This window comes from Choloepus didactylus, chromosome 1, assembly GCF_015220235.1.
Source record: "Choloepus didactylus isolate mChoDid1 chromosome 1, mChoDid1.pri, whole genome shotgun sequence".
NCBI lineage: Eukaryota > Metazoa > Chordata > Mammalia > Pilosa > Megalonychidae > Choloepus > Choloepus didactylus.
The window spans coordinates 190,142,693-190,386,485 of NC_051307.1; the positions used below are offsets into that span (position 1 = coordinate 190,142,693).

Here is a 243,793-nt window from a genome sequence, read left to right on the forward strand (position 1 = left end):
CACTGCAGGCACTTGTATCTTTCCAGGCTTTGGTGAAAATCTGGTCTTTCTGCTCCAGAGGGCATCTCCTGCACTTGACTCCCTCCTATAATGGAAAAATCCTTAAAGCTCATTATCTTGAAAGCCACAGTTAAAATATCAATCATTCTTTCTTCCTGTCACCACCCTTTGAAGGCCGCTTGCCTACTTGTGGATTTAGGAGGACATAAAACTGAGACTAACCAGTTTTTCAAGAACTCTCCTTTCAGCAGCCATCCAGCCTGGCTTTGCAGTCCACAGGAAAGCCTGCCAACTCATGAGCTTGCAGAATGGCCGGGAGCCTTTTGATGTTTGGCCTCTTTATCTCTGCTTTTCAGCTGAGCTCATTCTGGAGCAGTCGCCCAATGACAGATGAGGCAGTTGGGCCTGAGCTGCCAGCGGCCACAGGTGGCCTGACAACTGGAAGGGCCAGGGGTGGTCTTCCATCAGGAACTGATTACTCAGACCTGGCAGGATGCTGGGGGTGGGGAAGGGAGCAGGCCGGGGTGGTGCCACCCCATGAATGGGGCAGTGGCCTCTGGTTTGTACAGACCGGGACCTGTGGCTTTCATTGCCCCTGGGAAAGGAAGGGCAAGGAAGTTATGCTGTGTGGGCACCTGATCCTGCTGCTTCTGCAAACTGTGGCTGCCCTGTGGGTGACTGACTGATGTCTCTCAAGGTGCAGAAGACAGATGAGGAGCCAGGGGCTGTGAGTGTGGCCGGTGGGGGTCAGAGTCACGGAGCACCATTGTCTCAGAACAATAGGAGAGAGGAGATGGGCATGCTTAGTTCAGCACTTGCTGGGTGGAGAGGAAGGCAGTGGGGTGGGGCTTGGAAGGGGCAGAGGGAGGACACAGAACAGACTGGAGCTCAGCACATGTTCAAGGGATAGTGTGATGAGGAATGGTCTGGAATTAGCCTTGCCCAAACTTGGCTTTTGGCTGGGATCCCATGTTCGCTCTGTATGGTAGGCTCGACAGTAAGTGCTGGGTTCAGCGACTGGCACCAACCAATCTGCCAGGTCTCTTCCCAAGTGAGATGCTTCCCTGGAATAATAATCACAATTCAGATTTGAAATTTAATAAAATATTAAAATAAAGGGAAACCAGGTCTTCTCTCTGTTCGCCACCTTCTCTTTCTCCCCTCCCCCATCTGGTATCAGGGACTGAGCTAAGTTGGAATCTCAGCTCTGTCCAGCTTCCAGTAGGACCTTGGGACGGTTACCTAACCTGTCTTAGCTGCTCCTTAACCATCATAGGGGGGTGACCGCCCTGGAGTTACTCTGAGGACTCAGTGAGAATGCCATGAAATGCCCAGCGCAATGCCTGGCACATAGCAGCCAGTCAGCCACAGCAGCTCCCTTGCATTCACCTTTCCAGAATGACCTCACAAAGTCCCCATTCTGTGCTTTCTCACCCCAAGGATGGCACCTGTGTGTACCCGTGCTGTAACCTAAAGAGCTATGTACTATAGCGAGAGCTTCTAGGATATGCCTCAAGTCAGGGTTGGCCAGGACCTCTCTCCTGGGCTTGACTCTCTGTGGATCACGGGTGATGTCTTGGGGTGGGAAATCACTGCCAAGGTCCAGAAACACCTTCCTGGCTAGAGTGTCCTAACCTCACTGGTCCATTTAGTCCTGGAACAATCATCTATAGCAGTAGCACATGCTGTCGGTGACCCACCCACAGCCCCTCGGCTCTCACCTTTCCCCCACACTGACTGGACTGTTCCCAACCCTCAGCACCTGCTCTCTGCCTGAAGGGGTCTCTGGCTGGATCCCACTCACCTGGGTGCACAGGGCGGGGCAGACGTGCTGGAGAGTTAATATCCCCACTCCACCCCACCCCTACCCCCCACCCCCTGCCGACAGCAATCTGGGGTTAGTGGCTAGAGGATCAGCTCTTGTGCCCTCAGCAGGATCACTCTGAAGTGTGTGCTCTGCAGTTCCTCCCAGAGCTCCTCAGAGGGACCGAGCCCCAGTTGTCCATAGCATTAACCTCCTGGAAGACATGCCTTCATTTTCTTCTTCCCCTTCTCTGCCTCACTTCTTCCCTCCCCTATTGCTGTTTCCTGGGATCACCGCCCAAATAAACCACATGCACTGACATCTCTGCAAGTGGAGCACAAATTTAGATGTCAGAGTGCCTGCTGTGGTTGTGCAGGGACCAAAAATGGTACTGGGGATAAATAGGGGGCAGAGTGTACCCTTGAAGAATGTAGAAATTCAGCTCTAATACTGAGCAAAGCCCAAGGTTGGACAGCCAGTGTTTGCCAGCATTCATACCTCTTTTCCCACACAGCGGCAATGTGGAACGCAGTGAATCCCTGCATGACAACACCCTCCTGCTGATGGTGCCACTGATGCACGAAGTGGACACGTTCATCACTGGGTGAGTATCCCATTCGGGGTTACCAAGACTCAGGGCTGCCCTGCAGTGGAAAGCTGTGCTTTCCTTGTATTCACATGTGTAGCCAGCAATCAGTGGCCCTACCACCTCCACTTCTTAGCTTGGAAAAGCAGATTGAAGCTTTAGCCATAGTGACTTGCACCCTCTTCCTTCCTTGTTTTCTCCCCTTCCCCAGATACTCACCCACCTGGTAGGTAACAGGAGAAGTTTGATGACAAGTTCAAGACCCCTAATTCTTTGAACATTCTGAACACCTTTGTATGCATACATTCCCAGCCCCCACCCCTCCATGATGCCGTATGGTAGCCGGCATGGTTCCTGGGATTAAAATCTCAGCCAAAAGCTGCTGTGCCAGAAGTTATAGCCACATGTGCCTCAAAACCGTGGCTCATGGAGGGTTTGACTTTCTGATTGGCATTTCTATTAACCCCTTCTGCAGAGTCAGAGATAGCTCTACATAATGTCTGTAATGGTCTGGGGCAGGAAGAGAATGCATGCGATGGTCAAACCATCTTCCCAGGTGAAGTCCATGACCCCACAGTGCTGCTGGCATTGTTGGAAAGCAGAGCTGCAGCCTGCAGGGACCCTAAACAACCAGTGTCGTTTTTCGCCCAAGACCAGGCCTGTAAAAATGAAAATTCAGTTCCTGTTTCTGGCTTCAGAAAACAGAGCACATACCTCTTTGACAGTGGAAAAAGGATTTGCACAATTAGTTTAGATCAAATGAGGACCCATTGAACCCTTGCCCCAAAGGCAAGCTGGACTTTCTGGAGGTTCATAGTTTTTCATTTTTCAGTTTTCAAGTGCTTCTGGGTCCCTGCCTTGGCTAGAAGTGGAAATGTGAACACACCGAAGGAAGAATATGCTGTATCCCTGAGTAGCTTGCACTCTGCTGGGAGTCAGTGAAAGGAGCCCCGCCCTCCTGTTCCTGAGTTCTTTGCATTTTTCATCACCTTCTGCAGACATGAGGCACTGGTGGAATATATTTGCAAATTAGCATATATTTGCCTCTGTTCACGGCTCTATTTTTAACAGTACAGTTTATTTACTTGTCTCATCAGAGGCACAGAGAAAGTCAGCCCTGAACCAAGCCCTGTCCTTGGGGACAAAGGAGCAAACACCCTTCTGCTTCATCATGTTGTCAGGCCTTAGGACACCCTGTTGGGAGGTGTTAACAGCCCCAAATGAAGCCGTCAGTTAAACAAACCAGTCAACCTCTGATCTCCCCAGGAACTCCAAACTCAGGGAGAGTTTAAATGAGCCAATGAACCAGTTCTCGGCACTTGATAATGCTGGAATCCAGTACATGTCTAAAATAATACACTTAAAATAAAAATAAATGAATTGCTGTCTTTAGACTTGGTACTAAAAACCTTGCATTGTTGTGTTTAGCCAAGTGGGTACTTTCTAGAGTCTCATCTAAAATCATTTATTTGCCTGGGGGTCTGAGTGAGGCTGAGCTTTGCCTTTTCTCTTGGGGTGCGTTCATATGGGCAGTTTTGAAAGCATTGCTACAAACTAACTGATCTTGAATTCTTAACCATCTCTTACGAAGCCACTATTTGAAATTTGAAGAAACATCTTGACAAACTGACTCATCTTTTAAGTAACTAATTTCTAGTAATCTTGGGAGTCTGACAAATTAAAATTAAAGACTTTTTCCTCATGGATTTGTCACATAATGGGATTTAGGATGCCAAATATATAATTCATTTCCATTTATTTCTTAAAGTTGACATAATCTTCCTTCATCCAGAAAATTTTTTTCAAATGACAAACCAGAAATTGTATCATTGCATACAGCAGTTTTTTAAAAAACTGGAATATTGTGGTCGTCCTCATTTTAGAAATGTAATCCATATATATGTGTGTGTTTACATATGTGTGTATGTTGATATATTTCTTATTGATTCAACCTAAGATGAGAAGACATTACTGGAAGAGTCTGTTTAGAAAGCGTAGGTCTGGCCTTTCCCAGAAGGGAGGGCGTCTTGTGGAAGATACTAGAGGGAGTCTATATTAAGGTTCTATATTAAGTCAAGATGCCCATTGGGTTCGCAGGACACCAGTGACCATGGGTGCTTAAATATAGATTGGGATGATGGATTTCATGCTTTCCTCTTTCAGAGTCATGTCTCCAACCTCGTTTGTGTACGGTGAGTCAGTGGCCGCGTCCAGCTTCATTCAGCTAGATGACTTGGAGTGCCATTTCCAGCCCCTCAACATCACTTTTCAGGTATCCACCACTGGAGACCTTCTCTATCACCAGAGCAGATGGAAGGGCCCATGGGGTGTGTTTCCTTACTAAAAAGGCAACTAAAGGGTGTTGTGGATCAAGGAACCAAAGGACCAGGCTCTTTCCAGGAGAAACCCTTCCCTGTGTGGTGCTCTGCTGTGTGGATGCCTCTGCTTTGCAAGGCTTTGAAGGAGAGCTGCACCATGGACACCAGCCTTCCCCAAGAAGGCCCAAACAGCTCCACAAGGACCTCCTTCTGATCTTTGTCATTCCTTATGTCATGGGCAGCCTCAGAGGAGGTTCTCCACACCAGCTCAGCCAGGAGCCCACTCCTCCCACAGAGGGCCAGCCTTTCAGGAGCGCAATTCTGCAAGAGCAAAGCACCCCCATGGAGGAAGTGTGCTGTTCTCTCATAGAGCAGCAGCTGGCAGATCCCCTCAGTGTGGGCTGTAGGCATCAGGGAGGATCCCATTCCTCCTCTAAAGGAAAAGGGGCAGATAGAACAGGCTTTGGAGTTTGTGGACCGTATGGTCTCTGCAGCAGCTTTTCAGCTATGCTATTGGACGGTGTAAGTAGCTATAGACAATATATACACAAAACTAATATGGACCCTGAATTTTGAATTTCATCTACTTTGCACATATCATGAAATATTATTCTTTTGACTTTTTTCTGATTATTTATAAATGTAAAACCCATTCTTAGCTCGTGAGCTGTACAAAACCAGGCAGTGGGCCTGACCCACAGGCCTTGGTTTGCTAACCGCTGCTCTCAGGCCGGTGCTATTCAAAGTGTCTTTGATTATAAACTAGCGAGATCTCAGCAGCATCTGGTCCAGTTCCCTCAACTGACAGACAGGGACATGGAAGCCCAGTGGAAATGGACATGCCAAAGGTCCCAGAGCTGTGAGGGGGGGAACCCTGGACCAGGACCCATCAGGCATTGCCTGACACCCCCGTGTAGCCCAACACCCTGCTGGGGGGAAGATGTGGGGCCTGGCCCGCCTGCCATGCTCCATGGTCTGCAGTCCCACAGCTCCCCAGTTCTAGCTGCCGGTGCTCTCCCTGCCTCCACTTCATCCATCCCCATGAAGAGGGGGGTTTCCTGGTCTGGCATTCACTGCTGCGGCCAAAAAATTATGACTTTCTTTCCCTGTGGCCACTCCTCAGTGGACCTAGGGGGTGACATATAATGATGGGGTGAGGGTCAAGAGAATGGGGTAGTAAAACATTCATGGGCTCTCACAAACAATGGTCGTCTTCTCTCCAGAGTGTTCTCCCAGGCAGGAGACCTCTGAAACCATGATAGATAACACATGTCCCCAGCTCAGAGCACATGCACCTCCCATCCAGCTAAGTCCCAGCTGTCACACCTGATTTACAGGAGAGACAGAGAAAGATGGGACTAGAGCTCACTTTTGTGACTGTGGAGTAATTGCCGTGAATAGGACCTCTGTGTTTCTGAATTGCTTTTCAGAGTTAGTTTATTTTGTTCCATTGCTTTTTGTGATCGAGTAGAAAGCAGATAAAGACCAGATGGATTTGTTTCATGTTGATTGCTTATGTTCTTACCCACCAATAATGTTTGAGGTGTCTCGCAGTAAAATATGTAGTCAAGAAAATTATTTTAAAGGGTTTGAATGACAGACCACAGAATGAAAAGGATGTGGGTATTGAAAGGAGCAGGCAAGAAGGAATAACAGTTACAAAAAAGATACAGAGATGAGTTACACAAAAGATACAGAGATGTTCTTTTCACTCTTTAAAAAGAAATCTGACAACATGTAGTTGAGTCATGTTTCTCTGAAGACATTTTTACAGGGAACTTAAAGTTTGATATTCCAAGCAAATAGCTTTCTTCATATCTGACCTGAAATAGGATATAGTCTAGAGTAGAGAATCTGGATCCAGGAAAATAAGTGATTGGCATGCTCCTTAGATAAACTTCTTGATTATCAATTACCCGAGGAAGAGCATAGCATTCACTTCAGGGTTAAGAGAGTTGGTTGGAGCTGAAAGATTGATGGCATGTGTTATTGATTAGGAGATTAGCAAAGTTGACAGTTTCCTTGACAGTTCTCTGATGACTCACTTTCTGGTATAATCATCATTATTAGGATCATCCTGCAGGAAGGTCACTGTCCAGGTTGGTGGTGATGACGATGGAGGTGGGAATGGGGGGCAGGGGTGGATAGGATGGAGTCAGGACTATGGATAAAACATTTCTATCTTTCCTTTTTCCGGCAACATCATTCCTGAAGAACAGGAGAATTTCCATATGAAGAGAGTTTTCTGTGTCTTGTAAAAGCCATTATTCAACAAGCAACATAATTTTTTAAAGAGTCCACTGCAAATGCAGATGGGAGAAACAGAAATGCCTGCTTTCTACATTTTGTCACAGTTTTCTTAGCAGATACACAGTAATTTGTCAGCCATTGATAAGGTGCTTTTTTTGCAATGAGTCAAGCACTTCCCAACCTGAAAAAATAATGAAGACAAATAATGCAGATGTTGCACATGAGCATTTGCAGAGAATCAAATGTTAAGAACTTTGTTGAAAATAAATAAATATGGTATACAAGCTCCCCATACCTCTGGCTCTAATGAGTGAACTAGTGCAAATCTAAATCATTTTCTTCTTTGCTTGCCCCCATTCATGCTTTAATTGGGATTTCCCAGACATGCCAAAGGTTCCTTTTCAGTTCCTTGCTCTCACATTTCACTTTGAATTAGTTATCTCAATTGTGGTTGGATACTCCTTCCTTTTCTTGTGTCTTAAGACTGTTGTTTTTGGTAAGTTTTGTTCTTTTTGAATCAAAACTTGGCAACATCTGCTCATCCACCCTATCATTTTTTGATGCAGAACCAATTATTTCCAAAAGTGAAGACATGGCTTTTGAGGGAAGAGCCAGCTGGAGCTAGCTACTCATCCATTCAGTCATGTGTGAAAACCTAGTTAGCATTTCCAGTCCCTCTCCTGGGTCTGCCCTTTGACCTCAACTTCAGAGATACCTTGAGTCCCTGAATTTTCTCTGTAGTCCCCATAGCTCTGAGCAGTTTCATTTCTTCCTCTCTGGTGCCAACCCATCCTTTTTTTTTTTTTTTAATCATCTTTATTGAGATAGCATTTATATACCTTAAATTTCAACCATATCCATAATCTAATTTTAGAACATTTTCGTCACCTCATAAAGAAATCCCATGCCCATTTATACTCACTCTCTGTGTTAGTTTTCTGTTGCCGTTGTAACAAATTACAAACTTAGTGGTTGAAACAACAAAAAATTATTTTCTTACAGTTCTGGAGGACAGAAGTCTAAAATGGGTCTCACTGGGCTAAAATCAGAGTGTCAGCAGGGCTTCGTTTCCTTCTGGAGGCTCTAGGGGAGAATCGGTTTCTTGCCTTTTCCACCTTCTAGAGACTTGCGCCCATCCTTCCGTCTTCAAAGCCAGCGATGGCCAGTCAAGTCTTTCTCGTGATGCCGTCTCTCTGGTTCTTTCTTGTTCTTCCCTCTTCCCCATTTAAGGACCCTTGTGATTATACTGGGCCCACCTGGATAATCTGCTTTAAGATTAGCTGATTATCAACCTTAATTCCATCTACAACCTTAACCTCCCTTGCCATGTAACAGCATGTTCACAAGTTCTAGGGATTTGGATGTGAACATCTTTGGGGATGGGAACGTTATTCTGCTTACCACCCTCCCCATCCCCCCAGTCCCCCAAAACCTAAGTAATCATTAATCTCCTTTCTGTCTCTATTAATCTATCCATCTCTTTTTTTTTTTTTTTAATTCTACTTTATATTCCATTTCTTCCTTGACATTCATGTTCAGCCTTTGCCCTATTTCCTTTCTCTTATGAGTTTCTTTGTGGTCACCATATTTTCCCTAACATCTCAGGAGGTGATTGACTTTTGGCAACAGGGAATAGAGAGGGCAGCAGGGGAATTAGAGGGGTGAAGTTTTATAGGGCCAAAGGCAGGGACAGAAAAGAGGTGCACAAATATCATCAAAAAAATTAGCAAGTGATTAGCTGCAAATTGCCCAGAAACCAGATCAGCTAGAGAATATAGTGAAAACAGCCCTTTCTGTAAATTAGATCACTTGGTTTGGGGACAACCCACTTGGTCTTTGTGGGATTCAGTTACCTGAAACTGTAAAAGGAAAGGGGTTGGGCCAGATCAGTGGTTCTCAAAGTGTGGTTCCTGGGCCGGCAGCATCGACATCCACTGGGAACTTGATAGAAATGCAAATTCTCTAGCCCTACTAAAGACCTACTGATTCAGACACTGGGTGTGAGTGCCCCCCTCCATGTGTGCTTTAACAAGCCCTGCAGGTGATTCTGATGTATGCTAACGTTTGAGAACCACTGAACTAGATTGTGTTTGAGTTCCCACCTCTCACCAAGTATAGTAGTGAATTTACTATGAGTGAATTTCTAGATAGGTGAAAAGAAACCTAATTTTTACTTGGACGAAGATAAGAATTTGCTAAAAGGGAATAAAGTAATTTGAAAGTTTGGGGTTTTAAAATTCATGTTAGAAGGATTTCTATTTTATTGAAATCACCCATCATTTGCTGTTTTACCTCAGTTCATGACCTTCTAGATCCAGAACCCCAGAGCCTCTATGTATCATTTCAAAGAATCTTAGAGTATATCTTGCATGACATAAAATGAATATCTGTTTTTTCCATTAAAATTTGCTTTGTGTGTTTCACACCCTCAGGTCTATAACACTGGGCCAAGCACCCTCCCTGGGTCGTCCATCAGCATCTCTTTCCCCAATCGACTGTCCTCTGGTGGTGCGGAGATGTTTCATGTCCAAGAGATGGTGGTGAGTTGTCTGTTTGTTTTCACTGTTACTTTCAGACTTGAACCGGACAGCTCACATTTTGTATCCCACTCCACTCCTAACCTCCTCCCTCTCCATTTTTCTCTGAAAACAAATCTGGAGAAGCTGGGCAACGTGCACCACTTGAACTCCTTTTGAGGAGGAGGAAGGGTTGATTGAGTCCAACTCCTAGAATACACTTTATTGGCTCTGGGGATCCCTAGAGACCGTCTGCAGGCTTGTGGATGTCTGCATGCATTTTTCTGAAAAGATCCATGGCATTCATAAGTATTCTCAAAGGGCCACTGATGCCTAAAGGATGAAGAATTGGTCCATAAGTCACAAGTGGAAGTTGAAACTCAAGTTTTTATGCAGAATATTCAACTCTACCTGATCCTGAGCCAGCTGAAGATGACTTTATCTCAAGGGAAGCTTAATAACTAGATTGATCATTCCTGGCGTCCTCAAAATGGTCACTTTTCTTGGCTTCCAGGACATCACATTCCACTGGTTTTCTCCTTTCTCACTGCTTTTCCTCATTTCCCTGACTTCTAAAGGGCCCAGGGCTCAGTCACGGAGCCTTCTTTTACCTGCACTCAATCTCAGAGGTCTCACCTGTACTCATGGCTTTGATTCCCACCTCAGCCGGCAACATCTCTGCTTATCTCTTGTCCAGACCTCTCCATGAATTCCAGACTCTTCTAGCCAACTACCAGAGGCCATCTCCATCTGGAAGTCCTAATAGGTTTTTCAGTCTTATCCAAAACTGAACTCCTGATAGTCCGCTTCCAAACTTGCTTCTCCTTCAACCTTCTCCATTTCAGCAAATGGCTTACAGTCAAAAATCCTGTCCAAAAAAAAAAAAAAAAAATCCCAACCAGGTGTCATCTTTGACTCTTCTCTTTAACCCACACATCAAAGCCAATCCATCAGCAAATCCTAACATCTTCACCTTTACAACCAGACCAGACCATTGCCACTTTTTACGTCTCCACTGCCTGCACCCTGGTCCAAGGTACCATCATCTATAACCCAGCTTATTACAGTAGCCACCTCAGTGATTTCCCTGCCCTGGCCCCCCATCATCTGTCTTTAACCCAGCAGCAGAGTGATTCTTCTAGCTCTTGGGAAGGACTGGTGCATGGAGCTCAGAAAAGACAATACCCAAGGAGTACACGTGCAGCCCATGTCTAGGGAACCCTGAAGTCATTGCTCTCTCAAAGGACATGTGAGGGAGAGATCCCAAAGGAGCAGCTCTCCATGGGTAGCTTGAAAATCACAGCCACAAAGCCTACAGCATGTGATACATTTGAGCCCAGAGTTAGAAGAGGATGCTGCCCCCAGTGTGGAGCTCAGAAAGCGATGATTTCTGGCATGGAAATCCTCTCTGTTCACGCTGGGCTGAAAACCTGAACCACATGAAATGTTAAACGAAGAACAGGTCACCCTTCCTGAGGTGCCACTCAGGCATTTGCATCCCTCAACAATATTCTGTTTGTGTTTCATGGTACACCCACATCTGTGAGCTCTGCTGGGACTGAAAAAGAAAAGCCCCAGAATTCTGCACGAACAGCGTACCATAGTTTGAACTTAGCATGAGGTTAGCACTTGCTCCTGTCTACCCTCTTAAACATTAATCATACTAATCACCCCCCCTTTCCCCCCAGCATCTAGGAATGTTCTCCTTATAGACCATGCTCTAAGAGTTGTTCACACAAACACTTACAGTGTTGCAAAGAGAATTTTTTCCCAATGGGCCAAATTATTTATTGACCAAAACAAGAAATATAAGCCACTCGGATTTTGAAGGTTTCTCAAAACCAAGAATACCCCTTTTCCTCTTTAATCATCAGGCCATTTAAAAGCCACTGTAAAGGACTTTGGAGCCCATTTATAAATAGCCATTTATAAATAGCTGGCTTACATGGAAGTTACTCAAAGGGACTCAAAGGGATTTTCTTGAAGATTTGCGGCATGCACATACTCAATTCAGAAGCCTGTGGCCACCACGCCCCCTCTGCCTTAAGGCCTAAGGGTTTGAGAGCAAGGGAATCCAGTGGGCTAAGCAGAGTTCCCAACCTCAGCCCTTCCCTTGCTCACTGGGTCAAGTGTGATGCATGAAGCTCATGAATTTCTCCATTTAGGCCTTCTATGACTTTGAATGGAGCCAGGCTTTCATTCTGGGGATTTGGGTGGCTTGGTGGAGTTGAATGCACTCCTGTTAGGAGAAACCAGCACTCATTCTCTCTGTAGTACACCAGAAGATGACCCTAAGGCCTGCTGGCATTCCCTCCCCACCCCACCCTCAGCCACCCCTGTTCCTGGCCTCAGGCTGCTGGACTGCAGGGTGCCAGCTGGACCTTTTAAAGCAACTGAAGCCCAGCGGCTGATTACCAGCACAGAGGATCCCATCTGTCAACCCTCAGATTGTTTCTCTCCATCAGTGCCCTTAGTGTCTGTACTGCCTCTGGTCATCATCCATACGGAGTGTTGGGGGTGAGTGTGTCAGACTGGTGGGCCCTGGACTGTCACCCTGCCAAATGGCCTTGAGTCTACTGGGCAGTTTTTCAGCTGTTGGTTCAGAATTCGTTCAGAAATCTCTGGGGCTGCTGCTGGAGGTTGCTGAGCAGGACCAAGGCCTCTAGGTTCTGCAGAAGAGTCTTTTGTGCTCTCCCAAGGAGTTTCTTAAGATCCAGCTGCCTGTGAGTGGAGAGCACCTTTACTTATATGGGGAAGATTTTTATGGGGAGCTTAATGAAGTGTAACCCCTTCATACTCCCAGCCTTGGTTCATGATCTTCCTTTCTCTGAAGCAAATGGCCCTGAGCCCCTCCACCCCGAGTGTGTTTTATTTAGAAACAGAGCCATAGCGATGGCCCAAGGAAAGACTATAAATTCCTACTGATTCTCACCTACTGGGTTTGCACGGAGCCCTGGGGAACATCCTGACTTCCCAAAGCAGAGCAGAAATGTGGGGCAAGCCACTGTGAACATATCTGTGTCCATCTTGCAGCCAAGATGGAATGACCATGAAAATAATAGACAAGGAGAGGGAAGAGTGACAGCCTTTTCTAGTCCATTTAAAATAATATCATTGCAAATAATAATCATTCCTGATTTATTCTGATACACTGGCTGAGCACACATCTTTCATGTACCAGGCTGTGCAAGAAAGAGTAAGTCACGCAGCTGCATCCACAAATTCTTAGCCTTGCCGGAAACACATCTATAAAATGCAGTGGCAGTACCACATAACAAATGCAATAACAAATGCATGCCCAGGCCCTGGGATGGTACAAATGTACAGATAATCAGCCTTCTCGGGGAAAGTAGAGGCATGGTGTGTGCAGAAAATGCTTCACAAAGCAGGCTCTTCAAGCATGGACCTAAAGGATGTAGAGGACGAGCTCACCAGAGGACAGGTGAGGAGGAGACCATTCCAGACAGGGGAAAGGTCTCTATGTGTGAGTGCTTCATAGGGAGGTATCTGCTGAGGTAGGGACTACTCCTGGTTCTCCATTTGCTCCACCTGGCCCTTAGACAAACAGACCAAGGTGACCGTTCTGTATGCCTCCTCCAGTGCGTACAGCAGACAGGTGTCTTCTCAGTGACGGAGTTCTAAACCACAGTCATCTCCTGTGGCAGCTGGTAAATGAATCACTCCTTCTGGGGACATCATTTTTGAGTGTCTGCAGCCCCACGCCTTTGTTTTTCCTAGCTGTTAGGAATGGGGAAAGCCAGGCCTACTGCTCACCAAGGCAATCTGAACACAGGTCATGGAACTTGCCAGCAAATGAGCCCCTCACCACTGCAGAGAGCAGTGGCTTCTGTGGTCCTGACAGCTGGTGGAGGTGAGCCCCTGGCCACGTGTTCCTTAGAGAAGGTTCCTGTTTGGAATGAGGATATATCTTTTCTCACGCAGCTAAAGGGGAACTGGCCTAAAAAACTTAACCACTTCCCTTGGTTGCCATCTTTCTGCAGAGATGAGCCATTTAGCAAAGTACTGAACTTTATTTTTATGGATTGTTTCAAGTTGTCTTTGTTCTGTTTCTTAAATTGTTCTTCTTTAGTGATTTAGGTATCTTGTATTCTGTATTTATTCTTCTAATAACTGCTAACATTTTTAACTATTTATATTTTTAATTGGATCAAAGCCTTGAGTTAATCAGTACATAAAATCTTCCCACAAACAAGACAAGAACCTTGGCTGCTTTCACTTTCATCTCTCCTGACTCCTAACTCTTATATTGAGATGTTCTGGGATTTTCAATACAGAATGTTATTTTTAAATGGAATTATAAATTTTACTGGCTTTTTGTCCTTTTGCACTATATTCTGGGAGAATCTCTCAGCTCGGATTTCTAACCCACCACTTCTCTGTATCAATTCTACTACATAGTTCATATATTAAGGTTTTTGTTTTTATGATCAAAATTTTAAATTTACAGATCTATAGTTTATTGTTTTGTAGAAATACTGCTTTTTTTATATATCTCTTTGAAGATTTCAATCTTGTGTATACTAAAATCTCTTTCTGTTTCTTTTATGATTGCACCCTCTGGTTTTAGTTCTTTTGATTGCAGTTGGTTCCTTTCTGTACCGGAGTTGATGCTTCTCATCTAGTGGGTTAATCATGGTGGTCAGCTCATCATCTCTCTGTTCTGTCTACTGGGCCTGCCTCTGGTGATTGGAGAGCGGGCAGCGCTGCCAGGAGGGGTTTGAAGTACTGTACACACAAGCTTTGGAGTCCGACAAACCTGGTTACAATCCTAGTTCTGTTTCTTACCAGCTATGTGATGTTGGGCAAATCTTTGACTCTTGGTTCCTCAACTTCAATCATGGTAACATATTAAAACATAAAAATCACCATTTTAACCATTTTTATGTGTACAATTCAGTAGAATTAATAACATTTACTATGTTGTGCTACCATCACCACCATTCATTACCATTAATGAATACCTCCCCATTCCTCCTGACCCCCAGCCCCTGGTAACCTTAACAGATTGGATTTTTTTTTATCCAGGCATAAGTTATTAGCAAGAGACACACCTTTAAAAAAATGACCCAGAATGTAAGATACAGAAGGCAAATGCCAACAAAATGGATGCAAGTATAGCAATATTAACAGCAAACAAAATAGAATTGAGAACAAAAAAATCTATTAATCAGGGTGATTAAAGATGCATTCTACCAAGAATTTGTAACCTAAGTGAATTTTTATGTACCCAACAACACAGCTTTAAACATATGAAGCAATATCTAATAGAAATACAGGGAGAAATTGATACATTCGAGTCGTTATAGGAACATTTAACACAGTTCTCTCAAAAATTGTCACACATTTAGGCATAAAATAATGAGTATATGAATAATGCCACTAGCAATTGTGATTTCTTGGATAGAGAGAGAGAGAACAAGCCAGAATGGATCAGGACATCTTGGTTTCAATAGTGCTCCCCGACTTGCCAGTTATGGAATCTTGAGGAACTTACCTAAATTCTCCAAACTTATTTTCCTCATCTGCAAAATAGGCTACCTCATACTGTGAGGATCGAGGAGCTGATGTATATGGAGAAATTAGCAGGTTCCTAGCACAAAAATAAGGGAAGGCACGTTCTTTCCAAACATACATGAACATTTTCCAAAGTGATCCGCATATTACACCACAAAAACAAGTCTAAATAGGATTTTAAAAGTTAAAGAAATACAAGCCCCATTATCTGACCACAATGCAATAAATTTGGAAGCTAACTACAAAAGATTTGCCAAACAAACAACCAAAAGCATATCCACTTGGGAATTTTAAATACCCCTTTATATAACTTTTGGGATGGAAAAGATATTAAAATTGAAGGGATAAACAATTTAGAAATGAAAGACAATGAAACCATGTTCACATCAAAACAAGTTGGATATAGCCAAAACCTACACAGAGGAAAATATTGCTACTTAGAGTAGAAAACAGGAAAGACTGAAAATAGTGACAACATAAAAACTAAAAAAGAGACAATAAAATTAACTCACTTCTAAAAAAATAAAAATGAAGGTACTGTTAAAGATACAGGCAGAAGTCATGAAAAAGAAAAAAGTAATAATGACAGAAACAAAAGTAGATCAGATCAATAAAACCAAAAGTTGGGGTTTTTTAATCCTATAAAATAGACAAACTTACAGCAAGCTTGATCAAGAAATTTTAAAAAGTGACAATGCCAAAAAAAAAAAAACTAGAAATGATAAAAGAACTATGCCCATATGAAGATTTTTAAACTATAGGATATTGCTTTTTCCAATTTTCTTCCCAAAAATATAAAAACCTAAAAAATCCAACTAGACCAATTACCTTAGAAAAAAAATTTTAAGTAACCAAAAACCTATACTTTCAAAAAAGCACCAGACCTGGATAGCTTTACAGGCAAGTTCTACCAATGTTTCAAAGATTTGGATAACTCCTATATTACCTAAGTTGCTCCAGAGTAGAAAAAGATGAACAACTCATTCTAAGAGGCCAGCATAATGTTGGCATAGAAACTAAGAATGGATAGTGGGCACACTCAAACAAAAAAAGGGAACTGTAAACCAAACTCACTTTGTAAACAAATACAAGTATTGTAAATAAATATTTGCAACTGATTTCTCTTAGGTAAATAATATATTCTGAGTAAAGTAGGATGTAATCCAGGAATGCTAAGTTTGTTCTCCATGAGGATATTGATGAATATAGTCATTTTATTAACATTAAGAGAAATAACCAGATGATATTCTTGATGAGGGCTAAAAAAGACAGAAATTAAATTCAACATCCCTTTATGATATTTTTTAATTCCCTCTAAAGAAGACATAGAAAGAAGCTTGTCAACCTGGCAAGATCATCTACTAGAACCTGCAGCAAACTTTACCCTAATGCTGAGACATTAGAAGCTGTCCCACCTAAGAGAAAAATAGGGCATGGGTCTGCCATATATTGTTCTTAATTTAGTAATGTTGAAAATCTCAACAATAAAAAGAAATGAATAACCTTCATTGTAAAGAAAGAAAATTTCCCCATTTCAAACAATGTTATTGTCTCCCTACAAAATTTACGAGAATGAACTGACTGAATGTGAGGCTTGGGAAGGAAGAAAGTTAGAGCTGGGATAACTTATAAACTACTGACCTTTGAATGTGTTCACCCGCCACACACAGCTCCATGGACTAAGGGTGGAAGCCTTCCCGGCCCAAAGTGTTTATGCACAGACTCTGGCAAATCACTGGCTGAACACTAAGCTACATTGACCAGAGAAACCCTAGGAAACCAGTAAAAATCAAAACAGTAAAATCAAAACAAAACAAAAACCTAAGCAGAGACACAAGAGACTAGCACACTGCTGGGGAAATAGATTCCACAGAATTAGTCCAGGTAAAATCAGCAAATTGCAGCAAGGGGGAGGGGGTAGAATCCAGAGTTTTATTTCATCTAAAATGTAAAAGGTACAATATATTATCTAAAATGTTCAATTTTCAATTTTAAAAATCATGAGAAATTGAAAGAAATAGCTGAGTGTGACACATGTACAGGAGGGAAAAAAAGCAATCAATACAAACCATCTCTGTGGAGCCCAGATGTTGAACTTATAAGACCAAAACTTCAAAGCAATTATTCTAAATATGTTTAAAGAACTAAAAGAAACTGTGTTTAAAGAATTAAAGGAAAGTATGTTAGCAATAACTCATCAAATAGAGGCTATCAATAAAGAGATGGAAATTGTTAAAAAAAGAACCAAATGAAAATTCTGGAGTTGAAAAGTAAAATAACTGACATTTTTAAAAAATTCACTAGAGGATTTCAACAGAAGATTTGAGCTGGCAGAAAAAAGTATCAGTGAACTTTGAAGATAGGTCTGACAAACAGAAAGAAAAAAAAAAAGAGTAGGAAAAAATGAGCAAAACCTCAGAGGAATACGGAATGCCATATAGTGTACCAACATATATATAATGAGAGTTCCAGAAAGAGAGAATATACTGAACTGGGCAGGTAAAAAAAATTGGTGAAATAGTAACCAAAAACAGTGGCGATATATAGACTTTTTTTTTAATTAGATTTATTCACACATCGTACAATCATCCAAAGTATATAATCAATTGTTCACATTACCATCATATAGTTGTTCATTCATCACCCTGATCTATTTTTTAAACATTTTCCTTGTACCAGAAAAAGTGAAAATAAGAATTAAAAAAAAGAGTAAAAAAAGGAACACCCAAATCATCCTCCCCCTCCCACCCCATTCTTCCTCTAGTCCTTTGTCCCCATTTATCTATCATCCATCCATACACTGGATAAAGGGAGTGTGATCCACAAGGTTTTCACAATCACACTGTCACCCCTTGTAAGCTACATTGTTATATAATCATCTTCAAGCTTCAAGGCTACTGCATTGGAGTTAGATAGTTTCAGCTATTTACTAGTAGTTATTCCAATACATTAAAACCTAAAAAGAGTTATCTATATTGTGTGTAAGATGTCCACCAGAGTGACCTCTCAGCTCCTTTTGGAATCTCTCAGCCACTGAAACTTTATTTCATTTCGTTTCACATCCCCCTTTTGGTCAGGGAGATATTCTCCATCCCATTATGCCAGGTCTAGATTCCTCCCCAGGAGTCATTTTCCCCATTTCCAGGGAGACTTACACCCCTGGGTGTCAGATCCCACGTAGGGGGGAGGGCAGTGATTTCACCTGCCGACTTGGCTTAGCTAGAGAGGGCCACATCTGAGCAACAAAGAGGGATTCAGGGGGAGACTCTTAGGCACTATAGCAGGCCTAGCCTCTCCTTTGCAGTAACAAGCTTCTTACAGGCAAGTCCCTTGACAGAGGGTTTGGTACATCAAACTACCAGTTCTCAATGTTTGTGAGAACATCAGCAACCACCCAGGTGAGGAATCCCAACACTTCTGCATTTTCCCCCAGCTCCTCCAGGGTGCTCTGCATATTTTTTATTTTTTAAAGTTAATTTCATCAAAAAATTAAAAAAAAAAAACAAAACAGACAATAGAAAAAAAGCATTTCAAACAAAACCAAAACAAAGGAATAAGAAAAAACAAATAACCTAAAATAACTATATTACTTCCAAGATGTTCCTACTCTACCCCAAGAAAATATAAAAACTATAACCCAGCAAAGGAATAAGAAAAACAGATAATTACATTTCTGTGAACTTGTTCCTACCATACCCACCAGAAGTTAACAAACTTTAGTCATTTCCTGAGCATTCCCAGAACGTTAAATTTACCCACAATAACTTATCTGTTCTTATTAGGTTATCGTTCCCCCTTCACTATTTGCTATCTATTGCTAAATCCCCTACATTCTACATTATAAACCATTTATTTTACATTTTTTAGTGTTCACATTAGTGGTAACATACAATATTTCTCTTTTTGTGCCTGGCTTATTTCACTCAGCATTAAGTCTTCCAGGTTCATCCATGTTGTCTTGTTTCATGACATTGTTCTTTCTTACTGCCATGTAGTATCCCATCGTGTATATATACCATATTTTGTTTATCCAGTCATCTGTTGAAGGACATTTGGGTTGTTTCCATCTCTTGGCAATTGTGAATATTGCTGCTATGAACAATGATGTGCAGATATCTGTTCATGTCACTGCTTTCAGATCTTCCGGGCATATACCGAGAAGTGCAATTGCTGGATCTAAGGGTAACTCTATATCTAGTTTTCTAAGGAACTGCCAGACTGTGTAGACTTTTCAGTAAACAATGTGGAAACAATTGACTATTCATTTGGGAAGAAATTACAGTAGACCTGTACTGCCCAGAAAAAAAAATTAGATGTATTAAAACGTTACATGTAAAAAAAGTATTAGCACAAAATATAGAATATTTTCATAATCTTTGGGTGGGAAAGTTCTTCTTCATAAACAAGTTATGAAATACAGAAACCACAGAGAAAAGATTGACGAATTTAAATCTATAAAAATGTTAAACCTTTGCATGGTCAAAAGACATCATAAACAAAGCTAAACGATATTTGGGAGAATATATTTGTAACTTAGTTAACAGACAAATAATATATATATATATATATAATCGCTTCTACAAAACAGTAAAGGAAGGCCAAAAATTATAAAACTGAGCAAAGGGATAAGAACAGGAAATTCACAAAAGGAGAAATTTGAATGGGAATTAAACCTATAGAAAGATGCCTAGCCTTGCCAGTGATCAAAGCAATGCAAATTTGAGGAAACTGTCTCAAAATACTAACATAAAGCCAGCAGAAATTTTCAGCCCTTTAATAGTAGATGGATTTTTGTGGTTTTCAGCACTTATGTAGGCTTTTCCTATTTTGGTGACGTAGAAAGTAACTTAATACTCCATTAGGATTCTGAGAGGGAGCTGTTAGATTCGAGCTAAAAAGTGGTAATGACAACAGCAACAGTAGTTAAAAAAATAATAATAGTAGTAGTAAAAATAATAGTAGTTAATTTTTATTAGGAACTTATTTCATGCCAGGTCCTGTACCAAATGCTTTGTCTGGACAAATTCATTTAATCCTCATAAAAGGTGAGGAAATGGAGGCACAAGAGTTAGGGAGAAGCCAAGGTGAGAGAGTGGATAACGGCCAGGTCAGTGTTCTCTCTTAACCACTAGGCTCTACAGCCCCCTGCAAGACCTCAAGCTATCATTTTGTCTGGTGGCGTAGCTGTTAGCATTACCTGGAAGTTAGAAATGCAGAAATGTAGAGTCTCAGGCTCCACCCATAGCTGCTGAATCAGAAACTGCGTTTTAGCAAGATCCCCAGGTGATTCATTTGCACACCAATATTTAGAAGCCCTGGTCTAGAGCATGTTATACAAATCTCCCTAAGCTTCCATTTCCTTTTCTTTAAAATGGTGGTAAGAATCATTACCTCACGAGGCTCTTATGGGGATTTTTGTATCCACACATTCATTCATTCAACAAATACTACTTTGTACCCACCATATGTCAAGCATTATGTTACTACAGGAACAAAACAGACCAAAAATTAATTTCCACCCCTCATGTGGTTTACATTCTGGAGGGGAGAGACAGACAATAAATAAATAAGTAAAACACATAATATGTTACATCACGGTAAATGCTATAGAGAAAAATAAAGGAGGCTCAGGGACAGGGAACGGGAAAGATTGCAATTTTAAATAGGGTGTTGAGGGAAAGTCTCACTGAGGAGAGGCCTGGAGACTGTGAGGCCCTGCGAAGGCACTGTGGTAGGAGCACACTGGCATGCTTAAGAAACAGCAAGGAGGCCAGTGTGTCTGGAAGAAATGAATGAGGGCTCATAGGAAGGGCATTGGGCTAGATCGATCATGTAGGGCAGGGACAGCAAACTATGGCCTGCAGGCAAACCCAGCCTATTTTTGTAAATAAAGTTTTATTGGAACAAAACCATACCCATTCATTTACATATTGTCTACAACAGCAGATTGGAGTAATTGTGACAGAGAATGAATGACCTGTGAAACCTAAAATATTTACTATCTGGCTCTTTACAAGAAAAGGGTGCCAACCCCTGGTGCCAGGCCTTATAGGCCGCCCTAAGGACTTTGGCTTTTCCCCAGAAGGGAAATCACTAGAGTGTTCTAAGCAGAGGAGTGATCTGATAGTACTGGGCTTAAGGGCTCTCTCTTTCTGGAGAGTTGGGAGATCGCTACAATAACCCAGGTGAAAGATGATGGACCACGGAGGTCATGGTGGAGGTGGTGGGAAATAGCGGGATTAAAAGGAGACAGTTTCATGGGGCACCTAACTCGGCCTATAGTCCGGAAGGGGGTTCCAGAAGGGTCTGTACTTCCTGCATCTCAGTGAGGTATGCTGATTCCTCTTTCAGATCTAGGAGGACCACGGAAACCTTGCAATGATCACAACTTCAGGGAATTGAATGGTCCCCAACCAGCTTTTGCTGCAAGCCCAAGAACCTGAACTAGAACTCAGAAAACCCAGCTTCTGGTGCCGGCTCTGCCCCTAATAGGCCAGGTGTACTTCCTAGGACCTCAGCCGCCCTCCTCAGCTGTGAAATGACAATCAAAAGCCGGCAAAGGCCTTCCCACCCCAATGTCCTGAGATTCCATATGTGGAAGTGTTTTATATACACAGATTCAGGGTGGAGGGACACACGCTGTCACTCAGGAGTTTGTAATATGATCTTTCCTTGTGAAGACCTTACCTGAGAATTCTCTTCCCCTTGGTTTTAGCCCGATTTGGTCTCTTTCCTTTGGAACTCCAGCTGGCCTGCAGCCCAGGAGTGGTGTGCAGGCGGTTCATCAGAAGTCTCAGTGGATGAGCTCCTTAACATTTACTCTGGGGGAGGGGGAGCTTCTGCCACAACGTGAATCACTTATTCACTGGCAAGGGCAGTTGACAGTGACACAGATTTTTAAAGCCAGCTGTTCGTTAAGCCACATTTTGCATGAGGAAAGCCCTGGGTTTTATGACCTGGTTATGCATGGAGAGTAATTGCAACAAGACTTCTCCCCAGCAGCAGGCTCACTGGAGGCCGAGACAACTTATATGCAAGCCAGGCCTGCAACTTTAAAGCAACCCAGCAAATAACCCAAAACAAAATTGAACAAATCATTTTTTTTTTTTTCAATCTCTACTACTCACCACCCTTGCAAATACATGCTTCTTTTTTTCCTGTTCTTCACCCTGTTTTTCCTGTTGAAATTTGAGGGCTTGCCCCATACCAAGTTTTCATCCTGGGTCAGAAGTTCTTGTTAACAAGGATTTAAGGCTGATAAACCCCTCTCCAGCTGGTGGAGGTGGATTTATAACCCTTGGTCCTAGGGTGGATTTGGGGGATCCAATCCGCTCTGCCTTTGGACAGAATGCAATCGAGATTTCTCCCCAATACTACATGACTGCATTTTTAGCAAGTTCCCTTGGGTAAGCCATTCTAATATCCCCTGAATCCCAATTTTTATGGCTGTCTTCAATTCTTCATGCTCTCATCTCCTGTTGACCTTTTTTTTTCTTTTGCTATAATGGAAAACAGTTGCCTAGCTCCCTCTATAGAGAGGTTGAGCTAATACTTAGTCATTCTCCCCACTTCTCTTCCAGAAAGATCATAATTCCTTTAGTTTTCTTTTTTTCCATCATAAGCCATCCTCTTTGTTCTTCCCATATTCTCCAAATACATAAAATTCCAAAACAGCACCAACTACTGTGCCTCTTCATCCAATCTCTCTGCATCGCAAAAGTATTGCTCAGGCAATGAAGATCTAGTTTATTATTTAAGAACTTGCCAACTTCTAGCCCTGATAATTTCTACTTGTAAAGAGATCAAAAAGGAGATCCTAATGACCAAAACCGTGATGTCCCAAGCCCTTTGTGACCTCCCAACCCACCTTTCCAGACTGTTTCCTACAGTGTCCCCTTCTCCCACTTCTACCCTACCCCTCTGTCATCCTCCAGCCACACTGGACCATGAAGGCTGCAGAACATACCTCCCTGGGCCTCCTGACATTGTCTGTAGCTTCTCCCTTCCCTCTGGCTGTATAAAGCTCACTCATTCCTCAAGATCTGATTCACAATATCCTCTCTTCCATCAGGCTCCCCCAGATACCTTCCCAAATGGTCCTGTCTCAGGGCCTTTGCACCTGCTTCTGCTGGGAACACCCTTCCCCCAGACCTTTGCATGACCAGCTCCTTTTCATGATGTGGGTCTGAGCCCAAGGGCCACCTTCTCCATGAGTTCTTGCCTGAACACCTTAGCTAAAGTTGCAAACCCTTATCCCTCTCTGTCCCCTTTCCTGTGTGTTATTTTCTTCATAACTCTCATCACTATCTGAAATTACTAAATTTTTTGTCTTATTCTATGAGATTAAAATGCCATGAGAGTAAAGGTCATGGCTGTCTTGTTTCTGTGTATCCCCAGCATTTGGTGTCTGGGACATAGAATGAGCAGAATAGATGAAAGAACTGGCTACTCCCACTCTGTTGGTATCACCATCAGACATACATCTTTCTGCTTTGGGGGCAGGATGTATCCTTAGACTTCTGTACACACTACAGCACACTTAACCTAACCGGGGAAATTTGTTTTGAATTGAAATCCCCAAGTAGAGATGTTTCGGAAACATCCCTTAAACCACAGCAGAGGTTGCCTTACTTCAATGTGAGAATAATATAAAAGGTAAAAGGTTGACGTAAGGAGCTGAATCAGTTATCAGAAATGGAGGCTTTTATGAGCGAGTGCTTCATAACCTAAACCTCACAAGCTTTTGTCAGAGGTATTATGAAAACACTCTCTCTTTCTTCCTCCCTCCTCCCTGCCCTTTTTTTTCTTCCTTTCCCTCTCCCACTCTCTTGCTCTCTCCGTACCCCACCCCCACACTCAAGTCTGCTGATCTCAGCAGTGACCCCAATTTTTTTTTCTTCTTTCTGCACATGTCTGAATGTTAGTTGAACAGTCAGGATCCTGAAATGGATCAGGATTAGATTTGCTTTAAAAAATTTTTTCTCAACAGAAGCCAAATGCTTAAAAGTAGGGACATGGCTGATTGGATACTGGAGCAAGAGCTATGTTTCTAGGCTCTCCGTCAGTTTCAGTTTAGCCACAGGGAGAAAGCCTGTATGTTTCTGTGCACACGGTACACTCAACATACACCCTTTGGAAGGTGGGGATAAACTTCAGCCTGGGCTGCCCATGGTGTGTTTTAGAGGCTGCGCTCTAACCTGTGTGCACAGAGAATCAATCAGGCTGCAGTGCATCACCCTCGTGTGCACCACTGCTGTGACATCTGGAAGCAGTAACACTTCCTGGCGGGCATGTGGCTGGTGGGAATGCCAGCGCTGAGGTGCCTGGTGTTTCCTGGTCTCCTGCGTGAATAGGCCTTAAAAGTTCATGATTATGCAGTTCACTTAATTCATTCCTTTTTTGTTCCTTAAAAGCAACATGACACAGAGCCCCATCGTTGCAGGGGTGTTCGGTTGTTACCGAAGTTGATAACAGGAAATCTCACTGAGGATAAACAGAGTTCATCAGCCATTACAAAGAAACACATGGTTCTGATTTAACAAGCCGAGGATTAATTGAGTATGCCTCAGAAGCACAAAAACAGGAAAACTCCTTTCTGACACACACACAAAGTTTCTTCTGACCGAAAGAATTGCTTCAACATTGTTAGAAACTGAGAAGTAATTATTTCCCCAGCTGTCAGGGAACCAACTTAGCTTACTTCTCTTTAATAATCTAAGCTTGTGACCTAAAGCATCTTTCAAGACTCCCATGAAGTTCTTGGAACTTTAGGCTTGATGAATGACATCTAGATTTCTCTTTTCACTGCTCTGATGTATATACTTTCAGAGAAATAGTGTAAGAGGTTAGGCAGTTGGTAAGACATGAAATATAGCATGGAGAATATTATTATTTACCATTTGATAAAAGGGTAATGATAAAGTGATACATCTAATAAATGTGGAGATGAATCAATGAATCAATAGGTACACTAATTTATCCTTTAATATAAGATGGGCACAACTTTGTCCAAGTGCTAGAACCAGAATTTAAATAAATGGATACAATTCCAAGGACTGTATTTTCTCATTTGGGTGCTACTGACTCATTTATTATCCAAATCAACAGACTGTTCTGCTTCAAAATGTTTCATTATCTGTGGAAGGAAAACATTTTCAGCATGTACATCAAGTACTCAGATAGCATATTTATGTCTCGGGTTTTTTCCCCCACTAAAGAGAATCTGACCACATCTGGAAATTCTTTTGTGTCACTCGTCTGAAACTACACCCCATCTGTATCGCTTTAACTCCAGTAAAAGGCCATCCTTGTGCTTGTGGAGCAGCCTCATCTGGGGGCTTGTCTTTCTCTGATTAAATGTAAATGAATTCTGTGTTACAGGCAGCCTGGTAGTGGCCTGCACTTTTGACTTCCCAGCACGTAGCCTGTCACACCCAAAGGAGGAAAAGGGTGGGGGTGGGGGCGGTAGAGCCATCGTTTCAATGTGCAAATTTTAGTCAAATCCTAAGGCTAATGAGGGAGAAAATGCATTGGCTTTTGCTATAAGCAGTGAAAATTTTCATGAAGTAACGGCAGACTCAAAAAGAAGTCAAAAGTGTACAATGGATTATATTCTGCCTCCTCTGGAATGTTGGTTTTGAGGCTTTGCCCCTTTATTTTCTGTTTCAGTTTGGTCTTTCAGACGCTTGCAGTTTTACACAGAGGTGATCGCTTTAAGGAGTGGGGCAGTGGGTGAGGAAAGCAAGGATTTTATTTAGAAGACATTTTTCCATCAATAAGGGAGAAGACAGCGTTACAGTTTTTTAAGTTATGTTTTTAGGGTTTTAAAGGTTACTATCTTCCTTTCTGGCAGTCAGCAATACTAGGTCATTCTTAAATTTGCTCTTCCTGCTCCAGCCACTAACTCCAAAGTTTAGCAGATGATCATTATGTGCTTTCCTTTACTCTTTTCAGTTCAAGGGCAGAGAACGGCTCTTTATTTGTGTTATCAAGGCCAGGAGGGGATGTCCAAAGCTAGAGCCTTATATTAACTTACCTCATGCTGTGTGATGATCTAGAGGTTTTCTTCATTGGATTTTTGTCTATTTGTATGAACACACTGAAGCCTCTAGCTATATACACAGGTAAATAACAGAAAATCAGAACTTGCTGAACTGATAAATAAAGGGGATCCTTTTCACAAAGCAAAAGGAATCCATCACTCTTCAGAAGTATCTACCAAAGGATGCCCTCAAGAATTCCCTGTTACCTTTAAAGGGTGTGATGAACACATAATGCAAAATTGTGTTCTCAACCTTTTGAATACATTAGTAACATAATGCATATCCATAATAACGAAGTATCCAAGATTGCTATCGCTGTTTCTCTGGCCCTACCTTAAATAGTGACATTGCTACTAAAAAATCAGAGTAATAAATGGGGCATCCATCCATTCTAGGTTAATCTGGGTCTGTGCTATTACAAAAGGCTTGAAAGGAATGGTGATCATGAAAATATCTGTTTTAGAATCTATTATTTAAAATATTATCATAGTTCACTGTTCTTTGGTTAATACCAAAAGAAGCACTCAATAGTAAGTCATAGCAACATGATATAACATAAAATATAATACGAGGAGTTCTATAAAACTGAAAAGTGACTATTACAGTTTGCTGAATGGAAAATAAGTAGCTGTCTTATTTATCTTTCTAGTAGTGAATGCCTATTGGTCAGCCTAATTAACCAGTTGGTATCATTTCTTGGTCATTTTATGTATTTTTATTTCAAGCCAGGGAGTCCTAGAATTAATATAACCAAAGCTACTGTAGTAAATGTTCAGTTTCCCATGGCGGAATGGGGCTCACTGTCTTTTGGTATCTCGGTTCCAAGAATAGGCAATGGGTAATTGAATTAGCAAAGTAGGCATTCAATACATTTTCTGGGTTTTCAAACTCAAGGGGCGTGTGAATTTAGAAGAGCAGGTGGCAAGTCAGGGGACAGGTCATGTTTACCCAGTTGCCTTCAACTGTGATTGGTGTAACATGATATGGAAAAGTGTCCCAGGGATGTAGCAGAGAACATAAAGTGAATGATTAACAGATAAATGTGAATTAACACGAAACACATGTTATTCCTGAATGAAGCTGTGCTCCCTTTAATCCAAATCAATTCAACAAACATGGTTTTTAGATCAGACTTTACTCAAGACCTACACTGGTGAAGACCCCCAAGCATGGTTCATGGGGAGTAATGTCATCACTGAGGTTGTTCCTTTGCTGAATTAATCTTCATTTCTGTTTAATTGATCATGCACTGCTCTCAAAGGGCATCAAGCCAGGGATACTTTCCAAACGGTGACTCTCACTCTCTCCGGAACCCAAGCCAACAGTGGACATGGCAGATGTGGTCTCTGCCCTCCTCAGGCTTCCACTCAATGGAAGATACAGACTTTAATCAAATAGTTGCCCACATAAAGGCTGATGATGTTACACAGTGCTATGTAAGGGGTTTCAACCTGGGAGGGAAGTCAGACAAGGCTTCCTAAGGGAGATACCTGGGAAATGAGAGCTGAAAAGACAATAGAAGAGAAGGGCATTCCATGAAAAAGAGACAGCAGGACAAAGCCCCAGTGGTAGCAGAGAGCCTGGCAAACACAAGGACCTGAAAGAAGGCCAATGTGACTGGAGTACAAGAGCAAAAGAAAGTCTGTTCTGATATGGGAGTAGAGACATACCTGGGGGCCTGACCAGGCATGGCCATGTCAAGTTTTGTCGTGATCCCAAGAGCAATGTGAAGCCATTGGAATGTTTCAGGCAGGGGAGGTCCTCAATAGACAAGAACTCTCTGGGGAAATGCTTACCTGGACTGCAGTCACACTCCTCTGCTAGACTGGGAAAGCCTTGAAGATAGGTCTATGTCATCATCATCTAGTATACAGCACAGTTCCAGGCATAAGGAAGGTGCTACACAAATGCTTGTGGAATGGATGGGTGGGTGGGTGAATTAATAGACCCCCAGTTGTTCCCTGTGTAACATTTACCATCCTCCTCCTTGCACAAAGCCAGCCTCTGCCTGTGCCTTGAAGACAGCGATTGTCAGCTCTACATCTGAAGCTCCTCTGGGTTTCTCCCATTGTACGTTTTTGCCAAGTTTGTGTCTGTGCCTAGGTCTATTTGCTGTTCTTCATGAAGTGTGTACTTTTTTATAGCAGAGTCAGGAATGCAGACTGTGACAGGAGCTGACCTGCTGGTGGAGATATAAATCTGTAGACAAGATTTATGATCACAATAGGAGCCCTGCTCTCAGGCTCCAAGCAGATAAATGATGAGATCGTGGCCGGTGTGCATTTGGGTTTTGGTGTTTGGAGTAGTGACTGTGCGGCCTGGATGTTATGAAAATGGGGCAGAACAGGGAGCATCCTGGCGGGGACTTTGGAGATGGGACTCCACCCACAGTAAGAGCTTATGGGTATGTAGCAGGTTACTTTACTTCTCTGGGCTTCACTTCTCACCTGTAAAGTGGTGGTGATAACTAAGGAGACCAGATGTTCCAGTTTGCCTATACAGCCCTGGTATATGTCTTTGTCTTGTTGTTCTATCTTGTTGACTCCACATACCGCCCCCCCTTCATTTTCAAAAATGTCCTGATTTAAACAATAAATTATATGGTCACCCTAGTAATAATAGATCCCTCTGCACATGGGTATTGTGAGGATTCAATGAATCCCATAGCTCTTGGTATAGTTTTAATGTTAGCTTAATAGCTAATATTTAGTTCTGAACTCATTATAGAGATGGGGCCATAGTCAACTGGAATTAGTTTCCAGAGTGATGTGTTGGGGCATGAGACTTAGAAAGCAGACCAGAGGACTTCACCGTCCTCCAGTCTTCAGGCTACAGGCCAGGGGACAGGGTCTTTGGTAGGGCTGCTTTGTCCTGGGGACTTGAGAGAGAACTGTATCCTCTCTTGCTCACTCTATGTCAGTATTGAACTCCTAAAGATGCCTTATGCAGGCTCGTCTTCTTGAGCCTACAGCCTGGAAATGGACCTGTTTCCTCCATCCCCTTTATCAGATCGCCACAGCCTGGAAGGCCTTCAGTAAAAGTTCCAGATGTCCCTTTTCTGCCTGATGGCTGATGTTGGTAATATCTGAAACAAAGGGTTGACTCTGTTTTTCAGTATCATACCTATGGAATCAGCCCAATTTATGCTTCACACCCAGTATTCCATGAAAAAAGTTCTTGCCAGGCCACCTGAGTGGACAGGGGGTATTTCATCCCACAGGGCTGGGACCTCGGAGGCTTCTGACCACGTTGGCGCCCGACTGAGGCTGACTCAGACTCTGCTCCCCGTGCTGTCCACATTCTCCTTGGGCTCCCACAACCAGGGCTCCCAACAATTTCACAAATCAACACCATCTCTGGGTTTCAAGTTGCACAAAGTTTTCCTTGGGTAATACGGGAGACAAATGCCAGTAGAAAACCCACAATTGCTGCCTTGGCAGCGTTCAGCCTTGACACTGTGTCCCGTGTCCACTTGTCCTCTTGTGGGTGTTCACTGGAGTCCTTTTGTTCCAATTCCAATAGACATGGACCTCTTCCAGCTCTCAGAGGTCATGGAAGATAAGCAGCCATGGGACGCATTCAGACTCAGTCTGAAAAACAAATGAGAATTGGAGATGAGCAGGGGCAGTAATGTCTAGAGAGTCCTTGGGCTGCTGAGGAAACAGCTGGTGGACATCAGCTGTGTGGTGCTGGGGTTATCTGCAGCACAAGGAGAAAACGTTTTCTCCCTTTTGCTTTTGAGTTGGTAGGGTAGTTACAACCAAATTGTGGGAGGTGGGCAGCCGGCAATTGCTCACCTACATAATGTGAGATTAGGTGACTCCGTGCTAAATGAAATGCACAGATAATCCCAGAAGTGTGGAATTCACAACCAAGGACAGCTTCTGTGACCACAGAGCCCAACATCCTAATTTTATAGATGAGGACACTGAGGCCCTGGAGTGCCTGGGTTGGCACAGCTATAAGAAGAGAGAGCTGGGGCTGAAGTCCTGGACCCCTGAGTGTTCATCGAGAGCTTCTATGCTACGGAATTCCTTAACTGAGTGCCAGTCGTTGCCAACAACCAACCACGTGAGCTTGGACAAGTCTCTGAACTTGAGGGCCTTGGAAGGCCTCTGATTTCTTATCTGTCTGCGGAGCCACGGGACTGCATGATCTTGGAGCTGCCTCCCAGAAACAATATTCCATGATGCTCTGTTCGCCTTCCAGCCCAAGAGACAGCACAGAGCGGCCTGGCCTCCCAGCCAGCAGGCACTTGTATCTCCCACAGTCTGAGCAGGAGTAGGATTTTTACCATGGTGGCAGAAATGGATCAGGATGGAAGACTGGGATTCCTAGCCTTCTAAGCTAGTGGTTCTTTCCCTCTGATGTGGTACAAACAGGAAGCGATGATTCTTCCCATACCCACTCCCCCATGATACCCACCACTGCCCTCCCCATCCTCAAGCCTCCTACTTAAGAAGCAGTGCAAATAGATCTCTGGAGCTGGGTGACCTGCTCTCCAACCCTGCTCTGCTTCCTGTTTGCTGGGTGACCTTAGGCCAGCTATTTGGCCTCCCCCTGCCTCTCAGTTTCTTCATCTGCAAAATGGAGATAAAAATAGCACCCACCACAAAGGACTGTTGTGAGGATTAAATGAAATATTATGTGTAGAGCTTGGCACTTGGTGAGGGTTATCTAAGTGGTAGGTGTTATTATTGTGGCTATTGCAAACATATCTATCTAACATACACAGAAAAGTCTCCCCCTTTCATGACCCTGACAAGGAACTGAGTTGCTGAGTTTCAGCTGAGGGAGCTACAACAGGATTTGCTGTTCTGCACAAAGAGACCTTCCATCTCCCTTTAAAAAGGGACCACCCTGAACCTTCCAGAAAAACGTTGTTTCCCCGACTGAAGTGGTTCCAACATAACCACAGTTGGGAGCACAACTGCCTGAGAATTTCTCACTCACCACAGACTCAGTCTCCACTTCCCTTCTCCAAATTCCACTGGAGCGGATCGAGTGTTACATCGTGGCCCACCGTGTCACCGTCACTCCCCGTTAACAGGCCACCCCAGAAACTCCTGCTGGAAAGAGGAAAACGAAGCTCTGAGCTGTGTCTCTGCCCCCATCGGGTTGACACAGGCTTGGGTTGTGGCTCACCCCCTCCCCTACCTGTCTCAGCAGCCTGAGACATACAGGCATCTTGTGGCTGAGAATGAAGCAAGTTAGCAAAACTGGATGGTTGACTATTAGAGGGATGGGAACTAACATCCTCTCCCTGCCTAGAAACCCAAATGTCAATTTGCAGAGCTCAGAGGAACTCTGCCGCATCCCTGAATTTAGTTAAGGATGGATGCATCCTGCAAGACTCAGAGGCACTGTTTCTCTAAACCCAGACCAAATGTGTTTGGGTGGCCAGTCCCGATAATCTTCACAGAGGAATGTGCACACCCCTAGGCTGCAGACGGACCATTTTTCCTGTGTCTTTCAGGAAATGTCCACTCCAGAAGACATGCAGGGAAGTAGAGACCCACAAGTGTCAGAGTGAAAAATGATGGGAATTCAGAGCATGTGTGCACACATTCAAATTCTCCAATGTCCAATGAATGTAAATGGTTTCCATCCATGATGTACTATATATGCACAAGTTTAAGGCAACCGCCAAATAACACAATCCCTACTTCCCTGATGAGATGAATTTAAAAAACATTTTTTGCCAGCTTACTAGAATCAAAACCATGGTTGCCTTGGGTGGTGGGGGCTTACTGGAAAGGGGCCAGAGGGAACTTTCTGGAATGATGGATATATTCTGACTCTTCATCAAGGTGGTGGTTATGTGGATGATTTCATTTGTCAAAACTCATCAAACTATACTCTTAAGATCTATGCATTTTAATGAATACAAATTTTACCTCAATAGAAAAAATGTAGGAAAATAAATGAAATAATCAGCTGTCTACTTATAACATTTAACTTAATCATATAGTTGCATGCTTAAAGTCATATACTAATAATATACTGATTGTATAGTATTACTCTTTCCATTCTCACATTTCATGAAATCATTTTATTCAAATGTATATCTTTTGAGATTAGTGTCTCATTGCTAAGCCACTTTTTTTGTCAACAGTATATCATCTTCAATGCATTTAATTTATGTGATTGCATAACTTTTTGAATCCATGTTTGATGCTGTTTGATGCTGAAATTTTATGGCAAGACACAAATGCTAATTTGCTTTGCCAGCTCTTGTTTTTTTTTTGTTTGTTTATTTCTCTTATAAGTGAATATTCTTGATCCCCACCACATAACCCAGTTTCGTCTTACTTTCTAAAATGAGCTTTAAAATATTTATGCAACAGTTGCACCCCAGGAATAATCACCAAATTTGTGTTAAATCTCATTGCCTCCTTTCCATTGGTTCCTTCTGGTGACTTCTAAAATCATCTAAAACCAACATTGATTGAAGCCGTTTCAGGCTGCTGTGTCTTCCCCAAATTTTGTGGTCCAAATAAAGTAATTGAGAGAGTCCCATATTATGAGAGAGTTTTAAAGAAAATAATATTAAGCAACACCCTCTTTCCTAAAATCTAATTTGGGAAATATTTTCCTCATTTATTTTCAAGCATGTAGAGTAAATCCTGAAAGGTATTCAGACCAAAGATAAAATAGTGATTAATTTAGTAAAGTGGGTGGGGGATTCTTATTGTATATTTCATTATGAAAAAATTAATATTGTTAAGTTAAAATTTTCTATATGTAAAAATTTTAATTAACTGTTATTCCTTACTATGAATGAGAAATTAAAACACATACTTGAATAACACACAATATTTTACTCAAGGTTATTAAAGGCAGGAAAGTTTTGTTTAAACAGATTATTCTGGTTAGAAATAAGATTGTAAATACAATCCTAGTTCATGAATCACTAAGTATTAGTTTTGTGGCCCAACCTTAAGTCTTGTTCAGTCTTCAGCTCCAAACTTAGTTTTTTCAATAAAAATTCTTCAATTTATGCATCAAAAATAATGTTGTTTCTTAAATCACCTTGGAAGACCACACACTGTATTTTCATTGTTTTGTTCTGTTTTGGGTGGGCTATTTTTTGCTTAGTTTTGTTTTTAATTTTGCTATTGCTCAGCACTGTTTCCATTGCTGTCAGGGATAATATAGAAGCAAAATCAGACAACTTGTCAAGAGTTCACTGGGCATATAAATTCCTCTATGGCTCGGTGCAGTGGCTGTCCAACCTTTTATTTTTGGTAGCAGAACCTGGTTTTAAATGAACTCCTATGTGATCAATGCTCTAGTTAGAGCAGAGATGGCAGCCAAAGCATCTCTACTTGATGTCCTTCCCCTTCTCTACAGTGGCTTCTGAGGGATTTTGCAGCACCCTAGGTGCACCATGAAATACAGATTGAAAACTGTCAGCAGTGGAACATATATATGGTGGATCTCAGAAGACTTGAGTTTGAGACATGGCTCCATTACTTCTTGATTCTGTGATTTGGAGCAAGTGTGGGTTAAGGCAGACTTAACCTGAATCACAGTTTTCTCAATGGCAAAGAGCATCAGTGCTTATCTGAGAGAGCTGTTATAAAGATGTTTGTAAATGTGCTTTGGAAACTATGAAGTATAAGGTTGGCTTTGCTCCTTTCATACTATGATTTCCTAGTTACATTTCATATGCATGTTTTGTGCCAGCTCATCTTGATTATTTAGGGACTTAGGATCCACATTCCCTATTATTTGGTCCTGTTGATGTTGCAACTTCTGCCTTTCAGCTTTTCAGTCTTTGTCTGCTGGTGAATGGACAAGGGAAAATCATTGAATTGGGGCTCTACCCCTCTACAAGAAGAAACCCCAATCCCTCGGGACAGACCATTCTGATGGATCTCTTTTCATTTTCAGGTGGGCCAAGAAAAGGGAAATTGCTCTTTCCAGAAAAACCCAACCCCATGCATCATCCCTCAAGAGCAAGAAAATATCTTCCACACGATATTTGCTTTTTTTACAAAGTCTGGAAGAAAAGTATTGGTAAGAATTTGCTTAGTGGTTGGGGTGACATGGGTGGTTCTCACTAGGAAGACAAGTCTGAGATGAGGGGCCAGTTTTCTATTTGGTGTTGAGTATTCCTCAAATCTGATTTTAATCATTTGACTTATAAAGTCACAAAGGACTGTGGTCATCTCCCATTTTTTCAGCCTGAAGTTTCAAGCATGTTGTTAACTTACTTTCCAACTCAAGCACCTGAGAAGGGGTAAACCTTTGCAACCCATCAAGCACAAAGTAAAGTTTCTGCAACTGGATTAAGTCTCAACAAGAGTCAAGGTTCTTTGAGAAACTGTTTGACATTATCTGCCAAAACTAAATATATGTGTACACTATGACCCAGTAGTTCCTGTGTATATCCTCAGGAGAAATAAGTACTTGTGCCCCCCAAAAGACATGGACAGGAATGTTGACAGCAGTGTTATTTATAATAGCCCCAATCTGGAAACAACCCAAATGTTCATCAACCCAGAGAATGAATAATGAAACTATGGTATATGCATACACTGGACTATTAGAAGCAATGAAAAGTTACAAACTACTGCTACACACAGCAACGGGAATGAATCTGACAGATATAATACTGAACAAAAGAAGACAGAGACAAAAGGATACATTCTGTAAGATTTCAGTTATATAAAGTTCAAAAATAGGCAAAAACTGATCTATGGTGACTAGATTTTAGGATAGTGGTTACTTTGGGAGATGTTGACTGAGGGGGGTTGAAGGGGGCCTGCTGAGATGCTGGAAATTTTCTACATCTTGATCTAGGCAGTGGCTTCCTGGGTATAAACATATGTAAAAATTTATGGAGGTGTACCCTTGAGATTTGTTCTATTTACTGTATGTAAGTTATACCTCATTTAAAAAAAAATGAAAGTATTGAAGATAAAATCATAATGCTTTTCCAAAGCTTCCTTCCCCCATATCTTTGGTTATATTTCTTTAGCTCCTTATTTCAGCTTGTGCATTTGCCACTTTATCCCTTCCTTCCTCACTCTCTTCTCCTGCAGAAGAAGTGGGATTGTTTGCTACAGTCTGGATTTTTTTACTTACATGATGGCGATGATGTATCTATTTTTAAAAGCCCTTAGAATTTAAAAGCCTTAGATGTAGTGATATCTAATTGTTTGATAGATAGAACCCTGGATGAAAGTTTTGTCTGAAACCTGAAACATCATGAAGGTATATATACACATTATGGATCCTATAGTAAAAAAAGAAAAGAATCCCTCTTTTGTAACTTAGATTTGAGAATTAGGTTTATAACAGTAACTCGTGTTTTCCTGGGCAAGAATCATTTGATTTACTAACCCTCTAATTGGCCTTGCCTGAAAAAAATGGACAAGAAAGTGAATTTGCCACTGCACAGGCAGAAATTACATAATCATGTGAGAAATACATTTTGTGTTTAAAACTCATAAGAAGAATGCTTTTGGAGTATGAAAATTTGTTTCTTTTTAAAGAGAATTATTTCTCCTTGTGAAATTTCAATGTTTTGGTAGAGGAAACCAATGAGCAGCTGTCACTTCATTGCTCAAATGAATGCCTGAATTGAAGACACACTCGGGCCCAGCAGGAAATCCCTAGGTTGCCCTCTGGTGGCGAGAACGAACGTCTCCCTCTGTCTGGAATTACCTTCGTTGCCAGGAAAAGAGAAGCCCATGGAGTCCACTGCACTATAAATTGCTGTCAATTTGTCTTTGTTCTTAATACCATCTGACGACTCTCTGATTTTTCTTCTCAGGACTGTGAAAAGCCAGGAATTTCTTGCCTCACAATGCATTGTAATCTTAGTGCACTCGCTAAAGAAGAAAGTCGTTCCATAGATGTCTACATGCTGCTGAACACAGAAATATTGAAGAAGGTAAGTCCTGAGGATGTGTACTCCCAGGGTTCATTTAAAAGCATGTGAATTGGTTTCCTCATCAGACTCTGGCTGCCTTGTTTAAAACTTTCCGGACAAGTTCTTTTGGTAATTCTGCTGCTGGAAGATGCCAGACCTGTTCTACTCAAAGTGTGGTCCTAGGAAAGGTAGACTATTGAGTTCCATCCCAGGCTTACTGAATCGGAATCTTCAGTGTAACAAGCTCCCCAGGTGTTTTGTTTACACATTGAAGTTTCTCATACTTAACCTTTCATCAGAATCGCCTAAAGATCTTGGTAAAACACAAATTCCTAGGGTGGCGTCCGAGATTCTGCATTTCTGACAAGCTCCCAGGTGTTGCTAATACTGATGGTCTGAGGATGATACTTGAGATCAGGGGTTGGCAAACTATTTTGTAAAGGGATAGATAGTAAACATTTTAGGATTTTCACACCATATGGTCTATTGAAACTACTCGCTCTACCACTGTATCATGAAAGCAGCCATAGATAGTGCTCAACCGAATGGGCATGGCTGTGTTCCAATAAAACTTTATTTACAAAAACAGGCAGGGGCCAGATCTGACACACAAGTTGTCGTTTGCTGACATCTGCTTTAGGTAACAACTGTGTTTTAGTTCCCTAGGCTGCTCAGAGCGGATACCGTGAAATGGGTTGGCCTTAGCAATGGGAATTTATTAGCTTACAGTTTTGATGCTGTGGAAATGCTGAAATCAAGACATGATCAAGGCAATGCGTTTTTCCTAAAGACTGGCTGCCAGCAATCCTTTTCTCTTCTGCCACATGGCAAGGCACGTGATGGCCTCTGCTCATCTCTCCTTTCTCTTCTGGATTTCATTGCTTTCAGCTTCTTGCTTCCATGCCTTTTTCTCTCTCTCTCTATTCATTCCATTTATAAAGGACTCCAGTAAGAGAATAAGACCCATGCTGAAAGAGATAGGTCACACCTTAACTGAAGTAGCCTCATCAAAAGGTCCCACTTACAATGGGTCCTCACCCACTGGAATGGGTTAACTTTAAGAACATGTTTTTCTAGGGTACAAACAGCTCCAACCACCACACCTTGTTTCAGCAAAGTCCAACTTTTGAATCTCAGATCACTCTTCTATGATGAATTTATCAAAAGTGGTTTTATAAAAATACCTCATTCAGTGGATTGGTGACCCTTGAAGGATAATACATACTTACTAGGATTTGTTTTAATATAGGAACTGCTGAGTATGAGAGACTAGTTCCAAGAAGATGCAATAAAAATAATTACATACGAAGACAAAACAAAATATGGGTGTTAGCCACAGAGATTCTATTTATTTTCCTTTGGGAAGACTGAATGTCTTAGTCCATTCATCCCCATTAGCATGTGAATGAATATCCTTAGAAAAGCCATTCCATGTTTTGTTTTGTTTTAAACTAGGCATGGCAGTAACACACTGACCTGAGAAAATGCCAGCACTGAGAGATGCAGGATGTTTTTACACACTCTCTCCTTGTAGCTGTCGCAGCTCCCTGACACCCACAGAGATCTGTGCATAGCTTTGGTTTCCCTGGTTTGCTTTGGAGGAACACTGATTTAGGGCAAATTGGGCTCACACAGCAGTGCTTCCCTGTTGTACCTCTCCCTTTAAAAAGGATAGTATTGGGAGAGGACCAGAAATGAATTAGAGCCCCGCTGTCCATGCTGTGATTCCAGAAGGGGATCTGGAAGTTCCAAGTCACTGGATGTGCCTTCCTGGTTTGGGTCTCCAGGTCGGGTATGTGATTCTGCATACCTACCCGTCCTGTCCATCTTCTTGACAAATGGCACCACTGACAGCTTTATTTCCCATGCCACAGTTGCCCATAATCAGAGCCCTGATTATGATGCTGATGGTGGGAAGCCGTCTCTGATTTCTCCTTCACCCTCAGCCCAGAGAGCTGCTGCTTGTACTTCAGTCATTTGCACTTACTTGCAAGGTCTTCCTTGTGCACAGCTCCGTGACCTGGTTCTTTTGCTTCTCTCTCTCTCGGTGACCAGTGGTGACACTTTGCCAAAGAGCATATCCCACTGACTGCTGTCACCGTGGACCATCCTGCTCAGTGGAGCCCCATGCAAGAAAGCTGAAAGCCAAGGGGTGTCATATGTGGGTGTTGAGGAATCATTCTCCAAGTGCCACTCCAGCAGAAATTCCAGATGCGGAAGGAAGCCTAGAACAAGGCTGACCTGGACGCCAGATAGGGCTCCAGCTGCTCGTGGAGCTTGGAATGCAGTGTGGGTTCTCCCTGCAGCCAGCCAGGACCTCCCTCAGGGAATTGAGGACAGGAGGGCTCCAGGAGCTGGCCCGCCTCCCCGAGGACATGGAGCAGTGCCAGCCTTGCGGTCTGCCTGGGCCTCCAGTTGTGTTTATGTTCCTTTTGACCCAAGGTCTGGCCCCAGACAAGGGAATTTGAGGTTTTATTGTTTTGGCCTTAGCAAGTTTTCATTTGAAATGCAGCATCAGAGTTTTAAAATCATCAGAGGATTCAGATTTCTTTGAAAGCGTTCTTCTAGACCCCAAGATATTCTTCACTTCACTTTCTACATCCACTAGGAGCTTGTCCTGTGCTGGGTACCCCATCAGCTTAACTTTAGCAACTATTATTTTTTTTATCATCATTGTCGTTGTCATCACCATCCAAGATTATTATCCAAGATTAAAAATATATAACATATAAAACTACAAATTTACAAAACTGATAAATTGGTTAAAAAAATTATTTGGATACAAAATTATTTACTGCTTAACATGAGATAACTGAGGCAGTCCTTTGAATGACAGGCTTCCCAGAAGTATTTAAAATATGTTTCAGCATTCTTTAGAAAAATGACAATAATTTGTGCATAACTCCCATGTGAACTATGCAAAGTGGGTCATCCCAGGAAGGTCTTTGTGGTTTCTTTGATGGAGTCGAGCAAAGGGTCCCCTTGGGACTGTTTTCTGTAGGGAGAATGCTCTACCTTCATAGTTTTCAGGAAGTAGGTTTAGCCAAGAGTAGATCAAAGCTGGCATCTAATGCATACAAACCTCCTTGCCTGGCAGGCAAACTGAGTAAATTCTCTCATATTTGGAAGCACCGTGCCAGCAGGGCCCCCACCGCCCCCAAATGTGGGCTGCCATGCACACCCCAGTTGCCTCCTCCGTTTCTACCATGGAAACTAGGCTGTCTCTCCTGATCAGTGCAGCTCCGTCTGCACCCCTGGCTCGAGGTTCTGGGCCTTCGCTAGGCCATAGTTTTGCCAACCCCTGTCTCTTTCAAATTCCTTCTCCATCCCTGCCTGGAGCCATTTTCTGAGCATCTGGATCAGTGGCTTTGAATCTGAGCACGCACCAAGGCTTGTGATTGCCTCTGGCTGGTGAACTGTTCCTGAATCTTAGATGTGCCCCCTGTCTAGTCCCCCCATTCTTAGGCCATTGCTTTTTACACCCACAGTTTATAATTTATAGGCCATGTGTCCCCCTTTCTCATCTCTCCATCAGTACCTTCTTTTATAATATCAGTATTTTTTAATTTGTTGAGACTTGCTTTGTGACCCAACATGTGGTCCATCCTAGAGAATGTTCTGTGAGCACTTGAGAAAAACGTGTATCCTGCTCTTCTGGGCTGTAGTGTTCTATAAATGTCTGTCAAGTCTAGTTCATTTATCATACAATTCAACATCTCTGTTTCCGTATTGATCATCTGTCTAGATGTTCTATCCATTGATGAGAGCAGTGTATTGAAGTCTCCAACAATTATTGTAGAGGTATCTACTTCTCCTTTCAGTGTTCTCAGTGTTTGCCTCATGAATTTTGGGGCAATCTGGCTTGGTGCATAAATATTTGTTATTGTTATGTTTTCTTGATGAATTGACCCTTTTATTAATAAATAGTGTCCTTCTTCATCTCTTTTAATGGTTTTACTTTTGAAGTCTTAATTTGTCTGATATTAATATATACTTCTGCTTTTTTCTGTTGCTGCTTGCATGAAATATCTTTTTCCAACTTTTCAGCCCATTTTTGTCCTTGTGTCTAAAGTGAGTTTCTTGTAGACAGCATATAGAGATGGGTCCTGTCTTTCAATCCATTCTGTCAGTCTGTGTCTTTTTATTGGGGAGTTGAATCCATTAACATTTAGTGTTATTACTGTAAGGGCAGTACTTTCTTCTACCATTTTGTCTTTTGGGTTTTATATGTCATGTCCTATTTTTAACTCTCTCTTTTCCTCTACCCTTCCTGATAATATTCACTTCTATGCTATTCTCCAAACTCTTTCTCCTGTCTTTTCCTATCAGCCTGTAGCAAGCACTCCCTTTAGTATTTCTTGTAGCACCAGTCTCTTATTCACAAACTCGCTCAGTGTCTGTTTGTCTGAAAGGATTTTAATCTCTCCCTCATTTTTGAAGGACAGTTTTCAGGATATAGAATTCTTGGTTGGCAGTTCTTCTCTTTCAGTATCTTAAATATATCATACCACTGTCTTCTCACCTCCATAGTTTCTGCGGAGGAATCTGTACATAGTCTTATCAAGCTTCCCTTGTATGTGATGAATTGCTTTTCTCTTGCTTTCAGAATTCTCACTTTGTCTTTGACATTGGACAATCTGATCAGTAAGTGTCTTGGAGTAGGTCTATTGGGGCCTATTCTGTTTGGGGTGCACTGTACTTCTTGAATCTCTAATTTTCTGTCTTTCATAAGAGTTGGGAAATTTCCAGTGATTATTTCTTCTATTATTCTTCCTGCCCCTTTTCCCCTCTCTTCTCCCTCTGAGACACCCATAGCACGTATATTTATGCACTACATGCTGTCACTCAGCTCCCTAAGACCCTGCTCGTATTTTTCCATTCTTTTCACCGTCTGTTCTTTGGTGTGTATGAATTCAAATGTCTGGTCTTCCAATTCACTGATCCTTTCTTCTGCCTGTTCAAATTTACTGTCATATCCTTCCATTGCCTTTTTCATCTCCTCCATTATGCCCTTCATTCCCATAAGTTCTGCCTTTTGTTTTTTCAAGTTTATGACTTTATGGTCATCCAGTGTCTCCCTTATATCCTTCATCTCTTTTGGTATATCTTCCCTCAGTTCGTTGACTTGATTTTTGAATTCATTTAAGAGATTTTTTTGAACATTTTAATTAGTTCTTCCTTCAGTTCATTGAACTGATTTAGCATTAGTTGCCTCAACTCCTGTATCTAGGTTGAGCTATTAATTTGTTCCATTGGCTGGTCCATATTTTCGTGTTTCCTGGTATAGTTCATTATCTTGAGCTGTCTAGGCATCTGACTTTCTTAATTAGTTTATTCTGGAGCTCATTTTCACTGTTTTATCTAGGGTTTTCTTGTTGGTTGGCTTTGTTCTCTAACTTTTGGGGTTTAGTTCAGCTTTTTCTAGGTCTCTAACTTAGGTTCTGTTTAGTTGATCAGAGTTTTTCACCTCTTGTTTTCCTGTTTCTTGCCCTGCTTCTATGTAGCCTTTTTGTGAGAGGGTCTCCTCAGATATGGTCAACCCAGTCAGGTTTTCCAGTCCAGGGAGGCCCAGCTCTCAGGAAGAGGGTATGGAGTTTCCCTGAGAGTGAGACCCTCCTGTGAGGCCTTTAGAGTCTCTGCTTTTCCTATGCTGTCCAGCAGGTGGCACTTGTCAGCCCACAGCTCCCCACCAATGTAAGGAGGTGTGGAGCCTTTAGTTCTCCTAGCGACCCTGACCCTGTCGGGGGTGTGGCTGACTGAAGCTGGTTTCTGAATTCCAGCCCCTGGGTTCTGAGTTCCCCAAAGGAGGGCTGCCACTGGAGCTGGGCCACGCCCCCCTTTTCTTGGGAAGTTGTGGTCTTTAGTGAATTTTCTCTGCTGCTTGACTTATTGCTTTGTCTCTCAGAGCTGTCTTAGCTCTGCTCTTGCCAGGGCCCAAATTGCAAATCTTTGAGGCAATGTAATGGGCTTCTTAGAATACTTATTTATAAAAAAAATATAAAAATATTAAAAAAAAAAAAAAAAAAAGAAAGAAAGGAAGAAAAAAGAAAAGAAAAAGAAGGGCCCAGTATAGACTATTTACAGTCCTTGCAGTTCCGATGGGCTATTGAAACGCAAAAAAGACAAGGAGTTAAGGGCAATTACGGAACAATTAAGAAACCAGAAAAACTGGCTTTTCAGAGAAGGGCCTTGGCCCCCTGGATTTGCATATGTGCCTGATTCTGCTTGGGCCTGGCCTTTCTCCATATTATGTTTACCACAACTCCAAAAGTCTGTTTTCTTTTTTTTTTTTTTTTTGCTGTTTTTGCTAGTCCTATCTTCTTTCCACCAGGCTGACTGCTCCCAGATTCTCTGGTGTCTAGTCTCAGTTTATCTATGGTTGGAGTTTTTGTTCAGCAGTCTGAATTTGTTAATCAGTGCTGCAACTGCAGTTCTCCCTCCTGGCTCCTTGGGATTGTGCCTGGTAGGGAGGGGTGTGGGCCCCCTGGCCGCGAGCACTTACAGATTTCGCTGATCTCAGCTGCTCCATGCGTTCTTGAGCATTGCATGAAGTATGTCCAAACTCAAATTCCTTTGCGGTATCCAGTCCACACAGCTCCTGGCCATCTACCAACTCAGTACCTACTTTTAATGTTAAATAACTTTGACCCCAAAACAACTTCATTTAAGACCAAGGAAAGAGTTAAAGATACCTCATGTGGAGGGTTTGAAGGTTGTGGTCAGAGCAGGAAGATTCTTTAAAACTGTCAATCGGTTGCCTTCTATGGACTGGCAGGCCTGGATTTGCTGTACATAATTAAACAGCTTTATTTATCCTCAACTCTATGTGAATATGTCAATATCAATATCCAAATATCTTATATCCTACCACTTGGAAACCATGGCACACAAGCTTGTATGTGTTAATGACTTGCAAACTCCGTAGTTTTCCAGCATCCACCATGACATGAGAGAATTCTCACAAGAAAGACTGGGAGTCTGTATTTTATATGGGTGCTTGGGATGGAGAGGAGTCTAGTGAAGTGGTAAAATTTGTTTCTTCTTTTGTCTGGTCTACAAAGAACCTTAGACCTTCAGTTCTGCCTGATACCTTGAGGCCCAGCCATTGTCATTGTCGAAAAATCTCTTACAGCAAGTTGTGTGGTTTTGTCCACAGGACAGTTCATCTGTCATCCAGTTCATGACCCGAGCCAAGGTGAAGGTGGATCCTGCCTTAAGGGTGGTGGAAACACCCAATGGGAACCCAGAAGAGATGACGGTAAGTCAGCCACCCCTGGGACAGCCCTTCTCGGAGGGTGAGGGAAGCTGGGTGACTTGGAGCTGAAATTTGAGAGTCTGTGGTAGGCCCGAGACCCTGCCTGCCTTGGCTTCCATGCCCCCAGGCAGGACTTCTGTGGTTTGCTGCTATTGTGCTAGCATTGTTCTTTAGGATGCCATCATTATGTGAAAGTTCCCTGCTATGGCCTGCCAAAAGAAAAATAGTCTGGAAGTACCCTTGACAGGGCTTGGATTTCCACTCTGAAGCCAAGACTATTTTTATCTTTCTCTGACCTTTCCCTGAAACCACATCTGCCTTCTCAATCATGTTGCTCCATGGATAAACATTGGGTGTTTTAAAACAAATTGTTTGAATAACTTGCAGAGGTCACATCCAAAAATCCAAGCCTTAGAAACTCTCTGCGTACCCCCTTGTCCTCCCTGAAGTGGAATTGGCTTTCAGGCCTCCGGAACACAGGAAGGCACAGCAAACCTCGAGGCTTGGATGTGAGGGCGTAGGAGATACTGGAGGGAATGCGTGGCCTTGGAATGTTACTGTCTTTTATTACTGTTCTAGGGGGAAAGGCTCATCCTTTCTTTGACATCCATACTTTCAGATCATAGGTGAATGGAGGGGGCGACAGCAGTATACGGATTGCTTTTGCCAATGTGCTGTGCATTCCCCTTTTTGCATCCCTTTTCTGGAATTTACCTCCTCTAAAGGGAGACCTTACCCTCTCTTGGAAGAGTCAATGTTCTATGGCAAATTCATAGAAGTCATGAATTGGTAAAGATTATTTATATACAAAGAAAAGATTGTTTATGTACTTTCTGATAACAGTGGAGATGCCACATGTTTAAATGTCAGGATAGGGACAGGACCAAGACCCTGGTTGGGAAGGGTTCAGATGGAAAATACATCCTGGGCCCTGTTCCCTTTTTTTGGTGAGCAAAAGACAAGAACATCAGCTAGTGCAGAATGAGTGTGAATCCCCTGAATGGATGTAGGATGTTAAAGCTGCACCAAGTTTTAAGTCCTGCACACTCAATGCAGCAAAGCAATGTCAAATGTGCACCCTTTACTGCTCTATACACACCAGAAGTTATCCACGTGATGATTTTAATAATAGAAATAGAATGCCATGGAATGACACTGAGGTCCTTCACTACTTAGGGTTAGTTTTTCTGGCAGGTCAAATATTTGGAGTTGGCTTTTGCCTTTTCCTCCCTGCCTTTTGGGCATTGAACCACTAACTCAAACTTTCTCCAGGGGAGTGAAAGAGAGGGGCTATTCACTGCTCAATGTTATAGCTTCATTAAATGTATTGGATAAAATGCTGTTCTAGTTTGCTAATGCTGCCAGAATGCAAAACACCAGAGATGGATTGGCTTCTATAAAAGGGGTTTTATTTGGTTACACAGTTACGGTCTTAAGGCCATAAAGTATCCAAGGTAGCACATCACCAATCAGATACCTTCACTGGAGGATGGCCAGTGGTGTCCAGAAAACCTCTGTTAGCTGGGAAGGCATGTGGCTGGTGTCTGCTCCAAAGTTTTGGTTTCAAAATGGCTTTCTCCCAGGACGTTCCTCTCTAGGCTGCAGTTCCTCAAAAATGTCACTCTTAGTTGCACTTGGGATATTTGTCCTCTCTTAGCTTCTCCAGAACAAGAGTCTGCTTTCAACGGCTGTCTTCAAAATGTCTCACATCTGCAGCTCCTGTGCTTTCTTCAAAGTGTCCCTCTTGGCTGTAGCAGCTCGCTCCTTCTGTCTGATCTTATACAGTGCTCCAGTAATTTAATTCAGACATACCCTGAATGGGCGGGCCAACACCTCCATGGAAATTATCCAATCAGAGTCATCACCCACAGTTGGGTGGGGCACATCTCCATGGAAACACTCAAAGAATTAAAATCTAATTAACACTGATAGGTCTGCCCGCACAAGATTATATAAAAGATAATGGCGTTTGGGGAGACATAATGCATTCAAATTGGCACACTTGCCCAACATGAGATGTTTGGAACATGCTGGAAGTGGGTAGAGTCCCCAGTTAAGAGCTAATAGAAATAATTAACAGGTCTCCTACAGGTGGAATCCCTTGTATAGATGAAGAAATATATGTCACAGGGAACACAACCTTTTACTAGAAAACTAAGCTGTGGGATCCAGGAAAACATCACCTTATATCCCATTTTTGGTTCTGAGTCATCTGTAGTCTCCAAAAATACTTCTCCCATTAATTACTGTTTCACTTTGGGTATTATGGTGATGTTTTCATTGTTAAGAATTCTTGGGAAGAAACTTGTGTTTCAACTGATTTTTTTCTGTATGCCTGAGAAAAAATCAGCACGCACTGGAATCAGAGAATGCCCCCTTCTCCCTCCTTTCCATGACTTTGCCTCTTCAATCCATGAGCTAAGATGAAGTTCTATAATCTGTTCTCAACTTCCCTGGCAGAAGTGAAAACATCTTTTCTGAGTAGGAGGTTTTCCTTTTTAGAACAAACACGTTCTTCCCTGCATGATTATTCTGAATGCCGGGCTCTCTGTCAACCATCAATCCGGAGGGGAATTTCCATGAGGGCTCGCCACCAAATTTAAATCAGGCACAGTTTCACAAGATTTTAGATTAGGCACCAAATTGTTCTGGTCTGAGAATGAGCAGGAAATGTACTTGCAGCTGGTATCAAGCAGTGTGAGGCAGAGAAGAGGAAAACAATACCCAGGGTTTTAACCACGTAAAATGTACATGGTGGTGAATTTAACTGATAGGAAAATTAACTCATTTTCCTGAAATTCTTTGTCTTTTATCTTTATGTAATAGTATAGGTAGTGCTTTTCAGAGCATTTGGGTGAATACACAGAAATAGTAGATTCTTGAGGCATCTGCCTTGTTTATTAATAACTAGATTTGGGGTACTTCCCTGTGGGGTGTTAGGTTGTGTGCAAGACTGAGTACATCAAGCTCACCTGACTATGTGCAGACCCAAATCTGAAAACTCCAGTGACACCTGTGTGATTCCATGATCAGGGCGCTGGTTGCCAGGTACCAGTGATATGTTGAATTTCAAAATTCAGAACAACCCTGCTTACTTTTCAGAGCATGAAGTGGTGGGGGGGCAGGTGGAGAAAAAAGGACAGGAAGTACTGGTCAGGGATCCACAAAAGCCATAAAGATGAAGAGCAAAGGGAACTCAGCACGTCACGCCCTGGGAAGCTGGCCCTCATAAAGAAAAGAAATTCATTCCAGAGTGACACTCCAGAAAGAAAATAGAATGCGCTCCATGAACAGGCAGCCACAACTAGGCATCAGAAGATGTCGAGGGGCCTTCCACTGGTCTCCGTTTCGGCCCCTAGGGGCCACGGATGAGGACAAAGACTCAGCAAGTTCTTCGTATTTTCTGTAGAACTGCCAACAGCTGAGACCAGAAACTCCCCAGAACCTATAAAATTAGCCCTGCTACTGCAAGCCACCACCCCAAACTCCTTCCTCAGTCTATATGAGAAGTTTTCATGAATTATACCAGGAACCTCTTCTTGTGATATTTTAAAACAATGGAATCTGTGCACGATGACACAGACTGATGAATAAGTAAATTGTTTCCATGTGGAGCCTGCACCAGACGGGGATCTGAGGTGCAAGCAGGGGAGACTGGCTCTGTCTCACACTGGCGGAATCAGAATGACTTGGAAGAATGTCTAGCAGCTCTCAGAATTGCCGGAAAGACCAGAGAACCAGACTGAGGATACGAGAGGAGTCAAGGAACCTGAGGGGCCTGGACCTCAGGCTGGGTCAGGCCACAGAAGAGCCTGGCGGGGAGCTGGGCCACACGCTGGCCCTGGGCACTGGGCATGGCTGTCCCTGGCTTCTCTCAGCCTCTCGCTCTGGAGTCGGGCAGCAGCATCTCCCTGGCTGAGGGCTGGTTCCTTTCGAGGGCTCTGGCCACTAGCGGACCTCTGGGAAAGCAGGTCTCTGGTATTTTGAGCTCTTGTAGTGGGGGGGAGGGACCCTGCCTTGCACTGAGATCACATAGGGGAGGATTCCCCAGCACAGGAAAGAGAGTTCAGTACTGGGCTGCTAAAAAGTGTCAAATGTCCCCTCCAATGTGCTTCTCTAATATAAGGGGTCAGGGTTGGGCCAGCCAACCCCTGGCTCTTCTTGGGCTTCCATGAGAGACAGTCTTTGTTCAAACATCAAGAACGTTTTTTGGTGGCAACTTCCTGGCCCAGTTGCAACCTTAATGAGAGAATGGCAAAATCTTTGCCCAAAGATGTCTGAGGAGTGTTTCGGCCTTTTGCTCTGTTCTAAGAAATACTGTTCTTGAATGAGTGATGCCTCCTTGCTGGTTTGACCAGGCACATGTTTGGGGCTCTTTAATCAACCTGCCATGGGAACCACCTGTCCAGAGAGGCATGCACCTCACGCTTGTGGCCCACTGCTTTTAGCAGTGACCTTTCTTACCCTGCAGATGCAGGGGAAAGGGTCTCATTTGAAGAAGCACCTAGAGATTCCACTGTGCATGCTCCCCACCCCGTTTAAAGTCACTAAGCCCCTTCCTCCTGGGAATAGGGACGAGCCCCTGATACTCTGCAATCTGGCTTGCCCCCGTGGCTGAGCACTCAACTCCCAGCCCGTTCCTTGCTCCTCTCCCTTGTGGCGACTCAGTCACATGGGAAGGCACTGAGCCTCTTGGATGAAAGGGATTGGATGAATGTGAAGGTCTCCAGTCTGGAAAGGAAATCACAGACTTGTTTTCAGGGTCTCTGTTAAAACTGCCCGGGGATCCATAAAGCCCAGCCCACTCCTTCAGACCGCATCTTGCTCCCCTCAGCCCAGTCGGCGGGAGAGCAGACCCCAGAGGGGAGACTCATGACGCAGCCACACGTTTCCTTCTGAAGACCCAGTCGAGCACCTAATTGATCAGGACAGCAAATGCCGATCTTATTTTCTCTGAAGCCATTTAGGTTCAATTCCCAGTCTTGGCTCTTTTCAGGAAGTCAGTTCTGGTCTTTGGGGCCCTTTCCTCTGTGAATAGGGATCACTGCATCTCCCATTTGGAGTCAGAAAGCCTAGGTTCAAATCTCACCTCTCTCATTCCAAAACGTGACCTTGGGTTTCAGGTAAGCTCTATGAACCTCAGTTTCCTCATCTCTAAAACAGGAAAGCTGCTTCCTGCTTCCTGGAGTGATGAGAAGTTCAGGTTTACTAGTATGAAGCCCCTGGAAGAATGGCTGGCACACCATAGATGCCCAGTGCACTGTGGCATTTCGGTAATCCTCCCTGCACACAAACTGCCCCACGCTCTACTCCCACTGCCTCCCCCAACCAAGGACGCAAGCCGCGGTCTCTCATAAACAAAGATTACTCAAAAGATATCATTTATAGTTTTTTGTTACTGTCACGCTGCTTCTCATGTGAAGTTTACAGTTTTTACCGTCACTAAATAGACCGTGACTTGTACTTTACCAATAAGTGGCCAATTTCAGTTAAAATTATATTCTCCATGCTCCACATGACCTTGAATCTCAAGTTATGTTGAGATGTAGGATGAAGAGGAGGCACTTGGGGGGTCATCACCACCCTCATCCTGCACCATCATCAGAAGATGGTGGGTGGTCCCTTCTCACCCACCATCCCCACATGTTGGGTGGGAGTGAGAATTAAGCTCTGACCATCAGAAATTGAGAACATTCCAGTATAGTTTGCCAAACACATGACTCACATTTCCTAATGTTTATCATTTGCTTATTCATTTGGTGAATATTTATTGAGGGCATCCTAAGTTCCAGGTGCTCTGCTAGGCACTAGAGAACAATAAGGAACAAAGTAGGCATGGTCCCTGCCTGCACAGGATTGACTGCAAGGTGAGGCAGAAACAAGGAAGCAAATGAAGGTTTTATTTCAAATTGAGACTAACACCATGGGAGAGATTATCAGGGAGAACCTACTTGAAGTTGAGGTGGTCGAGGAACTGAGACCTGGACTGGGAGGATGAGAAGGAATTCACTTGCCAAGCGTGCGGTAGAACATCCCAGATGCAGGGAGATCTATATAAAGACCAAACGGCTTGGCATGTTCCAGGAGCTGAAAGAAAGCCAGAGTGGCAGGCTCCTAGTGAGCAGTGAAGAGAACTGCGAGAGTCACGATGGAAGAAATAGGCAAGGCCCAGACCAAAAGGCCAGTGGGTAGATACACAGGGAAGGCACTGATGCTTCTATTTTGAACAGTAAGTGCCACAATCCAATGTATACTCTTTAAAAAAATCACTGGCTACTGTGTGGGCAGTGAATTGTAGGGGACAAGGATGGAAATAAGGAGGCAGTTAGATGGCTATGACTGCCTCCTGGCAAGAGATGATGGTGGTGGAGGAGATGGAGGGAAATGGCAGATAGATTTATATCAGTAAAAGATCGTGGCAATTTGTGCTGGTCGCATGTAGGGAGCATACAGGAGTTGGGAGGGATTAAATGACATCTTGGTGTACAGCCCCTTGAATGGTTCTTCCACATGGATGTCCTGTTAATGGTGGCTAAAAGGAGATGGCCAAGGAGAGGGTGAACCAAATGAAAAATGAGCCTCCTCTTCCCCCGAATCCTCAGGAATCATGGTCAATTTACTGTAAATCAGTGGTTTCCAGTAGTCACCTGTTATTGTCATCATCATCACCACCATGATCGTTTTTTTAAGCAACAGAACCCATTTCTAAATTGAAATGTGCTTTGGTTGAATCAGGGGTGGGATACCTGGAACTCCCTCAATTCATTTCCTCGTTTTTCTTTGGTGGCCTCTGTACCCCTTTCCTGAGCTGCAAGCTCACTGCTGTAGAAGGTCGTGTTTTAGGACAGGGCTTTCCGGTCCATTCAATTCTTTTACTAGGCATTAATTGTGCACCGATAAATATGAAGAAGACAAAATTCTTAACCTTATGTCTCCCACAGCCTGGGGGTGGGGTGGGCACCAGACAGGTTACACACACATGTGCACACACACACACACACCTGCAGCACAGCATAGTTATATGCTGGGAATACCTGTGCTGATGAGATCAGGGCAGGCTTCATGGAAAGTGACCCCCGAACAAGTATTGAAGGAATTTTGCAGGCACACAAGGGAAGAACAGGCATTCAAGGTGAATTGGCACCTTGAATTGGATTCTCAAGAAACAGACCTTGAGATGATGCGTGCAAGTGGTTTATTGAGAAGGTGTTCCCAAGTGACAACAGGAGGAAGTGGGGAGACAGAATAGGGGAAGGGAAGAAGGGAAGCAAGAGTAAGATTTCAAGTGAAATCCTAACCTCAGCCTCATCCCATGGGGAACTCTCAACAAACACCTTAGAGTTTGTCCCACCTTGAAGCAAGGGAGCTGAGTTTTCAAACCCCTGCATCTGTGGGCTAGGGACCACCCCAAGAGGTAGTAATCTCCTAAGTACTTCACCCTCTTGAGGCACCCTAGGGGAAATAGGCCTCTAAGAAAAAAGATGCAAGCCGCTAGAACCAAAAGCATGAAAAGCTAGGGGTTGGGCATATGGAACTAGTTGAGGGAATCCAAGAGGATCTGGGCAGAGGACCAACAGTGTTGGCTACTGATGTAAATACTCTCCCCTCAAACATTAGGTGCTTGGCTCAACATGTATGTCTGTGCCCTGTTATGTTTAAGAGCTTCACTGCATTGGATTTTCTTCTGTATACTCAATCCCCATGATGTGCTGTCACTCTCACATCACCCCTGTGAGCTATGTATTATTAATTCCATGTTCTGTGGAGGAAACTGAGGCTCTGGGAGGTGACAGAACCTGCCTGAGGTCTCACAGCTTGTAAATGAAAGATTGAGGACTGGCTTCCAGGTCCACCACTTTGCAAGCTCTGACTACTCTCCTCTCATTCCCCTCACCTCTGAGCTGTGGTGCCCTGCTGGCCAGCACCCAACTGCAGTGGGAGCGCTGTTCTGAGCAGGTGGTAGGAATCACAGTCACAGGTGGCACACAGCTGACCCTCTGTCTCAGGAGTGACCCTGGGCTCTGATGGCCTCAGAAGCACATCTTGGTGGTCAGTTGATTCTGGAACTCTGCCAGCTGTGGCCTGATCCTTCATCAGATACAGAGCTATGCAAGAAAGAGAAGAGCTCACATTGCTCAGGATTGTTTTAGTTGGCTAGGGCTGCCATAACAAAGTGCCACGAACTAGGTGGCTTAAAACCACAGAAACTTACTGTCTCACACACAGTTCTGGCAGCCGGAAGTCTGAAATCAAGGTGTTGGCAGAGCCATGCTTCCTCTGAAGTCCACAAGGTTCTGGTGGCGACTTGTAGCAATCCGTGGCATTCTTTGGCTTGTGGCGTAACTCAGTCTCTGCCTCCATCACGACTGTCTTCTTTCCTTGTCTGTGTCCACAATCCCTCTACAAGGGCACCAGTCATATCGGCTCAAGGGCCACCTTACGCTAGTATGACCTCATTTTAACTTGCCTAATTCCACCTGTAATAAAGCTATTTCCAATAAGGTCACACTCACAGGACTGGGGATTAGGACTTTAATGTATCTTTTTAGGGAACACAATTCAATCTAAAACAGGGACCCTTGGTAGTTTTAAGTAAAAAGAAAAGCTACATCTCTCTCGTCCCTTTAAAGGGAGGTTGTGAGGACTACTAGCAGGAGTTATAAATATAAAACTTCTAGGCACCGTGCCTGGCACACAAGGAGCACTGAACAAATGTGACCCGTTCCTAACAAAGGAATTAGCCCCAGCTCATCTCATTCCTCTGCAAATTCTAATGGAGCAAGGGCTTTCTAAAACCCAGTCCCTGGCAGGCAGGAATGTGTCTGATATCTCTGTGTAGCATAGCATAGGTTTGTAATGTCTGTCTTGCTAAATGCACAATTTATTTTCTATTTATGTCACTTCCGTAAGTCTCCTTGCCCGTCAGAACTGGTATGCTTTCGGAAGTCTATGTTCTGAGAGTAATTTAAGACATGAATCTGCAGAGAACAGTTCTTGCAGCTCCTTGTTCTTTCTCCTAATCCCAATATCACCCCCCACCCTCCCACCCCCTCCATTAGATGTAATCAGAAGCAGGTGGAAATGAAGCCCATTGCCACAGATTTTCTCCTCTTTCCTCTTTTCATTTTACACAAATTCCTTCCTTCTGTTGAGACTTGCATGTGTGTGTGATGCTGACTGTAGAAAGCATCTTGCTGTTGTCATTGACCTTTAGCTGGGTCTGGGGTTGACCCTTCTCTGGGATGGTGCTGACCAAGCCATTCCCCCAGCACTGGAAGCCCCCAGTCAGCAGACATCTGCACCACGTGTGGCCCCATTGTGGTCAGACTCTCAGGCCTTCTGGAGACCCAGGTGTTTGTAGCTATTAGATTAGGCATATTTTCTGTGTTCAGAACATGGAAGCTTCCAGAAGCACGGAAGTGAATCAAATGTCATTTAGGTTTGCCAGCTGCCTCAGACAGAAAGTTGGCTCCTGGCCATCCCCTAACACCAGCTTGCCAGTCACAGGTGCATTAACCCGTGCAGCAGCCGGCAGGCAGGGTGACCCGCGTCTGGGTCTGCCATAGCCCCCGCCTGCTGCCTGTCCTCCTCGAGGCAAATCTTCGTGCTGCTCATTTTCTTATGTTTGATTAGTTACTGTCCACAGCTTAAGCCCTCCAGCTCCAGTCCCCTGCCATGCCATCACCCATCCCTTCACAGATCAAAATTTCTGCCTTCCCCATCTCTTAGCCTCTGCCACCCTCAGAACTGCCTCTCCAAAATCAGCAGGCTCCCTTACATTCTCAATCTTTTTTCTCCTTTCACTCCATTCTCCTTTTTTATTGGAAGCGTGGATTTCCCCTGGGGAAATCAATTCCCCTGCAACCTTCTTACTAGGGTTGTTTGTTCCCAAATACCCCCACATACAGTTCTCCCTTCTAATCTATATTCATTTTGCAACTAGAGTGCTCTTTGCAAAATGTGAATCCTATCACTCCCCTGGTTAAAACCCTGTCTTTGCTTCCCATTCCTCTTAAGATAAAGAATACAATTCTTAACACTGTCTCCAGCCCTTCCTACCTCTCCAGCCTCACCTTGAACATTTCCCTATGGCTTCCTGTTCATTCTGTCTGCTGCCTCCCCACTAGGTGCTGGCTGTCTCACCCTTGCCAAGCTCACTCCTGCCCCATAGCTTTTGTACGTGCTGTTTGTTCCCTCTCTGTCCTTTCCTTCCCCTCTTTGATTAATTAACTTCTGCTTATCCTTTAGCACCCAGCTCAAGCAGTTCCTCAGGGAACTCTTTCCTGACCCCTCTGCCTATATCAGGGTCTCACGTAACACGAACCTCTTGCTTGTGGCACTTTCCACAGTTATAATTTTGCATTTATTTGTGTAATTGGACAGTATTCTCTATAAGCTGGAAGCTCTATGAGGACAAAGATTGCCTGTTTTATTCATAAATGAACCCCCACAATGCTGGGCACATAGTAGGGACTACATAACGTTTGTTGAATGGATAGGGATGGTCAGGACTCCACCAAAAGACATAACATTTGCAAACATTTGCATGCTCCAAGAGACCCCAGCTTCAAATCCCATCATCTTTTGCAGCAGACAGAATCATATTCATGCTTCATGTAATATCACGGCAGAAGGGATCTTTAATTCATTAATTTATGCATTGATGAATCACATAAATTATGCATTGGTTTAGGTGACAGAAACACATGCAGACAAGCCCTTGTTCTTAACAATTTGCAGTTTACTGCTGTTCACTGACAGGAAGATACATCATTACCTTACACAGTGAGGACTTAGACCTGGGACTATAAAGTGTTCAGACTATGATTGTAAAATTAAATTTTGTGGAGCCCTGGGTTCCTGTAAGTTGGTTCAGTGGCTGCTGGGGCTGGGGTGGGGAAGAACAGGGCTTGCAAAGGGAGGCTGAGTAGGCTGGGGTCTGGCTGCCGCTTTCCTTTCAACCAATCTCCACTGCTTTCTGTTTTATACACTGGGATGCCACAGCAGGTTTTCTCTGCTAAAAGAAGTTAAAAACTGCTGTGTTTCCAGGAGTTCAGGGAATGATTCTACTGAAAAGAGGGGAACAGAGCAGGCTTCTCAGATGAGATGTTGAAGCAGGGTGTCTCTTGTAAAATTTTTTTCAACTTGGCTTTAAAATGGTCGGTTTAAAAAAATTTTTTTTAATAGCAAAAAGTAGAAGAGAAAAAATGCCTCTGTTCTCAAAAACTACCTATTTACTTTTTTAAAAAATTTTTATTTTGAAATAAATTTAAACTTACAGTAACAGTTGTAAAAAGAATACAAACCCCATACACAGAACTCCAGCATACCCCAACCCCCCTCCACTGATACCCAGATCTACCAACTTTAATATTTTGTCACTTTACCATTTCTTTCTTTTGCTCCCTCCCTCCCTGTCTGTCATCCATCATCTATTGCTCTGTCTTCTGAACATATGAGAGCAAGTTGCACACATCCTTGAACAAATAATATAATTCACATATACATTTCTTATGAACAAGGATATTCATTTATGTAATCACATGAAGTATAGTTAAGAAGTTCAAGAAATTTAACATTGATATAAAGCTTACATTCTATATTTCATTTTTTTCTTATGTCCCAATTATGTCCTTTTGAGCCTTTTCTCCTCTATTCTTAGATCTCACCCAGGAGCATGTATGGCATTTAATTGTCATTATCTATTTAGACTGCCTTTTTTTTTCAATTGTGGAAACATATATACAGCATAAATCTTCCCATTTCAGCCCCTCCCTAGCATTCCATTAGTGGGATTAATCACATTGACAATGTTGCAATGCCATCACCTTCCCACCATCCATTCCTAGAAATTTCCCTTCACCCCAAACAGAGACCCTACACTCATTTCTTATTAACTCCCCATTGCCCCTTCCCCCACTTCTCGTAACCCATACTCTACTTTTCATCTCTATGATCATATTCTCTGATACTTTCTTTAAATTTAACATCTTAAGTTTATAACAATCTTGTTTTCTTTGATACCAACTTAACTTCAATAGGACACATAAACTGTTCCTATACTCCTTCATTCCCCCACCTTGTCAAAAATTACATATTTTACATTGAGTCGAAAACCACTGGTTTATCATTACAGTTTATGTATTTTAGATCCTGTAGGAAGTAAATAGTGGAGTTACAAATCAAAAATACAGTAGTATTGGTATTTATATTTACCATATGATCTTTACTGGAAATCTTTATTTCTTCATGTGGTTTCAGTCAATTGTTTAGTGTCCCTTCCTTTCAGCCTGTACAATTCACTTTAGCATTTCTTTTTTTTTTTTTTTAATCTTCATTTTATTGAGATACATTCACATACCACGCAGTCATACAAAACAAATCGTACTTTCGATTGTTCACAGTACCATTACATAGTTGTACATTCATCACCTAAATCAATCCCTGACACCTTCATTAGCACACACACAAAAATAACAAGAATAATAATTAGAGTGAAAAAGAGCAATTGAAGTAAAAAAGAACACTGGGTACCTTTGTCTGTTTGTTTGTTTGTTTCCTTCCCCTATTTTTCTACTCATCCATCCATAAACTAGACAAAGTGGAGTGTGGTCCTTATGGCTTTCCCAATCCCATTGTCACCCCTCATAAGCTACATTTTTATACAACTGTCTTCGAGATTCATGGGTTCTGGGTTGTAGTTTGATAGTTTCAGGTATCCACCACCAGCTACCCCAATTCTTTAGAACCTAAAAAGGGTTGTCTAAAGTGTGCGTAAGAGTGCCCACCAGAGTGACCTCTCGGCTCCTTTTGGAATCTCTCTGCTACTGAAGCTTATTTCATTTCCTTTCACATCCCCCTTTTGGTCAAGAAGATGTTCTCCGTCCCACGATGCCAGGTCTACATTCCTCCCCAGGAGTCATATTCCACGTTGCCAGGTAGATTCACTCCCCTGGGTGTCTGATCCCACGTAGAGGGGAGGGCAGTGATTTCACCTTTCAAGTTGGCTTAGCCAGAGAGAGAGGGCCACATCTGAGCAACAAAGAGGCATTCAGGAGGAGGCTCTTAGGCACAACCATAGGGAGGCCTAGCCTCTCCTTTGCAGCAACCGTCTTCCCAAGGGTAAAACCTGTGGTAGAGGGCTCAACCCATCAAACCACCAGACCCCTATGTCTGTGGTCATGTTAGCAACCATCGAGATGGGGTAGGCCAATACCCCTGCATTCTCCACAGGCTCCTCAAGGGGGCACTACATATTTTTTTCCTTGTTTTTCTTTTTTTTTTTTTAACTTTCCCTTCTTTTTTAAATCAACTGTATGAAAAAAAAGTTAAAAAGAAAACAAACATACAATAAAAGAACATTTCAAAGAGACCATAACAAGGGAGTAAGAAAAAGACAACTAACCTAAGATAACTGCTTAACTTCCAACATGTTCCTACTTTACCCCAAGAAAGTTACCTAATATAGCAACATTTCTGTGAACTTGTTCCTACTATATCCATCAGGAATTAACAGACCATAGTCATTTCTGGGCATCCCCAGAACGTTAAATAGCTTATCTGTTCTTCTTGGATTATTGTTCCCCCTTCCTTAATTGCTCTCTACTGCTAGTTCCCCTACATTCTACATTATAAACCATTTGTTTTACATTTTTCAAAGTTCACATTAGTGGTAGCATATAATATTTCTCTTTTTGTGCCTGGTTTATTTTGCTCAGCATTATGTCTTCAAGGTTCATCCATGTTGTCATATGTTTCACGAGATCGTTCCTTCTTACCGCCGCGTAGTATTCCATCGTATGTATATACCACATTTTATTTATCCACTCATCTGTTGAAGGACATTTGGGTTGTTTCCATCTCTTGGCAATTGTGAATAATGCTGCTATGAACATTGGCGTGCAGATATCTGTTCGTGTCACTGCTTTCCGATCTTCCGGGTATATACCGAGAAGTGCAATCGCTGGATCGAATTTTCTAAGGAACTGCCAGACTGACTTCCAGAGTGGCTGAACCATTATACAGTCCCACCAACAATGAATAAGAGTTCCAATTTCTCCACATCCCCTCCAGCATTTGTAGTTTCCTGTTTGTTTAATGGCAGCCATTCTAATCGGTGTGAGATGGTATCTCATTGTGGTCTTAATTTGCATCTCTCTAATAGCTAGTGAAGCTGAACATTTTTTCATGTGTTTCTTGGCCATTTGTATTTGCTCTTCAGAGAACTGTCTTTTCATATCTTTTGCCCATTTTATAATTGGGTTGTCTGTACTACTGTCATTGAGTTGTAGGATTTCTTTATATATGCAAGATATCAGTCTTTTGTCAGATACATGGTTTCCAAAAATTTTTTCCCATTGAGTTGGCTGCCTCTTTACCTTTTTGAGAAATTCCTTTGAGGTGCAGAAACTTCTAAGCTTGAGGAGTTCCCATTTATCTATTTTTTCTTTTGTTGCTTGTGCTTTGGGTGTAAAGTCTAGGAAGTGGCCACCTAATACAAGGTATTGAAGATGTTTTCCTACATTATCTTCTAGGAGTTTTATGGTACTTTCTTTTATATTGAGATCTTTCGTCCATTTTGAGTTAATTTTTGTGTAGGGTGTGAGGTAGGGGTCCTCTTTCATTCTTTTGGATATGGATATCCAACTCTCCCAGCCCCATTTGTTGAAAAGACCATTATGACTCAGTTCAGTGACTTTGGGGGCCTTATCAAAGATCAGTCGGCCATAGATCTGAGGGTCTATCTCTGAATTCTCAATTCGATTCCATTGATCTATATGTCTGTCTTTATGCCAGTACCATGCTGTTTTGGCAACTATGGCTTTATAATAAGCTTCAAAGTCAGGGAGTGTAAGTCCTCCCACTTCGTTTTTCTTTTTTAGTGTGTCTTTAGCAATTCGAGGCATCTTCCATTTCCAAATAAATTTGATAACTAGCTTTTCCAAGTCTGCAAAGTAGGTTGTTGGAATTTTGATTGGGATTGCATTGAATCTGTAGATGAGTTTGGGTAGAATTGACATCTTAATGACATTTAGCCTTCCTATCCATGAACATGGAATATTTTTACATCTTTTAAGGTCCCCTTCTATTTCTTTTAGTAGAGTTATGTAGTTTTCTTTGTATAGGTCTTTTACATCTTTGGTTAAGTTTATTCCTAGGTACTTGATTTTTTTAGTTGCTATTGAAAATGGTATCTTTTTCTTGAGTGTCTCTTCAGTTTGTTCATTTCTAGCATATAGAAACATTACTGACTTATGTGCATTAATCTTGTATCCCGCTACTTTGCTAAATTTGTTTATTAGCTCTAGTAGGTGTATCGTTGATTTCTCAGGGTTTTCTAGATATAAGATCATATCATCTGCAAACAATGACAGTTTTACTTCTTCTTTTCCAATTTGGATGCCTTTTATTTCTTTGTCTTGCCGGATTGCCCTGGCTAGCACTTCCAGCACAATGTTGAATAACAGTGGTGACAGCGGGCATCCTTGTCTTGTTCCTGATCTTAGAGGGAAGGCTTTCAGTCTCTCACCATTGAGTACTATGCTGGCTGTGGGTTTTTCATACATGCTCTTTATCATGTTGAGGAAGTTTCCTTCAATTCCTACCTTTTGAAGTGTTTTTATCAAAAATGGATGTTGGATTTTGTCAAATGCTTTTTCAGCATCTACTGAGATGATCAATTGATTTTTCCCTTTTGACTTGTTAATGTGTTGTAATACGTTGATTGATTTTCTTATGTTGAACCATCCTTGCATGCCTGGAATGAACTTGGTCATGGTGTATGATTTTTTTAATGTGTCTTTGGATTCGATTTGCAAGTATTTTGTTGAGGATTTTTGCATCTATATTCATTAGGGAGATTGGCCGGTAGTTTTCCTTTTTTGTAGCATCTTTGCCTGGTTTTGGTATTAGATTGATGTTAGCTTCATAAAATGAGTTAGGTAGTGTTCCATTTTCTTCAATGTTTTGAAAGAGTTTGAGTAAGATTGGTGTCAGTTCTTTCTGGAAAGTTTGGTAGAATTCCCCTGTGAAGCCATTTGGCCCTGGGCATTTATTTGTGGGAAGATTTTTGATGACTGATTGGATCTCTTTGCTTGTGATGGGTTGGTTGAGGTCTTCTATTTCTTCTCTGGTCAGTCTAGGTTGTTCATATGTTTCCAGGAAATTGTCCATTTCTTCTACATTATCCAGTTTGTTGCCATACAGTTGTTCATAATATCCTCTCATAATTTTTTTAATTTCTTCAGGATCTGCAGTTATGTCACCTTTTTCATTCATTATTTTGTTGATATGGGTCTTCTCTCTTTTTGATTTTGTCAGTCTAGCTAGGGGCTTGTCAATCTTGTTGATCTTCTCAAAGAACCAACTTTTGGTGATATTTATCCTCTCTATTGTTTTTTTGTTCTCTATGTCATTTATTTCTGCTTTAATCCTTGTTATTTCTTTTCTTCTACTTGGTTTAGAATTGGTTTGCTGTTCATTTTCTAGCTTCTTCAGTTGATCCATTAGTTCTTTGATTTTGGCTCTTTCTTCCTTTTTAATATATGCATTTAGTGCTATAAATTTCCCCCTTAGCACTGCTTTTGCTGCATCCCATAGGTTTTGGTATGTTGTGTTCTCATTATCATTCATCTCTATATATTTAGCAATTTCTCTTGCTATTTCTTCTTTAACCCACTGATTGTTTAGGAGTGTGTTGTTTAACCTCCAGGTATTTGTGAATTTTCTAAGTCTCTGATGGTTATTGACTTCTAATTGTATTCCATTGTGGTCAGAGAATGTGCTTTGAATAATTTCAATCTTTTTAAATTTATTGAGGCTTGTTTTATGTCCCAGCATATGATCTATTCTGGAGAAAGTTCCATGAGCACTAGAAAAGTATGTGTATCCTGGCGATTTGGGATGTAATGTCCTGTATATGTCTGTTAAATCTAATTCATTTATCAGATTGTTTAGGTTTTCAATTTCCTTATTGGTCTTCTGTCTGGTTGATCTATCTATAGGAGAGAGTGATGTGTTGAAGTCTCCCACAATTATTGTGGAAACAGCAATTGCTTCCTTTAGTTTTGCCAGTGTTTCTCTCATGTATTTTGTGGCACCTTGATTGGGTGCATAGACATTTACGATTGTTATTTCTTCTTACTGAATTGCCCCTTTTATTAGTATGTAGTGGCCTTCTTTGTCTCTCAAAACATCCCTGCTTTTAAAGTCTATTTTATCTGAGATTAATATTGCTACACCTGCTTTCTTTTGGCTGTAGCTTGCATGAAATATTTTTTTCCATCCTTTCACTTTCAGTTTCTTTGTGTCCCTGAGTCTAAGATGAGTCTCTTGTATGCAACATATTGATGGTTCATTTTTTTTGATCCATTCTGCGAATCTGTATCTTTTAATTGGGGAGTTTAATCCATTTACATTCAACGTTATAACTGTGAAGGCATTTCTTGAATCAGCCATCTTATCCTTTGGCTTATGTTTGTCATATTTTTCCCCTCTCTCTATTAATATCCTTCATTGTACCCATACCGAATCTCTTTAGTACTGAACCTTTCTCCAAGTCTCTCTGTCCTTTCTTTGTTTCTTTGTCTGTAGGGCTCCCTTTAGTATCTCCAGTAGGGCAGGTCTCTTGTTAGCAAATTCTCTCAGCATTTGTTTGTCTGTGAAAAATTTAAGCTCTCCCTCAAATTTGAAGGAGAGCTTTGCTGGATAAAGTATTCTTGGCTGGAAATTTTTCTCTCTCAGAATTTTAAATATATCGTGCCACTGCCTTCTTGCCTCCATGGTGGCTGCTGAGTAGTCACTACTTAGTCTTATGCTGTTTCCTTTGTATGTGGTGAATTGCTTTTCTCTTGCTGCTTTCAGCACTTGCTCCTTCTCTTCTGTGTTTGACAGTGTGATCAGAATATGTCTCGGAGTGGGTTTATTTGGATTTATTCTATTTGGAGTTCGCTGAGCATGTATGATTTGTGTATTTATGTTGTTTAGAAGATTTGGGAAGTTTCACCAACAATGTCTTTGAATACTCTTCCTAGATACCCTTTTCTTCCCCTTCTGGAACACCATGAGTCTTACATTCGGACGTTTCATATTATCTATCATATCCCTGAGGTACATTTCGATTTTTTCAATTTTTTTCCCCATTCTTTCTTTTATGCTTTCATTTTCCATTCTGTCATCTTCGAGGTCACTGATTCATTGTTCAACTTCCTCTAGTCTTGTACTATGAGTGTCCAGAATCTTTTTAATTTGGTCAACAGTTTCTTTAATTTCCATAAGATCATCCATTTTTTTATTTAGCCTTGCAATGTCTTCTTTATGCTCTTCTAGGGTCTTCTTGATATCCTTTGTATCCCGTACTATGGTCTCATTGTTCATCTTTAGTTCTTTGAGTAGCTGCTCTAGGTGCTGTGTCTCTTCTGATCTTTTGATTTGGGTGCTTGGGCTTGGGTTATCCATATCATCTGGTTTTTTCATATGCTTTATAGTTTTCTGTTGTTTTTGGCCTCGTGGCATTTGCTGAACTTGATAGGGTTCTTTTAGGATTTGTAGACCAACTGAAGTCCTTATCTCTAATTTATCAGATCTACAGCTTCGTGGAGTACACTTTCTCTAACTAAACAGCAGGTGGCGTCCACAAGCCACCTGTTCTCCACAAGCCAGTTCTCCCCTGCTTAGCCTTTTTGGTGAGTGGGGGAGTGAGTCTTGTGGGGTCCAATTGGTGTACCAAGCTTGCGTGTGTAGTTGGTGTTGCCTGCCCTGTATATGGGGCGTGTTTCTGGGCAGTCAGGGAGGGGCGGGTGGCTCTAACAATCAAATCTCCCTGGTGATCCTAGAGTTTTAAAGCTGCTGCAATAGTCTAATCCTTCAGTTCAGTCCTGCCACAGTTTGTCTCTGCCACTGACCCACAAGTCCTTGGTATTGGCGTATGGCTCCTGAGACTTGCAAGTGGGCCCCTCTTCCAGGCCGTGCACCCCGGGTCCTCTGTTGAGGGATGACTGTGCTATGTCACAGGTGAGTGCCGTCTCCCCAGGGCAGTTCTGGGCTGCTGGGCTGTGTAGGGAGGCTCCCAGTCTGCTGAACTGATGGCTGAATGGGGCTTTGTTAATTCACACTGCTCCACCTTCCCAACTCTAGGACAATCAGCTGAGGTTGCAGGGAAGGCTAATGTCCACGCCCAGTTTTGTGGTGTGTGCCTGTTATTTGAAGCACTTCCGTCACACTGGGTTGTCTGGTGCAGCTCTGAGCTATGGGGCTGGTGATGGGCAGGAGTGTTTCCTGTCCACCAGGATGATGGGTGTGAGTGGACACCCCCCTTTTCTTGGGAAGTTGTGGTGTTTAGTGAATTTTCTCAGCCACTGGATTATTGCCTTTTGTCTCAGAGCTCTATTAGCTCTGCTCTTGTCTTGACCTGCCCAAATTGCAAGTCTTTGAAGCTTTCTCTATTGGGCTTCTTAGAGTAATTGTTTTAGAAAAAGAAAAAAGGATTAAAAAAAAGGGCCCTCCTCAGAGATCTAATGGGCTATTGAAATGCTAAGAGACAAAGCAATTAGGGCCATTAAGGAAAGGTCCACAGGGAGCATTTCTTATAGGACTGATCTGGTGTTGAAGTCCCTCAGCTTTTGATTATCCAGGAATGTTTTCAACTCCCCCTAATTTTTAACCTCCAGGTGTTTGTGAATTTTCTGCATCTCTAATGGTTATTGACTTCTATTTGTATTCCATTATGGTCAGAGAATGTGCTTTGAATAATTTCAATGTTTTTAAATTTATTGAGGCTTGTTTTATGTCCCAGCCTTTGGTCTATTCTGGAGAAAGTTCCGTGATCACTAGAGAAGAATGTGTATCCTGGTGATTTGGGATGTAATGTTCTATATATGTCTGTTAAATTTCTCTATCTCTCTCTCTCTCCTTTCTTGGTTTCTCTGTCAGTAGGGCTCCCTTTAGTATCTGAAGTAGAGCAGGTCTTTTATTAGCAAAATCTCTCAGCATTTGTTTGTCTTTGAAAAATTTAAGCTCTCCCTCAAATTTGAAGGAGAGTTTTGCTGGATAAAGTATTCTTGGTTGGAAATTTTTCTCTCTCAGAATTTTAAATATGTCATGCCACTGCCTTCTCGCCTCCATGGTGGCTGCTGAGTAGTCACTACTTAGTCTTATGTTGTTTCCCTTGTATGTGGTGAATTGCTTTTCTCTTGCTGCTCTCAGAACTTGCTCCTTCTCTTCAGTATTTGAGAGTCTGATCAGAATATGTCTTGGAGTGGGTTTATTTGGATTTATTCTCTTTGGAGTTTGCTGGGCATTTGTACTTTGTGTATTTATATTGTGTAGAAGATTTGGGAAGTTTTCCCCAACAATTTTTTTGAATACTCTTTCTAGACCTTTACCTTCTCTTCCCCTTCTGGGACACCAATGAGTCTTATATTTGGACGTTTTATTTTATCTGTCATATCCCTGAGATCCGTTTTGATTTTTTCAATTTTTTGCCCATTCTTTCTTCCATTCTTTCATTTTCTGTTCTGTGGTTCCCGAGGTGGCTGAGTTGTTGTTCAGCTTCCTCTAGTCTTGTACTATGAGTATCCAGAATCTTTTTAATTTCGTCAGCAGTTTCTTTTATTTCCGTAAGGTCAGCTATTTTTTTATTTACTCTTGCAATTTCTTCTTTTTTTTTTTTCCAAGTACATAGAAAAATAATATAATTAGAATTTATACAAAGTAGATTTTTACAAAACAAGTACCTACAAGAAATACAGCTTATAGTCAAGCACAAAAATTTGGAAATATACATGGAAGAATACATTTAAGAAAAAACATTTATTTCTAAATGCTGAGTGGGAAGGTATAGATTGAGTCCTGGTTTACTAGCATAATTTTTAAAAGAACTTCAATTTGCTGGCAGGTATTTTCACTCCATTCCTAAACTTCTAAAAGTAGTTCCTGAAGGAGATTAGACAGCTGTTCCTCTTTCCAAGTTTTGTTTAATTTCAGCTGTATATTTCCCATAGAATCTTTCAGCTTTCTTATTGAACTTGGCATTCCTCTCATTAATGTAGTCGATATCTGCATCGTCATTGTAAGGACGTCTCCGGCTGTATTTGTCTCATTTTTCAATTTGTTTTTCCAGATCTATGACCATCCTATCAATTTCCTCAGTGGAAGGCACATGTGTTCCATGAATAAGACTGTTGGATGTTGGGAAAAACTCTTCTCCCTGCTTTTCTCTCAGTCTCTCATATGTTTCCATGTCAGGTTTGATCTGCTTGGTCAACCGATGATACTGGCGTAACTGGGCAGCAGCATAATCTGAAAATCCCAGATCAGGGTTTTTCCTCTTTTTTTTCCTCTCCCATCTTTCTGCATCTTCTGCACTGATCTCTAGCAATTTAACTTTCTCATAGTCTTCCCCTTTTGCTGCACATTCCTTTTTCCTTTCTTCTTCCCACAGTTCCCATTCCAAACGAGCTTTTTTGGCTTCCCAATTTGCAGGTAACTTTAGTCTTTTATCTTCCTCCATGACTTCCTGGTGATTTAATTTACGAGCTTCATTCCGCTTCAGGTGCAGTTCCCGGAATTTGCGCAGTCTCTGTTCGCGCTTCTGGGCGGCCAGCTCCTCAGCCACCGTGAGGGGCTGCTCCTCCTCGGTGCTGTTTACGGGTACCTGAGTCACTGCCGCCATCACACCTTCCTCGGCCGACTGCGCCTAACAGCCGCAATTTCTTCTTTATGCTCTTCTAGGGTCTTATTCATGTCCTTTATATCCTGTGCCTTGCTCTTTTTCATGTCCTTTATATCCTGTGCCATGCTCTCATTGTTTATCTTTAGTTCTTTGATTAATTGCTCCAAATACTATGTCTCCTCTGGTATTTTGATTTGGGTGTTTGGATTTGGGTTATCCACATCATCTGGTTTTTTCATATGCTTTAAAAATTTTCTGTCATTTTTGGGCTCTTGGCATTTGCTGTACTTGATAGGGTCTTTTAGGATATGAAAGATTATTCAGACACCAATATCTAATTTGTCCTATCTACAGCTTGGTGGCATACACTTTCTCTAACTAACCAGCAGATGGCGTCTGAGAGTTACCTATTTCCCTGAAGTCAGCTCTCCCCAACTTTGTCTTTGTGGTGTGTGGGGGTCTGGTTCTTGTGGGGTCCAGTTGGTGCACCAAGTTTGGGTGTGTTGTTGGTGCTGTCCGCCCTGAATGTGGGGCGTGTGTCTGAGCAGTTAGGGAGGGAGGGCAGCTTTAATAATCAAACCTCCCAGATGTTCCTGGATATTTAAAGCTGTTTCAAGAGTCTAAACCTTCATTTCAGTCTCGCCATAGATTGTCTCTGACTCTGACCCACAAGTCCTTGGTGTTGGCGTAGGTTCCCTGGGATTTCTGGGTGGGTTCCTCTTCCCAGCCATGACCTTCTAGGGCCTTTGCTGAGGGAAGGCTGTGCTACGTCACAAGTGCGTGCCATTCTTCAAGGGAAGTTCTGGGCCACTGGGCCGTGCAGGGGCATTCCCAGCCTGCTGTAAAAATGGCTGAATGGGGTGTGTTAATTTCCCGGGACAATTAGCTGTGGGTGCACAAGAGGCTATTGTCCACACCCAATATTGTGGCATGTGCGCAGTGTTGCCGGAAACACTTCCTGTCACACTGGGTCCCTTGGTGCGGCTCTGGGCTGTGACTCTGGCGCCAGGCAGGAGCGTTCCCAGACCGCCGGGAAGATGGCTGCAAGGGGCGTGGTTTTTTTCCTCTTTTGGCTCACCTCTGCCCTCCTCGCTCCGAGAAAACTAGCAGTGGGTGCGCAAAAGGCTATCTTCCACGCTAGATATTGAGGCATTTGCGGTCGGGGTTACTGCTTCTAGGGGGAGTGGCGGCCGGTAGCCGAGCCCTCAGCTCTCGGGGCTGCTTAAAGGTTACCGGCGGCGGGGGCTCTTTCCCGGAGGCGAGGGCGAGGCGGAGGACGTTGGCCAGAGTCCTCGGCGAGAGGCGTGCAAGGAGGGCGGCGATAAGGACAAAAACACTCTTCATCCAGTAGGGGTATGCGCCAAAGAGATTTATTCAGGGGTGATTACAGGTTATATAGGCTGGTAAGAGGGGCAGGGCTGGAAAGGAGGTGAAGTAGCCTAAAATGGCAATATTGAAGGGAGAGGGGCTAGGATTGGTTCTGAGAGGATTCAGGAGCCGTTGCAGCGGGCGGGGGTTGTTCTGGCCACGGTGCATGCGCACTGGCGGTGGCAGGAGTGGCCTTGGCACCAGGGAGTGAGTGGGTAAGATAAGGTAGTGGGGAAAGGGCAGTTGGGAGAAAGGCGGTTTCCTCCGGCAAGCCTCCCCTGCCAGTGGCATTTTGGGTGAGGAAAAGGGAGCTGCCTAGACCTCGCTCCCCAGGCTCGGGGGGGCTGCAGAGGGCACTCACGCCCGTACCTACTACCCTCCCCAGGGGGTGATATCAAGTCCCCTGGCCCAGGCCTGGTAAGTCGAGGCACAAGCTCAGACACCCGCAGGCATTCGCACAGCCCTTTCCTGCCACACTTCACTGTGTGGTTCTTGCTGCCATATCTGTAGCCACTTTTGGTTTTTTTTAAAAAAGAACTAGTCCGCCTCCAAATGTCAACCCACAGTTTCCCCGCACCACAGAGTGGCCGCAGGACTTTCAGCAGGTTCCCTCACTCATTTCAGTACGCAGATTCCCGGTTTCACCAAGTGCACAGTCCCTGTGGATTTAGCAGACCTTGTCCAGCTGGTGCATCACTGGAACTGGTGTTCTGGGTCACTTTCTGGCCTCTATCTAGTATTTTTCACGTGGGTGTTTTTTTGTCCTGTCTCTCCTAGCTGCCATCTTAGGTTCTCTCTACCTATTTACTTTTTAAATTTCCTACCTTTTTCCTATAATGCTAAATGCTTCGATACATTAAATTGATATTCTGATTTTTTTTTCACTTAGCATTATAGCATTTATCATTTTCCTATGTCATTGCCGTGTTTTTAAAAGTATCTAGAGCTCGGAAACCAGGCAGGAGGATGATGACACGTCTTTGCAGTGGCACACTGGAGCATTCCCTAGCCTCTTTCCACTCAGCTGTGGTTCATGACTCAGCAGCTCGGGATTGCCAGGGAGGTTATTTAAAATGTGGAACCCCAGACCCCGATTCCAGAGGCACCGTTCCAGAGTCTGCATTTTAACAAGAGTCCTCATGTGGTTCCTGTACACATTAAAATTTGAAAAGCACTGGTCCAACAGGCCTGCCCTAGGATTATCCAACCCTCTGGAGCCCAGGTTCTCTGATGTTGCACATTAAGTATAGATGACTGAGAAGTTATAAATGACTTTTGCTAGTGGAGATGCAAATAACTTCTGTCTGGTAGAAAATACAACCCCAAAGGTTGTAGCTTACTGCCCTGTAGGGTATTAACCATTTTGTATCAGACATAGTTCTAGGATTTCAGCATTTTTTTTTCTTTCCTTTTAGCTCCCTCTTTGAATTAGCTTTACTATCCTGCTGGTTCCTTCAGTAAGAACCAAATAAATCTTTGACATGTTGAACGAGAGTCATGTTTTTGAAAATTATACTTTGACAGCCAGCTTTATAACCATCTATTTTAATAACACTATAATATCCATATTGTGATCAGCCATAGTTTACTTAACAATTACCCTGCTATTAAACATTTTGGATGGTTCTATTTCTGCATCAGTAGACATAATTCTGCAACAAACTCTTTGAGCATGTAACTCTTTCTGTATTTTATATTTCTTGCCTTTGAGTAAATTTTCAAGTACAGAATAAATGGGTCAAAGGGTTTGAACATTTTTAAGATGAGCAACATTGAGTTTGTCAAATGGACAAGAATAGAAGGGCATTGCAGGTGGCAAAAGTGGCCTGCAGAAAGGCGGGGAACCACAGGTGTCACTGGGCAGATTACCTGGCTGGGCTGTGCCTCCATGTCCTGTGAGGAGCTGGAGAGGGAGGAAGGAGACCAGCTTGCAAAGGGTCTGGTATCCTAAACTAGACACTCGATGTAAAGGGAAGCCATTGATAGTGTAAGCTGAGAACTATTTTGAAGAAAGACGGGCGGCCTCCCCGAGGCTCCTGAAATGGTGCTGGTAAGAGAAGACTAGGCCTGAACTGGAGCAGTAGCACTGGGGAGGAAAACAGCATGATGGGGTGAAAAGATATTTAGAGAGGTACGGGGCTTGACCAGGATCACCCAGCTGGCTAGTGGTGGAGAAGAGACTGATTGTCACTGTTTCTTGACTCTTCACATAGTCAATTTTGCTTGCTGTTCCTTTGGGTTTTTATCTAAGTCATGGCTTCTCAGAACTGCAGGATGCTCAGGTTATTGTCCACAGATGAGTTTATTAGAGTCATGATGGGAGGGACCAGTACTGCCAAACCATAAAGCTCACATCCAAGAAAATGAATGGTATCACTAAAAATAAACAAAAGATTAAGCACATATTCTGGAGAAGTAGCAGGGCATTCTTGGGGAATTTGCCAGACTGAACTGTAGCAAATATTCTGCCTCCATATCCACAAACCAAACCTCCAACGTGGCTTTGCCACATTGCAGATTTCAGACACCTTGGGGCAGGCAGTGTCCCTGAGAGGCCATTTGGTTCATCCCAAGGGGCTGGACTTTACAACAAACCCCCACTGAGCTCACAACCATCTCAGTAATGCATCATCAACAAGGTTTAGCAGACTTTGATTACATGGCCGTACAGCACGCCCTCTCACGTAACTGTCTTCTTTTCCCTTCCAGATCTCCACTGCACAGAGGAGGAAACTGAAAGTAGTGTCTTAGTTGCCTAGGGTCACACCAAGAGAGATTAAAGCCACCTCCTGCCTCTAAACCTTTCCCCATGGCCATAGTGCCTCAGGGTTCATCCATACAAGAGATTCTGAATGTGGGAGGTGACTTGATTCACAGCTTTTTAGGGACAAGAACCTGATAGAAGACTTTGGGCTTCAGGTGACAGCCTTTAGAACCCATTCCTGCCCTACCACCTCCCCTCTGATCCCGAGTATTCCTCCCTGAGGATTGCTTATTGCCTGAAAATCACTCCTTGTATAGCCCCAAACTGGCAATATCTCAATGACCACCAGCAGTAGAATGAATGCTTTAAGGTGATGGGAACGAATGTGCTGCAATGTGTATGAATCTTCTAAACACAATGCTGGGGGGGAAAAGCCAGACACAGAGACTCACAGTGTCAGTCCATTTATAGAGGACAAAAGCAGGTGAGGCTAATCCAGCTGTTAGAAGTCAGATAGGTGGGAGTTGTGCCTGGAAGGGAGCATGAAGGGGGTGCTCCTGGGATGCCGGCCACTTTCTGTTTCTTGATCTGGGTTCTGGTTACACAGGTGCTCTCAGCATAGAGTATGTTAAAATTCAATGAGCTGTACACTTTTGACATGTGCACTTTTCTCTATGTATATTCAACTTCAATAAATAGCTTTTAAAAATTAAAAAGTAGCCACCATGCACAACCTCAAAAGAAAAATCTTTCTGCCAGCAGTGATAGTGATGATGATAGGGACACCCTGTTTGTGGAAGGTGGACTCTGTGCCAGGTGCTGTGCTGAGGGCTCTATGTTTAGCAGCCCCTTGAATCCTCCAGGGAGGTGCTGTTGTACCCCTATTTGGCAGCTGAGAAAGCTGAGGCTCAGAAAGGTGGTACCTTGCCCAAGGTCACCACAAAGGGCCTTCGTTCCCTTTTCCAGAAGCGAATGTTGTGTTCTGTAGCCAGGATTCGACAGGAGATTGTGAGAGAAGCCCAGAGCCTGGCACAGAGGAGCATTTGATAAATGTGAGCTCCTCTTCAGTCCCTTCCTACCCCAAAGCTGTCACCTCTGCTCTTCCTGCCTGTTGTCTGCTGAAATAACCCTTGGTTATGTGGGAGACTGGTCATCTAGAAAGGGAGACAGGAGCCAGGCCCTTGGAAGGTGAAATAAAGAGTGCTGGGCAGTGTCAAGTCAGTATTGTGCCCATTCACTGCTCAAGGCATTGGACACGGGGCAGGAACACTGGGCTTCTGGTCCATGAGGCTTCCTGGCAGAGGCAGAACATCAACTGGGCCTTGAGGATTGAGCTAGGTTTAGATGGGTCATCCCCAAGGAGAGGGTGGGCCTTCTAAGGAGATGTCACAGCTTGGACAAAGACAGTTGGGCTAGCCTGTCTGGAGCCAACGTAGACCACAACTGTCTAGAGCTGAGAATTTGTCTCTACAGCATTGGGGAGCTTGAATATGTCAGAGGGGGTCATTTGGCAGTGGAGGGCATGATGGATGCTTTGAAGTCTATAAAACCAAACCACATCTTGACCAGTGGGGCTGAAGCAGAGCTAAAGGGTACAGTCAGTGGCAAACTGATAAATGTTTAGCAATCCACTCTCTGGTAGGGGATGGGGGAGCACTGATTTGTTTGCCAATTTCTGTAGTGTTAATACTCCCACCATGACACTTTTCAAACTGCTATCGTGATATCACTGGAGGCAGAGTTGGGAAGAGATGTGCACAGTTGGCTCAGAGTTTTTCACTTCACAATATTTAAATCAGGCTGGTCTTTCAAGAATTGGATCTTGGATTCTAAGTGCCTTTCCAGATCCTGGTGAAAGAGCCATCAGCCCCAAACCAGGAAAGCACACAGTGGAATCCCTATGTTAGTAATAACAGTCTGAACACTGCTCTTAAATTCACTCCAAATGTCCAGCCCAGGCTCCGGGTGCTTCCGTTTGGGAAACGTTTTCACTTTTGCCTTCCCTCCTAGGTGGTCTTTGAGGCCTTGCACAATCTGGAGCCCCGTGGCTACGTCGTAGGGTGGATCATCGCCATAAGTTTGCTGGTGGGGATCCTTATTTTCCTGCTGCTTGCTGTGCTGCTCTGGAAGGTGAGTCATCTGGAAACACAGGGAAAAGAGTGTTTATTATACATTTTTTCAGATTAACAATTGGACTGATTGCTTTAAATTTACAGATGTATCACCTAAAAAGGTGTCTGGGGGTTGAAGAAAAAGATGTAGAGCATATTACTTGAAAATAAGTTTACTTTATAGTCCCAGGCTTTTGGGACATCCCATGTACTATTTTGCAGCCTATTTTTCACAAAACACAAGACTGAACAACTTTCTATGTTGTTAAAGGCCATTCCCTGCACTGACTTAAGGCTACCGAATGTAGCTTTCTCTGCAGTTACTCATCCAGTCCCCTGATGTTGAAATTTAGGTTGCTCCTGGCTTCGTGCTTCTTTTAACAGTTCTAGAGTAAATTTACTTGGATCCAAATCTTTACACAAATCCTTCATTATGTTCTTAGGATGAAACCCTAGAAACAGAATTATCACGTCAAAAGGAATGCTTATTTTAAGACTTTTATTACGTATTGCAAATTGCCTTCTAGAATGGTTAAACAGATTCACCCTCCCACAAACAGTGTATCAGAGGTGTGTGCTTTCCTGTATATTTCCTATCAGTGGAAACTACTTCTTTTTTTTTTTTTCAATCTGCCAATTTGTTGTTTGTTTAATCTGAATTGCCAGATAGAGTCTTAATTCTCCTGTTTCCCCTCTCTGCTCTATTCTACATCCTTCCTGTGGAGACTGCCTTGGTCTGTGGGTGGGGAACAAATCTAGTATAAGGTCTGGGATGTGACAGGCTTCTCACTGAGTAATACAAGTTTTGTTTTGTGTATGTGCACATACATATGTGAATGTGTTTGCATGCATGTGCTTGCATGTGTGTGCTTGTTCCTTCCTCCTGCCTTTATATGTGCTTTTAGAATTACAGGAGATGCCGTCCTCCATGGCTGGGTGAGTGGGACCAGACAGGGACACAGAACGGGGAGCGTGGTGGCCATGCCCCACTTCCTCCGTGGTGTGCATGCCCTTCTTTTGGGTGCCCCACTTGACTCTGCCATTCAGGTGTCTTCCATGTCCATTGCACACACCCCAGACTCCTTCTGCCAGCCATATGCACAGCTTGTGTTTGTTTAAAGAAAAGCGTCATTGCTGGAGGTGACCGTCAGGGTGTGGCCATGACCCTGAGGTCACCCAGCTGTGGTCCACAGAGCCGGGACCTGAGAGGGCAGACGTGGCCCCCTGCCCTGGCCTGGGGTGGGGAGAGCAGGTACGCAGCAGTCAAGTTGCATGCTGTGCACCTTGACCCAGACAAGAAGAAAAAGGGTCTAAAAGGACTTTGGGGAAACTACTGAAAGAGGTTGCATGGGTCAAAACAGCTTTGCTAGTCAGGCAGAGCAATATTTCATTTTAACTCACGTTTGTTAGACACTTGCTATGAACCAAGTACAGAGCTAGGCACCAGGGTGCAAAAGTGAAGGTCTCACCATGTAGCACAGAGACCTATAAACAGAAGTGAGGGTGATGAGTGCTGTGGGTTAACTGCTCTGGAAACTGAGGTGTGTTTGATCCCCACCCTACCCCGGAGGAATTAAAGGGCTGTAGTACAGTGTAGGAGATGGGAGCCCGGGCTGCGGGGGCTGACAGCTGTGGACTGGAATCCTGGCTCTCACATTTGTCAGCTGTGTGACCTTTGGAGCGTTCCTCACTCTCTGTGACCCTCAGTTCCCTCCTCTACAGGGAGACCATAATATTTAGCTTGATGTGTGGAGGTAACACAGGCAAAATGCTTGGCGCTGCGCTTTTAGCACATGGAAGCCCCCAGTACAAGTCTGAGGTCATTTCCCAAATGAGGTGTCATTTAAGTCTGACCTTGGAATTTGGTTTGCATTTCCCGGGCAGATGCATATTCCGTACAGAGGGAAAAGGAAATGAGAGAACAGGCAGGGTGTGTGAGGAGCAGCTTGTGAGGTGTGTGGTGGGAGGGCAGTCAATGACCAAAATGAGATCATCTGCTCTAGTAGTGAAGGATGCCGCTGACCCCAGAGAGAGCAGTCACGGGAGGTTTGTAAGCATGGCCAGATCTGGGTTTCCAGAGAGAGCTGGTGACAGTGTGGGGAGAGGGGTTTCCTGAGGGGTGACAAGGAGGGGACCAAATTAGAACAGGCAGGATTTGATGACCAGTTGGATTTGAGGGGCCAGGGAGTAAAAGAGTAGCAGGCTTCCCCTATTTTTCACTTAAACAACGGCTGGTTGCTCTTCAGCAGGCTGGGAAAGGCAGGATTCGAGCAGTGTGGGAAAAGGAGGTTTGGAGTTGACCCCTCTAAGGTTGTGGTGCTTGCAGGAGACCTGGCGAAGCTGGACACACTCCCAGTCATGCCAGCTCGCAGGGGGGAGAGCAAAGGACACTGAGGTCACCTCCCTGGCCTGGGCAGCTTTCTCTTCAGTGCTGATCATACTTACCTCAGGCATCACTGAAGTCATTTTTTCCACGTGCAAGAAAACAAATCCATTCACCGTCACTTAAGCAAAAGAGAGAGCGTTCTAAGGATGCAAAGGCACTCATAGATCCCAAAGGAAATGTGTGCATCCAGACCTGGAGAAATTCCAGAAACCAAGGCAGCCATTCTCCCTCCTCCCCCTCTCTCCTTTCTCCTCCCAGCCCCTTGTCTCTCCACACCTGCATCGCTCTCCTCCCACTGCACACCAGCTTTGTCCAGGGTTCCCCTCACACAATAGAAGTCAGTTGCCCTCAGCCCCTCCAGATGTACATCTCAGTGACTTCCGGTCACAGACGGGTTAGCCACCTCTGTGTCCCAATTCCACATTTCCGTGAGAGAGACTCCAGTTGTCTCAGCTTGAGTCAAATGTCTACTCCTGTCAGCTGTGCCTAGAAGCAGGAAGAAAATCCAACTAGTCCAGCTCGGGTCATTTGTCCCCAATTGATCCAAACAGCTAAGAATGTGGGAGAAAGACCCAGATCGGGGCTGTTGAGAGGATCACAATCAGAAAAGACGGAAAACAGGCAGAAACCCCAAAGGCATTCCCTCCAACAGCGTCTCATGGTTGTTCTTGGTGCTACTGCCTGAATTGTAGGCTGGTGCCAGTTAGCCATGGCTGCATAGCAAACTGCCCCAAAACAGCCATAAATTATATCTCACCATTTTGCACGTCAGGAATTCAAGAAGGGCTTGACCAGGTGATTTTCTACTCCACGTGACATTGAGCGGGGTCGCTTCATGGTATTTAGGGGGTGTCTGGTCTGGTCTGAGGAGTGTGCCTGACACCTTGTCAGGACAGCTGGAGGGTGGGACTCATCCAAGCCACCTCCCTCCGCATGTGGGTCCGAGGCCCCTCCACGTGGTCCTTCCATCAGAGGGGTCTGACTTCTTATGTGGCAGCTCAGGCTTCAAGAGACCACGGTGAACGTTGTCAGTTTTCTTAAAGGTTAGCCCCGAACTGGCATAGCACCACCTCCACTGTACCTGTTGGTCAAGGCAATCACATGTCAGCCCAGATTCAAGGGGGTGGAACACAGGCCCTGCGTCTCGATGGGAGGAGAGAAGGGTTAGCGGCCATCTCTAATCCGCCCCAGTCACGGTGTTCAGAAATCTGGACAAAAGCTTGATCTTCTCTTTAAAAGTCATTATTAAAAAGGAGGAAGATTCACCTAGCTACAAGTTTAGTTCTGTTTTTAAGTAGATGAAATCTCATCTCTCTTCTATAGTGTCATGGATAGAACCACAATTGAGCTCCTCTGGGGGAAAAAAAAGTAATTGTTGATGTAACATTTATATCATAGTGGGAAGTCTTTTAAGGTAGCTATAATACAGTAAGGAGCTTGGCAGAGGGAGTTTCTTTGGGCCTAAAACTTCAACTACAGATCTCTTGTCGACTTTAATTCCTGTGTCAATAACCTAAGAATCAGGCCATACACACAGTGGACAGAAATCCAATATCACCTGGAGAGTTCAGAAATCTGTTGATTAAGGGGCCACAGTCCAGCCTAGTATTTGACTTGTAGGGGAGGTCTTAATGGTTCTGGCTTATTATCATATTGCCATATATAACCCTCTACTCCTTTCAACTCCTTTCAACTGAGTAACACCCAGTTGTCCCTGCTGACCAGGGAACACTCCACTAAGAACATTTGAAGACCGTGGACAATGTTCAATTCCTCTTCCCTGTATGGAGCTGCCATGTCTCTTGAATGACACTTCAGAGCAGCTCTTGACTCTGCTGCTAACTGCAGTTGGCCTGCCACTGCCTTGAGCTAGTGAGTCAATCATGGTTGTTCCCCAAAAGATGTCACCTGAACATGAACTGCTTCACAGTGATGAAAACCACACAAAGCACCTAGCTGTGCTGGTGCATTCTTAATGCCACACGAACCTGCAGGCCAGCAGGCTTTACCCTTGCAAAATGGCCAGTCCCTTCATTCAGCAAACAGTATTAGGTTCCTGCTAGGTAGCAGGCCCTGGGCAAAGTGACAGAGATAAATGGCTGAGCCCTTAGTCTTGAGGACCTCTGGGAAAGGCAGTTAAGCGACCAGAGATGGTGGCTGAGCCGAGCCCTGGGGGGGGGGGGGGGGGGGCTGTGTCATCACCTCCAGGACCCTCCTACATAAGGCTTGGGGTGCTCCTAACACACCATAGTTAACCCCTTTCCAGAGCTGACTCCAGGCTCCCTGCCCACTCTCAGCCCACCCACCCCCTGCCCAGGGCCCCTCCAGAAGTCCCACCATCCGGCATCTCAGGCAGTCTTCTTGCTCAGCAGCAGCAGGCCCTGGCTCTGGCACAAAATCCACAACCACGGCCCCGAGCTAACCAGACCCTTCTTCAAATGCTGAAATGGATCCTAATAGGCTGTCCCAAAGCCGGGATGTTAGCAGACACTAGGAGCCATAATTTAAATTTTATGTGCAAGGATTACAGTAGCCTGCCAAACCACCATGCGAGAAGGAAACTTTGAAATATGAAGCTTTTTTTAAGGGGGGGAAAAATCCAAATGAGTCCCCTCTCCTTTCATTTGCCTCCTGACTGGGTTTGAAGCTGCCTGGGCCTGGTGCCTCTTCAAGCCAATCATGAAGGCCTGTTTATGAGTAGGGATAGAAACTTCTTATATCGGTTGCACCTTTAAGAAATGCCTCCGATTAATTAAGCCAGTTAGAAGACAAACCCCCTTCCCTCACTTAGGGCCCCAACTCTCTCTCTTTCTCCTCCTCCCCTCACCCCCCACTTCTCTCTCTCTCATGCATTTTGCCAAAACACTCCAGTCACCCTCCCCTACTGCTTCCAGCCAAAAAGCTCTCCCTCCTCTTTGCCCCTTTTATAAACTGGGATGGCTTAGAGCAAAGAGAGATGCTGTTACTTTGCCAGTCCTTTTGCCGGTTTCTCCTCAGAAGGCCTGGGGCCTGTTGACTTGTCCCTTTCATAAGTGGAGGAGAGGCAGGCTGTAGAGGGTTTGCTACCCCTCAGAAAAGGGCGTTCTCGAACTCTCTGATGGCTGGGGATGTTGCAAGAGGCTGCCGCTTTAGGCTGACTTTGGGCTCATGGTTTTTATTTGAGAGCATTACTTCTGTCCTCAAACATAAAGGCTTGGAGAAATCTGCCTGCGAAATGGCTCAGAATATGTGGAAGGCTTGATGGCCCTTCCAAGGTCACGGGGTTATCACCTTCCCTCCAAACCAGGCTGTTGTGGAGTCCTTGCTTCTCCTCCAAAGAAAAGGAAAATGCACAGGTGTGCATGCACACACACTTGCTCTCTCTTTCTTGCTCCCTTTCTCTCTCACACACACACCCTCACACAGTTTGAGAATTAAAACCGTGTGCCAAAGACATTCAGTGGGGGACTTGTTTATGTTTGGAAATAAATATTGGGCTGGTGTAGCACTGTTGACATCTCAAGACAGAGACATGCTATATAAATGGTCAAGTAACTGAAGAGACCAATAAACATGAAGCCCTGAGTTAATCCAAAGAAGGAGTGTGTCTGAGGACTTTGGAATCAGCAGCCCAAAGGCAGGGAAGGAGGTGGATCTTACAGGATGCCAAATACCACGGAGTCATCCAGCCAGTCCCTCACTCACCCTGAAGTGGGCGGAAAGGATGGGGCTGGTGCCTCACACAGCACCTACCTAATTAGGGCTAATCAACTATTTCCCCACGAGTTTTCTGACAGTTTTTCGACACAAGCTTGTATCAGGAAATTGTGTAAGTCTGTCAAGAGGATTCAGTGAGCTGCTCTGGGGCCTTCAGAACCCCTTCTGTTCTCTTGGCTTCCAGTGGAGCAAAGCTTGGCTTGAGTCTCTCCTCCTCTTGCCCCTCAAGTGGCAAAGCAAGCCCTGGAGGCTCCAGAAAAGGTACCAGGAAAACATTGACTCCATTGGATTGAAAGGTAGTGTGGGGTGCTGAGGTTCCAGCTCAAACTCATCACTAATCATTGACCAGTACCCCCTATGTGGGCTTACCTGGAAGCAAAAACATAGCTTTGCCCATCACTTCTCAACAGTTTCCCCCAAAGTACCCATAATGGACCTGAGGCCCGAGGGAGGCCTGCTGTAGGAGAGAAGCCTTTGACATCTTGATTTATCTTAATTGCTAAGAATTTTGAATTCTACTTTATAATATATCTGTGCATTAATATCAGAATTGAAAACTCAATTTTCCAAAAATGGTCCCCAAAATCTTTGAGAACAATGGACACTGGACAAGGATGCTGAGGAATGAGCACCCTAAGGTATGAGTCCCGGGGTCATAGCTGTGTGTTCCACAGCCTGCAGCAACAAGTTTGCTTTGGAACCAACAGAAAAGCCGGTCATCAGTTTTCAGGACTGGAAGAAGTCAGACTATCATCAGTCTCTTGGGCAGAGACCTAGACACCAGGGCTCAGAGCTGAAATATGACCTGCCCTGTGGCAGGGGCACAGTTAGCTGGCGCTGGAGCAGTGATCAGGACCCTGGGCTTCTCATGCCACATCTCTTCCCTACAACTCGTCTGAGCAGGCCCTTTTGGCACCAGGCAGGCCTGAATGACACAGTTGTCTGGGGAACCAATATTTGATAAACTCAGAGTCATGGGCTTTGAGATCTGTATCCAAAACCAAAGTAAGGTTCTTAAAAAAGCACAAGGGTGACATTTTCCTTTTTCTGGAATAGAATTTGTTTTATCACGTAAGAAATAATATTAGTTTAGACAGGGCCACCATCTTTGTGCAAACTAGTAAGGAGCACCACTTCCTCTCTACCCCTTACTTCCTTCCATCTGTCAAAAAATTCACATAATCAACTGATTTTGTTGGAACTAGACACTCTACTGCCATCTGCTGGGAAATAGCCCTAAGAAATTTGCAAATCTATATCATCTGTGATGCAAGCGGCACCCCTTATATGCAGTGCACAGCCTACACGGCTGTACCCAGCATTTCCAAATGTGATCCTCTTAGACGTGAGAGTGGATCATGTTTTAAGAAATGGTCTTTGGGCTCCAAAGAAGGACAGACATCAGTGGCAACTCCTACTTCCCATCCAAGGGATTATATGCAGTTTGTTTTAGAAATAGGACTCCTAAGACCCTGCAATGCTGGAGTGGGGGTAGGGTCTGCCAGGCCATTTCAGAGGACATTTCTATAGGCCCTGCTTGGGCGGGGGGTGATTTTCAGGCCTAAAGCTGATACTCAGTGGCAGCAGTGACTGCCAAAGCCTGACACACTTGGCAATAATGACGACAAATCTGTAGCTGGTTCTGGGACTGGTGAAAGGACCTTTGCAGGCCACGCCTCCAGGAGAATATGGCCATGAATGGGTGATATTCACCACCTCTGGCCAGTGTAAGGAACCAAGGGGCAAACCAAATGGCCTCCCTTGCCTGTTGGCAAGTCAAGAGTGTGACATGTTAGTTCACCACGTGTTAGTACTGACCACGATTTACTTTGCCACCGAGAAAGACGTTGAGAGCAAAAATGAGGCGGGAAACCCTGAGGCTCTCAGCCCTCCAGTAATACTCCCATTCACTCCACAAACATGTATTGGGCACTTGCTGTGTGCAGAGGCCCTTGCAAGGGAGGAGGGATTTGGTGGAGAACAACAGCGACTTGTGAACCAAGAATTACCCTTAGACGATGTGGCGAGTGCTGTTGTAGGGCGTCCAGCCCAGAGGTACTCCAGCCTGGGGGTGGGGGGACGGGAAGCACAGCCCTGGGTGCTGAGCAGGGTTAGCCAGGCAGGCAAGGAGAGGAAAAGCATCCCACGGATGTCAAGACCAGAGATGAGGGACCACAGTTCACCTTTGCATTTGGGAAACAGCAAGTAGCTGCTTATGTGAGAGACAGCATTGCAAGGGGCTTCCCCATTGGGTGGTTTGTAGAGATTGACACTGTGTCACCACCATGGTAGGCCTAAGAGTCGTTAAAAAAAAAAAGCCAGCCATGGCCTCAGGCTCAGGAGATAAAGCCTCACTTTCCATTTCTGCTGGTTTAGAGCAATTCAGATGTTTCATATGGTTTTCTGTTTTGAGGAGATGTGTTAAGATTTCTGAAACCATCTTCTCCCTTTAGTCAGAGAAGGCCAGAAGGAGAGGGGGCCTCAGAAGGCATCATTAGGGGAAGGCCTTCATTTGGTGCAGAAGGAAGCTGAGGCCCCAAGAGGCCCAGCAGGGTAAGGACTGAACCCGTTTCCAATGCCCAGCCATCGTGTTCTGTCCACCCCTTACCCCTCATCTCTTCAACCAGCGCTCACTATTAGAAAGATAGACCAGTTCTCTGAGGCTTCCTGCTACAGGCATGTGCCCAGGTTAATTATCCACACTGATCTAGAGTGGATAGATCAAGAAGGGAAATTTCAAAGTTCCATGCAATACCACCATTTTTCCCCTAGTGGAAAGACTGGGCACTGAGCACCACTAACCTGCCAGGTCTTTTAAGACTAAGTCTTTTTAAGACTTGTCAGCAAGTCTTTTAAGGTCGCCGTATCTTAGTTTCCTTGTGTGTAATGTGGAGGTGATAATTGTAGTACCTTCTGCATAGTGGGTTGTGAGGATGAATGAGATGCTGCTGTACAAGGCAGTTCTGTAATTTATCCCTGGGGTCCCACCTTTAGGGAGTCCCAAGACAAATGTAGATGATAATAAGGGAGCAGACAGTTAAAATGCTGCTTGATCAGAGCCACAATAGAGATACATTTCTTATCTGGAATTAAACTGAGTAACCTGGGATTATTGAAATATTATAGCATCTGTCATCAGAGTTATCTGCTAAATAGCCTTATTTCCATGTTCTATCCATCCTGTTTTCATGATTATGTGATTATGTTCTATTCAGCACAGATGTCTGTGGCATGTTTGCCAGGACAGCCACCTCTTTATCTTTACATAATGATATCTCAAGCAGGTGCTACTTAGTTAGACATTTCCATTAAGTTTTGGTCTGCTTTTCTGGTGTTCTCTGAGTGTTCTTTGGGGGTGCCAACAGTCACCTTTTTCTTATAACCCAGAACACTGAGGCCAAGCCCCTTCCCACTTCCCTTGCAGAAGGCAGAAGATGGTGAAGGTTTGAGAGAAAAGTGCATATGGTGGTGGGGGGATCACCTATAAAAGTGGGGTCCTTTAAGATGTGGCCTATGCCAGGAAAAACCTTCAGAGCTGAAGACACCAGGAACACAATGCTGATTTACAACACTGGCCTTAAAGATCGAAGCTCAGAATGCAGGATCCTTATCAGGTATTCTCCTAAGAAAACTTCTGCCCACTCCAGTCATTTAAACTGCATCACCTTCTCTACACCAGAGAAAATGAAGGCTCAGGCTTTCCATGGCAGTGTGGGTGGAGATGATTTACTCTTTCCTGGCAGCCCTCTTGACAGTTCTCATCTCCATCTAGGCCAGTAAGCATCATTTGGGGAAAATGGTGCAACAAGACAAGTCCTGACCCCCACCCTACCATCCCCACTTTTGGGAAGCTTGTAATCATTATGGTGACTGTGAATGCTTCTCCAGATACTTGGCTGATAGTGGAGACGCATGAGGACAAATACGCAGATGACAAAGAAGTTACATGTGCCCACGAGAGCTGTGTTTGCTTTATGATTTGTTTATGGTAGGTTTTTTAAAATGCAATTTTATTGAGATATATTCACAAGCATAGAAACCATCCGAAGTATACAATCACTGGTTCACAGTATCATCTTTAGGAGAATACCTGATAAGGATCTTTTTTTTTTTTTTTACATTTATATTTAGTTTTTTTTTTTATTAAATTCAGTTTTATTGAAATACATTCACACACCATACAATCATCCATGATATACAATCCACTGTCCACAGTATGATAACATAGTTATGCGTTCATCACCACAATCTATCTCTGAACATTTTCCTTACATCAGAAAGAACCAGAACAAGAATAAAAAATAAAAGTGAAAAAAGAACACCCAAATCATCCCCCCATCCCATCCCATTTGTCCTTTAGTTTTTATCCCCATTCCTCCACTCATCCATACACTAGATAAAGGGGGTGTGATCCACAAGGTCTTCACAATCACACCATCACCCCTTGTAATCTACATTACTATATAATTGTCTTCAGGAGTCCAGACTGCTGGGTTGGAGTTTGGTAGTTTCAGGTATTTACTTCTAGCTATTCCAATACATTAAAGCCTAAGAGGGGTTATCTATATAGTGCATAAGAATGTCCACCAGAGTGACCTCTCGACTCCATTTGGAATCTCTCAGCCACTGAAACTATTTCGTCTCATTTTGCATCCCTGTTTTGGTCAAGAAGATACTCTCAGTCCCACGATGCCGGGTCCACATTCATCCCGGGGGGTCATACTCCACGTTGCCAGGGAGATTTACACCCCTGGGAGTCGGGTCCCACATAGGGGGGAGGGCAGCGTGTTCACCTGTCAAGATGGCTCAGTTAGAGAGAGAGAGGGCCACATCTGAGCAACAAAGAGGTACTCAGGGGGAGACTCTTAGGCACCATTACATACAACTTTAGACTCTCCTTTGTGGTAATGAGCTTCATAAGGGCAAGTCCCATGCTCGAGGGCTCAGCACATCAAACCGCCAGTCCCAATGTTTGTGACAACATCAACACCAGTCCAGGTGAGGATGTCCAACACATCTGCACCTTCCCCCAGATCCTGATAAGGATCTTGCATTCTGAGCTCTGATCTTTAAGGCCAGCTTTGTAAAACGGCATTGTATTCCTGGTGTCTTCACCCCTGAAGGTTTTTCCCAGCATAGACCACATCTTGAAGGACCCCACTTTTACAGGTGATCCCCCCACCACCACATGCACTTTTCTAGTTGTGCATACAGCCCCATGATCAAATTTAGAACATTTTTATTACTCCAGAAAACAAATAAAAAGAAAAAAGAAAACCCTAGTCCTCCCATACCCCCTAACACTCCCCATATTATTGACCCATAGTATTGGCATGGTACATTTTTTACTGTTGATGAAGGAGTATTAAAATATTACTGTTAACTATAGTCCATAGTATGCAATAGGTATGTTTTTTCCCATATACCCCTCTATTATTAACTCCTTATGATAGTATTGTACATCTGCTCTAGTTCATGAAAGAACTATTTTATATTTGTACAGTTAACCATGGACATCTCCACCACAAGATTCACTGTGTTATACATTCCCATATCTAACCTCCAACTTTCCTTCTGGTGACATACATGACTCTAAACTTCCCCTTTCCACCACTCATACATCATTCAGCACTGTTAATTGTTCTCACAATAACGTGCTACCATCGTCTCTGACCATTTCCAAACATTCAAGTTCAACCTAGTTAAACATTCTGCACATATTAGGCAACTGCTCCCCATTCTTTAGCCTCATTCTATATCCTAGAAACCTATATTCTATATTTTATGTCTATGAGTTTACATATTATAATTAGTTCATAAAGTATTTGTCACTAATACTTTATGACAAAGTATTAGTGAGATCCTACAATATTTGTCCTTTTGTGTCTGACTTATTTCACTTAACATAATGTCCTCAAGATTCATCCATGTTGTCTCTAGGGTGTGTTTTACATGTACATTCTTTGTTGGCAATAGCCTGTCAAATCTAGAGATTGCCAGACTTCAGGGTTTTCAAATATGACATTAGGAATTATAAGCTAGTGACACTGTGGTACCAGTAGAGCAGGCCTTCCAGCAGCAAAGTATGGATTCCCCTAAAGCAGACTCTGAAATAAGGAATTTGAGTGCAACTAGTTTATTTGGAGGGTGACCTCAGGAAATAGAAGAGAAGGAACTAGATATTTATACACCCACTCCAGCTAGTCCAGTTTAAGGGCAGATGGAGGAAGAGATGTCTGACCTCAGAAGAAGAGGGCACTAATGCTGGCGAGCAAAGGACAAGAAATGCCAGGTCTCCCTGGGCATGGGAGAAAAGGTAACCTTTGGATTTCGAACAGTTGCTTAAATGTTTGTCCCGAGTGCCTGAGGTGACTGCATGAGAAAAACTAGAACTTTATCTTACCCTATGTGAAAAGCCACAAAACCAAATGCAGCATCATAGGGGAAGTTTTTTTCAGAACCAAGCTAAAGGAAACTGCCACCCTGGATCAGTAGCAAATGCCAGTTTTAAGGGAGTACGTGCTGCTGACCATGGTGTACACACAGCCTGAATTCCATAGGTCTGAGAGAAGGGTGATCTAGATGACAGCAGGGTAGATGAGGACTTGTAGACACTTTTTAAAAAGCCTATTATGTTAGAGCAGTTTTTATCAAATTGTTTCCCAGATGGTTAATATCTCTCAAGATATTAATATGTTTATCACAAGTCAAGTAAGTTCAGGAAATCAGGAAATGTCAGGTCCCTGGGTTTCTTCCCTGCTGGAATTATCAGATTTTTTCCCGTTCCTAATGTAGATTACAGTTCTCTAAAAGAAAGATAAAAAAATGCAGTGTTTCCCAAACTTACTTGACCATGAAACCTTTATTACTCCCAAACACACCTGTAAAGAACTCCCCGTAACTAGTGTTCCCCAGCACACGATGTGGGAAACACTCTACCAGAAGCCTTTTACAGGGGAATGAACAACTTATCACAACAGAGCCTGCAGGAAGTTCATGCCTCTGGAAAAGGAGCCCTCCATAACGCTTTTTCCTCCAGCGTTTTCTGAAACAGTCTAATCGGAGGAGTTTTCCAGGCCGTCCCAGCACCGCGAACATAGGTGACGCCTACGCATGGGCCGGGCTGCCTTGGCGTCACAATGGCTGACTCCCCAGCCTTTCTAACCCGGCGTCTCTTCTTTCTGCCTTTCAGATGGGCTTCTTTCGCCGAAGGTACAAAGAAATTATTGAAGCTGAGAAGAACCGGAAAGAGAACGAAGAAAACTGGGACTGGGTCCAGAAAAACCAGTGACCTGTCACACCAGTCACGTGACCCAATCATTTGCCTGTCCTCCTCGATCTTTGTATCTTCCATATTTGGAAGAAAGAATCTTCTCCAGATTTTTCGGAGGCCCCACTGATCCTGTTCTCCTCATTCTGTCAAGCCCAGGTGCCAGCCCAAGGCAGCAACTTAGGCCAGGTCACATGACTGGAGCCACCATCACTTCCTTTTAGAGATGAACTCTGAACTTTGGGAAAGTGAGCTACAGAGCCGAGCAATATTTATGGATGCAACATGCATGGTCAACCCTCAGGGGAAAACTGTAACCTAAAAGTATTTTTATAAATATAAGCCTTTTATACTGATTATGTCTTTATATTTGTATCAATGTTTTATTATTTCTATTAAATAGTTATATAATTCACTCAAGCACTGATATCTTGGCCTGAAATCTTGGAAAAACATGTATGTGTATACAAATTTTAAAGGATAAAAATCTTATACTTTGGAATTTGCTGTTGAAAAAAGACTTGCAGATAAAATAAGCTGAAGAAACCTCATGTAATGAATCCACCAAGCCAGCAGTGCTGCATATGAACTGTGGATGATGTGTCAAGATCCCTAAGACATTTCACATCTTTATTGCCTAGAGTCAAGTTTGAAATAATGCTAAAGAACTATAAGTATTTTTTCACATGTACTTTTCATTGGAAGATTCTTAACAGGAATTTGGATGGGAAAACCTGATTCCTATCAATAAGTCTGTTCTGCATCACCTTTACACAGCAGACAACTTACCTTCCTTCCACTCAGATTCATGGATGAAAGCTTGGAGCAATGCCAGTGGTCATCTGGTAAACCTCAGAATGGATCTCACCCTGGACATCACACATCAGAGTCCACACACCTCAAGGACTGAATCAATGCCAAGCAAGCAAAAACTTGTGTCTGAATACTGTGAGGCATTGACTTTTCATGGTAATTTGATATCAGAGGTCTCTATCTCCCTTATCACTTTTGCTCTCCCAGCTAATAGAAATTGAAGATTCCTTCCCAAAGATGATAGTTCAACCTGTCTTTTTTTTTTTTTTTTTAATTATCTTAGGTGAGATTCCCAAAAAGCTGACCCTGAGATAAGGATTTGCATATAAGTGATTTATTAAGGAAGTGTTCCAGGGGACACCAGTACAGAAATGGGGGAAGCAGGACAGGGAAGGCAAGGAAGCCAGGCAAGGGTGCCGTCTCAGGGAAAGTCCCACAGAAGTAACTTCAGCCTGATCCCTCATGGGAGCTCAGAAGCGAAAGCTGTGCCTCAGAGTTCTCCCAATCAGAGGCCAGGAGCTGGGCTTTCATGTTCCTGCACCCAGGGGAAATGTAACATGCTTGCCTTCAGTTCTTGCTGGCAAAACAGCTCCAGTAGCCCAGGAGCAGTCTTCTAAAGGAGAGCCATGGATGCAGGCTACTGAAAGCACCCCCAACCTGGGAGCACACAGAAATGATACAAAGTGATCCAGAGGGATCTGGGTAGAGCACTGATGTCCTCCCCTAACCCCTGCAGGTGCAAATGCTGAGTTATGGCTTTCAGTATCCAAGCTCTCTAATTTAAAGTGTTTATCTTCACTTGAAAGTGCTACCCAGTTTTGAGGACAATGTGACTTTCTAAAAGGGCCATGAGATGATGGATGTAGCATGCTCAGCATTATACTTGGCCCATGGTGAACACTCAATAACTGATAGCAGCTGCTGTTACCACTTTGGGATAATAGAAAGAGAAAGCCTGGGGCTAAGGCTCTTTATAGACTGTTCAAACCCAGGCACATGCAAAAAACACCACCAAGGATCTTTCTTATAGGGTCTTGTTTACTGGAAGCTAACATGTTGGGGGATCTATGAACATTGTTGGAAAGAAACAGAGCTCAGCTTCAGGGGAGACAGGTTTTCTGTACTCATATTTGGCTAATACTTGCCACCATAGCTAAAGTTTTGGCAAAATGATGAGAGTGCTGGGCAGGTGCAGGCCTGGCATGGGACATGTGTGTGTCTTTTGGTTTTTTTATTATTATTCAGTTGATTTTGATGCAGGAAGAGATGACTATATCATGCTTCCCTTCCTGGTGAACATGAGAATAGACAACAAAAGCAAGAGGATCAATGACATGAGCTGGGCTAATCTTAGAACCAATTCAGAAATGTTGCTTCTTACCAAGGGATGGAGGTACTGCGGTAATTAAAGAGCAGAGGCAGGAAGAGAAACCAGTTCTTACTTGGATTTTGCTCTATAAGTTTTTATCACAGCAATAAGAAAAGCATTCTTGGGAGGGTTTTAGTCCTTCATGGAGCAAATATTTATGGGGACCCTGCTATATGTCAGATACCGTGCCAGGTTCTGGAGGTTCCCCAGAGAACACCACAGGCACTTTTTGCCTCGAAGCAACAAACTCTCCTGAAATGGAGTGCAAAGTGTGGATTCCTTTATGACTTCCATTTGCAGCTTTCTCTTGATGAACTCTTGTTAATCAATCATGTTTTCTTTCAATAAATTATTTAGGATTCTTAGGCAAGCAAGCCAAGGACAGCCCATCAGCCACTTTAGCCAAATGCATTTGTTGCCACTAACCAGCCTCCCATAAGATACAGATGCATTGGTGACAGTGTAAAAGGGTGACAGGCAGGCCTGCAGTTCTGCCAGCCAGACAGGAAAGCCTCTTTAGGGAAGGGTGGGCTCCTGTGGGCAGTCTCAGAGCTGGGATCCATTTGCTTCTGTTTGATTCTGAACAGTAGGCAGACACATGAGGATTCACATAGCTATGAGAGCACTAAGACTTTATAAGGCTGACACTTGGCATCAGCAGAAGCAAATACTGACGGCCACCCCAAGAAGCTGTTGATGGGAAAGATGTTGCCTCTGCTTGTCTGATCATGCTGAGGAGCAGCTAGGAAGGGCCTCGGGAACTGGAAAGCTGACTGTTTAGAACAGTGATAAAGAAAGAAAAGTCAAGCATATTGTTAGAGTGCCCTCGACTTGGGTACTTTCTACAGCTCCATCCCAGGTCAGAGGCCCTCAGCCCTCAATAGGCTCTCAGGGGAAGCAAACAGAATGGGATCTGTGAATTGGTGTATCCGTGTTACTTCTCTAGAATATCCTTTTAGAGTTCCACAGTAGCTTCCAATTTCCATCCTTCCTGCTTCTATGGGCTCCCTGTGGGAATTCTGTAAGATATTCTCTTGGGCAGCATTATTTCCATCTGCTTCAGCTTTTAGTCATGTATCCAACAATTTTTAAGCAGTTGTCAGCAGAAGTGAGATGCTTTTTCAATATGAAAAAGGACCTCTGTAGAAATTGAGTAAAATAGTGTTGTTTTTTTTTTCTCAAAAACAATACCCTTATGCTCAATTTACATGAGTCTTGAGAATTTGGGATATCCTCAGAGTGAGCCCTACATCCTTCACAAACAAGATACTATGAAGTTTTAGGAACAAGGGGACACTAGTAGGGATGGGCTGGGTCCATTTGCTGTATGGCAATTGACAGATATCCGAAATCACTGGCCACTAAGGCCACTGAAGGCTTCATCGGCATCTCTTCAGGAAACCTCTGTCAGCATCTCCAGGAATAGTCTGAAGTTTGGTGAATATTGTAGAAAATCCAATAGGAAGTCCTTCACCAAATCAGGTGCAGCCTACGGTCTTGAGCTGAAGACCAGGAGTTTAAAAAACAGAAACACCCACCCCCACCCCAGCCCAGCACTCCTGGGAACGTCTGGCACCTGTTTTCCATGTAGCTGTATAGTTGGTCCCCCAAATGGTATTTGTACTGTATGCTACCTGTTGGAATCCTAGCACAGTGGTTTTGTAAAAGGTTATTCTACTTTTATTTTTGGGTGAGGCATCTTGGCCAGGTGAAAGCAGCTATGTATGAGTTACATGACGAGTAGAAAAGGCAGGAGATGAAATGCATGGCTAGTACAAATTTTTCCAGGAATTCAGAGGTACTTCAAAAGATTATTTGGGGGAAATGTCCCTTAGCAGAGAAAGGAAGAAAATGAATGTCCTTTTGGAAATGCTCCATGTATGTAGAGCTTCAGTCAATGTTTTGTTTTGATGTATAGAGTAGTAACATACACAGTGGAGAATATTTTCTGAAGCAAAGAATGCCTGAAGGGAGGATGCAGAGCCAATGGAGCCAAAATAAACTTTCTAGAATGTCTTTTGATTTTCAGCACATTGGAGGGATAGTGAACAAATTTCCCACCTGGTGCTATGCTTTGCAGCACAATGATCTACACTTCAGGCTTTGTTAAGGTTTTTTAAAATCCTGATGTGCACAGTGTGATTGGCAGAGTGAATTTAAAGGCTTTAAGAGTAGGTAATTGCATGGCAGGGCACCCACACTGTTTTCACATCCTAAACTTTTCTGATGCATCCATGTACATTTCCGTTGAGGAATTTTGGAGAGAGGAGTGTTTGCCTCATGATTTCACATGTATTAGAATCTATGCAGTCACTTCTAATTCACTTGCACTGTTCTGGGGAATGCCAGGTTTACAAAAATGTTTGGAATAAAAAAATGGCTGCAAATGATTCAGGAGTTTGGTCTGTAATTTCTTTGCTAATGAAGAACTTGAACCTTTTTTGGATGTTGATGATAAGGTTTCCATGTCAACATGAGCAGTAAATAGCACCCCAAGGTCCATATAATTCCATAAGAACAACCCATTCGATGTGACTGAACCATCCCTGATCCTTGGTCTCCATACTAGAGACTACCACCTTCTCTGTGCATCACCCACCTGCCCAGGGCCACACCTGGGCCTCTGATCTCGAGATAAATGTGCCCAGGTTAAATGGGATGGAAACCTCATTGTCAGTAGACTTCTTCCACATGCATTGACCAGTCACTAAACGTTTTCCCAGTAGCTTTTGGTAGCATTGACACATTTACATTGTTTTCACTTAGTTTTTTAAGCTTCTTCATCTGTTACGTCCCTGTTCTTGTCCCAAATGTCGTTCATCTGTGTTTTCTCCTCTTTTTTCCCTAAAAGAGACCAACAAAGATTTACCTATTTTATTGGTCTTTTTCAACAATGATCCTGTGGCTGTGTCAATCAAGCTTACTGGTTTTGTTTTCTAGGTCACTAATCACTGTTTTTATGTTTATTAGAATTTCTGCTACCATCTTTATTATTAAAATTCACACACATATACACCATATGTATAAAAGGGGAAATTAAAAGATAAATACCAAGAGGTTAAAAATGGCTATGTTTAGGTAGGTGGACTGTCAGTGTTTTGGCTTTGTTTTTTGTTTTGTTTTTACTTGTCTGAATTTTCTTATTTTTCTATAGCAAGCTTGTATTTCTTTTGTAATAAGGAAACACTTGCAAATTGTGGGGTTTTTTTAATTAAATTGTTTTATTGAGATATATTCACATACCGTACAGTCTTCCATGGAGTACAGTCAACTGTCTGCAAATTGTTCTTTAAATTACATCTGGGACAGTGTGAATTGCCAAGCCAAAAGAGATCCCAAATTGTAGTTCTGGAGAAAAACAGATTTCTTTGCAGCAAAGAGCAGTGATAAGCCTAACACTTATCTCCAGGGTCAAGTGAGTAGTTCTAAGAATTTAAATTCCAGATGCTTCCTGGCCTAGCAAGACCTGCCACCATCACTGATGCTGATTAAATATACTTCTCTAAGGTTGCCCAACCTGTTCCCTTAAGCCAGGAAAATGCCTTGACAAACTTAAAGGAATTAAGAGTAACAAAATGAAGAGGAAGAAAAATTGTCAAGCAGTTAAATCTGCTTTCCGTTCAATCAGGAATTTTTCAGTCCACTCAATTATGTCTTGTCCTTAAAGGTTGTCTATTCATCATGTCACTGTGCTTAAGAATAAAATGAATATAAGTACTTACTTAGAGCTCTGTCTACATGACCAAACAGATTGGCAGTTATCCTTTAGCAAAGCCACCTGTCCCTGAGGTCGTGTCCGTCCACTCTGCGTACACATCCAACTAAGGCGTATATAAAGTTATTGCCAGTTCTGTGCTAAAATCTGAGACTGTGCCATCTGGGCCTGTTGCCAAAAATCTGTTTCACCTCAAAGTCTGGTCCAGATCATTTTATATTTTATTTGGTATGATTCTTCACTAATTGAAAAAATCCTAAAAATTAAAACCAATAAATTTCTATAGAGGTAACAATTACTGCCTTTTGAAGACACAAAATTAATGAAAAAGTTAGGGGCATTCTAACAAAGGATCTCCAGGAAACCTCTCTTCTAAAAAATGGTAGATTAGGAAAGAATGAATTTCTCTCCAATTTCACATCTATTCAGAACCCACTTTATCAGTTTGATTGCATGTAATAGAAAAATCCAAAATAACAATGACTTAAACATGATAGAAGTGTGTTCCTCTCTTACATAAAAGAAGGCCATATGTGAGTTGTCAAGATCTGGAATATCAGCTCTATGAATCATCAGAATCCCAGGCTCCTCTTTCTCAGCAGATGGCTTCCATCTTCCAGTTGCCTCATGGTACCGAATGGCAACTGGGGCACCGGCCATCATATCCATATTCCAGTCCAACAGCAGAAGAGGATTAAAGGACATATGTCCCCTTCCTTTTAACTAACCTTCCCTGAACTCCCCACATCATGGGCTAGAAATCAGTCATATAGAAGAACTTACCCACAAAGTAGGCCAAGGAATAGAATCTTTTAGTAGGGCAGCCATGTACACAGATAAAAATTGGAATCAATTCTATTATTAAGGAATAAGAGGAGAGTAGATATTGGAGGCAACTAGGAGTTCTGCTACACCCATGACACATAAGATATTCAGGTTAAGCATGTACCCTTCAAATCCTTAAATCTACACAGATTTAAGCAAGAGGAAAACCTTTATTTGAGGTGAGGGCGGGGGTCCTGGGTATACAGAATTGGTTAATAATATTCATGTCCATACAATGCCCTTTTTTATTGTATGTTGTATTCCCCCATCCACACCCCATCCCCACTCACATTCCTTTCTCTCCCAGAGGCACCAAGAGTAATGAACCCAATATATGTCCTTAGAGATGTATGTATATGGTATTTTTGCATTTCATTTAAATGGTATTGAGCCTGAGAGCTAGAATCATTCTTGGTACACATTCCATATAGTATATCTTAAGGTGGTTACACTCTTATTTTGCCAGTTATATTTTCCAGGTAAAATTTAATATTCTATCATTATGCAGTGACCTTCTTTATCTGTAGAAATATTTTCTTGTCTTAAAGCCTGTTTTGGTTAGTATTTGCACAACATATCTTTTTCCATCCTTTTACTTATGCCTTTCTGTATGCTCATGTTTTGGATATGTCACTTGTAAACAGCATATCGTTGGATTTTTTAATCCATTCTAATAATCTTCGTCATTTTACTACAACATTTAGTTTACTTATATTTGTTGTTAATAAAATAATTGGATTCCTACCATCTTATTTTGTGCTTTCTTTTATCCACCTTTTTCTTTCCTTTTTCTCTCTTTTTTAGCCTTCTTTCTCACATTCCATCTTCCCCTCAATTATTCCTTCTTTTATTCTTTAAGTGGATGCCTAGAACCCAAGATTTAACATAGCTTATTTAGACCACAGTCTAAAGCTAATCACTATCTTTTAATGCCTCAAAAGTCATTGTTTTTATTGTTTTCTATAGTAAATGTTTGTTTAGATTTACCCATATATTTGCCACTTTCTTTGCCCCCCATTGTTTCTTGCATCTCATAATCTTCCATCTTGGGATCAATTTCCTTGTACCTGGTGCATGCTTTGTAATTTCCTTTAGAGAGACTTGGATAATGGCAAATGTCTCAACTTTGTTTTATCTAAAACTGTCTTTAGTTTGCCCATATTCTTGAATCTTTGCTGGTATCGAATTCTAGATGGACAGGTATTTTCTCTCAATGGACAAATATAATTTCATTTCCTTCTGATTCCTATTGTTACTGTTAAGAAGTCAGCTGTCAGTCCCTTTGTCACACCTTTAAGAGGATCTATCTCTTCTCTCAGGCTTCTTTTAAGATTTTCTCATTTGTCTGTTCAGCACTGTAGGTATTCTCTGATGGGTTAGGTGAAATTTCTTTTTATTTATCCTGCTTGGCATTTACTAGGCTTCTATGGTTTGATGTCTTTCATCTGTTCTCCACAACTGTTCTGAAAAGTCTTTCTTCAGTTCTCTGCCACCTCTTTAAATATTATCCTTGTTCCATTTTCTCTTCCCTCTCCTTCTAGAACTCTAAATGTTAAACCACCTCACTCTATCCTCCTTGCCTTTTTAATGACCTTTCCTATTTCTATCTCATTGTCTCTCTGTACAGCACTCATTAATATCTCTTCTAGCCTCCTTTTCCATTTACATCTTTTCAGCTATGCCCAACTGCTTTTAGACTTATTTACTGGAATTTCAGTTTCAATTATTACATTTTCATATCTAGAAATTCTATTTGCTTTTCCTTCAAATCTGACTGGCAATCCTTTGGATTTTCTTGTTCTCCGCATGTAATGTCAGGCTTTTTTTGTTTCTTTAACATATAATCATAATTAGTTTTTAGTTTGTGTCCAATAAGCTTAAGGTTTTGTTTTTTTTTTTTGGGGGGGGGGGGTCCATGGATTTTTTTTAATTTTTATTCTATTACCATATATACAATCTAACATTTTCCCTTTTAATCACATTCAGATATATATTTCAGTGTTGTTAATAACGTTCACAATGTTGTGCTGCTACCACCACCACCTCCGTTATCAAAACATTTCCATGATTCCAATAGGAACCCTGTTCACTATCCCACCCTGTTCCCTGCTAACCTATATTCTAGATTCCAACTCTGTGTATTGCAATGAAATCTTTGTGGGTCTATTTCTGCTTTCTGGATCCTTTTCCTGATGATTCTCACTCATGGTGCCTCATTTCCTTGTGTAACTAGGTTTGTTTTTGTTTGTTTGTTTGTTTTTTGTTTTACTGTAATATGCTTATTTTCCTTGGAAAATGATTTGTGGTAACTCATTGAGACCTAGGATAAATATGTGTTCCTACAGAGAGCATATGCTTCTGCCTCTGCGAGGCACCTGGGTCACAACTAATGCAGGACCATAACTTGAGGTGTTATGGACTACTCAAATAACATGAATTTAACCACCAAATCCAAATTAAGACCAGCCTGTGGTTCTTACTTCTCAGGGATGGTATTTCCATCACCACCCCTTCCTATTCCTTTGCTCGGCTCAGTACTGAGGCAACTTTCCTTGAAGTCTCTTGGTCCTCTAGGAGTAATGACAGGAATGACGTTTCTATTTCTGGTTTACTCTTACATTAAAGTTGTCCTTTGAGCTCCCACTCCAGAGGTCCCTAAACCCTGCAAGGCCATGAAAGCCAAACCTCTGTTTTGTTAGTTTTGACATACTTGATTCAGGACTAAAGTGACCAAAGTCCTCCACTTTTTTTCCTCCATCAATCAGATTTTGGCTTCTAAATGTCATACTTTTGCCATCTATTCAATGCTTTTAAGAATATGTTGCTAAAAATATTCTATTTTCATATTTGGTTTTCTTTGATGTTGGGAGGGTTGTTCTACTTTTATTCTTGGATTAGAAGTCTAGATATCTACTTTCCAAGTATCTAATTTCCTCATTAGTTTGTGCATGTCTGTAACATTTTTATTATAAAAATTTTCAGGCATATAGAAAAGTTGAGTTTTATAGTGAATGCCTATATATATACCATTTAGATTCCATCTAAATTTTACTATATTTACTATATTTACTAAATTTACTATATTTGGTTTATCAAATATCTACCCATCCCTCTTTCTATCCCTCATTATGTCTTACTTTTATGCATTTCAAAGTTGCAGGTAACAGCACACTTTCCCCTGAATGTCAGTTGTTTTTATATTTGAGTTTTTAATTCAATTATATTTTTCATTTCTATATGTTCTACTTATTTCTTTTTTTTAATCTACTTGAGGTTTCTTTATACTTTCTCTTTCGCATACTTATGTTTAAGCTTTTATTTATTTAAGTGTATTAAATTTAATTACATGATGTGTTTGTTATTATTTCCATTAGCTGATGTCTTTTTTTTTTTTTTCGTATGCTTGTTTCTGCTTGTTCTCAGTCATGGTGCTTGTTTCCTTCATGTTGCACAATTTTTTACTATAAGCTGATCATTATCTTTGGAACTTTATTTGTGGGAATTCTTTGAGGTAGTTTCCTCCAGAGAAGATTTTCATTTGCTTCTGCAAAGTGCCTGAGAGAACTAATAATTTGGGACCATGTTAAAATAAATTCTTGCCTGGAGGTTTCTCAGACCACTGAGAGCATATAATCAGCCTAAAAACTCATATCATAACAGGCTTATGAATTCCCAGGGAAGATTTTCTTTTCTCCTCTATTCAACACCAAGGTTCTAGATAGGCTATTTCCTTGCAGTCCCCTGTAGCTGGGAGGGTGATGGGTTTATTTCTGATTTATACTTACATTGACAATAAAGCCCTTCGGTCTTCCAGATTTATGGAAGGGAGATACCTCTTCCAGATTCCACTCCTTGAGTGACTCCAGTACTACCTCTCCAGTTCCCCGTGTCCCATGATGCTATGAAAATTGATGTTCAAGTTTGCCCAGTTTGGCAAATGTCTTCAAGGCAAAAGCTAGCTTCAGTATTCATCCTTATACCCCCACCCCACCCCATCCCCCCACACACACACCTGGGTTCCCACCTTAACTTTGTGTTTGACCTGGCTGTGGCTTATTTATTGACAGTTCATCAATCATTTAAGAAAAACAAATTCATGTCATCTTTAACTTTTAGTTGTTTGCAGCAGGAGGTTCAGTCATATTGCCAGAAAAGGAAGTCCATATTTTTCTCTATATTTTAATTATGTCATAATTTTTAAATAATCTAATAAAAAAGAAAATCAAGTAACTTCTGTTCTCAAGTAATTTCCACATGTTCTATTAAGAATTTACTCAAACTCTGACTTAAATATGTAAAACTGATTATATAAGATTATGAAAGCAAGATGAGAAACTGCACAACATTTATGTAACTTATTTAAACCCTCTGGGATTTTCATTTAAGTAGGTCTATCTTTCAGTTCAAGGTTTTTTTACCCATACTACTGTTGGTGTAGCTATTAGCAGTAGCTATATGTAATAAAACTTATTTTATACTACACTTGTTAGTAACTGTGTCTTGAAACTTACATGAACATAGCTGATGGAAATAAGTTTACAAATTAGAAGTCTGCTTGCCGATGCTTAATATCAATAATTAATATCAATAATTATTAGGATTGATTCTTATGGTACTAATGTATCTATAGCAAATGTTGTAAACTCAGACTTATTAATATAGGTGTCTAAGAAGATCAGGATATGAGAAAATACTTAACTTCATGCAAATGCATGGTCTTTCTCTAAACCAGGCTAAGAAAATACACCCTAACAGAAGTCAAATAATTTCTTGAGTGCTCCTTAAAGCCTCTTGAGACAGTTAAAAAAAAAATTTATGAAGGACCATAAGGCCTGGGATGCTCTGACCTCGGGGAATGGGTATGTACTCTGCAGAGTGCCCTGGTGACTTAATTTGCTTCTGTGTGGAATTGTTCTCCACTGGTGGGCTGGGGTCAGATCTATGAGAGGGTGTGAAAGGTCGGGCAGAGATAATTTGCATGGTTATGTTTGCATCCTTTGGTCCCTGCTGGGTTATCTCCGTAGAACGGGGTTTAAAACATGGGAGTAAAAGAATATAGTGCATATTCCAAGTATAGTGAATAGTATAACTTCCTAAAAGGATTCTATATTCTCTGGACAAGGAGGTAGCCCTAAGAAACTATACAGTAATCAGTAAAATATATAGTGAATTCTTCTACAACAGAAATACAGACTGTTTACCAAGCTCTTCTGAGAAATGGTGCCCATCCATGGAGTCTCCATGTAAGGTCTTCCCAGGATATCTGTAACATCAAATATTCTATCATGTTCTCACACTGTGTCCAAACCTGTTGGCAGATGATATGTGAGGGGTGTAGTTGAGAGGACAAGCTCTGAATTTAGGCAGATCTGGATATATGAGGGAATCCTGGTTTGGGTTCAGATACCTTGTGTGACTTGTCAAGTCACCTTTACTTAAGCACGGGACTAAAACCTTATGTTCTTTTAACCCTTCCTGTCCTGGAGCTCAGCTTCTCTGGTTCCCAGCTCTCCTAAAGCCTTGGTCTTTGGCTGAACCCACTGTGGGTTTACAAAAACGGTCTCAATCATTCCCCTCCCTATATCCACATTCTTTTGCAATGTGATTTTGCAACTCCTCCTATCAAGAAGTGGAGTCTTTTTCCCCTCCCTTTGAATCCAGACTAGTCTTTTGATTTGACTGGGCCCATAGATTGAGTAGCCAACATGACTGTGGGCCAGTTCCAAGCCCAAGCCCAAGGACCTTGCATGTTTCTGCTGACTCTCTTGTCTGGTCTCTTGGAACTCTGTTCAGGCATCATGTGAACTAGCCCAGGCTTGTTCTGGAGGATGAGAGACACATGGTCCAGTTCCCGCTCCCTCTACTCCTCCTCATTCCACCAGATCATCCAACCCTGGCCCAAATCATCAGAGGCACCCAGCTGACCCACAGACTCATGAGCAATAATAACGGTGGTTGTTTTAAGCCACTAAATTTTGAGTTGGTTTGTCAAGCACCAACAGCTGGCTGAAATGCCCGGCTTTCCTCCACTGAGATATGCCATATTTGCTCCTAACCACCAATGTCAACCACTGAGGCCCCCCACCATTAAAGAGAGTAATTGCTATGTATTAGCTTACATGTGACATTATTCTTAAGCAAAAACAGATCCATGACTGCACATATGACCATCTAAACAGATCTTTCCTAATATCTATTCTGAGATAAGTGTGAGATACTCTACATGTCTATCATATTCACAGCCCCTTCTGATAAAATGAGCCAAAGCAGTTTCTTATACCCAGCACCATGCTCTGTATCACATGGTCACAGCTGAATGGACCAGAGCCACCCCAGTGCAAGAAAGCTGCTGGACAGACACACCTGCAACTAAGAAGACATCTAAGGCACACACAGGCCAAATGGAGAGGGTCGAAGTCAGCCATGGTGATAGAAGTAGAAATTGTAAGCTGGGTCTCAGCTGACACTCTATAGGGCTAGGATGACGGGCTGACCTTCCTGCCCTCTGGGCGTCCTCTGTGTGCTCAGGGAAACAACTGCCCCTTGGTTTCCAGGCTTGTTTAGGGGCTGCCACTCCCCCTAAAATTACATGAGGTCCAAGACTGGTAGGAGAGAGTTTATATCCAGCCACTGTTGGAGTTCATCCACTTGGCCCTCTCAGATGGACTGGAGGGGCCACATTGGAGACAGTGACAGGAAGATCTCAGAGGGAAAATCCTCACAAATGAAAAACTTTTTTCAGAACACTTTACCATTTTACATTCCCAGCACCAATGTGTAAGTGATCTGGTTTCTCCACAACCTCACCAGTATTTTATACTATTATTCTATTTATTTAGCTGTTCTAATAGGTGTGATATCTTGGTATCATTTTAATTTGCATTTTCCCACTGATGTTGAACATCTTTGCATGTGCTTATTTGCCATTCGTATAGTCTCTTTGACGAAATGTCTCCATGTCTTTTGCTCATTTTCTAACTGGATTGTTTGAGATTTTACTTTTGAGTTTTCAGAGTTCTTTGTGTATTCTAGATTGTGATCCTTGCTCAGATATGTAGTTTGCAGATATTTCTCCCAGTCTATAGATTACCTTTGGAAGAACAAAACTTTTCATTTTAATGAAGCCCAATTTATTGATTTTTTTTCTTTCATGGATCCTATTTTTGTTTTCATGACTAAGAACTCTTCAAGTAACAAAAATTTTCTCCTATGTTTTCTTCTAGAAGTTTTAAAATTTATATTTAAATCTATGATCTATTTTTGAGTTAATTTTTTATAGGTGTGAGATTTAGGTCAAGGTTCATGGTTTTGGTCTTTGAGTGTCCAATTGCTACAGCATTTCAAGTATTTTTAATATAAAAATAAGACATTTTAGATGAAGTTGGACCCCTTTGTCCCCAGTTCTTATTCCTATTCCCTCCCTTTTTTCCTTCAGAGGGGAACTACTACCCTGAATTCAGAGTGCATCTTCCAGTATTTGGAGATATTTTTACATTTTTACAGACACAGATATATATATACATATCTGTGTATATCATATATATATATACATGAACAATGGAGAGTGTTTGTTCTGGTTTGCTAATGCTGCCCTTTTGCAAAACACCAGAAATGGACTGGCTTTTATAAAGGGGGTTTATTTGGTTACACAGTTACAGTCTTAAGGCCATAAAGTGTCCAAGGTAAGGCATCAGCAATCAGGTACTTTCACTGAAGGATGGCCATTGGCATCCAGAAAACCTTTATTAGCTGGAAAGTCACATGGCTGGTGTCTGTTTGCTCCCGGGTTGTGTTTCAAAATGGCGTTCTTCAAAATGTTGCTCTTGGGGTATTTTGTTCTCTCTTAGCTGCAGCTCCTCTTCAAAATGTCACTCTCAGATGCTCTAAGGTGCTTCTGTCTGTGAACTTCTTTATATGACTCCAGTGATCCAATTAACACCCACCCTGAATGGGAGGGGTAACACCTCCTTGGAAACTATCCAATCAAACATTTCACTCACAGCTGATTGAGTCACATCTCCATGGAAACACTCAAAGGATTCCAATCTAATCAACACTAGTACCTCTGCCCCCACAAGATTGCATCAAAGCACATGGCTTTTTCTGGGGGACATAATACATACAAACCAGAATAGTGTTTTTGTATGTTTTTAGTCTGCATACATGCTATCATTTTTATGCATCATTCCACTACTTGTTGATTTTGCTCAGCATTTCATTTGCTCAACATTATTAAGCTTTCTACGGCAGTTAGAAGTAAACAGCTTACCCCACTGGTGATATATATATATAATTAGTTCATTCATTTTAAAAACAATTATGTAGTATTCCATTATATGGCTTCACCACATTTTATTTATCCATTCCACTCTTAATGGACATTTAAGTTGTTTCTAATCCCCATGTTATATTTATACAATTGATTTTTGGAAGCTACATCACAACTTGGCCTCTATATGCTGTAGTGAATAAGTGTTATGATTTTCAGTCCCCTGCACTTTGTAATAACTCTTGATGTGCTTTGGGAATTCCCCCTTTATATTCCTGCCTCCCCAGATTAGAAGCCAGAAACTCCATTTTGTCAGCCTCCTTTGCAGCTATATGACCCAGGCACTCCCAGTGAAATAAAGATGCACAAGACTTTGATTCAGAAGTGAGTGACAAGGAGAAGGGGGGACAGGGGTGGCGACAGACCTCAGGCCTTTGGAGACAAAGTGGCAGAGATTCCTGGGGTGGCATCTCATGTCCCCAGTGTGAGTCACAGGGGTCTGTGCCCTGCCACAAAAACAAAAACCTCCTCCTAGAGCTCTTCAGCAGCATAATTGGGGTGTGGCTATGGAGCTGTCCAGCCTCACTCTCCAGGCCTCCCTTCAATATATTCATTTTATGCTTAAACTGGCCAAAGTGTGTTCTGGCATGTTACGACTAAGACCCCTACCTGATCCAGATACTGGTACTCGGAGTGATTGCAAGTGTCTGACCCTCAAGGAAACGGGGATCTGGATTCATTATCCCACTTGGTTGACCCCTGAGGTGTTAGGTGATGCTCCAAGGCAAACTGTCAAACACAGAGTTCCCCTGGAATGCAGGCAATGCTTGTGGGGGGATTGAAAATCCACTGCCTAAAACTCTAAGGAGGGCATGAAGAACTCATGAAGAACTGAAGGGCTGTGAGGTAAGCTGGTGATTTCTAATTGCCCTGGGGAACTTAATGAAAAAGATCAAGCACTCAAAGTTCGAAATTCTCGTTTCAGGACAAAATTTGATCTTGTTGTCAAATTATGAATTCCACTAAATTCACAGATTATTAGAGCCCTTATGTGAACTTTAGGGTATTAATGAGGAAATGTGTGGGACCCACGATTGGAATGGGGATGTACAGGAGGATTCCGTGAACTTCCTTTGCCCCTAAAGTCTAACGAGGCTACTCCTACCCTATTTGAAGACTCTGAAACAGCAACACCTCAGGCAATCACCTTGAGGGAGAAACCCTTTCTCTGTATGCCCCACTCCCCTCACTCCTTCAGTGCCTTCAGGTCCACAGGAAAAATGAGACCCACCAGGAGCCAATCACATTATCAAACCATGGAAGATCACACACTCTCTCGCCATTAGGACAGCTCACAACTCAGCAGGTGGGCTCTGGGAGAGGCTGCTGCCTCTAGAAGCCAAAAACTGATGGGACAGCTAAGGTGAGAGAAGATTTGCACACCCTGAGGTGAGTCTGGGGATGAATTAGTGAGAAGGACAAAGAAAATCAAATATAGGGAAAAAATGTAGTTATTAATTTCAAGGAAAACAAAAGTTGAACAGAAAAGGGAAAGTAATGAGTTTCCCACATGACTCAGCTATGAAAAGCATTTTTATATTTATAATAAAGTAGACACTGAAGAGCAAACTAACCAAACTTAGGCTATAACAACCTTGGGAGGAGAGGGTACAGGAAATCTGCATGTGAGCAACACGGTGAAAACAAGTTTTGTAAAAATGAGCTTAATCTTCCATGGGGGAAATCAATAGGCAATGCCTAAAACAGAAAGATCCTTATAAAGCAAAGTTTTTTATTTACGAAGATGGATATAAACACTCAAACAATCAGTTAAAAGTGTTAACAGTGGTTGACTCCAGGGAATGGGATATGGAAGTGGGGGTCAGGAGACTTGATCCTGCACCATAGAATTACTTGACTCTTTAAACTATATGCTTGTGTAATTTTGACAAAAGTAAAAACTAAATTTTAAATTCATCTGCAAAGGAGAATATTAGCTACCTGAAGAAATGATGAACATGAAGTGGACAATATAGGCCTCAGGGAATCAGATAGAGTTGCGGTTACAATTAAGTAAGGTTAAATTTGATCAGTTGCATTGTGCTCTGTTGAAAGAGAGTGCCTGACTGCTGGGGGGTGTGGTGGATTTGGAGGTGGGACAACCACCACAGGGGAATTCTAAGAGGGAGCATTTGCAGTGTGTGTCCAGGACTGGCAGGCAGGAAGCACCCATCCTAGCCCAGGTCCCCCAGGAAATAAGACCTGAGGCAAAGATTTATGTATGAACCTTTTATTGGGGAGTGCAATCCCAGGGAAGCAAAAGTGAGGGGGAAAGGGTTGTGGAGCAGAGGGGAGGGAGGGCAAATACAAGGAGGTGCATTACTGAGCTGGCACTGCTTGTTATCAAGCTCAACTAATTACGGATCTCACAGTGCTGAACACCTGCCTGCCTCTCAGGTCAGTCTGCCAACACAAGGGACAAAAAGATAATTTTTCTGCTGGTTATCTGCCGTCTCCGGGACCCAGGTGGCAAAACTTTGCCTTGATGGAAGTTCTCTCTCCCACACTTACAGTTGGTAAAGGCTAATATCAGCCCCCTCACCAGCTTCTGGGGATCCAGGTCCCATGCCCATGCCCTGTGGACTGGGCTTTGTCTGACACCAAAAGTGGTGAGAGGCACTGGCAATAGTGGCAGCAGTGGGGCAAAGCTGGAGCGGTCACTGCAGGATGTGGCAGAGCCCTTAGAGAGGCAGTTGCCACAATAAAGGTCAGGACTTAACAAGTAGCCAAAGGCCCAAATATGAAGTTGGGAAGACCACACATAGGAGGTGTCCAATATCGGTTCTGGCTCATTAACTACAGCATCAGAACCCTGTAGGTCCAGCCCTGTAATGGCAGTAAGTGCATCTAGCCTCAAGCCCCTGCTTCCAACTTTCATGATTCCCCCAAAGAAGCGACTGATAGCCACAGCTCTCACTATAAAGCATCCTACATCAGTTCATAAGATTCTTTTGAGTTTGGCTGTGGGAGTGTGTCAACCCACAGAGGGTTTTACCTCCCAGGGTAACCCCCTCCTCAGCAAGCTGCAAGAAGGCTGTGCAAACGGGGTTTGCATTTGTCTGACCTCTGGAAATGACTCCAATTCATCAAAAGAATTGCATTCATTCATTCATTCATTCAGCAAATAATTACCAAAATTCCAGTAAGTAGCAAGGAATAGGGTGGTGAGAGAAAGCAGAAAGAGCATACAGTTTAAAAAGGAAGACAGTCGTCTAATAATATACGAATGAATGGTGTTACGAGGACATGAAATGAAAGTGTTTGCCTATTCTTGGAAATCAGGGACAGCTTCCATGAGTAAGATATGATTGGGAAGGAGAAATAACTATGTGCAGAAGGAGGGGAAAACAAAGACCTGGTGGCAGGAGAGAATCTGGCTTATTCAAGAAACTGAGGCAGAGCACATATCCAAGAGGCATGGATGTGAGGTGAGGCTGAAGAGATGGGCCAGGCACTCAGCTAGCAGGTGGCTGGAGGACAGTACATCTCTGCCTGTGCAAAAGCTGGAGAGGCCCTCTGCCAAGAGCTTGAATTAATCTAAAGAAAATCAAACATTCTGGCTACCGACAGCCCTCTGGTGTTCAGGACATGTCAGTGCAGCCTTTCTAACAGAACTTTGCTTAAAAAAACTATGCAGATATTTTTGTGTTTAGGGGGACAGAATAGTTAACTTCCTAAAATTTCAGTAAAATGGTGCTGAGGGGCAACAATAATCAAGAAATAAGTTAGGCAATTAGGAAACAATGGAAAAACAAAAGAAAGCAAGCATCTTTTAAAAGAACAAAATAACTTCTACCATAAATTTATAAAAGCAATTTTGAAATGGCACACTTGTTTCAAGTTGCAAAACTCTTAAGAACGGAAATTAAGAATTATGGCAAAGCATAGGGCAATGATCCTTGCTGAAGTAAGAGCATTCTCCATGTATCGTTTTGTAGCCTATTTTCTCCATGCCGCCTCCAAAAAAAATATCACTGTCAAGGAGATTCACTCTCAATCCCCTTGTGGGTGAAATGCCATTAAATCAGTGGGTACCTCTTGGCAACATTTTCTTTACAAATCCATTACAGTTACTAAAAAATCTTCATTTAAAACACGTAAAGGCAACAGAAATGTACTTTGACTTTATGCTGTTTACATTCTTCTCACAGCATTTAATGTAGATTATTTTCCATGTCTGTGTTTCTGTATGTGAACTGTATACTCCATGCCTGTAAGTTGAAAACACTTTCCACTGAACTTAAATATCTTTAGTCTCAAGTGGTTTATGATGAAGTTTTTTGAAATTTAATATTCTTTTGCTTTGGCAGTATGACCCTGAGCTGTGGCATATTGAATTAAAATACCAGTGTTTGCCAAACAAAAATGTTAAAATTCATCAAGATATCTGCAAGTGTGAAAGCAGAATTGCTTGGCATTTGAGAATTTTTTTTTTAAGGCGCTAATAATTCCAAAGAAATAGGCAGTGACAATCCCAGAACAAAATTAAACTGTAAACCAAAACAAACAAACAAACAAACAAACAAACAAAAAAGGCAAAAGACAAGTCATTGAGGCATAAATAATAGACTATATAAAAAAATATTATCTGCCACAATATTAGTTCCAATCAGTCTTGGGCTTCTCACTTTTAAATGCTTTTATATGCTTTGAATTAATGAAATGAAGTCCAAAAAAACACTTTTATATATACTATGACAGATCTAGGTTCATCCATTAAATTTATTTGAGGAACAGCACTCTATTTAATAAACTTTTTAAAATTAATTCCACATTGATCATATTCCATGTGCCAGACCCTGTGTAATATATATGATCTATGTTATTCTCTGAGGATTTCTGAATTTGTGTTTCACTATTTTAGAAGACCTTGCTTTCTCTCATTCTAGAACTATAGTTACTTGATAGATTCTCTCTTTGCTAAATTCCCAGTGAAAACTCCATTAGCTGGGATATTTCACTTTGTTATCATGAAGCGCTTGGGCGGAGGGCAAGCAATCCCCTGTGTCATGGGTATTGCCAATCCATCTTAGTATTTGCTCTATTTCTCCGCTGGGCAAAGTGGTTTATTGGCTGTCAATTTGTAAAGTGCTCTCTGGGAATATCTGAATGCAAGATGGTAGGAGTGGAAACATATTTCAGTGCCTATTCTGTCAAAATAGAATTAACATGCACAATATATCATCTTCTACCAATGGTGGATGAAAATTCCAGTGAGTGATCTAGAGTTTCCAACCCACGGGTGGGAAACAGAGTGTCTCTAGCTGGACAGTTGTGTTCTCTGAGGTCTGACAGCTTCCTGTCCTGTTACTTTACTTTAATGGTTGGTATTTTATTTTTTATTTATCATTTTTGGTTTAAAACCTACTCCTCAGATTCATGTACAGGTAGATGGATGATATAGATGATAGGTAGACAGATAGATAGATAGATAGATAGATAGATAGATAGATAGATAGATAGACAGATAGATAGACTAGATAGATAGATATAGATAGATGGGAGGGAGAGGGAGGGAGGGAGGGAGGGAGGAAGGAAGGAAGGAAGGAAGGAAGGATGCAAGCAATAGAGCGAGGCAGAAATACCCCTCCCACCCTGTCCCACCCGCCCAGTTTCCTCAGCCCCTGCCCATGACTAATTACCAATCCCTTTCATAACATTAGCATTGTGAGAAACAGAATGAATGACTGAGGGTGGACATGGAGTATACTTCTCTGATCATTTAAAGTCAGATTCGCCACCTCAGATGCCAAGCAGGGAACTTAAATGCATGAAGAAGGTCAGGGGTGAGAGGTCCGAGGGAGTGGTGAGGACTTGTAGAATTGGAGACTACAAGTCCTGTGTAAAGGCCATATCTGCCACTCTGCTCCAGATTATTATGCCACGTGGAAACAAAAGCTCCATGCGGGTAGATCTTCCCAATGTTCAAGAGAAATCAGAAATCTATATTTTCAAGTTCTGTCTCCCCATTTTAAATGTTGGAAAGGAATTCAAAACTTTAAGAACATTGTGAGGACAAGTGTTTTTTTGTAAATGGAGCTAGCCAAGTTCATACTAAAATTTATATGGAAAAATAAACTGCATAAACATCTAGGAAAATACTAAGGGGGAAAAAAAGGTACTAGGTGGAGGATTAGCCCTACTAGACATGAAAACACACTACAGTCTCTTTAAAATGGCATGCTTGTAATGCATGAATAGATAGACCAATGGAACAAAATAAAAAGCCCTGAAATTAACCCAAGTACATATGGAAATTTAGAATAGGATAATGGTGACATCTCAAATCACTGGGTGAAGATCAACTTTTAAATAAATGACGCTGGGCAACAGGAATAAAGATAAATCTGGATCATTAGCTCACAACATAGAAAAGAATAAACTCCAAATGGATTGGAGATCTAACTGTAAAAGATAAAACCATGCAAGTACTTATGAAAATTATTGACTTGCTAGCAGGAGGACAAGTGGTTAGACCCAAAGAGAAGCAGTGAAGGCAGATGTAGCTGAGTCATATTTGTGACAAATGGCTTGTCCTGGGGTCACAGGAGTGTCAGTCTGGAGTGGCCTGGCCCTGAATGACCAGGTTCCTGAGGTCAGCTGTGGCACCTGGTCATCCTACTGAGTGCTGGGTTTCTCCAGGGTCTGACCTGGGTTCCTGTGAGGCCTTGGGTGGAGCAGACACCCCTGCTCTGAGACCCTCATGCTCGTCCTCTGAATCTCCATTCCCTGCAGCCAAGGGAAACTCTCACCCTCGGGGACACACTGTACCCAGTCAGGACTTGGTGCACAGCAAGCAGGTGGGAATGGCAGTCCCCACTCCCCTTCATTCTCCCACCAAGAGCCATTAGGAACCCGCAGAGTCAGCAGACATTAAAGAACTTTGTGAACTCTCAAGGTTAAATCCTTGTGACTAGTATCTTCATTTCTTCAAAATATTTCCTTTTAATATTATACAAATAATTTTAATGCTTCCAGAATGTCCAGAAATTTTACTTTCTCATTCCCATCTCCACTCTCAGATCAGGACAGCTGCCCCCTTCTGGTTTGCACTCTTCCAGAACCTTCTGGGTAACAGACCATCATGTGCATGTTCCTGCTTGGAAAAGCAAGGGTCAGAGAGAGGAAATAACTTGCCTGTGGCCTCTTTGAGCTGAGACAGGGCCCCCAAGGCTTCCAGTTCCTATAGACCTCTGTCTCCACCCACCCCCAGCCCAGTGCTCAGCTAAGGATCACAGGGATTGATAGCCATGCTAGATGAGAGCAAGACTGGATAGACAGTGGCATGGCAAGTCATTGGGGTTAAGAGCCCTATCTGAGAATTGGATTTAGCAATGTATGTGGGAAGAGGGACAATGTTCACCAAGTGCACCTGCATGTGTGCACAAGGACATGTCTGACAAGGGACACTAAGGAGGTGGGTGAGAGGGAGGGAGGGAGGAAAAAAGGGAGAGGGGGAACCAGCATTGAATCAGGAGCCAAGGTGATTTATTGAGATATTCTTTTCTCCCTGTAGTCTCCTCTTCCCCAGTTCCAAACAAGACAGCCCAGCCATCTCTTGACCCAGCCTCTGGGGAAGTTTGTGTGAAAAGTAGATACTGCTTGCAGGTGCTCCCTTGCTCTCATTTGTGATCATGTACGTGAGGGAGGCTCTGAGAAACTGTCCAAGAAGGCCAGGAGGGTATGACGCTGGATTGGAGGAGAGCAAATTCAGCTCCCCTGGATTTGTAGTGCTTGGCAGAGCTGGGACCTGGAGGGCCAGAAAGCAAGGAAGGATGGAGAAACCAGCAGTGCCAACGTGGGAGAAACCAACCAAGGCAGAAACAATCTCGTCACGTGTATGCTCTTTGTTCTGGCATGTATATGAGCCTGTATACAAATGAGCATGGACCTGTGTCTGCAGGATGAGTGTCTCTGACCAGACCTGCCCTGCTTGGCCAGAGCCCAGCCATGGGAGTGGTGCCAGCGAGAGGCACTGTGATGGCAGCCTCCCATCAAAGCTGATGCCATAAACAATGAGAAAGTAGCAGCCTTTCTAGATGGAGCTTCACATGCGCACATGCATGTACAGTCACGCACATATGGGGTGGCCTCAGCCTTTTTATCAGCAGCCTGGGAATGGTGAGTAGCACAGTTTGCCCTACAGACTGTGGGCATGTCTGGGTCTGTCCACCTCAGCTCCAACACAGCCTGCACATGAACAGATCAGAATCAGAGAATAAAATGGGTATGTGTGGCTGGGCCAGAGCCCAGGGCCCTGAGCATCTTAGTAAGAGAGGTCAGCACCAAAGCAAGGGCAGCCGCCACCAGCCTTGCCAAGTGTGCTGCTTTGAATGTATTATGTCCCCCAAAACGCCATTATCTTTGACCTTGTGTGGGCAGACTTATTAGTGTTGATTAGATTGAGTGTTTCCATGGAGATGTGACCCATCCAACTGTAGGTGATAACTCTAATTAGATAATTTCCACAGAGGTGTGGCCCCGCCCATTCAGCATGGGCCTTGATTAATTTACTTGAGCACTATATAAGCTCAGACAGAAGGAGAGAGCTTGCTACAGCCAAGAGGGATACCTTGAAGAATGCACAGGAGCTGAGAGAGGAGCTGCGGTTTACAGAGCAACATTTTGGAGAGCAACTGAGAGTGACATTTTGAAGAGGAGCTGCAGCTAAGACAGACATACTGGAAGATGGCCGTTGAAGCTGACACTGACATTTTGGAGAATGCCGTTTTAAAACACAACCTGGGATCGGCAGATGCCTTCCCAGCTAACAGCGATTTTCCGGACGCCATTGGCCATCCTCCAGTGAAGATACTCTTTGTTGATGCCTTACCTTGGACACCTTATGGCCTTAAGATGATAACTTTGTAACCAAATATACCCCCTTTATAAAAGCCAATCCATTTCTGGTGTTTTGCAAAAGGGCAGCATTAGCAAACTGGAACACCAAATAATACCAGGTATATTGGGTTATAGGAGAATTAAGGAGGCAATCCATGGGGGGTCTAAAAGGGTAGGGACCCACCTCAAAGGGCTCATTGGCATAAGTCACCAAATCAACTTGAGACTCTGGCTCTCTGCCCCTTCAGGAGCCAAAGCCACTTTGCCAGCAGATTGAAGGCGCCCAGGGCTGCTCTACCCACTTTACTCCAGGGGCTATTTCTTGTGACAGGGTTTCAGGATGGAGCTATGTCCTCTCCCTACCCAAGGCTTCCAGGGAGGACCTTAAGGCAGGGCTGTGTCACCTTCCTCCACCTAAGTTCTTGGGACAGGGCAGGTCTGGAATTTTGGAGGCAGAGGGGAAATAGCAGGGATGTCCTCCAGGAAAGCTTCTTGAGTTTCTGGATGCCCTGTGCATATTCCACATTGACCCCAAAACTCAGGATCCATCTCAGACCAGGCTGTGTCTCACTCTCAAATTCTCCGAATACTTCCTGAGCACCAACTTCACGCCAGGTGCCCTTTACTCTCCTTGCTCAGGACCCCTGGCTGATTGTCCTCTTCTCCTTTTCATCTCCCTCCTCCAAGACTGGCTGCCAAGTGGGGTGCATCACCTCAATTCCCTTGTTCCCCAGCCCCTCTAGACAAGCACACAGGCCCTCATTTTCTGAGGGCTTTTCATCTGATACCCTGGGGAAAACTGAACAGGAGTGCAAATCATAACAGCAAGGTAAACGAAGTGGGGGACATGGCTGAGCCCACACTGGGTGTGGTGTGCCCCAAGGAGCTGGCCGGGAGAGATGCCTTGTTTCCACCTCTAGTTGAGCACATGAAAATGACCTCACAACATGGTGACCAGCAGGGGGCAGGCTATACCTGCTGGACCCCTGGTCCATTTGGGGGCCTAATTCTTGGGAATTAAGCATGGGACCAACGCACAGGTGGAGGGCATCCCTGGGGGCAAAGGGAGAGGGATAAGGCCAGGAAGTCCCATGGATCAGTGGACATAGGCATTTGGTTGGAAGTATCCGTGTGTGATGGGGAAGAAGGGGTCCTGCGAAGGAAGATCAGAATGCCTTGGGAGCACAGATATTGAGAGCAGAAGTATAAGCTGTAGAGGAGCCCTAGGGATAATGTCTTGGGGCAACCTGAATGGGGAAGACCAGGTGTCTTGGGGAGTAAGAATGCCCTTTGGCTTTCCTAATAACACCTGATCCTTCTGGTCATGGGGAGGGGCATCTGGAGTTCACACCCTCCCCCCAGGAATCTCCACCTCCTCCCTGCAGCAGTGCTGCTCCCAGATCACCCTGGCTCAGGCTGACTTGACCCTGGCCCTTCCTGTGGTTTGGTTACAAGACCCAATATAATTCCCACTGTTGCTGAAGCTGGTTTGAATTGAGTTTTGCACTCGAACCTACAGATCTGAACTTGTTACTTAATGGTGCCTCTTCCCTGTTAGAAAAGTATCAATGGCTCCAGATTCCCCACCCAACCTTCAAGACCCCAACCTCTTTCTCCATCATTATGTCCTACTGCTCCTCAGATGCAACCTTCTCAGCAGACAGTATGGATGGAATAGCTCCCTCACCTGGGAAACCAAGTTGTTAGCATCATCTCCTGTGTGGGGATGCCTGGAATGTCAGGAAAAATAAATCAGTGTGGTCTGGGCCACCCTCTGATTAATCCCTAGCCTCCTCCATTAGGCTGTGAGCCCCTTGAGGGAGTTTTCTCTACTGCATTTGGCCCAAGCCTGGCACACTTAAGGCACCCAATACACAGTTGGAGAATAAAGAAAAGGACCTCTGTGGGAGTGGCTTGGCCTGGCTGGGCTGAGCAGGCCTCCTTGGGGCTGATTTCAGGTTCTGGGCCTGGTTCCCACTACGAGAAAAGGGCTGCTGCCTGGAGGAGTCTCATCCAGGTCCCAAGACAACCCCAAGAAAGAGAACTGTGGGCAGCTCAGGTTTGTCTCTTCTTCACTGACTACCAGGAATCTCTGCCCAGATCCTATATCCATTCCTTCCCCAACAGGAGACCTGCCATCCTCAGGTCCAGTACATAAAGAGAGTGGAAGACTGAGTCAGAGAAGACACAGATAAGCTGGTACTGAGACAGACACCAAGAGACCGAGTCTGAGTAACACACACGCAAAACTTGAGACTGAGATGCCAACCAAGAAAAGACTAAACAGGCCAAGAAACAGAAAACAAAAATTCAAAGACCAGAGTAGGCCAGGGGCAGCCTGGGAATGGCAGATCCAGAGAGCACCTCAGAGGGCCCAGAACTCTCTGCCTGGGCCCCCAAGCCAGACACTTGGAGGCCATTCCTCCTTGCTCATCCCTCACCCCTCAAGCCCAGCAATTAGGCAAGACTTGTCCATTCTCTTTCCCAAATGTGTATGAAATCAGGTTGGCCTTCTCTATCCCCACAACCACCACTTCCCTTATGGATTAATGGAACATCTGCTTCTTGCAGTGTCCCTCACCCAATCTGTTAGTCAGCATTACTTTCTAAACACATATCTGATTATGTCGTCCCCATAGCTCCACAAATAAAGCCCAGATGCCTTTCCTGGTTTTACAGGGCTCTGTTTTGTCTGAGCCCTACCTGTTGCAAGAACCCTTAACTCCATCCATTGTGGACTTTTTGTAGACCATGTTCTCCCTTGCCTCCAGGCCTGGGAACATGCTGCTGTTCCCTCTGCCTGGAACAGCCATCCTGCACTTCCCCTCCCCAGTTTCCCTTTCCCCAAACCACCATCTCACGCTGCTCTCAACCCCCAGTGTTCCATCCTCGGCGGAAACCTCTCCCTATATCCACCTTTCACCCTAGCACCCCTAGAGCAGCCTTGCTCCTATCTCCCACCTTTGAGCCCAACTGTCTCCTATCAAACTGGAGCTCCCTTCTTTTCCAGGACTCTACGAGAGACTCCAGGCCAGGCTGCCCTCACTAATACCCACCATCTTCCTGCCTCTCCTGTCCTTGGCCCTGGGGACCTGGCTCACCAGCCCCTAGTCCCATGTCCCTTTGCCCTTGGTATCCCAGTTGCTGCCCCCTCGCTTTGTGCAGCATTTTCTGGGGTCATGGTCCACCCTACATTTTGTTTTTCTTTTTTTTTATATCATATCCACAAGTTTTCTACTTAAATGATTATATTTAAATTTAAAAATTAATTTAATTAATTAAAAAAAACATTAAATAATAGCACAGGTGGTGCAAAGATACTACATGATGGGTATTTGGAAAATGTGCCTGTGGCAAACACTTTGGAGCTCTGTCAGGGTTCCCTTGGGTCCCTTTTACTGTGTCTGTGCATCCTTCTCTGGGACTTGATGTCTTTGGCCTCCAGAGGCTGGCACCTGAGATTCTTTCTGGAGGACTGTCCTCAGGTCACTGGGGAGGCTTTGCCCCCATTCCTAGACAGCCCAAAGTACCTGGAGGCTTACAGCTCCCAGAGGCAGCCATTAGTTAGTGACTGAGGGGTGTGAGAGTATAATAGCACAGCTCCCTTACCTCGTTTTGGACAGCTCTGAGATCCCTAGTGCCCAGGACAAAATCTAGTGCATAGAAGGAACTCAGTGTTATCAATCTTATCCTTTCTAATTTCTCCTTTGTAATTTCTGGAATTTTTGTCACTCTTGGGCATTTCCTAGCCAGGGTCAAAAAAGCATGTACCCATATTTGTTTTGCTATATTTATTTATTTTTTTTTTTACATTTAATTATTTGATCCATTTTTAATTTTGCCATAAGGAGTGAAGTAGATAAATTTTCTTTTCATCGATAATCAGTTGTCCCAACAATTCCTGATTCTTTCTATCATTTGTAAAACCAGATACTATCTAAGACTCATTCTGTGAGGTATTACATAATTTTAACGGCAATTTTTAATGGCAATTATAATGATTATGTCACCACATGGAAAAAATGTTCACTATATAATTTTAAGCATGGTTTTTGTAGCTACCCCAAATTATGTGAACATATAGACAAGGACAAGGAGAAACAGAAGAAAATAGAGATTGACTTAAGGAAGGTGGTGGGGCCATCAGTAAATGTTGTTTTTTTCATTTCTCTTAATATTTATGAAATAAACAATAAATCGAAACTTTAAATGAACAAGAATATGGAAGGGAAGAAGGACTCAAAAGACACAAAATTTCCTTGCTTGGGCCTGAGGCAAAGACTTGGGTGAAGGTAGTTTTATGGGGGAAGTAATCTCATGAGCTGAAGGTGGTAAATGATGCAGTTAAGGGAAAAATTGTTACTGGAGGGTTCTGAGGAGTCTTTGCTACAGAAGAGGTCAAAAAGGAAATGCACAATGGGTGAAAATCACTTCCTTTGGTCCTGTAACTCTGAGTTATGAGCTCCCTCCCAGCTTTAGTTAAGTGAGCAGAACCTCTGGAAGTCCCCCAGAAAAGGGATCCAGGACTCTCTGGAAGATCCTTCTCCAAACCCTTAAAAATTCAGTAATCTTTTTCAATTGAATTCAGAGAATATTGAGTTAGCCCACCCTTGGGCTAGGTATCAGCCATACCTTCATAAAAATATGAAGAGCATTAGAAATTGGTCTGTACTTAGGAAGGTTCTCAGGGCATGCCCAGACACCAGGACTTGCCTTCCTGACCAAACAGGCACTTCACTTCAACCTTCAGGGCTCGACTGCCCCAGGTGATTCACTGGAACCCCAGAGGTGTTGCACACACACACACGCCACGGGGAACTAGTGCCAGGAGCCAAGCACAGGCACAGGTACAGGCACAAAGTCAAGCTGCCACTCGAGGCCTGGATTTGGGGGCACCCATTTCTTGCCTAACAACAAGTACCTTTTTACAGCAACTCCCTTTTAGTGCTTTCCCACCTGCTTCGGCCATAGGAGCCCTGTCCCAGGCTGTCTCCCAGCCGGGGAGGGCACACTGGGACCTTCATTGGGGAATCCCAAGTGTAGAGACCAGCAAGGTCTGCGGGATCCTCTTCGCCAGAAGCGCTTCTGGAAGTGTACTGAGCTGCATCCAGCTTCGGGGAATGTGGAAGAGTGAGAAAGATCCTCTTAGCTTCCTGTAAGCCATGGTACCGCTGGACATGCCTGCAAAACCTCAAGTGCGCGCGCAACCTCGCGGGGGTGAGGCGCGAACCTCGCCGCCGCAGTTCGCGTATTCAGCCCTGCCCACCTTACGTCAAGCTACGCAGACCCGCCCAAGCCCTCCTGATTGGCGGAAAGCGCGGGCGAGGGCTTTCGCCCCGCCCCAGTCCCGCCCCCTGGCGTACAGGGCCGCGAGAGTGGTTTCCAAATTGGAATGAGAAGGCGCGGGCGCTAAAGGGCTCTGACCCTCCGAGGCTAGGGGCCAGCCGCCCTGCACAAGTACAGTCCCTGCCCAGCATGGCCAGCTAGGCCCAAGACGGACTCCTTCTCCTCCTCTGCCCTCGACAGGTTCCCCTAGCCCCCTTGTTGCCAAGGCCCTCCACGATGCCGACAACCCCACGTGCCTGGCCTCCAGGAGGTCAGTCCTCGCCGATGGACCGCCCGTGGGCTCTCAGGCGGAGTGCTGACCGGGTCCCGCCGGCACCTGCACGCCCCGAGCCACCTCATTCCCGAATTCCTCAGGACCTTCGACACACACTGGGATCCCTCTCCCCTCTCCCCCCCGCATATCTCCGAGTCTCTCCCAACCTTCCCGGCATCTGCGGGCTCTACCTCACATCACCGCACCCCCGGACCCCTCAGCAGGCCGCCTAGGTATATTACTCCTCGGTCCGCATCTCGGCAAACCGCAGCTCTCGCGCCCATACGCCAGACCATCCCTCGGCTCTCGCACCTGGACGCCCCTCACCCAGCACTTTCCACAAGAGATCCTCACACCCCCGCCCCCCATCCCATACATCTAATCCAGACTCCTTCTGCCTTTTCCTTGTAAATACCCCTCCTCGGCCCCCTTCCCTGCGCACACATACCCCGACCCCCTCCTCCATTCCAGCATACCGCGCCCCACTTGGCGTCCGCATCCGTGCGATCCCTCCTCAGCCCCCGGTCCCCCTTCCCAACGTGCCGCAGACTCCTCGGAACCTTTCCAGCCCACCCGAGGGCCCCTTCTTATCCCCCTCACCCCACTCATATGCCCGAAACTCGTCTCCGCATCCCTCACACCCCCGGATCCTCACCCCACACATTTCCCAGACCCCTGGCACCTACACACACATACACTCTAGGCTCCTCACATCTACCCCCAGGACCCCTATGACGTTCCTTGTACCCCGGGCCCCTCATCCCACTCATCTGCCTAAGACAGCGCTCGCGGACGCCCCCTCCCGCCCTCCACTCACCGCCTCCGTCTCGGCCCCGCACCCCTCTCCCCACCCGGCGGGCGGGCAGGCAGCGCCGGCGGCGGCGGAGGCCGGTCCCCGGGCCCGGACACACCCACCCGCCCGCCCTTCTTCTTTCCCTCCCTCCCTCCCTCTTTCCCGCCCTCCCGCCCTCGCTCCTCTCTCGCTCCTTCCCCCTCGCCCGCCCGCCCGCTCCCGCTTCCCGCCGCGGCTGGCCTCCCGCTCCGCCTCTCTGTGCGCGGCTCTCCCGGGCGCGGCTCCGGGGTTCATGGTGACGAGGCGGCGGCCGCTCGAGCCCAGCGGCGGCGGCGGCGGGAGCCGGGGCGCGGGCCCGGGCCGCTTCTCCCAGAGGGTGGGGCCCGGCGGCGGGCGCGCTCGGGCGGCGGCGGCGAGTGCCCCCCCGGCCCGCGGCCCCGCACGCCCCCCGCGCCGCGCCCCCGCGCCCCTGGCTTGCGGGGGGCCGGGCCTGCGGGCGGCCGCCGCGCCACGCACCCATGGACGGCCCGGCCATCATCACCCAGGTGACCAACCCCAAGGAGGACGAGGGCCGTGCGACAGGCGCCGCCGAGAAAGGTGAGGAGCGGCGCGGGCGGGGCGGGCGGGGCGGGCGGGGCGGGCGGCTGCGGACCGGGGGCGTGTGCACACCCTGCGCCACCGGAGTTTGCGGCTGTGCGCTCGCACGGGCCTGGAGCGGAGGTGCGCCTGACGGAGAGGGTGCGTGGGTGTGGGGGTGCGCCTGCCAGAGGGGACAAGTATGTGTTCCTGACAGGGACGCCGGGAGTGTGTGTATGCCGACTGAGATAGAGTGAGTGGATATGTGTGCATGAGCAGACAGAGAGGTTGTGCGGGTTTGTGTGCATCCGACAGGGAGGTTGTGAGTGTGTGTGATTCTGGCAGATTGTGAGTTTGCACACATACTAACAGAGAAGTTGTGAGTATATGTGTGTGTGCACCTAACAGAGGTTGTAAGTGTGTCCTGTGTCTGGCAGGTTGAGTGACTCTGACAAGTTGTGCATGTGATCGTGACAGGTTGTGTATGTGTGCACCTGGTAAGTTAGGAGCATGTGCATGTGGCCTGACAGGTTATGAGTGTGTTTGTGTGTTTGATGGTTTTTGTGTACACAGAGGTTGTAAGGGTGTTTGTGCACCTAACAGAGAGATTGTGAGTGTATGTGTGACTCTGACAGGTTGTGCATGTGTTCATCTGAAAGGTTGTGATGTGGGTGTTTTCTTAATAGGCTGTAAGTTTGTGTATATCCCTTATGTAGTAGTGTGTATGTGCCTAATTGACAGGTTGTAGAATAAGTGTGTGTGTGTGCATGTGTGTGCACAGAGGTTATATATGTGTTCACTCCTGATGCAGAGTTTGTGTGTATATGTGTGTATGGTTGTGTGCCTACACCACCCAACCGGCAGATTGAATGTTCTGTCCATCAACTAGGAGGGTATGTGTGTGTGTGTGTGTTTCTGTGCACCTGAGCATGAGGCTGTTTGTGCACACGTGTGCCCCTGTGCGGTATGCATGCACCAGACACGAGGTAGTTTGATGTCTTTAGTTGGTTGTGCAAGTGCTGGGGAGAGAGGACAGGCAGTGCTGAGCCATCCCCACTTCTCTCTTCTGGTCTCTTCTCTGGTCCCTTCTGGTCTCTGTGCCATCAGCCTGCTGGGCGGACCTGCAAGGCCTAGCCTCCCAGAATCTTTTTAGGGCCTGGGTCCATGGAACACTTGGGGAGCCCTTAGGGTACCAGGAGTGTCCCCTCCCAAAGAGCTGATCAAGGCTGGAGCTGGCACTGTACTGCAGAGCTTGGTTTGATTTGGGCACATTTTGGTCACAACCCCCATCATCTGTTTCCTTCTTGCTCTTTTTCTTTGGGTCTCTGCTCCTCTCTGGGATGTCCTGCGCACCATCCCTTAGAGTCTTGAGGCTTGAACAGGCTGTTTTGAAGGGCCAAGGAATCTGGCTCATTTCTTTCTGGTGACTAAAGCTTTGCCTCTCTCTCTTCCTGCCATGCACCTGGCAAAAATACCTGGACTGAGGTCAGGAGTTGCCTTTCAGGACCCTCATTTCCTCCCCAGGCCTTGCCTGGCCACAGCAGATTTTAAGAGTCAGATTTCTTCCATGTGCTATCACCCTTTCTGTGCCAGTGGGGTGAGGTGTGCTGCCCTTGTGAGGAAAATGCAGGAGGTTGGTGGGGGGGAGGTATACTCAGTTCCCTCTACCCCAGCAGGGGCCACCGGGCAAGTCCACTAGGAAAATGCAGGGAGCCACCAGAAGTACCCTCAGGCTGGAGATTTGTCAATCCATCTGCGCTTTTATAGACCATAAACGTGTGTGTGTGCAGACTTATTTTCGTTTATGTAAAATTAGAATTCAGACTCTCATAGGTATTCTTCTGTGCCTTACAAATGAGCCAAAAATTCGAAAAGAGGGTGCCCCAGGTGAATTCCTCTGTCTCCCTGGGGCCCCTATAGCCAACCCCTGGATGATCCGGCCTTTCTTCCATGGGGGGTATCAGTTTTTGGGACCCTGGTTGGCAGGCTCTGGGCTAGACATGTCCCCTCAGGAGAGGTTTAGTAGGAGGCATCAAAGAGGTTTGCTGCTTGTGCTCATTACCCAGGGTGGATTGAGTGCTTTGTGTGAACCTTTGTTAGGAGAAGTGTGACATAAAGCAGGGAACTATTTGTCAGAGCCTCTGCCTTCCAGCTGCTCCCCTAACTAACCCCTTACTCCAGGAGCAGGCACCTCACCTACTTTCCCTTTTCCTCTAACTGCTAGGATGTTTAAGGCAAAGAGTCAATCTATGCAAAATCCAAACTCTATACAAATACTCAAGGATGGTGCTTGTCCTATCCAAGTTGTTTGCACTGCTTTTCATGACAATCTTTTATTATCTTTAGCAGCTAATCTGTTTTCCAGTGTCGAATTGGTTGGTTGTAAACTGATTATGGGAGTGCCTCACCTGCTACTCTGGGATGAGGTGGCTGGCTAGTAGCTCCTTCTTGCCAAAGCATTAAAATCCTGCTCAATTTATTCACTTTCAAAAATCAACATAATTTTGTTTAACTAGAGTGTGGCAATGAACTTCAGATCCAAACTTTAGAACACCTTCTTCAGGTTCATAAATCACTAAACAGGTTCAGCAATATTTCTAACTTAAGAATGTTGATGTTTTTAGATAGGCACAATATATTGTGCATAATTTTAATTTTAGATAAACACTCATTTTGTTTTTAAATTTTAGACCCTTGATGTTTTAAGGAGGAAACCATTGGCTTTTACAGTTTACTTTCATCAGTTATTCTGTAAAATAGGAATAATAATGACTGCCTCTGGAGTTTGATGTGAGAGTTAAATGAGATGATGTACATGAAGGACTGTGCCTGCTTCCCCAGTGTGTGAACTATTCATGATTCCAATAACATTTTTTTAGGTGTAGATTTGCAAAGGAGGTGCTAAGAATGGACCGTGATGTTTTGCACAAGTTTAATTTTCTTGACATATTGCCACATGGTGTGGTGTACCACTTGATAATGACTGTCACTGACAGCCTGGCCTGTAAAGTATGGTTCACTTCTTACAGTTGTGCTTGATTTGATTAATAGTATAAAGATGCAGTTTATATGAGTTTAACTCTGGAAATTTCCTCTTACAAATCAATGGGAAAAAAATGAAACAACACACTGGAAAAGTGGACAAGAGACATGAACAGAAAAGTCACAGAAGAAGAAATCCTAATCGCCAGTAAGTGTATGAAATGACACTCAACTTCATGTGAAACATTTTCATGAATCAACTTGGTAAAACATTTAAATGACTGACAACATTCAAAGGAGGTAACGGTTTTGGACGGTGGATTCTCTTATAGACTTTTATGAGAGAATAAAGTGATTCCAGACTTTTTAAGAGTAATTTAGTACTGAATCTGTTAGGAATGCATTTGGGTACAAGTAACAGAAAACCAGACTTACTATAACTTAAACCAATAGTTTATTCTTCTCACATAACAGTCTGAAGGTAGGCTAGTGCTGGCTGTGTGGTTCAGCAACTCATTGATATTAGGCTGTGATTCTCTTGGCTTTCCCTCGTGTTATAACATGACTGCCATCCCTCCAAACACCACATCCATCTTTAGGACAGGAAGAAGGGACAGTACCAGTCATGTTTTGTTCCTTTTATCTGGAAAGCAAAAACATCCTCCTCATCTGGTAAACTTTTGCTGATGTTTAATTGGCCAGAACAGGGTCACATGGCCAACTCTAGCTGCAAGCAAAGTGAGAAAAGTGAGTACCTGGCCTTGTCAGTCTTTGTTGTGGGAGGCTGAAGGGGAGAAGAAGATTAGAAATGGTGGGGACAGATGTTGGTTCAGCCCATCAACAGTGTTGGCTATGCCTTCAAAGCCCCAGTTGTACTTCTAGGCCTGTCCTAGAGAAATAGCCTCATTTGTGCTCCAAGAAACATTTACAAGGATTTTCACTGAGGGCTGCATTGCTTGCCATAGCAGAAATTGGAAACATATGAAGGGTCAATTAATAGAGGAACAGTTAGACTATGGTATACCAGTACCATAGAATACTTTGTGGCAGTTGAAAATAGTGAGTTAGATTAGACCTAAACATACTGACTTGGAAATTTCTTAAGACTTTTTAAAGGAAGAGAAAAGGAATTTGAAGGACAACATAAACAGTATGATTTCGCTTAGAAAAAAACTTCACACACACAAAACTGTACCTGTGCTTAGAAATGTACAAAAACTATCTGGAAGGAAATACTTCAAACTGACAACACTGATTATCTCTGAGGAGGGCACTCAGGTAGAAGGTGGAAGGGAACACAAATGTATTTGTGTTTTACACATGGATTTTTCTTTTTTTATGTAAAAACAGAAATCTCCAATAGCTGTTTGGAGAGACAGAAATAATTTAAGAAAATTGAGCAGTAATGAAACAAAAAATTAATATGCAATATCAGTGAGAACCTGTCAACTCTAGCTAACCAGTTAGTTATTTTGTTAGCTAATATATGGTGCTTGATGAGATTTCTGCAGGCAAGTTTGTTTTGGCAGATAGTTTGGCCCAAGATGCTAGGTATATTTCCCCTAAATGTTTGCAGTACTTAAGCTTGACTAAGAAACTTGACTTTTGAGCTGCTAACAAAATTATAGTAAAGAGAAGTCCCTTAGAAGCAATAATTATTTCAGATGGCATAACAGACTTTGATTAACTTTTTAAAATTAAACTTTTTATTTTGAGATCATTGTAGATTCACATGCAGTTCTAAGAAATCATACAGAGGGATTCTCAGTACCCTCTACCCGGTTTCCCCCAATGATAACATCTTGCAAACTGTAGTCTTGACATTGATATAGTCAAGATACCAAAAAAATTCCATCACCACAAAGATCACGTCCTTTTATAGCCACACCCACTTGCCTACCATCCTTTTTCCTTCCTTAACCAGTTGCAACCACCAGTCTGTTCTCCACTGTAAAACTTCATCATTTCAAGAATGCTATATAAAGGGAATCATACAGCATGTGACCTTTGAATTTAGGTTTTTTCACTCATTACAGTTCTCTGGTGATTGATCCAGGTAATTGAGTGTATCAGTAGTTTGTTCTTTTTTCACTACTGAGTAATATTCCATGATGTAGATACATCACAGTTTGTTTAACCATTCATCCTTTGAAGTACATCTGGGTTGTTTCTAGGTTTTTATTATTATGAATAAAAGGGTTCTAAACACCGATGTATAGGTTTTTATGTGAATGTAGGTGTTCATTTCTCTGGGATAAATGCCCAGTAGTGCAATTGCTGGGTCATGTGGTAGTTGCATGTTTAGTTTTAGAAACTTTTAAACTGTTTTCCAGAGTAGAGGTACTATTTTACATTCCCACCAGCAATCTGTGAGTAGTCTAATGCTTCTACATCCTCAGCAGCATTTGGTGGTGTTATTTTTTAATGCAATTTTATTGAGATATATTCTCACACCATAGAACCCTTCCAAAGTATACAATCATCAGCTCACCATAGCATCATACAGTTGTGCATACATCTTCATGATCAATTTTAGAACATTTTCATTACTCCAGAACATCGCTATTTTTTATATTAGCCATTCTGATAGATGTATAACGGTATCTTGTTTCCATTTGCATTTCTCTGATGGCTAATAATGTTGAACGTCTTTTCAGGTGCTGATTTTCTTTCTGTATATCATCTTTGGTGACATGTCTCTTCATGACTTTTGCTTATGTTCTATTTTTTTGTTTTAATGTTGAGTTCTGAGAGTTCTTTATATATTCTAGCTATTGGCTCTTTGTTGGATATATGGTTTGCAGTTATTTTTTACCACTCTGTATCTTGTCTTTTCATTATCTTAACAGGGTCTTTTGCAGAGAAAAAGTTTTTAATTTTGGTAAAGTCCACTTTATCAATTTTTCTTTTCAATTGATTGTGCTTTTGATGTCAAGACTTAAGAACTCTTTGCCCAGACACCAAAGATTTTATTCTGTGCTGTTTCCTAAAGTTTTATAGTTTTACATTTTACATTTAGATCCATGATTAATTCTGAGTTAATTTTTTATAAGGTGTGAGACTTAATATCTTTTTTTTTTTTTTTTTTTGCCTTTGGTCATCCAATTGCTTCAGCCTTATTTGTTGAAAAGGCTAGCCTTCCTGCGTTGAATTTCTTTTAACACCTATGACAAAAATCAGTTTGGCATGTTTGTATGGGTGTGTTTCTGGGTGCTCTGTTCTGTTCAACTGATCTACATGTCTGTCCTCTTCCTATATCATATAGTCTTGATTAATGTGGCAATATAATAAGTCTTGAAATAGGGTAGATTGATTCCTCCAATTTTATTCTTATTTTTCAAAATTGTTTTAGCTATTCTAGTTCTGTTGTCTTTCCATATAAATCTTAGAATTCTCTTATATATCAACTTTTGCTGAGATTTTGATAGAAATTGCATTAAACTTGATGTATCAATTTGGGGAAGAATTGACGTCTTTACTATGTTGAATCTTCCAAACCAAGAACACAGTATGTTTCTCCATTTATTTAGATCTTTTGATTTTTTCATTTGATTCTTTCGTCAAGGCTGTGTAGTTTTCAGCATACAAGTCCTATTCATATTTTGTTAGGTTTACATGTATTTCAATTTTTTAGTGATTGTAACTTGTATTGCCCATGTGTTCAGTGCCAGTATATAGAAATATATTTGATTTTTAAAATGTTTATCTTGTATTCTGTGACCTTGCTAAACATATGTATTAGTGTAAGAGGTTTTTTTGTTTGTTTTTGTTTTTTTTTTTCTGGTAGATTCCATAGGATTTTCTGCATAAATAAACATCATCAAATAAGAACACATATTTCTTTATTTTCAATGTGTATGCATTTTATTTCCCTTTCTTGCCTTATTGCATTGGCTAGAACTTCCAGCAGTATGTTGAATAAGAGTGGTGAGAGTAGACATCCTTGCCTTGTTCCCAACCTTAGGGGGAAACCTAAGGTTTCACATTAACTGTAATGTCAGCTGTAGATTTTTTATAGATGTCTATTAGATTGAGGAAGTTCCCTTCCATTCCTGTTTTTCTCAGAGTTTTTATCATGAATGTATATTGAATTTTGTCACATGCTTTTTCTGCATTGATTGATATGATCATAAGATTTTTCTTCTTTAGCCTGTTAATATGGTGAATTATATTGATTGATTTTTGAATATTGAACTAGCCTTGGGCCACTGAAATAAATCCCACTTGGTCATGGCATACAATTCGTTTTATATATTGGTGAAATCTATTTGCTAATGTTTTTTAATTCAGTTTTATTGAGATGTATTCACATACCATACAGTCATCCATGGTGTGCAATCAACTATTCACAGTACCATCATATAGTTGTGCATTCATCACCCCAGTCTATTTTTGACTATTTTCCTCACACCAGAAAGAATCAAAATGAGAATAAAAAGTAAAAGTAAAAAAGAACACCCAAAGCATCCCCCGCATCCCACCCTATTTTTCATTTAGTTTTTGTCCCCATGTGCTGGTTTGAATGTATTGTGTCCCCCAGATGCCATTGTCTTTGTAGTTTTGTGGGGCAGACGTTTTGGTGCTGGTTAGATTTGCTTGGAATGTGCCCCACCCAGCTGTGGGTGATGATTTTGATGAGATGTTCCCATGGAGGCATGGCCCCGCCCATTCGGGGTGGGCCTTGATCAGTGGAGCCATATAAATGAGCTGACTCAAAGAGAGGGAACGGAGTGCAGCTGTGAGTGATGTTTTGAAGAGGAGCAAGCTTGCTAGAGAGGAACGTCCTGGGAGAAAGCCATTTTGAGGCCAGAGCTTTGGAGCAGATGCCATCTGCCTTCCTAGCTAGCAGAGGTTTTCCGGACGCCATTGGCCATCCTCCGGTGAAGGTACCTGATTGCTGAGGTGTTACCTTGGATGCTTTGTGGCCTTAAGACTGTAACTGTGTAGCAAAATAAACCCCCGTTTTATAAAAGCCTATCCATCTCTGGTGTTTTGCGTTTTGCAGCATTAGCAAACTAGGACACCCCATTTATCTACTCATCCATCCATACACTGGTTAAAGGGAGTGCAGTCCACAAGGGTTATTTGCTAACGTTTGACTAAGGAAATTTGCATCTCTATTAATGAGTGATATTGGTCTGTAGTTTTCATCTTTTGCAGTCTTTGTTTGGTCTTGGTATCAGGGTAATACTATCTTTGTAAAATAAGTTGGGAAATATTTCCTCCTCTTCTGTTTTCTGGAAAAGATTGTGTAGAATTGGTTTTAATTAATTTTTAAACATTTGATAGAGTTCTGCAATGAAACCAGCTGGAAGTGGAGATGTCTTATATGGGAATTTTTAAATTACAATCTCGATTTCCTTAATAATTATAGGACTATTCAGATGACCTCTTTCACATTGGGTGAGTTGTGGTAAGTTTTGTCTTTCAAGGATTTGCTCCATTGCATCTAAGTTGTCTATTTTATGTTTGTAGAGTTGTTCAGAGTACTATTACTTTATTATCCTTTTGATGTCTGCAGAGTCTAGTAATATCTTCTGTTTCATTCCTAATATTGGTAATTTGTGTCTTTTGTCTTAATTTTTTTTTGTCAGTCTTGCTAGAGTTGTCAATTTTATTGATCTTTTAAAGAACCAGCTCCTATTTCACTGATTTTCCTATTCCATTTCTGTTACCAACTTAAGATTTTTGTTATTATTACTTTCTCCCTTCTGCTTGATTTGAGTATATTTTGTTCTTTTTCTAGGTTCTTAATGGAGGAAATTAGATTATTGATTTGAGTCTTTTCCTCTTTTCTAATGTATGCATTTATTGCTATAAATTTCCCTCTCAGCAGTGCTTTGGCAACAGATTTTGCTATGTTATCTTTTCATTTTCATTCATTTCAGTGTATGTTTTTAAATTTTCTTTGAGACTCCCTCTTTGACCTGTGGATTATTTAAAAGTGTGCTGTTTAGTTTCCAAGTATTTGGAGATTTTCCTGTTAGCTTTCTGTTGCTGATTTCTAGTTTGAGTCCATTCTGATCAGAGAAAAAACTCTGTATGATTTTTAATTCTTTTAAATTTGTTGAGGTTTATTTTCTGATCCAGAAAAGTATGTATTCATGATGACTTAAAAATAATGTATATTCTGCAGTTGTTGGTTGGAATGTTCTATTAGTGTTGATTAGATCCTGTTGGTTGATGGTTTTGTTGTGTTGTCATTTTATCCTTGCAGATTTTCCATCTAGTTCTATCAATTGTTGAACAAAGGGTGTCAAAGTCTCTGACTATAATTGTGGATTTGTTTGGTTCTCCTTTCTATTGTCAGTTTGTGCTTTACATATTTTGCAGCTCTATTGTTTGATGCATGCATATTTAGGATTGCTATGGCTTCTTGGTGAATTGACCCTTATATGTCTCGTAATTTTCTTTGCTCCAACATCTACTTTATCTGATATTAATACAGCTACTCTTGTTTTCCTTTGTTTAATGTTTACATTCATGGATGGAAAATATCCTTTTTCTTTCAACCTGCCTATATTATTATATTTGAGGTGAATTGCTTATAGACAGCAAATAGCTGGGTCATGTTTTTTAACCCACTTTGCCAATCTTTATCTTTTAATTGGTATGTACATGCCATTTACATTTACTGTAATTATTGACATGTTAGGACTGATAAAAGAAAAACTCTTTAACAACATGAAAATTATAATCTCACAGCTTTTTTGAGTGGTTCATGAATCAGGCAGCATACCATCCAGAAAGTAGAAGGGAACTCTGAAGAGTGGTAAAAGGGACAAATGTTATATAGACAAGTTTATAGAACCAACAAGGAAGTTAGCAATATAAATAACTCCATTGGCTGTATCAAGATATTATCCGTTTTTTGGCTAATGTCAAGCCAGAGGGGCCAGAACAGACCAGCTAAATTGGAGCTGGGGGGGCTATGATTGCTTGGCCTTGGGTTTTGGTTTCTGGGAGAGCCAAGCTCACAAGGAAGAGTAACTATGTTAAGTTTTAGTTAGCTGATGTGGAGCTTAGCATGAGCAGCTCCATCTTGGGCCTGAGTGCGTTATTTAACAGCACTTAATCTGCGATTTTATTTTCTGTTTTCTGTTCTCATTGTTTTTTTGTTTGTCAAGTTTCTTTTTCCTGCCTTTCTGTGGGTTCTTTGAACATTTTTTAGAATTCCATTTTTATTTATCTATAGTGTCTTTGAGTATATCTCTTTGGTATAGCCTTTTTAGTAATTGCTCTAGGTACTACGTTATATATATGTGTATAAGTATATATATATATATATATATGCTTTATTATGGTCATTATTTCACCAGTTCCAGTGAAATATAGAAAACTTACCTCCCTTTCCATTCTTTTACTCTCGCCTTTTATGATATAGTTGTCTTAAATATTTCTACTGCATAAATTAAGAACCACATCATAGAATGTTATAATTTTTGCCTCTACCATAAAACATAACGAAGAGACCGTAAGAGAAGGAAAGCCTATGATTCCTCCCCTGATTTTTGCTTACCGTGTTCTTTCTTCTTTCCTAATGTTCTCTTTTCATTTCCTTTCTGTTCAGAGAACTTCTTTTAGCCATTCCTTTAGGATATATCTGATGGTGACAAATTCTTTTAGTTTTCCTTCATCTATGAATGTCTTGATTTTCCCTTCATTTCTGGAGGATATTCTTCATTGTGAGTTGACAGTCCTTTTCTTTCAACACTTGAAAATTGTTAATTCCCTCCAGCCTCCATGGTGTCTGATGGAAATGCACTGTTATTTGAATGGCTTTTCCCCTATGGTTAAAGTGTTATTTTCCTCTAGCTGCTTTCATGATTTTTTTTTTTTTAGTTTTCAGAAGTTTTATTATGATGTGTCTTGATGTGGAGTTATTTGGGCTCATTCTGTTTTGGGTTTGCTCAGTTTGTTGAATGTGTAGGGTTTTTACCTCTTGCCAGATTTGGGAAGTTTTCAGTCATTATTTATTTAGTATATTTTCATTTCTGCCCTCTTTCTCCTCTCCTTCTGGGACACTACACAATGTTAGGTATTTTTATTATAACCTCACAAGCTTATCAATAGTGACTGTTCAAAAAAAAAAAATAGTGACTGTTCATTTATTTTTCAGTCTGTTTTCTCTCTGGTGTTCAGATTGGGTAATTTCTATTGTTCTGTCTTTAAGTTCACTGATTCTTTTCTCTATCACCTCCATTCTGCTGTTGAGCCGACTCACTGAGGTTTTCTATATCAATTATTGTATTTTTAAGTTCTAAAACTTTATTTGGTTTTTCTTTATATTTTCTTCTTCTTTGCTGAGGCTTTCTATTTTTCTCATTTATTTTAAAAGGTTTAAAGTTGCTTATTGAAGCATTTTTATCATTTTTGTCATAGCTGCTTTAAAATCTCTGTCATATAAATCTAACATCTCTGTCATGTCTGTGTTGGCATCTGTTGGTTATCTTTTTTCCATTTAGCTTGAGAGCTACCTGGTTCTTGACATACCTAGTGAATTTCTGTTGAAACCTAGACATTTTCATATTAAGCTATGAAACTCCATATCTTATTTGTACCTTCTGTCTTAGTTGGTTATCTCTGAAACCGTTCCAGTAGGGAAATGGGACATTACCTCATTCCTGCCAGGTGGAGGTCGTCCAGCTTCCCCACTCTGCCTCCACTGACACCTAAAGGGGAGGAGGCTCCTTGTTACTGCTGGTCACAGGTAGAAGTTTCAGCTCTGACTTGCTCTCCACGGCTTCATAGAGGGGGTAGTCTCACTTCCCCAGGGCAATGGTGAGAGTCTTGAGTCTTCCTAAACCACCACCCCAGCAGGATGGGAAGGAGCACTTTGTAACTGCTGGGTGGGGGTGGAAGTCCAGGGGAGGAGGGCACTCACTACTGGCTGAAAGTCCCTAGTCGCTACTTGGCGTTCTCTGTCACTACTCCAGTGGAGATGGGAGAGTGCCTCATTGCACTCTGGTGAAGGTCAAAATCTAGGCTCCCCACTTGGCCTCTGCTTGAATGGGTGGGGAGGAGCCACAGGTTTTTCTTTGGTGTTTGGCTACAGTAGAGTAGTTACTGTCTAAAAGTTGTCTGTCTACTAGACTGCCCCTTTTCTGGTCCTTTGGTTGGAGAGGGTAGGCTTTTGTTGGTGCCTTTTTTTGACTACCTGTTGGCATTTCCCCAGAGCCAGCTTCTTCAGCTTCAAGTCTAGGATATATGAGGCAAAAAGAAAGCCTAGGAAACTTACCACCATGTCAGTTCTCAGGTCCCTAGCCAGTCTGCCTTCTCCTTTCCACCTTTCAGAGTCTTCTTATGTTTGTTTTTTATGTATTGGCCAGAGCTTTTAGTTGAAATTGTTAAGAGGAGTAGGGAGAGGTGCATCTACTTCATCTTCCCCAAAGCAGGCAAGTCCCTTGATTAACTTTTCGACCTTTCCAAGTTAGGTATTTTAAGGAAGACTGGAGTTGGAAAATTGTCATTTTAAAGCTTTATTTGAACATTGTGCTAATGACCGATACAAAAGTCAAGCTGAGTTGGTGCTTTTAAATCTTGATTGTCTCCTAAAAAGAGAAATGGTAATAAAAATTTAGTGTGAAATCAAGTCTAGAACAGTAAGGCTTCAGTGACAGTTGTTTAACCAACCTTAAAGGGATACACTCATAAGCTTTGATCTTAATACCGAAACTTTAGATTCAAGTTCATATGTTAAATGTATTTTTGATCTAACATTCTGTTTGATTCGCTAATATGCTTAACACCATATCTTATCTTTCATTTTATTTCTTAATTAAGAAAGTATTCATTTAAGAAAATAGAAATGCCTTCCTGGGATAAGCACGAAGTCGCTTCGCTTATGTGTTGATTTAGCACTCAGAGAGGGCTTGCCATCACTAGCCATCAGTGAGGACTTGCTGGTTACTGATTAGAAAAGTCTGCTCCAGGCTGGTCTACACTGGAAGCAGGTCTGTGGGCTCCAGAAATCACCCCAGGCTGACCCAGGCTAGGGAGGAGCCCCATTTGGAATGGCAGGGCTAGGTTCTGAGGTAAATGGCCTTTTCCCTTTTGGTGATGTTGGAGTTGGAGGCGGGGGTTGTAGGGGCAGGACAGCAGAGAAGGGAGAGGTGCATGGCCATGCCAGCGGGTTCTCTCGGCCGGAATGGGCAGAGCTCAGGAAGTGCTCTGGCCACAAATGATCCTAGATTTAATTTTTTTTCATTTGCTTTGACATTACTCCATGGTGCCAAGCCAACATTACCCTGGCTGCTAAAAAAGGGTAATGTTGAAGGTATAATATATACCTTATAGCTTATTTTCCAGTTCTTAAATCCTAACTTATCAGACAGTAAAGTTTAGTATTTTTAATTACCTTTCTTTCTTTAAAAAAAAACCCCACTTTCTTTGAATAGTTCTTTCCTTTAATCCTTTAACGTTTCTTTTCCTATTTTATAAAAAATTGAGCTGCATATTCATTGCTTTATTTAAAATAAAATTAAGCACATATTTGCCTTTATGGCTCTGAAACAACATCTCATAATGGAGCAAGGGTTTAGGAACTGCTTGTAGCACTGTGTTGGGATGTGGACATTTTTGTATTTGGGAGCATGACTGAAAACACTGGTGGCACAGTTTCCTGAACCAGGGCCTAATGAACAGTGGTCTTTATGGACGCTAAGGATTATGTAATCACCTAAGTAATAGCTCATTTTGATTCTGAGTAACTGCTTCAAGTTAAAAACTGAAAGGTTTCTTTGTAATTTTAATTGTATTAAGGCTATTTGCCAAAATGTTTTAAAATCCTAATACTCAAAGCAGTTTGAAAAACTGACGAGAAGTGGATTAACATTTAATGACTGATGCTTTTCTTACCTTTTGAAATTAGTTTTTAGTCTAAGCTTTCAATGTTCAGGTGTCTTGAAGAACAAACTGCAACACCTTGTCAACATGGCTTGATTAAATATAGCCTTTTAGTACTAGAGAGAAGTCAGCATTCCAATAAGAAGTCATGCTGTACTCTAAACTGTATATAATCTCTCTCTCTCTGCATTTGGATCAGGATTCAGCTTTCATGCTTAGCATATCATAAATTTGTTCTAAGTATTTGGCTCACTTAGGTCCATGTCTGAAACCACTGACTTTACTTCCAAAGACTTAAGACAGAGCTATATTTTCTCTCCCCTTTTCAAGGAAACAGCTCAACATATTCATTTTTGTTTGTGTTAGAACAATACACTCCAAACGAATGTAAAATTTGAATTTCTGTGAACTCTGTCAAAGTGTATAACCACTTATTGGTGAGCAGTAATTTTTCTACTCCACAGTGCATCCTGTATCACTACCATTAACCTGACTTCTGTGTTGGAATAATTTTGTTTAATTTTTTTTATTGAGGTAAATGTTCCTATAGTTTAAAAAAAAAAAAATCCCTCTTTTAGTGCAACCCAATGTTACAAAGTTCTTTGAGTTCTGACAAACCCATACAGCCATGTAATCACTACCATAATCAAGATGTAGAGTATTTCCATCACCCACAAAATATTCCCTTGTTTCTCTGTGCAGTTACCTTTCCCTGACTCCATGAAATGATTTATCTGTTCTCTTCCCTATCACTTTGCTTTTTCCAGAATGTCATATAAATGGAATCATATAGTATGTAGACTTTTGAGTTTGGTTTTTTCACTTAGCATAATGCTTTTGAAATTCATCCAGGTGGTTGCATGTATCAGTAGTTCGTTCCTTTTTATTGCTGAGCAGTATTCAATTGTACAGATATACCATAGTTTGAAAGTATATAGTTGACTTTATAAGAATCTGCCAAACTGTTTTCCAAAGTGACTGTACCATTTTGCATTCCTACCACAATGGATGACAGTTCAAGTTGCTCTGCATCCTTAGCAGCACTTATATTGTCAATTTTTAATTTTAGCCATTCTCATGTGTGTATTGTTATCTTGTGGTCATAATTTATTTTTCCCTAATGACTGATGGTGTTGAGATTCTTTTCACATGCTTATTTGTCATCCAGGTATCTTCGCTGGTAGAGTGTCTTTTCAAACTGCTGCTCTTTTGTTTTTAATTAGATTATTTTCTTATTATTGAGTTTTGAAGGTTCCTTATATATTCTGGATATAAGTCCTTTGTCAAACATGTGTTTTTCAAATATTTTCTCCCAGTCCATGCTTGGTATTTTCATTCTCTTAACGTCTTTTGAAGATCAGAAGGTTCTAATTTTAATGAAGTCCAGTTTATCACGTTTTTTCTCTTATGGATCATGCTTATGGTATTGTATCTTAGAACTCTTTACTAACCCAAGCTTATAAAGATTTTCTCCTTTGTTTTCTTCTAGAAGCTTTATTTGGAGGAGGGTTTTTATATTTAGGTCTATGGTCTATTTTGAATTAAGTTTTGGATGAGTTACAAGGTATGGATTGAGGTTTATTTGTTTGCATATTGATGTCCAATTGTTTCAGCATCCTTTTTCCATTGTTTTGCCTTTGACCCTTTATTAAAAACCAGTTGACCAAATATGCATGGATCTATTTCTGGACTTCCTTCTCTCCTTGAATTTTGATAAGCATTCTTAGTGTGAAGCAGTGTTAAACTTAGTATAGTGCTAGCACTCCCTCAGAAGTAAATTATTGGTCATGATTTAAGCAGAAGAGAAAACCAAAACATTTTACCATCTGTCAGAGCAGATCTGCATTTTGCAAGGGTGGGGGGGGGTGCTGAAAGGCAAGACCTAGGACTTTCCCCAATTTTTACTTTAGGAATTTGCCTAAACAAATTTTGTATGATATCTGTCTTTTCATGTTTAACATTGGAGCTGAGAATTTCTTGTAAATCTTGAGTATCCTGCAGAAAGTTAATACAAAAGTATAAGATAAATAAGCACTTGAATTTAAAATATAGTCTCTCATAATTACACAATGGTATAAAAATAGTGACTATCTTGATGGGATCTAAGAGAATAAAGGAATAGAATATCACCAGAACAGAAATGAATGTGCTGAAGCCCCAGCTCTGCAGAAGGGCCCGGGCTCTTGAGAGTGTGGGGGACACCTTCCAGGCTGTCCTCAGATGTCTGCAGAAAAAAAGAAAGTGGTTACATTGCCTGAAGCAAATGGGAAAAGCCAGGCTCATTGACATTGTGGTTTGAGTTCTGCCACTGTGAGGTGAGTAAACCAGGTGAAACTTTCCTGAGAATGAAATCCTCATCCAGGCAATGTGACCCACTTTATACAGAGATCACAATTCTCTTTGCTCCAGTGAATGACAGGATATTTCTTAGAAAATAATATAGAGAGGACAAGAGAGTCTCAGAGTTGGAAGAGAGGGGCACATGGCTGACATTCTTCCCACCTCCATCTGGGCTATCTCTCATTCCAGTTCTTCCTCCGTAGGGCCGCTGCATGTAAATTTCTAAAACACAGCTCTGTTCTTGCTGCTAGATTAAAGCTTTCCTCACTGGTTCCTTATTGTCCCCAAGATTTAAATGTGGCGTCTAACAGCCTCTTCCTGCTTCTGCCAGAGGCAGCATATTGAACAGGATAAATTCTAGGGTTCGCCCAAGAGGACAGGCCACGTTTTCTCATAATTCATGTTTTTCTGTTACTTACATAACAAATTCTATTTCCTTGGGTCTTGCTGTTATCACTTAACCCCCTTCATATTCATTGTGTGTTACAACTACTAGAAATAAGAGAAGTTAAAAATGTATAGTAGGCGCAAGCCGGTAGCTGCAGCTGGAGTGGTGGCCTTTGGAGAAGAAGCAAAACTGGATGGCTTCTACAGGGAGCCAGGCCTCTGATATCGACAAGATTTTTGAATTCTTCAGTGATGGTGCACCTCCCACCAAAAAGCCCAGGAGTTTACTCAGCAGACAAAGTGTCAGGACAGGGCATTGAAGCCCAAACAGAATGGTACCCAGAAAACAAAGGTGTGGAGGAAGCTGCTTCCCAGCTTGAAAGCAAAGAAGCCTCGGGAACTCGTGCTGGTGATTGGCACAGGAATCAGTGCTGCAGTTGCACCTCAGGTTCCAGCCCTAAAATCCTGGAAGGGGCTGATCCAGGCCTTACTGGACGCTGCCATTGATTTCGATCTTTTGGAAGATGAGGAGAGCAAGAAATTTCAGAAATGTCTTCATGAAGACAAGAACCTTGCCCATGTTGCCCATGACCTCATCCAGAAACTCTCTCCCAATTCTTCCCAACTCATTTTATGAGGTCAGTATTGCCCTGATACCAAAATCAGACAAAAACATCACAAGAATAGAAACAACAAACCAATGTGTCCTATGAATATGCACACAAAAATCTTTAGCAAGATACTATCAAACTGAATCCAGCAATACGTAAAAAGAATTGTACCCTATGACCAAGTGGAATTTTTACTAAGAATGCAAGGTTGATTTAACATCTGAAAATCAATTAATGGAATACATCATTTCAATAGAATAAAAGCAAGAACCACATTGTCTCAATATATGCAGAAAAGGCATTTGACGTAATCCAACACCCTTTTATGAAAACAGTCAACGAACAAGCAGTAGAAGGAAACTACCTCAACCTTATAAAGGACATTAAAAACAAGCAAACAAACAAAAAACCCCACAGTTAACATACTTAACAGTGAAAGACTGAATGCTTTCCCCTTGAAATCAGGAACAAGACAGGGATGTCCACTATCACCACTCCTGTTCAACATTGTATTGGAGATTCTAGCCAGGGCAAGAAAATGAAATAGAAGGCAATCTATTCACAGATGACATGCTCTTGTACGTAGAAAATCCTAAGAAAGGCACTTAACAGTTATTAGAACTGATAAACGAGTACAGCATACAAGATACACGATCAGTATACAAAAAATCAGTCATATTTCTAAATACTTTCAATTAACAACCAAAAATGAAATTAAAAAACAATTCCATTTACAGTAGTGCCAAAACAATTAAACATAGTGTTATGGTTAATTTTATGTATCAGTCTGGCTAAGTTATGGTGTCAAGTTATTTGGTCAAACACTGGCCTAGTTGCATGTTGTAGGTATTTCGTATATGGGATTAACATCTATAATCAGTTGATCTTTAGTAAAGATTATCCTCAATAATGTGTAAGGTGCTCATCCAGTCAGTTTGAGATCTTAAGAGTGGTACTGAAGGTTCCAGGGATCAGAAGGAATTCTGCCTCAAGATCACACCCTCCATTCCTTTCTGCGTTTCCAGCCTAAGGAGTCTGGACACAAGACTTCAATATCACCATTACCAAATTTCCAGCCGCCTTATGAAATTCAGACTTGCCAGTCTCCATGATTGCATGAGCCAATTCCTTATAATAAATCCCTTCTTATGTTTATATAAGGACTCCATATACATACCTATAGCCACACACATACACATATATACATCCTGTTGGTTTTGTTTCTCTGGAGAACCTTGAATGATACACTTAAGAATAAATTTATGAAAAGTACAAAACTTACAATCTGAAAATTACAAAACATGGTTGAGGGAAATGAAAGATCTAAATAAATGGGAAAAATCCCATGCTCATGGATCAGAAAACTTAATATTGTTAAGATGGCAGTAGTGCCAGTTTTAGTTTCCTAGAGCTGCCCATAACAAAGTACCACAAGCTGGGTGGCTTAAAACAACAGAAATTTAATGTCTGACAGTTCTGAAGCATAGAATTTGAATCAGAGTGTCAGGGCTGATCTCACTCTGTAGGCTTTAAGGAAGAACCTTCCTTTCCTCTCCCCTAGCTTCTGGTGGTTGCTAGCAGTCCTTGGCATTTTTAGCTTGTAGCTGCATTACTCCAGTCTTTGTGTTTGTCTTTACATAACCTCCTTCCCTTCTTCCCTGCATGTGTATCTGTGTATCTCCAAAGCTCTTTTTTTAAGGGCCCCAGTTATTAGATTTAGGGCCCACCCTAATCTGATACGGTCTTATTTTAACTTGATTGCATCTGCAAAGACCCGGTTTCCAAATAAGTTGACATTTACAGGTCCCAGGGGTTAGAAGTTCAACATTTGTTTTGGGGAGAAACACTTCAACCACATACGCTTGGATTGATCTGTGGGTTCAATGTAATCCCAATCACAGTCCCAGCCAATTGCTTTGTAGAAACTGATTCTAAATTTCTTGTGGAATTGCTAAAGGACCTATAATGGCCAAATAATCTTGACAAAAAATTACAAAGGAGGAAGACTCACACTTAACTGATATCAGACCTTACTACAAAGCAACAAAAAATCATGACAGCATGACACTGGCAGACTAGCACTAGAATAGATATATACATCTGTATAGAATTAAGAGTCCAGGAATAAAATCGTATGTCTGTGGGTAACTAGTTTTCAACAGAAGTGCCAAGTCCATTCATTGGGAAAGAATAGTCTTTTCAATAAATCATTCTACAACTCAATAACTAAATGCAAAAAAATGAAGTTCTACCTCTGAGTCACAGCCTATACAAAATTAACTCAAGATGTACCAATGACCTAATTATAAGAGCTTAAATCGTAAAACTATTAGCAGAAAACATTATGTAAATCTTCATGACCTTCAGTTTGGCAATTGATTCTTAACTATGGCACCAAAAGCATGAGCCACAAAAGAAAAACAGATAAATTGAACTTGATGAAAAGTAAAAACTGCAACAAAGGACACTATCAAGAAAGTGGGGGAAAAAAAAAAAACCCACAGAATTGGAGGAAATTTTTGCAAATCATATCTAATAAGGGTATCATATCCACCAGTCTGCCATCTTGCCCCCTCCAGAGAGATAAAGAACTCTTTACTACTCAACAACAAATCAACACAATTAAAACAGTGTTTAATTATTTTAATTATTTCTCCAAAGAAGTTAAACAACTGGTCAATGAGTGCATGAAAAAATGCTCAACATCATTAGTCTTTAGGGAAATGCAGTTCAAAACCACGGTGAGATACTACTAGGAGGGCTCATCTTTTGTATAAGAAGTCCTATTACAAGCCAGGACCTGCCTTGTTGCCATGCCACCCTATATTCCTGACTGTAGCCCTCACTAATCCATTAAAGTGGTCTACTGAGACTACAAGGCATGATTCTGCTATGTGGGTTAGTTATGATGGAGAGTTATAAGAAGATTTGTCAGTGTCAATAAAGGTACACTAACCAGATGTATCAAACTGGAGCCAGTAATTGTCTGTGGATGAAGATTTATTATCAATCTTAAAATACAGTTGTGGATTGGTGTCACTTCCAGGACAGTAGTGATTCTCAAACTTTCTGGTCTCAAGACTCCTATATACTCAAAAATTGACTATCCTAGTTTTTGTTTATGTGGGTTACATTGATCAATATTCACTATATTAAAACTAAAAACTGAGAAAATTTAAAAAAAAAATGTGTAGTAAAGGTTAAGAATCCATTAGCATTTATCTTTAAAATTCTGGAAGAACTCATAGGACTCACTCTTATCACTTTCACGCTATTACTAGGTGCATAATTAAATAAAAGTGGTATTTTAAGATGTTTTTGGAAGGAAAGAGTTCTAAGGATCTCTTTAACTGAGAACTCTGACCAATACACAATCCCAGTGTATTGGTCAGAGTTCTTAGTTGCAAACCACAGAGAATCCACTTAAGATGTTTTAGACAGAAAGGGGCTTGTCAAAGGATTTTAGTGGCTTTTGGAGCCTTTGGCAGGGCCAAAGAATCAGGTTTGGCTGTTTCACAGCCAAGAAAAATGTTCAATGCTACCACGGAACTATTCTGGTGAAATATACTGCTTTCTCCACCTGCTAATGATTCAGTTTAGAAGCTTCACCATATCAAATTCGTTCTTACTTAAACTTGGTGCTCATTTTCTAGAAACTACTAGAAATAAGAAGAGTCTAATTCTTTTAGGCACCCTTGATTCTCTTTAGGTATATGCTAATTTGAGGATCTGAGCTGAGATCTAATTAGAAGAGAGGAGCTTATAAAAACAAAATCCTAGGTAAATAAGTTGAAGCATGGTCAAACAATGAAATAATAAACAGCAATTAAAAGGAATGAACTAGAGTCACATCTTTTCAACGTGGTTGAAACTCAAAAATATAACGTTGAATAAAAAAACAAGTTCCATACTAACGTCTACAATGAATCTGAGTAGCTGCTTCAAGTTAAAAACTGAAAGATTTCTTTGTAACTATAATTTTTAATAAGGCTATTTGCCAAAATGTTTAAAAATCCTAGTACTCAAAGCACTCTGAAAAACTGAAGAGAAATGGCTTAACATTTAATGACTGATGCTTTCCTTACCTTTCAAAATTAGCTTTTCACCTAAACTTTCAGTGTTCAGATGCCGTGAAGAACAAACTGCACCACCTTGTCAACATGGCTTGACTAAATATAGCCACACTGATACCATACATATATATAGTTTGAAAAAATTAAAAAATTGTATGTAGTGTATGGATACATAAATATGTAATAAAACTATAAAAACATGCTTAGAAATTATGAACAACAAATTCATAGTAGTGGTTATTTCTGGGGAGGGAGGAAAGGGAATAGGATCATGGAGGGGTTGACAGGGAGCTTCAATTGTATCTTTACTGTTTTGTTTTTTATGAACTATTTTTTGGGACAAATACAGCAAAATATTAAGATTTGATAGAGCTGGGAGTTGGGTAGTCCAATATATAGTTTGTTCTATTATTCTCTCCACTACTATGTATTGTCAAACATTTCATGACTTTGAAATAGTAATCCTGGACTATAGTAGAAGAGTAGGATATGTGTGTATGTGTGTGTGTGTGTGTGTGTGTGTGTGTGTGTGTGTGTATAATATTGCGTCCTTACATAGAGATGAATTCATAAGAAATTGATAAGAAATGGTAAAAATGCAGTTATTGAATTTAATTGGCTCTTCTCCCAGTAGGAGAGTGTTCAGGAAGATATCCAGAAAACTTGGTAATTGAGCTTTCCAGAGGGGGTTCAAATGATCCTCATCTCTAACTCAGGCTGTTCCAGGTATGCAAGCTGAAGCCAGGCCACCCCCCAGTCCTACTGTGTTTATCTCAGGTGACCCTTCAAAGGGTGTCATGAGCGCTTGGTCTAGAGCCAAGTTGGCTTTGTGTAGAGTGCTACCCACAAAAGTCCCTGTTGTTTTAAAATGTTCTGTTTACAAATGTGTAGCCAAATAGCATGGGTGCCATCAAAGGGAACGTTTGCTTGGTTTGCCAATTCTACCCTGTTATCGTGGGAATATATTTTGGGAATAAAGGAACTGAAATGTTTAATCAAATCCTTTATGTTAAGCAACATAAAATCATATCGGAAGAAGAACAAAGAAATGTGTGAAATGCAATGTCAAGAGGAGTCGTCTTAAAAGAAATACAACTGAAAAAAGTCTTTGAAAACCAGTGGCATTCCTGGCACAGTAGCCCTCCATAACGCTTTGAACTGGTGGGATTTCCATTTAGATTTGGGCCCTGGTTCCCCAGGGGGCTGAGCTGCCTTCAGTACTGTTTTTTTAGTGCAGAGATTTTTAACCTGGAGTCCATAGATCCCCCAGTGGTCTATAAATAGAATTCAGGGGGTTTATGATGTTGGATAGGAAAAGATATCACATATTAGTTTTCACCAACCTCTAACTAAAATTTAGCATTTCCCTCAGTTATAAATGTAGGCAACAAGCCACCATAGTACTAGTAGTGGCTGTGACTTTATCATCATGTTTAAGAGATTGGCTTGTGATTTGCCTTATTTTTAATGTCCTTGTAAAGTTTTGGTATCAAGGTTATGTTGGCCTCAAAAAACAAGTTGACAAATGTCTCCTCTTGTTTTACTCTCTGGAAGAATTTGTGTAAGGTTGGTGTTATTTGTCCTTTAAATATATAGTAGAATACATTGGCAAAGCCCGTTGGGCCTGGAGTTTCTTTGTGGGAAGGTTTTTTAATATAGATTTAATTTATTTGATAGATAATAAGATTACTCATATATTCTGTTTCTTCTTGTATCAGTTTTGGCAGGTTTTTTTGTATCTTCATTTTCAAAACAGTGGGTGAAATTTCAAAATATCCTCTTATCTTTTTAATATCTGTATGATCTGTAATAATATCTTCTTTTTCGTTCTTGATATTAATTAGGTAACACTTTTAAATGTTAACAAAACTCTGAATTCTTAAGGTTTAGGAAATGGTCATCGTTGGTAGGATTTTTAGTTAGTACAGCCTTTCTGGGAGACTATTTTGGCATATGTTTTATCGAACGTCTCCTTTGAAGGAATTTACCATAAATAAATAATTTCACAGATGCAAAACTATTCACAGCATTATCTATAAGAGCAAAAAATTGGAAATCAGTAGAGGATAGGGAAATATTATTTATATTCACTAGGACAACTTGTGGTTATAAAGCATAGGATGTTGATGGGAAAAAGTATGAGGGACTTTTTTTTTGTTACAAAAAAACAGTCACAGAAGAGTATGTACAATATAGCCTCTCCTGTGTTAAATTGCATACATATTTCTCTATTTGTAAATGTGTGCATAGAGAATAATTTGGGAGCATGGTCACCAAAACTCTGACAGCAGTTACCTAAGGGTGGTCTGATGTTGAATAATAATTTTTTTTCTTCTTCTGTGTTATTTAAAATGTTTGCATAAGTATGCATCATTTCTATGAAAATAGTAAACCTTTCTAAGAAGTTTGGCAGTAGGGAGAAGAGGAGAGGGTGGTAGAGGCGGGGAACGTCAGAGCATTTTTGTTGCCTGATGGAAAACAGCTGGGAGAGAGCTTGAAGCTACAAGAAAAAACTTTTTTGAGTAAATCCCTTAGAAAGGCTAGAGGGCCTGGAGTCAGTCACGGAAGTCAGTGTTGACTGGGCGGGACATTTCTTCCCAGAAGGAGGAAGAGTTGGCTGGAGATATAGAGAAGTTCAGAGCTGGAGAGAAGGGAAATTGAGAGTTTCGTAATTCAAGGCTTCCAATTTCTTGGTGAAATCAGAGGTAAGACTATTTGCCAAGAGTCGAGAAAACAAGAGTGGAGCACAGGCCTTGGGGAAAATGGCAAGGTTCTACAATAAAATTGAGAGGAGAGGGATTTGATGGAGTATGGACAGCTGAGCTGGTCAGGGGGACTTATTGAAACTAAATCTGCATTTGTGAGGGAGCCCAACAGCACGGCTGGTCAGTTTTTCTCTAGATGGAGAGCAGGATTACCGCAGGGTTAAGGAGTGGCACAGCTGACTTAGCAGAACTTCAGAGGGTGAGAGAATTTAGGATACTGATAAGGGCAATTTAAATGATTAGCCACAGAATCCAGGGTGGTTGGGGGAAAAAGTGAATTAGAAAGAATGCCAAGGATTGGATATTTGGTAGAAATACAGACATCCACGACATCATAGGACAGAAGTTAATCATCAAAGTAAGTTTCAGAGTTTAACATGTTATGGAAATCCTGGGGGACAGAAAAGACTGCTCAATGGCCAAGGGTGTAGAGGAATGGTGGTAGAAGTTGTGAAAGTTGAAGGGTTGTTGTGCTGGGAGGTCTAGAGGGTCTTCCTCATAGATAGGGTATTTCCCAGGATTGCAGCAGGGATTCTTTAGGAGACGATTTTGGGACAGGTACAAAGCAGCTGGCTTCAAGGATGGAAAGAAGGCTGACTTCACAGAGAAGGCTTGATGAAAAAAGCTGGTAGAGCCCTGGCTGGGAGCCACTGTGGAATGGCAGGGAGTTTGCGTAGCCTCTCTCCCATGGCCAGGACCCTCGGCTCTGGGAGAAGCCTCCTCTCGAGGCTGAGGGGCAAAAGCAGGTTTGCAGTCCAGAAACTGACAGGAGGAATGGCCTAAAAGAGAAGGAATGCTCCACAGAAACCTCTAGGCAAAGGGACAAGGGATGTGGGGTGCAGATGAGGGCATACGGTGTGAGAAAGGGGTTTCTGAAGAGAAGGAGACCAGGGAGAGGAAAGGCTGAGCTGCAAAGAGGTGGAGATTTGTTTGCTGGTTTTCCAAAGGAAATGCTGAACCATATGTTTCTTTTTCTTATCACAAAGCAGTATCTGCTCACTACAGAGAGAACAGAAACTACAGACAAGCAAAAAGCAAAAATAAGTGAACAGAAAGAACCAGAAGAACTACCCAAGATCCCAGGGTCCCAAAGTTTTTCCCAATGACATGTTCTCTCCCTCCTGTTCCCAGTGCCACAGCTCCAGGTCAAGGCCACATCATCTTAGAGAAAGCTGGTCTTCTGGGTCACAAGTGTCTCTCCCCAGCTAACCCCCCGGGCCTGCCCCAGTCCCCACACACCTCCCATCCTGCATGGGCTGTGACAGTCATCTTCCCAAAACACCATGTTCCTCTGTCGCTTCTCCTCTTAGGCTCTGTCATATCCATCATCCCCTCCCTGACTCTCGAGGGCTTCTACAACCTCATTCCATCTTACTTCCCCACTCCTGTTTCCAAACCTTTCTTTTTACTCAGAATTGCCTTCTTATGTCCCTCCCAACTCACCTCCCCAACATCTTCAATCTGGATCTCTGTCCCCTCACTAGGATGCTTGCTTTATGGGGATGCCCACCCCCATCCAGATTCTCCCAGTGGTCAAGGCCAAGTGCCCCATTCCAGCCCATACTGATCTGTCCTTCCAGGTACTCATCTGACCACTCATTTTAGGACTTACATCAGTTCTGTTTGAGCAAGCATTAGGTAGGAAGCAGACAATTTAGAGCCAGCAGGAACCTAGCCCTCTCTTATTGATAAAGAGACCAAGATTCAGAGAGGCTAAGGGTCATCCCCCATAGTCAACTGGCAAGCTAATAGTATAGCTAAGACTAGAATCCTGATTCTCAAACCTGAGAACTACTTGTTGAATGGAGGATTACTTTTAAAATAGAGACCCAAAGCAATGGTTATCAATGTTTAGAGTGCCTGAGTACATCAGAATTACCTGGGGAGATTCTAAAAATACAGACTCTGAGACCCAATGAAGGGGAAACCCTGATTCAGTAAGTCTAGGGTAAGACCCAAGAATCTACCTGTTTGAAAAAATATATATATATCCCCAGGTGATCCTGATTTAGGGACCCCCCCAGTCACCCTTTGAGAAGCCCTGCTTTGGTATCAAGTTTTTGGGTTTTGGTTTTGTTTTCTTTTTTTGAGTTTCCTGATTGCTCCCATGGACACTGTTAAGCTTTTCTGATGCTTTCCCATTGCAGGAGCAGATTTGGGGCACAGCACAGCCAGACCCTCATCCTGAATGCTAGTGCTCAGTGCTGGTGCCCATGTATCTTCTTGGACTGGCCTGGGCCCAAATTGCTGTCTTCCCCATCAGTAAAGGCCACAGGGGCTAAATTATTTTTCAGAGTACGTTTAGGCATACCTCAGCAAGATATTGTGTATAGTGGTATTCATGTTGGAAACATCTCATTTGCCTAGGTGTTTCTAAGCACCTTCTGATATGTGAGTGCCCAGCCTCTGTGGCCTGCCAGCTGTCAGTTCCACAGGACATCGCATAAACCAAACCTAGATCCCAGCACCACAGCCCGGGGCCAGGATGGTCAGAGGAGAGGCAGTTTGTGTAGTGATTAAGGTGAGGTTCTTGGGCACCCTGCCCAGGTTTGTCTGCCAGTCCCACCATATCTAGCTGCAGGACCTTTGACATCTCTTTGCCTCTGTTTCCTTATTGTTTCAGTTTGCTAAAGCTGCTGGAATGCAAAATACTAGAATTGGATTGGCTTTTACAATAGGGGTTTATTAATTCACAAATTTACAGTTCTAAGGCCGTGAAATGTCCCAGTTAAGGCATCAACAGGTCAATACCTTCTTTGAAATTCTGTCACATGGGAAAGGACATGGCCAGAGTCTGCTGGTCTTCTCCCAGGGTTAGCTTCTCGTTTTCCCAGGGTTAGAGTCTCTGGGCTTCTGTCTTAGCGTCTCTCTTTCAGCTCCTGTGTGTTAGAGCTTGTTTCTCCCAGGGTATTTATCTCTAAGCATCTGGGGATCCTCCCTTAGCTTCTCTGGGGCAAACTCTGGATTGCATCTCTTAGCTTCTCTCCAAAATGTCTCTTTCAGCTTCTCTAAGTGTCTAGGTCTATATCGGCTCTGAGCTCTCTCTCTCTCCCTGAGTTCTCTTATGGACTCCAGTAAATTAATTAAGACCCACCTTGAATGGGCAGGGTCACATCTCCATGGAAATAAGCCAGTTGGAAGGTCCCATCCATAATTGGGTGGGCCACATCTCCATGGAAACAATCTAATCAAAATGTCCCACTCAAAATAGGTCTGCCCCCACAAGATTGGATTAAAAGAACATGGCTTTTCTGGGGTACATAATAGATTCAAACCAGCACACTCATCTAAAAGGTGAGAATAAAAACAATTCCTACCTCACAGGTTAGGAATTAGTGAGGATAACAAAGTAATGCATGTAAAGTACTTGGGACCATGTTTGGCACATAGTAAGTGTTCAATAAATGATAGCTATCATATAATAATTTCATGAAAACTGTGGCGAAATAATGAGACTCAGTCTAAGAGCTATTAATCCCCTCCTTGTTGCATGAATAGAGATGGGAAGAACAACTAGCAATGTGGTAACAGCTCTTCAAAATGCTGCCTGGACCTCTGAAGACAGTTAAAATATGCTCAGTATTTCCTAGCAGTAAGGTCAAGCCTTGCATAATTTACGAAATATACAGCAGTTCAGCATTTTGGTGCTTTGATAAGGTGGCAGTTACATAACAGGCTGCAACCACACAGATGAGCAGAGCCAGAGGTCGGGGAGAGGGAGCTTTTAAAAAGATTTTTTAGTGTTGGAGTGAAGAGTGTGATAGAAGGATGCAGCAGCAGCTACAACCCTCATAAAGTTTGGACCCAAGTTTAGGCATGTTGGCTTGACAGCATGAAAATATCTCCTGATATTTACTATCAGACTAACATCAATAGGAAATATGCAAAGTTTGTCTGATATTAGCTATATTACTGGTATTTTCATACTCCTTGACAATGATTTTAGGCTAAAAGTAACATTGCATCAGACCTTAAAGTGATACAAAGCAGACTTAATCTCCAAAATCATATGTTTTATCAAACTTTTCTGAAAAACACTCAACTTGCAGCCTTGCCAAAGCATCACCTTCCTGTGTCATGTTGCCAAGTTAACCTTCCTTGATGCTTCAGACATAGCGGTGACATACTCCAAATTCCAAATTCAGGAGAGTCCTGGAAGGGTGTCAGAAAGCAGGTTCCAGTGGCTTATTTCTGTTTGGGTGTGGGAGATGCTAGTCCATCAGCACTTACTAAGTGACCTCGTGTGCTAACCACCAAAATACTTCTTAGATTGCCCTCTTTGAGCTGTGCAATATTCCTTAAAAGGGGATTGTTTTAAATAGACTGCTTGGTGTTTGGCACAACATAAGGCTCAAACTTCTAGAGGCCAAAAAGCCGGTTTGTTTCTGGAACCATCTTCAGGCCAAGCATCAATCAGATCTCCTAGGAGGGGCCAGAATTAAAAGCCCTTCAAGTTGTTATCCAAAATTTTGGAGATGACACTCAAGCCGGGGCCCTTTAGATCCAGGGGTGGGGAGGGTACTAGAAGGACTGCTGCCAGCCAGGCCAGGCTGAAAACTTTGGCTCTGCCTCAGCATTTGGCAGCCTTTCATTTGCCATAGCAAGAGGCTACTGTGGAATGAGTCCCCAGGAATGGACAAGGCCTAGGGAAGCTGTATGGGATTGAAATCCATAATCTTACCTCAGAGCCTTTTAAGATAAATATTGTTAAAATAGTTACAGGTGAGTGTATTAGTTAGGGTTCTCTAGGGAAACAGAATCAATGAGAGGTGTCTCTGACTATAAAATTTATAAAAGTGACTCATGCAACTGTGGATATGCACGAGTCCAAATTCTGTAGAGCAGTCAGCAAACTGTCAACTCCAAGGAAGATGTCCTATGAACTCCTCGGGAAACGAACCAGCAACTTTGACAAACTCCTCAGGAAATGAACTGGGGTCTAGGACGGACGTGTTCGATGAACTCCTCAGGAAACGAACCAGCAACTTCAACGAACTCCTCAGGAAACACTTCGCTGGGCAGCTGAAGAAGTGAAGGTCCTCTAACTGTCTCGCTTATAAGTCTTCAACTGATTAATTGGATTAAATCCAGCCAGTTGCATTCTCTCGTTATGGAAGACACGCCCTTCGGTGAGTCATCAGTCACAGCTGCAGTCAATTGACTGATGATTTAATAAACCAGCCTGTTGATTTATTAACCAGCCACAAACATCCTCGCAGCAATTGTTAGGCCAGTGTTTGCTTGACCAGACAGCTGGGTACTATCACCTGGCCAAGTTGACAATATGAACCTAAACCATCACAGTCTACCCCTTGTCAACTTGGCAGTTATACACATCACCTAAAACTGTACTTTATCTCTAAGTAGATAACAATAACAGACATATATTTTGCCTAACAATACTCCGCTGTGCAGTGTACAACTGGAAATGCACTAAATCTCTCCAGAATAGGGTGCAAGTACTTGGGTGACATTAGCTCTTAAAATTGATTTCCTTAAGCTTAAATATAGCAAAATGAACAGTACAGGTTATGCCATATGATAAGGGGATAAGACAGAGAAGAAAGAAAAGATATTTGCTTTACAGACAAATACAAACATACTCATAACAAAACAAGGAGGAAATATTCATGCCATCATAGTCCTCATTTTTGTGACTGGTCACGTGGCCATAGTTCATATTTATCACTACCTTCTTCCACTACCCATTCCATGTTCCCTTTACCCTCAGCAAGCACTTCAGCTGGGTGTGGTTCTTTGCTTGGTGAGGTGACCCAAACCTTCATTCCTGAAGTTTCTTGGCCATTGGTAGTCCTGCCTGGATTGGGTTGTTGTACTTTTCCATTGACTTTTATCACAGGGCATGGTAGTACTAAGAGATGCCCTAGGGGATCTCCTGTATTCCAGGAAAACTCTTCTTTACTTCCATTGTGTAGTTATAGTGCTATTTCCCCTTGATAGTCAGGATCAATCACCCCAGCCAGTACAGTAATCCCCTTCCTTGCCTGTTGATTCAGAGGCAGAAGACCAAAGTGGCCAGGTGGCAGTCGTAACTTTCAGTTCAGTGGGATTATTGTTGTTTCCTGGTGGAAGCACTCCTCCTTTTGGAACAAAGACTTGTAGACCAGCAGAGTTTAAGCTTACAGGGACAGAAAGCAAAAATTTACTTAGTGGATCACTAGGAGAGATAGTGAGTGGTGCCACTCCTTTTTCCACCCCTTGATTCCTGGACCCATGAATCCTGGCTATGGGAGAAACAGCATCACAGAGTGGACGCTGATTCAGAGCATACACAGCCTCCTGGAGAACACTGCCCCAACCCTGCAAGGTATTGCCACCTAGTTGGCGCCGTAATTGAGTCTTCAACAGGCCATTCCACTGTTCTATCAACCCAGCTGCCTCTGGATGATGGGGAACATGGTAAGACCACAGAATTCCATGAGCATGTGCCCATTCCTTCACTTCATTTGCTGTGAAGTGGGTTCCTTGGTCTGAAGGAATGCTGTTTGGAATACCATGACGGTGGATAAGGCATTCTGTAAGTCCTCGGATGGTAGTTTTGGCAGAAGCGTTTTGTGCACGGAAGGCAAACCCATATCTGGAGTATGTGTCTATTCCAGTAAGAACAAATTGCTGCCTATTCCATGATGGAAGTGGTCCAATGTAATCAACCTGCCACCAGGTAGCAGGCTGATCACCTTGGGGAATGGCACCATATCGGGGACTGAGCGTGGGTCTCTGCTGCTGGCAGATTGGACACTCAGCAGTGGCTGTGGCCAGGTCAGCCTTGGTGAGTGGAAGTCCATGTTGCTGAGCCCATGTATAAATAACCTCCATCCCTACCACTATGACCACTTTGTTCATGAGCCCATTGGGCAATGACAGGAGTTACTGGGGAAAGAGGCTGATTGGTATCCACCAAATGGGTCATTTTATCCACTTGGTTATTAAAATCTTCTTCTGCTGAAGTCACCCTCTGGTGAGCATTCACATGGGACACAAAGATCTTCATGTTTTTTGCCCACTCAGAAAGGTTTATCCACATACCCCTTCCCCAGACTTCTTTGTCACCAATCTTCCAATCATGTTCCTTCCAAGTCCCTGACCATCTAGCCAAACCATTAGCAACAGCCCAGGAATCAGTATACAAACGCACCTCTGGCCAGTTCTCCTTCCAAGCAAAGTGAACAACCATATGCACTGCTCAAAGTTCTGCCCACTGGGAGGATTTCCCCTCACCACTGTCCTTCAGGGACATTCCAGAAAGGGGCTGCAGTGCTGCAGCTGTCCACTTTCGGGTGGTGCCTGCATATCGTGCAGAACCATCTGTAAACCAGACCTGAGTTTTCTCTTCCTCAGTCAACTGACCGTAAGGAACTCCCCAAGATGCCATAGCTGTGGGCTGGGAAAGAGAAGGTAAGATGGAAGGAGTGGGGGCCATGGGCATTTGGGCCACTTCCTCATGTAACTTACTTGTACCTTCAGGACCTGCTCGAGCTCTATCTCGTATATACCATTTCCATTTTATGATGGAGTGCTGCTGTGCATGCCCAACTTTATGGCTTGGTGGGTCAGACAACACCCAGCTCATGATAGGTAACTCAGGTCTCATGGTAACTCGGTGGCCCATGGTTAAGCGTTCTGTCTCCACTAAGGCCCAGTAGCAGGCCAACAGCTGTTTCTCAAATGGAGAGTTGTTATCTGCAGAGGATGGTAAAGCTTTACTCCAAAATCCTAAAGGCCTTCATTGTGAGTCTCCTATAGGAGCCTGCCAAAGGCTCGAAACAGCATCTCTATTTGCCACTGACGCTTCCAGCACCATTGGGTGAGCTGGATCATGTGGTCCAAGCGGCAGAGCAGCTTGCACAGCAGCCTGGACCTGTCGCAGAGCCTCATCTTGTTCCCATCCCCACTCAAAACTAGAAGCTTTTCTGGTCACTCGGTAAATGGGCCAGAGTAGCACACCTAAATGAGGAATATGTTGTCTCCAAAATCCAAAGAGGCCAACTAAGCGTTGTGCTTCTTTTTTGGTCGTAGGAGGGGCCAGATGCAACAGCTTATCCTTCACCTTAGAAGGAGTATCTCGACAGGCCCCACACCACTGGACACCTAGAAATTTTACTGAGGTGGAAGGCCCCTGTATTTTTGTTGGATTTATCTCCCATCCTCTGCCGTGCAAATACCTTACCAACAAATCTAGAGTTGTTGCTACTTCTTGCTCACTAGGTGCAATCAACATGATATCATCAATATAATGGACCAGTGTGATGTCTTGTGGGAGGGAGAAACAATCAAGATCCCTGCGGACAATATTATGGCATAGGGCGGGAGAGTTGATATAACCCTGAGGTAGCACAGTGAATGTAAACTGCTGGCCTTGCCAGCTGAATGCAAACTGTTTCTGGTGGTCCTTACTGACAACAATTGAGAAAAAAGCATTTGCCAAATAAATAGCTGCATACCAGGTACCAAGAGATGTGTTGATTTGCTCAAGCAATGATACCACATCTGGAACAGCAGGTGAAATTGGAGTCACCACCTGGTTAAGCTTAGGATAATCCACAGTCATCCTCCGAGACCCATCTGTTTCTGCACAGGCCAAATAAGACAGTTGAATGGGGATGTGGTGGGAATCACCACCCCTGCATCCTTCAAGTCCTTAAGAGTGGCATTAATCTCTTCAATCCCTCTAGGAATCCAGTATTACTTCTGATTTATTATTTTGCTAGGCAGGGGCAGTTCTAATGGCTTCCACTTGGCCTTTCCCACCATAATAGCCCTCACTCCAGGAGTCAGGGAACCAATGTGAGGATTCTGCCAGTTGCTGGGTATGTCTATTCCAATTATGCATTCTGGCACTGGGGAAATAACCACAGAATGGGTCCAGGGACCCATTGGACTCACTGTGAGACGGACCTGAGCTAAAACTCCATCGATTACCTGACCTTCATAAGCCCCAACTCTGACTGGTGGACCGGAGTTATGTTTTGGGTCTACGGGAATTAGTATCACTTCTGAACCAGTGTGTAATAATCCACAAAATATCTGATCATTTCCTTTTCCCCAACGCACAGTTACCCTGGTAAAAGGCCGTAAGTCCCCCTGGGGAAGGCTGGGAGGAAGATTAACAGTATAAATTTTTGGCAGTGTAACAGGGTCCTTCCCCAAGGGTACCCGGCCTTCCCTTCATTCAAGGGGCTCTGGATCTGCAAACTGTCTCAAGTCTGGGATTTGATTAAGGGGCCATGACTCTGTTTTTGTAATTCAAGGGAGACTTTTATTCACATGACCTAGAATTCTTCTGCCTATATAGTTCAAACAAGAATTTAGTTGATTGCCCATCTATTTTACTACTTGGTACTCCATGATCCACTAGCCAACACCGAAAGTCTCTGCGAGTCATTATTTTGAGTGCTGCTTTGAGCCTGTTTTCCATTATGGTAGCCACGCCCACCTTGTCTGTGGTGATTAACTGCAGCCACTTGGCTTCTGCTGACTCAGGACTGATTATCCCCATTGTGTTTCAGGATTCCAGCTCAGTGACAGCACTTCCTACAGTAATATCTGACCTACAGAGAAGGGCGACTACAGAGCTCTTCGGGGATTATAGAGGTAGTCTCACAAATTTATTCCTCACAGTCCTGGTAAAAGGTGTATCCTCTGGACATTCCAGGGGTGTGTGAGCAGGTCTTCCATGATAAATCCACTCTAACATTCCAGTCTCCCTAAGCCTTGGAATCACCTCCTCCACATTGTACCAGGGCACTTCTGGCATTTCAACCTCCAATAATGCCGGCCACCTTTTGATCCATGTTTCAACCAACCACCCAAACAGACTGTTAACGCCTTTTCTGACCTCTCGAGCTACAACATTGAATGCAGAATCTCTGCTTAGTGGGCCCATATCAGTAAATTCAGCCCGATCCGACCTTATATTCCTTCCACCATTATCCCACACCCTTAATATCCATTCCCACACATATTCCCCTGGTTTCTGTCTGTATAAGTTGGAAAACTCATACAGTTCCTTTGGAGTAGAGCATACCTCTTCATGGGTCACACTTTGTACCTCACCCTTTGGGACCTGTTGGGACTTCAGTCTAGTTATAGGTCTTGAAGCAAAGACTGGTGGTGGGGGTGGGTCATGAAAAGAGTTAGAATTATCCCTCAAGCCATTTACCTCAAGACATTCTGTTGCATTTTCATCTCTTAAAACAGGATTAATCTCTCTAGACAGAGGAGTGAGGGCTGCTTCTTCAGGGGAGGTGATTACAGGATTAGCAGGCACTGAAGGGTTAATCTCTTTAGGTGGGGGTTGGATGGCAGACTCCTTAGGGCAGACTGGGGTGGGGAAGCTGTTTCCTCAGGACAGCCCTCTACAGGTAAATCTAAGAATGACTCAGCAGAATGCAGGGTTCCAGTGTCCTCACTGCCATTATTATCAATCCATATGTCCCCGTCCCAAGTTTCGGGATCCCATTCTTTTCCGATCAATGCCTTTACTTTAACAGGAGACACCCTGAGAGGTTGAGATTTTAGTTTACATTGTAAATCTGCTATTTGCACAATGAGTGTCTGTGTCTGGTTTTCAGAAACCTCAAGTCTGTGGGCACAGGAAATAAGATTTTCTTTCAGGGCACACATAGAAACCTTTATATCTATCATACGGCATTTAAGTTTTGAACTTGAAGCCTTTAACTTGTCCCTTTTTCTTACAACTTTATCCAACGTATCTAAGAGCAGCCAGCTAACATCATTATACCTCTTAATTCTGCAAAACTCTGTGAAGGTGTTGAAAACACTGTCACCCAGAGCCTTGCTTCGTACAAGAGTATGATTAGGAGAATCAAACAGTGCTATTTTGCGTATCTCCTTCGCCAACTCATGCCATGGACTGTCAGTGCCCTCTTGATTATTGAAAACAGAGTCATTAGTGCCTTTGAATCTAATCAGAGTAGAAAACAAATTGTAAAAGCCCATTTTAAGATTCTGTTTCTCAAGAACCACTCGCGGTACCAAGTTGTGTTAGTTAGGGTTCTCTAGGGAAACAGAATCAATGAGAGGTGTCTCTGACTATAAAATTTATAAAAGTGACTTATGCAACTGTGGGGATGCATGAGTCCAAATTCTGTAGGGCAGTCAGCAAACTGTCAACTCCAAGGAAGATGTCCGATGAACTCCTCAGGAACGAACCGGCAACTTTGACGAACTCCTCAGAAAATGAACTGGGATCTTTGACAAACGTATTCGATGAACTCCTCAGGAAACGAACCGGCAACTTCGACGAACTCTTCAGGAAATGCTTCTCTGGGCAGCCGAAGAAACGAAGGTCCTCTATCTGTCTCGCGTATAAGTCTTCAACTGATTAATTGGATTAAATCCAGCCAATTGCATTCTCTCATTGCGGAAGACACACGGTTCGGTGAGTCATCAGTTACAGCTGCAGCCAATTGACTGATAATTTAAAAAACCAGCCTGTTGGTTTATTAACCAGCCACAAATGTCCTCACAGCAATTATTAAGCCAGTGTTTGCTTGACCAGACAGCTGGGTACTATCACCTGGCCAAGTTGACGCTGAACCTAACCATCACAGTGAGGAATTCTAGATTAATATATTCTTTTTTATTGCTGCCCATTCAAGCAGTGTGGGGGATCAGAATGCTAGCTTGGAGGCTGAGTGGGGCAGGCTGTAGATGGGGGCCTCAGCTAGCTCTAACTGGTATTTATTTATGCACCTCCTTAGTAGAGGGCATGACCACACCATGCTATAGAGGAAGGACGTTGACTTTGACGTGGTATCACTGAACACACATATGTAAGACATGATTTTGAATATCAAACTGTTTGAAATGTTTCTTCAAACAGTTTAAAACTTTATTATGCCCACCACAGAGTTCCAAATGCTTACAAGTCAGGATTAGCTAGGAACTTCATTCTCTTGGAAAAATAGGTGCCTGCCAACTCTCTGGGTGTGCTGGCCTTAGTGAGAACCCAGCTTCCATTTTCAGTGCTTTCCCCTGGTTTGCCCCAGCTCTTCTGCCAGAACTTGCTCTGTGCAGCAGAAGGCCCAGGTTCTGATGATGCACTGGGCTATTCTTGTCCTGGATGGAGGAGCATGCACAGGTCACATCAATGGTTTTCCATAAGTCAGAGAAAAATGCACCCGGGACGTGCTTTGCAGATGAGTATGAGAAGAGACTTGATAGTTCCCTGTTGTGATAAGTGCAGTTGTGCAGTCTGGACTGAGGGTCTCAACCTGATTTGCCCCTCCCCTCCACCAAAGAAAAATATTCCTCGTTTACTGAATGATTACAAGCTAATTCTTTGCTTTGGATTTTGTAGACTCGACATCAGACATTGCTTCTTTGTGGAGGGCTCTGGAGGTCTTTTTCTTTTGATCTTTTCAAATTTCATGCTGGTTAAAAGGTAGGACTAAATGATTGTGCTCAGCACAGATTGGCAGAGCAAGGACTTAAATCTTATTGTTTCCTTTTTCTTTCAGAGACATCCAACTCCCACTCTGCCTCTTCCCTAATGGGCAGGGACCTTGTAAGACCCTGGGACAGGCTGGGGTGCACATCTCCAGGTTTTGCAGGGCTCAGGGTTATACTCCCATTTGAATTGGGATGTGAATTTGGCAAAAATGTCAAGTACCTGTGGAAATTCTTGATAAAGTACCCCTTGTCCCTCTTTCTGAGAAGCAGAGGAATAATATTTTTTTAAAGGTATTTTGTTTTTATTTTAAATAGCAAAACATAAGGTGCATGTTTATTATGCACAAGAAAGGTAAATCTTTTTACAAAAAAATCTAAATTTGGGAATTCTGGGAAAATATTGAAATGCACAAATGAGTCTCTAATGTTCAATATGCTTTGCAACTATAGATGACATTTTATGTTTAATCTGTAAAAAAGAAATATATTTAAATTAAACGGAAGCTTTTTGTAAAAGGACGAAATGTTCTTTTATAAATGTACTAAGGAATATCTTGCTCTTTGAAATGTATTCGGATTTTTATGAGTAATTTTTATTAAAAGAGTCTTTAAAAAAAAAACAAAAAAAAAAAAACTTGATTATGTTAGCCTGACAGGAAATGTTGGAAGATGTTTTCCTGCTGTCAAGCCAACATGTGTAACAGCACAGAGCACACATGGATCTCCTGGGCCCAAACTTTATGAGGACTGGAGCTGCTGCCACATCCTTCTTCTATCATACTCTTCACTCCAGCACTAACAAATCTTTTAAAAGCACCCTCTCCCTGACCTTTGGTTTTGCACATCTGTGCAATTGCAGCTATTAAAGTTTGAAAAAGAGACAGCATATTGGAGAACAAGAAGGAGCTCTTGGAAAATAAAAAATGTAACTAACAAACAGTTTAAAAATCTAATAGAAAGTCTGGAAAACAAAATGGGGGAGTTTCCAAAAAGTAGAGTGAAAAAATGAAAATAGAGAAGAAATGATAATTAAAAGTTTAGAGTGGCATTCAGGAGTTTCAATATCTGGCTAATAGGAGTTCTAGGGAGAAAGAACACAGAAAATAGAGAAGAAAATTTAGAGAACCAAAGGTCAAGGCTCTCTAGATTGAAACTTGCTTTTTCAATCTGAGCCTAGCACAATAATGAAAAAAATTACTCATACCTAGGCACATTATCATCAAATTTTCAAAATTCCAGATGTAGCGAATTAAGAAAGTCTTAGAAGGGAGAAAACTTGTCACAAACAAATGAATGAAAATTGGAATACTGTCAGATTTCTTAACATCATTACTGGAAACTAGAAAACAATAGAACAAGTCATCAGATTTCTGAGGGAAAATTATTTTCCATCTAGGAATTTTATACTCAACCAAAGTGTGGATACTCGGTCAAGTGTGAAGATAGAACAAAGACATTTGAAATCTTCAAGGACATAAAAATTTACTTCCTGTAGATCCTTTTCTAAGAAGTAACCAGAGTAAGTACTTCAGCAAAATTGAGGAAATAAATCAAAAAGGAGGGAGAAACAGAACCCAGGAGGCAGGGAGACAACATAGGAGAGCAGCCAGGAGAAGCCTAATGATGTGTAAAGCAGGCCCAGCTCCTCTGGAGTTTGCAGATTATTTGATATGCTTGGCCATTTGGACAATAGTATTTATACATATCAATAGTTCAAATAGAGTATTCAGAAGCATTTGAATACAGGTACATAGAAGATTAAGGAAATGAAATAAACAGGGAAATGTTAATGCCAATTAAAAAAATCATAGGAAACAAATTAAAATCAAAGTAAACTCCTTGACTTTTTAGTGAACAGTTTTTAATAATGTAGGTGGAAGGGAAATTGGGTAGGTGGTATAAAAGAGTTAAAATCAGACTATCATAACAAGAAGTTAATAAATGAAGGATAAAGTTGATAAGAAATGGCAGTGTTAGTATATATTTGTTTAAAGAAAAAGCTAAAAGCATTGAAAGCATTGGCCTCTGAGTAGTGTTTTTGTTTTAAATATTTTTGGCAATTTGATTTAAACTGTGGTTCTGTTTGCTCTGGTAAAAATGAAAAATTAATTTTCCAAAAAGAAAAGGTTGAATGTTTGACTGTCAGTGGAAAACTGCATCATCCAACAAGCTCTTGCTACCACAAGCATCACCAGCGTGGTGATGGCAGCACACAGTCTTGATCAGATCTAGGCTCTCTGTCTCGAGGTTCCTTGTCACAAGATATCCTCCATGTCTGTTGGCAGGTGACTGGGCTGTCTCCTGCCAGTCACACCAAGTTTCAGATGAGGTTATAAGGCTGGTCTGGGTGGCGGGAGTAGGGGTGGGGTGCTCATAACAGGAAGGGAGGAAAGAGGAAGGAAGGCAGGAGAAAATCCCCTCCTTAGATGGATTTAGAAAATGGTTTGCCACTTTGTTATTGAGACAGCTTCAGGGAAATTCTACCCGCAGTCCATCAGCCAGCCGAATATGGCATCAAATGATGATTCCACTTCACCATCTGAAGCTTGCCTGGTCGGACTCAACACTGTCTCTAGGCCAGCCCTAGGGAGCAAAGTTGGCACACCAGACTCTCCCATTCCCACCCCTGCTCCAGAATGATGTTGGGGCTTGATAATTAGGGTTCCAGGCTGACTTGATCCAGTGATCAATCTGGAGAATGTAGGATGGACCAGATCTCTGATCACCCCTATTCCTCACCCAGGGAATTGCCTTCTCTTCATCCATCACTGCTGCTGACTACAGGTGCTTTATCTTAAGTCTAAGGCCCACTCCAGACCAGACTAATCATGTCGGTGCTCACTGAATCTGGTTAGAATTCGACCACCCAGACCATAGTGATATTCAAGCAACCATTCATTTCTCTATTTCCTACTCCTGTTGACCAGCATTGTCCGAAAGAAGTGATTGTAATGGGAAGAGCCTTTCTACTCCTACACACAGGTGTGCAGGCACCAGGCCAGCCACAAGCCAGGACACAACTGTTTGTATAGACTGGTCTGCATTAAAGCCCAGACTGTCCTCCTTCCAAGGCTTGGAGTACTATGGTATAGTGCAATCTATTGTACTGAGCTCCTAGTTGGGGAGGACCCCTTGCACTTTCAACTAGCTGTGGTTTAACCCGTTTATGGAGGCACTTTTCTTTTTAAAGAACATCTTTTTGTTGTTGTTCTTAGATAGTATACCAGTTTAAAAACTCTTGTTTATTTATTACAGAAGTAATGCATGCTGTTACAGATTGAAACAATATAAAAATGTATTAAAGACTTTTCCACACCCTAATCCCATCCATTTTTTTAAAAGATGGTGTCTGTATATTCTGTACGTACAACTTTGTACAACATATATACGTAGCATATATGCACTTAGGTATCTTCACACACACCTATAACAATATATGTGTATATGTAGTTGTTCAACAAAAATGAGATTTCACCTACACAGTGCAGTTTGTTTTTTCTGTTGACATGCATTATAGACATCTTTTCATGTCAGAACTTAAAGATCTGCCTCATTCTCAAGAATATTCTTTATACTGATGTGCCTTGATTTATCTAATAAGTCCCCTATTGATGAACATTTAGATTCTTCCAGACTTTTAATATTAATATCAATGCTACAATAACACACTTAACTTTGAAGTCACATAGTCTTGGTTCAGATTCCAGATACTCTATTTACTTTATTTGTAACATTGAGCAATTTATTTAAACTGTCTGTGCTCAGTTTCCTTATTTTTAAAATGGGGATATAATTGTCCTCACATTATCCCTACCAAAAAAGAGGTAAGTGAGATAATATATTTACATTACATTTGCCTTATTACAATAACGATAGCAAACAGTTATTACATGGGTGAACAAATTGCTTTAGCCTTATAACATATTTTTTAATACCTATGAAGACAAGTCTTCCATCTTGATTATTTTTTTAAATGTCATTAGCTATTCCTATTCATTGGCTTCTCCAGGTACATTTTTTTCCCATTTTTTTTATTGTGAACTTTAACATATAGGTATATAATAGTGATAACTTTCAATGTACAATTTCACAAGTAGTTAGCAAATCTCAAAGAATGTCATGGGTCACAGTTCCACAACTTCAGCCATTTCTATTATTGTAAAATATACATACAGAAAATTGTCATCTGTTGATGTACAGCTCAACAAGCAGTCATATAGGTGATTTCAAAAATTGTTATGGGTTACAGTTCCACAATTTCAGTTATTTCCTTATTGTGCAATACAGGGTATATACAGAAAGGCACAATTCAACAAGCAGCTATAGAGCAAATCCCAAAGGATGCTATAGGCTACAGTTCCACCATGTCATTTACCTCCTTCCAGCCATTCCAACACCCCAGCATCCAAAAATATATATGTAATTATATAAAGTTTCAGTATTCATAGACCTTTGTTCAATCTTACCTTGTTTGCTGCTATTCCTCCTCTCACTTAATCTCTTTCTCCATCTTTAGGGGTGTCTAGGCAGTGAGCACCCTAACTTCTTCATGTTAAAAGGGAGTGTCGACAGTATAGGGAAGGGGCCCCGTATCTGATAGTTGATCTTAAAGAGGCTGTTGCCTCTGGGTTTTAGGTCTTGTCTGATACAGGAATACTCTGGTGGATTTAAGTTTCTGAAAGATAAAACTTAGTGAGTGCATCTTTTATAGAATATCAGGTAGGGACCTACATATTTGAGGACTACTTTTGGTAAGGGCATGGCATGCTGTGGCCAACTGGGATGTCTAGCTGGAGCTTGCATAAGAGAAACCTCCAGGATAGCCTCTCGGCTTTATTTGGGATCTGTCAGCCACTGCGACCTCAGCTTCTTAACTTTTCTTTTTTTTTTAACCCCTCTTTGGTCAAGGAGGCATTTTCCAGGTACATTTATAATCAACTTTCCACCTACTTCCCATTAATATGACAAGTTAAAAAAAAATTCCAGTTGGAATTTTGAATGTTGTCACCACTTTTGAAGGTTGCTGGAGTAGGATCCTTGGATTTGAGTCGAAGAGAATTGGATGCCCTCGTGGTATCCCTCAAAAGCCATGTGACCATGGGCAGTTTATTAAACTTTCTGAGCAACTGCAACTTCCCTCCCTGTAAATAGTAAGGATGATCCTTCTATGATTGGAGAGTTAGTATAAAAAAGCATTGGAACAGTGCCCAACACTTAATAACTGTGCTTGTTTCTAAGCAAGTGTTTTTGCTTTATCTTCTGGCCCTTGGGCATCGGCACCATTTTTAGCAGCAATTCTAAGATGATCCTCAGTGAAGACTGTGTAAGAGTGAGAACAGCGGTGAACACACAGGATGAAGTTTAAGGCCCTCACTTCCTGTGCAAGGCGAACTGAACATTTGGACCAGTGAAGATTAGCCGGAAGGGAGGAAAGGCAATTGGAACAAACATAGACTGTTCCATTGGTGCCGGCATGTGCCACCAGCCATGGAGTGGACTTCCTGCCACAGGACACAGCTGAGCTTTGGAGAGTCACTGTCTGGATGAGGCTGCGCTTTAACAGGACAGAACGCAGCTGTTGTTTAGATGTCAGAGGCTAATTAATAACTGTGTTTGGCAGTGATCTCAGAATGTTAACAGTTTGAAAACAGTCTGCTTCTAGGTTTAAAGAAGGCCAGAAGAACAGTGTGAAGGGAAACTTTGTGTTACCAACAGGTTGTTCGGTAATCCTTCTTTGAACAAAAATTAACACTTAGCAGCAGCTTTAGAAAATATTAAGAGAACTCATAAAAGTTGGAGCAGATGTGTGGAAGGTCACAGTTTTAGGGCTCTCTTGGGAACTATTTCTGACCTAATAATCCAACAAATGTGTTAATTCAGGTTGAGATTTCTAATGCAAATATTGACTCAATCTCAACCTTTGCAGTTAATTTTTCAACTTGAATGTGTCCCTTTCAGGAACCTTTGCCTATCTGTTTTCTTTCTTCATTCCTAATAGTTTACCGACCCTTCGTTTTCAACTCTTAGCAGGTAGTTTTTCAATGGTTAGGTCTGCATTTTTTCTCTAACATTTAGAGCAATAAATATAATGGGTCTTTTATGTTCCTAGTGGCATAATTTTGGGAAAAGACAGGACAGTTTGCAGAAGGAGATCTTAGAAGAATGTAAATGATTCCAAGTCCTAGATCAGATTACATAAAAGTAACTTCCTGTGCACTGCTCAATAGTAAAGCGAAAACTGAAGCAGGTTGATTTCTACTCCCCAACCCACATGATATTTTTAATTGTTGTTAATTTTAGAGCATATTTGTTTTCAAATTTCTATGACTTGGTATGCAAATTGCTGCATGGCTAACCAGCTTTGAGTATGAAATGAGAAGTTCTGTCTTAAACATTCGACACAAATAATGTATATTTATTTCATCTTCACTCTTGAAGCATATTTTCACTATAGAATTGTAGGTTGAAAATTTTTTTTTCAGATATTTTACTATCTACTGGGTTCCTTGGTTTCTAATGAAAAGTCAGTGATCTCTGGAATCATTGTTACCTTTATATAACAAATAATTTTTCTGTGCCTGCTTTCAAGATTTTCTTCTCTTTATCTTTAGTTTTCTTTATCTTTGGTATTCCTTGTATTTATCCTACTTGGAGTTTATTGAGTGTCTAAAACCTGTAAATTTAGGTCTTATGCAATTTGTAGAATTTTCAGCCATTGTTTCTTCAAATATTTTTCTGCCCCATTCTCTCTCTCGCCCTCTCCCCTGCCCCTCCCTCTCTCTTTCTCTCTTTCTCTCCTCTCCTTTTGGGACTTCAGTTACATGTATGATAGACCTTTTAATGTTGTCCTGTATGTCTGAGATTTTGTTAACTGTTTTTCAAAATTATTTTTCTATCTGTTCTTATTGGATAATTTCTGTTGGTCTGTCTTCAAGCTCACTGGTTCTTTCCTGTATCATCTCCATTCTGTTAATCCCATCCAGTGATTTTTTTTTAAGTTTCATATATTTTATTTTTTAGTTCTAGAACTCTCAGCTGGTCCTTTTTTTGTTGTTTCTATTTCTCTGACAAGATTTTCATATAGTATATTTCATGTATTTCTTTATGCTGTTGAGCATAATTATAATAATGAGCATAATTATAATAACGCCTTTAAAATTCTTATCTACTAATTGCAATATCTGGGTCATCTTGTGGTCTCTGTTGATTGTCACTTTTATTGAGGATGGATTACATTTTCCCATTTCTTGTAAGTTGAATAATTTTGGATTGCATTCTGGACATTGTGCATAGTATGTTATGGAGACTCTGGATTCTATTATATTCTTCTGAAGGGGCTTTTTTCCTTTTTTTTTTTTTTGGTTGCTATATATTGGTTGTTTGTTTTGATTTTTGCTTTAGCCAGTGATTAGCTTGGTTGAACTAAAACTTCAGACTCTGTCTCTTGGGCAGCATTTCAGTTCTCAGTTCAGTTATTTTGTCTTTAACCAGATCGTTTAGTTTGTCGCGTGCATGCATGGTTCAGGGATCAGGCAGAGATTTAGGAAGTGTTTTTACACAGAATTTGAGTCTCTCTCTTTCTGACTCTATTCTTTCTGGTATTCCTCCTTCACTTTGCAGTGTCTGTGGTTATCCAAAAATCTTTCCTCCGGTAATTTATGTAGGAAAGGCCATATGTTTTCTATTAGAGTTTTAGCACCCAGTTTTCCCTAACTGTAGCCTACCACCAGGCTAACAGCCATAAAATTGAGGAATGCATCTAGATCCTTTCCCTTCTTCCAAACGTCACTCCTGCACTCCAGAGTGTACTTACTTACTGTCTCTACAGTGCCTTCATGTTGTTGTTTTTCATATTTCAAGAGTTTATAGTACTTTTTCCAGGAGAGTCAGTTCAATAGGAGCTTACTTGGATATAGCAGAACTGGAATGAAAAGCATACTTTTTTTAGGTAAACGTTTGACTGTTTTTTAGAGTTCTAAGAAAGTTGGTTCTGATAGTTCCTGCTTGTTTTTCGATGTTTCTGTGGGAGGAGAGGAATTTGGAACTTCCATCTTGTTGACCTGTAGGATTTTTTTTCATATTTTTTAATTGGATCAGTTGTGGGTTTACAGAAAAATCATGCAGAAACTACAGAGCTCCCATATAACCCCTTCCCACACACACATACAGTTTTCCCTAATATTAACATTTAACTTTAGTGTTGCACATTTGTTACAACTGATGAAACAAGATTATTATGATTATGCTGTGTGTGTCTGTGTGTGTGTTTGTGTGTGTGTGTACCATAACATTAGGGCTTACTCTTTGTTATATAATTGTATGAAATTTTAAATTTGTTTATTCCAGTAACATGTATACAACATAAAATTTTCCATTTTTACCACTTTCAAATATACAGTTCAGTGGCATTAATTACATTCACAATGTTGTGCTACTGTTACTGCTATCCATTAAAAATTTTTCCATCACCCCAAACTGAAACTCTGTGCCAATTAAGCATTAACTCCCTATACCCTACTCCTACCCCAGTCCTTGGTAAACTTTATTCTAGCTTCTGACTATGAATTTACATTTTCTAATTATTTCATATAAATGTAATCATACAATATTTGTCCTTTTATGTCTGGCTTATTTCACTCAACATGAGGTCTTCAAGGCTTACCCATTTGTTATATGTATCAGAACTTCATTCCTTTTAATGGGTGAATAATATTCCATTGTATGATTATACCACATTTTGTTTATCCATTCATCGGTTGATGGGTTTGCTTCCATCTTTTGGCAATTGTGAATAATGCCACCATGAACATCAGTGTGAAAATACCTGTTTGAGTCCCTGCTTTCAATTCTTTGGGGTCTTACACTTAACTTTCTGAGGAACTGCCAAGTTGTTTTTCACTGTGGCAGTACCATTTTACATTCCCACCAACAATGAACAATTGTCCTGTTTCTCCATATCCTCTCCAATGCTTGTTATTTTCTGCTTTTTAAATAGTAGCCATTCTAGTGAGTTTGAAATGATATCTCATTGTAGTTTTGATTTGCATCCCCTAATGGCTTATTTTAATGTGCTTATGGGTCATTTTATATCTTCTTTGGATAAATGTCTATTCATTTAAAACATGCCTATTTTTAAATTGGGGTTTTGTCTTTTTGTTGTTGAGTTGTAACATTTCTGAATATTAAACTCTTCAGATATGTGGTTTCCAAATATTTTCTCCCATTATTTAGGTTGTCTTTTTACTTTTATGATAACGCCCTTTGATGCACAAAACGTTTAATTTTGATATAGTCCCATTTATCTATGTTTTCTTTAGTTGCTTGTGCTTTGGGTGTAAAGTCTAAGAACCGTTGCCTAACACAAGGTCCGGAAAATGTTTTCCTGTGTTTTCTTCTAGACATTTTATAGTTTTGGTTTTTATATTTAAGTCTTTGCTCCATTTTGACTTAATTTTTGTATATGGCATGAAGTAGGGGTCCACTTTCATTCCTTTGCTTGTGTATGTCCAGTTTTCCTAGCACGATTTGTAAAGGGAACAGTCTTTTCCCATCAGTGGACTTGGCACCATTGCCAAAAAACAATTGACCACAGGTGCGAAGTTTTATTTCTGAACTCTCGTTTTTATTCCATTGATCCATATGTCTGTTCTTGAGCCAGTACCATGCTATTTTAGTTACTGTAGCTATGTACTGAGTTTTAAAATCAGGAAATATAAGTCCTCCACCTTTATTTATTTATTTATTTTTCCAAGATGTTTTTGGCTATTCAGGGCCTCTTACCCTTCCAAATAAATTTGTGATTGGCCTTTCCATTTATGTAAAGAAGGCTGTTGGGATTTGATAGGGATTGCACTGAATCTGTAAATAACTTTGGATACAATTGACACCTTAATATTTAGTCTTCTAGTCCATAAATAGTGTGTCTTTCCTGTTTTGTTTTGTTTTTTTAGGTCTTCTTTAATTTCTTTCAACAGTGTTTTGTAGTATTCCATTCCATATACAAGTCCTTTACATCCTTGGTTAAAATTATTCCTAGATATTTGATTCTTTTAGTTGCAATTGTAACAAAGACATACTTTTTAAAGAACATTTAATAATCCAAACTGGCATTTTCCTAAATTAGTTCAAATTAACAAGTTTAAAAAATGTATCTGTAAGTAGAAAAAGACATGAAACTTGAAAACTTCCAGGGAAACCCCTATTTTTAGGACCTCATTTAGCAGCACTACTATTAACACTATTAATAACCATGCTTCATTGGATACTTCAACATATTAATGAGATACCAGAAACTTCTTTGCAAAATCTTTTAGTGAGAAGTCTTTTTATTTTCATACTGACTAACTAAAAGTTGATTAGCCATGCAGCAGCTTACATACCAATGTACAGAACTAAAGAGAGAAACTAAAAATTCCTCAAACAGAATTGGAGATTTTTCCACTCTCAGCAATTGATAGAACAACAATACAAAAAATCAATGAAGACATAGATGCTCCAACCAACAGTATCAATCGCCTAAACCAAATTGATATTTATAGAATACTACACACAATAACAACAGCAAGATGCACATTTTTTTGAGTGTGCATGGTGTGTTTCCCAAGTTAGATTGAATGCTGGGCTATAAAGCAATTCTTAATAAAGTTGAAAAATTTGAAATATACAGAGTATATTCTCTGACCACAGTGGAATGAAATTAGGAATCAATAACAGAAAGATATCATGGGAAAATATTTGGAAATTCAACAGTCCACTTCTAAATAACCTCTACATCAAAGAAGAAATAACAAAGGAAATTAGAAAATATTCTGCACTAAATGATAATGAAAATAGAACATATCAAAATGTGTGGGATGCAGCTAAGGCAGTACGTAGAGGAAAATTTATAACTTTAAATGTTTGTATTAGAAAAAATAAGAGTCTTAAATGTGCCATCCAGTAGAACTCTCTGTGGTAATAGAAGTGTTCTCTTATCTTCAGTGTCCAATCTGGTAGCCGCTAGCCACATGTGGCTATTGAGCACTTGATATGTGGCTAGCACAACTCAGGGATTGAATTGTTAATTTATTTAATTTAGAATAATTTTAAGTTAAATACCCATCTATGTCTATTAGCTACCATAATGTGCAGTGCAGGTCTAAAATCAGTGACTAAAAGTTTCACAATAAGAAAGAACATCTAAAGTACGTAGTAGGGAGGACTTGATAAAGATAAGAACAAAAATTGGTGAATTAGAAAACAGAGAAATAATTGAGAAAATCCCTAAATCCAAAAGTTTGGTCTTATAAAAGATCAATACAATTGATAAAATTTGTTAAAGAGAGCAAGAAAGCCCACATATTACTGATACCTGGAATTAAGAGGGGTTATCAATCCTACAGACATTAAAAGAGTAATAAGATAGTATCGTGAACAGACTAATGCAAAAACTGAGATGAACTCTGCAAAGTCATTGAAAAAGACAACTTATTAAAACTGACACAAGATGAAACAGAAAATCTTAATAGCCCTATGTCTATAAATGAAATCTAATTCAATATCAAAAACCTTCCCACAAGCAATTTTGAACTCTCAGACAATATTGGTGGGAATATAAAACGGTGCAATCACTTTGGGAAAAGGTCTGGCATTTCTTATAGAACTAAATACAAACCTCCTCTATAAGCCAACAATTCCACTCATAAGTAGTAACACAAATCAAATGGATGTATATGTTGACAAATAGATACATGTATAGCCTAGGTGTCCCTTCAATAGGAAGATGGATAAATAACAGTATATTTGTACATTGGAATATTAAGGAGAAAATTACTAGTACATGTGCAACAACATGTTTCATACAACAATTTGTTTGAAACTAAAAATTGCTGAGTGAGATAAGCCTTCCACAAAAAGAGTGCATACTATATAATTACATTTACGTGGAGTTCTGAACAGGCAAAGCTAGTCTATGGTGAGAGAAAAAATATCACAACAGTGGTTCCCTCTGAGGTAGTTAGAGTTTGGTTTACTCAGGTGTATGTATTTGTCAAACCTCAGTGAAAGTATACTTAATGTTTGGGCATTTTCTTGAATGTAAATTTTACCTCAAAAGAAAAAAAATAATATTGAACTGTAGTTAATGATAGGCATGCAGAATCATTTAGGGGAAGTATACTGATAATCTGCAATTTGCTTTGAAATGCATCAAAAAGATAAGATGGATTAATAGATGGAATAGATGCATAGAACAATGGATATATGTATAGACATGTGATAAAGCAAATGTAGTAAAATGTTAATCATAGAATCTAAGTGGCCTTAAACATACTTTGTTGTAAGTTTGAAATTTTCATAATAAAATGTTGGGGAGAAAAAGTGAGAAGAAAGTAGGCTTTTAATTCCATATATTGAATTAAATGCAGTTAGTTGAGCCTACATGTGGATCTGCTTTTATAAACAGACAAGAAAAATGTGTAATAAACACATTTGTTCTCAGTTTCTTGAGAGCTTTTCTAAGCAAAGGGCCATGGAATTAAAGAGCCTGTGTAAAGGTTTGAAGCAGTGTTAAATAAAGTTAGGAAGGTGAGACCAGGACCTTGGAAACCAAATTTCAGTTTTATTCAGTAGATAAGGAGACATTGTCTTTGAGCAAGGGCAAAGATGAATGATTTAACTTAAATGTTACTTAGGTGGCACCTACATATGCAGGAAGCCCAGAAGTGAGCCCCAGCCTTCCCCAGCTCACTGTTAAGCTTTATTCCAATCACTCCTTCTCAATGGGGTGCCCAGTCTCCAGATTTAACTTGAAGGAGTCAGACTGGCGGATCTCCAAGGTCCTTTTAGTTCCAGCTTTCTTTGACCAGATAGCTGCTTGAAAAAGGTGATTCTCAAACAGATTAAAGATTTCCTCTTGCCATGCTGTTTTGCTCTATTAGCCAACTCTTTCTTCATAACGTCTGGATTGAACTATTAGATATATTACAAATTTCTTATTCAGAATGTCTGAGTTCATGAGCTGTTGCTGTGTGGTAATGTTGCTTTTCACATTTCAACTATTGAACTTTCACATTATGAAAAAGTGGCTGATTATGTTTGTGTTGGATGACAGTGGTGAGAGGAAGTTTACAGCATTTCTCTCATGGGGATCTAGTAGCTCTGCACACATCACAGATTAGTCTGAATAATCCAAGCATAAAATGATGCTCTTCACAGAATGCTTATATCATTCTGGTAGATTCCCCCAAATGCAGTGAAATGGAGTCTTCAAATTGTTATGAGCCAACACAGTTTCTTTTGTTGAAAAGAAAATCTATTACTGCTTGAATTCTTTCTTAGTAATGGTTTTATTGTTATATCTAATGTAATAAATGTTTTCATCTTTGTCCCAGAAAAAAAAAGTTTCCTTTTATTTAAAAGGTCATGACATATTAGTGATGCATTATAATGTTTGTGTTCTTGTTTCTGGAGAAATGAACATCAACTGATTGTACATTTTGAATGACTGTATGTTATGTGATCATGTCTCAATAGAAGTGCATTAAAAAAGAAACATTTTACAAATAAAAAAAAAAGGTCATGACAAGCAATGTGTTGAACCATTGGGTGAGTGACATGGGAGTTAACTTTTTTCATTTCTAAGCATCCAGATCTAGGTGGACATCTGCTTTGTGTCTCAGTGAGGGCAAGATGCTGGAAATATTGTCATTTGCAGATCACTGGGATCAAGCATTTGATGTGAGGAGAGGAGTGATATGCTGAAAAGTTGTGTAACATGGGCACACAAATTCTTGGAGAGGAGGGGCAAAAACAGAAAGAGAAGGTGGCCCAGAACACTCCCGTGAGCAGATTTGCTATTGTTCTTGTGGTTTGACGACAAGCTGAGATGCAATTCCAAAGACCCAAGTTTGGTCCTTTATAGAGTGCTGGTTATATAGAGAGAGCTCTGTTGTGGAGAAAGCATGTTTGTCAGCATTCATTCACTTTTCATCTTATTAGGGAGAGAAACCATGTCCTGACTACACAAAACCACTGAGTACTAAGTCTCAGGTCTCCAAGTGTCTCATATATTTGTGCTCTGTGAAGAGGGCAAAGAAGGCCAGTATTCAAATTTATTGATGGAATGCATCCAGAGTAGTTTCAGAACCACCAGGGTAGGAATCTTAAGCTTGACTCTTCTACAAAGAGAAGAGGGGTCTCAGGTCAGAGCCTCTTCAGAAAGGTAAGGGATGTGCCTTCAGGCCCCAATTAAGGGAGGAAGCTGTTTTGTCTCTACTAGGGAATGAAAAATGCCTCATCAGAGACTCTCTACCATGATAAGAATATTATACTGAAATGTGCGTTTTCTGACTAACAGCATGTTTTGAAGCCAGAGATCCTATTCAAATAATAATAACAATAATATTAGATTGAACCATATGAAATTGCTATTTTTAGATCAAGAAAGGTCTAATATTGGCAATTTCTTATGATTTAACCTAACAATAACAACACTACTGCTTCTGTTACCACTATTAAGTGCTTGGTATATGCCCAGCCTCATGCCAAGAGTGTTACACACATTATTTCAGTTATTCCAATTATACTAAGTGTGTTACTCGTTGCCTGCCTGACCCACATTCCATTTGACCATCCAGCAAATATTTACTGGAACCTGCTATGTGCCAAGTATGCACAGCAATGAACAGGACAGAGTTCCTGCCCTCATAGACCTTACGTTTTGTTGGGGAAGGCAGACAGTAAACAAGCGATATAATTAATTAATTAATTACAGATCATGGTAAGGTCTAGGAAAGCAACAAACAGGAAACTATGATAGAAAATATCAGGGTAGACCCTAGTTTGATATGTGATCAGAGAAACCTTACTGGGAAGGAACCATTCAAGGTGAAAGAGCGGTTCCGACAGCAAGTGCTTAAGAAAACAGCAAGTGCTTAAGGCTGTCCGGTAGGAAAATGCTTGGCATGACCCAGGAGCGTGCAGAAAGCCAAAGGGATCCCAGTGAGTGAGTGAGGGGACAAGTAACTTGAGATGAACTTGAAGCAGTAAGCAAGGATTGGGTAAGATAGGAAGGGCTGTATGGGCCCTTCTGTTTTAGACATGTAGTTTAAGATGTCTGGGGGACCTCCAGAGAGAGGTACTCTGTAGGCAGTGCAATCCCAGCCTGGAACTCAAAAGAGTGGTCTGGGCTGGAGATGTAAATTTGAATCCCACCAGCATATAGATGGTGTTTAAACTCATGGGAATGTAGATCACCTAGGGAGAGAGTCAACAGCCCTGAAGAATGCCACTATTAAGATTGTAAAGTGATTTTTCATGCCTTCAGTAACCAGTTCATCCCAAAGCCAGAGGCCCTGCCCCTTAGGAAATCTGTCCCTCCCTCAGTCCTGTGGTATACTGGAGCACAGAACCACTTTTCACCCACCACAGGGGTCTGGACCAACAGGGAGCCCCAGACACAGACACAAGAAGTGCCAACTCATGACCTGAACCTTGACCACATGGTGGTCTGAGACAAAAACAGGGCCAGTCTGCTTTCTCAAGTTTGGTGTCAGAAAGCTGAGACTGAGCCTTTGGACATGCCCTCTGGAGGCAAGGGCCCTGAGGGAAAAGACTGAGCCCAGACAGGCCAAAGACAGGCTCAAGCTGGAAGGTAGAAGGGTGGAGAATTTAGAGAAGAAAGTGAGGTCAGAACATCACAGATGTGCCAAGAGAAACAAGGACCCAGAAGGGGCAGTGAGTCTCGAAGACCCTCTAGTTCTGGTCACAGGCCATGTAGGCACTAGGAGTGGAGTATTTCAGGATATGGTGTAGTAGTTAAAAGAATGGGCTCTGGAGCCAGGCTTTTGGAACATAGAGCTTAGCTTTGCTGCTTACTCTCTAAATAACCTTGGGTGAAATAAAATGGGAATAATAATAGTACTCAACTGATTTTTACATATAAAGAACTTTAATCAGTGACACATAGAAATGCTCAAAAAGTGGTAGCTCTGTTGTTATTTCTTTAGATACCTTAAAGAATCTCAATTCCTTATAACCGGTAGGGAGACTGTGAGGTAGGTTGTGTCATCCCTGTTTTACCAGTTAGAAGGCTGAGGCTCAGGAGGTTATATAACTTGGCCAGGGTCTTTAACCACAATGATATATTGCTACTTATGAAAATGAGAGTTTGTGTTGCCTTTGAGTTCTGTCATTGAATTATCCCTCTGATTAGAGCCAAAACGGCAGTTCATGTCCTGGATACCATTGTGGAGAGGAAGGCCTGAGTGTGGGCAAGGTAGGGGTGAAGATTGTGTGGTGGGGAACATTACATATCTACTTCTCAAATTGTGGAAATTATTGGGGGGGGGGTTAATAATGGGGAACAGAAGGTGATAAAACCAGGATTAGGGAAGATCTAAGATGAAGGATGAATAGACAACCCCTGAACTCCTGTTCTTCAAGATTAGACTCAGCAATTATTCTTTGAAGCTTAAGGATAACATTTATTGGGACAAGTCAGGGTCACTTTTTTTTACAGCGAAAAAAATTTTTAGCTTGTTATCTATATCAGGATTTACAGAATGGGGAAAGTGTGTTAGTGACAGAAGTTGTGACATTGTTTTAAAAAATTTATAGTGAATGTTCTTAAGATTAGAAAAGACACTATAGAAATCTTAGAAAACAGAAAAATATAAAGACAAAAAGTCATCCATGAAACTACAACTTAAAGGTGTTAAAACCATTGTTAACTTTTTAGGATTTTTTTCTTTGCCTTTTTTGTTTCTTTTATATATGTATATGCATAAATGTCATAATAGAATAATGGGAAGTATGCCCAGTATATAGCTTGATATGCCAGCTATTTTTATATATCATGAGAATTTTCCCATGTTATTAAAAACCCCTAGAGAACATCGTATTTTATAACTGCAGAATATTTATTCTATTTTGTGAACAGAGCTTTTTTTTTTTTTTTTTTTTTTTTTTTTAGCAGAACCCCATTATTAGATATTTAGGTTGTTTCCAGTGTTTTGGTGTTATAAAAATGGCAATGTCCTTTGTTTCAGGAGATGCATTTCTGAGCCTGGGTAAGGAGGGAGAGTAAGTGTTTGCCAGGCTGCCCGATGCCCTCAACTGAACTTGCTCAGGCCCCTTCCCAGGGCCTCTGTCTTTCTACAGATGCTCCAGAGGGAGCTGAGTCCAGGTGAGAGGGACAGAGAGGGAGAACTCAGTCCCACTGGTCATGCCAGAGACCAGTCTGGCCTCTGTGTCTGTGCTGCTCTGCCCAGGGGGACAGGTAGGCTCTGTGAATGAGAGTCCATCACGTGGACTCCTCTCTGCTACCGGTAGTCCTGGTGGGCCAGAGGACCTCTTCCTTCCTTACTCTCTCTTCCTCAGAAAGAGAGACACTTCTTTCTAGGTTTCCCTTTGGCTAGATACAAGCTTGTGGCCTAAGGCATTAAAACAGAGGCGCTTTAAGTAACTTGGACTCTACTTGACCCAATAATAATAGTAATAACAGTGGCTGGTATTTATTGGGCATTTGCTGTGATGTGTCAAATGCCGCATCCTGTTTAATTTGCAGACCTCTTGTACTGAGAGCAGAAGGTAGTGTTACCCAATGAAAACAAGCAAGGTGGGCTTTAAAAATGTACAGATTTTGGTTAGAGTCCCAGCTCCGCCATTTTCTAGTGACTCTGTGGCTTGAGCCAGTGTAGGAAAGCATTTGGCTGCAAAAAGCAGAAAACAGCCAAGAATGGCTTAAACAAGTAGGTGGTTATTTATTTATTTATTTATTTATTTATTTATTTATTTATTGACATAATGAAAATTCTGGAGGGAGGCAATCCAGGGCTTGTTTGGTCTCAACAGTGTCATGGGGGATCCAGTCTCTTATCTTCCTACCCGTACTATCCTTGCCATGTGGCTTTCATTCTCGTGGTTGCAAGATGACTGCTGTGTTCTGAAACTCATCTCTGGGTGTTTCAGGCAGGTAGAAGTAGAGAAGCAGGGTCATTCTATATCATGAAAACAAAAGCTTTCTTGGAAACTCTCAGTTTTTGTCTCAATGGCAATAACTATCATGTGGCCCCCTAGCTGTAAGGGACTCTGTGTGAGAAGTTATAGCTGGGCATGTTGCCATCTTTAAAGAAATCAGGGTTCTGTTAGAAAAGAAGAGGAGGGAGTGTTTGATGGGTAAGCAGCCATCAGTGTCTGTATCAACAAGTCACTTAATCTCTTTGAAGCTTGGTTTCCTCGGCTTGCTAAATAGGTAATGATACCTTCCTATTCTAGTCAGACTCTTTCATCTTACAAGTTTGTAAGCCCAGTTTGCCTCAGAGGATAGGGGCTTCTTGTGAAGATCCCCAGGGCTATGGGGAAGTTCAGGCATGGGTCCTAGCAACAAACAACCCATTCACCAATGTTCTCTATACTTTCCAGCAGGCTTGTTGGCATCTCATTGTTCAGGATGCACCAGAAGCTCTGGGGATCCACCATCCTGCCATCGCTTTACAGTTGAGCATCCATGACCCTATTGTAGGGATTCCTCTAGGCGTGGAACATTAGTATGTTCGTCTGCTTCCTCCTCTCTCTTCTCTTCCTCCCTCTATTTCTGACTCCAGTTGCTATCTCTGATGCCACTGCTGTGTCTCACATTCAGACCCCCCAAAACAGACAGTGTCTTGTGTCAGTCAGTTTCCACCCAGTCTGGAACCTCACAGCCAGGCAGGGTCTCACACCAGGCTACCCCAGTGGTCAGCAGTCACCCTTGGCCACAGAATACATTGTGACTGCTTTCCTTAGCACGGGCCTTTGGCTATAGCAAGTGCTCAGGGATCCCATATCCCCTCCAATACATTACTCAGAGATGCCCAGATGCGACACTGTTGCACCTGAATGCACATTGAAATCCATGTGAGTTGTGCTTCAGGAAGCATCACTCCCCTGAAGTTGAGCAACATGGTAGTAATGTTCCAATTGAGCCTCAGTTGTTGAGACTGTGTCAGTTGGTGGTAGGCTTTTTTTATTTTGTCATTATAGAGCCAGACACAAACCTGGATCCTTGGATGTCTGGCATTCCAAACCAAGGGCACAATAGATGGTGTGGGTTTTATGAAAAGATGGAGGAAAGGACTTGAGAAAGGCAGCTGGTCTCATTGCTGGCGTTCCTGAGGCAGACCTTGGTGTTCACAAAGGAAGCTGCTGAGAGGTGAGGGGCAGTTGTCGGGACAAATGAGGGAATGTGTGTGCACATCCTTTGAAAATGGTGACTCACTTGAGAGGCCTCCTTGTTACTGTTATTACAGCTGCTTCTGCTGCCATTATAGCAAAACAGTTCTGAATCCTGAGGTGTGAGGCTGCCCTCGGAGAGTGGGTTGAGGGGAGCTGTTTGGCAACACAGGACATGGAAACTTATATTTAAGGACCAGGGAAGGAGATATGAGGAGGATTGATGAATAAGGCCCCTCTGTCTCCTCAACAGCAATTTTAGGTTCTTTGCGCATTTCTTTATGCACATAGAGAAAGAGCTTCTGGACCCTTAGGGGGCAGGCACAGATGTCCTTGTTATCATGAAGTTTATCACAGGCTATCCAGGCAACCAGAGCAGTAAAGAATGTTTCACACACACACACCCCACACACACACTCCACCACACTCCTCTGAATTTGGGATATGCAATGGATTCTTAGTAAACCAAGCATATAGTTCTTGGGACAAAAGCCTGGTAGTCCATCTTGTTCACCTTGCATTTATTCCCTTCCTCAGCGAAGCCACAGTGGATCAGGTGCTGCCACTGCTGGGCAGAGTTCCTGCCAAGTCCATGTGCAGTTGCTTCTGCCCAGTGCCCAGGTCACCAAGCAGTCTTCCACTGTTGCTGCCTCTAGGTCACTGGTTTATGCAAACAGCACATGCAGGGGCTATAACAATTTAAGCAGAAAATAACTGGATGGCACTGCCTTCCTCACAAGATCCCTGCCACACACTTTCATGGCTTCAGGATTTCTCCTTCAGCCTGTCTAAAGCTGGAGAGCTATATAATAAATCTCTTTAAAATGAATAAAAATGAATAAAGATGACTCCATGGCTGGCTACATATTAGACTGCCAGTAGAGCAATCCTTTTCTGAAACTTTGAATTTGATCATACAACATTTGCATCTTAAGCAGAGAAGAAAGATTGCTGAACAGTACCATGCTGGTTATACTTCTTTTTTCTACTGTTTAGTAATAATTCTCTTTGGGAGAGGGTCCTCACTTCGCCCCTTCTCAGGCAACTAATAGAAGAAGAAGTGCTGCCTTCCACCAAGCTTCAGAGGAAAGGACCTACACCAGTGAATGGAGACTCGGGAGAACTAATCTCATCTGAGCTGAGAAATAATCTTGCAATGTGAAGAGCTGTGCAAAGAGAGAACTAGCTTACTCATAGGCAGTACCCGTGAAGCAGAGACTGAGAGCCACTGGCCAAAGAACTACCTACCCAACTCACCCATGAGAATCAACAGCTGTAGATAACCACAGTCCAAGACTACGCACTGGCAATGGCACGGCTCGCCCTTATATGCCACAGCGTGTAGCTCTCTGCTCAGCCTCCCTTTCAAGGAAAAAATATATCTGTAGCCCTGAAGCCTCTTCCTTCCCATGGGTTCAGAACACATCTCCATGCTGCATCATGCAGACCTGCTCTTCATCTCTGCCACTTCTTTCTCCACATTCTGTACTTGGCAAAAGTAGTTTCTCTGCTCATCCTTATATCATAACTGTGATATTTCAGCAGCCTCCTAACTAGGCTTCCTGCCTCTGGGTCTCCTCCTCCACATCCTGTACATCCTTCCAGTCAAAGTTGCTAAAACATGATGCAGTTTAATCATTCTTCTGTTCAGAAGCCTTCGGTGCCTCCTCACTGCCTACAAGAGACGGAAGAAGGTGGGAGAACCTTCCTTTGTGATTTGGCCCCCACTTTTTGCATCTGTGAGGCCAGACACTGAGTCTCATTAAACTTTGTTCTACCTGTAGTTCCAAACACAGAGCACGGAGTTTCAGGAAACATTTTGGAGTGGAATGAATGAATATAAAAATTAGGAAGTTGATCAAGAGTTCACTGATGTTTTCAATTTTGTGGTTATAGAGCTATCATGCATTAGATTAATCCCTGATAGTCTTTTCATGGTTTTCTTGATATAAGCTTGTTATCCAGAGAATTGGGAAGCCTGCCTTACTTCCTAAAGGTGCAAGATTTATAGAATATTAAGGAAATTGAGCATCAGTTTACACTTTAATCTTTCATTTTTATTTTCTAGCTCAGATAATACCTATAAAAAGGATCTTGATGATTCACTATTTTTTTTTAGCCAGCCAGTTCTCTAGTCTGGTTTTAAAATGCTTGGAAGATCACTTGACGTTTTAAGTGTCTTGGAGGATTTTTCTGGGCCTAGGCAACTCATGGGTCAGTGCACAGCTATTTCTGTATGGAAGTAGGGTGGGAGAGTGCTCTGTCAGTTCATTGAAGGCCGGGGCCTGGTTGGTCTGAGCTGGGAGCCTGGGTGGGAGCACATCCTTCTTCCCTCATTGTGCCACAGCCAGGCTTCAGTGCAGAACTTTACTTGCAGACCCGTTTGTGTTTGCATGCCTATACCTGCTGCAAGGTGTTTTATTCTGAGCTATAGTCTATTTAAATTGTGAGAACCTTGACTCCCTCGTCAAAGGTGTAACAGACATTTATGGAAGAAGTAGGCATTTGGGGAGTAGCTCCAGGGGAGTGCAAACTGTACCATGGAGGGTAGCTTTGGAATATACCATCCATAACTGAGAAACAGTTTCTAGCTGATTTGAGTCATGCTTATAGAAAAAGGAATCTTTAGATCAAATGAGAGTGTAGGAGTGTGGACTGGCCTCCAGAGATTGAATTCCCAGCCCAGCTATGCAATCCATCCATTGATTTTCTGGGCCAGGCCTCTCCCCCTTGGAGGCTCAGTACCTTTCAAGTCAGGAGGTCAGATCAGTTAGTTCTTGTGCTGGATGTTTGGTTTGCCACTCCAGATCTGTTCTCCACCCATCTGCACCCTGCCCTGTGCCCTGGAAGCTGGCCAGTACGGACTATGCAAATGGGCTCTCTTGCTCTCTGGCCTCCTATTGTGTTCTTTGTCCAATAGGAAGCACTGACAGAAGATCAGAGGGAAGGAGCAAAGGAAGGCCAAAGTATTAATTTTCTGGGCTCCTTCCCTGTGGCATCACCAGAGGTCTGGGCTCGTGGCAGGCAGCCCTTTCCACACAGGGCACTCTGCTCCGGGTTCCAGGACCCTCTCTTCCTTCCGTCTTTCAGGCCTGGGGATGTAAGTGCTGCACTGTTGCTGGTCCCAGAGCACTGCACTGACTCTCCTACCCACTGTCCACCCCTCTGTAAACAGTCCCTTCATTAAACTCTCCTCAAATTACCAATTCAAGAATGCCATCTGTTTCCTGCCAGAACTCTGGCAGATACCATTCCTAAGATCTTCTCCAGCTAAAAAAAAAAAAAGACTGCAGGGAGGGAAGGCACTAGCCCTTTGGGGCTCCCATTTTTCACCCAGTGCCTCCCTGGATGGTTCACCAGGATTGTGGGAGGAAGGATGAGTGGTAGTAATATGATCTCTAGAGCACAGATCCCTAGGATAAGAACTGGCACCATGCAAGGCATAGACTGTTAGAACCCTAATTTCCTGAGCATGTGAAGATGTGCTACCCCTTCCTGCACCCCGTGTTAGATGGGAGAGAGCAAGGGATGATCACACCAACTGAGGTTGGGTGGTCACTCCAACCTCCTTCTGCCTCTGTGACTCTGAGCAAGTCGCTTCACCCCCAAGCCTTAGCCTCTTCCCTCCTAAACCAGAGCTGATAATATCCACACTGGCCCTCACAGTTGTTAGGAGGTACAAATGAAGGAGCCTGTTTGATCTGCTTTTCTGAATATAAAGTACAGGGCTAAAGAGAACTGCAGTTATAAAGAGTTTTTGTGGTAGGGATCACAGGCAGGGCACAGAGTCCAGTGGGGACATCATCACTGCTCCTGCCCCTGCTAAAAACCTGCTTCCTTTCATGCTTTCTTGGTTTGCATACTTGCTGAAACATACATGACTCCCAGAGTGTCAACTTTAGGATCAAAGCACAACCCCTGAGACAGCAGATTACAAAATCATGTCATCAACAGTGGCAGCAGCCTTATATCTCTGGAATTTGGATCCTGACCTTGAAGGTCTTAGGTGGCCATTTATGGCCCTTCTAAAAGCAGCTGCTTCAAAATAGGTCTAAGGGGGAAATTAAGGATATACTTTTTTATTCATACATTTTAAATTATTAAAGTTATCACAGAGACTTCTTGCCATACAGGAAAAATACATTCTTGAAAACTGCATTTGTCAAGGTCAATTTTCTCTTTAAAAAAATAAAAGTACTTAAAGAACTTCAATCATACTCACTTGACACTGTTGATTTGTTAGGCAATAATGCATACAGTGCACACACGGTAGATGTGTACGGTGAGTGGAGGAGTTGGAGAAGGAGAAGAGGAGTGGAGGAATGACAGACCTGGAAGAGGATGCAGCATTAAATGCCCCGGTGGATGCACACTGAGGCCTGTTTCTTACAGAGCAGTTAGGAACCGTGCACATGGCAATGAGAGTGCATCTTAAGAACATAGTGCTTAGTGGGAAAAATAAGCAGGAGATACACAAGCTAACATTTTCCTAAGTTTAAAATAAATGCACAGAAGAATACAATGCACAGTTTGTGACCACGCATGTCAACATAAAGGTTGACTGGGGTGAGGGGATTGGAAATGGGGCATAGAGCTAAAAGGAGAGCATGTGTTCATGCATACAGGCACACACGTGCATACATACAAGACAGGAGTCTTGCCTGTACAACATTAATCATGTGCCATAAAGTATTGCATGTGATAATGCAGCCCTCTGCTCCTGAGGTGTAAGACAAACAAGAAGTCATCAGTTTTTCTTTTTCTTCTAGGAAATCTCAAAGTGTCTTCTGTTAGGTTTGCATGGTCTTCCCACATAGACCTCAGTGTAGCAGCTAAATCATGAGTGGTTAATGGAACAGAAGTAACCTTCATAGGGTCAGAACATCAACCCAGCACAAATACTGCATAGAAACTGCATGAAAGAAAGGATGCTATAAGTTGCCCTTCAGGCTGACTTCTGGAAACTCACCACCTGGTACTGCCCACTAAGTAGGCAAATGTCCATCACAGCAGGCAACAGGATGGCAAATGTGCTCTTCTTTTGTTAAGAAACTGCATAAATAGAGAGTGGAAGATATGGTAAATGTACGTAAAACTACTAGACGTGCCTGCATAAAATATTTTGAACAAAATACTCTCTTTTCTCTTTTTTATGTATTTCCTTCTAGTCTCTTGTCATAGGTAATTTTATTACATGAGTACAATCACGTTTACATATTCACATTTTACATAAATCACATGTATGCATCCTTATCCCAGTTATTCTTTTCTTATTGTTATATTTAATAGTATTTTCCTGTTTCGCCACGTAGACTCTTTTGCCGTCATTTTTTAAAATTCATTTTCGCCATCATTTTTAATGGCTGAACAATATTTTATTGACTAAATACACCAACATTTATTCATCATTCCCTCTTTGTATGACATTTAGGCTGCTTTCAGCTTATCCCACTTATAAGTAATGCAGAGAGGAAAGTTTTCTCATGCTGCATATAGCTTCATATTTTAAATTAATCTCTTAGGATAGACTCAGGAAATGGAATTACTGGGTAAAGAAGTACACAAAAGCTTCTGCAACACTTGGTACAAATTCCAAATCACTTTCCAAAAGAATAGTCACAATTTACACCCACCAGCAACATGTTCTTGTACCAACATTGGGTTCTATAATTTCTTAATTGCCAATTTAATAGCTAATATACCTTGATTTTATTTTTGCCTTTTTTTTTATATAGTGAGGTTGAAAATTTTCCGAGTTTGTTAGAGATTTGTGTATCTCTTATTCTGGGTTTTTTTGTTTGTTTGTTTTTTCAACTTATATACAGCCTTTTCCCAATGTTGATATTCACTCTTTGTCATAATTGCAGCAACTATTTTAATTGCCCTTTTGGAAATTTGTAAATTTTACATAAGGGGTTTTTATTTAAAGATCTAATACTAATTCATTGGTGTTTCTGTTTACTTTGTTGGCTAAATTAAAATCAAGATGTCTTTTTGGTTAAATCTGATGAAGACATTTCATAGCATGGCAGGAGAAAAAGGCATCAAAATGAGGGCTATGAAGGCATACAAAGCCACATCCCAATCCTTCCCCCAGGATGCCCTGGCTGAGCAGATCACACAAGTTCTCTGAGCCTCGCTTTCTTTGTTTTGCTGTGGAAATTGCAATCTCTGCCTTCCCAGTGCGAAACTGGAATCATGACTGGATACTGGCATAATGTGTGCCCAGTAAGTATGGGTCCTCTTCCCACTCCTTGCCTTCCAGATCCTAGGACTGAGAGGGCCCATTGAGGCAGCTGAGTGGCTGGTTAGAAGGAATAGGTCACAGAGCTCGCCCAGGACAGCTACAGCCTGTCCAGCACTGCCCTGGGACTGGCCATTTCCTGCCAGGCAGGAGGGCAAGAGACACTGCGGTGACTGTGTTTCTTGCCAGCAACTCCGAATGTTGGAGTTGTTGTTCTGACATATCTGGTAACCAGCTTCCTGTTTTTCCCGGTGTAGTATTATTCTTTTCGTCAGCAGCAGGAGGGAAAGAAATAGTCCTGGATGGGTAACTTAAGTTCTCTCCCTCCCGGAGTGAAAGGCTGGCCCTGCCCATCATGGAATCCGCGATCCCAGTCTGTGTGACCTTGACCAGGGCCACAATGCCCAGTCCCACCTCGCCAAAGGGTCACAAGTCGCCATCGCTTTGATCTCAGGATGGCAGTTCCCATGAACTCACACTAATGGCTTTTAAATGTATACTCATTAAACATTCATTTACCACAAACATGTATCACACATTCCCTTTCTCTTCACATGCTAGGAAGAATGGCTAAGACCGAGTTCTAGAGCTAGACTTTCTGGATTCAAATCCCAGCTCCACCACTTACTGGCTCTGTAAGTAAATTTTGGGCAAGTTACTTAATGTCTCTCTGTTTCAGTCTCCTCGTGTGTAAAATAGGGTTGTTGAGAGGATCAAATGAGGTCGTATGAGTAAAGTGTTAACAGAGTAATAGGCCACCTAGTAACCTTGCAATACAGTCAACTTCCATTCCTAAGATTTTACTTGCTAACCTGCAGTTGAATCCTGTTCTCAGCAGCTAGACTGCATTCCTTTAGTCAGAGGTCTCAAAATTCAATTTAAACATAATTTGGTGAAGTTTCTCAACTCATTAGAAATAAAGAATGATGACGAATATGCATCAAGATTATAGTAATAAGGAATGAAGTTCTGTTACATGCTCACCACGAATGAACCTTGAAGACATCAAGTTGAGTGAAATAAACCAGACACAAAAGGACAAATATTATGTGTTTTCTTATATAAAATAACTAGAAAATGCACATTCATGGAGACAGAAAGTAGACCACAGGTGGGGGGGGGTGCAGAGGGTGAGCAATGGGGAGTTAATGCTAATTGGATAAAGAGTATCTGTTTAGGGGGATGGAAAAGTTTTGATAATGTGTAGTGGTGAGAGTAGCACAACATTGTAAATTAATTTGTACCAATGAATTGTATACTTGAAAGTGGTTAAATTGGGACATTTCATGTGGTGTGAATGTTATCACAATAAAAATTTTAAAAATAAAAAGTAAAAATAATTTTAAAAGTTACGAGTATATGAGATGTATTTCTAAAATAATTATAAAATTAATATTCTTATTGGCTTTGATTTTTAAAACTCATGGCTATATTCCTATGTTCTTCAGCTTGCTGCTGAAGAAGATATCTCTGTCCTAGGGAAGGACAAAGAGGCTAAATTACTCAATTCCAGCCAGAAAGGAAGGTGGCAATGGTGAGAAATGTGACCCCCACCACTTATGAGTGTGGTCCCTGCTGTCTGGGGGAGGTGAGACAGTAGGTTATAACTGCTTTCAAAGCTCTAAATGTTCCAAAGTTGAGGCTCCTGCCCTACTGTGCAAGGTCAGGCCTCTGCCTCTGGTTTATGACTGTGAGTAGGGGTTTGTTAGATGATGATGTTCCAAATCTTTCAAGGGTACTAGCACAGATGCAGAGCTTAGAGTGAGTATGTATGGTAATTTAAGTCACTTAACGCCCTTTCTTTCTTCAGAACCATTTATCATAGAAGATTGACTTTACTTATTTCCATACTCAGGAAATCAAAGCAGAGGGTGAGCCCTAGATGTGGTTACAGTGGCTGCTGCATTCACTTTTGCCCACCGTGGTTTACACAGGTAACTGAATACTAAGTCAAACTATAGTAATCTTTGGGCTTTACAAATTGGTGAAGATCATAATAGTCAGTAACAATTTGCAGTGCAGTTTGAACTTCAGAACTGAGTTGAAGCTGCAGAGTGATGACTTTGCTTTTGTTACTCAGTGATAAATGGGGGGGAATTCAGAGAAGGGCCAGCAAGAGCTTGGAAGGAAGACCATTGAGGAGAGTAGAACGGTGTCATTTGAACAGAGGAGGCTGAGGGATGAGGGAATAACGAAGTCTTCTTTATCAAAAGTGCAGATTGGCTGTTTCTAGTTCTACTGAACACCTAACAGGAAGAACCACTGACAAGTAATGGGCATTTCACTGGAGAAAAATGTTTTCTAACATTTCATTGGGTTTCTTGATCAGGTTTCTGATTTTCTGACTGGGAAGGGCAAGAAGAGGGGTAGGTGTCCAAACATCTGGGTGTCAGATGTACCCCTTTGTACAGACAGAGGGAGAAGCAGGAGTCTGATATGCTTAAAAGTCAAAGACTGTTGCTTGGGAAACCTCTTCCGAAATATAGTTTAGCACACTTATCTGTGATTTTAAAAGCATTCTGATTGATGGTGTCTTGAGGGTGGGGTGGCTGGGTGATCTCCTTTCCCAGTCCCCCTTGGGTGGAGACCAGAAGTGATATGAGTGTCCCAGCAGGGAGTGATGGAGAGCGCTGCAGCTCCCCCTGGAGGCGTGGAGGCCAGTTCCTTCCTGCAGCAGGTCCAGGCCACTCCTTCTAGGCAGGTGTTCCAGGCATAAGGTGCAAGTTCTGGCAGAGGGCTTTTTAGTACCCAGCCTTTGGTTGGTTTTGAATTAGGGGTCTCTGGGTTAAAGTAGAGGCTCAGTAAATCAGCTAGGAGTAGCCAGGCTACAGGGCTACCAAGGCAAAACTGACCACCTGGGTCAAAGGGGACCTCTGTGTGTTCAGGATGGGAAGTAAAGGAAGGATGCTAGCTGAAGCTAGTGTGTGTGTGTGTGTGGGTGTGTGTGTGGATGGGTGTGTGACATGTGTATGTTGTTATGGGCCTGGAAACAAGCCCTGTCTTCAGTAAAAATGGACTGCAGAAATGGATTGGGAATCCAGTTATCATTTCAAGGGAAGTCAAAAACTGTAAATAAGGAGACCTTAACTGGTAAGTTAGTAACCTCCCCATTCGGCAAACATTCATTGAATATCAACGACACGTTGGGCATAATATGAGAAACCTTCACAAGCTGACAGTCCAGTTTGTTATTTCCATTATCTTGTCTTCATCATCATCATAGTCCCAACTACCAGTCCCAATATATTCTCAGCAGTATATTCTCAGCAGTGGCTTCCACTTCTCAAATGCTTACTATGTACTAAACACTGTCACAATAACTTTCCATTTTACAGATAATGAAACTGAGACTCAGAGATAAAATAGTTAAAGCTATTTTATTAGAAACTTGCTAGGTTTATAAAGGAAAAGCAATATTTTAAAACCCAGGTCTATCTGATTCACCTACTACCTTACATACCTCCTAAATGAGTGATCAATACAAGACTCAACAGGCCATATTCTCCATCCCCCAGGCTGCTGGAAATGTTTTGGACTAAAATCTGTAGATGGCAGGACATAGGACCTAAATCCCTGCTTTTTCTTTCTTCCTGGAAGGCAGAGGAGGGATGTTGTTTTGGTTTCCTGATAAATTGTCTTACTTGCAGGTAGAAGTGAGATTTAGGGAGACCTTGCAAACTGGAAATGCATATTAGTCTTTATTCTGATTCCAAATCAGAATTTTGTTCATCTGTCTACCTGCCTCATGTTACAGCTGAATAAACTGAAGTCCAGAGAGGGATGAGTCTTGCCCAAGTTTGGATGGTACATGTGTGGCTGCCTTTTTACCCCTGAGATACTATAATTTTTCTCCAGCTCTGTCCCATCTTTCTTGTGTCCGTGATCCAGAGATATTCTGAGTAAGCCTGTGCTGATGTCCATTGCTATGTAAGTGAAAGAACAGTATTTCTTTGGGCGGGCAATACACGTGTTCACGTCTCCACGTCTCTTCATTCCTTCATTCAGCAAACAGTGAATATCAGGTTTCTGTGCCTGGAGGAGGGTGTGGTCACTGTACAGGGAGGCAAGAATGCAAGAGGGGTAGGACAGGGACTCAGTCCCTTCCCTCAGGAGCTCACAATCTAATGTCTGAGAAGACACAAATTCACATTTAAATTATTGTAGCTTTTAAGGGAGAACTTAGCAAAGTATGAATAATTTTACTAACGTCAAGTGAATTTTCCAGTGTGGCTTGTATACAACTAAAGTGTAAAACAACATTTGTATATCCTGTTTGATATTTATGGCACATCTTTTGCCCTAAAGTACCAGGCACTTTCACTGTAATTATTTGGAAAATTATCTGCTGATAGGTTGTCCTAAATTATATCCCAATATAGAAGAGTAAATTTAGACATTATTAAGTTGATGTCATCTAATTGAAAATGCATCCTTGCTTACAGCAACTGCCAGACCACAGTGTACTAGATAAAAGTTTTACTATTAAATGTTGCTATTTAGTACACAGTGTCACGCAGTCATCACATTTTTATTTAGAACCTTCAGAGGGGTGTAAAGAAGAGTCAGGCAGTCCCTACCCTCAGCCAGAGACAAACTGTACATAACAAAATCTTCATTCTTTCATTCATTCAACATTAATTGGAGTGTCTAGACACTGGGGATGTGGTGTTGAATAAGACATGAATGAGTAAATTATAAAATTCAATACTATTATATTTGACACCAGAAATTTGGAAGAAGAGCTAAATGAGCCACGGACCCAAGAGCATAGTGGGAATTAGGGAAGAGAAGGACAGTGTGGGTGGATGTTCTTAGGCAGGAATTCCAGAAAGTTTCATGGAGCTAGCCTAAGATAAGGAACGGTAGCAGGTAGAGAGAGGAGATTTGGAGGGAACATACTAAGTGAGGGAAGATGGGAAGCAGAAGCAGAGGCCAGGAGTAGACAAGAGCCATGGAGATGGGTACTACCTAGGAGGGACATATGCTAAACATATGCTACGTATACTCAGTTACATGCATACTTGCTCACTGAACAAGGGAGCGGGCCTCAGGGCCTGGAGATAGAAGTCACAGTCTTCTGTCGGCTTCTAATCAACTCTGACATTGTGCTGTTCACTCCATATCTCTCTGCCTTTATTAAGGAGCCAAAAATCTGCATGACGAATCTTCCTACACTGCTGGTGGGAATGTAAAATGATGCAGCTGCTGTGGAAGTTTGTGGTTCCTCACTTAAGTTAAGCATAGAATTACCATATAACTCGACAATTCCACTTCTAGATATAAACAAAAACTTGTCCATGATTGTTCATAGAAGCACTGGTTACAATAGCCAAAAGGTGGGAACAACCCAAGTGTCTTATCAGTTAATGAAAGAATAAACAAATTGTGGTATATCCATACCATGGAATATTATTCAGCCATAGAAAGGAGTGAAGTACTGATACATGCTACAACATGGATGAACCTAGAAAACATTATGCTAAGTGAAAGAAGCCAGACTCCAAAGGCCACATATTTTATGATTGCATTTATATTAAATATCCAGAATAGGCAAGTACATAGAGACAGAAAGCAAATTGGTGGTTGCCAGGATCTGGGAGGAGGGGGGAGTGGAGAATGACTGTTTTAGAGTATAGAGTTTCATTTTGGAGTGATGAAAATGTTCTGGAACTCAATAGTGGTGATGGTTATGTAACATTGTAAATGTACTAAATGATACAGAATTATACACTTTAAAATGGCTAAAATGGTGAATATTACATTATGTGAATTTTACCACAGTAAAAAAAGTTCACCTGGTATCAGGAAATTCATAAAAGTCTAATTTTAACTTGTTGGAACCCCTTCCACTCCTGCCCACCCTTCCCCCATTGCCAGCCTCATCAAGCCATGGCTTTTGCCAGCTTTGGAAGTTCCTTTGTTATCCGACCGCTCCTATCTCATCTGTCTGTTTTCCTACTCTGCTCCAAGCAAGTTGGGGTCCTTGTGGTCCCCTGCGCCATGTGCTCAGTCTTTTTTTAGCTCCATGTCCCTGCTCCTGGATTAACTCACCGCCTTCAGGGACCCATATGGAATATTTCCCAAGCCTTCTTGATTTTGTGTATTTCTTGGAGTCCTTCATCCTATGCATCTGCCTCTCCCTAGGAGTGTCATCTGGTCTCACATTTCTAGAGTACTCTACTTCCATTCTGTCCTTCCAGTCACATTCTGTCATCATATCAATCAGTTCCCTTAATAGTTTTCCTGTCACATGTTCTTTTGATCTAATATGATCACTGTCTGCAACTCAGTAGTCCAAAACTTACATTGCCTTACAGTGACTCTAAGGGGTTGTGTTCTTTAATTGTGATAAAGGTTGTTTTGGGTTTTTTGTTTTGTTTTGTTTGCATTCGATATAGCCTTAAATAAAGGGCAGTGCCTGGAACTTGGAAACAGCTTCTCTCATTCACCCAGCAAACATTTAAGAGCCATATTTGATCTGGGCCTTACGCTGGGAGCTGGGTCACAGTCATGAAGAAAGCACTGTTCTATGCCCCAAGGAGCTCCCACTCTAAAAGGGGAAAACAGGCCCTGCAGAGTGATGAGTGGAAATAAGAAGCATTGTGGAGAGTAGCAGGGGTGCCGTTTATTTTAATAGATTTTATGGCAGTGGATTATTTATCATTAAAAACATCATGTGTAAAATAAAAACGAGTTATGTGTAATGCAGTGGTTTTCGGATTGTTCTGAAAATGGTTCATGGGCCGTGTGAACAGATTCAGTTCCTCCTGCTCCCATCAGACAGTGCAGCTCCGCCCAGCTTTTAGTGTTTAATATTAGGTGTCCTCATAAGACTTACTTTTTAAAAAAGCTATCCACTGATATTTTAAAGTTTGAAAACTACACTTTTCTGTAGAAGACACTTCTCTCCTGGTCTCTCTTGGGTGACTGCACTTAACGTATGACCCTACAATTCCGCTTCTAAATATAAACAAATTCCTTGTCATTTTCAAGGGGCTGCTGATAGGACCCCTCACCTGGGGACAGTCAGAACAGTCTCAACAAGAAATTTTAAGCTTTTTTCTTCTCTGGGAAACAGCATCATTGATAATTAACCCGGCATGCCAGAAGGTCAGAGTCTGAATATATTTTCACTTCAATCTTTATTTTAAAAGTGAAGTGTGAGGTAGGAACTGGAATAGGTAATAGGTGGGGCATGTGTTGGGGGCCATTTCCAGGATGAATTATTTAATGAGAATAGATGTGTTCTGATCTACAGCCAGGTCCTAGAGAAGTTGAGGAATCGATGAGATGTTGTGGTTTCAAGAACTAGAGAGTGGTTTAAAGGTTGGAGCCTGCAGCTGGGGAAGGCTCGGCAGGAACAGGATGGGAAAGGGGAGACAGGGCTCCCCTCCTTCAGGGAGATGGAGTCTCCATCAGCATCCTCTGCTGGGGCCCCTCCTGGGTGCCAGGAGCTGTGGTTGGCTGGACCATGGGGGAGGCAGAGAAGAAAGTTTGGTTTGAGGTGCATCCTCCTTAGTGAGTGAGCCAAGTGAAGCTGCCCACAATAAGTTTGAGAAAGGAGCTGGTGAGAGTGGTCAGGAGGCCAGAAAGGCTAATTTAGGAGTATGGGGGGTTCAGAAGCCCTGGGGGTAATTGCTTCTCTGTGTCTCTGCTGAAGGCTTAGGTTAGTCTCCTATGGCTGCTATAATCAATTACCACAAATTCAGTGCCTTGAGACAACACAAATTTATATTTTTTTACAGTTCTTGAGGCCTGATGCTCTAAATCAGTTTCACTAGGCTGAAGTTAAGGTGTCAGCCAGACCTGTTCCTTCTGAAGGCTGCAGGGAAGAATCTGTTCCTTGCTGCCCTCATTCCTTGGCTTCTCATCCCTTCCTCACATGATTGCAACCTCTTGCATCCATCACCACATCTCCTACTTCCTACTTCAGCCTTCTTGTTTCCCTATTATGAAGACCCTTACATTTAGGGCCCATGTGGCTAATCCAGGATAATCTCCCCATCTCAAGATCCTTAATTTAATCGCATCTCCAAGTCCCCTTTGCCATGTAAGGTGACATTTATAGGCTCCAGCGATTAGGATGTGGCAATGTTTGGGAAAGGGCATTTTTCAGCCTACCACAGGGCAGAAGGGATGTCACTAAACAGCGAGGAGCATTTTCTGTGTGAGAGACAGGGATTTGTGATCTCTTCTTGAGGTTGTTGAGGATGTGCCTGGGTGCCCTATCTTGGGGGCCGAGCTGGCCTGGCCTGTTGTCAGAGGCAAGATCCCCAGGCCTGCCTTCCGACCGATGGAATGTTCCCTGGCATACACCAGATCTTGGTGAGACTTAACCCTGTGGAGGCGTGATATGAGCTGCTAGAGCTGCATAGAAGGAAGGTTTTTTTACCCCTCCTTTTAATTAGCAGTTTTGGTTGTTCTGTAGCTCTGCTCCCCCTCAGATCAGCTGCATTTCCCCAGTACATGGAACATCTGCCCTGAAGGTTTAACAGAGTGGAAATGGGGGCCTGGAGGCTCTACCAGGTGCCCTTGTGGGAGGTGTGTGGGAACCCCACTCTCCCTCACTTGGGCCTGAAGACGGTCAAGCACCAGGCATGAATGGCATTTCCAATTTGGAAACATCCTCCTAAAGAGTAGGATTTTCAAAAATTGACCTTTCTTCAGGAGAGACTAGCTTCTATTTGGTTTAAGATCATACTTGCACTTCTGTCCAATTACTGCAGTGCTTTCAGTAACTCTGGGTATGTAACGTGGGTGCATTTCGCTTGCTGTATGGAATGGGGCAAATGTCTTGGTCTGATTAACTTGCTCAGATGTAAAATGATCTAATAATACATCCCGATTCTGGCCTCTTCTTGGCCTCCATCACCTGTGAGACCCTACTGCCCTTTGTACGACCCAGCCCATGGGCCAGGGCCAGCCCATCCTGAGCACTCTGTGCCGTCCGTGGTGTTGAATCAGTGCCCCTTGGGCCTCCGTGTCTCAGCAATTCAGCACCCTAATAACAGGAGAAAGAAGCAGGAGAGGATCAGAAAGGCAGTTCTCCCCGACATGTTACCATCACAATTGTCCTAGTACTCTCTTATCCATTATTTCATCTTTCTCTCACATCTTCTGTAGGTGGCCAGCACTGGGTCTTTTTAATCTCTCTCTCTCTCTCTCTCACACACACACACACACACACACATGCACACTTGTGATGGAGTTTAGTTTCCGATTGGCTAAATGACTTACCTAAGGAAAAGGATGTTGGGGACCAGGTATCTGGGATTCTTCCTGCTGCTTCTCTCTGAGGAGTGGTACCTCTGGCTGTGCGTGGTGGACAGTCACAGCATGGTTCCCTCAGCACTGGCTCCTTCACCATCAGGAAAAAGAGCCACAGGGTTAGAGACCTGTGCCTGCTCTGCTAGATGTGGTCGACCCGTCATAGTCAATACCTCCATGTTTAGAGCCTGCATTATAGGTAGTCGTTGGGAGTTCTCTGAGGACAAGAACCCTTCCTTATCTAACTTTTTAGTCTCTCTGTGCCTAGCTCAGCACCTGGCTCATAGTTGCTATGAGAAAACTACCCCATTGCCCCCCCCACACACACACAAACATACACAGAGTGTGTGTCTATATAGCTTCTGTGCTGATATTGAATTATTATGACCTTTTGAGGTCTACGAGGCCTCAACCCTATGCTGACCCTGTAAGGAAGTGGTCAGTACCACGGCTGGTTATCCCAGGATAAGGATGGAGAACTATTTCTTTACTCTGGGCTTTATTGTCTTGGGCCTTGCCTCTGGAGTTCAGATGTGTTTAAAGACTTTTTTCCAGAACAGGGGCACAAAGGCCTCTGCTTGGGGGAGAGCCCCCTAGAGTACCCAAGAAGAGGGGCCAAGGTTCGAGGTCCTGAGAGCAGCCACATCTAGCAGCCTCTATAGATTTGGATTATTGACTGCTGTCCTCAGACTGAAGGCTTGAGTGGTCTTCTTCTAGGCCCAGGAAGCAGGGGTAGTGGCAACCAGTTAAATTTCCAGAGGTAAGGTGGATCTTGCAACGAGATTTAGGCCCTGAACGCCAGCTACTCTATTCCATGGAGTATTTTCCCTCCTTTACCCAAGATATTATTTTATTGAAGGAACTGGCAGGTTTCTTACATTAGTTATCAGATAAATCTTTACTAAACAGATTTCTACTCTTTTTCCTTGCAAATGTTAAGGTATGGGTTAAATCTGTCCCTGCCAGCTGGCATGAGCATCTCACCACTCTTTATATCATTGTTTTTGTGGGAAATAGCATATTCCGGGTTCCAGAGAATTGGCAGATGAGGCTCATGTAATCCAGCCTGCTCACCAGCTAGGGCCCTGCCACCCTGGCCTGAGTACCAAGTATGTGCTCTCTGGGAGGGCTACCTTCAAGGCAGCAGCCCAGCCCTGGTGCACATCCCACAGGCCTGGCAGGAATATTCAGGACAGACATTTCTCATGCGAGGGCAGTGTTTCCATCATGAACAGTAATGGTGGATTCACCAAGCATCTTATATCATGTTACCTCATCTCATGTAATATTACAGCAGCCCAGTGCATGCCATGTAGGGCCACTGAGGGCTGATAAGCAGGACAGAGGCCTGACCAGCTCTGCATTTCAGAAAAGATTGCTCCAGGAAGAGTGGGTGGGGGAAGGTCCCAGGGAAGGAGGGATGGTGGCATGGGCCAGATGGTGGCTGAGCAGATGGGGAGAAGAGCCTCAGCCCGGTGGCTGAACAACATGGGGAATGCAGGAGGAGAAGCTGAGGTTAGTGTCCACAGTTCTGGGAGTGTTGAAGCAGTCAGCTGGAGAGAGGAGCCCTGAGTTCTTCTTTCAGGAACTCTGAAAATACTGTAAAGGCTTCTGGAGAACTGCCATCCCAGATGATAGTTCAACTGTGTTCTTAAAATATCTTAATTCCTTGGCAGAGCAGAACTCTGTGTAGGAAGAATCACATGATGCTTCTTTTTTTTTTTTTTTTAATTTTATTTTGAAATAAATTCAAAGTTATAGGAACAGTTGCAAAAACAATACAAACCCCATACACAGAACTCCAGCATACCCTGACCCCCCTCCCCCAATACCCTGATCTGCCAACTTTAACATCCTGTCACAGCACCATTTCTCTTTCCTTCCCTCCCTCCATCCCTCCCTGTTTATCATACATCATCTGTTGCTCTGTCTTCTGAACATGAGAGGTAGTTGCACACATCCTTGAACAAACACTATAATTCACGTATACAATTCCCATGAACAAGAACATTCTTTTATGGAATCCCATTAAGACCAGCTAAGAAGTTCAAGAAATTCAACATTGATACAAAGCTTACATTCTATATTTCCCTTTTTTTTTTTTTTCTTGTGTCTCAGCTGTGTCCCTTTGAGCCTCCTGTCCTCCATCCTCAGATCCCATCCAGGATCCTCCTTGGCATTGAGTTGTCATCTATTTAGACTGTTTTGTTTTGTTTTGTTTTGTTTTTTCCAATTGTGGAAACATGTATACAGCCCAAATCTTCCCATTCCACCCCCTCCATAGCATTCCATTACTGGGATTAATCACATTTAGAATGTTGTAATGCTATCACCTTCCCACCATCCATTACTAGAAATTTCCCTTCACCTCAAACAGCAACCCTATACTCATTTCTTAACTCCCCATTGCCCCTTCCCCCACTTCTCTTAACCCATACTCTACTTTTCATCTCTATGGTCATATTCTCTGACAATTTCTTTGTGTTTACTGTGGGGCTTAAAATTAACCTCTTAAGTCCATAACAATCTTGTTTTTCTTTCATACCAACTTAACTTCAACAGGACATGTAAACTATGTTCCTATACTCCTCCATTCCCCCACCTTTATATAGTTTTTGTCAAAAATTACATATTTTACATTGAGTCCAAAACCAGTGATTTGTCATTAGACTTTGTGAATTTTATATCATGTAGGAAGTAAATAGTGGAGTTACAGTTCAAAAATTATTGACTTCTATTTGTATTCCATTGTGGTCAGAGAATGTGCTTTGAATATATTCAATTGTTTTTGTTTTTGTTTTTTTATTTATTGAGGCTTGTTTTATGTCCCAGCGTATGGTCTATCCTGGAGAAAGATCCATGATCACTAGAGAAAAATGTGTGTCCTGGTGATTTAGTATGTCAGGTTCTACATATGTCTGTTAAAATTCTCTGTATCTCTCTCTCCTTTCTTTGTTTCTCTGTCGGTAGGGCTCCCTTTAGTATCTCAAGTAGGGCAGGTCTTTTATTGGCAAAATTTCTCAGCATTTGCTTGTCTGTGAAGAATTTAAGGTCTGTCTCAGATTTGAAGGAGAGTTTTGCTGGATAAAGTTTTCTTGGTTGGAAATTTTTCTCTCTCAGAATTTTAAATATGTCATGCCACTGCCTTCTTGCCTCCATGGTGGCCGCTGGGTAGTCACTACTTAGTCTTAAGTTGTTACCTTTGTATGTGGTGAATTGTTTTTTTCTTGCTGCTTTCAAAACTTGCTCCTTCTCTTCAGTATTTGACAGTCTGATCAGAATATGTCTTGGAGTGGGTTTATTTGGATTTATTCTATTTGGAGTTTGCTGGGCATTTATGCTTTGTGTATTTATATTGTGTAGAAGGTTTGGGAAGTTTTCCCCAACAATTTCTTTGAATACTCTTTCTAGACCTTTACCCTTCTCTTCCCCTTCTGGGACACCAATGAGTCTTAAATTTGGACGTTTTATTTTATCTATCATATCCCTGGGATCCATTTCGATTTTTTTAATTTTTTTTTCCTCTGTTCTTTCTTTTCTGTTTTGTGGTCCTCTAGGATACTGAGTCATTGTTCAGCTTCCTCTAATCTTGTATTATGAGTATCCAGAGTCTTTTTAATTTGGCCAACAGTTTCTTTTTATTTCCATAAGGTCTTCTATTTTTTTATTTACTCTTGCAATTTCTTGTTTATGCTCTTCTAGGGTCTTCTTTATGTCCTTTATATCCTGTGCCATGTTCTTCTTCATGTCCTTTATATCCTGTGCCATGCTCTCATTCTTTGATTGTAGTCCTTTGATTAATTGTGCCAAGTACTGTGTCTCTTCTGATATTTTGATTTGGGTGTTTTGGATGGGGTTCTCCATATCATCTGGTTTTATCATATGCTTTAAGATTTTCTGTTGTTTTTGGCCTCTTGGCATTTGCTTTGCTTGATAGGGTTCTTTGAAGTTGTAAAAAATACCAATCTCATTTTTCATATCTACAACTTGGTGGCAATCACTTTCTCTAACTAACCAGCAGATGGCATCTGTGAGTCACCTATCCCCTCAAGTCAGTTCTCCTCAACTTTGTCTTTGCGGTGTGTGGGGAAATGATTCTTGTGGGGTTCAGTTGGTGAACTCAGTTTGGGTGTGTTGTTGGTGCTCTCTGCCCTGAATGTGGGTGGTTAGGGAGGCAGGGCACCTTTAATAATCAAACCTCCCAGGTGTTCCCAGAGATTCAAGGCTGTTGCAAGAGTCTAAGCCTTCATTTCAGTTTTGCCCCAGATTTTCTCTGCCGCTGACCCACAAGTCCCCGGCATTGACCTCGCATCCCTGGGTTTTCCGAACGGGCCCCCTTTCTCAGCTGTGATCTTCCAGGACCTCTGTTGAGGGAAGGCTGTGCTACGTCACAAGTGCACGCCGTCCCTCAAGGGAAGCCGTGGGGCCGCCGGGCTGTGCAGGGGCACTCCCAGCCTGATGCAAAGATGGCTGAATGGGGCGTCTCAACTCCCCCCGCTTTTCGCACAGCTCCGCCTTCCCAGCTCTGGGACACCTAGCTGTGTATGCACCCAAGGCCACTGTCCACGGCCGATATTATGGCGTGTGCACTCCCCATCACACTGGGTTTCCTAGTGCAGCTCTGGGCTGTGGGTACAGCCCCGGGCAGGAGTGTCTCCAGCCCGCCGGGGAGCTGGCTGCAAGCAGCGCAGTTTCTTTCTCCTTTTGGCTCTCCCCTCTGCCCCCCTGGCCCTGAGGCAATCAGCAGTGGGCTATCCTCCACGCCAGACACCCAGAGGTTGGCACAGACCGCTCCTGCCATGCTTCACTGCGCAGTTCTCACCGTCGTAACTGCAGCTGCTCCTGGGTTTTTTGTTTTTTGTTTTTTTAAGAAAGAACTAGTCCATCTCCAAACACCAACCCCCAGTTTCCCCATGCCGCAGCGCAGTCATGGGACTTTCAGCCGGCTTACTCGTTTCAGAATGCAGACTTCCAGTTTCACCAAGTGCATGGTCCCTGTGGTTTTAGCAGACCTTGTCCAGCTGGTGCGTCGGTGAAACTGGTGTTCCGGGTCACTTTCTGGTTTTTATCTAGTATTTTTCACGGAGGTTTTTTTTGCCCTGTCTCACCTAGCCTCCATCTTTGGTTCTCCCGATGCTTCTTATTTCATGTTCAGTACCTAAAGTGTGATGTTTATTTTGAATTATGTGGTTTATGTATTTTTATCTAGAGAGGTTTCTTGGAGTCATTTGTCAATATTTTTCCATTCATAAAGGTATTATATCCTAGAAATTCCTGGTTAAGAAACAAATAACTAAAAACATTTCTTATGAAATTCATACTCTTATGGGAATTCAAATCATACAGTTAAAAACTACAGACAGTCTACAGTGACATTTTAACATTGCATGTTTCCATCCAAATTATTAAACTAGTTAATACAAACAAGGCTTCTGACTATTCGTTGCTTTTCTCTATTTTTAAAAAAAGTAAAATAACACACTTTTAAGCCAGTACAAATCCAAACTGTGAAATTACTCATTTAGGCTATCAGGAAACTATGATAGTAAGAAAGGGAATAGCACAACCATACAATTTGATGACATTTCAAAATTATTCTGAAAATATCTGGCAGATGCACAGGTGTCTGAACCAGAACATGCTGCAAGCATAAATTCTATTTTACCCTTCTCTTCTTAAAACAAAACAAAACATGTAAGAGTTTCTGTGTTTGAAAACTGGGATTGAGGACATCAGGCCTCTTGCCTTATCACATTCAGACTAGTCCAGGGTGAGATTTTCTTTTTCTCAAAATTCTTTAGATAAGAATTCAGAGCTCATTATGATTCAGATTAAAGCTGTTTCCATTATTTGGCCTAAAGAGAGAGAAAGAATACTGTGTGTTCTGTTTGTATGATGGAAGTAAATTTCTCTAGGCGTACCATTTGCTCTTTTGTCCCTTTTGGTCTCTGGCCCAGGATCAGAAGGCTTGTTTATCCATGTGAAAAAGGAAATGGAAATCAAAAGGGTTATGAAGCCCAGAGCTGATAGTTGAGAGATTGAAAAACAATGATGTATGATACAGTGCCAACTGTTTTTACTTTTACTTTGAGACTCCCGTGTATTATAATTATTGACTTTTTCAGCAAGAGCATCCACGAGGGCACCCTGAGAAATTTTTCTGGTGGGTAGCACATATAGCATCCTGCAGCTTATGTTGATCTTCCTGCCTCCACAACTGGAAAATAACGACAAAAGTAAATATTTGGGGTCAGGTTTATTTTGGTCAGACAAGTTCCAGTCTGGTTTCTAAAATTAGGGTTTCTGCGGGATGCACGTGGTTTGGGGCATCCTGCCAGAGAGCGTTGTCACAGTGATGTGCAGTTCTCTAATTTGTTGTTGCTTGCTTGGCAGTGTGCATCCAAAAGTTCTCTCATGTCTGTCTGTCTGTGCAGACCCACTGCTGACAGTAGAAAGGCTCCCACCCCCCTGCCCCACTGGCATGACCTCTGCCTTGATGAGGATCTGATCTGGCCATCTGTCCTTTATGCATTGCCAGACAAGTCTTCCGAGAGCACATCTCTTATCCTGTTCCTGTCCCACCTCAAAGCAATCACTGGCCCCCACCGCCTTCAGGCTAAAGGCCTGTCCTTCAAGCCCTCCCCACTCTGATTTCACCTAGTTGTACTTCCTCTGCCACAAGCCAACATAGCTTCCTCATTGCCCCTCAAACATATGGTTGCTTGCCCACCTTTGTAACTTTCCATTTCTCCCATACAAAGGCCCTTCCCTACCCACTCTGCCTATCCTTCTGGGCTCAGCTGCAGTCCCACCTCCCCTGGAAAAGCCCTGTCCAAGGCAAGCCTTGGCTGACCTCCCTGAGTGTTTGCTGCCACCATCCATCATTGTCTTTTTCCCTCAGTGCCCAGTACAAAGGAGGCACTCAGGAAACATTCCTGTTGAGCCCTTCCTTTTGGTGTCAGCTTTTCTCCTCCTGGAAGCTTTCCTCTCCCTATAAAAGGCAAGCCCTCCCAGCAGTGCTTCCTGGTCTTGTCTTTCTCCTCCACCCAGACTCATTCAGTTCTTTGTAGAATGTAGCAATGACAGCTGTTACCCTATACCTCAACTGGATCTCTGTTGGAAGGGGTGGAGCCTGCATTCACAGGGCCTTGCCTTCATCTTCCTTCTTGGGTAGAATAGGAACAAGTAGGGCCAGCCTCATGAGCATGCAAACTGCGTCCCACAGAGAGCCCCATACTTGGTTGAATGCTCTACTATCACTGTCTTGAAGTTTGCAAAAGGGCCCCCACATTTTCATTTTGTACTGGGCCTGGCAAATTACGTAACTGGTCCTGGGAACAAGACAGGTGCTGACATATGGGTAAGGGTGAGGAGATATCAGAAAAGGGATGCTGGGCAGGATATGTGTGGGAGCTGGTGGAGGGTGGGTAACAGAGAAGGAGAGAAGGAGAAGTGGAGGAGATGCATTAATTGGAAGCACCTTTCTTGCAGAAGTGACAGTTGTCTGATACAGAAGGCCAACATTGTTCCTGAAGGTTGATAATACCGTGGGAGCCACCTTTGACCTGAAATACCCTCAAGTTCTGTCACAGGCATACCATTTTTATAGAGCTGTTTCAATTATGACCTTCCTGTCTGGCTCAGAGAAAAGGCCAAGTCCTTCTAGCATCCTGCAGGCCCTGACCTGCCTCCTCACCACCTTTCTGACCTCCTCTTCCACTCCCCCTCATTTAATCTGCTGCAGCCACACTGGCTCCCTTGCTGTTCTTTTTTTTTTTTTTTTTTTTTTAAATCTTCATTTTACTGAGATATATTCACATACCACGCAGTCATACAAAACAAATCGTACATTCGATTGTTCACAGTACCATTACATAGTTGTACATTCATCACCTAAATCAATCCCTGACACCTTCATTAGCACACACACAAAAATAACAAGAATAATAATTAGAGTGAAAAAGAGCAATTGAAGTAAAAAAGAACACTGGGTACCTTTGTCTGTTTGTTTGTTTGTTTCCTTCCCCTATTTTTCTACTCATCCATCCATAAACTAGACAAAGTGGAGTATGGTCCTTATGGCTTTCCCAATACCATTGTCACCCCTCATAAGCTACATTTTTATACAATTGTCTTCAAGATTCATGGGTTCTGGGTTGTAGTTTGATAGTTTCAGGTATCCACCACCAGCTACCCCAATTCTTTAGAACCTAAAAAGGGTTGTCTAAATTGTGCGTAAGAGCGCCCACCAGAGTGACCTCTCGGCTCCTTTTGGAATCTCTCTGCCACTGAAGCTGATTTCATTTCCTTTCACATCCCCCTTTTGGTCAAGAAGATGTTCTCCATCCCACGATGCTAGGTCTACATTCTTCCCCGGGAGTCATATTCCACGTTGCCAGGGAGATTCACTCCCCTGGGTGTCTGATCCCACATAGGGGGGAGGGCAGTGATTTCACCTGCCAAGTTGGCTTAGCTAGAGAGAGAGGGCCACATCTGAGCAACAAAGAGGCATTCGGAAGGAGGCTCTTAGGCACAATTATAGGGAGGCCTAGCCTCTCCTTTTCCTTTGCTGTTCTTAAACACACCAAGAACAGCCCTACCTCAGGGCACTCACATCTGCTGCTCTCTTTGCCCAGATGTTCTTCTCCCATAAGACTCGCCACTCACCTCTTTTAGGCTTTTGCCCAGATGTCACTTTATCAGTGTGGTCATCCTCAAACACCCTATTTAAAATCACACACACATGAAGCACTCTTGAACTCCCTTCCCTGCCTTACTGTGGACCATAGTGCTTATCAACATCTGATGTAATATGTTTTTATGTATTTATTTACTGTCTGTCTCTTCCCAATAGGATGTAAGCTCAATGAGGGAAGGAAGTGTTTTAAGTTTCATTCACTGCTCTGTTCCCCAATACCTAGCACAATACATGGCACATAGTAGACAAGTAAATACACATTTGTTGAATGAATTCACTGCGCTTTGGGTGCCAACAACCCTGCTGCCTGAGGCTACCAGAAGGATGACCAGTGGTAGCTGCGGGGAGGTCCAGGAGGCCATGAGAATGTCACAGAGAAGGAGGTTGCTCATTGACACAGAGAAATTAAAAGACACTACACAGTTCGGTGGGGCAAAAACTAGGAGAGCCAAAACAAGCAGAATAGCAGGAGATTGGAAGAGATCTTAATTGATGGCATGCCAGGGAACTGAAAGGAACAGCTATGGTGGACGATAAGAAGGCATGTTTCCAGCCCACCTTAACAACACTATTTTTTAGCTCTTGTCCCCACTGTGGGTCCCATGGACATTATCAAATAACTTTTTATTAGGGAACTAATAAATAATAAGAATTCATTTGTTAATATTTTAAGACATAGATAGTTGTCTATTGACAATGTAAATAAGAAACAGCCACTGATTGTCACCAGCTAGTTGGTGAATGTCCTCCCACAGCAACAGAGCCTCATGTTTCCGTGTGAGTTCATGCACTGTGTCGCAGCCACATCCCTGGGCTCTTGGGAGCCCTACTTTTTACTTCCCAGGTACTCACTTAGTAACTACCTACTTCAGTGACCTTTGAGATCCATCCATTTCTGAAAATCCAATAATCTTACCAGGTAGAGCAGTGCAGTCCCTCGAGAAGGCCCAGGTGGATCTGGCTTGTGAATGTCAGTTCCCATCATGACAGGTCCATTGTCCTGCAGGTGGTTGTGGGAGGACCCTCTGGTGGAATAACAGTTCACAGGGAATCCAGACACCCAGGTTTTGCCTCACAGACAAGAGAGGCTCTGGGGATGAATGACATACCCATGGTCACAGTTGGTCAGTAGCAAATCTGAGGTAGGAATTGAAGACTTGCTGACTGAGTGACATGCTTATTTTGTTTTTGGTCTAGGGAAATCTGTCTTTTGAGGAGGATTATTCAGGTCTCTTGAGGCATTATTTGTGGTGATTATTCCTTTTTTCAGTTTTGGGACCAGCCATGAGTCAGATGGTTTCAGGTATGACTGGATAGAGAGCAGAATATAGATACAGTTGCATTTTAATTGCAGAACCAAGGTAGCAGCAGACTGTTCTGGGTAAATTGGTGTAATACTTTAACCAGTAATTCTAACTAAACATCATGGGAAGAAGTTTGACCCACTCATGGCAATTATTAGTAGAATTTGGTCAGTGGATTATGGCTTTTGTCCACAGTTAAGTAGGAATAAGAAGCAAATATATTCATTATCTGGAGGATGATTATTCAACACCTGTTACCTGCAGTGCCCAGCGTTAGGCAGTGGTGGTGGGGAGCCAGGAGAGAACAAGCACCCACCCCTGCTCTTGGGTAACTCACAGGCCAGAGGGAGTGGAAAAGATATCGCTTGGGGTGTTGGGCACAAAGACCGGGGACAGAAAAAATATAGGCTTTGCAGTCCCGCAACCTGGGTTCAGATTCCACTTCCACCTCTTAGTAGCTGGGCATCCTTGGGCAAGGTCCCAGTGCCTCCCTTCTTGGCCACGAAAATGGGGGTGATGGTACCTGCATGTGTCTACGCATGTGGGCCCCAGCACAGTGCCTGGCTCACCATGGCAGCATTCGTTCTGTCAGTGGTAATGCTGGCTTCCTCCACTCTGAATCTTGGCACAGCTTTTAGGAATAAGGTGGAACAAATGGATTGTTTTACTTTTCATTTTAACCTTCCTTTAATTACTTTAAATAGAATTAACTAGAATTAGTGAATGTATATTTTATGAGTCTAATGCAACTGAATCCCAATGACATTTTTAAAATAACTTGATAGAAGTGATTCTGATATTCATCTGGATGTATAAAGGATTAGAGTAGCCAAGAAATTTTTCAAAAAAAAAAAATTAAAGGGGAACTCGCACTATTAGATATTAAAATAATAAATATGCAGTAGCAAAGCTGTGTTTTATTGGTCCAAGCAGGAGAACAGGATGGGATGGGGTAGGGTGGAATAACATGGCCAAATCAGTGTATGAGGATGAACTGTTCAAAAAATATTATCAGGATGTTTGATTAATTCTGTATCAGAGGTTAACTTCATATATTCTACCATGTAATAGAATAAACTCCAAACAGATAAAATGTTTACTTGGAAAGATGAAACTGAAAAAGAGCTGGAAGAAAATATAAGTGAATATTATATCATAATGGGGTGGAAAGGAACCTTAAAAAAAGATTGTTAGAGAAAAAAATTTGACTACCTAAAAATTTAAAACTTCTGCACATCGATAACCGTAATAAACAAAAGTGAAAGGCATAAAACTAACCGGGACAATATTTCCAACATACAGGGCAGTCAAAGGATTATGTCTCCAACATATTACAAAGGAACCCTTACAAATGAAAAAAAAGGAAAGAAAATAGGGAAAAGAAAAAAAAAAGTAAGCACAGTTGTCAAGAGGAAAAGATGGAAATGGCCAAAAAGCACACAAGAGATTCTAGAACTTGGATGACAAAGAAATGCAGATTACAGTGAGTTGCCATTTCCACCTTTCAGACTGGCAAAGGTCATTTAAAGTCTGTGCTGGCATCAGTGTTCACATCGGCACAGCTTTGATGGATCACGCATGGATAAGGGCACACATCAGCACCACCCCTCATAGGTGTTAAGAGGCCTGACATATTTTCAAAGACTTTGATCCCAGCCATGACAGATCTAGGAATTTCTTCTAAGGGGTAATGCGCATAAAGATTATGTGTATCAGTGTTCATTGCAGTATTATCGTTTGCATTTTTACTTTTACTTATGTATGATACATGACACAGAATTGTTATTTTAATACATGATACAAAATTCAAAGTATACAAAAAGCTATGGAGTGAAAAATAATTATCCATCCCTTCTGTTCCTGTCCTCCATTCACCCAGTTTCCCTCCCATGGGGAAATCAGTTTCTTATAAACCCTTACAAAGATACTCTTTGCATATATAAAAATATATGCAAGCATGTACTTTTTATTTTGTTTATTTAATTTTGTATCTGGGAGTTAATGGTGACTATATGCATAGCCTATACCTTGCTTTTCTCATTTAATGTATCTCAGGATGTGCTCAGTAGGCTGTATGGTGCAGAGGTTAAGAGCATCGACTACCTGGTTTGAACAGACTCCCACTATTTACTAGGTATGTGATCTTGCAGGTTTCTTAACCTCCTGGACCTTAGTTTCCTCATCTATAATATAGGGATAATCATAATCCCTATTTCATAAGATTACTGTCAGGATTAAATGAGCCAGTATATGTAAACTGCATAAATTAGTGCCTGGCACATGTTACATAAGATAAATGTTAGCTGTTATCGGTACAAATGGAGCTACAGCCTTCTTTTTAACAATGGTATTATATTCCATCATGTGGATATATGGTATTTTGTCTGACCAGTTCCATATTGGTGAACAAGTAGATTGTTCCCAGCATTTGCTATTGCAAATATATTGCAGCATTTGTTATGACTTTTTAAAAAAGGAATCAGCATAAATGTCCGATTAGTTTAATTATGGCACAGTGCACATCCATATGGTGGAATATAATACAACCAATCAAAATAAGGTTGATATTAGAAGAATATCTAATCATATGTGAAAATGTTCACATATATTTATTAGGAAGAAACCCAAAATTTTTTTATTTACTAGACTTTTCCTATTGAAACATAATATAGATTATAGAAATTTAGAAATGATTAAAAGGTATAAAGAAACATAATAATAAACCCCAATCCTACCAACTAGAGATAACCTTCCTTAACATGTTGTATTTTACATAATCTTTCCTTCTGAAATTCCCACTAATTATTTTGTAGAAAGCAGGGTTTGCTCTTGTCTCTAAAAGTGGCAGGGAGGTGTGAACTGAGTTCCTCAGATGGGGGTTTAGCCATACGTGATTGGTGTGGTAGGTCAGAGCTGCTTAGAGGAGGGAGGCCTGCTTGGGCAAGAGGGCATCCCAGGAAAGTGGTGCTGCAGGAGCCGAGCCCTCTTGAAGGAAAAAGAGGAGCTCTTCCTTTTTAACATATTGGTCATTTTCATTTTTCTGTTTCCTTCCATACATTCATTCATTCAATAAACCCCTATTTTAACAGGTCTATTTTGTGCCTGCCTGTTTCTCTGTCTTAGGGATGCAGATGTAAACAAGAGAGGTAAGTTCCCTGTGCCTCTGGAGCCTGCCTCCCAGAGCTTGTTCTGATGCACATTACAGAGTTACAGACATGGAGTGCGTACAGAGTCTGAAATGCTTCCCCTAATGCTGACCACAAACACTTCCCCACATGTCTTCATAATGATAGTTTTTCATGCTTGCACAGTATTCTCTCCAGTTGCTATGTGCTAATTTAACCATTCTTACTCTGTTGGATGTTCAGATTGTCTGCATGAATACTTCATGGTCTTTGACACGTTGCCCCTCTGCTTTCCAGTGGATTGTTCCAGTGTACAGAATCACCAGCAACGTGTGCGTGGATCTGCACCATCAAAATCTCACCACTGTTCATAATATGTTTTTATCTTTTTTGTTTGTTTTAATAGATACAAAATTGGGCTTCACTGTTTAAATATTCATCTACTTGATTACTGTTAAATTTTAACCTTTACTTCCTCCTTCCTTTGTTCTGTTACTTATTTAGGATCTTGATGTGAAAAACAGACTCTGTTTAGTTATGGTTTCAAGCTTGGATTCTAGAGCCACAGAGACCTGGGTTTGTGTCTAACTCTGCCCTGTCCTGTGTGACCCCTGACACAGGGGTCCAGGGAAGTGCTGAGACAGAGAAGGGCATTCCTAGCATGGGGGGACTTTCCTGGGAAACCAAGTCTCAGAGGGGCTGGTGGCCTGGTAAATTCCGGGGACTGTGGGACAGCCCACCCTGTCGACTTCATTTAATAAGGCTGCCGTGAGCAGTTGGTTCATGTTGGAGTTTTCAAACTGGCATTTGGCGTAAAGGCTGGCAGCACAAGGCCTCATATTCAGAGATTTTTCCATGGAAATAAAACCCAAACCCAGAAGAATGCTGGAGAGAGAGGCAGGAAGAGGTAATGGGAATACTAGGGGCTCTGCAGCCTGCTCTGGGTTTGAACCCCAGGACTGTCACTTGATGGTTATGAGTATATACTCTGCATCTCGGTCATCTCATTGGAAAACAAGGGAGGTCATGTCAGCATTGCTCACTGTGAAGACTAGGGACGATTTGTGTCAAGGGTCTCACATAAACAAGACACTCAACAAGTGAAGGCTGTTATGAGCCAACAGTAAGCACTCCTGGAATGATGGATCATGGAAAGATGAGATTAGAATTCCTCCTGCCCACTTCTTAGCGTCCAGCTCTTGCGCCTCCCCTAATTTCTTACTGCTGAAAGGACTTCTTGCAGTTACAGGCTGCAGTGGGAAAATGAGCCTTCAAAGATAAAGGTATGTTTCTTTCAGGTGGAATTCCCAAGGGAAATATATCACATGGAAATAGAGTAGGGACTGAAGAGATATCTCAAAAAAAAAAAAGGTCACTCTTAGTGACTAAGTCCTTTTTCCAGCAGAAAAGGATGTTTGGATTCTCAGTGGCCACATCTGCTTTTGAATTTAATGCAGTCTGTACTTCCCTGGCCTCTCCCATCCCCAACACCCTTCTTTTATAGGAACAGAGGAAAGTTGTGTTTGTTGACCACTCTTTTGGGGTGGGAAAGGAATGTGATGTATGCATAGACTGCCCAGAATTTCCTGTTAGACACCCATTCCAAACCACAGCCCTGGGATGCATTCCAGAGATTGCAGCCCAATTCTAGAGAGAAGAAATGTTGCTTTCATATAAATGCCGGCCTCTCCCTCCCCTAAATAAAAAGGTGTTTAGCTTTTTCCATAATAATATAATTGTGGATTCAACTGTATGGTCTCTTCAAGGTTATAATAAGCTCTGACATTTCCATGTGGAAAGAAATATCCTTAATCTGGGAAATTTCAGTGCTCAGTTTTGCAGCCATAGTAGCATTGCTGTCCAGACTGATGCTTGGCCTGGAGCACATTTTTAATGTTCTGCTGTAAATACTTGGAAGATATAAATCTGCTATAAATTACCTTTCTTAATTCTGCTCTTGTGACAAGAAAGAAACTGGTTTTCAGTGCTTTGGTACACTAGCAGGAGATTTAGTGTGAATTGGTTTTCTAGAAATTGTATTGTGCTGCATCTTTGGCAGTCTGGCCCTTTTGCCAACACATGTATAAAGTGAGAGGCTAGTATGGCACAATGGAAATGAAAGGCAAGCCTTCTTTGTTTTCTATAGCTGCCAAGATGCAATTTCTTCACTCATGCAGAAACTTGAATGATAAAGGAAAGATTCATAGTGAGTGGCAAACATTTCCACTTACGTTTCTGCTACTCTGATCTTCATCCCAAACTATTTATTTGATTATGTAGAGGTATGTGGGGTGCTGGGGGCATTAGGTCAAATCAGAGAAAAGGAGAAATGACATCTCTATATGAGGCTCTGAATTGCTGCAGACTCCAAAAGGTTTGGGTCCTGAAGGTAGGGGTTAAGGCTGGTTCCAAACCTTCTCCACATCTTTCTTCTAAACCAGGTCAAAAGGAAAGGATTGTACAAGGTCAGCACTATGTGACATCAACAGATTTCACACTAATTAGGAACCTCTGGCTGTTTGGAGTCAACGTTTCAATTTCTGAGTACAGAAGGGAACCAGTTAGGACAACCAGCAATGCCCTTCTCATACCCTGCAAGTGAACCGGGTGTGGGTTCAGTTTGTGTCCTCCATCTGTTCTTAGACCATAGATAGCTCTATCCTTTAGACCAGTTCTCTTGTGAACCAAACCCTACTTTCCCCTTGACATTTCATGTCTTTAATTACACCACCTTCTTTCTAAAAAGAAAAAAATTCAGCATAAGATTTCCTAGAAAAGGCCTAAGTCCTAGAGTTTATTTTAAACCTCAAATGCGGAGATTTTTTTGTTTTGTTTCTATCATTATCCTATACACAGGAACTTTTGCTAAATAAGATAGACGATTTTAAAGAGCTACGTAAATTTCTAAGTTTAGAATTTATATAAGTAAAACCAAACTCGGTCTGCCGAGTTTTTTCTCATAAAGCCAGGCTGTTTCTGTGAGGACTGTTGTCTGGATACAAGTTAAATTCTGAATATTCATAGTGAGACCCTGCACCATATCTAAACCAGTCATAATTTTTGTTGTTATATTTTAACTTGCTGCTAGAGTTTCTCTCTTACATGAACATACATGGTTTTGCTGCATCTGTACAACCCTGTGGTTTTGGTATTATTATTTCTATATTACTGATGAGGCTTAAGTTTGGGAAGTCGTGCCAGCTAACAATTGACAGGGCCAATTACACAAATATAATTCCAAAATCTGTTCTCTTTCCATGTAACTTGTATTTAAAGTCAATTCTTTAAAAAGAAATTCCATTCTTAGCTCTTAAACATAAAGTGGTCTGTATCTCTGATTTGCAAATATCCTGGAAATCTTTGCTGCAAGTTAATGTCCTGCATTAATCGTAATTTAAAACTTAAACTCAGTTACTGAGGTGAAACAATGACAGTCATGGTACAAATCTGATCATTTCCATCTCATCGCAATGGTTTCCAAGGCCTCAGCTGACTTTGCCAGTCACCACCTCCATCTCACACTCCAGATTCCTTCCACTTCTTTGGTTTCTCAAATATACCATTTGCCTTTTCACATCTGGACCTTTACACATTGCTGTTCCCCACTTCCCTGCTTCCCCCCACTCCAACAATTTTATCAAACTCTAAGTCCAACTTAGAAGACACTTCTTCCAAGAAGTCATTCCTACCCCAACCCCAAATCCAGAGTATGTGCCCTTCTTCAGGCCCCAACAGTGCTCTGTACTGCCTTGTCATAACAAGACTCATATTGTCCCATAATTGCTTACTCAAGTGTCTCTCCCACTAGACGTGAGATTCATGAAAGTGGGGACTGTGCCTGTCTTGTTCATGGGTGCTTCTTCACTGCCTAGCATGGTGCTTATATTTTCAGGGATAATCCTTTCCATTGCAGATAACATAAACCCAACTCATATTGGCCTAAGAGAAAAAGACAATGTATTACCTTAAGTAACTGAAAATTCTAGGAGCGTGTAGTTTTAATAGAACCAAGTCCTCAAATGATATCATCAGAGATCTTCCCTTCTCCATATCTCACTTAGTTTTTCCTCAGTGTTGACTTCATGCTTGGGTAGGCATTTCTCAAGTGGTGGCAGAGATGGCCACCAGTGGCTCCAGGCTTACACCCTACCAACTTAGCACACCCAGCAAAAAGATAGCATCTCTTCCAGTAGCTCTAGCTTGAATCCTGTGGCAGACTCTCCTTGGCCCATGCTGGGTCGTGTACCCATCCCTAAACCAGTCATGAGACTCTGACTGGCCAGGCCTTGGTAATGGACTGAAAGATGATGGGGTGAGAATGGTTCCCCATAGGAAAATTGAGGAACTTTTACCAGAAAGGGGGATAATGGATTCTGGACAGGCAATCGTACTACACTTTTCCCATTTGTCACTGGTGCTTTAAAGATACTGCTTCTGCCTACTGGGCCCAGAGAGACCAAGGAGGTATTTGGGAGGCTTCCTGTCTTGCCTTTAGAATTGAAGACTCATTTGCTCTGAAGGAAATAACTGTCTATATATCCACTTTAAGCTGCCCGTTTCACAGGCCCTATCTAAGCCACCCTTGCTGGGCTAGTAGATAGGAGGTCCCCAGCCCTGGGAGGAGAAAGGGAAGAATGTATGTAAGTGGGAAGCCGGGTCTTTGTTTGCTGGGCTGTGACGAAACAAGGTTCAGGGGCCAGACAGAAGCGACACACTCAAGGTAAATCTGGGAATGCAGAGCCATGTGCCTGTTTATCCCTCAGTGCCACACTGTCCCTGCAGCAGACACACAGGGGTCACGAGTAAGGCCAATTCCCAACATCTCCAGCTCTTCCCAACCCTCCCCAGGAATTGTGCACCACCCAGGCCCACTCAGGGAAATGGAGAGATAAGTCTTACGATCACCCCATCTGCTTCTGCCAAGGATTTCCCTTTATTTGCCCTTTGGATGTCTATGCCCATGGCCCATCCATCCATGTGGTGAGAAGGGCAGCTGCCAGGACCAACCATGGACATATCTTCATGAGTATGCATCACATCAGGGCTAAGGAAGAAGAAGAGGAGTGGTCCTTTTGACAGGCCTGCACTGGGCTGAGGCTCGTGGAAATGCAGCAAGATATGGCCCAGTAGAGGAGCCTGCAGTGGTGGGTCTGTACCCTCCTCACCCAGACCTTTTTGATGCACAGCTTGGAGCAAGGAGCCCCTGGGATCAGATGCAGACTGAGCAGATGCAATGCTCAGCAGAGGAGAAAACTAAGCTGCAGCAGCAGAGGGAATTGAGTAAGGTGGGGGAGAGAGAGTGATTGTTCTTTTTCAAAGGGGAAACGGTAAACAGCCCCCAGCAAAGCTCACTTGGGCACCCAACCCGTCAGTTTTCTTTCACCATCTCTGCATCAGATTTTTAAAGCAATTGAGTAGAACCACTTCCTGAGATTTTTCTACTTATGTTTTCTAAATTACAGCTTATATAACCAAGGTCTGTTATAATAAATTTTGCCTCGTAGTCGTGGGGTGCTTTAGACTAAGAGATCAGTACCCAGGTGAAGAGATGGGCCCCATTTGGACACACTGAGTATGAGGTGCCAGGAGACATCGGACAAGATGTCCAGCAAACAGGTGGATAAGCTGGCCTGGAAGTTAGGAGAGAGGTATGGGCTGCAGACATAGCTCAGCCATGCACACATTCATCTGGGAGTTCAGAGGCCAAGGAACAAATAACCTCCACCGGGATGGGTGGTGGAGGCTTCCTGGGAGAGTCTGGCCCTGAAGTACAGGAAGTTCTTGAGAAGTGGGGATGTGAAGGGAGGAGGCATGAGAGATGGGAGGTCAGTGTAGTGCAGAGCGGAGGGGAGGGGAGCAGGGCCTGGGTATGGGCTACTGGTTATGGACTGGGAAGGTTATCAGAGAAGAGCAACAGAAAACTTTGGAATGGTTTTTGATGACTTTTACCTCCTAAGTCTAATAAAAAATGAGAATCTTTGTGAAATGTTTTAGACTGATGTTCAGGGTTTGCTACTCTAGCCTTTGCTCCTCCAAAGAAATTTCTCAAAACCAATGTAACAGGAAAATGTGTGCATTAAACTACCTTTAATATCTTTCTGTTGCAGTTCTGATACAGACTGTGTTCTTGGATAGCTGAGCCACCAGGAAACCTCTGTCGGTCTTTCGGTATCTGTTGGTGGTCAAAAGGGCAAGCGAGTAAAGTGGGTGAGAGGCAAGGTCATGATTAATGAGCAGAGAAGCGGGGCCGTGTTTGTGTGTGCAGAGAGGACAGGTGCCCGGTGGGACTGCCAGGTGAAAAAGGCAATGGGGAGAGAGCACTTATTTGGTGTCTTCTTTTCATGTGCCCTTCTCTGCTTTTGAGGGTTGTGGTGTCACAGGCCAGGAGTGGGTGTGGACCATGGGAGTAGTGACATTGCTTCCTACAAAGCTTAACTGTTGCTACCCAGTTTGCTTTACAGACTTGGAGTGGAGAAGCATAAGAATAAGTCTGTAGGTTTAGGGTTTAGAAGTAGGATACTAGTCTCTGCTGACCCTCTGATCCTGAGTGTCACAAAGTTGCTGAAAGAAAGTTTAATAAGACCATTTAGTTTTTCCCCACTGTTAAAGTAGTGTATAATAACCATAAAACATTTGGAAAATATTGAAGAAAGAAATGTAAAAACCCACAGTCTACAATTACTGTTCACATTTTGACATATTTCTTGCCAATCTTTTCTCTATAGCCTTTTTAGTTTGTTTTGCATAATTATGATAAAATCAGACATACAAGTTTATATCTAGCTTTTAAAATCTAATGTTGTAATAGAAACATTTGTCACCAAATTAGGGATTTTAATTTCATGTATCAACCAAAATCCTTTTACCAGAAACTTTATGAGAAAATCAAGTCTTCTGCATTGTAGCAGGGGAGGGGGAGGGGAAGCAGCAGCTGGGGATGGAAAACAGAAGGGTCATTAAATCCAAAAGCCCCATATCTTGAGCCCTATTCCTTCAGAAACAAATGAGTGCTGAGGGTGGGGTGAGACTAATGCCAATCTGAGAAAATCCTTCCATTTCCCCAGCTAGCCTGATTTTGAAAGCGCCAAAGCAATCCAAAGATGATTAGAAAATTAAAAAGCCTCCAAACTTAGGAGGAGGAGGCCTTTACTCTCCCATGACTGTGAAAATGAGATCCCTTTGGCTTCTTCACCTTTTCATACAAAGAAGGGGAAAGTGGAGAAGGCTGCCATTTCCCCGTCAGGGGAGTGATGGCCTCCCAAGTGACTCAAGCTAATTTAGAAACTCCCACAGGGCTATTTGTGGCTTCTACATAGAAAGTAATCATATGCTGGAAATTCTAAATAGCTCACTGGCTCCAGGTTTAGGATTTTTTAAGTATATTAGTTACTTTGTTAATTTGTTAGCTGGTTAGTTACAGGAAAGATTTGTGTGATCTGAGGATGAAAATAGGATCTGGGAAGGTGCTTTTTGTTCACTGTTTACTGCATAGCCTGGGTACTGACTGCTCAGTGTCTCTGAGACATGAACAAACTGCTTGTTTACTTGCAGAGAAATGTGCTATCAGCCAGGGAAGAAACAGTTTTGTTCTTCCCCTGACTAAATTAAAATACCCAAAGTAGAAACAAAATTGGTTTAACAAGTCATTTACATTAAATATGTGTTTATTGCAATGCTTTTCTCTTCATTTGGCATGTTCCCTCCTCCTTAATCTGATCTAAGTTGTTTCAAGATTGTCTTCAGCCTGGCACATGGGGAGAGCATGCACTTTGGAAACAGGCCCACTTGGGTTCAAATCCTGGCACAAGCGATTACTGGTTGTGTTTTCTCAGTAGTAAGATGGAAACAATAACACCTATCTCCTTGGATAGCAGTGAGGATTGCTTTGTAAGGTATTAGAACCCAGCAGGCTGGCTCTTAGTAAGCAGTGGTCATTGTCTCTTCCCATCACTACCTTGGGAAGGCCTCCTGTGACCTGGCCTGGCCTGGCGTGCAAGGCCTAACATGAGAAGACCGGTGCCCCATGTCATGCACGCATGGATCCACAAGGAAGATAAAAATAGCCTGATTTTCCAGGGATGTATAGTTCTAAAATGCCTCTTTAATGAATGAGGATCTTAGTTTCACACTTGCTGGGCCATCTGTCCAAACCCAGACTAGACACCATCCAGGCCTGTGGAGTTGCTGGCAAAAGAGCTTTTCAGTCCTTCTTCAGAATTACCGCCTGAGTGCATTAAGTTTTGTCCAGCAGAAGGGTACTCCCAAGACTTTTAGCAAAGCTTTTGTGATCTCTTGGGAAGGAAGGTGTTATACAAATCTCTCGTCGGTGCACGAAATAAAGAATTCTGCCAAAATTGCTCTTTGAGGGAGAGAAGCGCCAGTGGTTGACATGTGGAATTAAATCATTTCTTGCATTGCTTATTTTTCCATTAACCCTGAGCATGGTCCCTTTGCCTGTGGCCTCTACTCAGAGCACTGCTGACCCACCCAGGCATGGTATGTGGTAGGACAGCCCCAGCTGCATTCCCAGGCAAAATCAATCTCCTCTCCTGAGTTGTGTTTTTCATCTATACCAATTTTTGCATTTTATTTCTGACTTGTGTTAGCTTGTCTTGAGCCCTGGATAAACAGAAAGGATTCATCACTTCCCCCAGTGCCTTAGTCTAGGACAGGTTGGGAAATGAGTGCAGAATACACTGTGTTCATGAAATGGGCTCTGCCTTGCCTGCCACTGCCACTGCCCCAGCCAGTCCTCAGGCCAAGGCACGTGTTCTCCGTCCCACTTCTGCTGTTTATGTTTTAAGTGTAATAGAAACCTTCAGCCCTGAGCTCTGTGAATACAGACACCCGTCAATTTCTTGACACATGGCAGAGTTTAAGAAAGGGATTCCTTTGTGCCCTTAAGTATCTTATTTCTTAACCCATGAAGTTACTCATTTCCATGGTGAGCAGAAAATGTCCAAGAATCTGGTTTCCACAGTGACTCTTTAATGGTCCTTTTAATGGAGAGATGCTTTCCAGAGAGTGTCACGTCTGATTTGTGCCTGAAAGGATGTTTGTTTTGAAGTAGTGCAGGGTGGGAAGACTTCATCTGCTGGATTCAGAAATGCAGATGGCAACTGACCCTGAGGATGTGTCGGTTAATGAGCATGTACCCCCACTGGGCAGAGGTCAAAGGAGTTCTGTCCAGCCAGTGGGCTTGAACCCTATCGACCAGCTGGCCCTCTAGGATATTACGCTGACCAATGATCCTTTAAAGTAGCTCTCTGGGGCCCCTCACCTTCCCATTCTTAGCCGGGCGCACCCTGGAATCAGCGCTCTGGGGGGCAACTGCATGCTTGAATTTTTCATATCACATTACAACTGCAAGTCTGTACTGCACTTGGCCACAGTGTGCTCTGTTTCTCTTTCCAGCATCCCAGTGTAATGTCAGCTTAAAGAAGCAGAGGAGCCGCAGCATCCTCAGCTCCTTCTTCTGCTGCTTCCGTGATTATAATGTGGAGGTCCCGCCAGCCAACAGCCCCAGTATCCTTCCACCACTGGTGGAAGAGAATGGTGGGCTTCAGAAGGTTAGTGCTGATAGGGAATTGTGCACCCAGCCAAAAATTCAGTAGTTTCAATCTGTCCCATCCTGATGAACGTCCTTAATAAGGGTCTGTAACATTATATATGCAGCCATTTACTTAAAGATTTTAAATTACCAAAAATACATAATCTTTTTAAGAAAGAATATGTTAGTCATTCCCATTTAGCAATTAAGAGCATATTTGATTAGAGTGATAGGAGTCAGTTCACAGTTTTGTAACATTCTCTCTTGGGAAGTTGAATGCATGAAATAGAGAGTTAAAGAATCAGTAGCAGACACATATATGGAAAGATAAAAAAGAAAGAAAGATGTGGAGAAGAGCTGATGATAAATATAAATGGGTTTAACAGCCTTGTTTAATAACAACTGTTTGTGTTATATTTTCTTTTGTATGTATCAAATAAAAAATAAAAGTCAGATTCTCACAGCAGGTCAAAAAACAAAATCCAACCCATGCTGTTTAACAGATACATATGAAGCAGAGTGACTTAGAACAGTTAGAAATAAAAGGATGAGCACAGAGACATCACACAAGTATAAGCAAAAAGGAAACAGGTTATGATATCAATCTCGAAGTAGAATTTCAGGTAAAAAGCACTGAAAGAAGCATAGAGTCTTATTCATTTTGAAGATAGTTGAGAATGAGAACACAGAAGTCATGCAGCTTTAACAAAAGACATAAACAGGCAGTTCACAGAATAAGAAATACAAGATGTCAGTAAACATATAAAAAATGTTCAACCTGGCTGTAATCAAAGAAATGCAAACTGAAACAATGAGATACCATTTTCCATCTATCAAATTATCAAAAATATTTTTAAAGATAATATTTGGATTTGGCATGGAAGCAGTAAGAGGAAGGGAAGGGAAGGGCAGGAGCATAAATTGGTTATACCTTTCTGGAAAGAAATTTGGCAATATGACTTAAAAACCTTAAGAATGTGCCTATTTGTTGACCCAAACAATTCAGCCTTATAGACATAATTATGTATGTACAAAGATTTAGAACTATAGGACCACATCCAGCATAGATTACAAGATTGCAAAATTGTAAGCAACCTCCTGTTCAACAGTAGGCACTTGGCTAAAAGAACTATAGAATAACCATACAATCAAATAATATTTAGCTATGAAAAATGATGTCTCATAAATATCAGTGACCTAGGGAAATGTTCACAATATATCATTTAGTTCTAAAAAGCAGACTAAATTATAGTAGGTGAGTATATTTGTAAGTATGTGTATAGTCACACATATGTACACACACACAAAGCATTTATAGAAAAAAAGACCGGGAGGACAAATACCAAAGTTTGAAGAAGTTATCTCTGAGTAGTGAAATTACATATAGGATTATCGCCTCTGTGCTTTTTTTGTTTGGGGGGTGGGGGGTAGTTCCCAATTTTACTAAAAGAAGCTTAAATTACTTTTGTGATTAGAAAATAAAGTTATTTTTAAAGTGCATGTGGATATAAAGAAGGGAATAGGGAATTCTAGAAAATTGACAGCTTGCACACATGGCCCTGACAATTTAAATTCCTTCTCTGGATAAACCCAGGTAGGCCTACTGGTGAAGCATGGAAAGTTCTCCTGATATCTCTAAAGGAGAGAGCGGGCATAGAACTCATTCTTTGGTACCCAGTGAGAAGCAGGGGTCCACCAGCAGAGGAGAATGCTTGCCTCTTCTAGAGTCCTATGACAAAGATTGAAATGTGTGGTCCCGTGAGGTGAACCAGCCAGCGAGAGCCCATGGATCTGCTTGGAAAGGACCTGCGCTAACCATTTGATGAGTGTGTCCTCGGATGGACTGCCTGATCATGCTGATCCAGGAAGATCTGGAGGGACAGTACTGGTGAGCTGAGCTGCTTCCAGTTCTTGGGGTGCTTGGTGCCCCTGGAGAAGCCTGGTAATACAGGAGCTTTCTTAGTCTTCTGGTTTGTCACCTTGGACTCTGCTGGACCATGCAGGCAAACCTCTTGCTGGGCCTGGCAGTCTCCCTGGAGTGCCATTGCCCACAGATCCTGATGGATTGAACTTTACAGATGCTGAGTAAACACACATGCACAAGCAAAGAAAAATGAGACAATAACTGTGAGAAGTCCAAGTTGAAAACTAGAATGTGAGGCTCCTACTGAGGTAAATAAATGGAAAAGGTAGAAAAGAACTTTAACAGACAACTCAGGAAATGATATTCAGGAAATGAATTTAGAGCACAAAAGTGACTTTTGGAACTAAAAAAAAACAAACAAGCAAGCAAACCATAATTTCTAAATATAAAGATTCAGTAAAGAAACCAAGGAAAAGAAGCATGAGAGTGGCCACTGCTGAGAACTAAATTAATGTTCTGGAAAAGCAAGGGAAAGAAATATCTTACAATACAAACCAGAAACACAGAGATTGCAATTGTAGGGAGGGAAAGAGGCATCCAGGAGACCTAAGATGCGAACAGTAGGAGTTCCAGAAAAAGAAAGAATAATACAAGACAATTTCCCCAAGCTGAAAAAAAACCTGAGTCTGCAGATTAAAAGGGTTTACCAAATCTGTAGCAGGATGGGAGTAGGGAGCACATGCCTAGATATGTGCTATTGAAATTTTGAAATTCAAGGAAAAAGAAAATCTTACAAGCTACCAGAACATGTTATTGTCAGAGAAAAAATAATTATACCAGTGTTAGGTTTCTCATCAGCAACACTGAAAAGCCAGAACACTGTGAAAAAACAGGGTTTTAAAGAACTATGTAAAATCCATGTTAATTTAATTAACTTTGAAGCAGGGTAATGCATCATTTGCACAACACTTGGACTATTCAGTCTGTGAGAGCAGTCCCCAGAGAAAGAGCCTGTGTCAGAATGGGGAGCTCATTCCCAGAGGAGGAACCCCTGGTCCTTTGCACTCACTTTGGCCAGGACACACAGAACACAAAGCCCAGCAGATTCTAGGCCTGGCTCTCCTGCTGACTCCCTGGGTGCCCCTGCCTTTGCATTCAGCATTCCAGAGGAGAAGGCAGGCTGTGGAGAGAATGGGACCAGTGACCTCTAGTTCCATCCACCCTGCAGATTTACTTTGCTCTGAAGTAATGAGGATTTGGAGCATTCCAATTTCAAGCTGTGTCTGCAGCAGTGGCCTGGGGTGGCAACCGTTGCCACCATCACAGCCACGATCTACCTGCAGGCCAGTTGCCCAAAATAAAAGTGTCTGCAACCCCTTGCCAGAGGCTAGGAGTCAGCACCCAGAAGACCTCACTGGCAAAGACTATGGGGCACCTCTAAAGGGGTGGACAGAGTAAAAAGGATTAGTAGACACACAAACACATGCATATCCCATGTATACATACACATACACATAAGCCTCCAACGTTTCTGTTAAACATCCTATGATTCTCAGGACAGCCCCCCACAACAAAGAATTGTCCAGCCCCAAATGTCAATAGTGCTAAGGTTGAGAAACTCGAGAGTGACCTAATGGACTTGTGGTTAAAATTCCCCTACCAAGAGCAGACTGCTCCTTGGGTGCAGATTTTGGTAGTAATATATTATTTAAGAGCTTCTGAAATGAACTTCTCTGCAAGTTTTTTGAAAACTGGGATTTGATTTGATTGCATCGTGTTGGAGAGCAGCACAACTCTGCCTTGAATAACAGCAGAGGCAATTTAAAATCCTCAAGGCAAGCACCAAGCCTCATGAAAAAGGAAAGAGCCACTGAGAACATCTCAAGAGAAAACAGTTGTCATTACGCTGCAGAGGTGATGCCTAGGGACTGGAAATCATGAAGAGGTTGTAAAAGGGTTCTTAGAGTTGGAGCAGAACAATCAGAAAGGTGCCAGCCTCTGCCATTGCCCACAATCAGGTTTGACCCCATCACCAGTGACCCCTTCAATGAATATGGACAGGTGTTAACAAATCCCTCAATGTGCATCTTCAATCGGTGCATCTTCTCAGACACCATGGTGCTGCTTTTCATTGCCCCATCTTGCCATCTGAAAAAGAAGAAAAACACAGAACCTGGGAATGCTCGATGGAAACAAATTTGTTCTTTTATTAGCATTTCTTACATGATGCTAAAATGAAGTGTTTCCATCAGCCAGGTTTGGAATGCTGGCATTTGGGGCTGAGGAATGGCTGAGGCCGTTTGTTGGAGCCTGAATTTTCTCAACACTCCCTACAAGTACAGGTTCTGTTGTTCTTAAAGAAGAGAGCTGTCCAGGTCTGCGGCCTGGGGTGGGGGACTTCTCAGACCTTGCCTTGTCCCCTCTGCCCAGTCCGCCCCTATAAGGGGACCTGGAGTGACCAGGGAGTTCCTTGTCATCTGGTGAACTTGTCTTTCTTTCCCTGCTTATTTTATTGACTTTAAGCTTAGTCTTTTTAGCAGGGGAACCTGCTTTAAAGAAACAAACCAGTTATTAAAGGAGTCATGGAGCAAAGTAAAATATGGGTTTTCATTTTTATTTTTTAATTAAAGAATAAATTGCTGGGAGGAGGGGAGGCACTATTTGAATAAGCACAGCTTATTAATGAGCCTCCAGAACCCAGCCTGGTTTGTCGGGGAGCGGTATCTAGGAGCCAGAAGGGAGCCCAGTGCCCTAAATGGAGAGCCTTTGGGTTCTTCCTGCTTGGGAGTCTGTTCATTAAATACCACCAAGGTATAGATAATGGGAAGTCACATGGCTGTTACACTCAAGAGTGTTTGACTTTTTTCTTTTTTATCTTTTTTAAATCAACTGTATGAAAAAAAAATTAAAAAAAAAAAAAAAAAGGAAAAAAATATGTAGAGCCCCCTTGAGGAGCCTGTGGAGAATGCAGGGGTATTCGCCTACCCCACCTCGATGGTTGCTAACATGACCACGGACATAGGGGACTGGTGGTTTGATGGGTTGAGCCCTCTACCATAAGTTTTACCCTTGGGAAGACGGTTGCTGCAAAGGAGAGGCTAGGCCTCCCTATAATTGTGCCTAAGAGCCTCCTCCCGAATGCCTCTTTGTTGCTCAGATGTGGCCCTCTCTCTCTGGCTAAGCCAACTTGAAAGGTGAAATCACTGCCCTCCCCCCTACGTGGGATCAGACACCCAGGGGAGTGAATCTCCCTGGCAACGTGGAATATGACTCCCGGGGAGGAATGTAGACCCGGCATCGTGGGACAGAGAACATCTTCTTGACCAGAAGGGGGATGTGAAAGGAAATGAAATAAGCTTCAGTGGCAGAGAGATTCCAAAAGGAGCCGAGAGGTCACTCTGGTGGGCGCTCTTACGCACAATTTAGACAACCCTTTTTAGGTTCTAAAGAATTGGGGTAGCTGGTGGTGGATACCTGAAACTATCAAACTACAACCCAGAACCCATGAATCTCGAAGACAATTGTATAAAAATGTAGCTTATGAGGGGTGACAATGGGATTGGTAAAGCCATAAGGACCACACTCCACTTTGTCTAGTTTATGGATGGATGAGTAGAAAAATAGGGGAAGGAAACAAACAAACAAACAGACAAAGGTACCCAGTGTTCTTTTTTACTTCAATTGCTCTTTTTCACTTTAATTATTATTCTTATTATTTTTGTGTGTGTGCTAATGAAGGTGTCAGGGATTGATTTAGGTGATGAATGTACAACAATGTAATGGTACTGTGAACAATTGAATGTACGATTTGTTTTGTATGACTGTGTGTATGTGAATATATCTCAATAAAATGAAGATTAAAAAAAAAAGTGTGTGAAATTTCTTTTGAGAATATCATCCATTTATCTTCAAACCTGATGATGATTTTTTTTTTTTCCCCTTAGGGTGACCAGAGGCAGGTCATTCCCATACCAAGTGTACGTATATTTATCCAATTTTATTTAATCATTCATAGAAATTTGGCGCTTTGGATCTACTAATATAAGATATTTTAAAAATGTTCTTGCTACTGTTGAATTTTATCATGTGGTATAAAGAAAGAAAAATGAAGCTACATTGTAAACTGTGAGCAGGAAGTTCTATACAGAGGCAGTTGCCTTTCTCAGTGACAGCAGGGCAGTAGCATCTCTTAACCAAATTCTCACTTTTCCTTCTCTCTGCAGAGAGCCTGCAAGTGTTAATAAGCTGGGGTAGCTTGCCACCCCTAGAGCATCTTAGCCCCAACTCCATAAGTTGGGGGGAACATACTGTTGCCCAGACATATTTCTTTGCGTCAGGGTCAGTCCCAGTGGAACTGGGCTCCCCGAGCTTAGATCCTGGGTAACCAGAACCATTTCTGACTTGTTCATCAGTGTCAGTAGTTTGGCTGTGGCCCTGAGAGCAGAGAAATTGCCCCAGTTGCATTTCCTGAACCTGCAGGACCCACCCCCAGATGCCCAGCCCAGCTGTGCTGGAACTCTCCCTGCTGGGTGCTCCTTGCACCACACCATTTCTGCTTTCTGCCCTGGAATTTGGGAGAAAATCTGCACCAGTGCCCTACCTCAGACCTGGATGCTGACTTCTGGGCCCCATTTCCAAGCAGGCCAGCCACCACTCAGCCATCCAGTGTCTTCACTGTTCCTCCTCTTCTTCCTGCTCTGCCAGTAGAGCTGTTCGGCCTGAGACCATCCAGCAAGAAGCAAATCAATGACTCCCTCTTTGCAGAACTTGCAGCTAACAAGTTGAGATGTCCATGTCAAACAAGGCCTTTCAAACAGTCCTTTGTCCTTAGAGAAGGATTTAGTTTTCAAAGAATGTCCACAAATTGGTATTTTAGTCTATAAAGATTAGCTGATTCAGATTAGCTGATTCATATCTGTTTATCTATCTTTCCTTGGACTTTTTCACATATTTTCTAGTAACATCCAAGAGACACGGCAATCTTACTTTGAAAGGAGTGGATTTTATTAGCATGGGTTGACTCCAAGGACTTTGGTAATAGGTATCACATAAATTAGCCAAAAAGTTTTCAATAATTTCATTTTCCTCAAAACTCTCTCTATTAATTAACAAGTTGCCTGTGTTTGTGGAATCATTCTGACTTCCCCAGCATGCCTGGGGTATTGGGCTATGTTGGGAAACTGACTTTGATCAAAAAGACTGATTAAGCAGCATGACTTCTTATCTGGTGTTGGAGGGTTATACCCAGTGGGCTTAATACCAGAGGACTCTTTTTAACCTTTATACAAAGTGGTTTCATCTGACATTTTTTCTGCAAAGTTGCCTACATTAAACAGGTGCAGGTGGCGCCATCCCCACATCTCCAACGGCACTGGTACCTAGTTCACAATAATCGTAAAGTTAAGTGCTGAAACAAAGTATTTGTCAGTGTAAAAACCCCTGGGATGAAACTGACCTTTTCCCACAAGTCTAGAGTCAACCATATACAGAATCCCAGAATAAAATAGCCAAGGGACTCCTTTTGTAATTTAGCCCAGTGTTAGATCAGTAAACTGCTGACTGTCTCCTACACGTGAGACACTGAGTGAAGCCTTGTGAATCTTGGAAACATCTTGCAGAAAAACAGAGCCTAGCTAAAGTAACCTACATCTTTGAATGATAACCTCCAGGAAAGCAGTCCCATTGATGGGCACAGTGTGATCTCCAGCCTGCTTAGCACGCAGGACTGAACCCAAATCCATCTTGGGGCCAGCTCTGCCCTGGGATTCAAGCCTCAGGAACCCCTGCAAGATCTGCACCCACCTGTCAAGGCCCCAGATCACATAAACAGACTGGTTCTTGCATTTCTGGACTGTAGGAGGACCTGGGTCAGTACTAGGAGCCACTGGGAGCCCCTGAGAGCTTGGGGTGCTAAAAGGACCAGAAATCCAGGCTTGTCCTAAGCCTCCAAATCAGGTCCCACGATCTCCTGAAAGCTTTCTCCATGCCCTGAAGATTAAGGTTCCAGGCCTCCAAAACTGTGGATGCTTGGAGAAGTTCCAGATGGAATCCCCCATCTCTGCTTCTTACCTCATTCCTCTCTTTTCATTGGTATGCTGCTCTGTTTATATGTACAGGTTCATTCTTTTAATTTTTTACTGAACAATAATTCAAGGTCATGGTAAAAAAAAAAAAAAAGAACACGCATCATGTTAAAGAAAGATTAAAGTATAAAGAAAAATTCCCTCAGCCTAGTCCCACTCCCACGAATAACCACTTTTATTATTTGTTGTGTATCCTTCCAGAAAAGTTCTAGGTACACAGAGGCATATTTACAGAAATGAGATTATATCATACCCACCTTTCTGCAAATTGCTTTATATCTGTAACAAGATACCTTGTTAAATCTACCTCATTGTTTTATATGTCACTGATGGCATTTCCTTTGTTCCACTTCTGTGCTATTACAAGTATTTTGGCTATGAATATTCTTATACCTGTGTTTTTATGGATTTGTGTGATAGTGTCTGTGTGATCAGTTCCTAATCACGAAAATGCTAAGTCAAAGGATATATTTTACATTTTCGATAGATTAAAATCAAATTGTTCTCCAAAAGCCTGTGCTAATTACATTCCCACAAGGGTATATGAGAAACAGTTATCAAATGTTTTAATCCTTGCCACTCTGAAAGTAAAGAGTGATATCTATTTATTGCTCCGATTTGCATTTCTTTATTTATGAATGAGTATGAACATCTTTCCACAAGTTTGTTGGCCAAATGTCTTCCTTACTATTCCTTTATTCCAAATTATATACTGTGTTGTTTATCTTTAAATTTCAGAGAAATTAGAACTTTCCCTTAAATTTATGATTTATGTCTTTTGACCTTGTTTATAGTCATTTTGGCACAGAAAATTTTAATTTCATATAGGAAAATGTATGAGTCTTCTTTATGATTCCTGCATTTTATGTCCTGCTTAAAAAGATCTCCCCACTCTGACTCTGACCCATATTTTCTTCTAGTATTTTAGTAGTTTCATTTTTACATTTAAACCTTTGATCCAGCTTTATTTCTTTTTTACAAATGGATAGTCAGTTATCCCTGCACCATTTATTGAGTAATCCATCTTTTGCACACCTATTAGAAATAATGTCTTTATCTGCACCTGATGTTAAGCATTCCAGTTAGCGACATCTGTCTCCCAACTATTAGGCCCTCCACACATCTTTTTGGGAAGCCTCATGGGCTGTTTGACAAAAGTCAAGTATTGACGGGTAGAGAAAAGATGCAGAGGGACAAAAGATTGAGAAACACAGAAGTTTGGGTGGTTGTAGCTTGCAGTGAGCACTTGAAATCTTTGGCCCCTATAAGGAATGCTTCTGGGGCTGTGACCCGAGTCTCACCACTCCCACACTTTTGCTGTGTCACATACACATGCTCATAAACACACAGTTAGCAGTGCGGCTGAGCCATAGAAATGCTGAAAGTGGGGAGAAGAAATTTGTTCTCCAACAGCTCTGTTGCTATGCTGCTTGTCTAAAGCTTTCAATAAGCAGTAATATACTTTTTTCCACCAAAACAAAGCAGAACAACTGCACTAGTTAAAGCCGGTGTGGAGTTTCCCTTGCTCCTCTCCTGCTGTGGGCCCTGAGGTCTCTGCCCTAAACTCTGAGCTTGGGGGATGCAGGGTACAGACTCTGAGCCTGAGAAATATTAAGTTTAAAAAAAAATTTTAATATACGAGGTAGAGATACTAAATCTATAATATTTGTGACAGTATGTGTGGTGGGTACTCCAAAGGAAATAGCCTTACAATTTACTGTGCATGGCTGCCAATTCACTGCCAGGAGCAGGAAATTTCAGATTGGGAAGGCAAGCCATGGTCCCTCCCTCTAGACACACACCCCCCACTCCCACCTCTTGGTTCACCCCACCCCTCATCTCCTTAGCAATATCCTCTGTGTGCTTTTTGAGAAAGTTGTGTTGTATAGGAAATGCCCTTCTTGATATAACTGGTGTTTTTTGTTTTTTTGTTCTTCAGCTTTATGATGGCTTGAGAGAAAATCTGCTTCAGGACATTTTATAGTTAATGATTCCAGCATCACCTGAAAAGATCAATTGAAGTAATAAAGCACTATTGCAATTATGTACAATGTCCTTGCATGTTCCAAGGACACAGTTATCCAGAAGAATTCTTAAGAATGGGCTAGAGAATTTGCATTAATCTAAAGCCAAGCTCACAAAGACACTACATACGTTTAGGAGACGGCCCATTGCCCAGCCCACTGCTGCCCATCCTGGCCTTTATGGCACAGACGCAAAAGCTATAGGTTGCTTAAGAGGAATTTCACCCTTTCCCTCTTTTCTCTCTGAGAATACTAAGAAGACTTTACTTACTGTTAACTCAGAGAACACTTCTAAAAACATGGGTTAAATATGCTAAGAAAGCAATTTTTATTCCTTGGGTTTGGAAAATAACTGAACCACTTTTGGAGATCTTTGATGTTTTCACATATACTAGGAATAGAATTTCTAGATCCTTATTTTCCAGGCTAGAAATTACATAAGGTTAAAATATTGTTTTCATAGCATAAAAACACATGAGGGAAGAACAGGACAAAATACACACTAAACTAAAATGGGGGGACATCTGGGGAAAGGAAAAGAGGACATGGAAAAAGGGAATAGTTGTGTTTTGCTCACATGTCTATATTCTTTACAATGAAAATGTGCTTTTATTATATAATTGTGTAATGAAATTAAATTGAAACAAATTTTATTCTGGGCCCAAACAACAGAAATAGCCCTAACCTTCTCTATGATGTTCATTTGCAGAACTCGTCACACCCTGCCTTTTAACAAAACTTCTCCTTGTAGTTTGTTTTAATGTTTTGTTTTTAATAACCTGCTAACTCATTGATTTATTGTGGACAGAGTCATTTCTAGGACACTGAATTCCATGTCCCCTATACAGCACATCCCTTCTCCGTGCCAAAGTGTGAGGGAGGGCTGTTTAGTGATCAGTTAGATCTAAGGGAGTTGGAAGGCTTTAAAGGCTCTTCCTTCTGGATAATACTGGAAAGGTGATACACCCATGCTCACTAGAGAGAGCCCCTGCAGAGTTAGAAATACTCATACCCCAGCATGTAGGCTCTTGCAGTCAGCCCTCCCTTGTCCCTCCCTGCCAAGATGATCATCACATTTGCAAGTTTACCTAACCTGTTAACTGCTTGTGTTACATCCACTATTGAACCTTAGCTAAGGTCCACAGTTAATTTTAGGTCCTTGGCTAACATTCAGTTGGGGGTGGGTAGGTAGGAAAGAAAGAGAGGGAGAGAAGGAAAGAAAGAAACAGAGAAAAATAAAAAATACCTACTTAAAAGGGATTAGCTCTTGGTTTCACTTTTTTCTTGTTTTGATAAACTAAGTTGTCCATTCTTCAGTGGCTAGGGAGAGATATTTTCTTGTGTTTTGTTTTGCATCAAACATTGAATAGAGCTTGACCTTTTTGCAGAGCAGAAAATTAGCTAATTAACATTGGACTCTGAATATGCCACAGAGTAAACCAAAATACTTCAAGTCATTTCTGGAATGAGGCAAAACCAAAAGAAACAAATACCCTGAATCATGAGTGAGGTTAGCTGAAGATATCTAGCATTTTATTAACTCTTTGTGACCTCTTTCTCACAAGATTAGAGACAACTACTACAAAGACATGTAAATAGATTTTCTGGTTAACATGGCATGTGGATTAAAGTAGAGCTTCCAGAGAGGGAATCCAAGGAGTAAAAATGCCACCTTCACTCAGTATTGTAGCACAGTGGGGCACAAGGCAGGGCACTTTCCGGGACCAGTTTGATTTTTGTTTCCTATTATGGGGCCACTTTGGATCAGATTTTGCTGGTGGTTCTGTAGTTTTTCTTCAGGATTTTGAAAATGTCTCACACACACATACACACACACACAAAACTGTTGTTCCAACATAGCTCTAAAATGCACTTGCATGCAGCAATGAATTTCAGGCAAAATAATGACCCCAGGCAATGGGTCTGCACTAGTTGGAGTAGATATTACAATTAAACATTCATTGTTGTGTAGTCCATTTTAACAATAGCAATAGCCACCACATATATGCCGGACAGAACGCAGGACACTCTCCTTCCATTATAACTGATAATAACAACCTTTCATGGTAGGTATTGCTATCTCAACTTACAGCCAAGAAAATGATACTCAAACCCAAGATTGTCTGGTTCCTAAGCCTAAGACCTCATAGTATACTATACCATTCATATAATGGCACAGTGTTTGGTAAAACTTCAGTTGCAAGCTACTTATTCCTAATGTTCTTAATAAAATTCCACAGTGTACTTGACCAGGCATTTACATTTTTGGTTCTCATTTATAACCTCTTTAACAAAGTATAATACTATAATAAGGAGTCGGTTTGTCTTGTACATAAAGGTAATAATATTGGTTTTTTTTTCTCTTTTTTTTTTTTTTAGCCACCAGCTAAATACCTCCTTCCAGAGGTGACTGTGCTTGACTATGGAAAGAAGTGTGTGGTCATTGATTTAGATGAAACATTGGTGCACAGTTCATTTAAGGTAATTCAACATAAAAAATAATCAGTGATCTTTGTGACTTGAATGCTATGGAGTTGGAAAAATAAAAATAAAAAGGATGAGAGTTTGTGGATGTTAGTATTTGACTTTGCTGCTCATGAAGAAATCCCAGTTACATTGCTTATTAACTCAGGTGAACATTAACTAAAGTAGTTGAATATTAACATAATTAGTCTGGAAAAGAAAACACTGGTGGCTGATATCACTGAGACCTCATTCTTGTTTATGAGATTGAGTTTTCTAACATTCTAACCCCTGAAGAAATACTTTTCAGGTGACATAAGGCAATCAGTGTCCCGGGGCACTAGTGTGTAGTCGGCACAGTAGCCCAAGTGCTGTATGTTTGATTGGGAGGGGCAGGGGATTCAGCCATTTATTTTCACCATTTTCATGACAGGAGGTTGCTGGGGTGGGGGGTGGGGGTGTTAAGCCCTCATGGCTGAATGACTGCCCTCACAAAGGGCGCCGAGCTGCAGTGATGGCAAAGCAAGCACCAGTCCATCTTACTTACTGTCACCTTACTCACTCTCCATCTTCACACCAGGAAAATAGCACAAATTGTAAATTACCAAAGCACTTCCATGCAAGAACAACTGTGGCAACACTATTAAGAAATGAGTTAACCATTTTCCATTGGTTGAACTGAAATAAATTGTTTATTTTACAGGCAAATTATGAAAAAGTTTGGAGATAAGGGATTGGTGTGTTGGGGAGAAGAAACAGAGGTTTAGACTGCTGGTCCTATTTCCTGGGGTTATTTCTGGTGGTGGAACCACTCTTTGTTGCTTGGCCAGTTATACCACATTCCTCTTTCTATCCCCAGCCAGGGACTCCCTTTACTCTTCTGGGAGACTGGAAAGACACCAGCCACCATAGGGTATGTGTCTCTTGAACCAGAGTCCTTCCCTGCTGGTTGTATGGGAAGTAGAAGAGCCATGAAGTTTGCTTTCAGACTTTCTACCAGAAACATGCTTTCTTGTGCCTACTCCTCACTAAACAAAGGCCTCCTGACCGGACAAGGCAGTTGTCTTTTAGTTCTTTGGAAGTGTGGAAGAGGGGCCGCACTTACCTCTAGCAGGGGCAATGGTCTTGTCTGGCCACTTGGGAAATGCAGGTACCATCTCATTCCCCAGCAGCTCAAGGGTAATTCCAGTGTTGGCCCTGAGGCTGTAATGGCCTTGTGTCCCAGCTCAGCTCTGGACAGCATTCGGAGCCTCGTCTCCCCCCGGGGCATGTTGCTCAGGACTTATCAAGTCTATCTGGAGGAAAGTTCTTCAGAGCAAGGGACAGTTGCCACTGCAGCATGATGAACATCCTCCCAAGCAGCTCTAAGAGTGTGGGCAATACCAACCATGCCACTCAAGGTTACTGAGAGTTCCTGGCTCCAGAGGCAGAGCCTTAGCAGTCCCTGGTGTCTCCAGGGCCTGCTCAGAGGGCGCTGATGCCACAGGCTGATGTGAGCAGCCTTTCTTCATTTCTCCCCTCCCCTGGCCTGCCTGATTTTACATGAAGAATATTCTTTCTGGGGACTTCAGACCCCTTTGAGAATCTCAAAGCTGTGAACCCTTTTCTTCTAAGAGTGCACAGTTGTACGGTTCACAGCCTCATGGTGCCCAAGTTACGATCCCTGGCTTTAGCAGAGCCTCCTTACATGAGCACGTGGGAGAAAATGGAGGACCCAGTGCCTGCTGTGAGCTGGGGAATGGCTTTTCTCTTTTAATATGCTGATGGAATATGATTTCACAATCTAAATACCTTGTGAGAGTTTCTTCCTTCAGTCTTTTATTTTTTAGCATGATTCTGTATTTTAGTTGTGAAAGTATAAAATGTTGAAATCATTCTTGGCCTTCCAACCCTGAGAGTAAACAAACTGGTAGTGAGTCTCAAGTACTCTACTGAGTGCTTAGTAATGGGGCTAAGATGTACAATTATTCACTTTTCCTCAGTTTACATATCAAAGAAGAATGCTTGTGTGTACAGTAATGGGTTTAAAGGCAGATCCCAGTTCAGATCTGACTGGAGACTCCATAACTGAGCTCCACCCATGCCCACCGGCTGTCACACAGCTTCTCCTTCCCTCTGTCTCTCTCCTTCTTGTCCCCAGGATTTGCAGACTGAGGATCCTTTGGGTCTGTTCGAGTCATTTCCTTCCTAATTTTATGGAATTCCTTTTAGAACTGTGTTTTAAGTCCATCAGATTCTTCAGTGACTGCTGAAGAATCATATTTGAATTTTAAATGTCATTGTCAGAGTTGTTTTAAATATTCAGAAGTTTGTGGGTGTGCCAGGTAGTGGGCTGCTTAGAGCAGAAGGGCAGGAGACAGAGGTTCCAGGCCACCAGGCAAGACCTGAAATCACTGATTCTCTGGATGGGTGGAGCCGTGGCACCATCAAATCCATTGCTGTAACTGTGGAAGAGAGGGGAAACCGAGGCCCCAGAGATGGGAAGAGCCTGCCCAAGGTCGTGGTCTGTGGCCTCTGGTTTCACCCCACGTGTCCTTGGCCCTGCTTTGGGTCTGTGTGCTGACTGCTCCTGCCGAGCAGCCCAACACAGGGCAGCCCACACTTGTGGGTCTGGATACTGATTGTTTTCCCAGGAGTAGCACAGTCCTCTGGGACCATCGGGCTCTCACCTCCTCTCTCTAGTGGCCCGTAGCAATTATACATCATCCTAGCAGGACCTTGGATAAGAGCTGGAGTTTCCCAGGAGCCCCTTTGATGCAGAAGCAAGGCAGATGATAAAGAGGTTGGACCAAGACGCTGAAATTGTAATGATATGCAGAACAGAAAATAATGTGCTTTCTGCTTGTGCTTATTTTAAGGAACCAAGGCATGCTTCAACATCCTTCTCCTGAACTGTTTTTTCCAATTATCAAAACATTGGTCCAGGCAAGCTTTTTTCTTGCTGAAATTTCAATTTTATTTTGTTCTTTCAGAACGTGTTAATTATGGTTTCTTTTCTCTCTAGCCTATTAGTAATGCTGATTTTATTGTTCCGGTTGAAATTGATGGAACTATACATCAGGTAAATAATCAAAGCTAAATCTGAGTTTCAGTTAGCATTTTTAATAGTTATATTCTCTATAACTTTATTTTTAAATTCCCATTTCAATAATGATTTTATTGATGAATAAATTATATTTTATATCATAGGTACAGTGGTTTTCTGCTTATTCTCATTCAGGTGATTTATTTTATACTGAGTTTATAAGGAGCACTAAAATCTACTTGTAAATATTACATGTGGTTGCAAGTTCAAATAGTTCTTTGATTTGATGCAGTTTTAGATGTTTCCATATTCCCCACTGGCCTAGATTGTTAGCCTAATTAACTTCTTCATGTAATTGCTTTCGGCTACTCTCCTAGCAGGCAACGGGAAAATGCCACCCATCACCCACTCTTGGTGGATTCCTGGGGAAAAAAGTGTCCATTTCAAATGCCAGCTGCTCCAGACTGAGCTTGTCACTTCTGCATGGTTTTCTCCAGTGACTCTTGAGCAAAAACCTATCCCAAAAAAACGGGATGTGGGGTGTGAGACCGCTATGAAAAATGTCATAGTCAGTTGGCATGCATCTTAGTTCTTTCTGATTTTTTCCCCTTATTGGCATGAAGCTCCTCTGGAAATAGCTTATTTGTGAACATATTGGAAACACTGAAATAAAAATAGCCTTGGGGTTGAAGAGTGGGAGAGCTTTTGTCAGGTTTTCCACAGGAATGATTTGACCATCTTCCTTGTCAGCCCCAAGGTCTTAAAGAAAATCTGACCTGACATATTTATATCTCAGCAAGGAAAATCTCTCTTTGTATTTGAGCCACAACAGGATGTCATTCCTTGATATCAGTAGTTTCTCTTTGGCTCTTGAATGTAGAGTGTCAGATCTAGCAAGGCCTTGGGGATCAGCTGGTCCAGTCACCTAATTGTCCAGAGGGACAAACTGAGGCACAGCCAAAGAAAGGGGGTGGGTCAAGGTCACACAATGAGAAGAATTAAAATGAGAATCCCAGTCTCCTGCCTCCTGGCCCAGGGCTCTTTTCCTGATACACAGAGCCCCTCCCCTTCCCTGCCCTTGCTTTCTCACCTGTTCTCCAGAAGGCCCAGCCAGGAAGCAGTCTCTGGGAAAGGTGGCCTTGTCCCTAGCATCTCCACACTTGATGCTTTTAAAAGCCGTCAGGGGGCCAAAAAGCCAAAAGGACAGGCCCTCGGGCATTTAACATTTGCAAAAGCATCAGATAAATTAACTCAGCATCTGAGAAGTAGTTAAGGCTTCTGCATGTATGCATTTATTATCTTGGCTTCTGTTACAAAGTGCTCTCAGTGAGACAAAGGAGAGGCTGCGTGATGATATAGCAAGATTAGAAGAGAAATTAATCCTCTGCATCACCTGACTGAGTACAATCCCCAGGACCTGGCCTGCTGCAGCTGGCCCATTGCAGGAACCCACCCAGCTCTCCCAGCCTCCCTCCTGACTATGCTATGATTCCCTTGGTGATGGAGACCAGGGCCCCAGGGCTGGGGTTCAAAAGCATCTCTCTCTCGGGGGAATGAAGCCATGGGCACCAAGAGCAGGAGGATCAAGGCCCTGGCGAAGGCCGTGGCCTCGTTCAAGTAATCCAGGATAGGCTGTGCAGGACCCAATGGGCCTATTCTTGGTTACTTGCACAGGGACGCGGGCCTGGACGCCGGCATCTGGGCCTGGGACCCTCATCTCCGCCAGAGGCACCTGCACCAGAGTTCCCCAGTCAGTTCCCTGCCCTTTGCATATAGCAAAGCTTGCTTTCCAAGCAATACTTCTAGGGAAACTGAGGGTCTCAGGCCATATGTATTCCCTCTGCTCCCCAATTATCAGTCACTTCTTGAGGATGCTGACACTGACGAGACATAGGCAAAGTGGGGAACCTGTAGCTGCAGCAGCTACAGTCCCTGCCCTCAGCCCCTACCCTTACCTCCCAGCCTCCCAGAGCCATGTTGACACCTACCCCAAGCATCCACTGGCCTCTCACTCCTGCCACGGACCCATGCCTGCCCCACTTTTTCAGTCTGCCTTGCGTTTCCCACAAAGTCCTGGCTCTCCCAAGAGCCTGATTCTGGCAGGGCAGCATGGAAAATTACTTTGTTCTGTGTAGAATTTCTCTGCTGGCAATCCATCTTCCACATGGTGCCAAGCCCCCTGCCTCCCCTCTGTACTCCTCTCCTTCAGGATGATATCCAGCATGCTCCATCTGCCATTCAGGGCCCTTTGCATGCTCACCCCAACCTGCCCCTCACATTTCATCTTCCACCACTTCTCCCAGCCCCCATCTTCCTCTCTTCTATCAGTTTCCTCTGATAAGCTGGTCCCACAGGGTTCTGGCCATTCTCTTAGTCCCCAAGTATTTTCAGGCCTCCAGGCCTCATGCTCGTACTGTTTCTTCTGCCTGGAGACTTGCTTCTTCTCATCCTTATGGGCCTGGTGAACTCCTATTCATCCTTAAGATCCAGGCCAAATGTTACCATCTATGAGTCTCTTCTCTTGAGAGGGTATTGTCCTTAATTTATCCCTCTACTATGACTATTATTGTACTGGGGTTACTTTTGTTTATTTTTGCTTTGTCTGCTCTAGACTGTGAGCTCTTTGAGGTCAAGGCCTGTGTTGTATTCGTCTTTGTAACTGCTTCAGACTGATCAGGGAGCTGGGGCTCAGTAAATACAAATTGAATTGAATTTTAACAAGTTTGAGTTATTTTAGTGAAGGAGCTAGTTACAAATGGAATTTATTCAGGTTTTAATGGGTTCTTCCCTTTTCCCCCTTCCTGTCTTCTCTCACCAGCTTTGCCTTCTTCCCCACCTCCCTACTTGTTTCCTCAGATTCGTTCAGACTCTGCAGTCAGGAGCCCCCATGTGGCCTTAACCTGGCTTCCTTACAACCATACCCTGGCCTGGCCCAGTCTGGCCAAAAGGGTGCCCAGAGCCCAGTCACTGCGGGATAGGCTACTCTGCTCCACTCTTCCTGGTAGCCTGTTTCCTGAGGCCTGGGAATAGGCTGGTGTCACATCACCTGAAATGTCTGTTTCTATACCAAGCTCAATCACAGTCACCTCCATGTTGTCAAGTGGACAGCTTCTCAAGCTGCGAAGGAAGGCACTTTCTGCAGTGTTACCAGGCCTTCCTAACATAGAGTAGAAGGTGGCAAGAGGAGCAACCCCAGGCCTGCTGGACAGTGGGCCAGGCCCAGAACTTCCAAAGTGACCTGTGTGTCCACGAGGCCTGACCCAGAGCAGGTGCCAAGATCCTCAATACCATAGCCAGCTTCCCTTTCCCTTGTGAGGGTCGTCTGCATTGAACTCAGGCCAGGAACTCAGTATAAGGAGTGGGTCTGCTGTGAGGTCCCACATCTGATTATAACCCCTCACCCCCTCTGGCCTCTGCATGCCCCCTATATACCTGGGGATGGGAAGCAGGAGCCTTTTTAGAAATTCTTCCAACAGTGGGCATTTGGGCCCTGGCCATCCCCAGCAGCCAATCAGCTTGCTGTTTCCTGCCGTTGCAGGTATATGTGCTGAAACGGCCACATGTGGACGAGTTTCTCCAGCGGATGGGACAGCTCTTTGAGTGTGTGCTCTTCACAGCCAGCTTGGCCAAGGTGGGTCCTGCTCCCAGCCCCTCCAACCCCCACCCACTATCTGTCAAGCAGCCTTTTGTTAAGGTGGGGGAAGCTGTTTCTATGGTGATAGGTTCCCACCCCAGATGGGATGGATGCAGGCCATGTGCATAGTGCCAGGCTGAAAGACTTCTGGGTTACCATGGTGATGGGAGCACTTGGAACAAATGCTCCATGAAGTTGCTGCATGCAGCCACCTGAAGCTGTCGTCCACAGACCAAGAAATCACAGACGTGTCCAGCGTAACTGAGAAGGAACAGCTGTGTGCAGCAGACACATGGGTGCCCCCTCTCATTCATTGGCTGGCAGCCAACTGCTAGAGACCAGGCCTGCTTTCCCTGGGGTTAGCTTATTCAGGTTTGGGAGAGAGATAAAAGTAAGATAAGTGTCGGAAATTCACCCACATGAACAGGCTGAATGAGAATTCTGGCTCTGCCCTAATGAGCTGTATGATCTCAGGCCAGTTACTTCACCATTCTAGACTCAGTTTCTTTATCTGTAAATTGGGGATAATTCAGTCTCCCTCATGGGGTAGAGCAGATGAAATAACACACATAAAGGGCTGAGCACAGTGCTTGACTCATATTCAGCAAGTACTCATTGAGCACTACCTGTATTCCATATACTGTGCTGGTCACATAGTGTTTCAGTTTCCTAGGCTGCTAAGAGCAGATACCTATCAAATGGGTTGGCTTTTAACAATGGAAATGTATTAGCTTACAGTTTTGAGGCTGAGAAAAAATGTCCAGATCAAGGCATCATCAAGACGATGCCTTTTTTCCCAAAGACCAGCTGCCAGTGATCTTTGGCTCCTCTGCCACATGGCAAGGCACATGGCAGCATTTGCTGGTCTCTCCCTTCTTGTCTGGGTTTTGTTGCTTTCAGCTTTCCTTCTGTGCCTTTTTCTCTCTCTGTATTTATTCTGTTTATAAAGGACTCCAGTAATAGAATTAAGACCCATCCTGAATGAGGTGGGTCACACCTTAACTGAAGTAACCTCCTCCAAAGGTCCTACTTACAATGGGTCCTCACCCACAGAAATGAATTAAATTTAAGAACATGCCTTTCTGGGGTACATAAAGCTTCAAACCACTACACTCCACCCTCTGGACCCAAAAAAGAATGTTCTTTCCATATCAAAATACATTCATTCTATCACAATATCCCAAAAGCCTTAAATAATTTCAGTAACAATACTAGTTACAAAGTCTCATAGAAATTGCTTATAGGTGTGGTCTGTACTGGGGCACAATTCCCCTCCCTCTGTAGAGGAAAACTTTATCTGTTTCCAGTATACAATGAAGGGACAGGCATAGGAAAAAGATTCCCATTTCAGAAAGGAGAAATTGGAAGGAAAACAGGGGTCATGGATCCAAAAAAAACTCTGAAACCCAGCAGGGCAAACTCCAATAGATTTCAGGTTCTGAGAATCATCTGTGGATCTAGTCCTTGGGCCTAGTGGAATGGTAGCCCCACCTTTTCCAAGTGCTTGTGCAGCGGCCAGACTCCCCAAATACTGGGGTACTACTCACCAAATACTGGAGTGAGGGTGCCACCCTCATCAAGCATTGGATTGGCAGGCAGGCTCTAGGCACCACTGTCATCAAACATTGGGGTGGTGGCCAGACTCTCTGAAATCACCCAAGCACCTGAGGAAACTGAGTTGGTAAAGCTGTTCCTGAACATCAGAGTGGAAGACCCATTCTCTCCAAGCTCCAAGACATACCCTTTCCACACACATGGGTGGGCCTGCTCTCTGGGCCCAAGATGTCTTCAGTCCAGACCTCAGCTTCCACGGTTCTGCCCTTGAAGTCATTTTCCCTTCAATCGGTCCCTTTTCTGTCTTTCTTAGTCCAGGTTAACAGTGGTTCAATTCATAGAGCTCTCACAAAAACTTGTTGGTTTTGCATGTAGTACACAGGGCTCCAAACCATCAGACAAAAGAACTTTTCCACAATCCTTTCTGGATAACTGCATTTCCAATCTTGACTTGCACTGAAATGGCTGACTGGATCCATATTCAGCTAAACCCTTACATGGAGCACTATTCTCTGAGGATTTGCTTTCTGGAATCTCAGAATTTTCCAAACCATCAATTTCTGGTTTCTTTGTGCTCGGAGTTCAGTTCTCATCTTATCCCTTTCCTCTCACATTTTACATTCTGTATAAGTACAGAAGCCAGGCTGTATTTTCCAGATTTAGTTTCAAAATCTCAATAAAATATCCAGGCTTGTCACTTTCAAATTATGCCTTGCATCTGACATCAGGACTCAGTTTTGCCAAGTTCTTTGCCACTTTAAATCAAGGGTCATCTTTCTTCCAGTTTGCAATGACACATTCATCATTTCTGTCTAAGGCCTCACTGGTAGTACCTTTAGCATCCATATTTCTACTAACAGTCTCTTCAAAGCAGTCTAGGCCTTTTCTACCAAGCACCTCACAATTCTTTCAGCCTCTACCCATTACCAAATTACAAAGCCATTTCCATGTTTTTGGTATTTGCAATAGCAGCACCCTACTCTTCTGGTACCAAAATCTGTTTTAGTTCCCTAGGCTGCTGAAATAGGTTGACTTTTAACAATTGGAATTTATTAGCTTACAGTTTTGAGGCTGAAAAAGAAAATGTCCAAATCAAGTCATCATCAAGGCGATGCTTTCTTCCTGAAGACCGACTGCCAACGATCTTTGGCTCTTCTGCCATATGGCAAGGCACTTTTCTCTCCCCCTCCCCTCTCTCCTCTCCCCTTCCCTTCCCTTCCCTTCTCTCTCTCTTTCTCTGTCTGTATTCATTCTGTTTATAAAGGACTCCAGTAATAGGATTAAGACCCATCCTGAATGAGGTGGGTCACACCCTAACTGAAGTAGCCTCCTCCAAAAGTCCTACTTACAATGGGTTCACACCCACAGGAATGGATTAAATTTAAGAACATGCCTTTTTGGGTTTATACAGCTTCAAACCACCATACCTGGTAAGTGCTCCTTATGTTCATTATTTGTCATCATGATTGTGAATAGTGGTCAGATAATTCAGGCATGTTTTGGTCCTATAGCTTGGTAGGAATCTCTGACTCAGGATCTCCATTGGCTCTGTTTGACCAAATAGAATGGTTTCTTTGCCGTGTCCCATTGTTTAAAGAAACAGTAGGTTCATAGGATCCCCAATGTGGTTCAGTCTCCCTATTTCATGTGGGGTGAGGTTCCTATGCTGTGTACCAGTGGCAGAGCCTTGCCATAACCATTTCCTAAATCCTGACTCTGATGGCACCAGTGCCACCCATTTGTTGGTGGCAACTACCAGTGTCTCCAAGGGCACCTTGAGGACCCTGAATGGCCTCAAAGATGAGCTTTCTGGGGCCCAAGTTAACTATCTGCCTGTCTCTGGGTGGTTCCCTCCAGTGCCCTGGTACCCAGGCTCCCTTCTTCTCCTCCGCATGTTGGAGAGTCTGACTCCAGGTTCCCAGGTCTGTTGCTTTGCTGGCCTGGGCGATCCTGCTTTGGCCCACCCTCTGTGATGACTGAGGTGAGCCAGACCCCCACCTGTACAACACTCTCCCAGCCTATGAAACGTGAGCCGGCAAAGAGGGCATCCAAAAGCTGGGCCTTATTCTTCCATAGTAAAAAGAGAGAGTGGCCTCAGGGAAAGCATAATCTTCCCCAGTAGGTAATCTTGCAGATAAATGATACCAAGACTAATTGTGTCTGTAGCATCAATGGCTCTTCTGACAGGGCTCCGGAATGCTGAAGAGCCTGAAGTAATAACCAAAGAAATAACAAACAGGAAGATTGTGTCGGTGTCAGTGTTGGTGGACTGAGAATAATTTTTTATTGGGTAAAATTGAAAATACCCTTGGATCATCCCCAGCACTAGCTTAAATATCAGTGTTCAGTCTCTCTTCCTGGACTGCCACCATCTGTCCCTCCATCTGTCTCTCCAATCCTTCTCTCACTGCTATTCCAGGCTGGCTGAGCCAAGTCAGCTCCCAAGTACAGCCTTCCATCCTTCTTCCTCCCTGATGTCGTCGTTCTGCTGACAGGTGGTCGCTCCCCAGTTCTTCGCTCTGGGCTCAGTTCCCAGGATAGCAGCATCGGTGCAGTGGACCTCTTTGCACCCTTCCCAGGGGCCTGTGGGAGCCCCAAGTTCAATGTGAGAGCCCTTCAATGTGTGCTCCTTAGCCTTATATTCCTTCATTCATTCATCCTTCCAACAAGTATTTACCTAGTCCCTACCATGTATCAGGCACTGCACTAGGTACTGGGATAAAGCAGAGAACAAAACAAAGTCCTGCCCCCATGAAAGCTTAACATTCTCCACATCCATCTCTAAGACCTGGAGTCCCCAGACTTAGGCACTCCCTTGAAAGATGTGTATGACTACCAGTGTTAATGATTATGAGTAAATTAATCATCTCTGTCCATCTAGAATCAGCCCATGTCCACTACCCATGTAGCCCTTGACTGCTAGTCTCACCAGCAGAAAATTGCAGTGCCCTGAGCCCTCACTGCTCTTGGACTGTAAGAAATACAGCCTTTTCCTGGGCTATACCTCCCCCAGAATGTCCTTGGGGAGGGGAGGGCTTTCCCTTGGAATCAGTGCTACTGCTTTAGCCCTGTAGTCTTGCATCCTATATCTGTGCCAGCACTTGCTTTGCACTCAGGAGCTGTGTACATTCCATTCCTGGCCCTCCTAAAACCACCAACCTCGGGTCCTCACCCCCTCCCTGGCAGGGTCACTGGGCCCCTGGTGACACTGGCTGTCCCCTTCACTCCAGGCTTGGTGCTGAGGTCTGGCCTCCCATCAGGCTTGGAACTGCCATTCTTTCGCCTCCAGGCCCAACTGCCCAGTGTAGCCCACTTTTGTGGACATCTTCCTTAAAGGGATTTTCCCTCAGAGACCTCTTAATTTCTTTATCCAGTTGATCCTGCTGCAGGGAAAATCCCCTAGTTCATAAGAGAGGGCCAGGCAGGATGAGCTGGGCTCAAACTCCCTCCCCTGAAATTCCTGAGCTCCATGTAAATGGGGGTGGAGGACCGCTAGAGGGCAGCGTGGCCTCGTGCCACGCAAGCAAGATTCAAGCTGCGCCCACTCATTGACGGGTAAAATGAATACTTACCGAGCCCTGCTATGGGCTAGGCACTCTGTGAGCTGCTGGGTATATAGTGGTGAATACAGCAGGCAAGACCTAGGCCCTGACAAAGAGAAAATAAAATCATCCCAGATGGTGATGAGTTCTGTGAAGGGAATTACCGTGAGGTGATGAAGAGTATTCAGAAAGGAAGGTGGGCTCTAGACAGGTGGTAAGGGGAGCCAAGACCTGAAAAGCGAGGAGACAGGAGGAGACAGTCACACAGAGAGCCAGGGGAACACTGCTGCCAAGGTTCTGGCCACATTGAAGCCCATGTGGCTCAAGTGGTTCAAGACAAAGCTGAGAAGTAAGCAGAGATCATGCAGCAGAGATCTGCAGGTGCCACAATAAGGAATGTGGGTGTTACTCTAAATGCAGTGGGGAGACAGTGGAGAATTTTACAGAGGTGAGTGACACAAGCAGACTTAGGTTTTCCAGTGGCCACTGAGAGCTGCGAGGTGAATGGACTGGAGAGGAAGCACAGCAGGAAGAGGGAGACTCTTGAGACTTTGGGAGGCTCAGACAGCCAACCCAGGCCAGAGATGACAGAGGCCAAGAGTGGGGCGGTGGTAGTATAAATAGGGAGATGCAGGTAGATTCAAGATATTTTTGGAGATGGAACTGACAAGAATTTCTGATGGATTAGATGTGAAAAATGAGAGGAGTGGAAGAATCCAGTGCTGTCTTACATACAAGGAGAGAAAAATAAGCAGGATTCTAAAGTAGATCCAATTAAAGTCCCTTTTGGGGGAAAATAATAATAATATTAATAATAATACAGTTTCTGCTGCAGTAGGTCAGGGCTTCTGGGCTCTTTCAGGCACCAAGGCTTCATTGCAACACCTGCTTTCCAGTATGCAGACCCTGTGGCTGACCTGCTAGACCGCTGGGGTGTGTTCCGGGCCCGGCTCTTCAGAGAATCATGTGTTTTCCATCGTGGGAACTACGTGAAGGACCTGAGCCGCCTTGGACGGGAGCTGAGCAAAGTAATCATCGTCGACAACTCTCCTGCCTCGTATATCTTCCATCCTGAGAATGCAGTAAGTAGCCCCAAAGAAAGAGAAATCAGGATTCCATCTGAGCTCCCTGTCCTGTTGGCAAACACCACTTTTTTGCACCTACAGAGAAAAGGTCTCTTGGCCTTTTCCTGGTGAAATCCCAGCTGTGCCACTTAACGCTTGCATGACCGTGACCAAGTTAATTAACCTCACCGAGCCTCAGTTGCCTCATCTGTCAAATGGGGATTATAGAAATGCCAATCCCATACAGCTTTAGGGGCATTCGGGGAGGGAGGCAGTATGTGAAAAGTGTTTGGAATGGTGCTTGGGAAGGGATGAGTGCTCAGCAAGCCTGTAGCTTATTAGCATATTTAGTATTGTTAGTGAGAAGGATTCCATCTACCATTAACCCCATGGAGCTGGCTGCTGTCCAGGGCTTCATGACCTCTGTGGACCCAGGAAGCCTGAGGGACCCCTGCAGCAGGAGATTTTCTTTAAAAAGAATGAATGAAACACTTCTCTGTAAGGCCTTCAAACAGGACTGCCAACCGCCTTACCTCCTCATAATGACTTCTGAAAAGTATTCAATGGTAACATTTTCCACATACAACTCCCAGAGCAAGAGGGAGATGCCTGCCTGCCTCCCAGTCTGTGTTTCCAGGGGACAAGAAGGGCAAAGAGAAATCCGCGGGGCCCTGGCGACGGCCGACCTCACAGCTGTAGTCCCCACCCCAGGCCCTCCACTGAGACAGGTTTCCCTGGAGAGGCTACTTTCCCCAACCCAGGCTTCTCAGGCTCAACAAAAGCCTACAGAAAACCTTTCCCTTGCATTCAGAATTCTGTAGCTCCACTTACAACCAAAAAAATGAAAATATTTCAAACTAGATTCAGTTAGTCAGTGTGCAATTATCCTTTGAATAAACATTGAAAATGTGTTACATACAAATACGTTAATTCTATGAATAAATCAAATTCAACATAATGCATTTCATAATGTCTCTAACAGATAAGAACTACTTTTTAAAATAATCACAATTCCATTATCACACCTGATAAAGCTAACAATTCCTTAATATTTTCTGATATCCAGACTATGTATATAGCCCCGATCATCTCAAAATGTTTTCTTACATTTGGATTGTTGCAATCAGATCTAGGGAAAAACCATGCATTCCTTTGGTTAATAGGTCTCAATTCTTAACACTTCTCCCTCCCTACCCCCTTTTTCTTCCTTGCCATTTAATTATTGAAGAAGCCTGAATATTTATCTTGGAGAATTGTCCTACATTCTGAATTTGTCGACTTACAGCCTCGTGGTGATGTTTAATATGTTCCTTTATCCCCCGTATTTCCTTTAAACAAGCAGTTAGATCTCTACTACTTAATTAGATTCAGGTTCAGTATTCACTAATTTCTTTTTAAATCTCTTCCTTGCACCCCTGGCTACAACCTAGTACCCCCCTCACCCCACTCCTCTGCCTAAAAGCAAGGAAAAATCCTGTCTTTGCCCATGGTTTCCAAATGTCCGGAATCTTGTACTTCTGCTTGTGATCAGTCACTACTGAGTATGGGAGGAAATTCTCCACTTCTTCTTGCCGTGCAGCATAGCGAGGTAACCCCAGGCGGAGGACCTCCTGTGGCCTGGACGTGGGCTCCCTGGCATCTGTGGTTCCGTGTATCCTCTGGCCCCAAGTGCTCTGAGGTTCAAGGCACTGATGTGATGCAGTGGAGAGAGCCTTTTGAAACTGGCAGGTAGCAAGACTAGTTCTCTTATCTTCTGCACTAAAATAAGCAAATGCACGCACGTGGGTACACTTAACTTTGCCTTCCTGAGCCATCTCCAGAACCAGGTAGCTTTGGGTTGACCTTGGTTTGGACAAGGAGCAAGCAAAATGATGACGATGATGATGATGATGATTCTAGATACCAGCCCTCCTTACCAAATAAAATGTAAAAAGTACAGGGGCCCAGTCAGGCTAGGAGTGGTCCCCCGTCCCACCCTTCCTTCAGCACCCCCAGAACCCTCTGGATACTGTTCTGCTGCCTCCTCCTCTCACTCTCCTCCAGGTGCCTGTGCAGTCCTGGTTCGATGACATGACAGACACGGAGCTGCTGGACCTCATCCCCTTCTTCGAGGGCCTAAGCCGTGAGGACGACGTGTACAGCATGCTGCACAGACTCTGCAATAGGTAGCCTCGGCCTCAGCCCGCCGCCCGCCCGTGCACCCTGGAACCTCTGGGACTGCCTGGCCTCAGTTCCCCGGAGCTGAAAGCAAAGACTCTCCATACTCCAGGCTGTGGGGTGAATGTGGCCAGGCCTGTTTGTTTTTTAAGAACAGAAACAACTATTTTGAAAAGAACTCTTTTAATGAATTTCATAAAGGGATATGCATTTTACTGGATTTGCTTTTCTTAAAACATACCAAAAAAGGGAAGAAAAAAAAAAAAAGCTTGATATCTATCAGACTTCCTTTCACCCATCCTCCCCTCCAAGCTGACAACTTGTCTCCTCCTAGCCCAGCTCAGTGCAGCTGACCTAACTCAGAATCTCTTTCCTACAGAATGAAGTGCCTTTTTGAATGTTATTTTAAGCTGAGAGTTAATTTTTCTACACAACATATTTCCAGACATCTTTTAGTCTTTTATTGTCTTAGATGCTCTAAGAAGATAAACACGACAATTTTCTAGAACCCGACAGTGAATGCTGGAGGTAGCAAGGGAGGAGAGTCCTAGGGCCCTGTCTCCCAGCAGGTGTGGCTTTGTTCCGGCAACCTGTGGCATGCTGCAGGGCCAGGCTCCTGATCCGTTTTTTGTGACTATGTCATTGTCTCTGCCCCAGTTGGGAATGTATCCATAATTGCGTGGCTTAACACTTCAGGGCACGATAGATTCTTTTATGTTATTATTATTATTTCTCATGGTGACAAATTTGTCTTGAGGTCACCTTTTGCCCTTGAAAGTGACATCGGATCACTTCTGCTTTCACACTACTGCCATACTTCTGTGTGTTTTTTTGTTGTTTTTTTGTTACTGTTACTGTTTTTGGTAGAAGAGTGACAAGAAACCCTAAAACCCTTGGATATTAAAAAAAAATCTCTTTATTGATTTTTAAATCTTTCCTTTCCAAAAGCTGGATACACATGGAGCTGTTTGGGAATTTTCTTTGCTGCTACCGTGCTGCCACCAAATGGAATTGACCAGCGGCTGTTCCACTGTTCTTTGCCACTGTGCCTATGCTCAGAATATGCTCACTGCTGAGCTGCAGACTTGGACAGGGTCAGAAATGTAGGCGTCCCACCCCATCACAGACTGGACCAGCTGGGCCTCTTCTTCCTGGCATTCAGAAGGGTGCAAAGACAAAGGGGCCGATGTGGTGTTAATTTTAAACTACAGTCAACGTCCGATCCTGTGACCAGCTGTCTGTTCTCTCTAGAGAACCTGTGGCCTCAGCCTGCCACCAAACTGATGGGGCCCAAGTCCACCTCTTGGTCTTCTCCTATGAAGCACAGCTTTTTTCTGAGCCAAGGGTTGGGGAAGCCTGTCCAGCTGTGGGATTCAGAGCCCCGAGCCAGGGAGACAGAGAGACTCCTTCCCCTGAGCTGGGGCTCCCTTTGCAGCCTTTCCCAGTGAGGTGTTTTTAGCAGTGCCATGTTCTTTATTGGACAACAAGACAGTCTATCAAGTATTGCTTTTAAAAATAATTTAAAAGAACCCTTTCATGTTGGCACCGTTGCCTTAGTCCCTCTGTGGGTTGAGCCTCCATCAGAGCTGTAGCCGGCTCTGTGGCTGGAGTGACTGGCACTAACAAGACTGGAAACTTAGGGTCAAAGTAAAATTTCTCTTTTGCTTTCATTTATGAAATAATGAAGCCAGCTGCCAATCATGTCCTCCCAATAGCACTTTAGTCTGTGGACTTCCATGCATTCAAAAGAGAAGTAAGAATTCAGGGAATAACCAGGTCTCCCAGCATCCTGAGCAAGCCAGTAAGCCAAATGCCAATTAAAATATAGACAGCCCCTTGCCAGGCATTACCACAGATAATGACAGTTATACAGCAGATCTGCACGTGCCATAAAACTTCATTTGGAAAAATAATCATTAGTGAACCCGCTGCCTTAAATGTCTTGAATGTTGCAGTCAAGTGTCTCTTGTGTGTTCAATCCACATAGAAATAGGCCCTGATGAGAGCCTTTGACCTTCACCCCTGCCCCCTTCTTTGTTGGCATCCCAGGGTATTATTTGGAATAGGGGTCTGAGGGGATTGAAATTCTAGAATATTTCAGGGGAAAGAAACCTAGTGATAGTACACCACTCTGGGCAAATGGAGTGAAGACGCTTGACAGGCTGGAGCCAGACACTTCACCTAGTGTTTTCTGAAACCGTGGGCACCATTGCACTAATCCAGTGTGGAGCTGCTGGGGATGGGGCTCGGTTCCTGCCACCGCGAAACAGAATGTCTTGGGAGGGCCAGCAAACCCTCTGAGGGTTCTGGAATCTGTGCACCTTATTTGACCACACTCCAAAATTCTATTTTTATTTTAATCCTTGATTCTGCTTTATGTACGTAATCAAAATATCTAACTATAAATATATATATATATATATATTTTTAAATCACCTACATGTAAATGAAGCAATAGAATTCTAACAAAAGGCCAAGAAATGAGACAAATGTTTGGGGTATATATTTTTTTAAGCTAAATACGGGTATTGTTTTTAATTATTACCTTTAATTAAATTGGGGGCTTTAAAACCTAATGAAACATGTTAGCTATTTCTCTGTGCCATATTCTTCCCATGTTACCAAAACAACCCCCAACTCTTTAGCCAAAAAAAAAAGACCTACTGAGTTTCCATGGTCCTTTCTGTACCAGGTTCAAGTCTATCTCCTGGATGACTAATATTTACCTTAAGCGCTGGGACAGGGTGCCTTGGATTCGTGGCTCCAGCCCACTATGATGTTCTGCGACATCTCTGGCTGGGCCTCGAGTGGAGGTGCCTGAGCACTCCCGAGGTTGCTACTGTTCTGTCTTCCATTGCTCTGGAATCCTCCATGTCGGTCCATGGTTTTACCTGTTAGCTGTTGGTAAACAAATACATTTGGGTACTGAAAAAGGAAGACCACCTGTCATGGTCCTGGTTGGCGGGAAAGCTCCTTTGATGTGTGCAATTTTGATGAGGTCATTCTGGGGGCATGGGGACACCCAGATGACACTGTCTTGTTTATGGTTGCAGCGTGGAAGAAGTCTGTAAGTCTATAACCTGGCAACATTTTACAAACCTGTGCTTTAAAGATGGCTTTCTATTTAAATCCAGAACCACACAGCCCTCTCTGGTCAAACACTCGTGACGTTTGTGCCTCTGTTTTTGAAGGTGCTGTGATAGACAGCTGGCATGCCAGGGTTCGAGAAGAGGGGAGTGGCTCGACATGCTTGCAGTTACCTGTGCAAGATCAGCTGGCTGCCTCTGTTCCTATTTTACTGTAAATTCGATCGTGTCTGTTCTGGTTCTGTTCTCCCAGGAGCTTCTCTGCAGACTGACACCCCCCAAGCAGTGGAGATGCTGGTGTCTGGGTGGTAATGGATTTCTGTTGGACCTTTGAATGTGATGAACAATCCAGCATTACTTGGGAAATATTACATGTATAATGTGCACATTTCCAGGGGCGGGTATTATCAATCAAGAGGTTTGCAATGATTTCCTTCCTGCCAAAAATAAACATTATGAAACTGCACTGTCTTGTGGTTGGACTGCTTCTCTAGTGGCAACACCCCTCTCCTCATACCGTTCCCCCTGCACAGCCTCATGCTGGCACCTGGGTCTCCTGACACCTCAGCTTCAGGAAAGCAGGGCTGTGTGGAAGCAGGGCTGCAGGACCCCAAAAACCACAGACCTTGACCCTAGGGGAGGCTGGAAAGCCGGCCTGCCCAAATTGCCTGTCACCTAAAAGGGCCCTGGATGCTCCCAGGCTTCCTGGCTTCCTCACCTCACACAGAAGGGCCTGCCTCACCATCCTCCCACTAGGATTTCATCCCTACCAATGGGTTTCTAAATGTAGCCTGAGAGAACTATAGCATCCCACTCTACCCCATAAGGGCCAGGGGCATTGGGTGTAGTGCCATACCCATGGGTACGCTGGGTGAAATGCTGGATTATAAGATGCAGTAGGTCTAGGAATCAGAAAGAGAGTAAGGACACACAAGAGTTTTCTCACAGTGGGACAGCCCACCATCCCACAGTTTTGCCCTCAGCCCAGCCCCTCTGTGCATGAAAGTGAAAGAGGCAGCAGGTCCCCTTCTGTCAGCCACTCCTGACAGGGCCTTGGGTGTGGCCTTACCCCTTTCTAGGACTCAGATTCTTCATAGTGCTGTCTAGTTCAACAAAACGCCTGTGCCAACAGTCTCATCAGATAGGTCTTATCCCCATTTTGTGGAAGAGAAAACTGAGGCCAATGAGACGAAACTGTAGTCTCTGCCCTGCCTATCAGGGGCATCAGGTTCTGCTAGGCATGTATGGTCATCCCAACGACATGGGACACAGTGTGTGTGTCAGCCCAGGACACCTAATATTTACCCAGAGACAAAACCCCAAATGCCTCACAGCCAGTCTGTGCCATCCCCCTAGGTGTTCTCTTACTCAGCATGGCGGAGCATCTGGCCAGTCAGAGAGAGGCCACTAGGGCTTCCTCCCCTAGTGCTGGGCCACTCCTAGGCTGTGTCCCTCTCTGTTCCTCGCTCTTTCACTCTGCTCCCTTACCCTCTCTTTCCCTCTTTTGCCCTCTCTGAAGGTGTTCTCGTTCCCTTGACTGCTTCACAACTTTGCGTACAAGCAAACTGACAAATGGCTGAGAACTTCAGCTGCCCCTGAGGATGCTGTGTCCTAGGGTCCACAGATCTCCTGAATAGGTGGGAAGGAGGCAGAGGTCACTTATTTGGAACTTGGGCATACTGGGATTTCACTCCTTGATGTTTTCTTGTTTGCTTATCTTCTGAATGTTGGATATGTCATCTAAGTGTACCCCAGGACCAAGGAATGGGCAAGAAGCTTAGATGAGGGGAGCTGGGAAAAGCCAGCCTGGGGCTTTTCAAACTTATCTGAAAGCTTCTCTTTCCAGCCTCCTTCCCCTTCCCTTTCCCGGCCCCAATCCTCCCTGTCTTTTTTCCTTCCTGTTCACCTCCCCTTTCTCTACCTGCCACGTCAGACTACCTGGAAGGTGCACTACAGTGTGCAGCCCCAGGGCCCAGGACATGACCCGTTCTCCTATTGCCCCTCACTTCCCCCAGGACAGCCCTGTCCACTTTGGCCAGAAAAGATGTTAGCAGGAAGCAAAAAGCAGATGCCCCAGTGGGAGCTGGGAGCAACGCTCAGGGCCCGTAGTTTAGCTGGAAACACCCATTTCACAAAAAGAAAAGACTCCCCCAGTGAAGAGGTCCTCAATGTACTACCTAAAGAGTCAAGAGATCAGGCTACAGAATGAAACCAGCTATTCCCAAGTGTTACATGGTTATACAGTACATATCTGCATGTATTCCTGGTAGAGAGTTTCACCTTGGGACCCTTAATAAAGTGTTTGCATCTCAGTAGCCAAATCACAGGCAAGCAATGTGTGGCACAAAATGCAACATGCTATTCATAATGGATGTCCTGGCAGGCCAGATCACCAAGATTCCCATTCAGAAAACCCAGGGGTGTGGAGGGGTGATGACCCAGCAGGGCTGCAGTATCCATGCTATCAAGCTGAATCCCTCCAGAACACTGTTTAGCCACAGGAGGAGACAAACCTAATAGAGCCTGGGGGATGATGGACACAAGGACTTGATCTTTTTCTGCTGCATGGATCAGCATCTCTACGGCAGCATCCAGGATCCCGTCAGTGAGCTTCTCCAAGCTCACCATCCTTGTGGGCACAGGGCAGGGCTCCCTGCTGTTCCATGACAGCCAAGCCCAGAGATTTCTGAAAGAGAGCTCTCAGCTTGTTATATAGCAGGAGAGAATCTGAAACTAAACACTGGCAAAAGCATGGCTGAATCATAATGAAACCTGGAGGAATTACTTTTCAGACATTGATTTCTTCTGTGGTGCTGTTTACACCCCTACTACGACGTGTCTGGAAGCTTTGTGGGACAACTAACTCTCCCAAAATGCAGAGATTTACACTAACCCCATCTTCAGTTTCCTTGTTTTGTCTTTTGATTTTTTTTTTCCTCAATTATGTGATGCTCTCGTATTTTACACCAGAACACCAGAGTTTGCCCATGGTTTAAACAGTTGGCTGGAAGAAGCTCTATACAGAAATCTGAAGGATGTTTTTTCCCCTCTTTTGGTAATCAGAATTTTACTTTTCTACCTTTTTCTTTTTGGTTTTTCAACCGAATATAGCTGTTAATCCCTATTTGTATTTTTCCTTTTGGTGACACACACTCTCCCTCTCTGGCTTCCTCTCGGGGCTGGAACAGTCATTGTCACTCACACTTCACTCTCGAGAGCAAGGGTTCCTTGACAAGTGTGCAGTTGCTGTCTGTTTCTGTGAACGTTTGGGAGCCGTGTGTGTGTCGATGTGTGTGAGCTAGTGTCACTGTGTGCCACTGAAATTACCAGGAGTGAGGATTACTTATAATTAAAATACTAATAAAAGAAGCATCTTTATTCACAGGGTCCAGTTTTGGGACTAGTTTTTATCTTGTTTTTTTTAAAGTCTAACAATACTGATTACAGGAAGTAAAAACTGAAAGAAAAACAGATCACCACCACAAAAACCCTTTCAGTGCGGTGCCGGCTTCTGGTGGACCCCATGCCAGGACTCCATAGTGATCCAGGCCCAACTGTGTTCCCCACCTGGGTGTCCTCCAAGTGAGAACACTTCCTTTTATGTGTCACTTCCCTACATCCCATCTGCTTAGGCAGTGGCCACTGTCCTGAAACATCAGCGTCTGTACCCAGATGCAGCTCCGGAGGCTGCAGAAGGATTGCTAGGATTTGGTAAAGAGAATCCCCATCCCAACCGCCCCCTGTCTCCCCTCAAACAAGACCTGATCTGGCATCTCAGGGGCCTAGGGCTGGGGGCCCCAAGTCTGGTAAGATTCATACACTCAGTCCCTTTGGCTTGGGGAAGAAACGTTTTCTCCATTCTTCCAGTATCCCTAATGGGTTTTGCTTTTGTTTTCTAAATTGGGTTCAGTCCAGAGGGCTGGGGCGGCAGGGGGGGTATATCTGTGTAGTGAGGGTTTGATGTGCGGGATGTTCATTTTCTCAGTGCAGCGGGGCTGGGGTGGAAGCCACCAGTCCCACTCTGTTGGCTCAGCCCTGGGATGGCGATGGGTGGCCTGCTGCTAGCAACGTTGTGCAGGTAACAGCACCACGTGATGAGTAATTTGTTCCTCCCTTGAACTGTCTCTTTAGTCCAAGGTTTTTAAATATGCAGGGAACTGACTGATTATGATGTCCAGTTGCTCCCTGCTTTTTATGCATCATGTTGCACCCACAAATTCCTCCTC

General features: G+C 42.6%; 3 protein-coding genes, 1 long non-coding RNA gene and 1 pseudogene across 4 annotated transcripts in view; 3 read left to right on the plus strand and 2 right to left on the minus strand.

Moving 5' to 3' along the window:
* The window catches only part of ITGA9 (integrin subunit alpha 9), a 398,613-nt gene extending 309,647 nt beyond the window's left edge, over positions 1–88,966 (plus strand). Inside the window, exons 21-28 of the mRNA XM_037847329.1 lie at positions 2,319–2,408; positions 4,554–4,662; positions 9,391–9,498; positions 33,948–34,073; positions 35,836–35,955; positions 43,091–43,192; positions 70,942–71,061; positions 84,317–88,966. Of these exons, the coding sequence (XP_037703257.1) occupies positions 2,319–2,408; positions 4,554–4,662; positions 9,391–9,498; positions 33,948–34,073; positions 35,836–35,955; positions 43,091–43,192; positions 70,942–71,061; positions 84,317–84,415 (874 nt within the window). The 3' untranslated portion in view covers positions 84,416–88,966. The remainder of the gene's footprint in view (positions 1–2,318; positions 2,409–4,553; positions 4,663–9,390; positions 9,499–33,947; positions 34,074–35,835; positions 35,956–43,090; positions 43,193–70,941; positions 71,062–84,316) is intronic.
* Positions 63,869–64,872, minus strand: LOC119542533 (pre-mRNA-splicing factor SYF2-like). Its single transcript, XM_037847335.1, is given in 1 exon segment — positions 63,869–64,872. A coding segment is annotated over 1 exon segment (729 nt). The 5' UTR covers positions 64,860–64,872; the 3' UTR covers positions 63,869–64,130.
* Positions 88,967–106,563: 17,597 nt separating the features above from the next.
* On the minus strand, positions 106,564–114,766 carry LOC119542544. The gene is made up of 4 exons (XR_005218487.1): positions 114,703–114,766; positions 113,243–113,397; positions 109,974–110,016; positions 106,564–107,195 (listed from the first exon to the last, which is right to left on the minus strand). It is a non-coding gene; the product is annotated as an uncharacterized LOC119542544 (long non-coding RNA).
* Positions 114,767–114,855: 89 nt separating this feature from the next.
* CTDSPL (CTD small phosphatase like) lies at positions 114,856–240,033 on the plus strand. The gene is given in 9 exon segments (XM_037847344.1): positions 114,856–115,010; positions 115,013–115,119; positions 115,122–115,275; positions 208,936–209,090; positions 221,422–221,523; positions 224,510–224,566; positions 228,069–228,161; positions 234,157–234,342; positions 236,368–240,033. Coding segments are annotated over 9 exon segments (1,020 nt in total). The 5' UTR covers positions 114,856–114,970; the 3' UTR covers positions 236,494–240,033.
* Positions 240,034–240,425: 392 nt separating this feature from the next.
* LOC119526573 lies at positions 240,426–242,118 on the plus strand (annotated as a pseudogene).
* The last annotated feature ends 1,675 nt before the right edge of the window (positions 242,119–243,793 follow it).